At 42.9% G+C, this 255,179-nt stretch overlaps 2 protein-coding genes across 2 annotated transcripts; both read right to left on the bottom strand.

Moving 5' to 3' along the window:
• Positions 1-11,955: 11,955 nt before the first annotated feature.
• On the bottom strand, positions 11,956-160,220 carry lin9 (lin-9 DREAM MuvB core complex component). Its single transcript, XM_059982719.1, has 15 exons — positions 160,171-160,220; positions 93,525-93,557; positions 71,071-71,165; positions 59,790-59,897; positions 58,562-58,695; positions 58,351-58,476; positions 57,223-57,380; positions 46,721-46,854; positions 45,284-45,403; positions 37,658-37,759; positions 29,020-29,100; positions 27,006-27,131; positions 26,656-26,838; positions 17,155-17,252; positions 11,956-13,659 (listed from the first exon to the last, which is right to left on the bottom strand). Exons 1-15 carry the CDS (start codon positions 160,199-160,201, stop codon positions 13,554-13,556), a joined length of 1,635 nt encoding a protein of 544 aa, XP_059838702.1. The 5' UTR covers positions 160,202-160,220; the 3' UTR covers positions 11,956-13,553.
• A 7,085-nt stretch (positions 160,221-167,305) lies between these two features.
• Positions 167,306-223,636, bottom strand: parp1 (poly (ADP-ribose) polymerase 1). The gene is made up of 23 exons (XM_059982718.1): positions 223,469-223,636; positions 217,607-217,769; positions 207,733-207,848; positions 203,523-203,737; positions 202,211-202,310; positions 201,948-202,064; positions 200,908-201,084; positions 192,364-192,481; positions 191,830-191,970; positions 190,764-191,006; positions 189,366-189,434; positions 188,285-188,417; positions 186,392-186,587; positions 182,350-182,478; positions 179,150-179,233; positions 177,840-177,962; positions 176,710-176,838; positions 174,785-174,883; positions 173,190-173,342; positions 172,024-172,151; positions 170,822-170,883; positions 169,548-169,662; positions 167,306-167,926 (listed from the first exon to the last, which is right to left on the bottom strand). The coding sequence occupies exons 1-23, from the start codon at positions 223,580-223,582 to the stop codon at positions 167,845-167,847; spliced, it is 3,006 nt and encodes a 1,001-aa protein (XP_059838701.1). The 5' UTR covers positions 223,583-223,636; the 3' UTR covers positions 167,306-167,844.
• Between the last annotated feature and the right edge of the window lie 31,543 nt (positions 223,637-255,179).

Genomic DNA, 255,179 nt, shown 5'->3' with positions numbered 1-255,179 from the left:
CTATTACTACATGGGCGTTCCAATTTCCTCCCAAAGCCCTGCGGCTTGAAGGATTGTGAAACACTGTAAATTGCCCTCAGTATAGGTGGAGATTTGGAGAGAATGTGAGGAAAATAAAATGGGATAGCGAAGGCTATCGGGTGGTTAATGGTTGACACGGACTTAATGACTGGGTACACAGGAAGGATGCAGTTGCGTAGTATCTGTCTGGATGGCGTGCAAAGCAAATTTTTTCACTGTACTTTAGTACACGTGACAAAAAAAAATTGAACAAATGTAATTTAACTAATTTACCTGCATCTAGTGATCATACTAGAGTCAGAGAAACACACAGAAACAAGCCCTTACCTACCTGAGCTAATCCCATTGGCCTGTGTTTGGTCCACATACCTTTAAACATTTCCTATCCACATATCTCATGATTTTATAATGGAATTATTGAATCAATAGGTAATTTAATGTTAGATAAATGTATACAATATACATTCTGAAATTCTTTTTCTTCGCAAACATCCATGAAAAAAAGGTGCACCCCCAAAGGATGAATAAAAGTTAAACGTTAGAACCCCAAAGCCCCCCCAGCTTCCCCCTCCCAAGGACAAGCAGCAGCAAAGGAACGATCCCCCCCCCACCAGCAAAAAAGCATCAGCTCCCCCGACTGAGCCCTCACGCGTGCAGCAAAGACACAGACTTGCTGAATTCCAAAGACTACTCATTCACCCAGTAATTTGACATACCACAGGCTCTCTCCTTAATAGGGGAAAAAGAGGTGTCCCGTTTGACAGTGAGAGGGGAGACGTAACAAAACAACTCGCCGATTTATGGCATAAAAGTCTGTTGCATTGCTTTTTCCAAGCTCTGTGCCCAAAGAAATCGAGTGATGTTCAAAAGCTGTAAGGTGATGTTACAGATAAATCTCTGAATAGATCACAGTTGGAGAGCACGAATAGAACAAGGATAAGGACAAGCTGTAGCCTTCCATTCAGTGTACTTAATGGAGTATAATGTCCCAAGATGTCCTCCAAAAGAAACAAAATTACGGAACATAAACAGATGGAGGAGTGGAGGCCAATGTAGGCTTTAAGAGGTCAGGAGAAGAATGAGGCGAGGAGTTTAGTGAGGGAATTTCAGAGCTTGGGATCTTGGCAGCAGGAGGCATGGCACTGGTGGTTGAGGGATTAATTGCAAAGGGAATTAAAGAGACCAGGGAAAGAGTACATTGCCTTTACCACTTTAATGACTTAGGAGCATCCAACAGCTTTACCACTGAAGAAAATGAAGTGCATTGTTAGAGGAAATGGCAACCAATTTTCACACAGCAAAATCCAACAATGAGAATGTGACACACACAAAATGCTGGAGGAATTCAGCAGGCCAGGCAGCACCTACGGAAAAGAGAAAACAATCGATGTTTCAGGCCAAGACCCTTCATCATTGAGAATGTGACAGTTAATTTCTCTTACAACAATCTGCTGGAGAAACTCAGCAGGTCAAGCATTATCTGCAGGAGGAAAGGAATTGCTGATGTTTTGGGTTAAGACCCTGCAGCAGGATTGAGAGAGCCTGATATAAAGATCTCCCCGGTGGGGAGAGAAGTGATACGTGGGCCAAAGGTTGCTTCTGGTCCCTGTCTCACGCCTCCCTTCACCTCTTAAAACTACCACCTCCCTCTCATTTAGGATTTCAACCTGAAATATCAGCAATATACTTCCCCTCACACCTGCTGCTTGACCAGTTGATTTCCTCCAGCAGATTGTTTGTTGCTTCAGTTTCGAGCACCTGCAGTCGCTTGTATCTCCAATTTGTTCTTTTGAGCGTACACTGAGGTGAAGATATTGAAATCAGGAATCTAGGAGAATAGGGGTAGTTATCTTCACTATAGTGCTGAGGGATCCTTTGTGTGCTCCACGAGCCATTGCGAGATTTAATGATTGTGTCACACTTTTTTTCTTTACTAAGTTTCAGCCAGGAGAACTGGACAATGTTATGCCTTATACTTGTTTGGAATATAATGTGGGTAAAATGTACTGTGTGGAGAGCTAACTGACTGAATGCATCACAGTCAGGACTGCAAAGGGCGTAAAGGGTTATAGACTTAGCCAGATTCATCATGGGCAGAAACCTCCCCACCACCAAGGGCATCTTCAAGAGGTGGTGCCTCAAGAATGCAGCACCCTCACCATCTGAAACATGCCCTCTTCTCTATACTACCATCAGCAAGGATGTCCAGGAGCCACACTTAACATCTGAATGGTTCATAAACACCACCTCACTGTTCTCTTTTCACTACAGAATGTATTTTTTATTGTAACTAAAAGTAATTTGTCATGCCTGTACTATGCTGCTACAAACACATTTCATGATATACATATCATTGATAATAAATTTGATTCCGATTCTGTCTTAAGATGTTAATGTATGAATAGGAAGTTTGTGGATGACATAAAAATTGGTGTTGGAGATGGTGAAGGTTGTTTAACGCTCCAGGAGGATGAAGATCAGGTGGAAAGTTGGCACAGTAGTGTAAGGTGGAATTAAATCCCAATGAGTGCAAAAGCAATGGATTTTGGAATGTGAAGTCGGGGTCCAATTCACACTTCCCTGAAAGTGCCTTCAGAAGTTTGGCCTTAGAATATCAAAGCAAGTTCACCAAGATATTGTCTAGATTGGAGGACTTCAGCCATTGGAAGAGATTGGTAAGAAACTGCTCGTTTTCCATGGAGTAAAGCAGGCTGAGAGGTGATCTGATAGAAGTATATAAGATCATGGGAGGCATTAAGAGGGTAAAGAGTCAGTCTTTTTCCCAAGGTAATGGTATCAAACACAAGAAGGTATAATCTTAAGGTGGATAGGAAGGAATTTTAAAGGGGATCTGAGGGGCAAGTTTTTTTCACATCGAGTGGTTGATATCTGGAACTTGCTGCAGAGGAGTCAGATACATTTACTACGTTTAGGAGGTATTTATACAGGCATTTAAATGGGTAAAGAATAGGAAGACAGTCCCAATGCAGGAAACTAGATTAGTGTAGATGAGCAAAAATGTTAGCATGGCTGTGGTGGGCCAAAGATGCCATGAACCTTAACCTTAATTGTGTGTGTGTGTGGACTTCCCCTTGTTTGACCTTAATATTTACAGTGCTTTCCATGAACCTTTCGGGATATCATACAGTGTTTGTCCCCACAGATCTATAGATCAAGCCCAGTCATTGTAAAATGTGAAAAACATAACAACCAAATTGGATTCAGCAAGATCACACAAAGGCCAAATAACTTGTTCAGTGACAATGGACCAATGGTTGCTGGTGTAAACTCTTCACCTCACCTCAGTCAAAATGTAGCACATCAGCTACTATAGCACAATTAATATTGGGGAATCTGTTGTCCTCCCTCTATTAATAATAAAGGATGGCACCAGATGGCATCTTCCCCCAGCTGATCAGCAAAACAATTAAACTCTTCTTACTGTAATGTCTCTATTTTTCTTTTCAGGGCGGCTGGGGTCCTACTGGGATCTTTAATCTACAAGGACACTCGAAAACTATGGTTCAGCATGGCAGCATGTTCCCATTCTTGGAGCTCGCAGATTAGTATGTCCAGGTGCGACCTTAACCTTGTGCAGTCCCTGTGAACACAAATTCTTGCCGGTGTCATATAATGAAGCATAGCAGGAGCTGGAACATTGAAGACAGCAAGAGTGACTGTTGAAGGGCTCTCCTCCTCCCTCCCCCCTTCTCAAGACAGGGAATTTGAAATAAAAAGCTATGCTTCAGGGTGACTGTAATATCGAAATAGTGACTGTTTGTCCCCCTTCTCTCAATCGAAGGAGCAATATCTGCCTCTCCCTTGTTAGTGAGAGAACATGTGGGATGTTGAAATGTTGGAGTGAACTGTTAGTCTTTGATGGACTGTAGACCATGATTTCTCTGTGGGGGGTTACTGCTGCTGGCATGGTGGGTGGTGGGAATGCTGATGCTTCATGCTGGAATAAATGGGGGGAGGGTTGATGCTGCTCATGCATGGGAGGAGGCAGGGAACTTTGAGGTTCCTGTTTTCTCTGTCATTCATTCTTTGGGGGTTTTCTGTTTCGAAGACGTCTGTGGAGAATAAGAATTTCAGTTTGTATATTGTTTACATTCTCTGATATTAAATGGAACTGTTGAACTATTACAAACCATATCCTTCCTTAAGATGGGAAGCCAGAATTTCATGTGTAGTCTTACTTGAGCCCTATACGATCAGAATCAGGTTTATTATCATTGACACACATCGTGAAAAAGACAGGAGATGAAGAAAGGCTAATATCCAGACTAATTGTAGCTTTATCCAATATACAATATATTGTTAAGCCCAAATACAGTTTGAGTGCAGGAAGATACAAGACACACCAATTGCATTTAGTGGCAGTGGAATTTTTTTTCATTTGCTCCTCAATATCTCCCAAATGGATTTTTATAAAGGACTTGCTCAGTTGTAGCTGCTGCTCCATTCTCCCCACCTGTGTATAAACACAAAGTATACAGAGTTCCCAGTTACCTTCCTGTGTCGTGTCTGGTGTCCATTGCTTCGACAGCCATGGGCCTTGGAATAGAGTGGTCTTTTGTTTGTCATTAACCTGAATCTTCTCACTTGGGCAAATCTGACGTCACATCACCTGATGGCCTCCACAGAGTGCGTGTTGGACCATAGCTGCGTCCTGCTCCCTGGACAATCTTTGTGCTCCCTCACTCACAGCCTCCTCAATCCCTTTATCTCTTCTTTCTCACATTTAGTATTTTCCTCTCCATTTTGCCTTCTTTCTTCTCTCACTTTGTTCCCCTCCTTTGACTCTTCATTCTCATCTTACTTTTAGCTTATTATTGTAATTACAGTGATACTGCATGGGAAAGGGCTGTTTGGCCCAGTTCATCCATGCTGACCAAAATGCTCATCTAAGCTCATCCCAATTGCTTACATTTGACCCATATATACCCCCCTAAACCCTCAAGTTTCTTTTAAATGTTAATTGTACTTACCAGAAAAAAAGAGAAAAATCTGCTTCGTTGTTAGAAATCCAAGCAACACAGACTAACTGTTGGAGGAACTCAGTAGGCCAGGCAGCATCTATGGAACAGAGCATCAGGACAAATGATGAAGGGTCTCAGCCCAAAACATCAACTGTACTTTTTTCCATCAATGCTGCCTGGCCTGCTGAGTTCCTCCGGCATTTTGTGTGTGTTGCTTCTACTTACCTCAACCACTTCCTCTGGCAGCTCATTCCATATATGCACCACCCTCTGTGTAAAAAAATTTGTCCCTCAGATTCCTATTCTTCTTCCTCTTACCTTAAACCTGTGCCTGCTAGTTCTTGATTCCCCAATCCTAAGAAAAAGATTCTCTATCTATGACCCTCACGATTTTATACAGTCTCCTAAGTGCCAAGGAATAAAGATCTCATTTGTTGGATCTCTCCCTAAACTCAGTCCCTTGAGTCCCGGCAACATCCTCATAAAATCTTTCCTTCGTTCCTGCCAATTTAATAATATTAATGAATCCATGGCTCTACCAGCCACTATAATATCCACTAATCCACGATTCTTCATTAAAGGATGTTTTATTCTATTACATACACTCACTCAGAATAAATGTGTTCCCTCCTCATACATACTATACACACATGTGTAAGCAAGGCTGCATTGTCTTTGAGAGATACCCACTAAAACAGGCCCTTTGGCTCACAATGTCCACGTCAACTATTAAGCACCTATTTACACTGATTCCCCCAACACTTGCCACAACCCATTTTATTATCTCCATCAACTCTCCAGATTCTACCCCTTTTCTATACTCCAAGTGCTATTTGTAGTGGACAATTGACTCGTACAGTTTTAGAATGTAGGAGCACCCAGGGAATTCCATGTGTCTGCATGGAGAACGTGCAAACTCCACAGGGACAGCACTGGTGGTCAGGATCGAACCCACGTCTCTAGAGGCAGAAGGCAGCAGCTCCACTAACTGCTAAATCCCAATGCTTTCCTGAAAGTCTCCTTCCACAGGCTTCCCACTGCATTGCAATAAATTTACAGGACTAATGAGAAACTGTTCATCTCACACTTCCTTCAGTCCACACCCTAACTTTCTATCAGGGTTGCAGTTCACAGACATTTACTTCTGCAGTCACTGGGAAGTCAGACTCCATCAATGACATTCACAGAAGTGTACAAAGAAAGTACCTTGTACTTCATCTCTGAAAAACAAAGTTATTTTACCAAACATCCCATGCTGTGTAACAATAAAAGGTTCATTGCAAAATGCTGGAAAATATAAACCACTTCTCACTTCTCAGGAGCCACATCTCAAAGGCAACACTGATGAAGATGATGCTGAAGTTCAAAAATGTCCCAGCACAGCCATTTGAAGAAAAGGATTTTGAAAAGCAGGACCTCAAAGATGGTACAAAATTATGGGATAATGGTACAAGATCCCCTCAATTCACTGGCCAGTGCAAAAAAGCCAATGTCAACAATCTCTCACAAGTATCAGGATGCTCATTCCACAGATCATTTCACAAAACCTGAAACATTCTGACAAGAGATTTCCAGCTGGACAGTGGAAATGCTCAAAACCTTCCCATGAAGCTCAACAACCCCAACTCCTAGGAATCTGTGATTCATGACAACTCAACATGGAGAAAGGGCATTCAGGATCACACTGACTAGGAGCACAGAAGCCCAGTGTAATGAGTGCAAACCATTTACCCTCAGACAAGCACATCCCGCCCCAAATGTGGTGGAACCTAACTGTCCCATTCATTGGCTATGTCAGAGACCACCAAACTGCAGAAGAAGTCATTCTCCATCCTACCCATCAGAGAAAACTTAAATACAGATTCTTCATGGGTTACAAATGCTCAAATTAAGGACTTCCATACATATGAATATCTGGAAGATGAATGGGATGGTTTTGTCAACTACTATGGGGCTGCATGCATCTTCTTCCAGGGTACTTTGTGTGCTTTCCTCTACCCCCCCCCCTCCCTACTGAGTCATGACAATCAGGGACTTGGTCAAAATGAGCAGAGCCAAAATCATCAAGCAGCCTCACTTGCTCATTCACTAAGTAAGTGATACTATTTGATGGCACTCTCCTAATCTGCTGTTGTTGCTCATTTCCAGCTTACAAACAATTCAGGTTACAAACAGTTCTCAGGAATGTAACCCAGGGACTGTGTGCAAACAAAGGTTGTGCTTTTCACTTAGTTATTCCCCATAACATAAACAGCATTATTCTCTCTTAGCGCTGGCTTTCCAATTTCAAACAATAAAACCAAAATAAATTCCCAAAATCAAATACTTTCCAAGTAGGAGTTGATTTCACTGATACTCCGTGCCAGCAACAAGACCTTAGTGGAACCCGCAGAACTAACGCCTTCATTCAGTTTGTGCCAGCAACACCTTTTGTGGTTTCCAAAATGTTCATCATTGCCTGGACTATCCCATTTATTTTTTGGCATCTGGGCATCATCACATACATGTTGGGGGGGGGGGGGGAGCCAGGGGCAGGAGTCTGGGTGGAAATGGGGCATAAAACACAGATGTGTACAAATAAAAGAAATGAAGACTTTGTTGAAAACACAAGTCTGAACTCGTCCACCATTGTTTTTACTAATTCCAAGGTAGCTGTAGTGAAGCTTGTGTTTTCTTTTCAAAATAGTCAATGTTGCCAAATACTATTAAAAACTGAAAAATCCATGTCCTCTATATACGAGGTACATAGATTAATATTTTACCCTATAGAGCCTAGAACCTGGGATTGGGTATCATTAAGCAAACCGTAATTGCAAAACCTTTTGTCCTCCATTGTGTCTTCAAATTCGAATGAACTTGGAACATCAGCTTTCCAATGTGTATTGATATCTATACAATTTAAAGAAGGACTTTACATTCTTACTTTAATTCTCCACCATTATTGATTTATGCTCAAAACTCTGAACATTCAGAATCAGAACCACATGCATGTGATGTGAAATTTGTTAACTTAGCAGCAGCAGTTCAACGCAATACATAATATAGAAGAAAAATAAAATAATAAATCTTATTCCATATGTTTTATACAGTATACGTATACTGAATAGATTAAAAATTGTACAACAAATAGAAATACTATATATTTTAAAAAAGTGAAGTAGTGTCTTAAGGGTTCAATGTCCATTTAGGAATTGGATGGCAGAGGGGAAGAAGCTGTTCCTGAATCACTGAGTGTGTGCCTTCAGGCTTCTGTACATCCTACCTGATGGTAACAGTGAGAAAATGGCATGTCCTGGGTGCTGGAAGTCTGATATAATGGATGCTGCCTTTCTGAAACACCATTCCCTAAAGATGTCCTGGGTACTTTGTAGGCTAGGACCCAAGATGGAGCTGATTAAATCTATAAGCCTCTGCAGCTTCCTTTGGTCCTGTGCAGTAGCCCACCCCACTTCCCCCGCCAATCCAGACAGTGATTGTAGCCTGTCAGAAAGATCTCCATAGTGCATCTATCGAAGTTTTTGAGTGTGTTTGTTGACATGCCAAATCTCTTCAAACTCCTAATAAAGTATAGCCGCTGTCTTGCCTTCTTTATGACTACATCGATATGTTGGGACCAGGTTAGATCCTCAGAGATCTTGACAGCAACAACCTGAAACTGCTCATTCTCTCCAGTTCTGATCCCTCTGAGGATTGGTATGTGCTCCTTCGTCTTTCCTTTCCTGAAGTCCACAATCAGCTCTTTCCAAAATGTTCATCATTGCCTGGACTATCCCATTTATTTTTTGGCATCTGGGCATCATCACATACATGTTGGGGGGGGGGGGGGAGCCAGGGGCAGGAGTCTGGGTGGAAATGGGGCATAAAACACAGATGTGTACAAATAAAAGAAATGAAGACTTTGTTGAAAACACAAGTCTGAACTAGTCCACCATTGTTTTTACTAATTCCAAGGTAGCTGTAGTGAAGCTTGTGTTTTCTTTTCAAAATAGTCAATACTGACATTGAGTGCCAGTTTATTGATGTGGCACCACTTCACTAGTTGGCATATCTCACTCCTGTATGCCCTCTCGTCACCACCTGAGATTCTACCAACAATCCTTGTATTGTCAGCAAATTTATAAATGGTATTTGAGCTATGCCTAGCCACACAGTCATGTGAATACAGAGAGTAGAGCAGTGGGTTAAGCACACACCCGAGGTGCACCAGTGTTGATCGTCAATGAGGATGATATGTTATCACCAATCCGCAGATTGTGGTCTTCTGGTTAGGAAGTCGAGGATCAAATTGCAGAGGGAGGTACAGAGGCTCAGGTTCTGCAACTTCTCAATCAGGATTGTGGGAATGGTGCTGAATGCTGAGCTATAGTCGATGAACAGCATCCTGACATAGGTGCTTGCGTTGTCCAGGTGGTCTAAAGCCACATGCAGAGCCATTGAGATGGCGCCTGCTGTTGACCAATTGTGACAGTAGACAAATTGCAATGGGTCCAGGACCTTGCTGAAGCAGGAGTTCAGTCTAGTCATGACCAACCACTCAAAGTATTTCATCACTGTAGAGTGACTGCTACCGGGCAATATTTATTAAGGCAACTCACACTGTTCTTCTGAGGCGCTGGTATAATTGTTGACTTTTTGAAGAATGTGGGAACTTCCGCCCGTAGCAGTGAGAGGTTGAAAATGTCCTTGAATACTCCCTCCAGTTGGTTGGCACAGGTTTTCAGAGCCTTACCAGGTACTCCATCAGGACCTTCTGCCTTGCGAGGGTTCACTTTCTTTAAAGACAGCCTAACATCAGCCTCTGAGACAGAGATCACAGGGATCTTCACAGCAATAGATGTATTCTCCCTTTCAAAGCAGGCATAGAAGGCATTGAGATAATCTGGTAGTGAAGCATCACTGCCATTCATGCTATTGGGTTTCACTTTGTAGGAAGTAATGCCTCACAAGGCCTGGCAAAGTTGTCGTGTATCCAACTTTGCCTCCAACTTCGTTAAAAATTGTCTCTTCGCCCTTGAACTAGCCCTCCACAAATCATACCTGATTTTCTGGTACAAGCCTAAATGTCACAAATCTGACCTTCAGCAGATGGCGTACCTCCTAGTTCATCCATGGCTTTTGGTTTGGGAATGTACAGTAAGACTTTGTAGGCACACACTCATCTGCATAGGTTTTGATGAAGTCAGTAACAACTGCTGCATACTCATCCAGGTTCGAAGATGAGTCCCTGAATACAATCCAGTCCATCGATTCAAAGCAGTCTTGTCGGCACTCCTGTGCTTCCCTTGTCCATATCTTCTTGGTCCTCACTACTGGTGCTGAAGTCTTCAGTCTCTGCCTATACTCAGGGAGTATAAGTACAGCCAGGTGATCAGACTTCCCGAAGTGAGGGCGTGAAATAGCATGGTAGGCATTCTTGATGGTGTAACAGTGGTCCAAGTGTGTTGTTTCCTCTAGTATTGCAAGTGATCAGTTGATGGTATTGCTTAGTGATTTTTTTCAGACTGGCCTGGTTAAAATCTCCCAAAACAATGGTGAAGGCGTTAGGATGCGCTGTTTCGTGCATGTTGATCCCATTACTCAGATCATCTAACACCTGATTGACATTGGCCTGAGGTGGAATGTATACCGCTACCAAAATGACCCCAGAGAACTCCTGTGGTAGGTAAAAAGGACAGTACTTAACTGCTAGATATTCCAGGTCTGGTGAGCAGGATTGGGACAGCACTGATATATTTGTACACCAAGAAGAGTTGTTCATGAGTTGATTCACTCCTAATCCTTCTGTCTCTACCTGTTTTTGTTTTATTCCTCACAGACCTGTCTTCAAATCTAACCATTACTCACGAGTCTTACTTCCTTGTATAAACATTTGCTTGCTAGCAAGGCACAATTCGGATATCAAAAAGTTAAGTACTTGAATAGGAGGGGTTTAGAGAGATGGGCCAAATGCTGGAAAATGGATCTCTCTTGGTGGGCACCATGGAAAAGTTGGGCCATAGGACCTGTTTCCATGCTGTATTACTCTATTCCCTTGAGAAAATTTTGGAATGTTTTTAATGTTGAAGAACATAATATAAATGCAACACACACCAGCATCTGAAGAATATCTTCTGTTTACAATATAAATGCAATTTTTCTTATGAGATAGTTTCAAATTATATTAAAATATTTAAAATCCACAATTATAGCATCTAGAAGGGAGATAAAAGATTTTCAAACAAAGCAGCTTCATTTGAAGTGTCAGCCTGTCTTTCCCTAGATACCAGGCATTTCCAGACTGTGATTTCCTGAGTTTAGGTGATGTTCAATTTCTCCTACATTGTCTTTCCAAAGCTAGAAACAAGACAACAATTTAGCAGTGGAAAAGATATTCAGTCCAGATGAACAATCTTCACTAGAAACCTTCTCCATCTTGATGAACCCATGAACACTACCCCATTTACACACCACCTGATGTGTAATAAAACACTTTTTTCTAAGATCTCCTTTGAATTTTCCCCTCCCTGCCTCAAGCCTTATGCCATCTAGTTTTGCACTCCCTACTCATGATATTGACGGAATGATCTATGCCCCTCATGGTTTTATAAACCTGTATAAAATCATCCGTCAGTCTCCTTCACTCTAAGGAAAACAGCTTCAACTTACCCCATCAGTCCTTTAAACACATGAAACTACCCATGATCTTTCATAAAGTGATGGAGAACGAGGAACACACCCTCAAATTTCACCCATCCAGTTCCAAACATATTCTAATCTTTCTTAATCGTTACAAAATGCCAAGGTATTGATCAGCAATGTAGAGGTACAAGAAACCAGGACAAATTGCGTGTTGAGAATAAAGACAGAAATTATAGATTACTGAGAAATAGAGGGGAAAGATTAAAAGGAGAGATATTGGCACAAGAAAATAATGCTCACCATTAGAAGAAAAAGGCCTACTTTAATTATATATTATCTTTATTTATAAATATTTAAAGCTGCTTTCAATTTTATACACCATACAAAAGGTAACAAGGGAAAAGGCAGTACTACATACACTAATTCAGATTTAATTACAACGGTATATAGAACTATCTGGCTGAAATTTTGGAAGAGTGCAAGAGGAAGAAGATTCTATTTACACTTAAAAGTAAAACAGAAGAAAAAAAAGTGAGAGGTGCAAATACTAACCAAAGAAAAAAAAGTTACAAAAAACCTTTTTAACCAAAAGCCAGTACAAAACCTGTTAAAAACTGAAAATAATAGTTCTGTTATTTTTTTACTTTTAAAAAGTTGCCCAGGCTCATTTAATGATCAAGAAAGGTTCTTTGTAAGGTTTTCTCCTTAGACTTGCTCTTCTAATTGGAAATTTAAAAATTCAAAACTTTACAATAATCTACATTAAACTGGAAACATTCTGTTATCCATTCTCATTACAATATTAACATTTAAACACATTAACAAAAATAATGACCAATTTTCAGATGACATGCCAACTCCCCTGCACAACTTGCATCTAAAGTCCTGTGCTCCTGGGGGACATGGTGGAGAAGGAAGGAAGAGTTCCTAGGCAGTTAGGTGAAAGCCAACAGCAAATTATTTTGTGAGAATTAGTTCTATATACAAATGACAATCAACCCATTAAGCTGCTCTTCTGTTTATGAGGTAGGGGAATGAGAGAGAGTGGAGGGGAGTGGGGGGTGGAGGGGGAGAGGGAAGCAGCAGGGAGAGAGTGTGACAGACAGAATGAGAGACATGTTCCAGCCCCACCTTCCAGAATACACACCCTCCTCACTGAGGGAAGACTGGTTATAGCTAGTATTCCCACCTGTATTCAGCCAAGAAAGAGGGGGTGACTTTTACCCCTCAGTCAGGTAAACTGAATCTTCCCAATTCTCTCTCACACACACACTCTCACTTGTTTAGGCACTCACCTCTGAAAAGCTCTAGCACTCTTATGGGAATATGCCCGCTAATAGGGCTGAAACAGCAATGACTTCCCCCTCAAAACCAGCAATGGAGCTCTGACAGGTGGTGGTGTTACAGTGACCGGACCTTTTGAATGGGGGCTGTACAATGAGGATATAGCTGGAGGAGCCTGTTCTGCAGAGGAGAAGATCATAAAAGGATCAAGGCAGAGGAGAACATTCTGAGCACCTTCCAGGACTCAATGCAACCAGCGCATCACAAGGTGGTAGTCACAATATTTTTTTTGTGTGCTTTTCTAAAAAAACTATTTACATTTTTACATAATTCAGCTGGAGATCCATCACACAAGTCAATTTGATATCTACCTCAGTTTACAGTTAATATTTACACTGAGAAAGCATGGGTAATAAACTTTTAAATGACAAAACGTACAAAAATAAATCCAATTCCTGAAAAGCTCAGGCTGCCACACTACATATTTAATGAAAAAAGTACAGAGAAAGAGCATGGAAATCGCTCCCTCTAGATGTGTTCTATTTATCTGTACATTTCGTTATTTAAAAAACACTCCTCTTGTCTGCCTTCACCATGAGAGCTTGGCGCAGCTCCACACCTGCCAGGGAAGAGTTGAAGCGAATCCTTTTAGTCTCTGTTTGTATTGTTGGCAGTGAATGCATGGAGGTTTCCCATCTGACTGAGGCCACTCTGGATGTGTGCGACATGGATTTCCACGTTGTTTTGGAAGCAGCTAGAGGAAGAAGGATCTGTATGTTAGTTGGAGCACGTTATCAGAGGGTTTCACACTAAGCCAAAGGAAAGAGTAATTTGGAAAGGGGCAGGTTTTTGACACCTTTTTAATTTTGGAGGTGAAAACGGTGGGGCTTGAGAGAAAGGAAATCATAAGGAATCACAGTTCCTGGGAGCCAGATAATTGAGGGCAAGACCACCTATTCATGGAGCCTAATATGTGGGGGGATGCAGAAGTCAAGACCCATGAGTGGCAAAACCTCTGATGGTTATGGGCCTTGAGATTATTGGTTCTGCATGGCCAAGAAAACCTACCACACCTCTATGTTATAAATCTAAGGACATTCAGCATGTCCCCATTGACCCTCACCAATTCTTAAAGGTGACTCATAAAAAACATCTCATCTTGATGCAACATGACTTAATATGACAACTGTTTTTCCTAGAGACTCAAGATACTGCAGAGTTGTGGTCACAGCTCAGCACTTCACAGGAACCAGCTTCCCCTTCATGGACTCTGTCACACTTCTCACAGCCACAAAAAAATAAAGACCTCACCCACTCCTTTCCTCTCCCGCCTCCCACCAGGCAGAAGATAAAAAAACCCTGAAAGTACGAACCACCAGGCTCAAGGACAGCTTCTGTTCTGTTGCTATAAGACTATTTGTACAATAAAGTGGACTCCTGGCCTCAGTATGACCTTCCATCTTATTGTCTGCTTGCACTGCACTTTCTTTGTAACTGTAACACTACTCTGTATTCTGTTCTTGCTTAGATCTAAATTTAAATGAACAGGTATGACAACATGGAAAGATTTATCTGCAAGGATTTTCGATCTATTTTCCAGCCTGTGTTAGTGAGGGGTGTAGAATTATGATGCAAGTAAAGGTAGAGGTGGCAGGAGTTTGGATGAGGTTGGTATACGAGCACTAAAATCACTGGGGAATCACAAGGAACGAACAAGTGTTTGAGAAGCAGATAGGATCAAGCAAACAGAGGTAGGTGGTGTTGGCCATAGAGAGGGTGTCCAGAAGCTCAATTTGAACTGAATACCAACAGTCAAACCAGATGGGCAGGAAGAGGGAAGCCACCCATGGCTAGGGAAAGGGGCAGATGATGGTTACCACATGATGCAGTCCTGGCTTTCCAATTCAAAGAAATTGTGATTCATCTGAGACTGGGGCCTGTTCAGGAGGCCTTATACCATACACTGCCAAACCCTTCTCCCTGGCCCTACACTCATCTCTGGAGCATCTGGATAGTAAGGACACCTGCGTTACAGTAATGTTTATTGACCACAGTTCCACATTCAATACAATAATTCCAAGCACACTCATCTCCAACATTCTAGATTTGGGACTCAACATCTCCCTCTTCAACAGGATTCTTGATTTCCTGACCAACAGACTGCAGTTAATAAGGATACACAACAACACCTCTGCCATAATTATTCTGAACACTGGAGTCCACAAGGCTGCATCCTCAGTCTCCTACTCTATTCCCTGTACTCTCACAACTGCATGGACAGATTCTTCAAAAACTCCATTTACAAGTTTGTAGATGATACCACCTCAGAGGGCTGTACCTTAAATAATTAAGGGATAGAGAGCCCAGACAACAACCTTTTCCTCAATGCTAGCAAAATAAAAGAACTAGTTATTAACTTCAGAATGGATGCTGGTGCACATCAATGCTTCTGAAGTCAAGAAGGTTGAGAGCTTCAAATTCACAGCAGTTCCTAGAAATGAACAACACTGGTACTATGTCCTTGTCCAACTATGCAGACATCATGGCCAAGAAAGTGCACCAGCACTCCTGTTTCCTCAGGAGGCTAAGGAAACTTGGCATATGCCTTCTGGCCCTCATCAATTTTATGAATACGTCTTACCCAGATATATCACGGATTGGTAAGGCAACTGCTCTACCTGTGACCATGATAAACTGTAGAAAGCCGTGGACACATCCCAGCTTCCCCTCCATGGATTCTGTCTACACTTCTCGCTACCCTGGTAAAGTACAGAGCGTCATCAAAGGCGGCACCCATCCCTGACATTCTCTCTTTTATGCCCTTCCATCATGCAGGAGATACAACATCTGAAAACGTGCACCATCAGGCTCAAGGACAGCTCCCATTCCATCATTATAACACTACTAAACAGTTTCCTTGTACTACAAGATGGACTCTTGACTTCACAATCTGCCTTGTATTGGCTTTGCACCACGTCTGTCCGCACTGTACTTCCTCTGTAATTGCAAGTATTTATTCTGTGTTCCATTATTGTTTTGCCTCAACACACTGTGGTAATAAATTGATCTACTGTGTATGAATAGTATGCAAGACAAGCTTTTCACACATGATTACAATAAACCAATTTCAGAGGTCTAGTTCTTATAAGTTAATTATGTTGAAGCCTTCCCCAAAACCTCTCCAATATGCATCCCATATGAAAGAGAGTTATGCACCTCTACACCATCCACTCACTGGCCATTCCTCACTGCACATCTACATACCATTACATTCTTATAACATATGATAACATCTGCCTGTTAATTGTTCCCAAGACTGACAGGAAGTTCACTAGGTTTCTGCTGTTGCAAATCGAACAACCCATGCTGTGACATCTATTTATACCCTGGTCACGTGCTAAATGGTTGAGTTTCAGAGTTGAGAAGTTATTTTGCAGCTTTAGAAAAATGTGGTTTGGCCATACCTAGTGTTCTGCATTCATTTCTGGTCACCCCATTTTCGGAAGGATGTGGAGGCTTTGGACAGGTTTACCAGGATGCTGCCTCAATTAGAGTGTATGTGCCAAAAGGAGAGGTTGGACAAACTTGGGCCTTTTTCTCTGGAGTGGTGGAAAGTGAGAGAAGACCTGGTAGAGGTTTCTGAGATGATAAAGGGCATAGATGAACAGCTGGCATCTTGTTCCAAGGGTTGTAATGTCAATTACTAGAAGTCATACATTTAACGTGAGAGGGGGTAAATTCAAAGAAGTGTGGGCAGGTTTTCTTTAAACACATAGTGTGGGTATCTGGAATGCATTGTCAAGGGTAGTGGTAGAGGCAACTATGATGCAGGTGTTTAAGAGGCTCTTAGATGAATGTGCATAAAATGGAGGGATATTGACATTGTATAGACAGAAGAGATTAGTCTAGTTAGCTGTTTAATTACTGATTTAATAAATTAAGCGCAACGTTGTGGGCCAAATGGCCAGCTTTTGTTCTGTACTGTTCTATTTAAGCAGGGCAAATAAACTGCTCGTTCATCAACTGACCCAATGTACAAACATGAGCACATCAGCAGCATCCCTTGTAAACTTCCAAAGCGGTAGAATCACTGAATTTTCCCAATCTGGATCCTGGGATCGAACTGTCAACACAGAATCACCCATATATCTACATCCTTCAACTCCTGAAGTCGAGGGAATCTACCAGTTGGAATGTAGGATCTTGCTGCACCACCCAGCTCAATACCTGGAAGTCATACTCCACCCACCTTATATTTGAAGCATCTATAGAGTTCTTGATATCATTCAATGAGTCTGTCAACGACTTGAATTCAAAAGAGTTTAAGTCTCCTCCTTCTGCCAGACACTGTGGGAAGGTGGGAGAAGAAATTAGGAATTTACTTCCGTTTCACAAAAAGCATTCAGTTTCTGAAATCAAAATGCAAGTTATCACAGTTGTTTTAGCCTGAACCAGATGCTGTTACTTGTGCTGCAGCAACATAGTGATAAAGACTGGTCTCTTGGGCAACGTAGTTATTCCTGGAGCCAAGCTGCTAGCATATGGAACCAAGTCTCAGGCTGGCCATTTAGAAGATGAATGATGGCTCCATGTCAGCAAAACACTATTGGCAGGGAGTCATATTTGCACAATAATCAGGGATAATTTAGTTTAAACCATTATTCTCATTCCACTGAAATATAACACTGAGCGTAATAGGAAGTCATTCCTGCCTGTGGCCATCAAACTTCACACTCCTCCCTCGGAGTGTCAGACACCCTGAGCCAATAGTCTGGTCCTGGACTTATTTCCACTTGAAATGATTAGCTTATTATTACTTAATTATTTATGGTTTTACATTGCTGTATTTCTACACTATTCTTGGTTGGTGCAGCTGTAACAAAACCCAATTTCCCTCAGGATCAATAAAGTATGTCTGTCTGTATGTATGTATGAACAGACCCGAGTTAGCATAGTGCCATTGAAATGGGTCAGCTGATGTTTTCACGGACTAAATGACTAGTCTACAAGGAAGTGTTGGATTTATTTGTTTTCAACAGGCTACTTTGTGGAAGTGTGTAACAAAAATAATGTTTATAATCAATATCAAGCAGTAGTGAATCAAGGCAGCTGGACTTACAGTGTTGTCTGGAAGACGTTTCACCACTCACCCGAGAGGCTTCTTCACTTCTGACCCATGTGGGTAATTTTCCAGTTTATAAGCTCAGTTGTTTAAAGGTATGACAGTCACATGAGGGTCGTTAAAATTCAGAGGTAATGAGAGATTATTAGTCTTATATTTGCAAGAACGGAGGTGTGAACTGTTGTGGAGATGCCGGGTTAGAGATGTTAGGACTGCATCATAAGTAGCTGGTAGGTGATGTTATACCCCACCCCCTCTGTCCAGGGATGGGTTTTCCAACCTCCCCACAATAGTTCACACCTCCTTTCATGCAAAGATAAGACTAATGACACTCTCATTACCTCTACAACTCTTAACAATTTCAGGTGATTGCTATAACTTTAAACAACAGAGTTTATAAACCAGAAAACTATCTACCAGAACTGAAGAAGCCTCTTGGATGAGTGACAACACAGCAAGTCCAGTTGCCTTATATAATAATGAATATAAAATAATTATTAATAAGTAATAATCAAAGCTACCACATCATCATTGGACAAGAGACATTAAACATCGCTCTTCTCAGACACATCCCAGACCCCTGCATGGTAGTGACTGCCACAATTCTCTAGGAGTTCAACACTACCACCCCCCTGAAACTCATTAATAAGGTCCAAGACCTGGGGCTCGGATCTTCGATTTCCTCATTTGCAGACCTTAGTGTGGATTAGCAACAACATCTCCACCACACTCACCATCAGCACAGGTGCAGCTCCAGTGTGTAATTAATTTTGCTGATGATACCACTGTTATTGGCCAAATTACAAGGGGTGACAAATCTGCATATAGGAGAGAGATTGAAAATCTAGTTGAGTGGTGCCACAACAACAACCTCTCACTCAATGTCAGCAAAGAGCTCATTAATGACTGCAGGACAAAGAAGTGGAGGTCCATGAGCCAGTCCTCATTGGGGGAAAAAGAGGTGGTTAAGGTTTAAATTCCTTGCTGTCAATGTATCAGAGAATCTGTTCTGGGACCAACAGATAATTGGAATCACAAAGAAGGCACAACAGCCTCTCTACTTTCTTTGAGGCTTGCTAAGTTTTGGCATGTCACCAAAAACTTTGACAATTTCTATAGATGCACAGTGGGCAGTAACCTAACTGATTGCATCACAGCCTGATCTGGAAACGCTAACACCCAAGAACGGAAAAGGCTACAGAGAGTGGTGACTACAGCCCAGTCCCTCATGGGTAAAACCTTCCCCACCATAGAGCACACTAACATGGAGCGCTGCCACAGGAAAGCAGCATCCATCATCAAGGACCCCCACCATCCAGGTCATGCCCTCTTCTCACTACTACAGAAGCCTCAGGTCCCACACCACTATTTTCAGGAACAGCTATTACCCTATAACCATCAGGCTCCTGAACCAGCATGGACGGCTTCAATTACTGCTATTCTGAATTGATTCAATGACCTACAGACTGCCTTTGAAGGATTCTTTACAACTCATGCTCTCAGTATTATTTTTATTTCCACAGTTTGAATTATTTTGCACATAGGTTGTCTGTCAGTCTATGTGTGCTTATGTATATCTTATAGTAAAATTTTATTTTTCTTCAAATTTTTCTCCTTTTTCTTCCAAATACCATGGAACAGCATGGTGGTGTATTGGTGAGAGTGACTCTAGTACCGTGCCAGTGACCCGAGTTTAACTCTGCTGTTGTTTGTTTGCAAGTTCTCTCTGTGACCGCATGGGTTTTCCCTGGGTCTCCAGTTCCCTCCCACATTCCAAAGACACACTAGTTAGTAGCTTCGTTGGTCACGTGGGTGAAATCAGGTGGCGCTGGCCAGAAGGGCCTGATATTTCTCAATAAATAAAATAAAAACAAATGAATCTCAAGTTAGTACATGGTAACATATACATACTTAGGTAATAAATTTACTTTGAACCAGAAAGTTTGTCAAGTGAAGCTGTTCTCATTGGAAGGGCTGAGAATTGTTGATTTACGGTGTGTGGCAAAAGTGGCACAAGGCAAACTGTATTATGCAGCCAGTGGTCAGGATCAGAAATGCATTTCCTGCTGTTATGAGTGTGAAGCAACTCTAAGGGGCCGAAGGGTACAAAGTCGCCCCCTCCTTTTTGAGAATCGCAAGATCGCTATTAATTCAGGTCTGGGACCCAGGAAATGAGAGGGAGACATGCAGAATACACAAAGTTTGGAATGTGTCCTGGCCTCAGCGGAACTGATAACGGCCATTGTCTCTTGGAGACGGAATTGTGTATTGAGTACTGTACTATTCATTGAAACCCCTCAGGGGACAACCAGAGTTGTCTGGTTGAAGGATTGCATCATCCCAACCTGATTGACATCTGAGACCCCGTGAGTAAGGATAAAAGAGGGTCTGGGGAACAACCCCTTTAGACGCACCAGGAGAAAAGCTGGAAATCCAGTGACAGCATTTTATAGTGAAAGCCGGTGAGAGCTCGTGTGCATCCTCCCTTGCCAGGGTGGCGGGCTCATCACAGAAGAACGGTTTAGCTAAAGGAGAGGCAACAAGTGAAAGGCCATGACAATGAGACTCCTGACGGATCGAAATCATAAAAGGAAAGCCGGCAAGTTTTTTTCCAAAATCTCTCTCTCTCTCTCTCCAACCATTGCAACACAGCGGTCCCCAACGGCTGCAGCCTGCATGAACTGAGTAAACTTTATATTTCCATCGGACAACACATTATCCCCTAGACAACGATAGAGCTTATTTCTTATTGATTGTTATACCTGCACTTTTAGATTTAGTATTGATGACTTATATTATCTGTATATTTGCATTGATATTATTTTTGTGTATTTTTACTAATAAATACTGTTAAAAATAGTATCATCAGACTTCAAAGGATGTCTCCATCTTTGCTGGTAAGTGACCCAGTTACGGGGTTCGTAACACTGCACAAATGGTAATTCAATTTAAAATGGGAATCTCAGATGTTAATCATTTCTCTTCTGACAGATGCAGCCTGGTCTGCCGAGTTTTCCCAGTCTTCTGATAATTGGTTAAGTACCACAGGATAAAGTGGGGAAATTGGACCAGGTGTATTGTACCCTTAGGAGCAGCGGACTCACCAAGGGTGACACAAAAGTAGGCTGTGTTGTGGATAGTGAAGAAGGTTGTCCAGAGCTACAGAAGGAAATAGATCAAATGGAAAGTTGGTCAGAGCATCTGATTATAACCCCAATAAATGCAAGCTGATGTATTTGGAGAAATCAAATATGGGTATGACATATACAGTATGTTATAGGATGCCGGGAAATGCTGATGTATTGTCAGGCCTTGGTTTAGGGGAAGTGGCAACACAGGTGGTTAGGATGGTCAAGGTAGCATTTGCCACGTTTGTTCTGATTACCAAAGAATAGACTGAGAGGTAATCAGTTATAGATATGGGCAAAGAAGTGGCAAATGGAGTTTAATCTGGTTAAAGGTGAGGTGAACACTTTGGGAGGTCAAATGAAAAGAGAAATTATACAGTTATAATATCATTGAAGTACAGAGGGATCTTGGAGACCACATCCACAGTTCACTGAAAGTGGCTACACAAATGGATAGGGTAGTAAAGAAGGCATATGGCATGCTTGCCTTCTTTGGAGGTGAGCTGAATATAAGAAGTCATGCTGCACGGAGTATTGTGTGTAGTTCCATTTTCAGAAGTTTGTGGAGACTGAAGAGGTTTACCAGAGGCTGATACAATTGAACTTCAAGGAAAGGTTGGACTGGGTTGTTCATTCTTGAGCACTGGAGGCTGAGGGAAGATCTGGCGGGATTTTCAAATCATTAGAGGCAATAGATAGGATGGACAGTCAGAATCTTTTCCCCAGATGTTAAGGTAGTGATAATGATTAGTTCAATGCAACTACAGCAGCGCCCCGGGCTGAATTTTGCCGCTGTCTGTAAGGAGTTTCTATGTTCTCCCCATGATTGTGTGAGCTTTCTTCAGAGGCTCCAGTTTCCTTCCACATTCCAAAGTTGTATGGATAAATAGGTTAATTGGTCACATGGGTGCAATTGGGAAGTACAGACTCATCCAGAAAGGCCGCTACCGTGCTATACAGGTATGCATCGCTTAACAACCACAATACGTTCTGTGAAATCGGATGGTATCTGATTTGGATGTTTGTTGCGAACACCATATTATATACTTTGCCTCTTACTGCTGCTATCACTAGGAGTGGTTTTACTGCGTTTGGAAGCCATGATGTACTTTATGGTACTATTTTCGAAAGAAAATTAAACAGAGAGATGCGCGATACACTCAAGAGACGCGCAATACACGGAATTGGTTACGTCCGCTACGTCACATTCTCTGATTGGGACTACGGACGTATATGTGATCGGACGTTGTCTGAATGGACATTAAGCGGCGCACACCTGTATCTCTTTTTAAAAACACGTCAAGCACCTCAGAGCATACTTTTAAGATTCAGGGTGGGGGATGTGTGTTTAAAGGCAACGTGAGGGGCATTTTATTTTAAATTAGTAACATAGACAGCGGTAGGTTCCTGAAATGAATGCTAGGGACAATAGCGGAAGCAGGCAACTTGGTGGAGTTTAAGAAGCTTTTACACAGACACACGAATATGAAGGGAATAAGGGGATATGGTGATACACAAGCAGAGGATATTTAATACATACTGGCATCAAAGATGGCAAAATATTGTCGACTGAATGGCCTGTCCAGTGCCGTGCTGTTGTGTTCTGCACGGACAAATGGGATCAGCGTAACACACACACAAAATGCTGGAGGAACTCAACAGGTCAGGAAGCAGGTCTGCTGAGTTCCTCCAGAATTTTGTATGTGTTGATTTCCAGCATCTGTAGTAACTCTTGAGTCTGGGATTAGTGTGGTTGAGCAAAAAGGTTAGCATGGACGCAGTGGACTGGAGGGCCTGTTACACTGTTGTACAAATCTATGACTCTGTAAGGGGTAAATAGCTTCAGTATGTCACTAACCTGATTCTATATTCCATCCACTGGATTATAGCAAAATATTAGATGAGTTACATGATATATAAGGTACAGCAACAGCCATGTCCATGATACAACACTGATACCACAGCCAGCTCAACAGTGAGAAAAGGATCGAGTTAACATGTGAATCAATGGATGAAATTGGATCCCATTTGAGAGGGAAGAGTGAGAATTCATTGCCACTTGAACAGTGAGGATTCTTTTTGTAGGTTGTGTTGAAACTTTCTGTTTTCTGAGGTAATCTTAAACAACCGCCAATTCAGGTTTAGCAAGATGAAAGGTACACCTTTCCACAGCTGATGAAGTTTTGGTTGCCCTGTTAAAGGAAAGGTATTATAAAGCTGGAAAGAGTGTGGTGAAGATTTATGATGATGCTTCCAGGATGAGAGGGCTTGATTAATAAGGAGAGGTTAGATTAAATTCCAAGACTTTAATCCTTGGAATGTAGGGGATTGAGGGTGTATAACATCATGAAGGGCATGGGTGGAGTTAATGTACACACTTTTCCCAGGGAAGGAGAACTAAAAGCTAAAGAGCATAGGATTAAGGAGAAAGGTGAAAGATTTAAAAGGGACAGAGGGTGGTGTGCATATTGAACACGTCACCAGAGGAAAGTGGTTGAAGCAGGTACAATAATGACACTTAAACAATGGTTCAACAAGCAAACAGATAGGGAACGTTTAGAGTCATAATATGCTAAATGCAGGAAGATGGGACTAGCTTGGTTGGCATGGATAAGATGGGCTAAAGGGCCCGCTTTTCCATACTGTATTACTCTATGACTTTAAGTGCAAGATTACTGTATCACCTAGCTGTGCCAAATGGCCTGTCCTGTACGACCGGCTCCTTACAATTTAATGAGGTTTTTCAGTGTCTGAGATTGCCGATGAATAAGCTCACAATGTAGTACTCAGTGCAACTACAAGAATACCTTTTCCTGATAAGACTAAGTTTCTTTCTCTTTTTTAAGTGTGTCGGACCAGACAGTCAGCCATTCTTGTCTGGTGCGTGATGTCAGGATTGGTCTCCTTTCAGATTAACCAGGTCACGGTATGAACGGTCCTGACTCGACCCTTGTATTTTTTACGAGGCCGAGTGGCTAGCTCAACGCTCAACCCGGCACGGATGGAAAGCATGCTTGGTGGTGGCCCGACTGGGATTTGAAGCAACCTTCGCTCCAGAGTCTGGCGCTGATGCCATTACCACCAGCAAAGCTGGGGAGTCTGAAGGTTGAGGCATGAAGGTCAAAGCCCCTAGGTAGGTGTATCCAGAGGTCAGAGGTCTGTGAGTCTGGGCCAGAGACTGAAGGTTGGAGGCTTTATGTTTCTGAGTCCGGGTCCAAGTACTGTTGGTTAGAGACCTGGAGGCTGAATGTCCTGCGGTTAGAAGCTTGTCCGTGAGTGTGAGTAGGTGGGTAGACAGGTGGGAAAGGGCTTGTTTTGCTTTGTTGTGTTGTCCTGCTGAACATGGTTGGCACACTATCAGGCTGGCCCCCAGCGCATCATCAGGCTGTATTGGTTAGTAATGCAAACTACACATTTCACTGTTTGTTCTGATATACCTGTACATGTGATAAATAAATGGGTCTGAATATGACTATGAATCAATGTGTCTATGTAAAACAACATCTTGATTGTTGTTACTATAAACACATTTACTATTAACCAAAGCCAGCATTTAGTTGCTTTACTGGCTGCGTGCATGCAGTTACCCCTCGCTTATTTCTATGCCAACAGGCAGAGGAGCAAAATCAAACTGCTAGAGGAACTCTGTGGATCAGGCAGCATCTATAGGGCCAGAGGGATAGTCAATATTTTGGGTCACGATCTTTGCTTTAACTCAGCCTCTACAGATGCTGCTCGACCCACTGAGTTCCTCCAATAGTTTGTTTCTCACTCTAGATTTCAGCATCTGCAGTCTCGTGTCTCTGAACTCTGGAAGAGCGCTCGTGTTTCTCAGGCTCATTTCACATGGCTAACAGAGTAGGGCAGCTGATGGAACAGCTGCCTTGCAGTGCCAGAGAATCAGGTTTTTATCCTGACTTCTGGTGCTGTCCATGACAGTTTCCTCCCACATCCTAAAAGGAAAACAATCCCAGCCTATCCAGTCTCTCCCTACATATAAAGTCATAAAATTCAGGCAACACTAGTGAATCTCCTCTGCACACTCTCCAGCACAACCACATCATTCCTGTAAGTGTGGCAATGGGAACTGCACACAACACTCCCAATTCGTACGTTAATTGGCTACTAGGTTTTCAAATTTGTGCAACTGAGTGGTAGAATCTGGGAGTTGTTGAGAACGTGAAGGGAACAAAATGGGATTTGTGTAAATGGGTGCTCGATGGTCAACATGGACTAAGTAGACCAAAGTCTTGTTTCTTTGCTGTATCTCTCTATGATCCCAAGGTCTCCCATACCCCTTTACAGCCAACTTCACAATGTGGGGGGTGGGACGAACAATTTGAATAGAATAAGCTCCCACAAATAACTACAATAGTATGCTGACATGTGGGGCAAGCACCAGGGAAAGCATTTCAGGTCTTTCACAGAAAAGTGAGATCACTTGTGTCCATAGAAAGCGTAGAAGCAAATTAAATCAACGCATCTCTAACAGGTAACAGCTCCCTTGCATCATGTGCTGGAAAACATTTTCTACAGCAACACTGTCAAAGTAAGCCTTCGGTCACGCACCATCCAACCATCACATGCAAAGTCTCCCATCGGATGCTACTGGGAGACTGGTGCAGATGAGCAAATCCATGAAGGGAAAAAGTCTGCCAAAAACTAAGGTAGAACAGCACATTGGATTATTTCTTCACAGAGCTGATGTAGCCAAGTGGGAGTCATAGAGTCAAAAAAGCTGCTCATCTAAGCTCGTTTAGCACATAACACTCTAAACCAGGAGTTCCCAACCTGGGGTACATGGACCTCCTGCTTAATGGTATTAGTCCATGGCATAAAAAAGGTTGGGAGCCCCTGTTATGAACCTTTCCTGTCCACAGGATGGTCTCCCAAAATATGAAGGTTAGAAGTAACTGTCATTAACAGAGGAGTCACTTCAGTGACCACCCATCAGAAACAGTCCTGCAACACCAGTGGAGTTTTGCTGCTTGGCATGTACTTCACATTTCTCCTCTTTTGGAGATGCAACAGAGAGCGCAGATATTGGAAATCTGGAGCAACACACAAAAAGCTGGAGGAACTCCATGGATCAGGCACCATCTATGGAGGGAAATGCAGTCAATGTTTCAGATTGAGACTAATGAGGACTGGTGAAGAGTTTCAACCCAAAACATCAACTGCCCACCAACTTCCATAGATGTATCTGACCCATCAACTCCTCCGGTCTTTTGTGTGCTGCTCTTTCCTTTTGGATTCTTGGCAATGAGCTACACTGGCTGTAGGTGGCATTAAGGTATCAATCACATTGGAGTCATCAAGAAGCTTTTCAGGATGGAGATGGAAACTAAATGCTGAGCCAGTTAAACTTTTGTTTTTTACAAGCCGCCACACTGACACACTTCTTTTGGAACAACTAACGGTTTTATTTTCACAACTTTTCAGGTACGAAATATCAACTTTGTGTGTGGCCAAGCACAGTGTAATCAGGGTTTACACTTACTTTGATTTGCAGCAGCACTGCTGTCAGCCTTGCTATCAAGTCAGTGAGGCTTTCGTTCCTGACACTGGCCTGGCCGGTTTGTGAAGTGTTGGCTTGCTGCACAAGCTCGTGAGCCTCCTCCTCGCACCTCCTCCTCATGTCTGTGGGCTGATCCATGGGCTGCAAACCTTGGTCAGGAGCAAGCTGTTTGCACAGTGTCATGAGAGGAAAGGTTAAAAGCTGAGTCAATGCAGAAATAATCACCCAGAAACACAAATATAAGGGATGTGCGCATGAGTATGAGCATGTGAAAGTAAAATGCAGAGAGCATTGGACGAGAGTGCAAGTAGGGCAAAATTATAAGCACTCACCTCATAACAAAACTGCTGGACTTTATTCAAGACTTTGTTGAGATCCTTGTTCAGCTGTTCTAATTCTAAAACAATGGTGGCATATCGCTTTTGAAAATCTATACCAATGGCGGCAGAGTAGGATTTCTGAGGGGAACAAAGAGCAGCCAGTGAGTTCCCAGCTAAATATGATTTATATGAACCTTCACCTCACCTCTCAGAGAAAGAGATGGAAGGGATGGGAACTGAAAGGAAAGCATAATAAATTGATCTGGTGATAGTAAGGATTTAGTGTTACTTGCAATGAGCACAAAATCCCAACTAACGCCAGACTAATCTATTATGCTTCTCTCCACAGTCTTAACGTACCAAGTCAATTGCACTTCCAACTGTGAAATTCCTGCACTCAGTCTGATTAGAATAAGGCCATTCGACCCAATGTGTTGAAAGAGCTGCTGTCCCAATTAGTCCCCTCCCCCATTCAAACCTTACAGCTCTACCAACTGTTCCTTTTGCATCCAATTTGCTTTTGATGTTTACCATTAGAAACCATACTCACCACGTTACAAACACAATTCTCATTTCACCTTTGTTTCTACTGCCAATTAGTGAAGACTTGCGGCCCCTGCTTGCTAATCTTCGATACTTCCGTGAACGGATTTGAACACTTTAGTTTTTAATGAGCATCTATTTCACATTATAAAATGTTTCATATGCAACATGTTATTACAGAGCAGTGAGTTCTATGGCCAACCACTGTACTTCCAAAAGAGGTGATGATGTAGACTGTTAATTCAATGTTTTATTGAAATGAGCACTAAATCCTTACTACCTCCAGTCTAATTTCTTGCATGCAAGCGTCTCTATTTTCATAGGAGGTTTGGCTTGTCACAGGACATTATATAACAAATTTCTACAAATGCACTGGTTGCATCATGTTCTGGTAGAGCAATTCAAATGTACAGGAATGTAAGTAGTTGGAGAGCATAATGAATTCTGCCCAATATACAACAGACACAACCCACCACACCATACTTCCCACACCACTACTTTATCATTTCCTGTCAGTTACCTTATGTACCTAGCGTCAGTTTATGTCGATATAAGAAATTTACGTATAATAAGCTATCTTACGTGTTTATATTTATTGTGTTTGCTTATCACTGTGTTCTTTAACTTATTCTGTTTTTTTTGTGGTGCATTGTATCCGGAGTAACAATTATTTTGTTCTCCTTTACTTTTGTGTACTGGAAATAACATTAAATAACCTTGAATCTTGAAATACATAGTTCCCCAAAAGTGGTGACATGGATAGATAAGAGTGCTGAAGGCAGCAAATGGCATACTTGACCTCATTGGCTGAGGTATTCAGCGCAAAGAATCGTGTACAGTTCCAGTCATTAGAGCACAGGAAGGAAGTGATTAAAATAGAGGGAGTGCTGTAAAGGATGCTGCTCAGATTGGAGGACTTGAGTTAAGAGAAGAGGCAGGGTTTGTTTTTTCCTGGAATGAAGGAAGCTGAGAGGTGACATGAATGAAGTATGTAAAATTATGAGAGAAATAGGAAGACAATTTCTTATACTGTGGATGTTTACAACTAGAAGAGCATTGTATGTTTAAGGTAAGATAGAAGTTCATGGGGGATCCGAAGGGCAAGTTTTTCACACAGAAATAAATGGTTTCTGGAATGAGCTACCAGAAGAGGTGGTTGAAGCAGGAACAGTATCAATATTTAAGAGGCTTCTGGATGTATGAGCAGGGCAGTGACTTGGAATTAATGTAGATACACATGACGGTTGAAGAGCTTACTTCAATGCTGTTTCAAAGTGTCATTGAGGTAAAAGATCAGTGATGATCCCATTGAATGAAGGAGCGGGTATGAACAGTGCACTTTTGAAATTTTATACACTTTCTTAATTTGTAAGAAGCTAAAAGATTAGCAACCAATTTGTGTCCAGACAACCCACTTGCAAACACCATAATTGCGATTAACTAACAACCAAAAACTTAAGTAGAAAGTGAAAAGATCTTTTACCTGCTTCTCTGCATCTGTGTTCATTTCTTTTAACTGCTTGATGTGCTCCTTCTTGATCATGAGAATTTTGGATAATCTTGTCTAAGAGGAGAAATAAGGGTAACAGGAATTGAATGAATGTGCTATAACTGCAGAACATTAGCTCACAATGAGGGAACCAACTTGTTACCTAAGAAATGTGTTCTGAGATACTGGCAGTAACTCAAGTCAAGCTCACTTCTGATTGCAGAATCATCATAAGCAGTCTACAGAAAAGAACCTATCATTTGGCCCAGTGTTGTCCCTTTCAAAAAGCAGCCATAAAGTTCAATACATCTGTAAACCCTGTATATATCTATGATCACACAAAACTTCATTGCCTGTGGATTTCAGGAAGTCAGGATGACACACATAGCCCTAAATGAGCGGCCAGCAGTGAAAAGTGTGAGCAAATTTCTCGACCTCAAGATCTTGAAGGATTTATCACATTGATACAATCATGGAAGTGGCAAACTGGCAGCTCTACTTTGTTAGGAGATTCAGTATGTTAGCAAAGATTCCTACAAATTTCTATAGATATATGGTAGAGATCATTCTCACTGGTTGCTTCACAGCCAGATATGGAAATCGCAATACACAGGATTATAAGAGGCTGTAGAGGGTTGTAGACCCTGCCAGCTCCCCACCAAGTCTTCAAGAAGACGACATCTATCACTAAGGACATTACCTCTTCATGTTACCATCACTCAATTATTCAGAAACAAATCCTTGCCTTCTGCCATTAGATTTTTGAACAGTCCATGAACCTTTGAACACTACCTCATGAATCCTTTTTCGTTCTACTTATTTACTTCTGTAATTAGTCTTTGCACTGTCCTGCTGTCACAAAACAACGAAATTCACATTATCCAAGTCAGTGATAAATATGACTCTGATTCAATGCATTTTAATCTTCCATTTCCAGAAAATTTTATAAACCCTTCATCAGCATAATTACCCTGTTTTTTCCCCTCCACCTTTTACATGGCTGTAGTTCTTTTCTACATCACGAACTCTTCGCAGGCACCATCCGTTTGGTTGAATGATCAGCTCTTACTGGCGTCATCTCAACTAGAATGACCTCCAGTCAAGACAGCACCTGATACAATGCTCCTTCGGTCAACATCTTCTGCGCAGATCATGAAACCATACACTTCGCTTCTTTTACGTCTTATATGTTTGTTGTTCTTCTTGATACAATTCTGGAACTGTTGGAGCCTGTGATTTGCAGTTTCAGTGCTCTGCACTCTCGAGAGGATTCTGGGAGGCAGAGCTAGCATGTGGGAACCTTGTGGCGAGAAGGCTTCGGGACGGGACGTGAGCTAATGTTCAACTCCATGTTACTGAATAAAAGCTTCCATTGTTCACTGATTAAAGTGACAAAGGAGACTGAAACATTGAGGCAAAATGGAAGGTGAGTGCTGACTGCCTGCCTTATTGCTGGGGGATTGCTCTGCTATCAGAGAGGGGAGACTGCCTTTTGATGGCTGGGAGATTGCTCTGCTATCAGAGAGGGGAGACTGCCTTTTGATGGCTGGGGGATTGCTCTGCTATCAAAGAGGGGAGATTGCCTTTTGATGGCTGGGGAATTGCTCTGCTATCAGAGAGGGGAGACTGCTTTTTATCGCTGGGGGAATGGCTCTGCTATCAGAGAGGGGAGACTGCCTTTTAAAGGCTGGGGGATTGCTCTGCTCTCAAAGAGGGGAGACTGCTTTTTATCGCTGGGGGAATTGCTCTGCTATCAGAGAGAGGAGACTGCTTTTTTATCGCTGGGGGAATTGCTCTGCTATCAGAGAGGGGAGACTGCTTTTTAAGGGCTGGGGAATTGCTCTGCTATCAGAGAGGGGAGTCTGCTTTTGATCACTGGGGGGATTGCTAGCTGCCAGATTGGGAAAGGCCTAACACCGTGCCTGGAGAATGTGTCCTAGGTTTTCTGCGTTTTGGATATGGACTTGGACTACAGTCTTTTTTTTTTCAGTCTTATAGTTTTTTATATTTTGTGCTTATTGCCTGATCTTTCTTGTTTCTCATATGTGTGGAGGAGGGGGATTTGGGGGTTGATAATTGTGTTGCCATTCTTTTCCTTCATGGTTTCATGGCTACCTGGAGAAGAATTTCCAGAGTTGTACACTTTGATAATAAATTAATCTTTGAATCTTTTCTCTTTTTGTGCTAAGTTACTGGTTGATAAAAGAAACTGCTGCCATATTCAAATAAAAAAGGCAGTTATTAAACCTCTGGTATGTTGTACCATGCTAGAAGTAAATAAGCAAGCTAATAGGGCATGATGCCAACATTGCCACTGCTTCATGATAACCCTCATGTTTGTCAATAGAAGTTGGCTGGAGTTCACCTTCCAGGTCAGAGTGACTTAACTAAGTGACAAAGAACTTCCATAAGTCATAATCATTCAGCACAGAAATAAGCCCTTTAGACCAGTATGGTCATGCCAATCATCAAATATGCATATAATCAAATGCCATTTACAAGCACTTAGTTCATGGCCTTCTATAGAACAGTACAGCACAGGTATGTGAAGAGAAAGAAGATAGTTAAGAACAATGTTGGGCCCTTGAAGAATGAATTGGGTGAAATTATTATGGGAAACAGAGAAATGGCAGAAGAACTTAATGAGTACTTTAGATCTGTTTTCACTAAGGAAGACACAAGCAATCTCCCAGATGTATGGATGGGCCAAGGACATAGGGTAACAGAGGAAATGAAACAGATTGACATTCGGAAGGAAACGGTGATGAGAAGACTGATGGGACTGAAGGCTGACAAATCCCCAGGTCCAGATGGTCTGCACCCTAGGGTACTAAAGGAGGTGGCCCTGGAAATTGCGGATGCATTGGTAATCATTTTCCAACGTTCCTTAGATTCAGGATCAGTTCCTGAGGATTGGAGAATGGCTAATGTTATCCCACTTTTTAAAAATGGAGGGAGGGAGAAAACAGAGAACTATCGACCTGTCAACCTAACATCGGTGGTGGGAAAGATGCTAGAGCCCATTATTAAGGATGAAATAGTGGCATATTTAGATAGCAGTGATAGGATTAGGCCGAGCCAGCATGGATTTACCAAGGGTAAATCATGCTTGACTAATCTGTTGGAGTTTTTCAAGGATGTAACCAGGAAGTTAGATGGGGAGATCCAGTGGATGTAGTGTACCTCGATTTTCAGAAGGCATTTGATAAGGTCCCACATAGAAGATTGGTGGGTAAAATCAAAGCTCAGGGAATCAGGGGGAAGGCATTGACATGGATAGAAAACTGGTTGGCAGATAGAAAGCAAACGGTAGCGGTGAATGGGTGTTTCTCGGAATGGCAGGTGGTGACTAGTGGGGTGCCACAGGACTCGGTATTGGGACCACAGCTGTTTACCATTTACGTTAATGATTTGGATGAAGGCATAAAAAATAACATCAGCAAATTTGCTGATGACGCTAAGCTGGGTGGCAGTGTGACATGTGATGAGGATGTGAGGAGAATTCAGGGTGACTTGGATAGGCTGGGTGAGTGGGCAGATACTTGGCAGATGGCGTTTAATGTGAATAAGTGTGAGGTTATCCACTTTGGGAGTAAGAACAGGAAGGCAGATTATTACCTGAACGGTGTAGAGTTAGGTAAGGGAGAAATACAAAGAGATCTCGGAGTCCTTGTTCATCAGTCACTGAAGGTGAATGAGCAAGTGCAGCAGGCAGTGAAGAAGGCTAATGGCCTTTATTACAAAGGGAATTGAGTACAAGAGCAAGGAAATCCTCTTGCATTTGTACAGAGCCCTGGTGAGACCACACCTGGAGTATTGTGTACAGTTTTGGTCTTCAGGGTTAAGGAAGGACATCCTGGCTGTAGAAGAAGTGCAGCGTAGATTCACGAGGTTAATTCCTGGGATGTCTGGACTGTCTTACGCAGAGAGGTTAGAGAGACTGGGCTTGTACACGCTGGAATTAAGGAGATTGAGAGGGGATCTGATTGAAACATTTAAGATTATTAAGGGATTGGACAAGATAGAGGAAGGAAATATGTTCCAGATGCTGGGAGAGTCCAGTATCAGAGGGCATGGTTTGAGAATAAGAGGTAGGTCATTTAGGACAGAGTTAAGGAAAAACTTCTTCTCCCAGAGAGTTGTGGGGGTCTGGAATGCACTGCCTCGGAAGGCAGTGGAGCCTAATTCTCTGGATGCGTTTAAGAAGGAGCTAGATAGGTGTCTTATGGATAGGGGAATCAAGGGATATGGGGACAAGGCAGGAACCGGGTATTGATAGTAATTGATCAGCCATGATCTCAAACTGGCGGAGCAGGCTCGAAGGGCCGAATGGCCTACTTCTGCACCTATTGTTTATTGACAAGCCCTTCGACCAACAATGTTGTACCAAACAAATTAAACCAATGACTTCTAGTTAATCTAATCCTTCTTTCCCACACATTATCCATATCTCTCCCTTTACATATTCATATGCCTATCTAAGAAACTCTTAAATACTCCTTTAGTGTCTGTCTCAACCACCATCTGCTTTCTTACCTATTTTATTACCCACTATATTCTCTGCACAGGACTCATCCTGTGCATTGGTACCACATGCAAATGCTTTTTGGCTACTCACCCTCCCTCTTCTGTAAATGCTCAGACATTTCCTTAACCCTGCTACTGGGAAAGCAACATGACATCGGGATATCTTGTCAGCAACCACAGAATCTCCTGCTTGTCCTCTTTAACTACTGTGCCTCTTATCATTAAGACTCTCTATAAATCAACCTTTCTCTCCTGAGCCTCTCAGCCAGCCACAGTGGCTGTTACCCTCTGCAGTATCACTCCCCCTAAAGAGGTATGCTTATTACTGAGAGGGATGGGCAACAGGGTAACCCTGTCTGCTTCATCCTCGTACCTTTCCTGCTGGCCACCCAATTACTCACAGCCTGCACTTCAGGTATGACCACCTCATCTATGATGCTCTCAGCATTCCAGATGACCCCAAGTGTCCAGTTCAAGTTACTTGACGTGGTCAACCAGAAGCTCCAGTCACTTAGTCACACTGATGACTGTAGTCACCAGACAGTAACATTTTCCATACCTATCCGTAGTAATCTGAAGAGGTCATGTCCTGGATGATGAGGGTCCATACAACACCACCAAGTCTGAAGAGTAAAGTTAAAAGACCTTACCAGTTCTTAGCTACACCCATGCCCTCATAGAACCAAAACCTTCCTCAAACATAACCACTCTCAAATGAAAGCTCCGCTGCACCGTACCTTCTTTTTATTGGCTGATGTACCTTAAAAGTTCACCCAACAATTGGCTTGGAGGTAGGAGCAGAGTATAGTAGTTGAAGGCTGTTTCTTGGAATAGAGGCTGGTGACTAGTGGTGTGCTGTAGAGCTTGGGGTTAGGACTCTTGTTATTGTTATTTATATAGATGGCTTGGATGCAAATGCCTGAGGCTTGATCAGCAAGTTTGCAGAACGACTCAAAACTGGGAGGTGTTATCGATTGTGAAGAAATTTATTGCAGGTTTCAAAGGGATCTTGGTCTGTTAGATAAGTTGACTGAACACTGGGAAAAGGACTTCAATACAGATAAGTGTGAGGAGATGCATTTTGGAAAGTCAAACTAGCGTAAGACTTGTACAATTGATGGTAGGACACTAGAGAGCGTAATGGAACAGAGGGACTGAGCAGTACAAGTGCATCATTCATTGAAAGCAGCAACTCAGGTGGACAGGGTGGTGAAAAGTGCGCTTAGCATGCCGGGGTTCATCAGTCAGGACACTGAGTTATAGGCATTAGGTCAGGATGTTGTAGGTGTTGAACAGGATGACCAGAATATTGTACAGCTATGATTACCTTGTTATAGTAAAGACATAGTTAATCTGAAAAGAATTCAGAAAAGATTTATGAGGAAGTTACCAGCACTAGAAGGCCTAAGTTATGCACAGAGGTTGGCCAGACTAGGTCTGGAATGTAGGAGAAAGAGGGGTAACTTCATAGAAATGTTTGAAATTATGAGAGGTATAATAAAGCAAATGGTAGCAGTCTTATTCCCCAGGGTAGTGGAGAACAAAACAAGGTAGCATAGGTTTAGGGTGAGAGAGGACATTTTTAAAAGGCACACAAGGGCAACTTTTTCACACCAAGCCTGAGTATGTGAAATGAGCTGTCAAAGGAAATGAATGAGCGAGGTACATGGTATCATTTAAGAAGCACTTGGAAAGGTAAATGGATGGGCAGGGTTTAGAGAAATATGGGCCACGCACAGGAAATTGAGACCAGCTGGGTGTGCACCATGGTGGCATAGATTCATTGGGTCGAAGGGCCTATATGAAAGCTCTGATGCTAATTAGCTAATCAACCTTGCTCCTAACTGCCAACAAACTTTTAAACTGCTTTGGCTCCTCCTCTCAGCTGTTGGGTCTGATGGAACTGAAATCTCTCAACGTTCAATGTTAGAGTCATAAAAATCATACACCATGGAATGAGACCCCCTGGCCCAACAGATTATTGCTGAGCAATTTTCCCACCTATATTAGCTCCATTTGTCTATGTTTAGCCTATATCCTTATGAACCTTTCCTTTTCCATATACTAGGTACCTTCTAAATGTTAATATACTTGCCCCAATCACAACCTCTGGCAGCTTATTCCATATTCTCTGGGTGAAAAAGTTGCCAGTTAAATTTCACCGCTCACACCTATTCACCTTGTCTTTTGTCTCAGCTTCTCGCCTCTTTATCTGTTTTACTTCAGCTTTGGATCCACGCACCCCTCCCGATAGTCAATGTAGTTTAAGCTCTGCTTAGCAGCACTAGCAAATTTCCCTGCTAGGATATTACCCCTCTCCAGTTCAGGTACAACCTGTCCCTCTCAAGGCTGCAAACAGGAGGATACAGCTATCCCAGAAAAATTACGCTGCTGTTTCCTCCTATTCGCACCCTCGCCAGCATGTGACACTGGGATGATCATTACCCTTGAAGATTTCTGGCTGCTCACCCCTGCCCCTTGAGAGTGTTCTGCAACTGCAGAGATCCCAGTACCCATCGTAGTGTTCCCGTTGCAGTCACAAAACCCCTGCATGCTCCCCACACTCCTCCCAAACTATCAGTTCCCTCTCACTATCGTCTGTAATCCCTTCATTCTTCCCTGTTGAGACTCAGACCAGTCCTGGTGCCCAAGACTTACCTGCTGCTGTGCTTTTTCCCCAAGTTATCCCATACAACAGTATCTAAAAGGGTACACTTATTTTCAAGGGGAATGGCCACAGGGAAATTCTACACCATCTCTACCTTTCCTGGTGGTCACCCAACAATCGGTAGCCCGCACCTTAGGTATGATCACCGCACTGAAACTTTCATCTACAACGTTCTCAGCATTCAGAATGATCTTAAGCGCATCCAGCTCCAGCAACATGATCAACTAAGAGTTGCAGTTGGACACAGTCCCTACAGGTGTAGTCTCAAGGACACTGATCTCCCACATCCTGTAGGGCGAGCATATCACTACCCTATCATCCTGATGCACTGAATGTGAAGACTAAAGATAAAAGACCTTACCTATGCTCACCTTTTCTTACCTCTGATCAACCGAAGCCTCTACATTTTAACCTCCATCTTATGTTTTCTCAAAATAAAATTTATTCATCATAAAAAAGTACAAGAATAAGCTGTACAAAGCCTTTATATTCATGGATAATGCATGAAGTAGTGTTAGCTTACATTTTTAAAACTGATAGCACCATTGCCTCTCTCCATCTGACCTAGCCCCTCCCTGTTCAGCAGCAGTAGTACCCTAGACTGAAGTCCTTCCCCATCAAGCCCTTGTGGTGGCTGCGACAAGCTTCAGTGTGTCCCTCAGTATGTGTTCCTGCAAACTTGAACATGCTAGTCAGCAACAATCCTCCAGACACCTCAATGTGTTGGGAGACTAAAAAGTTTCAGAATGACCACAGGGCATCTTACAAAAGTTGATAATCTTCCAGCAGTGTTTGATGTCCCATCTGCGTGTGCATCCCCGGGAACAGTTACTGCACTTAGAACTTAAACAGAGCAGCACTTAAACTGGCTGCTCTTCCAGAGCCTGCCTCCTTTTTATACCTGCAAAACAAGTTTTAAACACTGCTACTCCTCCCCTCTGCTGCTAAGACTGCTGGATCTCATAAACCACAAGCCCTTACCTGAGAAGTCACCTGAATAACTGCTGGCTCCTTCCATCTGCTGCTCAGCCTTCATTACAAGAAGTCTCATTTGTTGTCACAGAAAGAAATGTGAGCATGAAGGTAGAAGAGTCAAGAACTCACTTGTTGGGGAAATCAGTCACTATACTGTCTTCTGATCTGAATGCTGTTCCACATTTCTGTCTTCATGAAAGTATATACATTTACAGCAATCAAATTTCTGACATTAATGTATAATTATGCATATTTAAATTCTTCAAAGGGTCACTGAATTCATTTGCAACTGAGAATGAGCCAGTTTCTTGGTTCCATATGCCAGACAGGTGACTGACTGCCGATTTCAGTACCCTAGCCCAATATTAGACAGTGTCCTTTTCGCAGCTCAATTAACAACCACTAATATAATTCCATTACCTAGTAATGTTGATGCCTGATGCAGAAGGAACATACACTTACCACCTGGATGAGGAATTCTATAGGAAATCCTCCAAGCGTGTCTCCTTCAGTGGCCGATAGCTTGCTTTTCCAAGGTGACTGACCCAAAAGTGGATCGTTATCCTGGCAAGGAAAAGTTAAAAAGGGTAATGTTAGCAAGAGATGATAACAGCAGCAAACAAGAGCACAGCACGGTATTTTCTCTGTGTGAATTTATGAAAAATGCCCACGTTTGCAATTATTTCAGAACCTGTAGGTTGCAGCTTAAAAAATTTGGTCCTGAGAGGCAAGCATGGTCAATCTACTTAGGGTTATCAATCACACTGGATTGTCTAGGAGGCTTTCAATTAGACAAGGAATGCTCTCAAAGACATCTCCTCCTGGCAAGTCACACGAAAGGACACTTTCTGCTGCTGTTGTTTAAAATCCGCCATCTCTCCAAAGTCTTCAATAGCTTCTGTCTGACTGACAAGTATAGAGAGATGGGAGCTGGAGGCTATCTTAAAGAGGGAGGGGGGGGGGGAATGAGAACATCACAGCAAAGAGGAGGCACAATGCTGAGTCAGAAGGTGGTGAATAAGAGTAGTTGGTAAGGTGGTAGATGGCAACTTCTACACTGCTTTGTTTTGGGAAGCTCTATAGTCACACAACAAAGAAACAGGTCTCTTGATCTAACTTTGTCCTTATCAATGAAGATTACCATCCAAGCTTTTCACATATGCCCATATCCCTCAAAACCTTTCACATCCATGTACATCTCTTCAAATGTCTTTTAAATGTTGTTATTCTAACTGCCTCAGCAGAGTCCTCTAGCAGCAAATTCCACATACAAACCACCTGAATGGAAAAAGATACCCCTCAGGTTCCTTTTAAATCTTTCCCTTATCTTAAACCTAGGCCCTAGATCTTGATTCCCAACCCTAGGGAAAAAGACAGTGCATTTGCCCTATCCATGCTCCTAAACTTCGCTCTGTACATTTTACTTGTCAATTTCTGTACTTGACTTATTCACTACCCCTTTCAAAACTTAACAATTATATTACAATAAAAATTAATTGTGAACAATTTTGCTCTTGACAAAGTCAAAAATAAATCTGTGAATAATTCAATAGAATAATTAATGCTAACCTTGCCTGGAAGTAAAGCATAGTCTCAATAGTCAATTTGCAAGTCAATGAAGTAATGAAGAGGGAGGGTGTCTATTTGGACAGTCAGCACAAGCATGATGATTCAAATTGGAATTTAAAAAATATATATTATTCAATGACTCCAAGTCTGTACGTTGCATCAGTAAAGCGGCCAATGTAATTACGTACCCTACCAACTTTGGACATTCTGTTTTCTTCTCTCTCCCATTGAGTCGATAACATAAAAGCTTTCAAGCACATACCACCAGGATCAAGGACAGCTTCTATCCTGTACACAAATTCTGATCTCACAGTTTAATTCTTTGTGGCCTTGAACCTAATTAACTGCCTGCACTGCACTTTCTTTGTAACTACAATGCAATATTCTGCATTCTATTATTGCTTTTCCCTTATAATGCCTCGATTTACTGATGGTGATGAAATGATCTGGATGGCTGGGATGCAAAACTAAGCTTTTCACTGTACTTCAGTAAATGTGAAAACAATAAATCAATTGACAACCTAGTCAAAACGTGTATCTTAAGGCAATTATAGTGGCCAATGTTTCGACAACTCATTGCTAAACTTGGGTTTTGTGGACAAAAATAATCAAGGAATGACATTTGTTGGAGGCATAGTAGGAAAATCATATTCCTCGACATAAAAAACCAAAGCTTAACATTTGGTTGAAAAGCAAGAAACTTGAAAGAAAAACAGTGTGGAAAGTACTAAGCAGCTTAGGAAAAATTTGTGGAAGCCAACCCGAGACTATCATAATGTTTTATTATGGCTACACTCTTCTGTGTCTTACCAGCAATAAAGTGGCGCGACTGGTATTGTTGCCTCACAGCTTAAGGGAAATGGGTTCAATCTCGACCTTGGGTGCAGTCTGTGTGGAGTTTGCATGTTCTCTCTGACTGCCTGTCTGTCCCTCCCACATCCCAAAGAAGTGCTTGATAGGTTAAGTGGCACTGCAAAATACTTCTCAGTATAGGGTTATTGTATGCAGTTCTGGTCACTTCATACAATTAAGATGTGGAGGCTTTGGAGAGGGTGCAAAAGAGGCTTACTAAGATGCTACTTGATAGGTATGAGCTATAAGGAGAGGTTGTACAACCTTCGAATGGCTTCTCTGGAGCATCATAGGCTGAGGAGAGATCTGATAGAAAGGTATAGATACGGTAGACAGTCTTAATCTTTCTCTCAGGTTTGAAATGTTAAATACAAGAGGGTATGGCTTTAAGGAGAAAGGGGGAAAGTTTAAAGTTGATGTGTGGAGCAAGTTTTTTTTAAAAAAGACAGAGTAGTAGATACTTGGAACATGCTGCCAGGAATAATGGTATAAGTGAATATGATAATGGCATTTAAAAGACTTTTAGGTAGGCATACAAATAATGCATGGAATGGAAGAATATGGATCATGTCCAGATAGAAGAGATTTGTTTAATTTGGCATCACATGGCACTAAAGGGATTGTGTTGTATTATTCCTTGTTCCATTGTAGGGAAAGAGTTAAACGTGATTCCTGCTTGGTATAGCAAGTACAAATAAAAATAAGGCAGAGACAAGTGGAACAGCCATTGTGTGAATTTATCAGTGTTGGAGAGGGGAGACTTTGGCTCATCAGGCCAAGTAGTACCCGGTAAGTTTCTTCTCCATTCTTCCCTGTTAGTACATAGCTAGTGCAGAGAGAATAGCTCTAGGGCTGTGTTGTGATATTTGTGTGAGATGTGCGAAGTCTGGGAGACCTCTAGTCTCCCAGTTAACCACACTTGCACCAGGTGCACTGAGCAACAGCTTCTCAGAGAACATGTTAAGGAACTGGAGCTGCAGCACATATGGAAAACTGAGGAGGTAATAGATAGGAGCTACAAGGAGGTCGTCAGCCCTAAGTAACAGAAGGCAGGTACTTTGGCAACTGTCAAGAGAGGGAGAGGAAATGGGCAGTCAGTGCAGATACCCCTGTGGCCATTCCCTTCAATTAAAGAATACCACTGTTGGGGGTAGCCACCTACCATGGGGAAGCCACAGTGATTAGTCTCCGGCACTTAGTCTGGTGCTGTGGCTCAGAAGGGAAGGGGGCTGAAGAAGATTGCAGAAGTGTAGGGATTCCATTCTTAGACTAGCAGACATAAGATTTTGTGGACTTCCAGATGCTGAGTTGCCTTTTAGATGCCAGGGTCAGGGATGTTTTGGATTGAGTCCACTGCATTCTAAAGGGGGAGGGTGAGCAGCCAGAAGTCTTAGTACATATGACATAAGGTAGGAAAAGGGAGGAGGCCCTGAAAAGAGAATTTAGGGAGCTAAGCAGAGAGCTAAAAAGCAGGACATCCAGGGTAATAATCTCTGGATTGCTGCCTCTGCCTCACACTGGTGAGGATAAGAATAGGATAATTTGGCAGATGAATAAGTGGCTGAGGAACTAGTGCCAGGGGCAGGGGTTCAGATATATGGATCATCAGGATCGCTACTGGGGATGATGTGACCTGTACAAAAGGGACAGGTTAAAACTGCACCAGAGGGGGATCAATATACTTGTGGCAGATTTTCTATAACTGTTGGGGAGAGTTTAAACTAATTTGGGAGGGGTCTGAGGAAAGGGTAGTTGGTATACAAGCAGAGGCAGTGTGCAGTGACTGTCAGGAAAAACGGGCAGACAATAGAGCAAAATTGCAGTCAGTGGAATGAGTAGCAGTGTAACGGGGGGGGGGGAGATAAATCAAAAAGGGTGATGAATACAGGATCGAAGGTGCTATATTTGAATGCATGCAGTATACAAAATAAGGTAGATAATCTTGTAATACAGTTAGAGACTGGCAGGTATGATGTTGTGTGCATACTGAGTCGTGGCTGAAAGAAGATTTATAGTTGGAAGCTTAATGACCATGGATATAGATTTTAACCAAAGGACAGGCAGTTAGGCAGAGAGAGTGGGGTGGTTTTATTGGTAAAAATTGAAATCAAATCCTTATAAAGAGCTGAAATGGGATCAGAAGGTGTAGAATCACTGTGGGTACAACGGTGAAACTTACAGGCCTCCGAACAGTAGCCAGAATGTGGGCTACATATTACAACAGGAGAGAGAAAATCCAAGTCAAAAGGGCCACATTTGTATAGTCATGGGAGTTTTCAATAGGCAGATAGATTGGGAAAAACAGGTTGGTGCTGATTTTGGATCCCGAGAGAGAATTTGTAGAATACCTGAGAGAAGACATTTTAGAGCAGCTTGTGTTTAAGCGCTATAGGGGAAAGTCAACTCTCTGTTGGGTGTTGTGCAAGAAACTAGATTTGATGAGGGAGCTTAAGCTAAGGGAACCCTTACGGACCAGTGATCACAATATGAAAGAATTTACCCAGCAATTTGAGGGAGAGAAGCTAAAATCAGAAGAATCAGTATTACAGTGGAGTAAAGGGATTAACACGAGGAAATCTGCAGATGCTGGAAATTCAAACAACACACACAAAATGCTGGTGGAACACAGCAGGCCTGGCAGCATCTATAAGGAGAAGCACTGTCGACATTTCGGGCCGAGACCCTTCATCAGGACTAACTGAAAGGAAAGATAGTAAGAGAGTAAAGGGATTTACAGGGACATGAGAGAAGAGCTAGCCAAAGTTGATTGAAAGGGAACACAAGCAGGGATGACAGCAAATCAGCAATGGCTGGAGTTTCTGGAAGCAATTTGAACAGCGCAGGATAGATATATCCCAAAGAAGAAATAATATTCTAAAGGTACACAACTGTGGATGACAAGAGAATTCAAAGCCAACCTAAAAGCAAAAGAGAGGGCATATAATACAGCAAATATAAGTGTGAAGTTAGAGGACTGGGAAGCTTTTAAAAACCAACAGAAGGAAACTAAAAAAACTATAAGGAACAAAAAGATGAAATATGAAGGTAAGCTAGCCAATAATATCAACAAAGATACCAGAAGATTATTCAGCTATATAAAGAGTAAAAAGGGGCAAGTTTAGATAGCGGATTGCTGGAAAATGACATTGGAGAGGTAGTACTGGGGGACAAGGAAATGGCGGACAATTGAATGAGTATTTTGCATCATTTTGGAAGACAGCAGTAGTATGCTGGATGTTCCAGAGTGTCAGGGGGCAGAAGTGAGTGAAGTTGTTATCGCTAGGGAGAAGGTGCTTGGGAAGCTCAAAGGTCTGAGGGTAGATAAGTCACCTGCACCAGATGGACTGCATCCCAAGGTTCTGAAAGAGGTAGCTAAAGAGATTGTGGAGGCATTAGTAATAATCTTTCAAGAAACACTACATCCTGGCATGGTTCCGGAGGTTTGGAAAATTGCAAATCCCACTTCACTCTTCAAGAAGGGAGGGAGGCAGAAGAAAGGAATTTATAGGCCAGTTAGCCTGACTTCAGTGGTTGGGAAGATGCTGGAATCGATTGTTAAGGATGAAGTTTCAGGGTACTTGGAGACACATGATAAAATAGGCCAAAGTCAGCATGGGTTCCTTATGGGAAAATCTTGTTGACAAATCTATTAGAATTCTTTGAGGAGTTAAAGAGCAGGATGGACAACGGAGATTTGATGGATGTTGTTTACTTAAATTTTCAAAAGGCCTTTGATAAGGTACCACATGAGGCTGCTTAGCAAGACAAGAGCCCATAGTATTCCAGGAAAGATAAAGCATTGGCTAATTGGGAGGAGGCAAAGATAAAGGGAGCCTTTTCTGATTTTCTGATTAGCTGCTGGTGACTAGTCGTGTTCTACAGGGGTCTGTGTTGGGACTGCTGTTTTTGAATGATTTGAATAACAGAATTGAGGGCTTTGTGGCCAAGTTTGTGGACAATATGAAGATAGTGTTGAGGAGGCAAGGAGGCTTCAGAAGGACAGACGGATTAGGAGAATGTGCAGTGAACTGGCAGATGGAATAGTATCAGGAAGTGTATGGTCATGCACTTTGGTAGAAGGAATAAAAGCAAAGACTGTTTTCTAAACATGGAGATAATTAAAAAATCTGAGATGCAAGGGGGCCTGAAAGTTCTCACGCAGGATTCCCTAAAGAGTAACTTGCAGGTTGATTTGGTGGTGAAAAGTCAAATACATACTTGAAAAGTCAGGATATGAATGGTTATGAGGAGAAGGCAGGAGAATGGGATTGAGAGGGAAATAGATCAGTCATGATCAAACGGTGCAGCAGACTCGATGGGTCATATGGCCTAACTCAACTTGAATGTCTTATGGTCTTATATGCTAAAATAAAATGGAAGTCTATAAGGTAAAATGGTTTAGCTTGGAGTGGGATTTTTTTTTTAGAAAAAGCACAGGAGAACCAGTCCACAGTAATATTTTGAGAAAGCCAAAGAAGTACAAGTCTGCAGCCATAGTAGTTGAAATTGGTGAAAATCATGTTTTTTTTTCTGGGCTAGAGGTTTAAGAGTTTGGGGATGCAGCTGGTGCCACTGGGGGCGGGAGAAACACCTACTTGTTGCAGTGGGAGAGTTTTGTCGTAGGCTTGGTTATAACCGGAGCTAGTGCTGAGACAATAGGGATAAGTATGTCAAGTGAGAGTGAGGGAGTGAGTAAGAGTGAGACAGAGAGAAAACAGGTCATGTGAAAGAATACCAGATCTGTGGCTCCCTGCCCAACATTGCAGAGATTGGCTTGTTTAGTGGATAATAAGTATTATTTTGATTTTTGTACTGCTACTACTGTAGACTTTAGTTTTTCTTTCTGTATTGTACTTGTGCTAGTTATACTAAAGTGTTTTCTTGTGGTTTAACACTTGTGCAGTATCTCCTTTGTTTGCAAATGTATATGCAAATACCCTGAGCTAAATCAGAAAAGAACACAGAACAAATTGTAAGATAATTTTTGTCACATTTATAAATGGCAAAATTAATCAAAGGAGAGTTGATGAATGTGTGTCAGACTGAATAAGTTGCTACTGTCCTGGGAAATAAGAGGCTCTACTTCACTGGAAGTTTGAAGACATATGGTTTCTCACCAAAGACATAAATTTCTGCACATCTACAGTGGAATCTTTCTGGTTGCATCACAGTCTGATATTGAGGCTTCAATGCACAGGATCGTAAGAGGCTGCAGAAAGTTATAGACAGCCAGCTCCATCACAAGTACAACCCTCCCACCATTGAATGTAATTTCAAGAAGTGGTATCCATCACTAAAGATCCTCACCATCTGGGATATGCCCTCTTTTGTTATTATCATCAGGGAAGAGGTACAGCCGCCTGAAGATCCACATTCAGCCATGCAAGATAACCTTCTTTCCTCTGCCATTAGATTTCTAAATGGTTCATGAATTCATACACACGACCTCGTTATTTTTTACACTATTTATTTTTGCAATGTATAGTAATTTCATGTCTTTGCACTGTGCTGCTGCTGCAGAACAACAAATTTCACACCATATAAGTCAGTGATAATCAACCTGATTCTGAATGGTACTGATGGTGTTGATGTCTGGGAGCTGGCATGCACGCGGTCAAGTAGCTTTGTGTAGTAAGTAAAAACACCAAAGTGAAAGTAACAACATACTGTGATGGGTGACTGCCCAGTCGTAGTGTAAGGAAGCCGCGGTGGTGTCAGGTAGTATCTGGAAGGTCGTTGCTTCTGTGCAAAGGCGGTGATGGGCATGGTTTCGTGCGTCTCGTTACTCTGAAGGTAAGGATAAAAGGTTCAGAGATTTCATTTTAGGATTTTAACGTTGAATTTCTTTGCTAAATGCAATCACAGTGGGACAACAGTTCATAGTGGTGTGCTGGTTCCCCCACTGGGAAAACAACTTAAATCCTGACACGGTGAAGTGTGTGAATACATCCACTGAAATATATTAATTTACAGGATAAGGCCCTTCCCCAGCGTGCATCAAGATGACAATAGACAGACAGCTTTGACTGCTGCAGTCCTTCTGATCAAGGTGCTCCGACTGCAGTTCCAGGATTCAGAATCAGTATTTCCAATCAATGTGCAGCTAGGAGGAGAACCTGCAGGTGGCAGTGTGCTACACATGAAACATCAAGTGATACAAGAGCTTTGGCAGATGCTGAAAATTTTCAGCATAATTCTCAAAATGATGGAGGAACCCAGCAGGCTGGGCAGCATCCATGGAGGAAAATAAACAGTCGATGTTTTAAGCCAAGACCTTTCACGCTGAGTTCCTCCAACATTTTGTGTGTGTTGGTAAAATTAAGCAACATGGTGGATCACGCTGCTTCAAGAATCACCAGCTTGCAGCAACATGCAGGTCAACTTCTACCTCAGCATTCTCATATGGTCCTGGAAATGAGTCAGAGGTGAGATGCCGCGACTTCCTGCACTGCACTGGAGTCAGTACAAACTGGCTGAACAGAGGTTGAGAGACTCTTCATGTCAAACCATTTGGCTTTACAGCCAGGGATGGAGGGGACAGGAGAGGGGCTGGCACTGTAGCTCCACTATATTCATCTGAATAGGTTCATTGAGTTTGATGAAAAGATGAAACAGTTTGCTTTTTAAATTAGAAATAATTTTACTTTTCTATCATTTAAATGCTTTAGGCCTCAGAAACAACTCTGATATTTAAAGGCATTTGTACATCATTCAAAGTCCGTTAAGAGAACCAGCCTATCAAGGTGGCTTCAAAATCTACCACCTGAGGCCTTGTCACTACTCACGGACTGACCTGCTTCACTGTCAGGCAGGGAAAGGGGAAGAGTGGGTCAAAGCTGGAGGAAGCTTATATCAGAGGCACTAGTTAAAAAGATATACATGGCCACGGGAATAGCTTAGGTAATTGAAGCCAATGGCTTTGAGCAGAACCAGTTTTCAGGTCATATTACTGGTGCTAGTCTTCACTCCAGATTACTTAGTTAACAGAATTTACTTGGATGGAATACATACTCTCATCTGTAGATCACCCTCGTGATTCTAGCTGTGACTTCACCATCTCTGACGCACAAGGAAAAAGTAATCTGGCAACTTTTTTTTACTTACAAGAACTTCATAGTCTGGTACTGTGTGCGTTCCCAGTCCCGTCCGGTCGAACGTGACTCGATACGTTGCGTTAATAGTGTCAACTGCATCTATCTGTCCCGTGAACAGGCCATCATGAGCACCCCGGAGTCGTGCTTGAGAGCAAAAATGAGAAAGTATCACAAGTTGAGTGAGGATCCATTACCAAGTGAAGGTTTTATTTTATCCTGCCAACCTGGTACCCATTTTACCCTGTGATTTACTCAGCACTTCAGTGAAACACAAAGAGCTAGCATTCAAAGAAAACAATATCCCAAGATTAAAGGTCCATAGTTTCACCCTCATTACCGCAACAGCAATGGAAACAGATCCATTGACATTTGCAACATTGCACTGGACTAATAACTGCAACTTCAGGCCTAATGAATGCTGAAATCCAAAGATGAGATCAGAGTTTCAGTGAATTAAAATGACTAAGTTGTGAACAAAGTCTCAAGCTTAACAAATTTGGTGAGGTGTGAGAAGGGGGAGAGGACATTTAAGAGAAACGACAAAGCAAAGCTGGAGTGAAGAAATATAATGCTAACCAGGTTCCCCAGGAATATTATAGGATATGTAAGGGGTTTCTTCTTTTATGTTACTGCTAAGGCTAATAAAATGGCTTCTTTGTTGTGTTAAAAGTAAGAATGCTTCTTTGTTGGGGTAACTGGTGAGAGAGTGCTTTCTCTCGCAGCTTGTTTGGGTTATAATTACTGATAATGAGAATTGTATTCATTTGTTAACTGATGCACCATCAATAACTCTCGGAGACGGGAGGTGAACGATAGGTTTTTATTAGCAGCAAAAGGGAGCACAGCATCTTGGAGACTGAGGGAGGAGCAGTGCCTCCAATCGCCTTTATACAGGGGTCTGTGGGAGGAGCCACAGGAGCAGTCAGCAGAGGGGCGTGCCCAAACGGGTATACATAATTTATCACATTAACCAATTGGGATAGATGTTATTCTTTCTTGTGGATCTGTAAGCTATTGTTGCGCGTACTTTTGGAGTGAAGGCGATGGAGAGAGAGAGGAGACGCGATGCTGCAAGCTGGGCGACGGAACGGACCCCAGGTGGGAGTCCGAGGCCCAGTGTCATCGGTGGGGAGAGGAGACGAGGACAGATTCGTGTAGAGCATCTGGTCGACTACCGTTGTTGGTCCCAGGTGGCGGGTTGAAGGGGGGGGGGGGGGGTCGGAGGGGATAGAATGGTGACAAGAAGACTTCATTAACTGAGCTCCAACGGTTATGCACAAAGTAGCTGAACTTTGATAAGTTTGGTGCCTTTTACTTTTCCTTTTATATTGTATCTCTATTAAGTACATAGATCTATAAAGATCTATATAGTAAGATCTATAAAGTGTAATCATTTAATCGCATATGGTGTACTGTCTGTTATTTGGCGCAGTGGGGACATCACACAGCATCCGCACAAGCTGATTACACAGTCTGGCGGGGCCGAAGGCTGCTCCCCCTAGACAGAAGCGAGCTGAGCGAGCCTGAGGCTTACTGGGGGGGGGGGGCTACAGATACTTCCAATTAGAACCACAACAGGAAAAAGGATACAGGCAAGGTTGCATTATGGCCACTCAGGTTGCAGAAATTCACTTTTTTGGAATTAATAAACCGCAACTCAAAAATCTGAGCTATGGAATATAATTTGCTTTTACAGAATTTACATGCAGAGTAAAGTAAAAAGTAAATAAAAATGCTAAAGAAACAACAAATATTGTCCATTTATATATTTTTCAACTCACATTTTGATGCATATGTAGATAATGTGTTTTGTTTTTAGTTCAGTAGGTTTATTTTGCTGTCTTAATATCTGACCGATATTTGATATACTATATGCTTTAACGAGTCTCCATTCAAACTGAAGGCTGGAAAGTGGTAAGTGGAAACACAGGAGGCTACTATACAGAAGAGTATAGGGACAGCCAACCATGTCTGCGCCAACTACAATACTTGTTTAAACTAATCCCGTCTGCCTGCACTTCGTCTCTATTCCCTATCTGTTTATGCATGTATCTAATTACTTCCTCAACATCACTATTGTATCTCCTTCAACCACCCTGTTCCAGGCACCTACTACAAAAATTACTTCACAAATTTCCTTTAAACTTTCCCCCTCTCATCTTAAAAGGTATGCCTTCTAGTGCTTGATATTTCCATTGTGGAAAAGACTACTTATCCTATGTATGTCTTTCAAAATTTTATATACTTCCCTTCATCACCTTTCAGCCTCTGACATTCCAGAGAAAACAATCCAAACTGTCCAACCTCTCCTTTTACCTAAAAGAAACCCTCCAATCCAAGCAATGTCTTAGTGAACTTATCTTACACCCCCTTACAAAGCCTCCACATCATTTTAATAGTGTGTTGACCAAAACTGCACACAATTCTCCAAATATGCCTTACCCAAGTACTGTAAATTGGTTAATCATTGTGACAGCACAAACTGAAGCTTTGTCTTGCTTGCCATCCATACAGATCATTTCATCACATCAAAACATTGTACAAGGAAAAACAATAACAGAATGTAAAGTGTAACAGGTACAGAGAAAGTGCAGGGTCAGAACAAGGGAGATTGTGAGATTGTGTGGTCAAGAGTTCATCCTTTCACACAGGGAGCTGTTCGACAGTCCCACAAAGATGTCCTTGAGACTTCGACAGTATGTGCTTTCAGGTTTTATCAGCTGCAGCATAACTCTTCAAGTTATATACCAAACACTCTGGCAATGATTGCTAACATGATATCACCTTTCTTTATCATCCTACCCATTTGTCTTGCTACTTTCAGGCAGCTATGGACTTCCACTCAATCCTTTGGATACGAATGCTCCTTAGGGTCCTGCCATTACTGAATACTTTCCTTTTGCATTTAGCTCACCAAAATGCTTGACCTTACACTTCGTCAGGATTAAACTTCATCTGCCATTTCTTTAGCCAAATTTTCAACTGCTCGATATCTTGTTGCATGTTCTGACAACCTTCCTTCCCGTCCAGTACTCACCATCAATTTGCATCATTTTAAAACTTATTAAAGAGACCACCTACAAAGGTCAATGATCCAAGTAAATTTAGCATTAGGGCAATAACTTGTTCCTGAATCTAGTGGTGTGGGACTTGAGGGTCAGTACCTCCTGCCCCATGGGAATAGCAAGAAGAGAGCATGGCCTAGATGGTGGGGTCTTTGATAATTATGGGCGCTGCTTTCTTGTGGCTGCACCCTTAGATAAATGTACTCAGTGGTGGAGAAGTCTTTGCCTGTAATGGACTGGGCTGTATCCAGCACTTTCCATAGTCTTTTCCATTATTTGGCATTGCTGTTTCCACACCAGGTCATGATACTCTCAACGATGCATCTATACAAGTCTGTCAGAGCTTTTGGTGACATGCCAAATCTATGCAAATTTCTAAGAAAGTAGAGGTGCTGTCACGTTTTCTTTATGATGGCACTTACATGCTGGTTGCAGGACAAATCCTCTGAGATATTAACATCAAGGAATTTAATGCTACTGCCTCTGTCCAGCTCCAATCTCCTAATGACAACTGGCTCATGGATCTCCAGCTTCCTCCTCCTGCAGTTTTTTTGGTTTTGCTGATGTTGAGTGAGAGGTTGTTGCTGTGGCACTACTTGATCAGAATTCAATCTCCTTGCCAATTTGTCGACACCTTTGGTTTGACTAACATCAGCAAACTTGAATATGTCTTGATGTTGTCCTGAGCCATACAATCATAGGTATAAAGTGAGTAAAGCAGAGGACTAAGCACATAGTCTTGTAGTGCACCTCTGTTGATGGTGATTGTGGCAGAAATGCTGTTGCCAATCTGTACTGACTGGGGTCTGCCAGTGAGTAAATCGTGGATCCAGTGCACAGGAAGGTATCATGGCCAGGTCTTTCAGGTTAGTGATGAGTTTCAAGGGGATGACAGTATTAAATACTGAGCTGCAGTCAATGAAGAGCGTCCTTATGTACGGTCCTTCACTGACCAGTGTTCCAGAGCTGAGTGAAAAGCCAACTAAACGGCATCTGCTATTGACCTGTTGAGATGGTGGGCAAATTGGAGCAGATCCAAGTCCCTATTCAGGCAGCAGTTGATTTGCTTCAAGACCAAACTCTTGAAGCACTTCATCACAGTGGACATAAGTGCGACTGGATGATAGTTAGTGAAGCAAGTTACCACGTTCTTCTTGGGTGCCAGTATGACAGAAGCTTGCTTGAAACAAATAGGTACTTCCAACTGGCAAACTGAGTGGTTGAATACATCTCTACCACTCCAGCCAGATGATTATCACTTACTGTACACTTCCATCCAAGTCTTTATTATATATTACAGACAGGGGTTCCAGCACTGTCAGTGTAGAACATCACCGGTCACAAACCTCTAGCTAGAGAAAAAAAAAGCCTAAACCACTATTTTCTCTGTCTTTATGGCCAACACAATTTTAGATCCAATTTAACAACTTACCATGGATCCTGTGTGACTTAAATTTTTTGGATCAGTCCATGTAGACAACGTTCACTGCTCCACGCTCATCAATCATCTTTGTCACTTTCTGAACAATATCAATAGTTTTATTTCCATACATTGTTGGGTGATTTATATAGCCCTCTAAATAGTGGTAATCAAAGGTGCAGATCAAATTGTATAATGATCACGCAATATTGAAGGAATTAAAAACAACAGACTGGGCAAACTAAAGGGCCATAATCGTGGATAAAAGGAATTCCTGAAGTATATAATGGATATCTTCCAGAATCAGTGAACTGAGGAACCAATCTGGAATCACACTTCTTTAGATAAGGTATGGCTAAATGAAAATGGTTAATTGATGATCTAATTGTTAGGGACTTTTAGGGAATAGAGATCATAATATAACAAAACTTTATCTGATTTAAATGAATCTGAAACCTTTGAACAAAGCAAGCTACAAAGGCACATGGCAATGACAAAACAGGAAACCATATTTAAGGAAATGAAACAAAAATGGCTAATATTTGAAGTAGTAATACTATGGTGCTAGAAAGTTTGTGAACCCTGTAGAATTTTCTCTATTTCTTCATAAATAAAACCTAAAATGTGATCAGATCTTCACGTGTCTTAAAACTAGATAGAGAACCCAATTAAATAAATAACACAAAGCATTATACTTGTTAATTTATTGAGAAAAATATGATCTAATAATATGTGTTTGTTGAAAAAAGTATATATCAAAGCTATTTGGAGTCAGGTGTTTCAATCAATGAAATGAGATTGGAGGTGTGGGTTGCAGAGGTGCCCTGTCCTATACAAAAGGCACACAAAGTCAGATTACTGACAAAGCCTGCTCTTCTCAAGACTGATCTGTTTATGTTCACCATGCCTTAACTAAGACAATTTTCAGAGGACCTTAGAAGAATTGTAGGGATGCATGAAGCTGGAAAAAGTTACAAAAGCATTTCTAAAGACCTGAGTGTTCATCAGTCCACAGTAAGAGAAATTGTCTCCAAATGGAGGAAACTCAATACCATTGCTACTCTCCCGAAGAGTGGACATCCTGTAAAGATCACACCAAGAGCACAACATGCAATGCTAAAAGAGGTGAAAAAAACTCAAGGGTAATAGGAAAACACTAGATCTCGCTAAAGTCTCTGTTCATGTGTCCACTATAAGAAAAACGTTAAACAAGAATGGTGTTCATGGAATGAAACCACAGAGGAAATTTCTGCTCTCCAAAAAAAAAAAGGTGATAATGTTTTGTGGACAGATGAGTCAAAAGTTAATTTTGGCAGAAATGTACATTTCTATGTTTGCAGGAAAAAGGGCACTGCACACCAACACTAAAACCTCATCCCAACTGTGAAGTACGCGGAAGGAGCTTCATGGTTTGGGGATGCTTTGCTGGACAGCTTGCAATCATTGAGGGAACAATGAGTTCAATTGCATCAAGATATTTTACAGGAGGATGTCAGGATAGCAGTCTATCACCTGAAGCTTAATAGAAGTTAATAGCAACAAGACAATGATGCAAAAGACAAGAGTAAATCAACAACAAAATGCTTAAAAAGAAGAAAATTCATGTTTTGGAATGGCTGAGTCAAAGTCCTGGCCTTAAACCTATAGAAATGTTGTGGAAAGACCTGAAGCAAGCAGTTCATGATCATAAGACCATAAGATATAGGAGCAGAAGTGGGCTATTCGGCCCAACAAGTCTGCTCCGCCATTCAATCATGGGCTGATCTAATTCTTCCGGTCATCCCCACTCCCCTGCCTTCACCCCATACCCATTGATGCCCTGGCTAATCAAGATCCTATCTATCTCAGCCTTAAATGCACCCAATGACTTGGACTCCACAGCTGCTCGTGGCAACAAATTCCACAGATTTATCACACTCTGACTAAAGTAATTTCTTCACATTTCTGTTCTAAATGGACGTCCTTTAATCCTGAAGTCATGCCCTCTTGTCCTAGTCTCCCCTACCATGGGAAATAACTTTGCCATATCTAATCTGTTCAGGCCTTTTAACATTCAGAATGTTTCTATAAGATCCCCCCTCGTTCTCCTGAACTCCAGGAAACACAGCCAAAGAGCTGCCAGATGTTCCTCATACAGTACACCTTTCATTCCTGGAATCATTCTTCTGAATCTTCTCTGAACCCTCTCTAATATCACTATATCTTTTCTAAAATAAGGAGCCCAAAACTGCACACAATACTCCAAATGTGCTCTCATTATTGCCTTTTAGAGCCTCAACATCACATCCCTGCTCTTATATTCTGTACCTCTAGAAATTAATGCCAACATTGCATTTGCCTTCTTCACCACCAACTCAACCTGGAGGTTAATCTTTCGGGTATCTTGCACAAGGACTCCCAAGACCCTTTGCATCTCTGCATTTTGAATTCTCTCCCCATTTAACTTATAGTCTGCCCGTTTATTTCTTCCACCAAAGTGCATGATCATACACTTTCCGACATTGCATTTCATTTGCCATTTCTTTGCCCATTCCCTAAATTATCTATGTCTCTCTGCAGGCTCTGTTTCTTCAACACTACCCGCTCCTCTGCCTATCTTAGTGTGATCGGCAAATTTAGCTACAAATCCACTGATCTCATAGTCCAAATTATTGACATACATTGTAAAAAGCAGCGGTCCCAACACTGACCCCTGTGGAACTCCAATGGTAACCAGCAGCCAGCCAGAATAGGATCCCTTTACTTCCACTCTGCTGATCAACCAATGCTTCACCCATGCTAGTAACTTCCCTGTAATTCCATGGGCTCTTGTCTTGCTAAGCAGCCTCCTGTGCGGCACCTTGTCAAAGGCCTTCTGAAAAGTACACCACATCTACTGCATCTCTTTTGTCTACCCTGCTTGTAATCTCCTCAAAAAATTGCAGTAGGTTAGTCAGGCAGGATTTTCCTTTTAGGAAACCATGCTGGCTTTGGCCTATCTTGTCATGTGCCTCCAGATATTCTGTAATCTTATCCCTAACAATCGATTTCAACAACTTCCCAACCACTTATGTCAGGCTAACAGGTTTATAGTTTCCTTTCTGCTGCCTCCCACCCTTCTTAAATAGCGGAGTAACATTTGCAATTTTCCAGTCATCCAGTACAATGCCAGAATCTATTGATTCTTGAAAGATCATTGTTAATGCCTCTGCAATCTCTCCAACTACTTCCTTCAGAACTCGAGAGTGCATTCCAGCTGGTCCAGGAGATTTATCCACCCTCAGACCATTAAGCTTCCTGAGCACCTTCTCAGTTGTAATTTTCACTGGACATACTTCACTTCCCTGACACTCTTGAATGCCCGGTATACTGCAGATGTCTTCTACTGTGAAGACTGATGCAAAATACACATTCAATTACTCTGCCATCCCTGCATCTCTCATTACAATATCTCCAGCATCACTTTCTATTAGTTCTATATCTACCCTCAACTCTCTTTTATATACTTAAAAAAGCTTTTAGTATCTTCTTTGATATTAGTCACCAGCTTCCTTTCATAATTCATCTTTTCCTTCCTAATGACCTTCTTAGTTTCTTCTGCAAGTTTTTAAAAGCTTCCCAATCCTCTATCTTCCCTCTAACTTTGGTTTCCTGTTTGTCCTCTCTTTTGATTTACTTTGCCTCTAACTTCACTTGTCAGACACGGCAATGTCCTTCTTCCATTTGAAAATTTCTTCTTACCTGGACTTCCCTCATTTTTCACAGAAACTCCAACATTGTTGCTCTGCTGTCCTTCCTGCTACTGTCCCTTTCCAGTCAACTTTGGCCAGTTCCCCTTTCATGCCATTTTAATTTCCTTTATTCCACTGGAATACCGACACATTGGAATTTAGTTTCTCCTTCTCAAATTTCAAAGTGAACTCGATCATACTGTTCTCTAAGGGTTCCTTAACCTTAAACTCTCTTATCATTGCACAACACCCAATCCAGAACAGCTGATCCCCTAGTGGGCTCAACAATAAGCCGTTCTAAAAAGCCTTCCCTTAGACATTCTACAAATACTCTTTCTTGAGGTCCAGTAATGGTTTTCACAATCCACTTTCATGTTAAAATCCCCAACAATTATCATGACATTGCCCTTCCTATCTCCTGCTGTAATTTGCAATCCAAATCCTGGCTGCTGTTTGGAAGCCTGCATACAACTGCTATTAGGGTCCTTTTACCCTTGTAATTTCTTAACTCAACTCATAGAGACTCTACACCTTCTGATCCTAAGTCATCTCTTTCTAATAATTTAACTTTTTTTCTTCTACACAGGGCCACTCCATCCCCTCTGCCTACTAACCTATCTTTCCAATACACCATATATCCTTGGACATTCAACTCCCAATGGGAGCCATGCTTTCAGAGATGGCCACAACATCATACTTGCCACTGGTGCAGCCAATTGGGTTTAGAAGTCACAAAATTAATTAAATGGAGATCTGTTTCTGGACACTTCTGTACAGTGAAGGTTTTTCAAATGATTGTAGTAAAAATTGAAAGGCCAACTACTGGTGAGTTAGTATCCCAAGAAAAAACTACCACCAGGAAGACAAAAGAACACTCCAAGTCCGCAAAAGGTTTATTGAAAAGCACAAGTCAGGAGATGGATACAAGAAAATTTCCAAGTCACTGAATATCCCTTGGAGTAAAGTCAATCATCAAGAAATGGAAAGAATATGGCAATGCTGTAAATCTGCCTAGAGCAGGCCATCCTCAAAAACTATTGACTGTGCAAGAAGGGGACTAGTGAAGGAGGGTACCAAGAGACCTATGACAACTGGAGTTACAAGCTTCAGTGGCAGAGATGGGAGAGACATACAGCTGTTGCCTAGGTGCTTCACCAGTCGCAGCTTTATGGGAGAATGGCAAAGAGAAAGCCACTGCTGAGAAAAACTCACATGAAATCTCAGCTAGAGTTTGCCAGAAAGCATGTGGGAGAATTTGAAGTCAGCTGGAAGAAGGTTCTATGGGCTAATGAAACCAAAATTGAGGTCTTGCCATCAGACTAAACACTATGTTTGGCGTAGGCCTAACACCACAAATCATCAAAAAACACACCATCCCTACCGTGAAGCACGGTGGTGGCTGCATCATGCTGTGGGGATGCTTCACTGCAGCAGGCCCTGGAAGGCTTGTGAAGGTAAAGGGTAAAATGAATGCAGTAAAATACAGGGAAATCCTGGAAGCAAACCTGATGCAGTTTGCAAGAGAACTGTGACTTGGGAGAAGATTCCTTTTCCAGCAAGACAGTGGCCCCAAGCATTAAGCCAAAACTACACAAAAGTGGCTTAAAAACAACACAGTTAATGTCCCATAGAGGCCAAATTGAAGATCTGTGGCTGAACTTGAAAAGGGCCACAAACTTATGTTCTCTATTTTTAGACTCCTCTACTGTGGGAAAATGTTTCCTGCTCTCTCCTATACATTTTCTCTTCACTACCCACCCTCTTCAGTACCCTCCATCAGACAAAAGATTCAAAATTCTGAAAGCATTTCCATCAAGTTCCAGGACAGCTTCCTCCCAGCTGCTGTAGGATTATTGAACCATCGCCATGTTCAATAAAATTGACTGTTGACCATGTAATCTACTTTGTTATGGCTTTGCATCTTATTGTCTACCTCCAATGCACTCTCTTTGCAACTAACACTTCATTCTGCATTCTGTTATTGTTTTCCCTTGTACTATCTCAATGAACTGCTGTGCTGAAATGTAGTATGGATAGCACACAAAATATTTTCACTGTACCTTGGTACAAATGACAATAAACCAAATCACCTTCATAATTTAGTATATTTCTACAAGTCCTTCCTCAGTGACCTCTACACCAAGGAAAATAAATCCAATCTTTCCAATATCCACTCACAAGTGAAACCCTCTATCCTAAAAAAAACACCTTGGTAAATGGAGGAGCAGGGATAAAAACATTATTATATATGTTTACAACACTGCAGCTGCTGAACTGGCTTTGCAAACGGAACATTAGTCTCTGGGAATGGACTTACCGGTAACTTTTGTCCCTATAACTAGCGGTAATGGGATTTCATCTGGGAGGTCTTTGTACTGGGAGAGTTCTGTCACTTTCCTCTGCTGCAGGAGTCGGATCTTCTGTCGCTTGTGTTGCAAGGCAGACCGCTCTTCTGCAAAGAAAGCTGCTGAACAGCTGCAACACAGGAGAAAGTGTTACAACACCAAGTGCGCCTCTAACTCAATGACAGTAACCAACAGGCTACTGAATGCAACCTCGTGTGGGTTGCCATAAAAATGAAATAAAAACCTTTCTTTTTACCTCATGCTGTTTTGTTTTCCAATATCTAGGGCACAGAGTGCCAAGAGAATCTTAGTCCACTGTGAATAAGCAACTCAGTGGTTAATACAAGAATCCAGCTTACATCTATTCTTGATCTTTTCATCTCTGTCATTTCTATATTGTACTCTTCCCTCAGTCCATTAACTCATGTCTTTACTGTTGTTTGTCTCTGTAATGCAGACAAATTAAGGCAGTGGCTTTAATTTAGAGTGCTGCATGCTTGTTGGGGTGGGTTGAGGGTGAAATATCCAGATGCTTTCCCACAGAGAATGCAGTTCATCAGATAGGCGCATGAAGTGGTTTTGGATTGCTTGAGGAAAGCTTCAGAAGTGACTGCCTCGGTACTTCCAACTCAGTTGCCTCAGCACAAGCCAGAGGGAAAATAAAAAGCTGATGAATCTACACAGAAGCAATGGCAACCATGTCATCACATACTTCCTGACTCTGGCTGGGTCCAACATACTTGCCCCCTGCTTAACAGCAAAATTTCTAATGCCTTTTTGCCTTTTTCTAATGAAGTTTAGCACAACCAATGACCACAGCAAACAAATCCATCTTCTTATCATTCCAGTGACTTGAATGATGTAGCAGAACTTAATTTATTACTGACAGGCACCAACTTTACACCATGTAACTGAGATGGCAAGTCACCCCTCAGGGAAGGGGGTGGGGATTGAGTCACCCTGTTGATGTTTTCAATAAACCAGCTGCTTTAGTTTACTTCTGACAACCCAAAAATAAAATCCAATTTCACCCCTTGCCTTGACCTTCCTAATGAGAGAAGCACTGTATTCAGATCTCTACCTCCCTCCAGAGCACTTACCGCCTCGGTTTCCCCATTAACCTCCTGATCTTCCCCCACTCCACTCTGGTTAGCTTCCTGGTTTTTAGGTTTGGGAAGGACTCCTTCAGGCATACACAGAAATCATTATCCCCCTCGAAAAGTGGCCTAGGAAATGGAACAGACCAGGATTTATACACATACACAAAACCAGAGCTTGTAGACAGAGTTAAGAGAGTCTGAACTAGCATACTTGTCAATGTTTGAGTAAAACCATTCATAGATGCACCACTTGTGCGCCTTAGGCAGCTTCAGCAGATTCCGTAGACGTAAGCCTATCTTCTGGGCTACCTTCTTGTCTGGTGTTGCCAAGGTTGCTGAAAATTTCTGTTGAGAGAGTATAGAGAATTGAAAATGGTGAAAGAGTCCAAGAACTTATACTGTCAAGAAAGCTTGAATCCGACACCCACATATAGTCTACCCCAGCCCCAAACCTCCAGCTGTCCAAGGATTTCCATGTTGTCACTGACATCTGAATTGCTACGTCTCCCTCTAAGGTTCTCTTACAAGGAATGGAGATATTAAAATAGCTAAGAAATAGCTTCAAGAGCAAGTATTCAACTACAGGAAAGTGAGGTCATGCAGATGCAGAGTGTTGTGGGATGTTATTGGAGAGTGTGGTGGATCTTCATGGTAAAATATTTAGTGTAAATAATGGACAAGAATGGATGACCTGCCTAACTATAGCCAATCCTTTCAAAAACAAAATCTCTTCCTTCAAAACTTTGGGATCCAAATATCAGTTAATTGAGCTGAATCCTTTGGGTTCAATGCCCCCTCTCTTGCCTGTGGTGGTCACAGAACATTGTACTATACTATCACTGTTTCAGCTTCTGCTGTCAGAGTTAACTGGTCCCCTCTTGCCCAGTTGTGACTTAATTAGCATTTAGCAATGTTCCACATCATACAAAGTCCCTTGGTTCAGCACCTTTCAAGGCTGATAGGACTTGACTAGGCTCTTTCAGCTCTGATACTGAAGATGAGATGAAGGTTCCTCCCAAAACTATTTGTCAGGCTCAGTACTATATCCTGGTGAGAGCTATTCACCTGGATGGTAAGATCATGGATTTTAGTTTTTTCTATCATGACTTTTACAGGGCCCCATCCTTTGGTAAGAAGAGGGAGCACTCAAAATCTGACATCATCTATCTCACACTATCCTATTTGAGAGCATTTTGTCAGCATGTTAACAGATACACTTCTCTGAAGAATGACAGAGAACAGTCCCTTGCTAAACAGGGATGGAGAGGCAGGAGGATTGACAAACTTCTTTAAGGCTGATAGGCGATTGGGAAAAAAGCCAGCAGCTGGCCTTTAAACCAAGACAAGGTGCCTCTTACCCTGTAAATTACATGGCTGATTTTGAAACAGCATCAATCTGTTACAAAACAGAAGTCTGCTTAAAGCAAAAGAGGCCCCACCTGAGGATGCATGGCAATACGCTGGTTCCTCTTGGGAGACTTGGTGTTCTGCAGTTGCCTCTCGTCCTCTTCATTGAAGAGTCGGCTCCTCTTTGTGCTTCTTGTTGGCTAAGTAGATTGAACATTTTATAAGAACAGCCAAATGCAGCAAGCCTTCCAAAACAAACATGGAAATATTGGATTGCCACAACCCATAAAGAAAATTAGTGATGTGCTATTTAACATGGACATCATAGCTGGTGTTGTTTCAGTTTCACACACTTTCCCTAGCCTAGACAGTAATCTGCAACAGGATTCATGGGCTAGCTTTTAAAACAGAGAACACTAAAATCAATTGGTCACCATCCAAACTAAAGATGGCACTCATGGGTTTTCGAATTGGGTACCATTCTGACTCATATTTGGACCTACTGGAGTGAACTAACCTTTATTCAATCAACACACACAAAATACTGGTGGAACGCAGCAGGCCGGGCAGCAGCTATAGGAAGAAGTACAGTTGACGTTTCGGGTGGAGACCCTTCACCAGGACCCAAAACATCGACTGTACTTCTTCCTATAGATGCTGCCTGGCCTGCTGCATTCCACCAGCATTTTATGTGTGTTGCTTGAATTTCCAACATCTGCAGATTTCCTCGTGTTTGCTTTATTCAATCAGACTGAAATAGATCAGAAGGGACAGTTGTCTCAGGTAGAGCCCTATTTGCGAGTAGGGAATATCATCCTAAACTTAGAGCACGATCTTTATTCAGGTCCAGATTTATGGTCCCTTCCCCAAATCACCTCAAATCTAATGACTTCTTAGATCATTCTCGTGGGCTGTTAAAGGTAGGGTTTAGCTGCTATTATTGCTTGAAACATTAACATGTCCACCTTTTCAGATAAGACTACAGATTTCCTACCTTAATAAACGTTGGCAAACCAAATGAGTTTTAACCCCAACCTAGAACACGCCCATTGACCCAAAATGTTGTGCTGACCTTTTAACCTACTCCAAGATCAATTTCATCTTCCCTCCTGCACAGCCTTCTACTCTTTTAAGAGTCTCATAAATGTCCCTAATGCATCTGCCTCTTCCACTACCCTCGGCAGTGTGTTCCATGCTCTGACTATTTATTTATATATTATTTGTTTTTATTTAGAAATACAGCATGAAACAGGCCTTTCCAGCCCAAAGAGCTGCATTGCCCAGCAACCAGCTATTTAATATTAGTCTAATCACAGGACAATTTATGATGAGCAATTAACCTACTAACCAGTATGTCTTTGGACTATAGAGGGAAACCAGAGCACCTGGAGGAAACCCACACCGTTCATGCGAATGTACAAACTCCTTTCAGACAGCACCAGAATTGAACTCGCAAACTCCAGAACAGCCTGATCAGTATCAGCGTCATGCAAACTGCTATGCTCCTACTTCTGATATCCCACCAATAATTTCCTTAGATCACCTGAAAATTGTCATCTTTAATGCAATTAGCTGTTACAGCCCCAGCAGAGTGCCACTGGCTATTCCCTCTATCCGTGTATTACTATTTTGTATCCCTCTATCAAGTCACCTCTCCTCATCCTTTGCTCACGGAGTAAAACCCAGCTCCCAAAACCTTTCTTCATAAGATATGTTCTCTAATCCAGGCAGCATCCTGGTAAATCTCCTCTGCACCCTCTCTGAAGCTTCCATATCCTTCCTATTATGAGGCGACTAGAATTGTACACAATACTCCAAGTGTGGTCTAACCAGAGTTTTAGAGAACTGCAACATTACCTTCTGGTTCTTGAACTCAATCCCCTGACTAATCAAGGCGAACACACCAGATGTCTTCTTGGTCACCCTATCAAAAGGCACGTCAATTTAGAGAGATTGATGGACATGGATCTCATTCCTCCACATTGCTAAAAATCCTGCCACTCACCTTGGTTTCGTGTTCAGCCTTCCAAAGTGCATCATTTCACACTCATCTGGAATGAGCTCCAACTGCCACTTCTCAGCCCAGCTCTGCATCCTATCAATGTCCTGTTGTAATCTAAGACAACCTTCTACATTATCTACAACACCATCAATCTTTGTGTCATTCACAATTATTAACTCACCCTTCCATTTCCTTATCAAAGTCACATAAAAATAACAAAGAGCAGGGGTCCCAGCACAGATCCCCAGGGAACACCACTAGTCACAGTCTTCCAGGCAGAATATGCTCCATCTACTATCATCGTCTGCCTTCTGAAGCTAACTCTGAATACACAGAGCCAAGTTTCCCTGGATTCCCTGATCCCACATTCTGAATGAACCTACCATGGGAAACCTTGTTGAATGCCTTATGAAAATCCATACACACATCCACCACTCTAACTTCATCAATTTCAATTGTTACTTCCTCAAGAAGTCAATCAGGCACGTGAGGTATGACCTGACACTCACAAAGCTACACTGACTATCCCAAATCAGAATATGTTTCTGCAAATGTTTCTCCTGGATACTTTATAACTCTCAAGAACCCCATCTGATCCTTGCTTCCTAAACCTTAAGTATGCTTCTTTCTTTTCTTGACTAGATGTTCTCTTGTCAACAACAGTTCCTTCACGCTCCTTTCTTTCCAGCTTCAATGAGATATACCTATCTAGAATCCCAATATAAGTGTTCCCTAAACTACCTCCACATTTCCATTGTACATTTCCCTGAAAACATCCATTCCCAATTTACAACTCCAAAGTTCTTCTCTAATAGTATCATAATTCCCCCTCCCCAATTAAATACTTTCCCAGGCTCCTATCCCTATCTCAGGCTATGCTAAAGGTCTGAGAGTTGTGGTAACGCTGTTTCCGAAACGTGCACCCATCAAGAGATTGTCACCTGACCAGGTTCATTGCTAGTATTAAATCCAGCATGACCTCTCTTCTAGTTGGTCTGTCTACATATTGTTTCAGACTTCCTTCCTGGACACAATTGACAAATTCTGCCCCATCTAAATCTTTTGCACTAAGGAACCACCAATCAATATTAGAGAAGTTGAAGTCACCCATGACAACAACCCTGTTATAGATATAGAACATAGAAAACCTACAGCACAATACAGGCCCTTCAGCCCACAATGCTGTGCCAAACATGTACTTACTTTAAAAATTACCTAGGGTTACCCATAACCCTCTATTTTTCTAAGCTCCAAGTACCTATCCAGGAGTCTCCTAAAAGACCCTATAGTATCCACCTCCACCACTGTCACCGGCAACCCATTCCACGCACTCACCATTCTCTGCGTAAAGAAAACTTAGCCCTAACATCTCCTCTGTAACTACTTCCAAGCACCTTAAAACTGTGCCTTCTTGTGTTAGCCATTTCAGCCCTGGGATAAAGCCTCTGACTATCCATACAATAAATGCACCTCTATCAGGTCACCTCTCATCCTCCATTGCTCCAAGGAGGAAAGGCAGAGTTCACTCAACCTATTCTCATAAGGCATGCTCCCCAATCCAGGCAACATCCTTGTAAATCTCCTCTGCACCTTTTCTATGGTTTCTACATCCTTCCTGTAGTGAGGTGACCAGAACTGAGCACAGTACTCCAAGTGGGTTCTGACCAGGGCCCCACATAGCTGCAACATTACCTCTTGGCTCATAAACTCAATCCCACGGTTGATGAAGGCCAATGCACTGTATGCCTTCTTAACCACACAGTCAAGCTGCGTAGCAGCTTTGAGTGTCCTGTGGACTTGGATCCCAAGATCCCTCTGATCCTCCACACTGCCAAGAATCTTACCATTAATGCTATATTCTGCCATCATAATTGACCTACCAAAATGAACCACTTCACACTTAGCTGGGTTGAACTCCATCTGCCACTTCTCAGCCAGTTTTGCATACTATCAATGTCTCCCTGCAACCTCTGACATCTCTCCACACTATCCACAACACCCCCAACCTTTGTCAGATCAAATTTACTAATTCATCCTTGCACTTCTTCATCCAGGTCATTTATAAAAATCACGAAGAGTACGAGTCCCAGAACAGATCCCTGAGGCATCCCACTGGTCATCGACCTCCATGAAGAATATGACCTGTCTACAACCACTCTTTGCCTTCTGTGGTCAAGCCAGCTCTGGATCCACAAAGCAATGTCCCCTTGGATCTTTCTCAATAAGCCTTGCATGGGGTACCTTGTCAAATGCCTTGCTGAAATCCATATACACTACATCTACGGCTCTACCTTCATCAATGTGTTTAGTCACATCCTCAAAAAATTCAATCAGGCTCGTAAGGCATGATCTGCCTTTGACAAAGCCATGCTGACTATTCCTTTTTTTTTTGAAATTTATTTTTTTATTGAAGTTCATCATCAAGCAAACATTTCCATAAGATGTTTTTCAGACATTGTACATATATATCATATAATCATAAATATCACAAACCTCCACAAAGTATTTATCTGAGGTATACACTTGTAGAAAAGAGTGGAAAGAAAAAACAAGCAAAAGGAAAGAACTATGTACAAGTAGGGAGTGATTTTTTTTAAACAACAGATTTATTGATTTGTGAGAATAAAATCAGGCCTATGAAGCATTATGTAGTTAAACCATTTTCCCCAGTATGAATCAAATTGTTCCAGCTGATGATTAACAGATGCTGTTATCTTCTCCATTTTGTAAATGTCCATTGTAATTTCCATCCATGTATTTAAAGTTGGGCTCTCCTGTGATAACCATTTCCTAGTAAGAGTCTTTTTACCAGCCACCAACAGTATATTCATTAAATATTTATCTCTTCAACCATTCTTGAGGTATATATCCAAAATATATGATCTTACTCTCTAAGGGTATTTCACATTTAAAGATGTCTTGTAGGGCATTGTGCATCCCCCTCCAATAGTTTTTGATAACAGGGCAGTCCCAAAAAATATGATAATGATTTGCATTTTGATTTCCACAATTTCTCCAGCAAACAGGGAGGTTACTATCATAATGGGATTTCTGAAAGGGCATAATAAAATATCTTATCAAGTTTTTCCATCCAAACTCCCTCCATTTCTGTGAACTGGTACACTTCCATTGATATCTCCATATTGTTGTCCATTCTTCCTCAAATATAATTATCCCTCCTTCCTTCTCCCATTTTGTTTTAATATATGAAGTCAAATGTATTTTAAGATTTGACAACCCCTTATAAATGCTTGAAATGATTCTAATACCATTATCTGAATTATATGCTTTTCTAAAGAGCTCTATCAAGCATGTATTTGCCTTGGTTACATTTTTAAGCGTCTTATTAACATATTGTCACATCTGTAAATACCGATAAAAATCTTGTTTTTCTAATAGGTGTTTCTCTTTAAGCATTTCAAAACTGAACAGTGTTCCTTCTTTCATTATGTTGCAAAGAACTGTTATTCCTTTAGCCGTCCAGTCCTTAAATCTAGCATCCAGTTTATTTGGTGTAAAATCAGTCATATGCACACCATTTAAGAATTGCAATATCTCCCTCTAGATTATATTCTTTTATAGTAGTTTTCCATATCTTAAGAGTCAATTTCACCCATGGGTTATCAATAGTATTTATGCACCTTTGCAGGTCATTATCAGCCAAAATTGCTTGTATAGGGATGGGAAGTACCTGCTCCTCAATGTTTTTCCATTGAGTGTCATATGATGGGTTGCACCAACATATCACAGCTCTCAACTGTGCTGCAAAAGAATAATCTCTAAGAGAAGGTAGGCCCCATCCCCCCTTTCCCTTTGCTAATTGCAAAGTTTTAAAAACTTACCCAACTTGATGCTTTCCAAAAGCTCCAGCACATCCTCTTTCTTAATATCTACATGCTCATATTGTGTCAGGAAACCTTCCTGAACACACCCAACAAACTCCACCCCACCTAAGGGATACCAATCAATATTTGGGAAATTAAAATCTTCCACCATGACAACCGTGTTATTATTACATCTTTCCAGAATCTGTCTCCCCATCTGCTCCTCGATGTCCCTGTTATTATTGGGTGGTCTATGAAAAACACCGAGTTATTGACCCCTTCCTGTTTTTAACTTCCACCCACAGAGACTCCCTCCATGGACATCCTCCTCCCCTGCGGCCGTGACACTACCTCTGAGCAGCAGTGCCACACCCCCACCTCTTTTTCCTCCCTCCCTGTCCTTTCTGAAACATCTAAAGCCTGGCACTCTAAGTAGCCATTCCTGCCCCTGAGCCGTCCAAGTCTCTGTAATGGCCACAACATCATAGCTCCAAGTACCGATCCACTCTCTAAGCTCAGCCGCTTTGTTACGATACTCCTTGCATTAAAATAGACACATCTCAAACCATCAGTCTGAGCGCATCTCTTCTCTATTGCCTGCCTTTCCTCCTCCTTGCACTGTCTCCAAGCTTTCTCGATTGGTGAGCCAACCATCCCTTCCTCAATCTCTTCAGTTTGGTTCTCACCCCCCAGAAATTCTAGTTTAAACTCTCCCCAAAAGCCTGAGCAAACCTCCCTGCCAGGATGTTGTCCCCCTTGTATCCAAGTGCAACCTGTCATTTTTGTACAGGTCACGCCTACCCCAAAAAAGGTCCCAATGATCCAGTAATCTGAATCCCTACCCCCTGCTCCAATCCTTCAGCCATACATTTATCCTCCATCTCACTCTATTTCTATTCTCACTGCCACGTGGCACAGGCAGTAATCCGAAGATTACTACCTTTGAGGTCCTGCTTCTCAACTTGCTTCCTAACTCCTTGTATTCTGTTTTCAGGACCTCCTCCCTTTTCCTACCTATGTCACTTGTTCCAATATGTACCATGACCTCTGGCTGTTCACCTTCCCACTTCAGGATATCGTGGACGTGATCAGTGGGAGGCAAACAATTATTTGCGTCCAGAGAATCGCCTGTCTGACCCCCTAACTATACAGTCCCCTATCACTGCTGCCATCCTCTTCCTTCCCCTACCCTTCTGAGCCACAGGGCCAGACTGTGCCAGAGGTGCAGCCACTGTTGCTTCCCACAGGTAGGCTGTTCCCACCCGACAGTACTCAAACAGGAGTACCTACTGTAAGGGGGAAAGCCGCAGGGGTACTCTCTAGTATCTGATTCCCTTCCCTCTCCTGACTGTTACCCACTTATCTGTCTCCCCAGGCCCCGGTGTGACTACCTGCCTATAGCTCCTCCCTAGCACCTCCTCACTTACTCTGACCAGACAAAGGTCATCAAGCTGCATCTCAAGTTCCCTAACCCGGTCTCTAAGGAGCTACAGCTCGACACACTTGGCGCAGATGTGGCCTTCCGGGAGGCTGGGAGTCTCCAAGACCTCCCACATCTTGACACCCAGAACAGAACACCAGCCTCAAACTCATACTTCCTGTTCATATTCCTCACAAGTAACTTACCTCGCCTTGATGCGTTATCTTTGAAACTCTGGTGAGCCAAAGCCCTCCTACTCTGTCTCCCTCTTCTCTCCTGCCCCCTCTATAAAGCAATCTTCTTTTAAAAGCCTTCCTGCTGGTCTAACTCGCTGACATCCACGTGCTTACACAGGTTATTTTCACATCTTTCCAAAACCTGTCTACTGATCTGCTCCTCCGTGTCTCAGTTGCTATTGCGGGGTGGGGGGGGGGGGGTGGAGGTATAGAATACTCCCAACAGAGTGATTACCCCCTTCCTGTTTCTGAGTTAAACCCACTCTGACTCAGTAGATGATCCCTCCAGGTCCTCCCTACTGCAGCAAGATAATATTCCCAAGTATTAATGCCACTCCCACTTCTTTTACCTCCCTCCTGTCCCTTTTGAAACATCCAGCAGCCGTTCTGACCCTCATGACAGCCAAGTCTCTGTAATAGAACCATAGAGCACTACAGCACAGTACAGGCCCTTCAATCCTCCATGTTGTGCCGACCCATATAATCCTTAAAAAAAATACTAAACCCACACTACCCCATAACCATTTTTCTTTCATCCATGTGCCTGTCCAAGAGGCTCTTAAATACCCCTAATGTTTTAGCCTCTACCACCATCCCTGGCAAGTCATTCCAGGCACTCACAACCCTGTGTGTAAAAAACTTACCCCTTATGTCTCCCCTAAAATTCCCTCCTTTAATTTTGTACATATGCCCTCTGGTGTTTGCTATTGGTGCCCTGGGAAACAGGTACTGACTATCCACCCTATCTATGCCTCTCATAATCTTGTAACAATTACAAGCTCTTAGTTCCACTTACTGACCCACACTCTACATTCATCACCTTTGTTCCAGATACTTCCCACATTAAAGTCCATACATTTCACCCCATCCAACTGATTGCATATATTTATGGTCTATCTACAATCTCTCTATATGTTGTGTCTACTTTACATCAACGGCTCTATCCTCTGACCTGTCAGTCTAGTTCCCATCTCCCTGCTAACCTAGTCTACATCCTTCCCAATAGCTCTAGCAAACCTGGCCACAAGGACTTTGGTCTCCTTGTGTTCAAGTGTAACCATTCCTTTTGTACAGGTCATACCTTCCCAAGAAGGGATCACAATGATCCAGAAATCTTATGTCTTCAACACTGCACCAATTCTTCATCCAAACATTCATCTGTCTGTCATCCTATCCTTACCCTTACTGGTGTGTGGCATGGACAGCAGTCCAAAGATCACTGCCCTGTCCGCTCTCCCCTATCACCAGTGCACTCCTTTTCTCCCCTCTTCCCTACTGAGCCAGAGAGCCAGACTAAGTACAAGAGACCTGGTTGCTGCGGCTTTCCCCTGGTAGGTCATCTCCCCCAGTAGTTTCCAAACTTGTTATTGAGGGGAACAGCCACAGGGGTACTCTGTACAATCTGCCTATTCCCTTTTCTTCTCCTGACATTCAACCAACTTACTGCCTCCTGCAACAGGTGTGACTGCCTCCTTGTAGATCCTATCTATTGACCTCTCATTCTTCTGAATGAACTGTAGGTCATCCAGCTCCAGCTCCCGAACACGGTCTGAAAGAAGCTGCAACCAGATGCAACTCACAGATGTAGCCATCAGGGACATCCCACATTGTGCAAGCGGAGCACACCACTGCCCTGGGGTCCATTCTTGCTACTTCACCTATGCAAAAATAAATAAAAAGAAACTTGACAGAACCTTCAAACTAGCTTCAGCCTCTTCTTGTTGAAGCCTCTTGAGCCAAAGCCCCAGTTCCCCACTCTAACCCTGTCCACATACATTATGGCTGCTCCCACAAGAGACTACTCATGCTGGAAATCTGGAGCAATGCACAAAAGCCTGGAGGAACTCAGTGGGTCAGATAGCATCTATGGAGGGAAAAAGCAATTTACAAATTTTACAGTTATTATTGCTGATACTGACTTTTTATTCCAGATCTACCTGATTTATTATGTGAACTGCTGACACTAAGCTTGGCTCTTAAAAGCCTGCAGGTAGAAGGAAGGCAGTAAATTTCACAGCTTCAACAGAATGTACACGGAACAGATGATACTATCAGCAAACTTTGAAACTTTTGCAAAAACCCTTGTCATTTAAAGTCTGGTGCATCCTGCTGCTCCTGCACCATTGCTCTCAACCCCCACAAAGCTGTTTATAAACTGATTCCAGGCTTATTCTTGGCTCCTCAGTGATTTTAAGCAGCTTGACAGACTGAGACCAACCAGCAGAGACAGATTGTGAGATCTGATTGCCAATACATGGAGCCCCCTGCTGTAACATTAATTTATAAACTGCTCATGTCACAGATAGAGCACACACCTTTAAGTGCTACATTTATTAATGACATTTCCTCTTACACCTTATTTATATTTACATAAGACCACTGACCCAACAGATTTGCACGCTGCACACTTAATTCCTTTGCCAGCAGAGTGTAATACACCCTTATATTCAATTATGAAATACAGCAACTTCCCACTTATCTAACAGGCTACATAGATATGTGATACATTGTAACTTTCTTCTTTATATAAAACAAAAACCATTGAAGGTGTCATCAATTCCCACCCAGGGCAGATGATACCACAGGTATTAGTACAGACTTACTATATATAAATGACCTTGGAGCTAAGATCAGCAATCCAAGTTTAAAAATCACTTAATTCAAAATTTAAATAAGTTTTTAAAAAGTTGCAAATAAAAACAGATTAATAAGAGTAACTATTGAAAAATGTTAAAATTAATATTAATATGGAAATCTCCAAAGATGATCATTTTATCTTACAGAATGAAAATTCAAGCCATTTGTGCAAGTAACTGACAGTTAGTTCCTCTAAAGAATAACTGGTACAATCCTGTTAAGCATGAACGCTACAACAAAAAGTAAATCATTTGTCTATAAGTTCTTGATAATCTTCCATTTGTCTTCCATGCACAATAAATCCAGTAAGATCAGCAGATCTGATGATTTGCCCATTATCTCTTCTGTGTACCAAAGGCTGGGTCATCCGCAGAGCCCAGACTGAATGCAGATGCTGTCCTTTTAATCGAATTTGATGCGCTCCAGATGAGAATTTGCTTTTAGTGGTCACACCAGCTGGGCCTTCCATCCAACCACCTCTCCAATCTCTGCCAAGTGCACAACCCAATGTCAGTTAATTCAACAGAGTCCAAGGACTGAAGCAGGGGCCATCTTACTGTTTATGGGTCTGCCTTGGTTAGTCAGTAGTGGATACTTCCACCATCAGTAAGTTAAATTAATTAAACTATCAAACTGTACAGCACAGGAACAGACTCTTCAGCCCATGATGCCTGTGCCAACTGTGTTGCCAAATCAAACTAATGCTGTCACCTGCAATCATCCATTTCTTTTCATTCTCTGCATATTCATGTGCCAGCCTAATAGCCTCTTAAAAGTCACTCTTCCACCTGCTCCCACCACCTGCAAGTTTCAGGCACCTACTATTCACTGAGTAAGAAAAATACTTCCCTTGCACAGCCATTTGAACTTCCCACTCACAGCTAAAAAGCTATTTGCTCCAGTATTTTACATTTCCAGCCTGGGGTAAAAATATTCACCATCTACCCTATCTCTGCCTCTTATAATTTATAAAATTTTAATAGGTCTCCCCTCAGCCTATGACATTCCAGAAAAAGCAATCCAAGTTTGTCCAACCTCCTCTTGTAGCGAATACTCTCTAATCCAAGCAACATCCTGGTGAGCCTCTTGCAACTTCTCCAAATCCTCCACATGTTCTCTGTAATAGGGTAACCTGAACCACACACAAAACTGGTTCAGTATTGTCAAATGCCTTTCGAGTGATGACTGACAGAATGGAGAGAACCATCGTACATTAAGAATTGCAATAATGGAAAATAAAACAAAGTGACTTACAGTCTCAACAAAAGAACAGGAGTTCCTTCCTTTCCATGGAGGAGTCTTGGGTAATGCAATGAACTTCTCATTCCATGTGTTGGACAAGCTTCCCTCTGTTGAACCAAAAAATGTCAGAATCAGTGCTGAAACCATCTTAGCATGTTTAGCCTTCCCCTTGCAAGTACCTGATAAATGTACAAGGGTGTAAGGTATTCATCAAAATGTGGAGACACTCCTCAGACTCAGCTAGCATATTAGTCGAGTAGACCAGAAATCTAATACCACATCTTGATGTACAGCCCCAACACCACAACTAACAGACTACTATATATACAAAGGTTAGAACATGGAATACTACAGCACAGTACAGACCCTTCAGCCCGCACTGCTATACTCTCTCCACAACCACGACTGTATGGCTAGGCACAATGCAAGTGCCACCTATAAATTTGCCGATGACACAACTGCTGTTGGCAGAGTTTCAGATGATGAGGAGGAGGAATATAGGAGAGAGATAGATCAGCTGGTTGAGTTTTGTTGGAACAGCAATCTTGCACTCAACATCAGTAAGACCAAGAAATTGATTGTGGACTTTGGGAAGTGGAAGTGGAGGGAACACACATCAGTCCTCATTGAGGGATCAGCAGTGGAAAGAAAAAGCAACTTCAAGTTCCGGGGTCCAACATATTGATGCAAATATGAAGAGGGCACACCAATGACCTGAGCAAATTTCAACAGATGTACCGTCACTGTCTAGGATGGAGGGGCCCTGCACAGGATCAGACAGAGCTGCAAAAAGTTGCAGATTCAGTAAGCTCCATCACAGACACTAGCCTTCCCACCACCAAGGGCATCTTCAAAAGACTATACTTCAAAAAGGTGGCATCCATCACTAAGGATCCCACCAACCAAGATATGCCTTCTTCTCATTTCTACCACAGAGGAGGTACAGGAGCCTGAAGACTTACAATCAATGTTTCAGAAACAGCTTCTTCCCCTCTATCATCAGATTTCTGAATGAACAACAAACCCATTAACACTGCCTCACTATTTCTGCTCTCTTTATGTACTATTTATTTAAAAAAAAATAAGACATGGGAGCAGAATTAGGCTATTCAGCCCATCGAATCTGCTGTGCCATCCCATCATGGCCAATTTATTATCCCATTCTCTTTCCTTCTTTCCGTAACCTTCGACAACGTTACCAGTCATGAACCTATCAATCTCTATTTTAAATATACCCAATGGCTTGGCTTCCACAGTGATCTGTGACAATAGATTCAATATATTCACCATACTCAGGCTAAAGAAATGCCTCCTCATCTCTGTTCTAAAGAGAAGTCCTTCTAATCTGAGACTATGCCTTCTGATCCTGGATTCTCCCACTATAAGAAATATCATCTCATTGTCCACTGTGTAGGAAGAATAATAGGTTTTATTCTTCTAAACTCTAGCAAGTACAAGCCCGTAGCCCATCAAACTCTCCTCGTATGTTAATCTCTAAAAAAATCCAGAAAATTCTCACGTTCTTAGCATTACTGCATGTAAATTTGGAACCCATTATGATTTGAAACTTGTCTACCCAGAAAGTACTGGTACTCACATTTGATATTGAAAGACGCCACTGACATTTGAGCCTCCTCTCCAGTGACTGTATTCCGAGTAATACACTGGAAGTTTCCACTGACTTCTCTCTGAACAACTGCTGTAAAGTGCAGGTTGCTTCTTTCTTATTATAATTTATAGTTTATTTGTGTATTGCACTGTGTTGCTGTTGCATAACAACGAATTTCACAACATACGTCGATGACAATAAACCTGATTCTGATCTTTTAACCTACTCTACAATCAATCTAACCCTTCTACCCTATATAGCTCCCTATTCTTCTGTCATGCATGTGCCTATCTAAGAGTTTTTTTTATATGCCTCTACCACCACCACCACCACTGGCAGGGTGTTCCACACATCCACTCTATATGTGCAAATCTGAACTGCAGCTATTTAAAAAAAATTTATGACCAGAAGAACTCTGACATCCACACTATATCTTCCTCCAATCACCTTAAAATTATGCAGCCCCCCCCCATCCCCCACTCATATTTGCCATTTCTGCACTGGGAAAAGTTTCCAGATATCCACTTGATCTATGCCTCTTATCATCTTGTACACCTCTAACAAGTCGCCACTCATCCTCCCTTACCTCATATAGAAAAGCCTTAGCTCACTCAACCTACCCTCAAAAGATGTGCTCTCCAATCATCACAGCATCCTGGTAAATCTCAAAGATTGTTACTCCCTTGCTTATGTACTTCAAAATTCACAATGGAGCCCAAGCATAGAAATACACAACAGCAGCATTGTCCAAATAGATCCCTTGAACTGAGCCATTTCAGCTCTACTACCTTTACAACGTGGTTCAGGTAGCACACACTCATGGTCCAAGAGTGAAAACTTGTGTTAAAGTGGAGACAGGGATTCTTCCCGTAGCAACAGTGTAAATGTGTCAGCAGAAATGAGAATGAACAGCTGGCGTGGCACTGAGCATTGAGGTATTCTAAAAAGATGTGTAAACAATGGAAAGCATGTGTTATATCCAAAACACCAATCATTTATAGCCAAATCTGGAGGCCCCATTCAGGACTAATCAGCCTCCCCAGAAATGAAGTGGAAGTAAGTCATCCTGTACCCAAGATGGCGTATGATGATGACCAGCAAAGAGTTCTTCTGGTTATAAATTTTAAAAAAATAGCTGCAGCTATACCCCAAAAGACCACAATCAGTTCAGATTAATCAAGCATGCGATTTATTTATTTATTTATTTTTTACAGCTTTTGATTGACATGCTGTACATCTGGAAAATGTTACCATTTGTTCCAGCAATTTTTGAAACAATTGCTCAGACTTTTTTCTTAAAAATATGAGCAGCTTTTAGACTAAATACCATAGTTAAATTTTAGAGCCATTTCTAACTGAATGTGGCATTTCAAAGAGCCTATAGGAACATAAGTGAATGTTATATTGGTCGAATGTGGATAGCATGCATTCAGTAAGTGACCACGCCTGTGCTTAAGAACACAAAGGCAGAGTCAGAATGGGTAATTACTAAAAAGTGACACATTGTAGGAACCTCATTCGCTGTCACCACTTCTCCCTTCTCCACTCTCAGTCCTGGTGCAGGATTTCAACCTGAAACATTGACAATTCCCTTCCACCCCTATAGATACTGCTCAACCTGCCAAGTTCCTCCAGCAGATGGCTTGTTGCTCCTGAATCCTCCTGCCTGCCCAAAAACACAAGCATGTATTTTGAACATGAGAAACACATGTACTAGTAAGAGAGGAGTCAGCCATATTGCCCCTCCAGGCTGATCTTAGTCGCAACTCTACGTTCCTCTCCATTCCCTGAAAGTCTTGACTTTCCGACAGAACGAAAAGGTATCTCAACTACGTATACTTTCAATGATTCAATTATAAGCACTCAGTGTAAAGGATTCCAAAAACTGATGACCCTTGGGAGAGATTTCTCTTCACCTCTGCCATAAAAGTGCATCCGTTTATTCTGAAACTACACTAATTCTAAATTGCCTTTGAGAGTAAACATGCTCTTAGCATCTACCCTGTCAAGCCACTCATGTTTCAACAGATTCCCTCTCATTTGTCTAAAATCCAGGTTAAAACAACCTGCTGAACTTTTCTCATGTTACCCCTTTATCTTAGAAATCAAGCTGATGAAGTCTCAGAACCATCTATAATACAAGTATATTGCTCCTTAAATATGAACAAAACCGTACACAATGGTTATGCTGTGGTTTCCCCAATGCCCCATATTCAAGGCAAGACTTGTCTACTTTTACACTCCACCCTCTTTACAATAAAGGTTTTCTAAGTACCAGCTGGATGATGTTGTAATGAGGACACCTCAGGTACCTCTGCAGCATAGTTTCTGTTTATATTATTTGAACAATATTGTTTTAATCTTGAAAAATGAATAATTACATATCTAGCAATCTTCAATATTACCATTATTTACCACAATGGTCTACAATAGGTGCAACCTCACTTGCTCTCCACTCTGCTACAGGGTATCTAGACAACTGCAAAACATAAGTCAGGCTGCTGTATCAATTAAAGCTCATAGTTCCAACGCCATTAACCCCTCAGTAGTATTCAGCAAGTTTCAAACTCTGGGTCCCCAGTACCTCCCTCTGCAACAGGATCCTTCCTTCCTCATCAACAGGCCACAGTCAGTGAGATCAGAGATGAGGTTTCTTCCTCAGTGATGATCAACATAGATGTACCTCAAGGAAGCCCCGTTTTACTCTTTCTATACTCATGAGTGTGCAATTTAGTACAGCACAAACATGATCTATAAAGATATTGACAATTCAACTACTGTTGGTAGAATCTCAGATGGCAATAACAAGGCATACAGGAATGAGATGGATCTGTTAGCTCAATGGTGTTGCAACTCAACATCTGCAAGACCAAGGAATTAACTGTGGACTTCAGGAAGGGGAAAACAGGAGAAAATACACCAGTCCTCAATGAAGGGTCAGTGGTAGTGGTTAGTGGTTAGTCCTCAATGAAGGGTCAGTGGTTAACAGTTTCAGGTTCCTGGGCATCAACATCCCAGAGGACCCAACTTGAGCCCAACACATGTAGATACAATCATGAAAAAGGCATACCAGTAGCTCCATCTCATTTGGAATTTGAGGAGATTCAGTACATCACCAAAGACTCTTGAAATTTCTATAGATGTATGTATGGAGGAGAGCATGCTAACTGATTGTATCGAAGTCCGGTATAGTACCTCCAGTGCTCAGGAGAGCAAGGGGCTGTAGAGGGTTGTAGACTCAGGCCCAGCATCAAGGACAAGAGGCAGTGACTCAAGGTAGCAGCAGACATCAAAAAGGACTGTCACCATCTGAGACACGAACTCTTCTAATTACCACCATGGGGGAAGAGATGCAGGAGGTTGAAGATCTACACTCAATGGTTCAGAAACAGCTTCTCCCCCTCTGCTATTAGATATCTGAATGGTCAATGAACACCACCCTGTTATTCTTTCCTTTTGCCCTCTATTTATTTTTGTGATTTATTATAATTTTATGCCTTTGCACTGTCGTGCTGCCAGAAAGCAAAAAAAATCACATACTTTATGTCACTGATAACAAATCTGATTCCAATTCTGATTCTTTCAGTCCACCTGCCAAATTGTTGTCCACTGACTAAGCCTATCCATAGTCTTCGCACAACCCAACTTGCTTTCCCATCCATCTTTGTATCATCAAAGAATCTGGCCACAGATATGGTCTCCATCAATATTGATTGATATTCGAGTCTCCAGCAATGAATCCTTTGTTATTGCTTTTGTTACAACTTGTCAACATGAAAATAGCCTCTCATTCCTGACTGTTTTCTTAATCAATCCTCCATACACGTAAATACATTGCATCAAGTTCAATAAGTGTTTACTTGAGTTGTAATCTTTTATATGTCACCATTTTGGAATCCAACCATATCATCTACCATTTCCCCTTAATCCATTTTGCTTGTTACATCTTCAAAAGAACACTAATACATTCCTTTAATAAAAACAATATTTTAATATTTTATCATCATTTAGAAAATCAAGTAATATTCCCTTAATATTCTCTAACATTTTCCCATTGACATACTCTCAAATTAATTAAGTTGTCTGTCTCCTTCCTTTCTTGAATAAGGGTACTACTCTTTATGATACTCTAATCTTTTGGGACCTTTCCAAAGCTTGGAGAATTCTGGTTCAGATTAGTTAGTTTATTGACACAATGAAATTTCTTGCTCTGAAGCCCATGAGTAAACAGCACACATGGTAATAATAAATACAAGTGCAAGGGAAAAACCAGAATGGTGCAAGATAGAGTAGTGCAAAAAGAAATGCTGAAGTGTCACTAACAGAGAGATAGAATTAAGAGTCCAAAAATGTGGCAGCACCGGCCCACTAGGAAGAGAATATAAACAGTGATTGGGTCAGAAGTCTGAGAGCAGTAGAAAAGAAGCTGTCCTTGAGTCTGGTTGCCTGGGCTTTCAAGCTTCTTTATTATAAGAATGATGTGTAGTCTTTGGAGAGGATGAAGAGAAGGCCGAACAGGATGTTGTCTGGATTAGAGGTCATGAGTTACGAGGAGAGGGTTAACAAGCTGAGGCTGTTTTCTCTAGAGTAGTAGGATATATAGAGAGTGTCAATGGATGTTGTTTATTCGGATTTTCAGAAGGGCTTCGACAAGGAGTCACATATATGGCTGCTAAATAAGATAGTATATAATACCAAGAGGGCCCATGATATGATAGGAAAGATACAAAGCGAGGTGGAGAGATTAGGAGAATGGACAAAGAAGTGGCAAGTGGAATATAGTGTAGGGAAGTATATGGTTGTGCACTTTGGTAGAAGGAATAAAGGCATAGATTATTTTCTAAACGGGAGCGAATTCAAAAATCTTAAGTGGAAAGGGACTTGGGAATCCTAGCGTAGCCTTAAACTTACTTTACAGTTTGAATAGGTCTTAAGGGAAGCAAATGCAATATTTGCATTCATTTCAAAAAGACTAGAATATAAAAGCAAGGATGTAATACTTGGTCAGACTGCATTTGTGAGCAGATTTTGGGCCCCATATATATAAAAGCATGCGCTAGCATTGGAGAGGGCCCAAAGAAGGTTTACCAGAATGATACCAGGAATGAAAGAGTTAACATATGAAGGCATCCTGATGACTCTGGGTCTATACTCGCTGAAGTTTAGAAGAATGGGTGGGGGGGAATCTCATTGAAACCGACCAATACTGAAATACCCAAATAGATTGAACATGGAGAAGGTGTTTCCATGATGGGACTGTCTAAAACCAGAGGGCATAGGCTCAGAATAAAAGGATGCCCCTTCAGATCACAGATGGAGGAATTTCTTTGGCCAGATGGTGGTGAATCTGAGGAATTCTTTGCCACATATGCTGTGGAGGCCAGGTCAGTGGGCATATTTAAAGTGCAGGTTGTTAGGTTCTTGATTAGTCAGGACATCAAAGGTTATGGTGAGAAGGCAGAAAATGAGGTTAAGTGGGATAATGAATCAGCTATCATCAAATGGTGGAGTAGACTCATTGGGCCAAATGGTCTAATTCTGCTCAAGAATACAATATAAATGATAAGACTCTAGGCAGTGTGGAGGATCTGAGAGATCTTGGCATCCATGTTGATAGGACACTCAAAGCTGCTGAGCAGGTTGACAGTGCTATTAAGAAGGCGTATGGTGTGTTGGCATTCATCAACCGTGGGATTGAGTTCAAGAGCTGTGAGGTAATGTTACAGCTATACAAGACTTTGGTCAGACCCCACTTAGAGTACTGTTCATTTCTGGTCTCCTCACTACAGGAAGGATATGGATACTACAGAGAGAGTGCAGAGGAGATTTACAAGGACGTTGTCTGGATTGGAGGGCGTACCTTATGAGAATAGGTTGAGTGCCCTTGTCCTTTTCTCCTTGGAGCGACAGAGATTGAGAGGTGACCTGATCGAAGTGTACAAGGTGATGAGGGGCACTGATCATGTGGATAGCCAGAGGCTTTTTCTGAGAGCTGAAATGGCTAACACGAGGGGGCATAGTTTTAAGGTGCTTGGAAGTAGGTACCAAGAGGATGTTAGGGGTAAGTTTTTCCACACAGAGAGTGGTGGGTGTGTGGAATGCGCTGCTGGTGGGTGTGGTGGAAGCAGATACAATAGGGTATTTTAAGAGCCTCAGATAGGTACATGGAGCTTAGAAAAAAAAAGGGCTATGTGCTAGGGAAATTCTAGTCAGTCTCTAGAGTAGGTTATGTGGTCGGCACAACATTGTGAGCCAAAGAGCCTGTAATGTGCTGTAGAATTCTATGCTCTATGTTCCATGTCTTATGGTCTAAAAGCTGAAGGAAGACTTGAAAGAAGGTCATAAAATGATGTAAAGCATAGACAGACAGCCAGTATCTTTTATCCTGATTTGATATGTGCAGTAGTAGAGGGCATGAATTTAAGGTGAAAAGGGGAAGTACAGAGGAGATGTGCATGGCAAGTTTTTTAAAAAAGTGGAATATTTAGTCAAGAAGAAGGGAAGAGATCGCTGGGGCCATCAAACTTTACAGCTCCTCCCTTGGAGTGTCAGACGCCTGAGCCAATAGGCTGGTCCTGGACTTATTTCCACTTGGCATGATTAACTTATTATTATTTAATTATTTATGGTTTCATATTGCTATATTTCTTCACTATTCTTGGTGCGGCTGTAATGAAACCCAATTTCCCTCGGGATCAATAAAGTATGTCTGTCTCTCTGTTTGTCTCAGATGACAATCTTTGCATCCTCCCTGGCCACAAGGGTAGTGCAGAGGATTGGAGGATGGCAAATGTTCCGTTGTTTAATAAAGGTAATAGGCAAAATCCTGGGAATATTAGAGCAGTCAGTCTTACATCAGTGGTAGCTAACAGAGAGGATTCTTCGGAACAGAATTTATGAGTTTTTGGAGAAACGTGACTAAGTACAACTCTAGTGCTGTACTTGAATTTGGTAATGATACCACTGTTGTTGGATGAACCAAAGATGGTAACAAGTCGGCATACAGGAAGGTGTTCCAAATCTGGAGTGGTGCCACATTTCACTCAACATCAAAACCAAAGAGGTGATTATCGACTCAGGAGGAAGAAGCTGGAGGTCCATGAACCAGTTCTTATTAGAGGAACTGAGGTGGAAAGGTCGGTAGCTTCAAATTTCTTGGTGTTAACATATTGGAGGATCTGTCCTGTGACCAGCATGTAAATGACATCACAAAAAAGGCACATCAGCAACTCTCTTAGAAGTTTGCGTACATTGCACATGGCACCAAAAACTTCAACTGACTTCTAGAGATACAGAATGGAGAGTATCCAGACAGGCTGCATCATGGCCAGATATGGAAACACCAATAGCCAGGAATGGAGAAGCCTACAGAAAGTGGCGGATACAGTCAGTCTATCTCAGGCAAAATCCTCCTCACCAGTGAGTACATTAAGATTCAAGATTGTTTAATATCAATTATTGTACACAAGTGTAAAGGAGAGAGAAATAATTGTTACTCTGGATCTGATGCAGCACAAAAAACACAATAAGATAAAGAACACAATAATAAAAAAAACAAAAAATATAAATACATAAGATAGCTTATATGCATAGATTGATTGCATGGCCATAAAATGACACTAGACAGGAAATGATAGTGGGAGGGTGGTTGTGGAGGTGTTGATCAGCCTTACTGCTTGGGACAAGTAACTGTTTTTGAGTCTGGTGGTTCTGGCATGGATGCTACATGGCCTCTTTACTGATGTGAGTGGGACAATCAGTCCTTTAGAGCGAGCAGGGTGACAAGCCCTTGAGGAATGCTGTTTCATTTGGCTGTATTCATGCATATGGCTGAATGACAATTAAATTTGAATTTCATGGTGTTACTGGACCTTTTTTGGCACCCTTCTGTATGCATGTCCTTGATAGAGGGTAGGTTGGTGCTGGTGATGCATTAGGCAGTTTTGGCTACCTGTTGTACAGCACAACCACAACCAAACAGCATCCATTATCCAAGACACCCACCATCCAGGCAGTGCCCTCTTTTCATTCCTATGATTGGGCAGGAGGCATAGAAATCTCAGGTCACACACCACCAGGTTCAGGAACAAACCATCATGCTCCTGAACTGCCATGAATTAACTTCAATCATCTCTGCTCTGAACTGATTCTGCAACCTGCAGACTAATTCTTAAAGACTCTTTACAACTCATGCTCTCAATATTATTTTGATTTGCAGAATTTGGTTTCTTTTGCACATTAGTTGTCTGTCACTCTTTGTCTATTTATGTGCAGTTTCTCATAAGATTCTATTTCATTTTCTTTTTCCTGTAAAGGCCTGCAAGAAAATAAATCTCACTGTACACACTTTGATAACAAATTTTCATTGAACTTTGAACATAGTCATATTAGAGATGGTCATCAGCATGGTTTTGTGAGGGGCAGGTTGTGCCTCCTGAGCCTAGTTTGAGTTTCTCTGGGAGGTGGCAAAACCAACTGATGAAGGTGGAGTGGTGCATGTGGATTTTATTAAGGCACTTGACAAGGTTCCTCATAATAGGCTCATCCAGAAAGCCATGATACACAGAATCCAGTGAAACTTGGTAGCATGGATTGGGAAGCGGCCAGCCCACAGAAGGCAGAGGATGGTAGTAGATGAAGCATGTTCGCCAGGAGATATTCCTCAGGGATCTGTTTTGGAACTCTGCTCTTTGTGATCATTATAAATGATTTGGATGAGGAAGTGGAAAGGTGGGCTCAAAGCAAACTTATTACCAAAGTACATACATTATACTTCACTATATTCTACCCTGAGGTTTATTTTCTTGTGGGCATTCATATTAAACATATGAAACACAGTAGAATCCACGAAAGACCACAACCCCATACCCAACAGGACAAACAACCAATGCGCTAAAGACAACAAGCTGTACAAATACAAACAAAAATAAATAAATAAACATACAAACAAAAGACAATAAGTATCAAGAACATGAGATGAAGAGTTCTTGAGTTCATAGGTTGTGGGAACAGTTCAGCGATGGAGTGAGTGAAGTTATCCCCTCTGGTTCAAGAACTTAATGGCTGAGGGGTAATAGCTATTTCTGAACCTGATAATGTGGGTCCTGAGGCTCCTGTACCTTCTTCCTGATAGCAGAAGCGAGAAGAGAGTATAGCCAGGAAGCTGGAGTCTTTGATGCTATTTTCCTGCAACAGCTCTCCGTTGGATGTGTTCAATGGTTGGGAGTGCTGTGCAAGTTGATAGGGTGGTTAAGGCAAACATATGGTGTGCTGGTCTGAATTAATCACATCACCTTTCGAGTACTATGTTCAGTTCTGGTTGTCTCATTATAGGAAAGATATGAAAATTATAGATGGTGCAAAGGAAATTTGTCAGAATGCTGCCTTGATTAAAAATATATACCTTATGAGGGAAAGGTTGAGCAAGCTATGGCTTTTCTGTTTGGGGTGAAGAAGGATGAGAGGTGACCTGATAGAGATGCATAAGATTATGAGAGGTAAAGATGAAGTGGATGGCCAGCATATTTTTCTCAGAGCATAAATGGCCAATACCAGAGGACATCCACTTACAGTGAATGGAGGAAAGTTTAGGGGAGAAGTCAGAAGCAGGTTTGAATTTACAAAGTGGTAGGTACCTAGCTGCACTGCTCGGGTGATGATATAAGCTGGTACAAAATGGAACATTTAAGAGATCCTTAGATTGGCACATGGATACAAGAAAAATGGAAGGTTACGGCTGTGCAGGAGGGAAGGGTTAGACTGATCATGGAATAGGTTTATATAAGCGAGCACAACATTGTGGGCTCATACTGTACTGTTCTCGATTTTGTGTTCTAAACACAGAGAGTGGTGGGTGCCTAGAATTTACTACCAAGGGTGATGGTACAGGAAGACAGCATTGGAGCACTTAAGAGACTCTTAGAGAAGCACAAGGATATGCAGTAAAGGGGAGGGATATGGTCAATGTGCAGAGAACAAGGATTAGATTAAGTAGGAATTACTGATTAATTAGTTTGGCACAATATTCTGGGCCAAAGGGCTTGTCCTGTGCTGTTCTACATTTGAGAATATAACAAGACAATGATGGAAACAGAAAAGAGGATAAAAACCAGAAAGACCATTTCAGAGAATGAGCAAAGAAATTAAAAACCAAGGTATCAAAAGCCAGTTGTTTCCGGGTTATTATGCATACTGCAACCTCCTTTACACTTGTGTATTGGAAATGATATTAAACAATCTTGAATCAAAGTATACTCATTGGTGAGTATAGCTCTAATTCCAAACAGTTATGAAACTAGGATTTCAGTACCGAGATAATGAAAAATCTAATTCTAGAATTCTAGAACAAAGGTATAATCTAGCTCTAATTTCAAAGCTATTTAAGAGTGAAAATCAGGATGTAAGTCCGCCTCACATGAATGGTTATGAAAATCTGGAACTGACTTGCTCCAAGTGCCTGAGTAATGGGTCAATTGAACCTCTCCTAGAGTGGGAGTAAACTGTGCAGCTGATCTGTAGTCTGACTCCTCACATATAGGTTTTGTAATTCCTCTTAATAACTAAACCTTGGAATTCCATTAACTTTTTAAATGCACATTGCATCCCTTCCAAGACCAATATATTCTAGTTTTAAATGCAGTGCCCAAAACTGCTCATGGTTCTCCAGGTGTGGTCTAATAAGATTTGTTCAGCTGTTCCTCATTCCATTGACCTTGAAGGGTCTTCAATATGAAACGTTGAAAAGGCTGACTGACCTGCCAAGTGTCCCTAGTATTTCCCGTTTAAGATAGATAGTTTTAGACGGATCTGTCATAAATAAGAATTTATTTTTGTTGGTGGAAAAGAGCTGGAAATTTTAAAAACATATTTAATGCTGCTGGAGGTATAGTTTTCAAAAACAATATAAACTGTCAGAAGTTTCTGATATATTACTGGTTTGAAAAAGTGGATAACTGTATTTGGAAAGAAAAATGCAACATGTATTCTCTGAGGCAAGATAGAGGAATAAAACAAAATGGGTTAGCTGAGAATCAGTACAGCTAAAATAGCCAAATGGCCCATTCAAAGTTAAAAATCTCAGAGGTGAATTGAGAATGCATTAAGTTTTACTGTAGTGAAAACCACAGGTTTGAAACCATCCTGTTCAATACGTTGCTGCCTAACAAAACTCACTCATCTGTTAGTAACAAGCACCTTGGCAAATACTTCATTCATTTCTGCTTTGTGCTTCCCACAACACAATTCATTCTAAATTTGACAAAGTATGTTTTTACCCAGAGTGTTAACCATGCCGGTATAATTCTGGAGCTAAGTAACAGGTAAGTCAGAACACTGGGCTATTCTGTAGAGCAACAACCAAGGCACAGGAACACATTGGTACACCTTCCACAGCAGCTGAGCCAAGCCTCAAAAAGGTGACAACACTTAGTAACAAAACTTCCTCAAAAGTTGTCACGGTCAATGTAAACTCTTAACTAACCATGAAAAGGGAAAGAGTATTCAGGCACTTGGTCTCTTTTCTTACTTAGCCATTGATCATGAATGTGTTCATTATTTGCAGATAATGAAATATACAGTACAGCTGTATATCCAATTCTTAGAACAAATTTTTAAACAGACATTGCAACAGATCTCATCTGAATATAACCTTTGCCTAAAAATAATTTAGAACAGAAATATCTCAATGACATTATGTACTGATTGATTGATGCAGCAAATGATTGTCAGCATCAGTGATGCTGCTAGATTAATTAAACAGTCAAAATAACGGCAGACAGATTTCACGTCAAGTTATAGTCACAGAGCAATACAGCATAGATACAGCCCCTTCGGCCCAACCAGTCCATGCTAACCATAATGCCCATCCAGCTAGTCTCAATTTCCTGTGTCAGGCCTATATCCCTCTAGCTGCACACCTCCATATACTTATCCAAGTACTTCTTACACTATACTATTTTAATTGCCTCAACCACTTCCTCTGGCAGCTCATTCTATATATTTACCACCCTCTACCTAGAAAAAAATTGCCCCTCAAGTCCCTTTTAAATCTTTACATCTCACCTTAAACCTACATGCCCTGGTTTTAGACTGCCTTATCTTGTGGAAAAGACTATTAACATCCACCTTTGTAAATATATATTATTTGTTTTTTTTGCATGATTTTTAATCTATTCAGTATACTTACTATAATTGATTTATTTATTATTACTTTTTCTTTCTTCTTCTATATTACGTATTGCATTAAACTGCTGCTGCTAAGTTAACAAATTTCATGACATGTGCTACTGATAACAAACCTGATTCTGACTCTGGTAGAGGGACATAGGAATACAAGGATATGGTTCCCTGAAACTGGCGTCACAAGGAGATAGGGAGCTGAATGCTTTTGGCATGCTGGCCTTCATCAGTCAAGATATTGAGTACAGAAGTGGGGATGTTAATGTTGCAGTTCTACATGTCATTGGAGAAGCAAAATTTGGAATACAGTAGATTCTGGATAATTGGAACCAGTAAATTCTGGCCCAATTAAATTGCTGCCCTAATTAGCTGAAAGTTGCAGGGAAGTAGCTAAAAACATTTAAAAACATGCAAACTGAGTAACAAATCACATATTTAAATGAAATACATAACAAATTAAAACATTACCAATACCACTGCAGTACTATAAAACTGAGCATTAGTTCCCAGAACTGTGGATTAATTGAGATATATAGGAACCAGTATATTTTGGCACAATTAAGTGGCTGCTCTAAATTAGCCAAAGTTTCATGAAAATTGTTCAAAAGATATGAAAGAGAAAACTACTGTTTAACTGAGTAACAGATTATGTACTTATATGAAATACATAACAAATCAGAACACTTATCAATATTATAACAGTACTATAAAACTGTGTATTAGTTCCCTATAGTTACCAACAGAGGAATTACCCTGCCATGTTCTTTTGATTGACTGCAATGAACAAAATCAGCACTGATACCTGGTGTAGATAATGGAATGCATTCATACAATTTTTGACAACTGCATCCTCCAAATCTTCATTTTCATTTTAACATTGAAGATGATTGCTGATACCATCAAATCCCTCGTAGTTCCTAATTTAAAGTAGTGAAATCATTTCATTTTCACTCCCACCAATTTTTGACATCTCCAAGCCTGAATGCTTGAAACTGCAATTCTGAATTGTCTTACTTCTTATTTCTCACCAGCAGTGACAAAAATTATTGCATTTTTAACATGAGGATGCATAACTGACTATTTAAAAGCTGTTCACGGTGTAGTGTCTAACTGTCATACAAGTGCATGTGACTGATGCTAGTTAGAAACTGTTTGGCAATAGCCTCCTGCCCTAATTAAGTGGCATAGTGTCCCAAATAAACAAAGGGAATTCCGGCTATCTTCTCGATTAGTTTTCAAAGATCAAAGTAAATTTATTATCAAAGTACATATACAGAATGTCACCATATACAACCCAGAAGTTGATTTTTTTTGCTGGCATTCTCAATAAATCCAATAACCATAACAGAATCAATAAAAGACCACACCAACAGGTGGACAACCAAGTGCAAAAAAAAATCAAACTGCAAATACAAAAAGAATAAAAATCAGCAATAAATATAGAGAACATGAGATGAAGAGTTCTTGAGATTGATGGACAAGTGGAAGTGTTTGTTCTTTAAGAGTTGACCCAAATAAGCGGCTGAGGGTACAGTGGATTTACAAGGATGTTGCTGGGACTTGAAGGACTGAGCTATTGAGAAAAGTTGAGCAAGTCAGGACTTTTTTCATTGGAGTACAGGAATACTATTACCTCTTATAAAGTGGAATCAAGCAACACATGTGATAACAGGGCTTCACTTCCAGATGAGCTCAATGCCTTCTATGCTCACTTTGACCATCAAAACATGGAAGAACCACCACAAACTCACAGCCACTGATGATCCTGTGATTTCAGTCCCTGGCGTCAACCTGAAAGTAGCCTTCGGAAGGCTGAACTCATGAAAAGCATCCAGCCCAAATGAGATATGTGGCCAAGTACGAAAGACCTGCACTGATCAACTGGCTGCAGTGTACACTGAGATCATTAACCTCTCGCTTTGGCAGTCTGAGGTACCCACCTGCTTCAAGCAGGCTTCAATTACACCAGTACCCAAGAAGAACTTGGTCATCTGCCTCAATGACAATTGTCCAGTAGCACTTACATCCACAGCAATGAAGTGTTTTTAGAGGTTGGTGATGAAACATATCAACTCTTACATGAGAAGAAACTTGGATCTACTCCAATTTGCCTACCAGAGCTACAAGTCCACAGCAAATGCTATCTCATTGGCTTTTCACTCAACCCTGAAACATCAGGACAGCAAAGATGCGTATATCAGGATGTTCTTTATTGCACTCAGCCTGGCATTCAATACCATCAACCCCTCAAACCTAATCAATAAGCTCCAAAAGCTTGGCCTCAATACCTCCTTGTGCAATTGGATCATCGATTTCCTCACTTGCAGACCCCAGTTGGTTCAGATTAGCAACAGCATCTCCTTCACAGTCTCCATTAGCACAGGCGCACAAGGTTGTGTACTTCGTTCGCTGCACTAATCACTTTACACTTGTGACCGTGTGGCTAAGCTCAGCTCCAATGCCACATTCAAGTTTGATCTCAACACTACTGTCATAGGCTGAATCATAGGTGGTGATGACGGATCAGCATAGAGGAGGGAGAATGAAAATTTGACTGAGTGGTGCCATTACAACCACCTCTTACTAAATGTCAGTAAGACAAAGGAGCTGATTATTGACTTAATGAGGACAAAACGAGAGGTCTATGAACCAGTCCTCATTGGACGATTAGAGGTGCAACTTTAAACTCCAGCACATGAGTACAATTACAAAGAAAGCACAGCAGCGCCTCTACTTGCTTAGGAGCTTGCAAAGGCTCCCTTTATTCTCACTCTGTCTCCAGCCAGTTAGCAAAACTTCTATCCATGCTAGTATCTTTCCTGTATTACCATTAAGACCATAAGACATAAGAACAGAATTAGGCCATTTTGGCCCATTGAGTCTGCTCCACCATTCAATCATGGCTGATCCTTTTCCCCCTCCTCAAACCCATTCCCTGGCCTTCTCCCCATAACCTTTGATGCCATGTCCAACCAAGAACCGATCAGTCTCTGTCTTAAATACACCCAACAACCAGGCCTCCACAGCTGCCTATAGTAACAAATTCCACAAATTCACCACCCTCTGACTAAAGAAATTTCTCTGCATCCCTGTTTTAAATATATTTCCCTTTATCCTGAGGCTGAGCCCTCTTGTCCTAGACTCTCCCCCCCCCACCCCACCATGGGAAACATCCTTTCCACATCTACTCCATCTAAGCCTTTCTGGGTTTCTAAAGGCTCTTAACTTGTTAAATGGCCTCATGTGCAGCACCTTGTCAAAAGCCTTCTGAAAATCCAAGTAAACAGCATCCACTGATTCTCCTTTATCTATCCTGCCTGCTTCTCCAAAGAATTTCAACAGGTTTTTCAAGCAAGATTCCCTCTTAAGGAAACCATGCTGACTTTGGTCTATTTTATCAGGTGCCAAGAAGTACCCCAAAATCTCATCCTTAATAATGGACTCCAATATCTTCCCAACCACCGAAGTCTGGCTAACTGGCCTGTAATCTCCTTTTTGCTGCCTTTCTCCCTTCTTAAAGGGTAGAGCGATATTTCCAATTTTTCAGTCTTATGAACCACTCTAGAATCTCGTGATTCTTGAAAGCTCATTACTAATACTCCACAATCTCTTCAGCTACCTCTTTCAGAACCTTGGGACATAGTTCATCTGGTCCAGGTAACTTCCCAAGCACCTTGTTCTTAGTAATAGCAACTACATTCACTTCTGCTCTGACAAGCTTGAATTTCTGGCAAACTGATAGTGCCATCCACATTGACGACTAATATAAAACACTTAATAGGTTCATCTATCATTTCTTACCCCCCCCCCCCCCCCCCATTACTACCTCTCCAGGTTATTTTCCAGTTGTCTAGTATCTACTCTCTTCTCTGTTTTACTCTTCATACATCAGAAAAAACTTTTGGTATCCTCCTTAAAAATTATTATCGAGCTTACCTTCATATTTTACCTTTTTACTCCTTATGGCTTTCTTAGTTGCCTTTTGTTAGTTTTTAAAAGCTTTACAATACTCTAATTTCCCACTAATATTTGCTACATTATGCGCCCTCCCTTTTGCTTTTATGCTGTCTTTGACTTCCCTTGTCAGCCATGGTTGTGTCACCCTCCCTTTAAAATACCTCTTCATCTCTGGCATACATCTATTCTGTGCCTTGCAAATTGCATCCAGAAACTCCAGCCATTGCTGTTCTGCCATCATCCTTTCCAGTGTCCCTTCTAATCAACTTTGGCTAACTCCTCTCTCCTGCCAGTAGACTTCCCTTTACTCCACAGTAATACTGATACATCCAGCTTTTACTTCTCCCTCCGAATTCAATCATATTATGATCACTGGCTCCTAAGGGTTCCTTTACAATTGCTCAGGTTCTTGGTGAGATGACATCTTCAGAATCAAAACCAGATGTATTATCACCCACTTACATGACATGAAATTTGTGATTTTGCAGCAGCAATACAGTACAAATACATAAAATTACAAAAAAAAACAGCTGGCCCTCTTTATTCGTGAATTCCTCATGCGCGAATTCAACCAACCGTGAATCGCGAAAACCCCGAAGTGCTCTTCCAGCACTGGTTGTTCGAGCATGTTCAGAGTTTTTTTCTTGTCATTATTTCTTAAACAATGCAGTATAACAACTATTTTACATAGCATTTACATTGTATTAGGTATTATAAGTAATGTAGAGATGATTTAAAGTATACGGGAGGATGTGCATGGGTTATCATAGATCGGGATTGAAAAAAATCTGAAGTTCTCTTACTAAGTAAGTCGGAACAGGTACATCTGGTATTATTTAGCGTCAGTTAGTCAAATGTTTGTATTCGTACATAGTATATATCTTACCTTTCTGTGCATATAAAACACTTAAGAATGTATGTTTCAGCGCCGGGCTTGGGAACTTCTTCCCAAGTTCGATCTAGTGACAGATCACTATCGAGTGAGCTCTCCACCATGCTGGGTTGATGTACAGGATCAAAAACTCAAAACCTCAAAACCCAATAATTAAACCACTACATTGCTTAGTAATAATTGTAGCTTTCATCAGGGCTGAGCCTTCCTCACTTCATTCTTTAAAATTGTTCCGATCGTTGACCGATGTAGCCTAATGCTTTTCCAATGACCGATGGCGTTTCACCTCTTTCCGATCACTTTATTACTTCCACTTTATTTTCAATCGTTATCGTGATTATTTTCGTGAACAGAAACACTGCAGATTCAGAGCGCCGACGCTGGGTCCTAATGTCCACCGCACTGAGACTGGTTAAATAAGGTCTAGGGTTCCGCTGGGTCCTAAGATCCACCGCATTAAGACAGGTTGAATAAGGGACTTGAGCATTCGCAAATTTTGGTATTCACGAGGGGTCCCTGAACCAATCCCTCACGGATAAGGAGGGCCGACTGTAATACCAAAAAAAGATAACCAGGTCATGTACATGGGTTCATGGACCATCAGAAATCTGAAGATGGTGGGGGGGCAAGAGGGATTGTGGGGGAAGAAGCTGTTTCTGAATTGTTGCGTAAGTCTTCAGGCTCCTGTACTTCTCCCCTGATAGATTAAGTATTGTTTTTAGTTTTGATCTCCTTACCCAAGGATATACTTGCCATAGTGGAAAATGCAGCTAAGATTCAATAGACTGACTCTTGAGATGATATAACTGTTGTCAGAGGAGAGAATGGGTTTATTAGTTTTGTTTATATTTTAAAAATAACAATAGAATGAGGGAGGATCTCATAGAAAAATGCAAAATTCTAATGACTCAACAAGCTGAATGCAGGCAGGATGTTTTCCCCAGCTGGGGAGTCCAGAACAAGGGGAACAATTTCAGGAAAGACATTTTGGATTGAGACAACACATACTTCCATTCAGAGTGATGAAATGTGGAATTCTTTAATCACAGAAAATTGTAGAGATCAAGTTGCTGGAGTATGTTTATAAGGAGATGGATTGATGTTGAAGCACAAAAAGAATAAAAGGGTATTAGAATGTGGTATTGAGAGCGAGGGCCAGTCAGAATTGTACTGAATGGCAGAGCAGGCTCAAAGGGCTGAATAGCCCATTGCTGTTCCTTCTCCTACTCTCAGTTTTCAATGTCTATGCTTTTGTTTCTTAAAAGATTCTTCTTGAAAAAAACACTCAAATACTTCTGGAAAAATTGCAACACCCTTGGCAACCCTTGGAAATCCTAGTTGGTGACTGCGTCAAAATTCAAAGTAACTTTACTACCAAACTCTGCATATGTCACCATATACAACTATGAGATTCACTTTCTTGCAGACATTCAAAGTAAATGCAAGAAACACAATACAATTAATGAAAGACCACTCCCAACAGGACAAACAATCAATGTGCAAAAGACAACAAATTGTGCAAATACAAAAATATAATAACAATTAAATTAAAAAATAATAGAAAGGAAGAATCCGACACATTACAGGATCCTGTAGCAGTTTAACTCAATCTAATTATTTACACAGGCAAACATCATTTACCAAAATCTTGCTTTAAAATACAAACTCACAGAAGACACTATACATCAGAATCAGATTTATCATCACTGGCATGTGACATGAAATTTGGTAACTTAGCAGTAGCAGTTCAATGCAATACATAATGTAGTAGAGAGAAAAAATAAATTAAATAAAACATAATAAACAATTAATTACATATATTGAATTTCTTTTAAATATGCAAAAACAGAAATACTGTACATTAAAAAAGTAAGGTAGTGTCCAAAGCTTCAACGTCCATTTAAGAATCGGGCAGCAGAGGGGAAGAAGCTGTTCCTGAATCGCTGAGTGTGTGCCTTCAGGCTTCTGTATTTCCTACCTGATTTTAACAGTGAGAAAAGGGCATGCCCTGTCTGATCACATTTTTAGAGTCAAAGTTCTACCAATCATGTGCAACTGATTAATTATTACAGATAGGACAATCCCTAATAACTGTCTGGATATAATAGTACAGGATAAACAAGCAAGAACAATTTACTTCATAGACATAGCCATTCCAAACACACACAACTCACAGAAATCAATAAGTGAGAAACACCAGAAATATGCTGAATTAAAATTAATAGGAAATGCAAAGACGATGGAACATGAACAAGGTATACATTGTCCCTATAGTACTATCAACAACTGCATCATTCCAAAGTCACTACGATAGTATTAAACAATTAGCCCTACACTGCAATATTTACGTAAATCTCCAGAAAGCCACAACATTAAACAGCAGTAGAACAGTCCAACAGTTCCTAGCAATTGAGAAATGAGTGTGCTTGTCTATGTTGGCACCTCTGGTTTAACCAGCTTGAGCTGAGAAAAAGTGAAAATATGACAGTAATAAATAAATAATAAATATCAAGAGCATGAGATGAAGTGTCCTGGAAAGTCAGTCCATAGGTTAGCAGAGAAGCTGTATTTAGGATTGCACTAAAAACCTCAGCCAAGCAAAGCAGAACAACATAAAAGATAGAAGGACACATCAATTCTTAAACTTCCCACCTGCCTCACCAACCACCCCTTGCTCCAACTGTGGATGAAAAATATCATTGAGACCTCACATTGGTCACCTCAGAACTGCAGCAGAAACATTCTCAACCTCAAGAGGGTGCATAAGACGACAATACTGCAAACTCAAGGCTGGAGATGATAGATAATGAAAACCTAGTCAAAAAAATTCTGAATTCTGAATGCTGGAAATCTAAAATAAAACATAGAAAGAACTAGAAATTCTCAGCAGGCCATATCTGTGGGAGGACTCACTTTTCAATCATTGAGTAGGTAAACTTTTTTAAAAAAAAGTTGATCCCCATGGTAACCACAGTTTTACCCCATTAAACCCTCTTCTTCCTTCACCACCCTTGCAGATCAAAAAAAACTTTTGTCTCCTTCCCATTTCTGACGAAGGGTTTTCATTGCAAACCATTAACTCCATTTCTCTTACCAAAGGTGCTATTTGACCTGCTGGGTATTTCCAACATTTTCTTCTTAGAAAGAAAACTAAGCTCCTGGAATCAGGATTCAGAATACTGCTGCTATTACTGAAGTGAGAGTCTTCAAACTTAGAACTATATTATTCCTGTTCTGTGTTCCATCGAGGGGTACAGATTATGTGCAACCAAATGGGATTAGTTAGGTTGGCATCACAGCTGGCATAAACATTGTGTGCTGAAGGGCTTACTCCCAATGTTGTACTGCTCTATGTCTAGTCATCAATGAATTGGACCAAGCACTGACCACTTAATTGACAAGAAAGTGATTCCAGTTAAAATGGTGGTTAGGAAATACAGGCTTACCCAAACCACCACCACATCAGCCATGTGCAATAAGCAGCACCATTTTCACAGTAAGTTCAGAAGAAATCAAAGAAATAAAGTGGCCTTTCAGCTTGGAAACCATGGCTCAAATCCAATTCAAAGCCACGATGCGTCACGTCTATTGTGGCTGGAAGAGTCTAATGCAAAACAGATTTTACATACCCTGGTCCCTAATCCAGAAGCCTGTGCATTCAGCACCGCACTAGTGTAGCCCAGATATACTGGCTCACTGTTTAGGCAGAGCAAAGAAAGCTTTACTCCACACATACTTGCACAACACTTGGCACTTAAGTTTGTTTAATGCCTTAAATAGGAGGTGTCAGGGAGGCCAAGCATATTTAATATTAGAAGAAGAATGCCTTACCTTTCAAACTCACAAGAGCCTTTGCTGATGAGCCTGCAAGTGAAAAACAATGGCGATTAGTTTACCAAGTATGACTGAAGCTTAAAACCATAATGGAAATTTATTTTACCGACACAAAGAATTCACTTTCCATTTCATTGATAACAACTTCTCAATACTGTCAGAAAATCCCAGCAACAGCTAATTATGTCACTATCATATGACATACTATTACATGTCACCAATGTCTCATCAGCTCACCTGGTTAAAGAAAACAGCTGAGGAGTATTTGCTTAGTGACTGGAAATTCAAAGGGTTGAAACTGTTAATTTCATTCTCCAGCTATAAGAAAACTTACTTCTGATTTTGAATTATAGGATTTTGTCTTAAATCCTTAAAGAATATGCATAGTCTCTTCACAAACCCAGCCCATTCTATTATCCCTCTCTCAGCACTCCTCCATCTTTGGGACCACCCAAAAGTCCAGGATGACCCTTCCACATCTTTGCTCCACTGCTAAAAGTGCTGTCCTTCAGATGGTAATTGCTTTGTTATTGTCACAAGTACTAAAAAGCATTGTTTGCATGTCACCCGTACAGATAAAGCTATGCACAAATACATCAACGTAGTTTAAAAAGGAAAACAATAAGAGAAGACGAATATAGTTTACAGAGAAAGTGCGTGCAGGTAGACAAAGCAAGAGGCCATGAGGAGGTAGACTGAGAGATTAAGAATTCATCTTTATCATACAAGAGGTACTTTTAAGAACTTGACAACATTATGATAGAAATGGACCTTGAACTTAGTGGTATGTGTTCTCAAGTTTTTGTACTTCCCCGCACCACCATCCCACTATTGGGCAGAAGAAGATGGAATAACCGGGGCAGAAGAGGACTTTGATGATTATGTTGGCTGCTTTCCAGAGGCAGCAACAAGAATAGGCAAAGCCATGAGAAAGGAAGCTGAATTTTGTGATAAACAAGGCTGTGTACACAATTTTGCAATTTCCTGAAGTCTGGGGCAGAGCAGTTGCCATACCAAGCTATGATGCATTGAGTTACAATGCTTTCTGTTACATGTCTACAAAGATAGGTAAAAGTTATTGTGGAAGTTAAACTGAGGCCTCCTTCTGTCCTTTTAAATTAATGTGAAAGGTCCCACTCCACCATTGTGAATAGCAACAGGGGAATTCTTCCTTGTTCCCAGCCACTGTCTCTCCATCAACTAACATTACTAAAACATTAATATTAAAATCAGAACATGCTCTCAGCAGGTCAGGAAGCAAAGTGGAAAGAGAAATTGAATTAAAGCTTCGTCTTCATGAGATCTGAATGATAACTCCAAAAGTTTTACTTTCCAAAGATGCTGCCTGACCTGCTAAGTGCTTCCAGCAATAATTGTTGACTCAATTAACATTTCAGTACATAGACCCTTTATCAGATAAAACATTAACCTTAGTTCTATTGCCATAAACACCTGATGTTTCAACAGTTTCAGTTTTTTTAAATCTGCAGATTAATAGTTTTTCTTTTCAGAAAACAGGCCCTTCATTCAATATCCTGTTGTAACCAGAGACAACATTCCCCACTGCCAATACCACACCATCAATTTTGTTGTCATCTGCAAAATTACAAATCATGTCACCCACATTCTCATCCAAATCATTAACAACCAACCAGACCCAGCACCAATCCCTGCAGCATACCATTGATCACAGGTCTCCAAACAACCAGCCACTACTACCCACTGTTTACTACTATCATTAATTTTGTATCTAGTTGGCTAACTCACCCGTTCGAACATTCCAGATAAGCCTCCCGTACAGGGCAGTGTCAATAACCTTACTAAGGCCTACCCTGCCCTTATCAATCCTCTCAATCACTCCTTCATAAACCTCAATTAAATTCATTAGATAGCTTGTAAATTTTTCTTCAAGAAGCATCAGGGTTCAGGATACTAATGAGGCCCAAGTATTCCATGGACATGGGAGAACCAGGAGGCTGCCTGATCCAGAGATACTACAGACACAATTTCAGCCTGCATACTGCACCAAAGTCAGCTTTACACATTCCTGATGGGCACGGATGGAAATTTGTTTTTTTTCTCCATCTCTCTGGCATGTTTCACTGAACCTGAGCTTATTGTCAAAGAGATTAAAACAAATTTAATTAAAATGGAGACACAAGAGAATGCAGGGAGACAGCAGGAATAAATGGGGGGTGGGGGCAATCCAGGTGAGGAAGGATATCTGCTTGATGGAGTCGGGAGGTGACAGAACCTGATATGGCCATAAAGACAAAGGAGCCGAAATGAGGCCACTCAGCCCATTGAGTCTGCTCTGCCTTCCATTGTGGCTGATTTACTATCCCTCTCAACCATATCCTCTTGTTTTCTCCTTGTAACCTTAGATGTTCTGACTAATCAAGAAAATATCAACCACTGCTTTAAATATACTCAGTGACTTGGCCTTCACTGCTGCTGTCCGTGGCAATGAACTCCACAGATTCACCACTCTGGCTAAAGAAATTCTTTCTCATCTCTATTGTAAATGGACGCTCCTCTATTCTGAGGCTGGGCCCTCTAGTCACAGTCGCACCCACAATAAGAAACATTCTCTCCGCATCCACTCTATCTCGGTCTTCCAACATTCAGTTTTCTAAACTCCAGTGAGTACAGGCCTGAGACGCTCCTTATACATTAATCTTTATATTCCCAGAATCATTCTTGTGAACCTCTTCTGGACCCTCTCCAATGCCAGCACATCTTTTCTTCAGTAAGCGGCCCAATATTGTTTGCAGTACTCAAAGTGTGGTCTAACCAGTGTCTTATAAAGCCTCAGCATCACATCCTTGCTCTTATATTCTAGTCCTCTTGAAACGAATGCTAGCATTGCATTTGCCTTCCTTACCACAGACTCATCTGGTAAGTTAGCAGGACTCCCAAGTCCCTTTGTACTTCTGATTCTTGAATTTTCTCCCCTTTTAGAAAACAGTCTACACTTTTATTCTTCGACCAAAATGCATGAGCATACACTATATTACCCCTGACAGTTCTGTGCCCATTCTCCCAATTTGTTCAAGTCCTTTTGCCCAGGGGTCACCAACCCTTTTTACACTGCGGACCAGTTTAATATTGGCAATATTCTTGCGGACTGGCCGACCTGGGAGAGGGAGTACAGGGGGTGTTAATCACGACCAGAATATAGGTGACAAGTCAACTAAGTCACTTATAAGTGGCTAATACATTCAATTTTGTTTCTAAAAGGGATTATTTAATAAATTTAATATTAAATACACAGCACATACTTTCCTCGCACGAATATAGTGATAAGCCAATTATAAGTCAATAGCATCTTAACATTTTAAATAAGTTTGGATATTAAACACACAGCTCAAATTTTCCTTGTATGAACTTATAAAATCATTGCAACACACCAATATCGCTGAATCAGTGGGAGCCCTGGCCTTGTTTCTCTGCAACAAGACGGTCCTATCGAGGGGTGATGGGAGACAGCAATACTCGAAGGGGGATTCCTTATATTCAGTCTATTCCGCAATTTAGTTTTTGTTGCATTCATTGCAGAAAACCCCGCTTCACTGAGATATAATGTTGGAAATGGAAGCAACGTTTTCAGTGCTTCCGTAGCTATCTCAGGATATTCAGCCTCGACTTTCATCCAGAACGCCGGCAGAGATGTTACATCAAACATACTTTTCAGCCCACCGTCATTTGCAACTCGAGGAGTTGATCTTCTTCCCGCGCTGACATGGATGATTCACCGGGGACATTCACAAATGGGTCATGGACCCATTCCTTTGCACATCTTGGGTCATTTGCGATTGGGAAGTAATGCTCGAATTCTGTTGAAAGCGAAGATAGGTGATGTCTCTCCCAAAATCCCAGCTAATGTTGGGAACATGTCAAATATGCCTCTGTCCACTCACCGTCCCCACAGTTCCAGTTTGGCTTTGAAAGCAGACACTTATCTGCCAACATGAAGATGTGCTTCGATGTCCTCCGCTATGTCATCGATTCTCCTTGAAACTGTTGCAGCTGCAAGAGAAACCTGTGCCAACTTGCTAGCTGCAGCTTCTCCCAACAGTTCATAGCACATGTCAGCAGTTCATAGCACATGACAGCAGGCAGAATCAATTCTTCATCAACAGTGATGCACCATCAATAACACTCTCTGAGACGTGAAGTCGAGATATCGGCTTTTATGACGGACATGGTAGTGGTGTTGGGGCAGAGGATGGCAAAGGGGAACCGCGAGTTCCCCGCGAGATGGCAAAGGGGAATCGTCGATAATATTGAGAAAGTAGACATTGCAATCGGTGGAGGGAAGGGGGCCCTTAAAGTCAACACTCAGTCGCTCAAAGGGGTGGGTGGCCTTGATAAGTTGCGCCTTTTCAGGACGGTAGAAGTGTGGTTTGCACTCAGCGCAGACTTGGCAGTCCCTGGTCATTGTCCTGATGCCCTCAAGGGAATTCGGCAGGTTCCAGGCTTTCACGAAATGGTAAAATTGGGTGACCCCCAGATGGCAAAGATGAGCATGGAGGGCGTATAGCTGGTCAGGCTGTGCGCTGGCACACACTCCCCGGGATAGGGCATCAGGGGGCTCATTGAGCCTTCCAGGCCGGTACAGGATATCATAGTTGTAGGTGGAGAGTTCTATTCTCCACCGCAAAATTTTATCATTTTTTTATTTTGCCCCGTTGTTGGTTGCTGAACATGAACGCAACTGAGCACTGGACAGTCAGCAAGGTGAACCTTTTGCCGGTGAGATAGTGCCTCCAGTGCCTGATAGCTTCCACTATGGCCTGGGCTTCTTTCTCCACCACGGAGTGCCGAATTTCAGAGCCCTGAAGGGTACAAGAAAAGAATGCTACTGGCCTGCCTGCCTGATTGAGGGTAGCAGCAAGCACGAAATCGGAGGCGTCACTCTCTACTTGGAAGGGAATAGTCTCGTCCATCGCATGCATCGTTGCTTTGGCAATGTCCCCTTTAATGCAGCTGAAGGCCGCGCAGGCCTCAGCAGAGAGGGGAAAAGTGGTAGACTTGACCAGGGGGTGGGCCTTGTCTGCGTAATGGGGGACCCATTGGGCGTAATAGGTAAAGAAGCCCAGGCACCGTCTGAGGGCTTTGAGAGTGGTGAGAAGAGGGAATTCTAACAGGGGGTGCATACTGTCGGGATCAGGGCCAATGACCCCGTTTTCCACGACATACCCAAGGATAGCGAGTCGGGTGGTTCCGAACACACACTTGTCCCTATTATAAGTAAGGTTCAGGGTTTTGGCCACTTGGAAAAATTGTTGGAGGTTGGCGTTGTGATCCGGCCAGTCGTGACACCATGATTGTCACTCTCTACTTGGAAGGGAATAAATAGTCTCATCCACCGCATGCATCTTTGCTTTGGCAATGTCCCCTTTAATGCAGCTGAAGGCCGCGCAATTACGATATAAATTAAATATGTAGTTCACCACAAACAGTGAAAGACTTCTTAGCTTTAGCAATACGGCTCACCACCAAGTACAACGCTCTCAGAGCAGCAGCATTTGTGGAGGTGGTGGCTCTCAGCACTTGTTTCTGTCCCGCTTGCTCATGTTTATACAGCTCAAAAAACTCAATGGGTTTGTCTTTAAGAGCAGTGTGCTTGGACTCAAGGTGCCAAAGCAGTTTTGAGAGCTTCATTGCCTCATTGGACAGCTTGTCTCCACATATCACACACAGGGGGCTTGGAGTGTGCGAGTTACAAGTCGCATTAAAGCCATATTTTATGTACAACTCGTATTTTCTGTTGAAGGAAGCTTTCTTTTTTTTGCAGTTTTGGCCTCAGCTGTCTCTGTGTTATCATCATTGTTAGGCCTTTTATGTCCCCCCTTCCAAAGAAACTCTCAAGCGACATTTATTTTTTACTCATTGAGTAGTTGTAGGTTAATGACCGACTGAAGACCTCGTGTGTGTTCAAGTTCAATAGTGGGTATGACAGGGAATGAGGAAAGGTGCAGCTGACTCATATCTTTTCCTCGTGGCCTGGGAGCACATGCTTTGCGGCCTGACCAGTCTGCAACCCAGTGGTTGGGTACCACTGCTTTTGCCGACTCCCTGAATCCTGAACACTATCTGCCCCTCCACCTATCTTTGTACCATCTGCAAACATGGCCCCAAAGCTATCAATTCAGTCATTCAAATCATTAACATATAATGTGAAAAGAAGCGGTTCCAGTACCAACCCCTGCAGAACATCACCAGTGTCTGGCAGCCAACCAGAAAAGCCCTTTTTATTATTATTCTTTGCCTTCTGCCAGTCAGCCAATCTTCTATCCATGATGCTATCTTTCCTGTAATATGCTTATCTTGATGAGCAGCACCTTGCCAAAGACGTTCTGAAAATCCACATAAACAACATCCACCGACTCTCCTTTATCTGTCCTGCTTGTTATTTCCTCAAAGATTTGCAGACATTTCCCCTGAAGGAAATCATGCTGACTTTGGCCTACTTTATCATGTACCTCCAAAGTACCTTGAAGCTTTATCCTTAATAATGGACTCCGACACCTTCCCAATCACTGAAGTCAGGCTAACTGGCCTACAGTATAATTTCCTTTCTTCGCCCTCCCTCTCTTCTTAAAGAATGCATTTGTAATTTCCCAGTCCTATGAACCACCCTAGAATCCAAGGATTCTTGAAAGATCATTACTGATACCTCTACAATCTCTTCAGCTACCTCTCTCAGAATCCTGGGGTGCAGTCGATCTGGTCCAGGTGACTTATCTACCTTCAGAACTTTCAAACTTCCTAAGCACCTTCTCTATCCAATCTTACTTCTACCCCCTGACACTCTCGAATTTCTGGCATACTGTTAGTGTCTTCCACATTCAAGACTGATGCAAACTACTTAAATTCATTCACCATTTTTTATCCCCCCTCCTTACTACCTCTCCAGCATCATTTTCCAGAGGTTCAATATCCAAAATCGCAATTACTAATGTTGGCAGAATTTTAGACAATGGTAATGTGGTGTATAGGAGTGAGATAGATGAAATGGTTGAGTGGGGTTGGGAGAAATAAGCCTACACTCAACATTAGTAAGACCAAGGAATTGATTGTGGACTTTCAAGAAGGCCAAGTCGAGGGAACACGCACCAGTCCTCGAAGAATCATAACTGGAGAGGGTGAGCAATTTCAAGTTCCTGGTTGTTTACATCTCTGAGGAGTTATCCTGAGCCCAAAATATTGATGCAATTACAGAGGCATAACAGAGGCCATACTTCATTAGGAGTTTGAGGAGAACTGGTATATTACCAAAGACACTCACAAATTTCTACAGATGTACTGTGGAGAGCATTCTAACTGGTTGTATCGCCATCTGTTATGGAGCAGCCACTGCACAGGATTGGATAAAGCCACCTGAAGTTGTAAACTGAGCCAGCTCCATTATGGGCACCAGTCTCTCCAGCATCCAGGACACCTTCAAAAGGCAATGCCTCAAAAATCAGCCTCTTTTCCCTGGAGTGACAGAGGATGAGAAGTGACCTGACAGAGGTGTATAATATGATGAGAGGCATTGATCATGTGGATAGTCAGAGGCTTTTTCCCAGGGCTGAAATGGCTAACACAAGAGAGCACAGTTTTAAGGCGCTTGGACGTAGATACAGAGATGTCAGGGGCAAGTTTTCTTTATGCAGAGTGTGAGTGTGTGGAATGGGCTGCTGGCAACGGTGGTGGAGGCTGATACGATAGGTCTCTTAAGAGCTCAGAAAAATAGAGGGCTATGGGTAACCCTAAGTAATTTCTAAGGTAAGGACATGTTCGGCACAGCTTTATGGGCTGAAGGGCCTGTATTGTGCTGTAGGTTTTCTATGTTACAAAAAGGTGGCATCCACCATTAAGAACATGCCTTCTTCTCATTGCTACCATTAAAGAGATACACTCAACATTTCAGGAACAGCTTCTTCCCCCTGTCATATTTCTGAATGGACAATGAACCCACAAACAATACCTCAATATTTTCCTTTTCTTCTTGCACTACTTATTATTTAATTATTTTTGTATGCACTTATTATAATTCATAATTTTTATTATGTATTGCAGTGTATTGCTGCCACAAAACAACAAACATCATGATAAATTCTATAGATTAAATCTGATTCTGATTCTTTTACTCTTTATATATTTGAGATCTCTTTTGTTATCCTCTTTGATATTACTGACTAACTTACCTTCACAATTTATCTTTTCTCTCATTTTTTTAATGCATTCTATTGGTTTTTAAAAAGTTTTCCAATCCTCCAATTTCTCACTAATTTTTGCTATATTATACATCCTTTCTTTTATTTTTATACTGTTCTTGACATCCCTTGTCAGCCACGGTTGCTTCATCTTCCCTTTAGAATACTTCTTTATCTTTGGGATGTATCTATCCTGGGCCTTCCAAATTACAGTCTGCCCTCCTTATCCGCGGGTTCCACATGCGCGGATTCAACTAACCGCGGATCGGGAAAACCCAGAAGTTCTCTCTCCAGCACTCGTTGTTTGCGCACATACAGACTATTTTTTTGTAATTATTCCCTAAACAATACAGTATACCAACTATTTACATAGCATTTACATTGTATTAGGTATTATAAGTAATCCAGAGATGATTTAAAAGTACAGACTGACCCTGGGTTATGAAGGAGTTCCATTCCTGAGTCCGTTTTTAAAACGGATTTGAAGTCGGAACAGGTACATCCAGTATTATTCAGTGTAAGTTAGTCAAATGTTTGTCTTAGTATATAGTATATATTTTACCTTTCTATGTATATAAAACACTGAAGAAACGTACGTATTTCAATAATCAAAACACTGCGTTGCTTCGTAATAATTGTAGCTTTCATCAGGGCAGGGCCTTTCACACACTCCATTAAAATTGTTCCGATCATTGACCGACTGTAGCCTAACGCTTTTCCAATGACCGATGGCGTTTCACCTCTTTCCGATCACTTTATTACTTCCACTTTATTTTCAATCATGATCGTGATTATTTTCGTGAACAGAAACACTGCGGATTCAGAGCTGCGCCGGGTCCTAAAGACCACCACACTGAGACAGGTTAAATAATGTCTGGGGTTCCACTGGGTCCTAAGACTTGAGCATCACGTCTTTTGATATCCGTAGGGGGGTCCCGGAACCAATCCCCTGCGGATAAATACTCCCAGAAACTGAAGCCATTGCTGTCCTGCCATCCTCCCTGCCAGCATTCCCTTCCAATCAATTTTGGCCAGCTCCACTCTCATGCCTCTGGAATTCCTTTGACTTCACTATAATACTGATACATCTGAATTTAGGTTCTCCCTCTCAAAATGCAGGGCGAATTCATTCATATCATGTTCACTGCCTCACAAGGATTCTTTACCTCAAGCTCCATAATCAAATCTGTTATATTACATAACACTTAATCCAAAATAGCCTTTCTGCTAGTAGGCTCAACCACAAACTGTTCTAAAAAGCATCTTGTAAGCTTTCTACAAATTCTCTCTCTTGGGATCCAGCACCTATCTAATTTTCCCAATCTACCTGTATCTTGAAATCCCCATGACCAACATAAAATTGCATGCCTTTTCGACTTCCCATTGAAATTTACACCTTACATCTTTGCTACTGTTTGGGGACCTGTATACAACTCCCATCAGGATCAGACCTTGTCGTTTCTTAACTCTACTTACAATGGTTCTACATCTTCTGATCCTACTTGTTTAGTTAAAGCCTTTTTAATGAAGGAAAGCATCACAAGAGTCTTCTTAGAAATGATTTACCATTAAGTGAAACAAAATTATGAATGGAGGTGATAAAAGCTTGTTCAGATGTAACTTAAGGTGCTTGGAAACGCTTTGCAATAACAGAACTTGGGCCACAGACAGCTATTAAATATGGAATAATTAAAATCAGAAACTGGAGCAGCATATGGTTAACACGAGACGGCACAGTTTTAAGGTGCTTGGAAGAAGGTACAGAGGAGATGTCAGGGATTTTTTTTATGCAGACAGTGGTGAGTGCGTGAAATGGGTTGCTGGCAATGGTGAAGAAGGCGAATACAATAGGGTCTCTTAAGAGTCTCTTGAATTGGCACATGGAGTTTAGAAAAATAGACGGCTATGGGTAACCCTAGGTAATTTCTAATGTACGTGTTTGGCATTGCATTGTGGGCCGAAGGGCCTATATTGTGCAGTAGGTTTTCTAGGTTTCTATCCTGAAAGATTTAAAAGTGGAGCCTGTCACTGAATAGGAAGGAGTTTTAAAACGCATAAATTTAAAGGATTATACCAACATTGGATTAGCTCATGTGTCAATGACAATGGATTAAATCAGAAACGAGCAGCTCAAGGACTAGAGGCTTTAAGCTTAGCCATCTCATTGTTTGGCAATACTACTTACTGACTTACACCTTCCTGAGAACCATCATTCTCAGCAGCAGATGATTTCCACTCTTCAATCTACCAGAGTCCTCACAGGCTATTTCAAATTCCCTCTGAGACACAGAAGAATTTCATGAATGTCTGAACTCAGATCTGCTCTTCTATCCCTCCAGAAATTCCAGTGCTAAACAAAACCACTGCTTCACAGCTACATGGCTGCCAACAAACCAGAGACCCAAATAATTCAAAAGAAACCTACAATTAAATTGAATTGTACCCTCTTGAAGTTAAATTTATGCACATACACGCAAATATCAAAAAGCCCTGTCTCCGTGAAAAGTTTGTGATTTGCTCTTAAAGATTACTCAATAAGAATGTCACAGTTGCACTGAATGAGGCATATTGGAAGGCTAAAGCAGCAAGGCCACGTGAGGAGAACTCTGGATTAAGATAGTTAAAGTGAAAGCTAAGTCATATACACAAGTACAGGTGCAATGAAAAGCTTGCTTGCAGTAACAAGAAAAATACATAACTTAAATAAAGTTACATACAATTATATTACAAAAACATAGTCAGAACCAAACATGTCCATTTTAGTGCAGTGACCAAAGAGGTAATAATGTTACTAAACAGTACTGATCAGGGTTTTTGCTCGTTGGTTCAAGAACAGAATGGTTAAAGGCAAGTAGTTGTTCTTGCATCTAGTGGTATGGGACTTCAGAATCAGATTTAATATCACTGGCATATGTTCTGAACTATGTTATTTTGTGGCAGCAATACACAATTTTAAAAAAAAACTATACATTACAACAATATACATACAGTGGATTCCAGGTAATTGGGACACACCAGAACCAGTACATTTTGCCCAATTAAGCAGCTGCCCCATTCCAGTAAGCGTTTCTCCACCTCCCTTAACCATACCATCTTGGTCCTCACCACTGGTGCTGAGGTATTTAGTCTCTGCCTATACACTGTACAGTCAGATGATACCTCCTGCTCAATGGCAGCTGCAAGAAGACACTCAGTGTTACATCTTGGTGGAATGAGTCTCTGGCTGAATGTACTCCTGTGCCTAACCAGTACATTATGGAGTGGGTGGGAGTCATTGTCCAAGATGGCGCACAAGATGTACAGAGTGCTCTTTTAGCACCCTGAAAGCAGTAACACAAATAAACAAGGTGACAAAGGAGGTATGTGGCATGCTTGTCTTCATCGGTCAGGGCAGTGAGTACAAAACCTGGTAGGTCATACATATTAAACAGGCTGTGGAAGAGGATCGCCGGGCTTTTGCCTGGATTTAATCTTACAAAAGAGAATTGGGTAAACTTGTATTGTTTTCTCTGGAATGTCAGTGGTCGAATGACAACATAATTGAAATATATATATTTATGAGAGGTATAGACAGGGTAGCGAGAATATTTTACCCTAGCAATGGAAATGTCTAATACTAGAAAACACAAGCCTAACACAAGAGGAGGAAAGTTTTTGAAGATTTGCTGAATATTTATTAAAAGGAGTGGTAGGTGACAGGAATGCACTGGCAAGGTAGGCGATAGAGGTGTTTAGAAAGCATTGTGAAGAGCAGGAAATAAAGGGACACAGACCACATGCAGACAGATGGGACTAATTTCGATTAGTATCATGGTTGGCACAGATTGTTGGGTCTTCCTGAGCTTCACGTTTATATTCTAAGTGTGTTGAGCTGTGTCTTGCAACAAAAGAAGCAGATTTGACAATGCAAAATGCTGGAGGAACTCAGCAGGGCAAGCAGCATCTATGGAAAAGAGCAAAGAGTCAATGTTTTGGGCCGAGAGCCTTTATCAGTACATTGCTGGAAGGCCTTTCCATATAGATGTTTTCGAAAAGAGTGCATACCAACTCTAGGAATCAGAAAATTCCATGTGAGCTGGTCACCTTCCAGCACCTTGTCCACAGTCAGGTAGGAAGGGAAAGGCAAGCCCTGGTTGTATCCAAATGAACAATGACATGCTAATAGGTAGACAATGAATGAAAGCAGGAATTAAGTGAAGAGAGTTTGCTCGAGGAATGTTGATCTCAACATTTTTTTAAATTTCTAAATTTGGGATCTGGGCGTCGATTGACAAGACACTTATTGCCCTTCACCAAAAGCCCTCAAAAAGATGGTGGTGAGCAACATTTTCAAACAGTTGCAACCATACTAATGGAATCGTTCACACAATACTGATGGGGAGTTTTCCAAAACTTAAATCCAGCAAAAATAAAGGAATGATGAAAATAATGACAAGGCAGGATGTTGGGAGACTTGGAAAGGGGATCTGGAGGTAATGTTCCCATGCAACCAACACTTATTTCTTGCTGGTATAAGTCACCATTTTGAGCAATATTGTAGGCAAATAGCTGCAGAGCACAGAGTACACACTTCAGCCATGGCAGTAGATGGGTATCAATCAAGGAGGATATTTTCAGCATGAAGTCAGAACAACAGTTCCTGAAGGAATGTGTCTATTGACTTCTCCTGTCAATGTTAGCTTGGGCAGATGCAGCTAAAGTAAATACAGATGACCAAAGATAGATGATGAGGATAAGATTAAGTTGGGTCCTCTTGATGATGCCCTCTATCTGCTGCAGGTGTAACCTTCAGGGCACATCCAGCCCTATCAAAAATAAGCAACTCCTGATTGCTAGGAGGTGAAATCCTCCAAATAAAGCACATTCTTCCTTCAGATTTGTTCCAAGTGTTGTTCAATATGGAGAAATACTGATTCACCACCCATGTATGATAGGCAATAATCAGGCAGCATCTTCCTTGCTTACATTTGACAGCATACACAAGACTTCACAGGTCTAAATCAATACTGAGCACTCTCAAGCTTCTATATGCCACCAGCTACTTGGCATTTTCCTGTCTGCAAAATAAAGCACACTCAAGATTAAGTTTGATGAATTTAGTGCATTGCCCAAAGGAAAAAGATTCTGTGAGAGTGACATTAATCCAACCACTGGACAATGTGGGGATAGCTCTAAGATACTGGTGTTGAGATGTTTTCAGGAGTCAAGGTTGACCAAATTTGTAATAGCTTTAGCATATTTAAATACGTAGTTCAGGTAATCAAACAAAGCTGAGTATGTGATATGAGCCTTGTTGGTCTATCATTCAGGAACTTTTCATAACGAACCAGATCTCTTGTCCAAACAGCACAAAATAATTATTCAAGACGTACAAACAAGCTGGATGAACTCGGCAGGTCTGGCAGCATCCATTGAAAGGAGTGTTGACTGCTCCTTTCAACGGATGCTGCCCGACCTGCTGAGTTCATCCAGCTTGTTTGTACGTCATGATTTGACCACAGCATCCGCAGTGTACTTTGTGTTTAAAAAATATTTATTTCTCTCTTCACAATAGCTCAATTTCCAAAATCGTTCTTGCAAACGTTGTATGCTTAAATTGCATAATGCAAAGTGCCATTCAGTATCCATGAGCAGAAGTGACAGAATCCTACTCAAATACCCAATAAAGCTGCAAATCAGAATACGAGATAAAAACCGATGCCCAGAAATTTTTATTTTGCCTTTAAGAATAACCATGTGCAACAGCTGCCTAATTTATTACAAACATTCCTTTCACACAATCAGTGCAACTGAAATGCTAATTAAACACATTCAGCCCACTGCCGAAACTGCCATAGCTAAAGATGTTTTAAATATCTTTGTGAGGCCCCCTGCAATTCCACAGAGTTCAAGGGATCACCTAGTCATAGAGAAGTACAATACAGAAACAGGCCCTTCGGCCCATCTAGTCCATGCCGAACCATTTGAATTGCCCAACTCCCATCAAACTACACGAGGACCATAGCCCTCCATTGTCAAGCCCTGGCAATTTATCTACCATAATTTTCCTCAAGACAGCAAACACTTCCTCCTTTGTAATCTGTATACTACTCATGACCTCACTGCAGCTTTGATCACTTCTATGGACTCTCTCTGTCTCACAAGTAACAACAGATCAAAAAACAAACTCCATTTATGATCTCTCCCATCTCTTTTGGCTCCATGCACAGACTGATCATCCAAAGGACCAATTTTGTCTCTTGTTATCCTTTTGCTCTAATATATCTGTGTTACGAAGGATGAACAGCTCTGGTGGGCAGAAGGGTGCAAGGTTGCCCATGTCCCCCTCCCTTGGGAGAATTACAAACCATTGCTGTTGCCAGGCTGTTAATGAGAGAGAAAGAGATGGAACAAAACATACTGGGACTGGAACATTTGCTTCAGACAAGGGCGAGATAACACCGGGGGAGAGAGACCATATTATGACTCCTATAAGACTCACGGCTCCGGAGAGGGCTATTTACTTGGTACTATTCTGTTCATTAAAATTCCACAGTGGACAGCCGGAGTGGGCTGGTTTGATGGACTAAGCCATTCAAAACTGATCGACACCTGAGACCCCATGAGTAGGGATAAAAGTGAGGTCTGGGAGACACCCCTCAGACACACCAGGAGACGCCTACCAAGAGACACACTAGTGAGCACTGTTTAAGTGTTGGAACCCACGAGAAAAGTGGGGGGCATCGGAGACCGAATGAAGGATCGGTCAATTTGAACTCTCAGTGTTTATAGTGAGGCCGGTGGGGACTTGTGTGTGTGTCCACCCTTGCCTGGGTGATGAGTCCACCATAGAAGAACGGTCTAGCTAAAGGACAGAGAGGTCATACCTGAATGGCCACAACAACACATCGATGAATCAAGATCGTAAAGGAAGGTTTGCAAGACAATAGCTGTCACAGTTTGCTCGCTCTCTCTCTCTCCCTCCAATGGCTACAACAAAAGCACCAACAACTACCTCAGCCTACATGAACTGAACTTTATACTTTCCCATGATAATTCATTATTCCCTAGACAATGATAGAGCTTGTTTATTATTGATTATTATTATACCCACACTTTTAGGTCTAGTATTGCTAATGTGTATTATCTGTATATTTGCATTGTTGATATTGATTTGTATATTTTACTAATAAACACTGTTTTGAAAATAGTACCAGATTCCAACGGACACTTCTATCTTTGCTGGTAAGACACCCAGTTAGGGGGTATGTAACACCTGTAGAATCTCTTTGGATTCTGTTTCACCTTGTCTGCTAGAGCAACCTCATATCTTCTTTCAGCCCTTCTTAAGTCCTCTTGCATTTCTTATACCTGTGTACCTCATTTGCTCCTTCTTGCCTATACCTGTTGTGCACCTCCTTCTTAACCAGGCCTCAATCTCTCTCATAAATCAAGGTTCCCCAAACCTGTTATCCTTGCCCTTTATTCTGACAGCAACGTACAAATTCTGTATCTCAAAATTCTGACACCTCCCTCCCCTTTCTTGATCTTCTTGTGTCCATCTCTGGAAACAAATTGTTAACTGACATCTTTTATAAACATACCTCCCCCCACCCTATCTCCTGTAAAAAGGCTATTCCCTTTACTCAATTCCTTCGGCTCCGCTGCATCTGTTCCCAGGATGTGGCTTTCCTTTCCAGAACATCAGAGATGTCCTTCTTCAAAGAACAGGGTTTCCCTTCCTCCATTATTGATGCTACCCTCACTTGCGTCGCCTCCACTTCCTGAACATCTGCACTCACTTTGTCTTCCCACTACCTTAACAGTGATAGCAGTCCGCTACTGTCGAGATGAAGCCACATTCAGGTTGGAGGAACAACACCTTGTATTCCGTCTGGGTAGCCTCCAACCTGATGACATGAACATTGATTTCTCTAACTTACATTAATGCCCCTCCTCCCCTTCTTACCCCATCCCTAATTTTTAATCTTTAAATTTATTTATTTATTTAATCTCTTTCCCTCTCAGAATAACTCCTTGCCTGTTCTCCATCTTCCTCTGGTGCTCCCCTCCCCCTTTCTTTCTTCCAAGGCCTTCTGTCCTATGATACTCCCCCCACTCCAACCTTGTATCCCTTTTGCCAATCAACTTCCCAGCTCTTAGCTTCATCCCTGCCCCTCCTGTCTTCTCCTATCAGTTCGGGTCTCCCCATTTCAAATCTCTTACTATCTCTTTTTTCCGTTAGTCCTGACGAAGGGTCTCGATGCAAAACATCAACTGTACTTCTTCCTATACATTCTTCCTGGCCTGCTGCATTCCACCAGCATTTTGTGAGTGTTGCTTGAATTTCCAGTATCTGCAGATTTTCTTGTGTTTGCTTTTTATAGATGCTGCCTTTCTACAACTTCCTCCAGCACCTTTGTGCATTGCTCCATACATAATTTAATCCTTATCATATATTTATATAGTCTCTTCTCACCCTTCAAACCAAAAAGCAACACTTTTGCCTTTTGCATTTTTGCCTGGTTCTACTTAATCAGAATACATTTTCTAAGACTGCTGTTATTTTGCCCATCAAGTTTTTACCAATTCTCAAAACAATTGCTTAGCCCCCCCCCGACACATTTATTTCCCTGTAACCTACGCTCTAACTCTCTCCTGACTTCTCCTACAACCTAACCACGCAAGGAGTAAATTATTTTAACTAATTAACTTACCTAACAGTTTAAGAAAGTTGGTGGAAACTAGAACAGCCATGTGGTCACAGAGAAAAAGCGTCAACTGCACTCATGATCAAAACTAAACTCTGGAGCTGAAGCTCCCAAGACCCCCACTGTATGTACCACTGTGCCATTCAAAACCTAGAATTTCATCTGCTGTCCAAACATAGTGATATAACAGTAATACTCTATTATTAAAAAAAAGATTGAGCTCTAGGCAAAAAACATTCTGAAGAGAACTCATTAAAAAATCAACAGTGGATCTGCAAAATCATGCTTACAAGTACATGAACTTAAGTGCATTTCACCTAAATATTTGCAGTGGGCCAAAATATTCCGCATTTCACTCAGAATAAAATTTACACTGTGCACTAAAACTAAGAATATCTTGGATTTAATCATGTTATTTTTATTAAGCACATCTATAGAAGACTATATGACTCATCATGTCCACTCAAGCAACAATGAAATCAATCTTCTACCTCTTCTCCACCCAATTCTGAAATTTCCAAATTTACATGTACCCACAATCTGTCACTCAGTTTTGAATTTGCTCTTGAACCACTAATGGCTCTGGATGGAGAATTCCAGAGATTCATAATCTAGATGGAAACACAAGAGACTGAAGTTGGTGGAATTTGAAGGGGGGAGGGGGGAGAGGGGGAAGAGGGGGAGGGGGAGATGGAGGGAATGAACGAGAGAACTAGAGAAAACAGCAGCTCAGTCAGCACCAAAGGAAGGAAATGAACAGTCAAAGTTTCGGGATGAAACCCTTCTTATATACTGAGCACTTTGTGATGCTTCATAATCTAATTGGAGGTTTTTCCTCATCAGAGTGATGTGTTCTCACAAGACCACATTCCTTAGTCTGAACATACTAAAAGCAAGCCAATGTGACAACCACGGTTTATAATGCAGGTGAGTGAGAGCCAGAGGTATTTGAATACCTCCTGAAGGCATCTGATAAGGTGCTACATCACTTGTTTGAGCAAAAGGTTCAATTCCCATTTGAAGTATTTTGTGAAGTTTACAAGCTCTCAATGATCATGTGGGTGTCCTTCTACAACCCAAAGAGACATGGCTTGGCAGGTTATTTGACCTTTGCAAATTACCCCAAAGGTGTGGACAAGTGGTAGAATTGAGTTGATGAGATTGTGGGGAAATTAAAAATGGGGTTAAAGTAGAAGTGAAAATTTGGTGGTTGATGATCACATGGACTTGGTGGGTTGAAGGGTGTGTTTCTATGCTGTAAAGTTTTTTGTAGAACTAGCTCATGATGCAGGGGATAACATTTTAGTGTGGATAAAGGATTAGTTAGCAAACAAAACAAAAAAGGCATAAATTAGTCTCTTTTTCTGATTGGCAAGATGGAATGAGTGGCGTGCCACAGTGATAGGTGCTGGAGCCTCAACTTATACATCACACCTGAATGATGGGACAGAAGTTTTGGTTTCTCTATTTGCTGATCATAAAAAGGTATGTAGGGATGACACAGTAACACAGTGATTAGCATGATGCTATTTCAGCTCGGAGTGCTGGAGATTGGAGTTTCAATTCTGGCAGCATCTGGAAGGAGGCTGTATGTTGTCCCAGTGAGAATGTGATCGTTTCCTCCCATAGACCAAAGATGTGCAGGTTAGTAGGTTAATTGGTCATTGTAAATTGTCCTGTGATTAGGCTAGGGTTAAAACAGATGCATTGCTGGGTAGCTCATTAGGCCAGAAGGGCTGGTCTGTGATGTATCTCAAAATAAATAAGTTGTGAAGAGAACATAAGGCGGCTGCAAGGAGATAACAAGTTAAGCAAGTGGACAAATATCTGGCAAAAGGAAGGCAATGTGACAAAATGCAAACTTGTCTAATTTGGTAGGGAAAAAAATAGCAGACATAAATCATTATAGATTGCCTAGCTCTGAGATGCTCTAGGTATCCTAGTGTACAACTCACAAAAGGGTAGTATGCACACACAAGTAACTAGCTACAAGAACATTATCACTTATTCGAAGGGGAACTGAATATACCATTAGAAACATAGAAAATCTACAGCATATTATAGGCCCTTCGGCTCACAATGCTGTGCTGACCATGTACCTACTCCAGAAGCTGCCTAGAATTTCCCTAAGCTCCATATATTTTACTAAGCTCCAAAGTTTCTTAAAAGACCCTATTGTATCCGCCTCTACCACTTTAGGGAGGGTAAGCTTCAATCTTATAGGACACTAGTAAGACCACATCTAGCATACTGCTTACAGTATTGGTTGGCTTATTTAAGGACAAATGTTAATGTGTCAGAGGCATTTGAAAATCCACTGGATTGATATCTGGAATGCACCGTTTAATTTACAAAGCTGGACAGGCCGGAGGTACCTGTGAGAGTTTAGAAGGACAAGAGGACCTTGACTGAAACATAGAATTTGAGGGTCTTAACAAGCTGGTCATGGAGAGGATGCTTCATCTTATGGATGAATCTAAGACTATAAGAAGTACTCAGCAGGTCAGGCTACATCTGTGGGAAAAGCAACAGTATCAATATTTCAGATTAGAGCAGGTATGGAGACTAATGAAGCCTGTAAAGCTGGCAGGGCCAATTTGTAGGGTAAACGTGACAACAGATCTCGGACCAGCTGAGTACTTCCAGCAGCTGTTTCAGATTTCCAACTGTGGCAGGTTTTTTTGTTATTGTTCTAGAACTTCGAGTCACTGATTAAAAGTAAGAGACTATCCATTTAATACTGAAGAGATGACGTTTTCTCCAAGAGTTGAGTGCTTAGGGCACTTTCCTTCAAAAGGCTATGGAAACAAGTACAGTCTTTGAATATTATTCAATCTTGACAGAGATTGTTGAAGAGGAGGTGAACCATTACCAGAGCTAGTTGGGATTGTGTAGTTGAATGCGCAGTCAGATTCAAGTGTCTGTACATCACTACCCAATGTTGATAGATTTCCAATGGAATGAATTCCAGTTGCTACAAGTGATCAACACAAAGACATAGGAGAAAAAGCACTCTTACGTAAAGAGAATCCCTTTCAAAACATTAATCCATTTCAAATGTTAGGTACTACGGATATTTCTAATGAGGATTAAAGACTTTAAAACCTGGGAGAATTAACGAGCACTTTAAGTATTTGCACAAGCAGCAGCCAACTTCTGGGCCAATGGTCAGGGGTTAAGCGATAGAGCTATGTACGATCATTTTAGTATAGGCATGTCAAAATTTCCATCAGATATTATAGAATATTCCACCGAATTCTAGTTCAAAATACTATTGATAGACTTAGAATAAATGCATGAAGGTGACGACCAGTTACAGAAAAGGTTTAAATTTTGCACTTCGCTATGTACCTAACATCATAACAGAATTGTCCTAGTTGCATTCTAAAAATCACAAACACAATGTTCCCTTGTTGCTTAATGCTATTTTAGTTAGAAATGTGGGCAGAAGTTTGGGTAAAGGTAGGATTCTCGATTACAATGCTTGCTTCCCCTCCCCCCCCACCAAGAGTTCTTATAATTATAACTAACAGCAAAAGATAACTAATTTCACAGATATGTTGAAATTGGGACTTTAATGAATCCTGTTATTAGGAGGTGGGATGAAACAGGCAGTGACCACATTTAACTGCCTACAGAGAGGACTGTACCCTGACTTTGAGAAACTGAAGTCTCAGTGATAAAGATTCCCAGGACAGTGTGGAGTGAGAACAAATCACTATTGATCGACATCAGTGTCTGGATGATCTGCCAACTTGAAGGGGTGGCAAATCTGTGATGCCTTCATTACAAGATTTAAAACACCCATTTACAATGACCGGGGGGGGGGGGGGGGGGGGGGGGTAAACAACTTTAGTCTCTGCAGTGGCTACACAATTTTAAACCACAGATCATTTTCATTTGCATCAAAACAGCATCAGTGCAAAATAACTTTCATTCTTCACCAGTCAGAATGCAATGTTAACAAGTCAATAACCACAGAGTTTACTGTGTGGTTTCCACGGTCTGTGACAGTGGAAACCAGCTGAGTCAGCTGTGACACAGACCGCTTTTTATATAAAAAAAGAGGCGACAGAGATTTCACCAGAACAATCATAATGAGACTGAAAACAGAACATTGTGACATAATGATCAAAATTAGTAGAGTTTTGGAAGATGAGGAGGGTTAGCTTGCTAGTGAGTGGACTGACAACCTGCAAAAAAAAAATGGTGCGCTTGGAGATTCCAAAAGCTATCGCCTGCCATAAGATGCAGCTGTCCTAAATGGTTGATGGGAATTCAAGAGAAGGGATCAGTATCTACACGGTGGCTTTTCAAGCAGCAATCTCTATTTCACACCAAGTATAGTGTTAAAGTAGCTGCATTTGCTGGTTGTGTCATAAACATTGTACTTGCTGTGGCAATGACTAGCTCCAGTTGCACTAGAAGACACAGGAAAGTTTCATGAAGCTGAACAATCAAGGAACATATTCTGCTTTGAGAGTTCAAAATTGACCAATGAAATAAGTTCAACAAGGAAAAGATGGTTACACATTTTTTTGTGCTAGCCTTATATAGTACGGATAAAAATAACCAAAAAAAGGTAAAATTTTCCCAAAGAGCATCAGAAATAATTTGACATTTGGTCAGAAAAGGGTGTATTGCATTGGACTGTATAATTTATTTTCCTTGTAGTTTAACTTTCTTACGTTTATTTGTAGCTTTCTGTAATTAACTATATACATGTAATTGTTCAGTATGGTTTTAGTGGTTGCACCTTTCTAGAAACTTCTAGTTTTAGTGGTGGGTATCACATTATTTGAATGGGGGCCATCTTAATTGATGAATTTAAGCAATGGAATTTATTGTTATCAGCAATCTAGAATAAGATGACCAACCATGTTGGATCAGTCTCTTTGTCACTGTCTCCATCGCCCACCACACCACTGGGCTCTGTCTTTTGCTCATTCTTCTTTTTCCTTTTCCTCATTCCATTTTTGTAACATTTAATAAATGATCAAAAGCAGCAAGCTTTCTTAACTGCTTATTGCACCTCCATGTCTCATTCTGAACTTCAGAAAAACCTCTGATCAAAAACATCAGGATCCAATAGATGGTAGGACAAATCTTCCCCTATGATAGTGGTCACCAACCTTTTTAAGCCCAAGATTCCCGACCTCGGCCTCAGCGAAAGGAAAGATCGACCCCACAGCGATTGGTTACACACATGCACACCAGGCAGAAAAGACTGGAAGTAAAGCCCCGCAACCCGTAAGCAGAAATAATGTATAAACACCAGGGGTACCCATCCTTTTTTTACACCATGGACCGGTTTAATATTGACAAGATTCTTGCAGACTGGTCGACGGGGGGCGGGGGGGGGGGGTGTTAAACACAACGGGAATACAGCGATACTCAAAGCAGGTTTCTTATGTCCAGTCTATTCCACAATTTAGTTTTCGCAGCTCTCGGCTTCTTTCCCGCTTGCTCACGTATTTTCCGCTCGAGAAAAACTCAACAGGTTTGTCTTTAAGTGCAGGGTGCTTGGACTCAAGGTACCGAAGCAGGTTTGAGGGCTTCATTACCTCATTAGACAGCCTCCCGCCAGCCCGCCACCAGACGTCTTGGCCAGGTGCGGCTGGTCGTGGGTGGGGTGAGAAGACAAGGTAAAGGGCTGGAGGTCCCCGTGTCGGGGCCGCAGCAGTCGCAGTTTGGAGAGAGTGACCAAGCGAGTGAGGAGTGCGACGGGGAGCATGCCTGCCCTCCTTGTAGGATCTATCGGCCGACAAAAGTTTGGCTAGAGCTGGAGGGCTGACTGTCAGTAGATCGCAGCGAGGCAGCTGCTCTGCTACTTATGAAACCCTGAGCCCGAATTACCGGTAGGTCATCTGCAAATATTTTAGCACCGGGTTCCCCATGAACATTCGGTGTGGTGAACAGGTTCTCAGAGGCGGCGCCCATCTGTCCACACTCCAGGCCAGTAGCAATAGCACTTCTTGCCGGCCGCACAAGGCCAACCAGTGGTCCCTGGCACGAGTGTATCACTGCGTTTCAGCAACTGATGTCCTTGCTTGGGTAATGACCTCGCGTGCATTCAAGTTCAACAGTGGGCGTGACAGGGAATGAAGAAAGGTGCAGCTGACTCACATCATTTCCTCGTGGCCCGGTGGTTGGGGACCACTGAAGTACACTGTGTAGTGCGGGGGAACTACACGCATGCACACTGGGCAGAAAGAACGGAACTAAAACCCCACAACCTGGAAACAATATCTCAACAGTATTTGTGTATTTTTTTCTTTTTTTTTCAGGATCTACTGGGAAAGTCTCAAAGATCAACCAGTCGATCGTGATCAACGGGTTGGCAACCACTACTCTATGACATGGAAAACCGTGCAGGTTAACATCCAGACTATCAATCCAGTCTCCTGTCTCGGTGAAAGAGATGGTTTCTACAATAGATCTCAAAGGCAACTTGAATTGGAAAATAGAGGTAACACAATACCGTCTTAATGGTCATTTACATCAAGATCATGTTCTTGCATTCCTTCTTATACCCCTTTCGAGTCTAGAATTCAATCCATCTCCTTAAATATATTCAGCCACCTGGCCACCAAGGACTTCTGTGGTAGAGAATTTCAAAGCTTCACCACTGTCTGGGTGAAGAAATTTCACCTCATCTCAGTTCTGAATCGCTTGCCCTATAACCCAAGGCCATAATCCTTGTTCTGGACATAACCATGGAAGAATCCTCCACTCATCTAGTCTGTCTCGCAGCAAAGTTTAATTTTGAATTTTAAAACCCTCTCATTCTTCTGAACTCAAGAAAATAGAAATCTCCATCAAATCTACCTTCAGACAGCAGCCCCATCATCCCAGGAATCTGACTGATAAGCAACTATCACGTCTTGGCACATCAAAGAGTCTCAACAAAGTTTTGTGTTCTTGGGGCAGTGCTGCATCAGGGAGGAAGTACAGGAGCCCCAAGACCCACAATCAGCAATTCAGAAACAGTTTCTTCCCCTCTGCCATCAATCCATAAACCCAAGAACACTACTTTGTAATTCCTTTTTGTTTGTACTTTTTTTATTTTTGAATTACTAGTAATTTTATGTCTTGGCACTCTACTGCTGCTGCAAAACAAATTTCTTGTCATATAAGCAGGTCAATGATTTAAAAAACCTGCTTCTGATTCCCTCTGTAGAAGTAGATCCCTTCTGAAATGAGGCAACCAAACGTGCAAGAATTCCGGGCCAAGGCAATGCATCACTATTAAAAACATTCTTGTTCCAGTGTTTAAGTCCCCCTGCTACGAAGCCCATCATCTCAGCTGTTTTCTTAACTGCTTATTGCACCTTCATGTTTGTTTTCAGTAAATGACCTACAAGAAGACAAGGTTGAGCAGGTTGGGACTGACTTTTTCACTGTAGCATAGGAAAATGAGGAGTGATTTTACAGAAGTTACAAAATCACAAGGAGCACAGATATGGTCACTGCTCACAGCCTTCTTCCCAGGGTTAGGGAATCAAACCAGCAGGCACAGGCTTAAGCTGAGAAGGGAAAGATATACTATGAACCTGAGGAGCAATATTTTTACCCAGAGGGTGGTAAGTATAAGGAATGAGAAAGTGATTGAGGCAAGTACAATAACAACAGTTAAATGTTAAAAGGCGCTTGCACAAGTACGTGGACAGGAAAGATTTAGAAGGATATGGCATTTTGATTGTGGCCTGCTTCCATGCTGTTCAACTATGTCTCGAATAAAAAAACCCACTGTGTATCAGCAAATCATACCCAACACAAATTAATACATTGTCTTAGTTACTGGTGGACAACCACATTACAATGCATCTGCCATATTATTGTTCATTCACTTGACCCATCACATTGAAGCCTCTTTACATCGACATCAGAAAAATGCTAAATACTACATTACTCCCTGTAGCTTGATGAGCTTCTTTAGTCTCCTTCCCTCTTTACGCATATGCTGCCTGACCTACTTAGCGTTTTCATTATTTTCTGCTTTTATTTAACCAAAGGTATGTTATAGTCTAGGCATTCATCAAAGATGAAACCCCTGGACCAGCAATTTAACAATATGCAAGAATATAAAAATTAACAATCAGCTACCAGCCTCAATATAGTAACATACAGCCTTCTAGTCATGAGGCACTCACTCACACACACACACTTGCAAGTACAATGGCGCCACTATAGCATAATGATTAGCATGATGCTAATACAGCTCGTTCAGAGTTCAATCCATAAGGAGTCTCTGTACATCTTCCCCGTGGAATGTGTGAATATTCCTCATATGTTCTGATTTCCAAACACAGCCCAACGATGAACCAAGTAGGTTAAATGGTCATTGTAAATTGTCCTGTGATTAGGTTAGGGTAAAATCAGGGTTGTGGGGTTGCTGAGGCAGCAGGTTTGAAGGGCCGAATGGGCAAACTCCACACCGTATTGCTAAATTAAAAAAAAATGAGAACAAAGGGCAACACAATCCTTAAAATATTTGCAATCTCTCAAATCTTTTGGAGAAACAGTCAATATTCATAAAGCTTTCCTGAGTGATCATCATAATAATTATTAGACCCTGTGAGTTATCAATTGCAGGACCCACGGTCAGAGCTGATCACTGGGCTTGGGTTCTCATGGTGTGTTTGTCCTTTCAACCAAGCTGCACCAGATAAATTACTCCTCTCAGCTGGAGTGAGTAGGCGGGAGTTTTTAAGTACATAACTGCATTAGCATGTACTTGCAGAATGTCAAATGATGCTAGACCAATTGTTAATCAGGTCTGAAACTTACCCAGGCCATTAAAGGGTTCTGGACAAATCCCCAGAGATAGAAGAGAGAGAGAAAAAACACCAGCATCATCAGAGTGTTCTTGAAAGGTCTTCAAATAATCCAGGAAAGTGGGAATAGGAGCAGGGCCACTTGTTTCTTGAGGTCGTCCCATCTCCAATAAAATCCTGGCTGGTTTGGACCTAAAAACCCACATTATCTCTGTGTACCTAAATGGCTTTGATAAATTTTTGTCAGAATCAGATATTGAAGTTAATAATTAACCTAGCAACAACTTACATTTGGCAAAGGGCTCTCCAAATTAACTCCATGAAGAATTCCTCTACTTCTACACTTAAAAGACACTATTATAATTTTAAGACTATGCTTGCTAGTTCTAGTCCCTCAAACCAGTAGAAGTAATCTCTATGTAACCAATGTAATCAACTTTAATATCCTGAATTAGATCTATTACCTTGTAAAGTCCAAAGAATGACACCAATCTCACTATTTTAACCCCAATGCATAGGATCTCAAGAGGCTGTAGAAGATTACAAACTCAGCCGGCTCCATCGTGGGTATAACCTTCCACACTACCCTGAACACCATCGAGGTCATCTTCAAGATGCAGTGCCTTAAGGCAGAGGCATTCATCATTAAAGGAAACCCACACCATCCAGGACATTCCCTTTTCTCACTACTACACTCAATGATACAGGAACAGCTTCTTCCCCTCCTCATCAGATTTCTGAGCAATCCACAAACACTGCCTCAATATTCCTTCTGTTTTATACAATTTATATAACTTACTTTTTTTTTGTCTTTGGACTGTACTGCTGCTACAAAACAAATTTTGCATCACATATTAGTGATAATAAATTTCATTCTGATTCTAAATGCAGGTAACAATTCACTGCCCTTCTCTCAAAGCTAAGATATCCCCCAAGGGAGTGCTGCTTAGAACTATTGGCAGAACACAGGTATGGTTATTGAATACAAAATCAGTCTATGACTTTCAATAAGACAGGCTGTGCTCATCTTAAATTAAATCCACCAGCAACACAGCACTCCACTGTTTCAAAAACAAGTATTCTCCCTGCAATGTTTCCTGGTATTAGTCACCTTGTCCTACATCAGCAGTCTAATTAAAGCAGCACTCCACATTTGCTTTCATTTTCTCTTATGTCCCAAGTTCAAATTAGATCACAGAAACAGAACACACAAGTAATTCACCTGTTCTCCTGTTCAACTGGATCATAGTTGCTCAGCGCCTCTATCCAAGGTTGCTCAGGTGTGTATCTCTGTCTGTGTGGGTGTGGGTGGGAGGGGAAGAGAGGAGTGTTATCTTCATTTGGGTCGTAAACCCTCTCAATAAATTTTGCCTTTTGTCTTGAATTCTCACCACAGGAAACAAGATTGAACTTATCTGGCTTTAGTTTGCTACCATGTTCTTGCAAGCTCTCCTCCTCTTAAGAGTTGTTTTGCTGACTATACACCGTAAAGGTCGTGTTGGCCTTACAAAGACCCTATTGTCTACTATATTACTTCTAGATGGAATCCAAGTTGTGCCAAAACACCCTGGTTTCCAAACTCTCTCTGTGGATCAAATCTTCAGCGTTAGGTGGCAGGATTCCTTTCCCCTCTAACCTGCACCAGAACTGGACAGGTATCAAGAAACTTCCTGACCAGAATGCTGAATGATTTGATCAAGCCTTTTTCATGCAACACCAATTAGAGAAAATAAAATACATGCAAAGTAAGTCCAATGAGAGGCAGTGAAATGATACATTGTGCATAACATAAAAGCTTTTATTAATGTACAAGGGCATTTTCTGTAAGTGTTAGCTACCTTTATAAAGATGACATCTCCTACACCCAATGCATTCACACTAGAAATTGTATACTATTAATTCTGCTACTTTCCACCCTGCTCTCACTTTCACCTGGTTTTTGGTCCTCTCTCAGTGGACAAATATTACCAGCCCACAGCTGCACGGAGCCATGTACCTTTCACCCTGTGACAACTCTACTCCATTCTCCCAGTTCTTCTATCCATCATATCTTCTCTGATGACTAGAATTTCCACACAGGTACTTCCTTCTTCCTGGCCAGCAGATTTCCTCGATCACACAATACAGAGCTCTTGACTGCGTCTGATCTATTTCCTCACATTTCTCCTCCTCTCATTCTCAATTTCAACCACATTAGCCTCCCTACTTGTAAGGTCCATTATCGTGAACCAGACTGCACATGACCACACATCTCCTCCTCTCTTAGTATTCCAAAGGAACTATTCCCCCTTCAGTTTCCCAAGCAACCACAGAAAGTGCAATATCCATCCTTTCACCTCTTCTCTTCCTACAAACTGGGGAGCCAAATTCCTTCCAGATGAAGCAGCAATTGGGTTCGACTTTTACATAGCCAAAAGTACAGCATTCAGAGTACTCACAATGCAATCATCTGAACATTGCGGCAAAAAAATGTATCTTGTCCACAAGGTGACACATTTTAATCCGCTATTCCAATCTGATTTGTCTGTGGCCTGTTACAACAAGCCACAAACTGAATTTGAGAAACAATGCATGTTTCTTTCTCTGCACAGTGCAGTCTTCCAGACTCAATAATGAATTCCGCAACTTCACGTAACTTGCTTTGATTGTATCAGAATTGTCTACTTCTGCAAGAGGTCATTCATCTATAATATGGAGTCACGACTCTCTCTGCTCTCACTAGTCTATCTAGGATATGGATTCATCCAGCGTTCATTTCCATAACTATCTTGGGCCCATCTGCCATTCCCCACCATTTCTACAACTTAAAGCTTCCTATCCATCCTAGTTCTGACAACCAGTAACAGTTTCCTTTTCCACAGATGCTGCTTGACCTGCTGTGTGGATTTCCAGCAATATGTTAGATCACCAGCATCTACACAGCTTGTTTTTAAAACTTGGTATTTGGGATTTGGCTAGAAGGAAGCTTCATCAAATTGTGCAACATTGTGGTTAAACACAAAATGCTGGAGAAACTCAAGAGCAGCATCTATGGAGGGAAATGGATAGTTGACATTTCAGGACAAGACCCTTCATTTGGACTGAAGTAATCAGCACTAGCTTAATGCCTTTATATTATCTATCACCTGCTATCTTTCATTCCAGTTGAAGGGTTTTGACTCAAAATGGTGAATGTCCTTTTCTACAAACAGTGCCCAACCCACTGTTTCTCCTGCATTTGGTGTGCGCCTGCAGTTTCTTGTACCTTCAACATTGTGATTAGACTGCATCTTGAAAACTGTGCCTAGCTCTGTCCCAGAAAGGTCGTTTTCTCCAGTTTCACAGACAAGCTATAGAGAAATGTTCTAATTAAGTCTAATGCCGATCTGAGGTGCACAGAGTGGCTAGAGTTTGGGGGTTTTCACCCTGAAAGAGGCAGGTAAATAACTAGGGTGTTGTTAATTTTGCAATTTTGTATGATTATTCAGAGATTATGTTCAACCAAACTCTGAATGCACGACAGCCTCTGGTATCTAGGAATCAGGTGACAAAGCACAACATTCAGAGAAAAGGCATTAAGTGAAGGCATTCATATTTTTAAACAAGGAATGGTGAAGCAGAATCTAATGTTGATGAGATAAATACACAGAAAATTCAACATATCCCAGAAAACATTCAATACAAATATTAAATATAATAACACATTTATCTGAAGTCTCAAGTGTTTGGACATTTTTCAACCTTATCAGGTTATTTGAACGACAACAAAATACACATAAACTCAACATTAAAATCGAGCCTTTTGCTTACAGCAGACCACAACTGGACTTTCAATCATCAAGTTAACTAAATTTTGGGAACTTTACAAACAGGTAACTCCTACTAGGTCTGCCTATCACAAAATTCTTCACAGTTTACATTTATCCGACAGCACTAAATTCCAAAAAGAATCATCCACATGTTGTGGCCAAATATGAAATGGAATTTGGCATGCATTTTCACTAATAATTACATAATTAGTGTGAAATGCAAACACTAGTTATAAATGGAATTGGAACATTAGATATAAAATATGCTTGACTGAATATGTTTGGTCATTTATGCTTCTAATTTCATTGTCCAAATCTGTCTGCTTTTTATAATGGACCCACCTCATAGTAAAGTAATTATGCAATATTACTGCAAATAAACTATGCCAGGATCTTTCCTTGAACACATTTTCATGATTTCACAATCAACAGTATAAAATGTGACAGCATGTCCTTAAATATTCTTTACCGTATAATTTTAAGATAAATACTAAGGACTTAAAATGCAGCCTGTAACACTTAACTGCAAATTCATATTGGTAGATGGATACTTGTAATACTGAGGTTAAATTCCTGATAATATTCAAACCCATGTTTGTAAAGAGATTGCAGCAGGCATTAATTTTTTCAATGAAGAATCACAATTTCAAGGATAAGTGAAAGATGGGCAGATATGTGATAACGTGTATGATAATGGATAGATAATCTGTTTTCTAATGCAATACCTTGACCAAGGGAACTAAGGTTGAGCAGGTTAAACTCCGTTTAAGTGTGAGAATGGTGAGACTTAAAGACAGTGATGAACATACACTTAAAAAATCAATTATTAAACAAGTTGATAAATTAGTTCAAAATTATCACATGTAGAGGGATAAGAATGAAAAATTTGGTTTTGTAAGACATCCATACAGATCATTTCACCACGAGTACACAGTACAAAAGGAAATGTAGTAACAAATGTGAAGTTACAGAGGGAGTGCAGTGCAGGCAGACAATAAGGTGGAAGGCCACGTAGCAAGGTAGACTGTAGCAAAGTTCATCACATTCAGTGGTTCTAAAACCAAAAGTTCAGTCTTTAAAACAAAAACAGAAAATAGCGGAAACCCTCAGCACATAGGAAATACTCTGGGAGTACTCGTGGTTTACCAAGCCGCAGTGCTCCTACGTTTAATGGTTTGCTAAGGTTATGAATTTTATACAGAGGAAAGCTCTGTTAACGGGACAGAAATTGAGAAATAAAAGATATTAAAGTTGTTCATCATGAAAACAAGCCATTTGTCCAACCACATCCACACCAAGGGAGGAGCTTAGGAGGATGATGGCGCCTAGCGGCAACTCCTTTGCTTGTATCTTCGGAAACAGCTCTATTTCTATCTTTGATACCTCTTTTTTTTCCTTTTCAGGGTTCTTTTGAAGACCCTGACCTGGAGTTACACTCTGACTTCGGTTCTTTGTGGAAATGGGACCCGCTCTCAGGGTCTCATGACAGGCAGCTTTTGATATGCCAAGGATGCAGCCTGGAAGACTAGCGCACCTTCAGGGTGCCGGATTCCGTGGCTCTGGAGGCGGGCGGATTTGAGGTTGGTGCCATCTGCTATGTCGTGGGAGGCAGAAGATCAAAAGCAGCGAGCCGACTGCTGGCTGTGTGCCCAGAGACCCAAGTTCTTTGGGCACAGAGCTTGGAAGAAGCAACACAACAGACTATTAACACCATAAATCAGTGAGCTGCTTTGTTATGTCTCCCCTCTCGCTGTGAAATGGGGACACCTCTTTTACCCTTATTGGGGGGGGGGGGAGAGACAGAGGGCACGCGTGAACGTCTGTGGTATGTTGAATACTGGGTGAACGAGTAGTCTTTGGGGTACTGCAAGTCTGTGTCATTGATGTTTTGCTGCACGCTTGAGTGCTCAGTGGGGGGTGCCGATCCTTTTCTTCTGGTGGGGGGGGGGGGAATCATTGCTTCACTGCTGCTTATGCATGGAAGGGGGGAACTGGGGGGGCTTTAGGGTTCTAACATTTAACTGTCATTCATTCTTCGTGGATGTTTGCGAAGCAGAAGAATTTCAGGATGTATATTGTATACATTTCTCTGACATTAAATGTACCTATTGAACCTACTGAACCAACCAACAGGCATCCACCTGCATTAGTCCCATCCTCTAACACCTGACTCACATCCTTTATTGCTAGCATAGTTCAAGTGGTTGTCTAGACACTTCTTAAATTCTGCCAGCAACTTTCCATTCTCCCTGGTAGTATATTCCAGGTACTCACCATGCTCTAGGTGAATGAGGTCCCCATCGGATCCACTCGACCTCTTTAGAGTGGATCTCGAAAAACCATTTATAAACATCACAAAAAGCAGTGGTCCTAGATTAAGTTCCTGCAGAACACCACTAGTAACAGACCTTCAGATAGAACACATCCATCTACTACCACCCTCATCCTTCTGCAAGCAAGTCAATTCCAAATCAAAGCAGCCAAGTTTTCATAGATCTCATGCGCTCTGTCTCTATGAATGAGCCTACTGTAAGGAACCTTGCTGAACACTTTACTAGAAACCATACACACTACATGCACCCCTCTCCCTTCATCAATTTGTTTTGTCACTTCCTGAAAAAATCAATCAAACTCATGAGGCATGACCTGCCCCTCACAAAGCCATGCTGACTATCCCAAATCAGTCTACGCTCTTCCAAATTCATGTAAATCCTGTCTCTAAGAACCCTCTCCAATAGTTTGCCCAGCACTGATAAAGACTCACTGGTCTATAATACCCAGGATTATCCCTATTATCTTTCTTGATCAAAGGAATAACATTTGTCATTTTCAATCATTAGGTACTACTTCTATGGCGAGTAGGAATGCAAAGGCACAGCAATCTCTTTTGCTGTCATGAGTAACTTGGGATATATCTCATCTGACCCTGGGTACTTATCTATCCTCATGTTTTCCAAAAGTTCCAACACATCCTATTTCTTAATCTCAACATGTCCTAGCACATATGCCTGCTCTATATCAATGTTCCTCTCACTGGTGAATACTGGCACAAGTTTTATCCCTGATCAGTCTCACCCCCACTCTAGTAACACTCCTGTTATACACGTACATGTAGAATGCCTCAGGGTTTTCCTTAATTCAACTTGCCAACGCCTTCTCAAACCCTCTTCTACCTCTCCTAAGTCTCTTAAGTTATTTCATGTCTACCTTATAACTCTCAAGAGCCCTAATCTTTGCTTCCTTTTTCCTTTTGACTAAATGGTACTCTTCTCTTGGCTCCTTCACCCAACCATCCTTTCCCTGGTTCAATGGTACAAACCCATCCAGAACCCCATGCAAGTGCTCCCTCCACAGCCTCTATATTTCCCTTGTACATTTTTCTGAGAGTATCTGTGAAAATTTAGGCTCTCAAGTTCCTGCCTAATACCATTATAATTCACCCTCCCAAATTACTTTTCTATAGTGTCTGTTCCTATCCTTGTCCAAGGCTATGTCAAAGGTCTGGGAGTTGTGGTCACTGTCTCTAACATTGGCTTTACTGGGGTTAATTTAGGTGTAACCCATCCCTTTTGTACAGGTCATACCTTCACCAAAAGAGATCGCAATGATCCCCATCTGAAACCCTACTCCCCGCACCACTTCTTCAGCCATACATTCATCTGCCAAACCATCCAATTCTTACCCTCTCTTGCATGTGGTACAGGCAGGAATTCAGAAATTACTGCCCTGGTGGTCCTGCTTTTCAGCTTCCTTCCTACCTCCCTATATTCACTCTTCAGGATACAATCCTTTTTGCACCATGTCATTGCTACTAAAATGTCCAACAACTTCTGGCTACTCATCCTCCCCAAAAACAATCTGTGGACTCACTCTGAGACATCTTTGTTCCTGGCACCTGGGTGGCAACATACCATCCAGGAGTCTCCTTCAAGTCCACAGTATCTCCTGTCTGTTCCTCTAACTTGTGAATGCTCTATCACCTCTTCCACCCCGCCATTTCCTTCCTAGCCACAGAGCCAGACTCAGACTCAAGTGTCAGAGTCCAGATCGCTACAGCTTTCCCCTGGTAGGTCATCCCCTCCAAAAGTTTACAAAGTGGAATTCTTGTATTGAGGTGAATGGCACAGGGGTACTCTGTACTATTCCCTTTCCCTCACCCAGCTACCTGCCTCCTGCAACTTAGGTATGAGTGCCTCCCTATAGCTCCTCTCTATCCCACTCTCCATTCTCCTGAATAATGCACAGAACATCCAGCTCCAATACGGTCTGTAAGGAACTACATCCAGGTAATTTCTTTCAGACGTAATCATCAGGAACACTGGCGATCTCCCTGATTTCCCACATTATACAAGAGGAACACACCACTGCCCCGGATCCTGCCTATGCCATAAGAAAGAAAGAAAAAGAGAGAAGCTTACTGGAAACTCACCTTGGCCTCCACCTCTTCTGGCAGAAGCCTCTTGAACAGAAGCCTCAGTTCCACTCATGCAACATCCCTGTCCACTCACACTTTGGCAGCTCTGCTTAAACCCAACTTCTGTTTATTGATCCTTGCCAACAGCTAATAAATCTGACACCACGCAGTAAGTCCCAAACTGTACCACTTTTTAAATCTCCCACTTCTCGTGATAATTAACGGCTCCTGCTACTTGAAACTAAGGACCTTACCAATTATGGTATACATCCTAGCCTAATTGATTCACCCAGAATGCATTGCGTCATATTTATCAAGATTAAACTCCATCCACTATTTCTCTGCTCAAGTAAGAAATCATGGCAGACTCTTCGCATAATCGATCAAGTTCTCAATTGGAAAGTTTTTAATAAGAGGGAAAGCTCACATCCTGCCAATGTTCTAATTTTCTAAGCAAGTCCCACAGGAGATTTTAGGCTGGATGATGGTGGCTCGCATAGTATCACTGATATAAGATTTTCAAAATTTTACTGATATTCTAAGTAATAACAAAGACTTGTCGATTTAAAAATGAAATTGGTTTAATAGCCAATTAAACCACTGTTATTTATCAACAGTGGTAAAGCAAAGAGACCTTGATTGCTGGCCTCAACAGTCTGTCACACTGGCAATCCTAGTCTCACCCCCTTCAGGATTTTTCTTTTCATCTTACATGGTTCTCTTGACATGCACCAAAGGCCTCGGTTCTCCACATCCCTCAGAACCTCCTTATTTATTGCACATTCTCTTGCTTTGATGTACCTTCCCAAATGCAATACTTTACTCTGGATTAAATACCATTTGCCACTTTTTATAGAATTTAACTCAGACATATGTGAAGTGTTGTTTTTTGGAAAGTTAAACCAGGGCAGGTCATAGTCAGTAATCAATAAGGCTTTGGGAGTGTTGAGGGAACACTCTCCGTTCTGCAAGTACATAGCACCCTGAAAGAGATTACACAGGTAGATAGGATGGCATTCTTTTTTCAATGGACAAGACATCCAGTAAAATAATTGGAATATTGCACTTCAGATGTACATTGGGGAGACTACAGCTGGAATATTGTGTGCAGTCTTGGTTGCCATATTGCAAGGATACAGTTATCCAAAAGAGGGCACAAAAAGGGTTTACATAGAGGCTACTAGGACTATAGGGCTGGTTCGGATGGTATTGTTTTCCCTGGGGTGAAAGCAGCTGCGGGGTGACCACACAGAGGCTTACAAAATTATGAGAGACACTGAGAAGGAGAACTAAGGGCAGGTTTTTCCTACTCAAAGGGTGGTGCTGCCAGAGCAAGTATATTTGAATAGATGTATATATAGGAAAGGTATAGAAGGACGTTGGCCAAAGTAGACAAATGGACCAAGCTTTCCTCCTTATTGCCACCTATGTGGGCGATTTTTGAACTTCTGCAAACTCATTTATTGTGCCCTCCCCATTAAATCTAAATTACCAAGATCTACTTTTAGTAGCATGCACTGACACCTGTGGAACCCCACTGGCAAAATACTTACAGCTGCAAAAAACACCTATCAACTATTATCCTCTATTTCCAAGCTTAGACCAGAAGACATAGGAGCAGAATTAGGCCATTCAGCCCATTGAGTCTGCTTTGTCATGGCTGATCCCAGATCCCATTCAACCCCAAACACCTGCCTTCTTGCCAAATCCTTTGATGCCCTGACTGATCACGAAACTATCAATTTCCACCTTAAATATACACACAGACTTGGTCTCCATTGCAGTCTGAGAACATTCCACGATTCACCACTCTGTGGCTAAAAAAGTTCCTCCTTGTGTCTCTACTAAAAGATCGTCCCTCAGTTTTGAGGTTGTGCCCTCTAGTTCTGGATATCCCAACAAAGGAAACATCCACTCCATATCCACCCCATCTAGTCCTTTTCAAGACTTGGTAGGTTTCAATGAGATCTCCACATATTCTAAATTCCAATGAGTACAAGCCCAAAGCTGCCAATGCTCATTTTAACCCCTTCATTCCCAAAATTATCCTCATGAATGGCCTCTCTCCAATGAGAGCAGATCTTTCTGAGATATGGGGCCCAAAACCATTGAAAATACGCTAAGTGCAGCCCAATTAGTGTTTTATAAAGGCTCAGCATTATCTCCTTGCTTTTATATTCTATTCCCCTTGAAATTAATGCCAATATTGCATTTGGCTTCATCACAGATCCAACCTGTAAATTAACCTTCTGGGAGTCTTGCACGAGAACCTTCTCCCGGTTTAGATAAAATTCCGTATTATTGTTCTTCTTATCAAAATGCAGTATCATACCTTTCCCAAAAATATTCCATCTTCCACTTTTTTGCCCATTCTTCCAATTTTGTCCAAGTCCTGCTGCAATCGCACTACTTCCTCAGCACTACCTACCCCTCCACCTAGCTTTGTATCATCCGCAAACTTTGCCACAAAGCTATCAATTCCATTATCTAAATCATTGACAAACAATGTGAAAACTACCGGTCTCAATACTGATCCCTGAGGAACACCACTAGTCACTGGCAGCCAACCAGAAAAGGCACCTTTAATCTCCACTCACTGCCTCTTGCCTGTCAGCCATTCCTCTATCCATTCCAGTATCTTTCCAGTAGCGTCATAGGATTTTATCGTGTTAAGCAGCCTCATGTGTGGCACCTTAAAGGCCTTCAAGTAAATGACATCCACTGCCTCTCCTTTGTCCACACTGCTTGTTACTTCCTTGAGGAACTCTAATGGATTTTGCCAGTTCTTCAGGAATCCACAGAACTGGTAAGCTTCATGGGGCTCAAAGCAAATGCTGGGGAAGTTGTCACATAAATATGCTTCTTGTTAAATGACAATTGCATCAGATAGTGATTACAGCGTATACACCCCATGGTTTGATGCTGGCATCACAATTTCATTTTTCAAAATGACTCAATAAATCAGTAAGTCGTGCCCCTAGATCCCTCAGGTAGAAGAACACGAAGCACACACTGAAAGTGTATGCTCCTAAGCAATTCAGTCCACATTCACATTCTAGTTACCAGGTCCCAGATCATGGACTGCCTGCATTGTTACTCATAGTTGTTCTGAGTTAAACTCAGTGCTCAACAAACTAACTAGTTCTAGTTTAGTCTGTGGCGCTGAGTTAACCAATATTAAGCTTACATTAATATGACACCTCAACAATTTGAGTTCAGCAAGGTCCAGTAAACCTTGATTAATATTATTTTTAAATGAGAAATGGTGGCCAGTAAACCAGGTTACAGTGGCATTAGTTAGTACTGGTTTAATACCACAACCAGAGGTTTGCACATCTAATGGTACAACATTCTCTCAGGGCTACAATGGAGGATCAACCTATAGATATTTTTCAAAGTAGGCTTAAACCCACAAACTGAACTCAGAAAAAAGTCCTACCAACTGAGTAATGATGGGCAGAGTGGTCAGATCTGGGACAACAAGAGTAAAAGTAAACTAACTCATGGGATAGATAGATCTGACATAAAATGTGGGAAAACATGAAACTATCCACACACTGTCCTTGACCTCCTTCACCGCCAGGGTGAAATGCAAATTCGAAGAATAACACCTTGTATTCCATCTGGATAGTCACTTGGAAATGTGGAATTCTCTAATTTCAAGTACCTGCTCTTCCCCTGTCCCTTTCTCGCTTTTAATTGACCCAGGTCCTCACACACACACCCTCCATTCCAGCCATACCACAAAGCTCCCAGTTTTTCCCCTCCCTACAAACTTCATCTGTCCATCATCCACACACTCCTCCACTACAGTCCCCTCCCACTGTTTCCATTTCTTATTTGATCCTTCTGCACCTTCCTTTCCTATCAGATTCCATCATCTTCTGCCCTTTGTTGCCTCCTATCACCTTTCAGCCTGTCACTATCATCACCCCTCCCTCCTCCATACACCTGCTAATCAAAATCCTAATCTCTCCATATCACCTACCAGCTTTCACTACACCCCTCCCCCTCATCTCTTTATACCACCTATTTCCCTTCTATTCTCTCAGTCAAGGTGAAGAGTTGGGACCTCATGCCCCGGCTGTCCATTTCCCTCCACAGATGCTGCCCAGCCCACCGAGTTCCTCCAGCAAAACATTTTCTTTTACTTATGAAGTTGTTCACTTTGGCAAGACAAACATGCAAACTAGAAAGAATCAACCACAGGAGTGCCCCAAAGTCAGATTTTTGGTCCTTAATATTAATGACTTTGAGGAGGGACACAGTGAAAGGTATCCAAATTTGCAAATGGTATGAGAATAGGCAAAAGAGCATGCTTCAAGGGGTATATTTGGACTCTACATCAGGACAAGGGCAAAATGTGTGGATAATAGAGTTTTATGCAGGAAAGTGCAAGGTCTTGCATTTATGTTGTTAGAATCATAAGGCGCATTATTTCTAAATTGGGCAATAATACAGACCACTACCTACAGGGAACAATTTCTTTTTTTATATACAAAATAAAATACCAACATGTGGGTGCAGAACTAATTTGAACTTTTTTTGGGCAGAGTTGGAATTTTAAAATGGGCACAAAAGCAGCTCAACTTCATTAGGAATTTGAAGAGATTCAGTACATCACCAAATACTTGGAAATTTTTACAGATTGACACTTTGGTGGAGATATATTTTCATTCTGCAGCACTGTATTTTTACTGATATTCTATATGGGTCTGTTGACTTGTATGCATCAAGCCATGGCATCGTGGTGTGGGTGGAGGTGGACATCAGGAGCCTTACTACATGATTGTGATCTTGTGTGTGTGACTGTTGGTAATGTGTCTTTGCCCCTTAACCCTGCAGTAACACTAACTTATTTAGCTGTATTTATGAGTATTCATATGTGGTTAAATGACAATTAAACTTGAATTGAATAAACAGGATCACAAGAGGCTGCAGACTCTGCCATTTCCATCATATGCACAATCCTCCCCACTGAGGACCCATCAAGATGCAGTGCACCAAGCGGCATCCATCACTAATGATTCCACCATCTGGGACATGTCCTCTTCTTGTTACCACCATCTCAATGGGGTTCACAGTCAATTCAGAAACAGCTTGTTCCCCTCCAGCATCAAATTTCTAGATGGACCATGCTACCTCAATATTCCTTTTCTTTTGCACTATTTATTTTTGTAATTTAAAGTAATTTTGTATGTTTGCACTGTATTGCTGCCACAAATCAACAAATTTCACAACTTGAGTCAGTGACAATAAATCTAATTCTGAAGCACTGTTTAGGGTCCTTGTACGGCCAACTTGGAACATAGAATGCAATTCTAGTCCCCTTATTTAAAAATGAGTATTACATTGAATTGACTTTATCACTTACATCCTTCATATACTGTACATGAGTAAAAATCTTTAAATCTCCGTTTAAATGTACAATTTATAGTAATTTGTAATAAATATTATTTACAACAGGATATTCAATATAACATAGAAATACAGTTGCATCAGCATGAATTAAGCAGTCTGATGGCCTGGTGGAAGAAGCTGTCCCGGAGCCTGTTGGTCCTGGCTTTTATGCTGCAGTACCATTTCCCAGATGGTAGCAGCTGGAACAGTTTGTGGTTGGGGTGGCTCGGGTCCCAAATGATCATTTGGGCCATTTTTAAACACCTGTCTTTGCAAACATCCTGAATAGTGGGAAGTTCACATCACATCTACATGCTGGGCTGTCCTCACCACTCTGCAGAGCCCTGCGATTGAGGCAAGTACAGTTCCCATACCAGGCAGTGATGCAGCCAGTCAGGATGCTCTCAATTGTGCCCCTGTAGAAAGTTCTTAGGATTTGGGGGCCCATACCAAACTTCTTCAACTGTCCGAGGTGAAAGGGGCTCTGTTGTGCCTCTTTCACCACACAGCCGGCATGTACAGACCATGAGATCCTCGGTGATTTTTATGCCAAAGAACCTAAAGCTGTTCACCCTCTCAACCTCAGATCCATTCATGTCAATAGGGGCTAGCCTGTCTCCATTCCTCCTGTAGTCCACAACCAGCTCCTTTGTTTTCATGATGTTGAGGGAGAGGTTGTTTTCTTGACACCACTGTATTAGGGTGATGACTTCTTCTCTCTCGACTGCCTCATTATTATTTGAGATTGGGCCAGTGTAGTGTTGTCAAAGTTAATTAGCAGATTGGAGCTGTGGGTAGCGACAGAATTATGGGTATACAGAGAGTAAAGGAGGAGGTTTAGTACACAACTCTAAGGGGCACCTGTTAAGGTCAGAGAGGCAGAGTTGAGGGGGCTCTCTCTTACCACCTGCTGGCAATCTGACAGGAATTCTAAGCTTCTTGTCGAGCCTGGATGGAATTATGGTGCTGAATGCTGAACCATATACAATCCAAGAACAGCATTCTCACATAAGCATCCCTCTTCTCCAGGTGTGTAAGGACGGTGTGTAGAGCTGTGACTATTGCATCACCTGTCGATCGGTTGTGTCGGTAGGGGGTCTCGTATGGGTTGTAGCATGCTGCAGTATGCATTACTATTTGAGGTAGTCCTGAAGAGAGGCATTGGGATGAAATACTTATCCCATCATGTTCAAGTAAAAATGTTATATTATTATCTTTGAAGTTTAGAAGTGGGATGAAGTTACTAAACATAAGAGCCCTAGGAGCAACGACAAATTAAATATTGAGATGTTTCCACTGATGAGAGAGCCTGAGAGATACAACATAAAAACAGCCCCTTCAACCCACTAAGTGTGAGCTAATAACTAACCATTCATCCTACATTAACCCTATACTTTCAAAATTCTATCAAGGCCATTCATCCAAATAGCAGAGACAATTTACAGTGGCCAATTAAGACTCCAATCCAGACAATATCCTTATGAATCTTTTCTACTTCATCTCTAGGTTAACTTTATCTTTCCTGTTGTGTGGTGACCAGAAATGCACAAGATGAATTGCCGGAACTGGACACTGACTGCAAATATCAAATTCAAATTTATTGTCATATATATATGTATGCACTAGTGCAAAGAAAACTTACCTGCAGCAGCATCACAGGTACATAGCATTAGAGATGCAGCATTCAAAACAAATTACAAACAATTTTACAAAGAGGACAGAAATATAACAAAGTCTATTTTAGTGCAAAGTGATCTTAGTGATTAGAGTTGTGCTGGTTGGTTCATGAGCCAAATAGTTGAAGGGAAGTAGCTGTTCTTGACCCTGGAAGTCTGGACCTCCTGTCCGATGATAGCTGTAAAAAGATGGACTGGCCTGGATGGTGGGGATCTTTTGATGACTTATGTTGCCTTCTTGAGGCAGCACTTCATGTAGATTTTACAATGGTGGGGAGGGATGTGCCACATTTCAAAGTTCAAAGCAAATTTATTATCAAAATACACATATGACACCATATACAACCCTGAGATTCATTTTCTTACAGGCATAAATCAATAATAATAATAATAACAGAATCAATGAAAGACCACACCAACTTGGGCATTCAACCAGTGTGCAAAAGACAACAAACTGTGCAAATACAAGAAATAATAATAATAATAATAATAATAATAATAATAATAATAATAATAATAATAATCAAACAATAAATATCAAGAACCTGAGACAAAGAGTCCTTGAAAGAGAGCCCATAGGTTTTGGCAACAGTTCAGTGATGGGGTGAGTAAAATTATCCCCTCTTCTGGAGCCTAATGGTTGAGGGGTAGTAACTGTTCCAGGTTCCTGAACCTGGTGGTGAGAGTTCTGAAGCTCTTGTATCACCTTCCTGATAGCAGCAGTAAGGAAGCATGTCCTGGATGGTGGGGTCCTTGATAATAGAAGCCACTTTCCTGCGACAATACGTCATGTATACGTGCTCAATGGTGTAGGGAGGGCTTTGCCCGTGACACACTGAATCATATTCATTACTTATTGTAGGATATTCTGTTCAAGGGCATTGGTGTTTCTGTGATGCAGCCAGTCAATATGCTCTCCACTACACATCTATAGTTTTAGATAACACACAATATCTTCGCAAACTCCTGAGGAAGTAGAGGAACTTGCTGTGCTTTCTTTGTAACCGCATTCTGGGCCCAGGACAGATCTCTGAGATAATAACACTGAGGAATTTAAAGTTGCTGACTCTCTACTACAGTGGTGGCATCAGCAAACTTGAAGATGGCATTGGAGCTGTGCCTAGCACACAGTCACAAGTATAGACGGAGTAAAAGAGGGTCTAAGCTCCCAACCTTGCAGTGCACCTGTGCTGATGGACATTGTGAGATGTTGCTGCCAATTTGAACTGACTTGGGAAATCGAAGGTCCAATTGAAAAAGGAGGAATTGAGGCCATCTTGAAACTTACTATTAGTTTTGAGGGGATGATTGCATTGAATGCCAAGCTGTAGTCAATAAAGAGCAACCTGATGTATACATCGTTGCCATCCAAATGTTTCAGGGTTGAGTGAAGGGTCAATGAAATGGCATTTGCTGTGTGTCTGTTGTGCCATAGGCAAATTGGAGTGGATCGAAGTCACTTCTCAGGTAGGAGTTGATATGTTTCATCACTACTGGACAATAGTCATAAAGGCAGGTTACCATATTCAACTGAAGCCTGCTTGAAACAGCTGGGTACTTCAGACTGCCGAAGCGAGAGATTCAAGATCTCAGTGAGTACTCCAGCCAACTGATCAGCGCAGGTCCTTACCCCATCTGGAACGGTACTTTTCGTGTATTCAGCCTTCTGAAAACTGCTTGTATGTCGGCTGTGTAAGCTTGTGATAGTTCCTCTATGTCTTGATGGTCAAAGTGAGCATAAAAGGCATTAAGTTCATCTGGAAACAAAGCCCTGTTGTCACCATGTTTCTTAGATTAACTTTATAAGAAGTGATAGTATTCAAGTAGTGCCACAACTGCACAGCATCTCTCATTGATTCAAGTTTTGTACAATTGCAACATGATGACACGACTGGTATACACAGTGACGAAGGCAAACATCTCATAAGCCTTCTTTACCACTGTCTACCTATATTGCAAGGCTCAGTGAACCATGCACTTGTAAACGTCTTTTGGGTAGGTGAAAACTAGAGTTAGAGATGTTGATGAATAGCAGTGCAGGTTTAAGGGGCCAACTGAATGATTCCTGCTCCTAAATTCATGTGCTCAGTTTTATTGGAAAGATCAGTGAACTAACATCTTTTCCAGGCCAATATCTTCACCATTAACTACATTCAGTCATTTCAGATGGGTCAGTCAGACTATAAACTCTCAAAACAGGCACTCTTGTCCAAGTTTTGTCACAGCAAGAGATCTCCAGGAGGGAAAAGAAAATACCAGCAATTTTCTAAAAGCTGTTTGAGAATAATATAATATTTCCATGGGTATCCTTGAAGCAAGACCAACCAAACTAAGCATCAGGAAGATATTGTTCCATGTCTCTGTGTGCACATGAGAAGACAGTAAAAGCAGTGGATGAAGCACAACACCTCTCATACTACTCACCCATTTGGCCCACAAACACTATGCCCACAGTAAGAGTGCATTTAGCGGTCTAATGAGGCACTGAATCAGAGTAGAAAGCATCCTAGATGCCAAGAAACTGCAAAGACAATGACATATTCAGATGCAAAAAATCCCCAAAATACTAATCCAAGAACAGAGCAAACTACTCGTGGCACACACTCAGTGATTCAGGAACAGCTTCTTCCCCTCTGCCATACGATTCCCAAATGGACATTAAACCCATCTCACTTCTTTTCTTTTTTTAAATATATATCACTTCTGTGTTTGCACTATTTTAATCTGTTCCATATACACACACATATATAAACACACATACCTACAGTAACTGATTTACTGTTTTTTCTTTCTATATTATCATGTATTTCATTGTACTGCTGCTGCTAAGTTAACAAATTTCACAACACATGCCAGTGATAATAAACCTGATTCTGATTCTGAACCTAATGACAATCACCAGTATTATCCAAAGTAAAACCTTGCCATTCATCTCCTTTTGGGATTTCTCAGAATTCAAATCACCTCAGATTTTGCCTACAAATCAATAACATACTCCTAAAACGATTTCTTGAATTGAACAATTTCGTAACATCCCAATGATTAAATGAAGTTATTTGCTATTGAGATTATTACCAGGCAAGTACAAGATCTGCTAATGACAAGAAGGGAGAACTAAACCCAGTTCCCACCAATAAACCAAGCATATATGTAACATTCCCTAAAAAAACCCACACAGCCACAAATGTCAGTCTATTTTACAGTAGACACAGGCACTACTAGGTTACTGCGTTGCTAAACTTAGTAATTCAGCAGACTACAAAATCAAACTTTGTAAGTCACAACAGAGCAGTCAAGTCAATTTAGGGCATACTTGCCTTTGTTGATCAGGGTACTGAATGCAAGAGTAGGGATGTCATGTTACAGCTAAACAATACATTAATGAGACTGCACTTGGAATATTCAAACAGTTCTGGTCACCTAGCTATAGGAAACATATGTTTAATCTGGAGAATATGCTGAGAAGATATACAAGGATGTTACCAGGACTGGAAGGTTTGAGTTACAAGGAAAGATAGTATAAACAGGGACTATTTTCTCTTAAGCAAAGGAGGCCGAAGGGTGACCTTGCAGAGATTTACAAAATCATGCGGGGCATAAATAGTGGACAGCTAGTCCTTTTCTCCCCCAAGAAAGTCTAAAACTAGAAGGCATAGGTTTAAGATGAGAGGAGAAAGATTTAAATAGGACCCGAGGACAAGCTTCTTCACAGACAATGGTGGGCATGTGGAAAGAGCTGCCAGAAGGCGCTAGTAAAATTACAGCATTTAAAAATACATTTGGATTGGTATTGAACAGGAAAGAATTGTAACAGGGGTTCTCAACCTTTTTTATGTCATGGAACAATACCATTAAGCAAGGGGTTCGCGGAGCCCTAGGTTGGGAACCCCTGATTTCAAGAGATATTGCTAAAAGCAGGTAAAAGAGAATAGCATGGGCTTGCACTTTTGTCAGCATTCAATGAGTTGAAGAATCTGTTTCTATACTGAACAACTCAAACAATTTGGGAGGGTACAGAGTTGGTAGAGGAGATTATTTCACTCATTTTAATTTTAAAAGTCCCAAAAGAATGAAGCAATGGAATCCCCCTCTCCTTTCTATAATATGGATTTACTACTTTTCATTGCCTTTATTAGGATCTAGTTCCGCAGGCTCAGCTGCTGCATTGTTGTAGCTTTCAGTAATAGACAATTGTTTTGTGAAAGCTTTGGCAGTAACCATCTGAATGGGAAAACTGGAAAACTAAAACATGGCCAGACCTGGTAGCCTTCCTTCTGCACCTCAGTGAATGAATATATGACAGTAATGAGAAGGTTATAACGCAAATGCAATTCATTATCTACCTCCCCAGTAGCTGCCATTGAACTTAAACAGTAAAAAATGGTGTAATTAACAACCACTAAGTTGTACCAATCTAAAGCAGCATATTCAACAAGGAGAAAGAAACAAGGTCTCACTAAGCCAGTGAGACAAGAACGTACATGTTACTGCTTGGCATGATTGTGGAAGGACAACATTATATGCTTTTAAATGAACTTTCTACAGCTTTTATATCCCAGGAGCATTACCCTCTCAGAGCTCCTCTTCAGAAATTTCCTCAATCCAGTGCTCCACTCTATTTCAAGCAGTACTTGGAGGAATAAAGACAACATAGAAAGGCAGACAAACTTTCCTGAAGCCAAAACAGGCATTGGGCCCAGAGCAGTCAAATCCTCTACATATCCACCTCGCCCATTTTGATATCCATTCAAAAATTTCCATTTTTACCTTCACTTCATTCCAATAGCTTTATTGAATCGATTACTTTATAATTTTTTTTCCCCCAAACACAATTTTCTGTGCTTACTGGCTTCATTTGAAAGTGCCTATGGCATTTGTTATCTTGCGTATCCCAATAAAATTCTACTTCTCAACTATTTTCTTTGATTGACCTAACAGCTTTAGTCATTTATTCCAAGATGTTGAGTTTAAACTGAAAAGCATTCTAGAATCTGATAGGCAAGTTCGTGTACAACACTCTATTGCATCATTCATTATGCAAACATCTACACAAGCCACAGAGAAGTTCTGGGATTATCCTCTATCAGTATGATTTAGTTAAATGTGCTTTTACATATGAAACAGGAAGTTGTAGGTCCAAATCTAAATTAACAATCTTATGCATTAAATTTGGAAGTACTTAATTTTCCAGAAGATAAATAAATGCAAAACATTGCAATAAATTACTTCCAGTGACGATATCAAAAACGCTATGATACAATTAAAAGGACAGGGAGATAAAGCCCCTCCCCACCACTGAGCACATTTACAAAGAGTACTGTCACAGGAAAGCAGTATCTATCATCCAGGCCATACTCTCACTCACTGCTGCCATCAGGAAGGAGGCACAAGTCCCACACCTCCAGTTTCTACTCCTCAACCCACTAGAGGGGATAACTTCAATCAACACAACACTGAACTAATTCCACAACCTGCAGACCAGTGTTTCAGAGACACACCAAGTTCTCAACTTCCTAACTGGAAGACCACAATCTGTGCAGATTGGTGATAACTTATCCTCCTCACCGACGATGGTGCATGTCAGGGTTGTGTGCTTAGCCCACTGCTCTACTCTCTATATACACATGACTGTGTGGCTAGGCATAGCTCAAATACCATCTATAAATTTGCTGATGATAGAACCATAGAATCTCAGGTGGTGACAAGAGGGCATACAGGAGTGAGATATGCCAACTAGTGGAGTGGTGCCACAGCAACAACCTGGCACTCAATGTCCGTAAGACAAAAGAGCTGAGTGTGGACTTCTAGTCGGCTGGTGGCGCCGGGCTCGAGAACGGAGGTTCCCAAGTTCGATCCAGTGACAGATCGCTTCTGAGCACGCTGTCCATCCATGCCCGGTTGATGTCGAGCTCGCAACTTGACCTCAAAAAAAAACACTGCCACCTCCAGTTTAAATTCCCACGCAGACTATTGTGGAGGATGAAATATCCAAACCCAGCAACCCCCACGTCCCATTTAACCTGTCAAGTCAAGTTACTTTATAGTCATTTCGACCATAACTGCTGGTACAGTACATAGTAAAAATGAGACAATGTTTTTCAGGACCATGGTGTTACATGACACAGTACAAAAACTAGACTGAACTACGTAAAAAAAAACAACACAGAGAAAGCTACACTAGACTACAGACCTACACAGGACTGAATAAAGTGCACAAAAACAGTGCAGGCATTACAATAAATAATAAACAGGACAATAAGGCAAGGTGTCAGTCCAGGCTTCGGGTATTGAGGAGTCTGATAGCTTGGGGGAAGAAACTGTTACATAGTCTGGCTGTGAGAGCCCGAATGCTTCGGAGCTTTTTCCCAGACGGCAGGAGGGAGAGAGATTGTATGAGGGGTGCATGGGGTCCTTCATAATGCTGTTTCCTTTGCAGATGCAGCGTGTAGTGTATCAGTGCGGCGGACTTTAGGACCCAGGGAATTCAATTAGGTCTCAGCGGAGCTCGGGAGCTGGCAAAGCTCAGTACCCGTCGCTCGCAGTGTTTCTGTTCCGTTGATGGAAAACGATCACGATTGAAAATAAAGTGGAAATAATAAAGCATTTGGAAAGAGGTGAAATGTCATTGGTCATTGGAAAAGCATTAGGCTACAGTCAGTCAACGATCGGAACAATTTTAAAGGATAAGGTGAGAATAGCGGAGCATGTGAAAGGCCCTGCCCCAATGAAAGCTACAATTATTACTAAGCAATGCAGTGGTTTAATTATTGGAATACATACATTTCTTAAGTGTTTTATATGCATAGAAAGGTAAAATATATACTAAGACAAACGTTTGACTAACTGACGCTAAATAATACCGGATGTACTTGTTCCGACTTACACACAAATCCAACTTAAAGACGGACTCAGGAACGGAACTCATTCATAACCTGGGGACTGCCTTTGTACATTATTTTCTTCTATATTATGTATTGCTTTGAACTGCTGCTAAGTTAACAAATTTCACAACACATGCTGGTGATAATAAACCTGATTCTGATATTGATTCTGTCCGTCTCTGTTGTGTACAGTTTTTCACCGATCTATTTACTATGAATGTCTGGAATAAAACAGATGATAGGGTAGTATATGGTGACATATACAGTTGCAAGAAAAAGATTGTGAACCCTTTGCAATTACTGGATTTTCTGCATTACTAAGAGGCAAATACAATCTGCCTAACCTAACAACACAAACAATTGCACTTTTCATGTCTTTATTGAACACATTATTTAATCTTTCACAATTCAGGCTGAGAAAAGTATGTGAACTCTTGTACTTAATAACTGATAGTACTGCTTTTTGCAGCAATAACACCCATTGTCTCAGCTTGCTCCTGCCCCACTGAACTAATTTCTGCATCCCTTGAGCAAACACGAGGAAATCTGCAGATGCTGGAAATTCAAACAACAAATACAAAGTGCTGGTGTTCCACCAGCATTTTGTGTGTGTTGTCTGCATACCTTGACACTGTTTTATCCCCCCTTGTTCAATCCCTTCCCACCTATGTTCGGTACACTTCTCACACTTCGAATTTTTTCAATGATTTTAAGTTCCCTGGCCCCCACCGCCTTACTTACACCATGGACGTCCAGTCCCTATATACCTCCATCCCCCACCAGGAAGGTCTCAAAGCTCTCTGCTTGTTTTTGGATTCCAGACCTAACCAATTCCCCTCTACCACCACTCTCCTCCATCTAGCAGAATTAGTTCTTACTCTCAATAATTTCTCCTTTGGCTCCTCCCACATCCTCCAAACTAAAGGTGCAGCCATGGGCACCCACATGGGTCCCAGTTATGCCTGCCTTTTTGTTGGCTTTGTGGAACAGTCCATATTCCAAGCCTATACGGGTATCTGTCTCCCTCTTTTCCTTCGCTACATCGACGACTGCATTGGCACTGCCTCCTGCACGCATGCTGAGCTCGTTGACTTCAGTAACTTTGCCTCCAACTTTCACCCTGCCCTCAAATTTACCCGGTCCATTTCCGACACCTCCCTCCCCTTTCTTGATCTTTCTGCCTCCATCTCTGGAGATGGCCTATCTACTGATATCTTTGTTACTCTCACAGCTACCTGGACTATTCCTCTTCCCACCCTGTCTCTTGCTAAAATGCTATCCCTTTCTTACAATTCCTCCATCTCCGCCACATCTGCTCTCAGGATGAGGCTTTTCATTCCAGGACGAAGGAGATGTCTTCCTTTTTTAAACAAAGGGGCTTCTCTTCTTCCACAATCAACTCTGCTCTCAAACGCATCTCTCCCATTTCCCTCACATCTGCCCTCACCCCATCCGCCCACCACCCCACTAGGGATAGGGTCCCCTTTGTCCTCACCTACCACCCCACCAGCCACCGGATCCACGTATAATTCTCCGTAACTTCCACCACCTCCAACAGGATCCCACTACCAAGCACATCTTTCCCCCCCCCCCCCCCCCCCAGCCTTCTGCTTTCTGCAGGGATCGCTCCCTACGCGACTCCCTTGTCCATTCATCCCCCCATCCCTTCCCACTGATCTCCCTCCTGGCACTTATCCTTGCAAGTGGAACAAGTGCTACACCTGCCCTTACACTTCCTCCCTCACCACTATTCAGGGCCCCAGACAGTCCTTCCAGGTGAGGCGACACTTCATCTGTCAGTCGGCGGGTGTGGTATACTGCATCCGGTGCTCCCAGTGTGGCCTTTTATATATTGGTGAGATCCGACAGACTGGGAGACCATTTCGCTGAACACCTACGCTCTGTCCGCCAGAGAGAGCAGGATCTCCCAGTGGCTACGCATTTTAATTCCACGTCCCATTCCCATTCTGATATGTCTATCCATAGCCTCCTCTACTGTCAAGATGAAGCCACACTCAGGTTGGAGGAACAGCACTTTATATACTGGCTGGGCCTCCAACCTGATGGCATGAACATTGACTTCTCTAAATTCCGTTAATGCCCCTCCACCCCTTCTAACCCCATCCCTGATATATTCAGTTCCCCCCCTCCCTTTTTTCCTCTCTGCCCATCACTCTGCCTGTTCTCCATCTCCCTCTGGTGCTCCCCTCCTCCTTTCTTTCTCCCCAGGCCTCCCATCCCATGATTGTTTCCCTTCTCCAGCTCTGTATCCCTTTTGCCTATCACCTTTCTGGCTCTCAGCTTCACCTCACCCCCTCCGGTCTTCTCCTATCATTTCGCATTTCCCCCTCCCACTTTCAAATTTCTTACTATCTTTCCTTTCAGTTCGTCCTGATGAAGGGTCTCTGCCCGAAACACTTCTCCCTATAGATGCTGCCTGGCCTGCTGCATTCCACCAGCATTTTGTGTGTGTTACCAAAACCTCATCTCAACTGTGAAGCATAGTTGAACAAGCATCGTGGTTTGAAGCTGCTTTGTTGACTCAAGGCACGGACAGCTTGCATCATCAAGGGAACAATGAATTCAAAATTATATCAAGACATTTAACAGGATAATGTCAGGGTAGCAGTCAGCTTAATTAACCTGAAGCTTAATTGAAGTTGGATGATGCAACAAGACAATGATCCAAAACACAAGAGTAAATCAACAACAGAATGGTTTAAAAAGAAGAAAATTTGTGTTTTGGAACAGCCAAGTCAGAATCCAGACCTTAACCCAAATGGAGATGCTGTGGCTTAACCTGAAGAGGGATGTTCATGCAAGGTATCCCAGAAATATTTGTATGGAAGAATAGTCTAAAATTCCTTCTTGCTGTTGTGCAAGTCTGATCAGCAGCTACAGGAAACGTTTGGTGGAGGTTATTGCTGCTGAAGGAGGTTCTCCTAGTTATTAAATACAAGGGTTCATATACTTTTTCCAGTTTGGACTGTGAATGCCTAAACAATATGTTTAATAAAGACACAACAAGTACAATTGCTTGTGTATTGTTAGTTTAGGCTGATCGTGTGTCTACTATTGTGACTTGATGAAGATCAGACCATATTTTATGAGTAACTCATGTAGAAATCCAGGTAAATGCAAAGGATTCACAAACTTCCTTGCAACTGTATATATGCACAAGGCCATAAAATTTTAAAAAAAACTATTTGGCCACTTGGTCCATCAGGTCTAATCTACCATTCAACCACGACTAAGATTAGTTTTCTTTTTTCCACCCCATTCTCACACCCTTTCCACGTAACCCTTAACCCCCTTATCAATCAAGAATCTAACAATTTCTGCCTCAAATTGACTTTCTTTCAATTTCAGTGACTTGAAATTGAAGTCACCCAGTGACTTGACTTTCTTAGCCCTCTGTGACAATGAATTTCATAGACTCACCACCCACTGGCTGAAGAAAGTTTGCATTTCAGTTCTAAAGGGATGTACCTTTATTGTGAGGCCATGCCCTTGGATCCTAGACTCCATTAATAGTTAAAACATCTGCTTCATAGCCACTCTATTCAGGACTTTTAGTATCCATTAAGTTTCAATGAGATCCCCATCTCATCTTCTGAACTCCATTGAGTACAAGCCCAGAGCCATCAAAAGCTCCTCATACTTTAAGCCTTTCATTCCAAGGATCATTCTCATGAACATCCTCTAGAACCTCTCCAAGGACAGCACATACTTCCTTAGATACAAGACCCAAAACCGTTCACAACAATCCAGATACAGCTTGACCAATGCCTCATAAGCCCTCAGCAGCACATTCTTGGTTTTATGGTTTAGTCCTCTGGAAATTAATCCTAATATTGCATTTGCCTTCCTCACTACCAATTCAACCTGCAAGTTAAGGGAACCATGAACTACAATTCACAAATCCCTTTGTATCTCTGATTTCTGAATTCTCTAATTTAGAAAACAGCCTACACCTTGGTTCTTCATACCAAATTACAGAATTCCACACTTCCCCATGTTGCAGTCTACCTGTCACTTCACCCCCCCCCCCCCAACTCCCAACCAATTCTCCCAACCTGTGCACACCTTTCTGCAACAGAATCCCTACTGCTGGAACATTATTTCTCCTTCCATCAATCGTGGTATCATCTTCAAACTTCTTTCTTCATCTAGATTATTAACGTGTAAAGCAAAGTGTTCTGGTCCCAACTCTGACCCTTGAGGTCACATACTCGCCAGTGCCTGAGTATTTTTTAAAATCTCAGTTCTAAAGGGATATTCCTTTACTGTGAAGAATTATCCTTGGATCTTAGACTCTACTATTAATGAAAATGTCAATGACTCCAGCAGTCACCAGCAGCCTTCCAAAAAAAAAGACCCCTTTATCCCCATTCTTTATCTTCCACCAGTAAGCCAATCATCTATCCATGCCAGAATCTTGCATTAATAGAATGGGGTCACATTTAACAGCCATATTTGGAGCACCTTGTCAAAGATCTTCTGAAGATCCAAATTAATAACATCCACCAACTCTTAGTCTGGCCTGTCTGCTACATTCTCAGACAATTCGAATAGATTTGTCAGGTAAGATCAGCCCTTAATGAAAGCATGCAGACTTTGTTACATTTTAATCACGTATACTAATTCTTAAACTAATACAAGCCAAGAGCCAAATACTCCTGTTTAGTCTGCTCCATCTCACATCACCATCAAAGTTCCCATTGACAAGAAAGGGCTTATTAGACCAGTGAGGGGGACATGATGGGGTGGAGGTTGCAATAGCTCCAAACTATGAACTTTGAAACTAAATTGAGATAGTGAAAAATCATCATTACTCCAGTTATGGCACTCTTTGGTCAGTTCCTCATAAAAGTGTAATATTAACTGTTTTAGGATGGCTTATGCAGTGTATTTACTATCTATCTCTACTGATTATAGAATAAATGTCAATTAGTCAGAATTGTACGAGTTTAAAAACAAAAACAGAAAATGCTGGAAAGGATCAACAGCTCGGGCTGCATCTGCGGGAAGAGAAACAGAGTCAATGACTGGAGTACATTTCCTTTTCTTCTCCCTGCCATCATCATCATGATGCAGTAGACTGTAAGGTCGAGTACATCTTACCGTACTAGGGAACCATTCAATAATATTGAGCCTGATGGTATTTGCTGCCTGATGGCAGGGAGAAGGAAATGTACTCCAGCCATTGACTCTGTTTCTCTTCCCACAGATGGAACCACATTGCACTTTCCCTGTAACTGTAGCTATTTTCTTCATTGTTATTTTACCTTGTACTACTCCAATGCACTATGTAATGATTTGATCCGTATGAACAGCATGCAAGATAAGCTTTTCACTGTACCTCAGTACATGAAACAATAATAAACCAACTTACAAGCTATTGCTCTAAATTTCCAGCTCTGCAGGGTTTTTTTGTGTACATATTAGTTTATCCGAACAAAATGAAGCATGGTCCTGTATTTGCTACTATTCTTAATATTTCTCACTCTTCTTTCTAAACTCAAAATGGACTAAAAGTTCCATGGCTTTCCCCAGGCATCATCCAAAGAGCAACTGCAGACTATACAGACTGGTTTAGCATCACCTCATCAGTAGCTGATCTTAAAAAGTCTGTCTTTCCTTTTGCTTTAAACCCTTCACTCACTCCAAGGACATAATCTGGGTCCAGACTACACAGTGCTACAGTCCAAGGTCTACACTGGAAGAGCCATCTTTCAAATAACTCGGTAAAGCAAAGCTCCCTCTCCCCAAAGAAAGCTTGGGAATAGAGGTATGTATTTAATTAGATGTAAATCTCCAAGGAAACAAAAAAGGTGTTATATAAATGAATAATTATAATTCAGGGAACAAGAAAAAGTAGCCATGGCTAGCTAGATCATCAAGATAGTATTAGATCAAAGTATATTTCAAATTCAGCAAAGGAAAACCAAGGAATTGATGATTAAAACATAGAAAATGGAAGTAGACTACAAATACATCAAAAACAGTCTGCAAAAGCTTTCACAGAGATGCATAATAAAAAGGTTAGCTAAAGTCCGTATGGATACTTAATTAACCCAGTAATACAAAAGAAATTACACTTGTACTTTCCTTGTGTTTACAAAAACCTATAAGAAATAGAAGACAATGCATGAAAGTGAATGAGGAGCTCGAAGAAATTATCAATATTGGAGAAATCACTTGGAAAGGCCAGGGGAAAGTCATGGGATCTTTTAGTCTATTTTGAATTTAAGAAGAGAAGTGCCTGATGACACACATTTATCAGTTCTGTGGGTAGCAACTCTGGAAACAATGGATGCACTGACTGTCACCTTCCAAAATTCCTTAGTCAAAAACATTTGAAAGATAGTGAATGTAATCCCACTACTTTGGGGAAAGAAGGCAAGAAAAAGCAGGGAGATGTAGAACAGTTATCCTGACATCAGTAGTAAAGAATATACAAGCACCCAAATGGTAACAGAGCATTTAAAAAGTAAATAGGATTGGGCAAAAGCAATATGGATTTATGAAAAATACAAGAAAATCTGCAGATGCTGGAAACATACACAAAATGCTGGGTGAACTCACCAGGCTAGGCAGCATCTATGGAAAAAGAGTATAACAGTCAACATTTCAGGCAGAAACCTTTCATCAGGGCTTCTCAGCCTGAAATGTTGATGTTTACTCTTTTCCATAGACGCTGCTGGGCCTGCTGATTCCTCCAGTATTTCATGCATGTTGCTATGGATTTATAAGTAGTAACTTGACAAATGTCAGAATATTTGAGGTTGTAACTAGCAGAACAGATGAAGGAGAACCAGCAACCATGCACAGCTAATAAAGCTGCTGCCTCACTGTGCCAGAATCCCAAGTTCAATTCTGTCAATGTGGAGTTTGCACATTCTTTCTACGATCATGCAAGTTTCATCTGGAAGCTCCACATTCCTCCCACCTCCCAAAGACAAAAAGACCAGCAGGTTAACTCACCATTGTGAACTGCAACAAATATACAGGTGAGTTGTAAAAACTGTGGAGAAAAGTGAATTAATGTAAAATGGTGATTGATGATCAGCACAGACTCAGAGGGCAGAAGTTTCCATTTCCTTTCTGCCGCTCGCTCTATAATTAGGAGCGTGGTGTGTGTGGGGAGAGAGAGAGAGAGAGAGAGGTGGTCTCTCTGAAATGCTACACAACAGATTAGAAAGCATGGTAATGGGAGTAATTAACTTCTGGCAACCGAGAACTGACTAATTGATGAGAAAAACAAAGGAGTAGGTTCTGGTACAGAGCAGATCGTGGGAAATTGAAATTGTCCATTTTCAAAAAAATGCAAGAATTTTAAATGGAGTCAGGTTTCAGAGCTCTGAAATGCAGGGGTACTGGATTTCCTTGGTACAATTCACAGAAGTCTAGGACATGGGTAGCTAACTAGGGAGGCTAACATAATGTTACCCCCTTAATGAGAGGAGAGAGACATATAGAAGTAGGTTATCTTTTAGTATTAAGGCAATGCATGCAGTATTTCTTTCCTTTTTTAAATACATGATTTTGATGTACTGGCAGTTTTGAGTAGATTTACTAGATTGAATGGGAAGATTGCCTTAGGATGCAAGGTTAGAAAGGCTTGAATCACATCTGCTGGATTTCAAAACCAGTGATGGGAACTTGCTTGAAAGATGCAAGATTCAAGGGGATCCCGACAGTGGTGGTTGGAGGAAAGACATTTCTCCCTGTCAAAGGAATTAAGAATCATCACATTAATACAAGTGCTAGTTCAGGAGGTGAGGCAAAATTCTCTTTTTGATGATTGAGTCTTTGGAAGTCTGAATATTTTAAAACAATAGTAGACAGTGACAAGATGTCAGAATTGCAGTTAAAATTATAATGAGATTGGCTATAATTTTACTGAATAGCAGAGCATGTTTGAAGGATTGAGTAACCTACTCAGCATGCACATAACAAACAGGTCATTTTCATGTGGAAAACGTGACTCCCAGGATACTGCAGGGATCAGTGCTGTGGCCCGAGCTGTTCACAATCTAGAATGACTTGGAAGAGAGAATGGAATTTATTCACATTTTCTGGTGATGCAAACCGAGATGACAGTGAGAACAGAAAGGACAGACTAAGCAATACGCTAAAAAGTTCAAGTCACTTTTTATTGTCATTTTGACCATAACTGCTGGTACAGTACACAGTAAAAACAAGACATTTTTCAGGACCATGGTGTTACATAACACATAAAAACACAAATTCATCTAATTTAGTATAAAGGACATAGCATTTTGTATGGAAAGGTAGTGCAAGATTGAAAAGTGATGCCATTCTATGATCCTTGTGGATATTGTACATGAATGTTTTTGTTGAGCTGCAGCTTCAGCGAGAGGTTTACTGCAAGTGGGACTGAGTACAACACCAGTTATACAGGACAACATCTCCAGAGCATTGCACACTGAGCTCATGTTCCTACACAAGAAAGAATATACTTGCATTACAGAACATGCAGAAATGATCTACCAGACTGATTCTTGAGATGGTACATTTGTCAAATGAGAGGCAAAGTAGACTAGGCCTGTCTTCTGAAGAGCTTAGAATGTGAATTACTCCATTGAAAGATACAGAATTCTCAGGTTTCATCGGGCTGTGTGTCTAAAATCAGGGGTGAGAGACTAAAATTAGAAACTGGCCAAAGTGTTGAATATCTGGAAATTTTCTACTTTAAGGGGTTGAGGAGGAGGCTCAATTGCCATTTGTATACTAGCTGAAGGTCAAAAAGACTAACAGCATGAAGAGACGCAGGTTAGTGTGGGAAAGTAGAAGTCAAAAATCAGCCACGATCTTAATCATTCTTACCTAGAATAAACATAAAGGACAATGGCCTACACTCACCTCCATATGCAAATAACTTCCTTTCAACTTTTCGAATTAATCTTCATAGAAACCATTGTGCTTCGGTCTTTAAATTAGTCCCACTTTTTGCTCTCCTGCACTGCTCTAAAAATGCTTTCAGGATTTAATCAAAATTCCCCTTTAATATGAAATCTATGTGACCACTGCTTTTAGGCACTGTAATTCCAACTATATTTTTTATTGCTTAAAAGAAATTCTCATCTAACTGTGTGTGCCTTTTGCCAATTGATACAGATTCACCCTGGTAACTTATCTTACTCTATTGAAGGTCCCTAACTTATATTCACTCAATGCATTCCGTACTATACCAAAAGCAAGCACCAATAAAACCAAAAAAATTATTCAGAGAGGTGAAGTTCTTAAAACAACAAGATGGGGAGCAGAAGACAACAAGAGCAGCTTAAAAATTATTGCCCTAATGAAATGGTATCCTTCATAAGGCAGACAAAAGTTAAAAATGGTTGCAGTATTAAAGCAAACAAGAGGCAAATACAAACACAGACACACACACACACACCTGGTACTCTGTGTCAATGTGAAGACAGCTTCTATTTATATCTCAAGCAGAAGAAAAAGAAAGCAGCCACCTTCTCCATGTGCATTTCTAGAATTAGCAAGAGCCATGAATACTAAACTCCAGGTGCTAGAGACAAGTTTGGTCAATCTTAAGGTATACATAAAACCTAATATACAATAAACAGATCAATAGTATCCCTATCCTGATCAGTATCAAGGAAAGAAAATCTGTCATGGACACCTAGCTCTTCCTTGACAGCATTATAATTTTCTAGTCTTATCAGTGAACAAGTAGGGGGCAAGAAAGATTTGCATTTACTTGTCAGCATGTTATTAATCACTAGGACTCACAACACATCTGCAATAACTTCTGCAGTGAAGGATGGACCGTTGCCTAATGAATACTGCTAACGTTAGTTGGATAATATTGCTCAATTTTGGTCATTTTGCCATGTAAATGACATAACACCATAGCTGTAGCTCACCACTCTCTCTTCATCCTTTCACAAAGCAGACTATTCACTCACCCCAACACGAGGCCCTCCATTGATCAGGGTTGAACATGGATGTTGCATCCCAATTGTCTACATTATTGATGCACCAACCTCAGTTATTACACTATCCAGGGTAGTATGATATGGAGACAAGCTGTTATCTATGGAGCAGGCTCCCACTCTCCATGCAACTGATGAATCCAAAGGAATGGCAGAGACCAATACAGTTTGGCACCAGCAGAGTCGCACGAGTTGCTTATCAGCATTGAACTCAATATAGGACTGCCTTAAGGACTCCAGTTCTGGATTTTTCCTCAAGGTTTACTCCCAAGGCCTTCCCCATGAGTGGGTCTAGCTGCAAGGCAGCAGAGGTTTGATATCAGAGTTTTCCTTCTCCTCCACTCAACATCCAGAGGTAACTGAACAAAAATTTCCTCCAAGTAAACACTGCACAGATCAAGGCTGTTGTTTCTAATGTGGTTATAAATCCTTTACTCTGGGCACTAAACTCAAGCTTCCCTACTAACACTGACCTAAACTGTTGGGAACCTTGGTGTCACACTGCTTTGGGAGCCACAGACTACATCTGTGCAATCACTAAGACCACTCATTTCTACCTCTGTGAGATGATTTTGTTTCAGCTCAAACCTTCACTTGGCTCCAACTTCAAGAACTGGCTGTTCTGACCTTCCTCACAGTAACTACCCCCATTCACCCTCTCTGCAACTTTAACTTATTTTTCTCCATTGCGATTAAAGATCTTTACCCTAAAATGTTAAACATTTCTCATTCCACATAGACTTCCTGACTGCACGACTTCCAGCACTTTCTGGTTTTATTTCAGATTTCCTGCAGTTGCAGAATTCTGATTACTAAATTTCTTACTTGTTTTTGCCACATTTGCTTTGCCTCTTCCAAATCAAAACCAGCACTTAACCTTCTAAATCCCAGTGTCCCATAATGTAGCCTGTACTACAGGCAGTAGCCTGCAAGATCCATACTTCCTCCAAGACCAAAATATTTGTCCTGTAATACAATAAAACAAACACTATAATCAACACTTTGATCAGCTACACAAAAATTGGCTAACTTTACTTCCATATGTGCTTTAGGATATTTTTCTAGATAAAGGTACAATACAAATTCAAGACATTAGGTTTATCACATTATTATCAATGATTACATTATTGATGTTAAAAGATTTTATAATCATGGACTCTACTTAATTACAAGAACAGCCCTCCAGTAGCATCAACTGAAGGCACTGCCTCAAGAAAGGAAATTTCAAAGTTCCCCACCAACCCAGCAATGCCATCTTCTTGTAGCTGCCATCAGGCAGGAAGTACAGAAACCTGAAGTCCCACACCTCCTGGTTCAGCTACTTCCCTTCAATCACTTGGTTCTTAAAACAACCAGCAAAATCCTAACCACTAAAGTTTAGCTTTGGAAGAATAAAATAGGATTAACAACAAAGGCTGGGTGCTTGATGGCCAGTGTTGACTTGGTGGGCCAAAGGGCCTGGCTCGCTGCTGTGTGATTATCACATTTGTTTTGAAGACATGAGCAACATTGGGAAGACTGCAGTTCACAAGGTGATTGGCCCAGCTTCACTGAACTATATTTCAAAATACAAAACTGAGCATGAGTGTATCCAGGACATCTTCAAGGAGTGGTGCCTTAGGAAGGCAGAGTCCATCATTAAGGATCCCCACAACCTAGGATATGCCCTCTTCACATTGTTACCATTGGAAAGGAAGTACAGAAGCCTGAAGGCACACACTCAGCAATTCAAGAGCAGCTTCCTCCCCTCTGCCATCCAATTCCTAAATGGACATTGAATCCATGAACACTACCCTCACTGCTTTCTATTATTGTTGTTCTTTTTCACACTAGTTATTTTAACTTAAATATCTAACAGACAATTATACTTAATGTAACTCAGTTTTTTCTTTGTATTTATCATGTATTTCATTACATTGCTGCTGTAACATTAACAATTTTCACAACACAAGCTGGTGATATCAAATCTGATTCTGATGAAAGACTGAGGATATCAAAACAAGAGAATATGCATTAAATATTTAAGTAGATCAACCAAGAATGGATGCAACAGAAAAAAATTATAGATGAGTATACAAAAATATAGGCAAAGTTAAATCCACAGCATTGCCTCAAGACAAAGTCAAGGTTAAATTTGGGTGGGGCAGGGACACTAACATGAGACATTAGGGTAGAGAAGTGGAGTATTAAAGCCAGGGAGCTATTTAACTCTATGCCTTTACACTTAAATGATGATGGAAGTCCTTTGACCCAAAACATCAACGCTCATCTTCTCTCTCTGCAGATGTTGCTTGACCTGTTACATATCTACAGTATTTCTTGCTTTTAAACGTTTCCAAAATTTTCATACAATGAAAAAATTCCAAAGTCACAAGTCAAGCAACTGTGATTTAGGAAGTAGGAGGGAGGGGTTAAGGGGAGGGGGGGGGAAGGGTTGTTAATTTTTTTCTCTTCTTTCTGTAATCATTTGAAAAATCAATTTAAAAATTTTTTTAAAGGAAGTGGGAAAGGAGAAAATCAGAATTGCTTCCTCACCCCCCCCCCCCACCCCCCAGGATGGACAGGCTGAGAGAATCTTGCTCCTACACAACCTTGTTAAGTGTGACTCTACCCAAGATTAAAACTATCAAGTTAATCCTGTGCTTCCATTGCACCATGGTCCATGAATTTCAGTGCAGAAATAGCTGCTGCAATGAACTCTCCAGTGCTATTTTATACATGAAGGACAAGTGAAGGAAACAATATTTGTAATGTAACATTAAATCAATAATGGGTGGGTGGGATTTGCCATGTATTTCCATACTCAACTGGCATTCTGTCTATCAGTCCATCACACTGAATGCTACAACATGCAAACAAATTATTAAACAACTAGGGTAGCAATTTCATATAGTGAATGCCAAGCCTCTCAAATATAAAACAAAGAGTGGGCCATTCCGTCCTTTGTACCTGTTTGTCATTCAATAAAGACACATACAAATCTTTTTCACCTAGGTAGTGGAGTTTATAATTAGAGGGCATTGATTTAAGGTGAGATGAGAAATATTTAAAAGGGATATGAGGGACAATGTGTTCCACACAGAAGCTGGTGGGTGTGGAATAGCTGCCAGATGAAATAGGAAAGCAGGTACAATTATAAATTTTAAATGACATTTAGACAGATAGATGGATAGAAAAGATTTAGAGCAGGGGTTCCCAACTTAGGGTCCACAGACCCCTTGGTTAATGGTAGGGATATAAAAGTTTGGGAATTAGAGGGACTCGGTCTGAATGTAACCACAAAGAAATAGCTCAGGTAGACAACTTGGTCAGCACATGTGTACTGGGTCAAAAGGCCTACTTCAGTTCAGTATAACTCTAGGACACTACTTAATAACCGTGACACTTTCCAATAACAAACACATCCTTTAATTTTCTCAATATCTAAAAGGCTACTATATAAAGAAGAATCTACTCAAACCCCTGCAACCATTCCACAATTCAATAAGACCACATACTTCAATTCAATGTTCCCATATCTCTCAAGTATCTCTGCACTGATCAACCTCAATCTTGAATGTACACAACTGAACTGCCAAAGGTGCTCAGTCAAGAATTCCAAGGATTCACTATCCTCTATGAAATTCTTTACATGAGTTACAATGCTTTGTAGAAGTATTCAGACCCCAGCCCTTTGTTCACATAAATGAGGGCTACAACCAGGAATTTTTGATCAATTTAACTGAGTATTTTTATTTGTAAATCACATGCTCCTTTTATAACAGCAGAGACGCCAAAACTGGGAAAATTGTAAAGCATGAAACACTAAAAATCCAAAAACTGAAATGTCAGTCAGTTCAAAAGCGTTCATCACCTTTGCTCAGTATTTAGTTGAACCATCTCTCGCTGCTACTCCAGCTAGTAGTCTTTCTGGATAAATCTTTATCAGTTTAGCACAATGTGATGGAGCAAGATTGGCCCATTCCTCCTTGCAAAATTACCCAAACTGTGCCAGGTTAGTTGGGGAGCAGCAGTACACAGCAACCTTGATGTCTTGCCACAGATGTTCGATTGGGTTAAGGTCAGGACTCTGACTGGGCCACTCAAGGACATCAATTTTCTTCATTTTAAGCCTCTCCATTAACGTTCTAGCTGTGTGTTTTGGGTCAAAGTCCTGCTGAAAGATAAACCTCCTCCCCAGTTTAAGTTTTCTGGCCAAAGCTAGCAGGTTTTTTAAATTTATAAATCCATGATCAATGTATTTAGCAAGATTCACCTTCCCATCAATTCTGACCAGGTTTCCAGTTCCTGCTGCTGAAAGGCATCCCCACAGCATAATGCTACGTCACCATACTTTACAGTAGGGATAGTGCTACCTGGCTGACATGCAGTAACATTGCTTAATGTTGAGGCCAAAAAGTTCAACTTTAGTCTCATCTGACCACAAGAGCCTCCACACATTTACAGTATCTTCAATGTAAAACTTTGCAAAGATATGCTTTCTTTTGCAGCCTCTGGTTTCTGCAGCTCACTCAAAGTTGCTGTTGTTGTCACAGTAGCCTCTCTTACAAGTGCCAATCTTCCTCCAGCAACTAAGTTTAGAGGGACTGCTTAACCTAGCCAGTGTGGCTATGGTTTCATGATGGACTACACTGAGCTCTAAGGTATGGCCAGCGCCTTTGACCCTTTACCAGATTTGTACTTCTCCATTATCAGTTCTCCAACTTGTCCTGAATGCTCTTTCATCTTCATTTTGGTTTGGTCTGTTGAAAATCTGCCATACTGTTGGATCTTACAGAGAGAGGTATTACTTGTTCTCATTAATTCATTGAAAACAGGTGATCCTCCAATTTTCTACAACAAAATAGGTGAGTTGGTATGGTAATAAAGTATACTGCAACTGAGGAAAGTTGGGGGTGAATATTTTTTCAGCCCTTCAATTTTGGTTTTCAATGTTTAGTAAACTGTTGACAGGTTTTGGAATTTCTCTTTTGATTTGACATGATGCACAATGTTTTGTAGATTAGCTCAAAATCCTACTTTAATATAAATTAAAATTAGAAAATGACAGTAGAATATGAAAGTAGTTGTGGAGGCTGAATACTTATAAGTCATTGTATAGAGAAGATGGACAAACCTGGGATGTATTTTTTCCCCAGACTAGCAGAAACCAAGGGAAGATCTGATAAAAATCTATAAAATTATGAGACACATAAATATGATAGTCAGAATCATTTTCCCCCAAGGTAGAAATCTCAAATACCAGAAAGCGTGTATCTAAGGCAAGGCAGGGTATGTTTCAAGGTTTAAATGTTAAACCTCCTGGACTCTCACAGCTATTTTGACTATATCTCTTCCACTCTGTCACTTGTAAAATTGCCATTTCCTTTTCTCAGTTCCTCTGTCTCTACCACATCTGTTCTCAGGATGCGACTTCCCATTCAAGAATATCTTCAAGGAACAGGGTTTCTCTTCCTCTACTATCAATGCTACCCTTCATCCACTTCTCTATGTCCTTACCTACCACTCCACAAGCTTCCATGGCCAGAACAATATCCTCCATAATTTCTGCCATCTTCAATAGCACCCGACTACTGAGCACATCTTTCTGTTCCCCCTCCCCCTGCAGTTTCTCACTACATGTCCCCCTTATCCACTCACTCCTCCCCACTGACCATGTTCTTGGCAAGCTATCCCTGCAAGCAGGACAAGTGCTACACCTGCTCCAACACTTCCTCCCTCACTACCATTCAAGACCCCAACCAGTCATTCCAGGTGAGGCCACACTTCCCCTGTGAGTCTGTCGCGGTCAACTACCGTATCTGGTGCGAACTCCTCTGCATCAGCAAGACCTGACATAGATTGGAGGACCACTTTGTCAACACCTTTTCTCTGAATGCCACAAAAGACGGAATTTCCCAGTGACCATCAATTTTAATTCGACTTCCTATTCTCATTCCGACATGTCAGTTCATTGCCTCCTCTATGGATCCAATGAGGCCACTCTCAGGTTGGAGAAACAACACCTCATATTCAATCTGGGTAGCCTCCAACCCAATGGAATGTACATCAGTTTCTCGCCATCCCCCTTCTGTCTCCCTCATACCTCTTCTCCTCACTTGTCCTCTCCTTATTCAATTCCTACTTCTTCAGCCCTTTCCATATATCACCTCCCAGCATCTCATTTCACCAAGCTTGCACTCCCACCCCTCACCCACTTTCTTATTCTGGCTCCCTTCCCCCATCCTTTCCAGTCCCGATGAAGGGTCTTGTAACAAAACATTGACTGTTTACTTCTCTCCATAACTGCTGCCTAACCTGAGTTCCTCCAACATTTTGTATGTTGTTCAAGATTTCCAGCACCTGCAGAATATCTTGTGTTTCACTTTGAAGATGATGTGCAGGGCACTTTTTTTGTTTCTGTAGCTTTCTACATGGAGACTGATGAGTGTCTGGAATGAGGTATTGACAGAAAAAGATACAATAGAGGTTTTTAAAAGTCTTTTAGATCATGAATGCCCATGGTGAGGAGGATATGGATCATAACCAGGTAGAAGAGATTTCATTTAACTTGGCATCATTGACCCACAAGGTCAGTGCTGCACTGTTCCGCTCTCTGTTCCACATAAAAAGCAAATTCACTCTGTGCATATTTTTGGCATTTTTCTTTCAATTTGTTGAGCAAACTCAATACTGTTGTCCCAAATATAAGTAAATAATAACTATACTATTATTTTTTTTCACTATTATTCATCTCAGCAATCATCTGACGATGATCAAACTTAGCAACCCTAGAAATTAAAGCACCCAAATCTGTACCAATATCATTAGCAGTGCCATCAGTGCTAAAAGTGAAAAGACCAGAGACTGAGGAACCAAGTGAATCCAGACATTTGGATGAAGGCCTTATCAAAGTTTCTATATGGAAGTAAGAAAGGATGGCTGAAAGCAACTAAGAATGTCACACCAGAGGATGAGTCTATCATACCAATCTTAGTTCCTCAAAGTAACTTCCAGGTTGTTTCACTCTCCTGCTTCCCCTCACCCCACGAGCTCGAAAGTTTGTCATTTTTAAGTCCCTGTCCAATTGCATTTGAAGTAAATGCAGGTACCTTGATCCAAAGTTTCAACCACAAGTTAAATTTTAAATGATTAAGGTATCCAGTTCCTTGAAACCTATGATATTTCAAGTTAGTAGGCAATTCATAAATACATTGTCATTTCAAATTACTCTGAAGGTAAATACTTCAGAGATTTACAAGATCTTGTGATGCATACTTCACAGACATTATTGTTGTAACCCAGAATATTAAGTCAGCAAAGCATTTACTTTTTTTTTAAACTGGGACAATTATCCCAAACAGTAAATTCTCATGTAGTACTTGCAAACATTATAGAAGGCCTAATTTTCTCCATCAACATTTATATGGAAACAGAGCATCAACTTCTCAAAATGAAAAATCTTATTTTCCAAGTGTATATATATAACAACTTTAGCTTGTATTCAGTGCTGTACTTCGGATTATTTCAGACAGGGCCCTTCAACAGTCAATCCTAGAAAAAGTAGTGGATACAGCCCAGTCCACAGGTAAAGACCTCTCCACCATTGAACACATCTACATGGAAGACTCTCACAGGAAAGTAGCATCCACATCAGGGACCCCCACATGCTCTCTTCTTGCTGTTGCCATTAGGAAGGTGGTAAAAAGCCTTAGGACCCACACCATCAGGTTCAGGAATATTTATTACCCCTCAATCATCAGGGGATGATTTCACTCAACTTACTGAATTGACCAACAACCTCTGGACTCACTTTCAAGGATTCTTCATCTCATGTTCTTGGTATTTATTATCGTTATTGCTTTCTTTCTTTTTGTATTTACACAATTTCTTAGTCTTTTGCACACTGGTTGCTCTGTTGGTGCAGTCTTTCATTGATTCTATTATGATTATTGGATTTATAGAGCATACCCTCAAAAATGTGAATCTCAGCGTTGTAAATGGCAACATATATAAACTTTGATAATAAAGTTACTTTGAACTTTGAAATTTGATAATTTCACAAACCCTCCTATTCCTAATTCAAGAACAACTCACAATCTTTAATATCTCACAATTGTAAAGTCGAGGAATGAAGCAGTTATTTTTTCACCTATCACCTCTCCTTGGATATTGCCCCAGATGTAAACAGCAAAGGTTCTGGCTGATTTAAGTAGCCAGCAGACTTTTTAAACTGGTTTCCAAAAAAAAACTGAACACAATAAAATCACAGCACTGATTGCCAAGTAGATATAATAACCAAGCCAAGCAATTAATTCCCAGATCTAAATACATAACATTTTAAACGGTGGGGGGGGGGGAATTGTTGTAAGCCCCCTCTACCTGAGTACCGTCCCGTGGATGAGACCTGTTACGCCTTTCACTCTCCACCATCTCACCCACCCATCCATCCCAAACCACCCCTAGCCAACCTATCTCACCCCACACCCCTCCCGGGACGCTGAGCCCGGAGGGGGGAGTGGGAGCCCAAACCCAGCATAGAGACTGACAGGCACCGCTCACAGGTGAAGAGGGGCGGCCACTGTTACCTCTACCCTGGGCTTGTGACCGAGGGGGAAGGTGTCAGTGGCTCACGCCGGGCCTTCACCCTTCTCCTCCGCCCCTCCCGAACACTCCAGCCCCCGGGAGAACCGGCAGACGGCACAACCTGGGCCGCAGCTCCTGCCACCGCCAACTGCCTTAGCGGGCTCGGGGTGGAGGAGTGCCGAGCCCTCCCCCTGTCAGTCAAAGGGCTGTCAGGGCAGACCCGGGTCTCCTGCCACACGCCCGCGCTTCGCCCGCCCAGACTCACTCTCGTCCGGCAGCTCCTCTACCTCCGCCATCTTGAATCGGCCGCGCCGCTTTTCAAAGGCCGCCGCGCGGCATTGTGGGTCAGGGCGGCAGATCCAAAGGAGCCGGAACCCGGAGACAGGGAACTGGGCGCGGGGGGAGCCCCCGGCTCGGGGCATGGCATCTGGGGGCAGGCGGGAGGATCAAGCTGAGGGGCCGACTGGCCTGCTCTTATTACGTCGGTAGCGCGGGCACTCACCGCGAGAAGAGTTGCAAAATAAGTTGCACGTCAATTAATCCGGGAGCCGAAACTGTGCACAGGAATTTTGCTTTTAAATAACATCCTTCCTCTGAGCTGCATATTAGAGTTGCAGCCCAGTTAATTTACCTCGCTGAACTTCATAATGCCAGCAAGGTTCTGGTCAAACTCTTCTCCTTCTCCGCTGCTGTCAGTCATATCCTTCAAGGAATGAATAGCCCCAAATGGTGTTTTATATTAATTCGAACAGAACTTGTCCCCCTTCAACAAACGGTGAACTATTATACGCATATGGTCCCTTTCTAACAGCCGCACTGACTAATGTTATTCTTTAGCCCAGCCCTCTTCAGAGTGGGAAAGTAGCGTTTAGGATGGCTCTTTGATCCTTTTGCCACACAAATTGCCAATATAAATGATAAGGAACGCATCACCTCTCGAATTACTCGTCCATCCGTGCCGTTATTCGTAATACTCTGCAGGCCCCACTGTGGCCGCTCTGTGACCCCACAATCCAATCAATGACTCCGAGGGAAACCTAAAAATAATAACAAAATTAAATCCGCGACCCACGCCCCCAAGCTCATATTTCATGGAAAATACCCTGCACGTCTTCTTAACCACTTTAGAGTCTAGTTACTTTACTATGTTATTCAGTTTGACGGCAAACAAGCATCATTTATAGATGAACAAATTCAAATGTTGCATGTATCCAAAGTTTTATCAAGTGGTCTAAATAGTTCTTAAAGGTGTAGACACAATAGATAAAGTACAAAACCAAGACTACAAAATATACTTTTGCCAATTTACTACTTGTATGATAAAATTCTACAATTAATTTATAAAATATTGACATCTCTAAATCAATCTATACATTTTTCTGGAAAAGCTGCAACTGAATAATTCCTGTTCGGCACTGGTTAATTTACAGTATAGCAGGTTACCAGGATGTTGTCCGGGATGGGGCTTTTCGGATAAAAAGAGAAACTTAGAAGGCTGGTCTGTTTGCCTTGGAGCAGAGATAGTTAAACGAGGACATGATTGAGGCAATACAAAGCGGGCAAAGGGATAAGGTTTTCCCTCTGAAGCAAATTAAACTAAGGGGCATGGATTAAGGGTGAGAGAGAAGAGATTCAGAGTGAATGGGGTGGGGGTGCTGAGAATCTGCCAGAGGGAGTAGTGGAAGCAGAATCGCTAACGTCATTTTTAAAGTGTCCTGATGAGCATGCTCTCGCTAGCACCAATATTCCATAGGGTTTCGGCCCGAAACGTCGACTGTACTCTTCTTAGATGCTAGCCTGGCCTGCCGAGTTCCTCCGGCTTTTTGTAAGTGTTGCACGGATTTCCAGCATCTGCTTTCCCTCGTTTGCGAATATTCCATACGCATTGGGTCCACAGGTTCAATGAAACTCCAATAACCTTTTATCCAGCTATTTCCAAATCCCAGTTGTTCGGAATCAAACACACTTCCCATACTGGAGTATTCTCTCTATAGTGTCCTCCTGAAAATACAAAAGCCTGAAACCACATACCACCAGGTTCACAGAGCTTCTATCCCGATCCCGCTGCTATAAAACTATTGATTTATTCCCTGATACAATAACCAACAAAACCTACTCATTGTGGTCTTGGACGTTAGTGTCTGAAACTTTAATGTGCATTCTGCCCTTGTACTACCTCAACGCACTGTTCCTTATATCATTTATATCGGCCATTTGTGTGGCACTGTTTTTCCACTATTTCCTCTTCTTATTGTTACCATCAGAAAGAAGGTACAAACTCAGCGATTTAGGAACAGCTTCTTCCCCTCTGCCATCCGATTCCTAAATGGATATTGAAACCATCAACACGAACTTTTTTATATTATTTCTGATTTTGCACCATTTTCTAATTTATATTAATATACAACACACACACACTCACACTGTGTGAAGGAGTAGTATAGGATAATTCACTTGCCAGGGCCTAGAACAGGAATTCCCAGGCTTGGGGTTTACATTAACAGGAGTCCACAGCATAAAAAAGGTTGGGAACTCCTGGCATAGAAGAAAGTTATGGTATCACTTTTATAAATCACCAGTTAGGGCATATCTAGAATACTGTGGCATTTCTTATCCATATACTCTATAGTACAATTACACAAGGGAAAGTGCAGAAGAAACTTCTTCACTGGGAAGCTGCCTGGTCTGCAGCATTCCAGTTGCGGGGATAGACGAGAGAGATAGGTTTTGATTTCCTTGTACAAGAGGAGGCTGGTGTGTTATGATAGTCAGAGGAAATAGTTAAGAAGCTTTTCCCTATAGTAGAGGTGTCTAAAGTCAGAATGCAAGAGGTTTAAAGGCGATTCTTCCACCCAGGGAGTTGTTGGGAGTCTGGAATGGGTGGAAAAGCATCTAGATAACAACTTGAATCACCAAGGGACAGAAAGCAACACACCAAATGTTTATAAATGTTCAAAGTAAGAGTCACAGATTCAAAATACATTATCAAAGTACATATACTGTACATCACCATATATTACCCTGAGATTTAATTTTCTTGCAGGCATTCACAATATACAAAAACAATAGAATCAATTAAAAACTACACACAAAACTGATGACCAATATGCAAGAGGCAATAAATCATCCAAATACAAAAAGAAAAACTAAACAATAAGTAATTTTGAGAACGTGAGTTGTGGAGTCCTTGAAAGTAAGTCCATAGGTTGTGAGTGAAATTATCCGCTCTGGTTCAGGTTAGTAAAGATGGATATGGTGAGTCAGAAGGCTTGTTTCTGTGCTGTATGGATAACTTGTCACCCTGGATGAAGATCCGGTCAAGCACAAAGTGGGTTGTGGGGGGGGGGGGGGGTCAATGTCCAATCACTCACCACTTGCTTCAATAGTGATAAGCAAGGACAGACTTACATTTACATTGCTTCTCTCATCATGTCTGGATATCTCCTTACAGCCAAAGGATTTTTTGAAAAGCAGCCAACTGGAATGCAGTAAGCTCACATGAACGGGTGTGTGATGAAGGCCAGACCTTCACTGAGGAAACAAGGGGGATTGCTCAGCATCTGCCTGACAGGGCCTCAGTTTCATATCACAGTCCAACAGATTTGCATGACTTTCTCAGGAAAATAATAAGCTATTTGGGCATTCTTACCTGTCCACATGATCATGGCTGAATGTTCACTTCAATACCTCATAACCTTTGATCCCACTAACATTAAAAAACATTCCTAGCTCGTTCTTAAATATAGTGAATAACTTACTCCCCAGTCTACTGTGAAAAAAAGAATTGCACAGGTCGGCCATCCTCTGGGTGAAGAAAGCTAAATCTCATCTCAGTTTTAAATGATTCACCTTGTATCCGACACCCAGAAATTCCAGACTCCGCTATCAGGAATATCCAGCTTGATTCGAATCTTGCATTGGATCACAGAAAAAGAGGTCCTCTTGTAAGTCAGTACTGGGAGAACTGACCAGGGCAGGTGTCTCTCAGATTAGTTTCAATTGGTTTGGTTCAAAGTAAATTTATTATCAAATTATGTATATTACATCATATGTTACCTTGAGATTCAATTTTCTGGAGGCATTTACAAGAAAAATACAATAAAATCTCTAATTTGATTAATATAATTAATAGAAAATAAGAATTCAGAGAATTGTTCACCAGGTAGTTTGGGCCAGCCTCATCTCCAAAGCTGAGCAGCCCAACATGGAGAGCAACTAAGCAGTGCAGTAGTTAGTTCTGCCTCACTGCCCCAGAGACACAGGTTCAATCCTGACTTCCGCCGCTGTCTGTGTGGAGTCCTCACGATCTCCCAATGACAGTGTGGGTTTCCCCCCTAGGAGTTCCAGCTTCCTTCCACGTCCCAAAGATGCACGAGATTGGGGGGGGGGGGGGTAACTGGCCATTGCTGAGATAGATCAGCTATGGTCAAACTGGATGGATTTTAAGGCCATTGCTGGGATAGATCAGCTATGGTCACATTGGATGATGGGCAGCCCCAAGGGGCTAAGTTCCTTTTCCTTGGAATTCTCATTTAGCATTTCCTCCTCCTGAAATTTATAAAGACATACAGCCAATATCCTCACAGCCTCTCAAAGCCAGCTATAAAAATTAAACAAGTCCTCATTATATTACTGGAGTGTGGATAGGAAGCAAGGACAGAGCTGGAATCACTGACAAACAGGTTTAAACCAACATAAAAATCACATCTCAGGAGCTGTTGATCAATGTACATATCACAGCCGTGGATTGCTGTCAGCAAGCCTCAGTGCTATCAGTTACTTTCCTTGTCTGTGAGAAGTTACTGCCCATCTCCCTTGCCAATCAGGTGAACTTTGTGAGACCAAAGCTCTTACCAGGAGACCCAATAAGACCAGTGTTACACATAAGTTAATGGAGGCATCTCTCCCAAGCTCCAAATATCAGAGCTCTGCCTGTGAGATAAGCTCTGGATTTCCATTCCGATGAGACTCAGAATCTGTTTGCACCCTGCTGCCACTCTTGCTTTTATCAACTTCCAATTTCTGCACTCCCTCTTTTGATTTTCACTTGACACGTGTGTCTTCATAATCAGAAAGCCATTTATCTCAGAGATAGGCCCTTTAGCCCAAGCCATCCATACTGAGCTAAATACCTGCTAGGGTTATTCCCATTTGTCTGCACCTAACTCATATCCCTCAAAACCTTTCCTAACCATGTAAATGCCCAATATCTATTAAATGTTGTTAATGTAGCTATCTCTACCACTTTTGCTGGCATCTCATTCTATATACCCAAGACACTGTGTATGGTCAAGTCCCTTTTAAACTTTTCCCCTCTCACCTTAAGTAATTGTCCTCCAGTTTTGGAGTCTAAAATGACTGTGGTTATCTACCCTATGTCCCTCAATTTTATACACCTCCATAAGGTTACCTTGTGGCACATTAGGTAACAACACCGCTGTTACTTTTGCATTTTTGTCTGTTTATCCCTTTCCCCCCCACCCTCCGAGGCCGAATTGCTAGCTTGACGCTCAACCCAACACGAATGGAAAGCATGCAAGGAGCCAGATTCAAACCCAGAACCACTTGCCTTGAAGTTCAGTGCAAATGCAACTACACCACCGGCTGGCTATGTCTCTTATGCTCCAGGAACAACGGTCAAACCTATCCAGTCCTGATATTGTCCTTGTGAATCTTTTCTATACCTTTTCCACCACAACAATGTCCTTCCTACAGCTAGTAACCAGAACTGCACACAACACACCAAGTGAGGTTTCACCAATTACTTGTACATTTGTAACAAGATCTCCCAAGTCCTGTACTCAATGCCCTTGACCAATGTAGGCAAACATGCCAAATGCCTCTTCACCAACACTTCATTCTTGTCCGAGTTAAATTCCATTTGCCATTTCTTGGACCTCCTTCCCAGTGGATCTGGACCCTGCTGTAATCATGACCTTCTTCACTGTCCATTCCTTTCACCCACAAACTATGCCAACTACATTCTCATTATTAATATAGATGACAAACATGGGATGCAGCACCTATCTCCGCCACACATCACTGAGCTTCATCTAGAAAAAAAACCCTCCACTAATACCCTTGATTTATACCTCCAAGACAGTTTTGTGTCCTGACCCAGCTGACAAAAAAAAATTATGCATTATCTACTTAGTAGGAGTTCATACAGTTGTGGTAAACTGAGGGGTCAGATGTCAATATCAGCCAGAACATCAACTTCAAACAACTGTAGTACTGTGAGCAGCAGTGGGCAGAACCCTATTTGAAGTCTCATCTGAAAGGTGACAGTTTATTTATGTAGTGTTCCCCAGATTACTCACTGGTTAAGTCTAGAGTATGGGTTTAGTCACTGGAGTGAGACTGCAACCGAACCCACCACTCAGAGGATCAGACACCAAATCACAAATTAGCCTGTCCTTCGGGTGCTGTCTACAAGGAGTTCGCACATTTTCCATGTGGGTTTTCTCTAAATCTCAGACATGCAGGTCAGTAGGGCAATTTGCAGCCAATTAACCCTAGTATGGAAGAATCTGGAGCAGTGTTATAGAAATGTTGGGAGAATAGGTTATGAGGAAATACTGTGAGTTGGCACGAAGCTGTATGTTTTTTTTTGTGCTGCACTGGATCCACAGTAACAATTATTTAATTCTCCTTTACACTTATGTACAGGAGATGACATTAAATAATCTTGAATCTTGAAATATCGAATTACTGGAAGTGTTCTGCAATTAAGACAGCAGCAGGGAGAGAATCTCAGATGGCAACGAGGAAGTGTACAGGAGTGAGACACATCGGTTAATTAAGTGGTATCACTACAACCACCTCACACTCTATATCAGCAAGTTCAAAGAATTGACTGTGGACTCCAGGAAGGGGAAGTCATAAGAACACAACAGTCCAAATTGAGGGGAAAGGGTGAGCATCTTCAAGCTCCTGGGTATCAACATCTCAGAGGATCTATCCTGGGCCCAAAGCATTGAAGCAGTCACAAACCAGCTCTGCCTCATTAGTCTGAGAACTTCTGGATTCACGACAGAGAGCATTCTGACTGGTTGCATCACCTCATGTTATGTATGCTCCGATGTCCAGGATCGCAAGAGGCTGCAGTTGTAGGTTCAGCCAGTTCCATCAACAGCACAGCCAGCTTAATCCATATACCCACCACCTCTGTACAGAACAGTGGGAGACCAGGTGGGGTATAGGGGAATGGGTAAAAGGAAATAGCTTTGGCAAGGTGAGACCAGGCAGGGGGGGTGGGGGAATGGGTAAAAGGAAATAGCTTTGGCAAGGTGCAATCAAGTGGAAGAATGTGAGCACATTATATTTCGTCTGTGTTGTGAATGGTTGCATCCTGAGATACATTCTGCAGGTCAGGCTATAATGAACACAGGCACCAAAGCTCTACTTTAAGCCATCCTTTATTCTTCACATAATATAAAATGGGGGGGGGGGGGGGGGAGAGAGAGAAGAAAAGGAAATAGGAAAAATAAAAGTGACAGGAAAGGAGTGAAGAGGGAGCGAATCGCTTTCCAATGGAAGACAAATCAAGATGGGCTCAAACACAAAAGAAATGTAACAATTCCTGATGGGCCAGACTTCACAGAAAGGAGGATATGCCCCAACCTTCTGTATCATTTCACCCCCTAGTCCAGTTTCTCACAAGTTAAACCAAATTTTTTAAGTTAGTTAAACCACTTCACTGGCTGAATAAAATTAAAGCCATTTTCACATTCTAACAACCCCCAACCCAAATAGCTTGCATCATTTATTTGTATTTAAAAATCTAACAATGCTTATTTATGGCTTTTGTCAGCTTTGGTGGAGGGGACAGATTTCTCACCACACTTCCCTAGCCGAGTGGCAGGATGGAAGCACAACCTCTGACCTTGTGTCACTGTCACCCCCTCATCCCCCTCCACTACCCCATCTGGACAAGACTTCACCACAGGGAGGTCTTGTACTTGAAGTTCAGTCGAAGCAGGTACTTGAGGTGCACCTGGGCCACGTCATACACAATGTACCTGAAGGAGAGCGAGTTAAGGTAGATGATCAACAACATCTCAACATTATTACCTTTTCAGAAGCAGCCCTCCCATCTTGATCCAAGCACAGAACTGGCTCTGCAGTAACTGCAAACTAACAGGGAGCCTTGGCTTGGGAAGCCCACCATCTGTAGGTTGGCACAGCAGTAGTACCATTTGCTTGTATCTCAAGCAACCCAGTTTTGATCTGCAATTCAGGCATTGCCCATGTGGAGTTTGGGTAGTCTTCCCATGCCCACTGAAATCCCTCTAGGTTCTCCAGCTTCCATGCAGGTCAGTGGGTTCACTGGCCACTGTAAATCGCCCCTAGTGAGTGGGCGAGGGGTAGAATCTGATGGTGGTGGGGGGGATGTCGAGAGAATAGGATCAGTGTAGCGCTGATGTAAACGGGTGATTGTTGGTCCTGCTTCTATGCTGTGCAGTTTGCTCTCTGCAAGCTAGAGGCGAGGGTCCAGAAATGAAATGCAGAGAAGAGCTCAACATACCCCGCTCCAAACAACAGCAGGCTCACCTTAGTGTCCGGAAGCTCACACCTCAGAACAAACCATGGGGGTTGAAGAACACTCCCCAGCTACAAAGATGAGATGGTGAGGCCTCCATTCTCCTGCTGCACTCTGCATGCTGCGACATGCTCCCTCCAACATCCCCTCCCCAGCTCACTCCTGTCTGACCACAAGATACAGGAGCAGCATTGAGCCATTTGCCCCATGAGTATACGTGATATTCAATTGTGGCTGACATTCTCCCACCTTTTCTCCAAGTTCTTAACCAACCAAGGACCTAGCTATCTCTGCGTCAAATACACCCAGTGTCTTGGCCTCCACAGCTGAGGCAATAAATTCCAGATTCACTATCCTCTGAAGAAATTCCTCATCTCAGTTCAAAAGGGACACCTCGGATCATAGACTCCCGTTAATGGAATGAACTCAGTCTAGGTCGAAATTCATGAAATAAAACACCAACTCTTAATCCCTTTCTCAAACTGGTTCATAGGAGCAGTAAACAAGATGTCTACAGAGCAATACACTAAACCTGGCGGGTCCAGCAGCATCCATAGAGGAATGGATAGTTGGTGTTTCCAGTCGAGACCACTTATTTGGAGATGAGATGGCCAGTACAAAGAGATGATAGGGAGGGGTGGGAAAAGAGAAGGCAAAATGATAGGTATATCCTGGTGACAAGCAGATAGAAGTGGGGGAGAGTGGGAAGGGCAACAGAGATGGGGTGGTTGTTGACAGGCAGAATGGAGGAAGGGAGTGAGGGAAGAGCAAGAGATAGGAGATGATAGATGGAGAAAGAGAGAGGGAGCAGCAACAAAGATAAGGGAGATGATAAGCAAACAAGAGAAAGGGAGAGCGGGAGGAGCAAAGGAGGTGGGGAGGAGTGATAGATGGAAGTGACAAAGGGCTGCAGATGAATACATCTTTCAGCCCAGATGAAGGGTCTCACCCCAAAACTTCGACAGTCCTCCACAGATGCTGTCTGAGCCACTGAGCTTCTCCAGCATCTTATTTGCTGCTCCGATTTTAGCATCTTCAGAGTGTGACTGCAGCTTCCAACCATCAGCACTACCAACCCCAGACCTGCCTGGGAAGGATACTCGTTGTACAGCAAGCTGGAGTCAGTGATGGACGTCTGCACTCCTCTGCCCAGCGGCACCTCCACTCCGCCCAAATTGATCGTGGCATTAGGGTCTGGAGCAGTCTTACCCACACCTGGGGAGAGAAAAGAAACCGTCGTCATCAGCCTTCCCTCCCCTCCATGAGAATCAGCATTAGGAGATGCAGCTGCACCCATTTTTCCCATCAATGCTGTCCAACCTCACAGCGCAGCACAGGAATGGGGAATGGACGGACTGATGGTTGGTCCTTGCAGAGCAGATTAAGGAAAGGCAGAGAGCCAAACAGGCCTTCCTTCCAGGCCAGAACCTCTTTACACCACACCCTGGACAGGGGGCGGTAGACTGGGGACCCAAGGAGCAACTCTGGTTGGAGGTGCTCAGGAACACTTTCACTGGAGTGACTCATCTCCGGAATCCTCCACCCGAGGAATATGGAAGCTGAATCATTAGAATGATTTAAAGAGGAGGTTGATAGATTTGTGAAAGATTGGGGAATGATGACTGTGGAGGAGTAACAAGGTACAATAAGAAGACAGATCATTCCCCCACATCAGTCTATCAAGGGCCCTTTAAGGAAAAATCAATAACACAACATAGTGCTACACTTACAGAGCAAGTGCAGTTAACGCAGACTAAGGTGTGAGGCTTGATGACATAGATTGTGATGCCAATAGTTCATCTTAATTGTCCAAGAGGTCTGTCTGTTCAATGGTCTTATTTCAGTAGGATAGAAGCTGACCTTGAGTCAGATGAAACGCACTTTCATCCTTTTGTATTTTCTGCCTGATTTTGGGGTGAGGGGGGGAAGAAGAGAGAATGTCTGGAGTGGGAGAGGGGCTTTTGATTATGTTGGCTGCTTTACTGAAACAGTGGGAGTGTAGACAGAGTCCATGGAGGGGAGGTCAATTGCTTAGCTGTGTCCGCAACTCTGCAGTTTCACAGAGAGAAACTGCCATACCAAGCCCTGATTTGGACACAGGATGCAACTGGTGAGAGGAGATGAGGCCTGGGGGCAGATAAATCCTCAAGACAATGAGTGGTGGGGCTGATTTTCTTATGCTTCACACCTGGAGGATTGCCGGGAGAATAAATGGGATCATCTCACTAAATCTGAAACTGACAACGGGACAATCTGGCATCTGTCACAGGGTATCACTGGGGAAGATGGTTGTCAACAGGGGTTGGGGGAGGGGGATAAGAACCCGGGACTGTAGTATCCACCTTTACCGTTAACACTGTATCAGTGTCCTTACCTTTCACACTGTGTTTGCCTTTTGGTAATTTCGTAATATGATTGGCCCGTTTTAATTCATACCTGGGAAGAAATAAAAATTGTCTGACTTGCTTTGGAAGTAGCACTGATCTACAAACTGGTAACATTTCTTAATGTCACCTCAGAAGTCAGGCCCCAGAGCAAAGTCCATAAGTACCCCATTAGAATTGACTCACTCCAAGGAGGACATATTGTGGGGCTATGTACTGAACTCCATGGCAGGGATACAATCCAGTCCCACAGTACTCTGAAATCATTCACATTCCCAAACCATCTCTTCCCTCAAATGCTCTCTATCTGATTAATTCCATGCTCTTCAGCACATGACCTCGGGCCTGTTGAACTTCCATCCTACGTTGATTAACAATAGTCCTCCCAACTAGTGACCCCAAATCTCCACTCTTCCAAACCCAGAATCTGAACTGGCTGAACTAAGCAGCGTTTGAGTGCAGAGAAAGCTTGAGGACCAGGTGGCAACTGAACCATTGAAGACATCACCAATCAACAGACCACACACACACACTGACACAATACAGCAAATTGGTAGAAGGATTCTAAAGTTTTTACTTGATTTACAGACTGACTGATTTAGATTCTGTTTCCAACTAACTCCATCACTGCTGGTAACGAAGCCTTTGGGCCATAGAGGAAACCAAACATCCAGGGTGGGGGAGGACCCACACAATCACAGGAAGAATGTGCAAACTCCACAGAGAGAGAACTGAACCTGGGTCTCCGGAGCTGTACAGCAGTGCTAACCACTGAGCCACCGTGCAGGCCCAGTGTGGGATCAAAGCTAAGCCTTTCTTGAACATAGAGGCGTTTTAAAGTCCTGAACAACACTAAAGGAAAGATCGCCAGAGAGCAAGAAGAGCCCTGCGTGTTATAGGACTGAGAGGGGTGGTTATGTTCCCCTTTGGTGGGAGGGGTTGGTAAAGATAATAACCTTAAAGCTACAGTTAACCCAGTCACTGTTAATAGCAGAAAACAGCTCTTTACATAAACCGTGGAGAAACTGTTTGGAAATTTTTAGTCATAGACAGACATCTACTACTCACTGAATGATAGAAAAAGGTGAAGGAGTATTGTGGACAGTCCTGTTGCTAAAGTAGATCATTCATACAAACCACAGATCAATTTCTCTCATAGCTGCACACATTTCTGCAACAGTTTTGTACTCACATGTTCCCCAGGGCTACTTCAGCCAGCAATACAAGGCCCACTGGCTCAGCCTGAGACGTGTGGCAGTAGTTGGCACTTTTAGACACCATGTCTGCAAAGTAGACCCCTTTCCCAAACATGTAGCCCGTCTGTTGGAAAAACAAAGCACAAGGACACAAGGTTAGTTTCCAGCACGTTAGCACCAGACGAAGTGCCCCAGGAACCACAAGCGGTGCTGGAGAAACTCAGTGGGTCAGGCAGCAGCTGCAGAAGGTGGAAGTCAATGTTTCTGGTTGAGAAATGAGGGGGGGTACTGGAGATGGTGTGGGGGGGAAATGTCTGGAGTTACGTAGAAGACAAATCAGACAATAGATTTCTTCCCTTGAGTTTACTTCAGGAAAATCGTTTATTTTGTGACTAAGAACTGTTTTCTGTTTTAAGTCCCAGATTAGTTTATGGGAGTTAATTTAAATTTACCACAATAGTGGTAGGATTCAAACCAGTGTCTTGTATTACTGGCCCAATACTCTGATTACAAGACCAGCCACTCCCAATCACACTTGGCCTGGATTTGAAACATTAGACCTCCGTACCCACTGACAGGCTGAGAGAGGATAAACACCCTCTATGCCGAGGAAAATTAAAGAGCCTCCTAAATGCAAGTGCTGTGATGTTGACACAGCTGTCAGCATGGGCCACAGCTGTGACACTGTAGGCAGCACTCCCCAGACAGTAAGTCATAGGTTCAAGTCCCACTCCAGGAACTCAAAGAAGCCAAATGTGGTGCTGAGGGACAAGGCATTGCAAGTCAGTTTCTGTCCATCCAGCAGCCCAGAGAAGGTGGATTCCATTGTGCTGCCAGCCAATATTCCTCCAAGAGCCTCAGAATAAAGGGACACCCCACTAAAACCAGGACAATGAGGAATTTCTTCAGCCAGAGAGTAGTAAATTTGTTCTCGAAGGCCAGTCAATAGATGTACCTAGTTCAGGTAGACAGCTCTGTCATAATGGATGAGTTGAGCCGAAAGGTCTGGTTCCGTGATGTATAACTGACTCAGTTACTGAGTTCTGGTCTTTGCAAGAATCGAGGGATATGCAATAAGGCATGAAACTGACACTGTGGAAGAACCGTGGGATTACTATCCACACTACTGGACGCCCATTTCTGATGTTCCCGTTCCACTCACCACGGGAGCCTCAGGTGGGGCGATGCGCAGACCCTGCGACAAGATGCCGGCAAAGTTGGTGGTGCGGGAGCCATGCCAGAGAAGTTGCCTGTTGTGGAGGTCACTGAAAGGCTGGAAACGCTGCTCCTCCCCTTCGCGCTTGATCTTAAATATCTGTGGGAACAAGACAAGGGTGAAGGGTTGCTGAGGGAAATGCAACGGAGCTGGAGCAGTGTTGTGGGAAACTCGACCCATCAGGAAGAACAGAACCAGGGCAGAGCTGTGGGACCCAGAGGTGCACATCCATTGAACCATTCCCTCCCCTGGTCAGTCCTGTCCATCCACTGGGTGGGGTGGGGAGGAGGGGTGGTCAGAGAGCACAATTCTAACCAGTGTACTCACTGGTTATACACACTGTCCCACCTTCTCCATACACCAGGCTAGACCCCCAAACCCCAGCTCACCACTGGACCCTGGGACAGCTCACAGAGTAGCAGCAGGATGGGCAAAAGCCAGTGGAACCATCCTTCCCCACCACCAGCCCCCTCACACACCCATAAATCATCAGCCTCTTACAGACCCTCTGAAAACCACTCCCCTCCCCTCCTCCATCCAACCAGACAAACCAGCCCAACACCAAAAGCTCCGGAGATCCCAACTTCTCTGCAGAACTGCTTGAAGACAACTCCCCCCGCAGTCTGGACTCCCTGGTGTAATAGCAATGATCATGGAGATCTGACACCGCTCCCCCCCTCCGCACAGACCAAGCTAACATCCCCCTGCCCAAGAGCTGGTTCTCAGCCTCTTCCCTTCTTGTCAGCAGTGCTGGGGATCCAGACCATCTCATCCCCTACCTCATCAGGTTAATCCTGTTACCATGGTGATCCCTACAGCCCAGCAACACTGTTAGGGATTACTTTGGTTTTATTCAGTGTCTGAAATTTCGTATTATAATGAGAACCAGTCTTCTGGAAATAAAATCTAAAATTTAACTTCAATTTAAGGACTTTAAAATCACTGGTTGTGGGGCATTCTGATTCTGTACTACACAGGGGAAAACAACAGATAAATTTTCTGGTTAATTGATGTCACTGAAAACTTCAGGAAGAGATCAGGAAGATATTAAGTAACCATCTCCCGTACTAACACATTGTTAAAGACGTATCACTGCCACTTCATGCATGGTTTAGGACAGGTCTGTCTTGTCATTTAAAAGCTCTGGCCAGCTGTACACTCAGGGAGACATCCCTCAACACTATAACAACAGAGGTATATTTTGGGCATCTGCAGTTTGTGCTCAGAAGCTTTCAGACTAGCCGCTTATCAAAGCTAGGAAGCGATCAGAAAATACTCAGAGGTTCTGCCAGTTGGGGTGTGCTACCATTATAAATACGTAACTCTAAGTTATCTGTCTATATTCAAATTGTTAAGGTAAATGATTATAGCCACTGAAACCAGAGTTAATTGTTGACTGTTGTTTTGTACTTTTTTTTAATACAAATACAATGTGTTTGGAGAACTGAATACTCTCCAGGAGATCTGCTGTGTTGAATAAAGACATTTCTATCACCAGTTTCAGTTTCCAGGTGCCTCAGTTTAGTATCTAACATACTCACCTCCAATACATCAAGGTCATACTGGTTGTGCGTGGCAGCATGTGTGTTTTTAACATAATCTATAATTATCTTGGCTTCATCTGTCTGTTTGTCCAGAACCTGATGGGGAGAGTTGAGGAAATTAAGTTAAGCAGCAGAAATGAGAGGCAGTAACATGCATGTCAACTCTTGTAACTCTGGGTGAGTGAGGGAGAAAAGCAACAATAGACATTACTTTGATCAATGGATGTCTGAGTCACAGGAAGACCATTCAGCCCCTCATACATGCACTGTCATTCAATATAATGGTGGGGCCTCAATTCTCACATTCCTGCCTAATCCCAGTCTCTTTTAGTAACCACCTTGACCTCCGATGCACTCAATATCTCAAGCTCCTAAACCTTTTGTAGTAGGTGTCCAAAAGTTTATGATCTTCATGAGGTATTCCTGAAGTGGACCAGCCCTTATTTGGAAATTGCTGCCCTCCACAGTTCTAAATACCCTCACTTGGGGAAAACATTTGTTTAACATTTAATCTGTTGCATCTTCTGAACTCCAATAATGGTCCAGCTTCTCAGCCTTTCCCCATCAATAACCCTTCCATTGCAAGGAAGAGGCAATAAAAAGTGGGACAAACTAGATCCACTGCTCCATTTCACACCAACCAAATGATTTTGAGAATTAGGCCATTCAGCCCATTAAGTCTGCTGTCATTTAATCACGGCTAATTTCTCACCCCCCACCGAATTTCACTCTTCCAACCCCTCTTCTCATACTCCTTAATCCCATTACCAGTGAAAACCCAATTCCAGTCGCCACCCTCTTGCTGGAGAAATTCTTTCATCTCAGCTTTAAGGGGATCCTAGATTCTACGTATCCTCCCAGTTCACTCTATCCAGGTCTTTCAGTATCCATCAGGTTTCAATGAAATTCCCCTCCGCACCCCACCATCCTCTGAACGCCATCAAGTTCTGGTCCAGCGACAGCAACTACTCATCATACATCAAGCCTTCCATTCCTGGGATTTTTCTTGAGAACTTCCCCTGCATATTGACTGGTTGTATCATGGCCTGCGATGGAAACATCAATGCCCTTGAAGAGTAAATCCGACAGAAAGTAGTGGATACAGTCCAGTCCATCATGAGTAAAGCCCTCCCCATTATTGAGAGGAGCACTGTTGCAGGAAAGCAGCATCCGCCATCAGGGACCCCACCACCCAGGCCACGCTCTCTTCTCACTGCTGCCATCAGGAAGGTGGTACAGGAGCCCCAGGAGTCACACCACCAGGTTCACGAACATTTATTACCCCATAATCATCACGTTCTTGAACCAAAGGGGATAACTTCACTTGTTCCCTCATTGAAATGTTCCCACAAACAATGGACTCACTTTTGAGGACACTTCATCTCATGTTCCTGATATTTATTGCTTATTTATTTATTATTATTATTTCTTTCTACTTTGTATTTGCACTGGTTGAACACTCAGTTCATGTGCCTTTCATTGACCTTTTATGGTTATTATTTGCTTATGGATTTATGCCTGCAAGAAAATGAATCTCAGGGTTGTATATGGCGACACATATGTACTTGGATAATAAATTTACTTTGAGCTCCAAGGCCAACATACCTTCACAACCCAGAACTGCTCACAATATTCCAAATGTGGTCCAACCAACCCCTTTGTTCCACATCCTCTCAAAATGAATACTATCACAACATTTGCCTTCCTTACTACTGACTTGGGATGAAATGATGAATTTTGGGAACTCAGACATGGCTGGACATATAAATGGCGGTTTTAGATCTTCCCACAAGTGGAAACAACTGCCGTAATCTGCGGTTCAACAGGCAGCAGTCATGGCATAGGTTTAAAGATATTCTGTAAGTTTAGCCACAGATTGCTGCATGGAGTAGGTTTAAATAAAGAATAGTTCCACATATTACCTTAATATCTGTATGCAGCTTCTCGTAATTGATGTCAATGGGATCCTTGGCATCATCTTCCATGCCATCCTTGAGGAGACTGTATGCAACCTCGATGTCCAACAGGCTGTCTAGCATCTGGACCTTGGTCTGCAGAGGGGACAGAGATACGTGCAAGGAGGCAGTCAGAGTAGGGAGCAGAGTGTGATATAAAGGAGTAAGAAAGCTAAAGAGCAAGGAGGAAAGGGGAAACAGAAGAAAACAGGCAGAACAAACCCCTCAACCCCGCACCATTGCTAATGCAGTTAGACAATATTTTCCAGCATAATTATAGAGTAACACAGCACAAAAGCAGGCCCTTCTGACCAACTTGTCGGTTACTATGGTGCTCACCAAGCAAGTCCTTTTGCCCAATACGTCTCCTGTCCAACCACTTCCTGTCAGCTTAACCCATATACCCACAGTCCTTTGCAATGCCCCCTCAGATCCCTGGCAATTCTTTCACCTCTACTTTGGGCAACTCTGCAGGCAGTGGATTCCAAAGCTGGGGCCTCCCAGTGCCTCTGGCATTCCTTACCTCACTGCCCTGAGCATGCTGCCTGTTTGACGATATTTACACCAGAGAAAAATGCCATCAAGCAGGATAGAGTGCAGAAAAGCTTTCCAAGGATGTTGCCAGGACTTGAGAGGTTGGGTTACAGGGAGAAGTTTGACAGACTGGAACTTTCTTCCTTGGAGTGTAAGGGAATGACCCAATTGTGCCCTCCTGATTTTATACACATTGATAACCTTACTGAGCTGTAAAAAAGATCATGTTGGCAGAATTAAATAGTCTTTCTTCTCCAGGGTTGGGGAAATCATACAATAGAGGGCATCAATTTAAAGTGGCGTGGGGGAGATTTAATTGGAACCTAAAGGAACAATTTTTTCATCTCGAGGGTTGTCAGTATATGGAGGTAGAAACAGGCAGAATTACAGCATTTCAAAGACACTTGGACAGGCACATAGATAGGAAAGGTTTAGAGCTATATGGGCCAAACTGGGGCAAACAGGATTAGCTTAGACCACATCAGCATGAGTAAGTTGGGCCAAAAGGCCTGTTACTGTCATGCCCGCTACCATAAACACAAATTTCCTGTCACCAAGGTTACCTGAATATATTCTTCATTGTTCAAGAGCGGAGGTTTCTTCATCCCAAAGTCATGTGGTATGAGTGTGTAGAAGCGATTGGACAGGTCCAGTATCTGAGACTCCGACCCAGCACTGGCAACCACCTCAACACAAGAGGAAAATCTGTTAGCCTCTTCCATCAATACAAATTCACCACCCCCTCCTTTACCACATCCATTCAGAACTAAACTTCCTTTCAATTTAACCCGATGCTTGGCAATCCTTCCCCACCAATCCCTTGAGGTGATGGCATACCCTCGATAGTGTTGGGAAGCTCTGGTTTCTCACATGGCCAATGGTTGAATACCTCCCCGCGAGATGCCAAGGGCCATGCCCACTGATGGGTACCAATCACTGGATGGCACGGTGATGCAGCAAACAGAACAACTGCCTCAGTACCAGAGACCCAGGTTCAATCCTGACCTCGGCCACTGTCCGCATGGAATTTGCATGTTCTCCATGGATGCACCAATTTTCTCCACATCACAAAGAACTGCCGATTGGTAGGTTAAATGTCTTCTGTAAATTTCCTAGCTGTTGTAGGCCCACCATCAGCACCAGGGTATCTTCTCAAAATTACCTTTTGGCAGGAGGTACAGTAGCCTGAAGACCCTTTTCACCAGTTTCAAGAACAGCCCACTTCCCCTCAACTATTTGGTTCTTGAATCAACTAGCACAATCCTACTTACTAATCCAGAAGAGCAAATATGACCTCTCTGCACCACCACTGACTTAGATTTTGTTTTAATTGTGCTCCTTCTTGTAAAAATTGTGAAAAAAGTTAAACATTATTCACATTTTCCCTGTGAATATAATTTTTCTGTTTTGCTGCTACAAGTTTTTCATTGTACATGTACATAGATGTATTTGTGCATCACAAATGCAATCAGGGGAAGCTGAAGGGAATACAGGAGAAGACAGGCTACGGGCAGAAATAAATGAGGGAACACAGCAAGTCTGGCAAGCCCTCAATGGATTGACTGGCCATGAGAAATGAGATTCACAGCCCAAGCAAGGAGCAAGCCATGAAGAGCACCGAACAATGAGTATAAAGGGCCAGATTAGTGAGTGAAAAGCCACTCTGAACAGCAAAAGGCAGAGGCTCTACAGACAATGTCCAGGGTGGTGCAGCAGAGAAATTGTATTGGAATTCCCTTTTGCTGGTCTGGGACCAAGCCCTCAGCTTTCCACTGCTGTCCCAGTGATGCATGTGGGTACAGGGGGATGTCTGTAACATTACCCGCTGAACCTCGTTGAGGATGGAGCAGGCACTCTGGATTCGTAACATTACCTGCTGAACCTCGTTGAGGATGGAGTAAGCACTCTGGATCTGCCTCTTGCTCAGTTTACCCAAGGGCATCTTCTGAAGGTCGATCTGCTCGGGAGAAAAGAATTAGGGATGCAACTGGACCATGGTTAGCTTCATGTGGTCACCAACATTCCCTCATTCCATGATCAATATCCCCACTATGCTCACACAGAATTTAAATAGGTCCACTACTTAAATACACAAGTCAGCCTGGAGTGACTCAGAACCAGTGCGGCTCAGCCCAACAAGAAACAGGACACTGATGGTGCTCCACTTCAAAACAGAATTTAAACCGCATCACAGCAAATTCAGTTGATTATCTGGAATCTGGAAATACAGTGGATTCTGGTTAATTGACAAAGGCAGACATCCGGATGTTCTTTATTGATTACAGCTCAACATGTAACACCATCATCCCCCTCAAAATTAATCAGTAAACTCCAAGACCTGGGCCTCAATATCCCCTTGTGCAATCGGATCCTGGATTTCTTCACTTGTAGACCACAGTCAGTTCAGATTGGCAGAAATATCTCCTCCACAATCTCCATCAGCCCAGGAGCACTGCAGGGATGTGTACTTAGCCCCCTGCTCTACTCGCTTTACACCTATGACTGTGAGGCTAAGTACAAGCTCCAAGTTGTAGGCTGCATCAAAGGGGGTGTAGGCTGTATCAAAGGGGGTGATGAATCAGCGTACAGGAGGGAGAATGAAAACTTGGCTGAGTGGTGTAATAACACCCTCTCACTCAATGTCAATAAGACCAAGGAACTGATTGCAGACTTCAGGAGAGGGGAACCAGGTCCACGAGCCAGTAATCAGAGGTGGGGAAGGTCAGGAACTTTAAACTCCTGGGTGTCACTATCTCAGAGGACCTGAACTGGATCCATCACATAAATATTATTGCAAAGAATGTATGACAGCTCCTCTACTTCCTCAGGAATCTGTGGAGGTTCGGCATGTCATCAAAAACCTTGACAAATTTCTGTGGGTACGTGGTGGAAAGTGTACTGACCGACTGTATTATGGCCTGGTATGGGAACACCAATGCCTTTGAGTGGAAAATCCTATAAAAGTCAGTGTATTCAGCCCAGTATATCACCAGTAAAACTCTCCCAACCATTGAGCACATCTACATGAAATGTCGCCATGGAAAAGCAGCATCCATCAAAGGTCTTCACAAACCAGGCCATGCTATTTCCTCATTGCTGCCATCAGATAGAAGGTACAAGGGCCTCAGGATTCGCACTACCAGATTCAAGAACAGTTACTACCCCACAACCATCAGGCTCTTGAATAAAGGGGATAACTTCACTCATTTAAGGACTCTGTTATATTGTTATTTCATGCTTTTTACTTATTACTATCTATTTATATCTGCATTTGCACAGTCCATTTATAGTTAACAGTTCTTGATGTTTACAGTAACTGTTCTACAAATTTGCTAAGTATGCCTGCAGAAGAAGAATCTCAGAGTTGTACGTGGTGATATGTGCTTACTCTGATAATAAATTTTACTTTGAACTTTGGCCCAACAGTTAATCAAAGCAGCCACTTATTTGAAACTGTTAAAGAATAAAAATTCATCAAGAAAATAGCTTGAATTCCCTTCGTTTTTGGAACATAATGCCACATAATTGGAACAGGAGACTCTAGCGTCAGTCACGTGCATTTATATGGCCATCAGACACTACGCTGTGCTTAGAGTGAAGAGTTTTTAAACAGCATCAGTTGTGTGCATCAGCGTTCAAAGACCAGTGATTTTTGTCTCTGATAGTTGGCGAGACATAAGCAGTAAGACAAAACAGAACCACTTTCATCACTGCAGCATCAAACACTCGGGCTTGGAGATGCCAGAAACAGCTGGAAATGAAAATTGAACTATTTCACTACTTCAACAAGTTAGGACCTATGAAGAATTTGACAATATAATCAATCATCTTGAAATGTTAAATGAAAATGAAGATTTGGAGGCAGTGTTCAGCGAATTTTGAATAACTATTAAGAACTAATAGAGTTTTATAGTACTCTGGTACTACTCATAGTGTTTCAAATCCGTTCTGTATTTTATTTATATAATCTGTTATTCCATTAAATGATAGTTTGTCTTTTTTTAAAAAAGCCTTTTTAACTATTTCCATGAAACTTCAGCTAACTGGGGCAACAGATTCAAATGTACAGGTCCTGATATATTCAAATAACGAGAATCCACTGGATATCAACCAGATTTAGTGACCATGCTTGGAAAAAGCAAGCATCCACCTGGTTAATTAAATTTCCTCAGGGAGCGAGATCTGCTTACCTAGTCTCGCCTGGCCAATAAATGATTCCAAATCCACCCTACCTGTCAACATTTAAATGAGCCCTGAAATTGCCCAGGAGGCACCCAGTTTCAGGGAAACCAGGGATGGGCAATAAATTCTGGTAGATCTGCGTGGAACAATTAGTCTCCAACTGAACTGGGAAGGCCCAACAACTGGTCTGCAAAGTTTTATGTAGTGACAGTGATCCACATACTGACCGAGAGGGAGCTACTGTGCCACCTGCTGGCCTGTTCCTGTATATGCATTGTGTCTGCAATCTGCTTACATATGGAATTCTCAACTGGCACAGTATTCCTGGCATTACAAGTTGTTATCAAGTGTGCCCAAAAAACCTCAGCAAAAGGAATATGAGGAAAGTTTTTTTAAAACATAATATTTTATCTCAGTCTATCTTCCAACCCATCAAATGGGAAAGAACCAGGAAGCATTCTGTTGCAGAGCCAATCAGATTGCTCCTTTAAAGGGCAGGATCATATAGAGAGGCTGAACAGCAGCACAAGCAAAATGCTGGAGGAACACAGCAGGTTCTAGCAGCAGCTATGGAAAGGAAATGGGCAGCCAACATTTCTGGTTATGACTATCTAGCAGGACTGAACACTAAAATCTCAAATTTCCTTTTAAACAATGGCTCAGCAACTACCATCGTTATCAGCGGAAATATGATCGTGTGCGCAAAATACTTTCAAGGAAAAAAGAAACAATCTGCTGAAGGAACTCAGCGAGTCAAGCAGCATTTGTAGAGGGAAAGGAATTGCCAACGTTTCAGGTTGAAAGCCTGCATCAGAACCGATTTCAAACTGCTTGTCAAATAACTTGAAATATGAGCTTGCCCCTCCTCTCCCATCTCCACCTCGCCCGTACCTCAAACTCCACCAGGGCCTTCTTCATACTTTCCACATCGAAGATGGTTCTGATGAGCTCCTGTACGGCCTTATCCAGCTTTGATTTTGTACCAGAGCTGGCAGTCAGCTTCTTCACAGCTTCCTCGTCCTTCGGGAGAGAGGAATACAGCAAGGTTCTTGAGTCTGCACTGCCATTGACCTTTGACCTCAACAAAACACAAGAACCCGAGAAACAGGAGCAGGAGGAGGCAATCTGGCCCGTCCAGCCTACTCCACCATTCAATAATATCATGGCTGATCTGACCATGGACTCACCTCCACCTACTTACCTTTTCCCTACTCTTAATTCCCCTACTATGCACAGATCTATCCAACCTCGTCTTAAGTGTGTTTACTGAGGTAGCCTCCACTGCTTCATTAAGCAGAGAATTTAACAGGTTCACCACTCTTTGAGAAAAAGTTCCCCCTCATCTGTCCTAAATTTATTCCCCCGAATCTTGAGGCTACATCTCCTAGTTCTAGTCTCATCTACCAGTGGAAACAACTTCATAATTTTATTTCTATAAGATCTGCTCTGATCCTTCTGAATTCCAGTGAGTACAGTCCCTGGCGACTCAATCTCTCCTCATAGTCTAACACCCTCAAATCTGGAATCAACCTGGTGAACCTCCTCTGTGCCACCTCCAAAACCAGTATATCCTTCCTCAAGTAAGGAGACAGAACTGCATGCAGTACTCCAGATGCGGCCTCACCCGTTCCCTGTACAGTTGCAGCATGACCTCTATCCCTCTAGCAATGATGGCCAACATCCTATTTGCCTTCTTGATAGCCTGCTGCACCTGCAAACTAACCTTCTGCGATTCATACACAGGCCAAGTCCTTCTGCACAACAGCATGCTGCCATTTTTTTTAAACCATTTAAGTAATAATCTGATCCTCCATTCTTCCTTCCAAAGTGGATTAATTCTGTTGAACAGTGCACAAACAAGTAGCTCCTTCAGATCCCTCGGGGAATGTCTGTTCCACCCTGACACCAATATAACCAAGCTAATCAGCCTGCAGTTGCTCTGTACATCCCTCCATTCCCTGCCTGTTCAAATATCCACCTAAATGCTTCTTAAAAGTTGTTTCCACTACATCCCCCGGTAACATATTCCAAGCACCCAATCTCTGGAAACACTTACCCCACACTTCTTTAAACTTTCCCCTCATTTTAAATCTATACCCTTTAGTGTTTGACACTTCTGACCTGAGAAAGAGTCTATCTATCCTATCTTAACTCTATACACTTCCACCTAGTGGCCCATTGTTTCAGTGTAAACAATCCAGTGTCCAACTTTTTCTTATAGCTAATAAACTCCAATCCAGAGATAACACTGGTGAGGCTTTTCTGCACCCTCACATCCTGCCACAAATGCAAACTAAACACCAACTGTTGCCTGAACTCTGATATAGATGCAATCCAACACCCCAGCTTTCATACTCAATGAAACCAACAAAGGCAACTACACCATACACCTTCCATAACACCCTCCCTACTCTACGGGAGTTATGGACTTGCACCCAAAGGTCCTTCTCTACAGCAATGTGCCCAAGGGTGCTGCCACTTATTGCATATTTGCCTTATGTTTGAACTCTCAAATAGTGCAACACCTTATACTTGTCCAGATTAAACTGCATGAATCTCACACCCTTTAGTGTATAAAGATCTGCCAACCCTTCTGTTCAATATACTCAGTGACCAAACCCTCACCTGTGGATGAAGAAACCTGACTGTGGTTCCCAACACCCAACCTATCAGCACACTTGACCCCAACTCCAGATACCCCAAGGGGAACATCAAACATGGAAACAGCCCACAATATCTGTGCCAAACATGACACCAAATTAAACTAATTTTCTTCTACAAACAATCAAGTAGAGGTCGCATAGACTAGGACCTTATCCAAGGGATCAAAGGGCCATAGACAGGGTGAAAACGAATAGGCTTTCCCAACGTTGGGGTGCTAAATACAAGAGGGTACCCAAGATCAAGAAGGAAGAGATTTAAAAGGGACTCCAAGGACAGCTTCTTCAAGCAAAGGGTGGTGCGTATTTGGAATGAACTGCCAGAAATAGTGGTCAAAGTTAATTAACATTTAAAAGCCATCTACACAAGTACATGGGTAGGAAAGGTTTAGAGGGCTAGGGACCAAGCATGGAAGGATGGGATTAGCTTGCCGGTCAGTCGGCATAGACAAGTTGCATTGAAGAGCCTGATTCCATGACGTATGACTCTTCATCCAGATCCCTTGATGCCCATATTCATTTGACATCTTCATGTGAACATCACTATCGTATCTGCTTCAATCATCTCTAAATTTTCCTTACCAATTTCTCTAAAAATCTATTAACGGATAGTTGGGCCCGAGGAAGCACTGAGGAACAGAGGGATCTTTCTAGACAAATCCACAGGTCCCTGAAAATGGCACACTGATTTTATAAATGGGGAAGAGGGTAAAGAGATACAGGGCTTCCCTAACTGGGGCATAGAACGTAAGAACAGGGAGGTTATGGTTAGGCTACAGCTGGGGTTCTGGTCACCACACGATAGGGAGGCTGTTAGGGTGCAGAGAAGATGGAGCACTTTAATTATCAGGAGAGTCTGGGTTGCTTTCATTAGATCAGAGGAACACCTGACAGAAATATACAAAATTACAAGCAGCATGGATTGGGTATACTTTATAGTACCCCTGAGCAAAGAAAGGCACCTAAAATCAAAGGGCATGGATTTCAGATCGGGGTAAGTTTAAAGGGGATCCAAGGAAGCCAGTGAGGGAAAATCTGGAATGAACTGCCTTATAGGGTAGGGTTGGGTAATCTGGAATACACTGCCTTGCAGGTGGGGGTAGATAATCTGGAATACACTGCCTGATTTTGGAGGGGGGGCAGGGACTCTAACATTTAAGAAGCAACTGGGCAATCAGTTGAATGACAACGCAATAGAAGGCTGTGGAGCAGCTGGTGGGTGGGATTAGTGAAGATAATGGAATACAAGGGAGTGCAAAGCCTGAATTAACTGTCAAGTCATTAATACGGAGTTAGCCTCCCAGAAACACCAACAGCCTCAGCAAAGCAGTAGACATAATTAATGAACCCTCCCACCTCAAACATGCTCCCTTCTCCCTCCGCCCGTCGTGCAGAAGAATACAAAAGCTTATGAACAGCTATCACCAGGCTCAAGGCTAGCCGCTATCCCTTTATTATCAGACCCTTGAATGGATCTCTTGTAAACTGAAGATGAAGTTGTGATAATCGCAATCTACCCATTCACTGTCTCGTATCTTATTGTACTGCACCTTCTCTGTAAGTGTGACTATTCTGCATTCTTCTTTTTATAACCTCGATGTCTGTATAGAACAATCTGTCTGGATGCCTTGCAAACAAAAGGTTTTCACTGTATCATGCTACATGAGACAGTAATAACCCACAACACAGCAGTGTGGTTTATCTACCAAGCTTTGAGATGGCACTCGGAGGGTTAAACAGATGTACCATTGCTAGAAACCTGCCATGGTCAGATATGGCAATTCTAACACAAGAGAATCTGCTGCTTTAGAATTGCCTTGAGCAGTGGACTCAGCATTATGGACACACACCTCCCCTTCATATTTGTCTTATTTACATGAAGTTCTACATCAAGAAGGATCTCCTCTATCTGGGTCAAGCCACCTTCTTATAAATACCATTGGACAGGAGGCACAGAAGCCTGAAGTCCCACACCACCAGGTTTAGGAATAACTACTTCCCTTCAGCCATTCGGCTCTTGAACCAACCAACAACACCCTAATCCCAACACACTGACCACTTTGCACCAAGGTGGACTTTTGTCGTAATTGTGTTCTTCCTTGTAAATAAAGTATATAATCTACTTTTAATTAATGTTTTTCTACGTGCCTACGGCATGGCTGAAGGAAGTTTTTCAATACACCTCTGCTACACATACTTATGCATATAGCAGTAAACACAGTGATCAGAGACGGGTTGGTGTGGGATAGGTTCGAGAGATGCCATCCACCCACCTGGCCATAGTCGATTTCTAAGGGGTAGAACTTGTTGGGATATTTGGTGAAATTCTTGGAGTGCCAGGCATTGCCCGTCTTCTCCTCGTATAGACCCAGGAAGTGATCGATCGCATGCTCCTTGGAGGACATCTTCTCCAGCTTGTTGCCACCGATGGGGGTCCCCACTCGGCCCCAGGACCTGAAGACCCAGTATCTGTGGGCATCAAGAGAAACTTCCAGGAACAGCACTCCATACCTGAACCCCCTCCACCCCTACCCAGGCAGTCTGCAAGGCCCTCCCAGTCAATGAGATATTATGGAAACCCGGAAAATTAAAGCGAGGGGCACCAATGGAAGGAAAATCCTGTGAACTTTTAGAATCAAAGAAATGTACAAAACAGAAACAGGTCCTACAGCCCACTGTGTCCTTGACAATCATGGTGTCCACTGAGGCCCATAACCCTGCATAGCTTTCCTATTGAAGTACCTGCCAAAACACCTTTTAAATGTAATCATTATGTCTGCTTTTATTGCCTTTTCAGGCAGATGTTCCAAATATCCATCACCCTCTGTATAGAGAAATTTGCCTCTCAGATCTCCATAAAATGTCTCACATCTCACTTTAAACCTGTGCCCTCTAGTTATAGACTCCCCTGCCCTGGGAAGAAGACTCCACACTCTCCATTATTTTATAGAGCCATAGTCAAAATGCAGAGAAACAGGATTTCTGGACAAACATGTCCATGCCAGCCAAATCATCAGTCTGAACTTCTAAACCTTTCCTATCCATGTACCTGTCCAAAAACACTCTCAGATGTTGTAAATGGACCCACCTTTCCTCTGGCAATTCATAACCATTTGTGAAAAATTGTCCCTTAGGCCCCTTTTAAATCTCCCTCGCCCCACTCTAAATCCATTCCCATGAGTTTTAGACTCCCCTATCCTGGGGAAAATGTCCATGACCATCCTCCTGTCTTCATATACATCTCTTATCAGGTCGCTCAACGTCCCGCTCTCCAGTGACAATAAGCCCAGCCTATCCAATCTCCCGTTATAACTACAGCCCCTCCATTCTAGACAATGTTCCAGTGAATCTCCTCTGCACTCTTTACTGCGACCACACACTTCCCAAAGTGTGGCAACCAGAAATGAACACAGAACTCCAAGTGCCGTCTGACCAGAGGATGGCAACTGCTACACAGAACTTCTTTTCAGAGACTCATCATCTAGCCTTGCTCCCTCAATCAGCTATCCGACTGGGTGAAGACCCACACCCTTGAGCGAAACCCAGCCTACACAGAAGCAGCACGGCCACTCAGAGGCCAAGGGTCTCTGTTCCAAAAGCTGATTGGTCCCTTTGAAGGGGAAACAAACACTATGCCAGCCTCTCGAGCTACCATCAGGCAGCAAGTACAGATGCCTCAAGCACCACATCACCAGGTTCAAGAACAGCTATTGAACCAACCTTAACTCTAATCAGTACAGCTAACAGCTACAATAGTTTTGTTCTTGTTTTCATTGTGGTCTGTGAAAACTGTGCACAGTATAGATCCAATGCTACCTGCCTATGACAACAAGTAAGTTGTCCACTGCACCATTGTGAACATGTACCTGCACATACTAAAAAGAACCTGACTTTGACAACTTCTGGGTCCAGAAGTGAGGCCATGGGATCTTCCCAATCTGTTCAATAGAGGGGCCAGGGATTGGGATAAAAGTGAAAAATGCCCTGGCAGAGAATTAGAGATGGTGAAGAGACCCTCAGGGAAGGGGAGGTGACAGGTATTACTTTCTTTTGCCCCCCTCCTGATCAGACACTGCTACAACCCCCCCCCCCCCAAGTGAGATGAGCCAGCCCTCTCTCCACACTGCTCCTCTGCCCAAGGGGATTCCCCGGCACCTCCAACCCACCTCTTCCTGTTGTCATCCTCCAGCAGCTGCAGCTTGTAGTAGGAGTTGGTGCCCCGGGTGATGTCGACCAGGCCTAGCGTGGCACTGAGGATCCGGCCGCCCTGCTCAAAGACGTGCGCCGAGTCCTCCAGCCCTGCCAGAGTGAGAGCAGAGTCACTGCCTGCCCATGTCCCCACCCCCACCTCATCCGTAGGCCAGACACAGGCGCTGGGGACCAAAGAACCTGACACGGATAGAGTACAACTCTGCGGCAGGAGCCACTTTCTCCCCACCGAACCCCTCTCCCTTGCAACATCCCAGAGGCAGTATAGACAGAGCAAGCACACATGTTTTTGTGGCAACCTGATCCAAAAGGCAAGTGGGAGCGGGTCTCCACTTTCAGAGTCCAGGTAATTCCTGGCTTCATATGGTCTCAGCCACAGACACGACTGAGAGGAGCCAAGGAGCCATTTCACTTGCTCTGCAATTTCTTGCTTCACATGGTGCTGGAGACTGAAAGAAAGCTCTCTCCTTCTGCTCAAAGCTACCACAGGTTGTGAATAGGGAACTGGCAAGGACAGAGTTAAAGAGCACAGAGGAAGACTCTTCGGCCCCTCTAGACCATCTCTGACCAACAACCACCAATTTACACTAATCTCAGAAATACCCCCCCCAAGATTCTACCTTTCACCCACACAACAGGGACAATTAGTCAACTGGCATGCACACCTTTGGGATGTGGGAGGAAACTGGAACCATTAGGAGAAGATTCATCTCCAAACAGAAGGCACCGGAGGTCAGGATTGAACTCGGATTTCTGGAGATAAGAGACAGTGGCTCAACTTGATGCATGCAGTCCACTGGGACATTTTTAAAAATGATAATCCAAAGCTACTCAGCATGGAACACAGGCACTTCAACCCAATTCGTCCATGACAGCCAACTTGCCCAACTATGCTGGTCGTATTTGCCTGCATTTGGTCTCCTCCTGTGCTGTAACTCCCCAGGTCTCCAGTTGATGGGTGACTCTGATGGCTGTGTGTTCACACAACACCCCCATCAGCCCCACCCCACTCTCCCCAAGCACAGAGCCCTCACCTACCCGAGTCAGGATCCACTGCCCCGCCTCCTTTCACCGTCAGCTTCATCTTCTTCTCTGACTTGCCAGAGCCTGTGAAAGGAATCAGGTTCGGTCTGAGTGTCCCGGAGATTCAGTGGAGGTGTACATGTTCCCAGCAGAATGCTGTCACAAAAGCCATTTGGCCCAACTGGTCTGGTCCATGCCAACCAGGATTACCATCTAAAGTAGCCCCATTTGCCCATATTCCTCTAAACCTTTCTGATCTGTCTAACTGCCCAATTAACTTTTAAATGTCATTAATATACCTGACTCAACCTCTCTCCCCAGCAGTTCATTCCACATACTGACCACTCTCTGAGTGAAAATATCCATGGGGTCCAATGAAATATAACCCCTATCAAGTCAAGTTTATTGTCATTTTGACCATAAACTGCTGGTACAATACACAGTAAAAATGAAACAACGTGCCTCCAGGACCCTGGTGCTACATGAAACTACACTAGACTATGTGAAACAGCACAAGGCTACACTTGACTTCCTTAAACCTATGCCCACTAGTTTTGATTCCCCAACTCCAGGGAAAAGACTGTGTGCATTCACTCATATATGCCCTTTCTGATGTAATAAACCTCTTTAATCACCCCTCATTATCCTACTCTACTCAACCTCTCTCCATAACTCAGTCCCTTGAATCCTGGCAATAATCTTGTTAACTTTCCTCTGCACCCTTTCCAGGTTACTAACATCTTTCCTATACCAGTGTGACCAAAGCTGAACATGATACTTTCTTGTTTAGTAACATCTTTCTTAAAGCAGCGTCACCAAAACTGAATTCAAAATGGAGGGCTATGTACTAGGGAAATTCTAGACAGTCTCTAGAATTGATTACATGGCTGGCACAAAACTGTGGGCCAGTAATGCGCTGTAAATTTCTATGTAATACTTCAATGCAATGTCACAAGTATCTGTAACAATCACACTGCGTCCTTACATCCTCTATCCTCAATGTCCTGATGACGACCTTTGTGGCACACCTTCACCACTTTTATCGAGCTGTGACACCACTTTCAAGGAACGGTGTAGCAGAACTTCTAGGTCCTTCCATTAAACACTTCCTAGGGACTTACTGTCTACAGTGAACATCCTGGCCTGGTTTCACTTTCCAAAATGCAACACCTATCACTTATCTAGATTAAGCTCCATTTTCCATTCCTCAGCCTACTATCTCAGCTGATTAAGATCCCCCTATAATTCTGATAACCTTTTTCGCTACCCACTTTCCCACCTATTTTAGTTCATGCAATATACAGCAAAAGAACAGGATTGTTGACTCACAACATCTTTGAGCACCCCCACTCAGAGCCAAACCTCCTGGTGCAGTGCCTAGGGAATGCCAGCACAGGTCTCTGACCCTCTCACCTTCCTCTTGCTTGACTTTGCCACTGGTGTTTTTCACAGTCTTGTTCCCAGTAGACTTCCCAGCGACAGGAGGCTCGAGAACCTCGGAGTTAACCTCAGCCCCCCAGGAAGAAATTCCATGGACTGAGAACAAATCCTGGAGGCTCTTCCCTGACTTCAGGTCGATAAGGAAGTCCTCGGACACCACCCGGACATTAGCTTCCTTCACCTCCTCCATCTTCTTGGTCATCTTGTCCACCTCCTCTGCAAGAAGAGTACAGGTCAGGCATTAACTGAGGGAGGAAGTGAAAGACAGGCTGCTTCACCTAACATAGCCTCTCCCATCCCAAGTAAACCAGAACAGAGCACTGAGATCCTTGGGGGCTGAGCTACATCATACAGGAACACAAACCCCTTTAGCTCTTCCCTCTGGCTGCAACTTTAATCACAAACCGGAGGTCACCATCTCTCTCAAACTTACTCCATCTTTTAGTTTGGCCAGCCCTCAGTTCCCTCTCCATGGCTAGGAGGAAGCTGGCAAATATGCAGTTCAAACCCAGTGTCTCAGAACACTAACTACAGACCCAGTCATTGTACCCTTTGGTGTTAATAGTCCTCACAGAGTGAGGCCCCCAAAGCACCGCGTCAGCACACTACGCTGGAGATGGACAGAGTGAAACTACCATCTGTTCCACCATACACTCCCAGGGTGAAGCCCCATTAACACAGTCCAATCACACACTCTCAAGGACCCACACGTAGTAAAACGCCCAGTACATTATCCACTACACACTCCCAGAGTTAGAAGCTGAAACCCTCAATACACTGTCCTGTCACACAATCCAGGGTTTAAGCCCCCAATACACCACCCAGTCATACAGTCCCAGGGTTTACACCCCCAATACACCACCCAGTCACCTATCCCAGGGTTTAAGCCCCCAATACACCACCCAGTCACACAGTCCCAGGGTTTACGCCCCCAATATACCACCCAGTCACACAGTCCCAGGATATAAACCTCCAGTACACCACCCAGGACAGAGACAGGGACACAGCAGCACTGACAACCCTGAGATCGTCACCGTACTTTGAGAGCTGATACACAGCTGCGCCTTGCTCGCCGAGTTGGTAGTCTTGCCCCCCAACTCCTCCACCAGGCTCTTCAGTTCGTCCTTGCCCTTCGAGAATTTCCCCAGGAGGATCACCTTCAGGTTCATCAGTGGCGGGCCTGGGGATGAAGAAGAGTGTGACCCCACTCTTTCGTGCAACACACAAAGTCCTCTGACTTCCCAGCACCGAAACCACAGGAGCTCCACAGTTCAATTCCCAGCAGAACTCAAAACCAGCAACTGACTTCAAGGCGATGAAGATTAACCATAGCTGTTGGAGAGACCCCACCCCACCTTCTACACTACTGGAGAGACCCCACCCCACCTTCTACACTACTGGAGAGACCCCATCTCCCTTCACAATGAAGCAGATTAACCATGGCTGTTTGAGAGACCCCACCTCACCTTAAACACTGTGCTGTAACCCCAAGGAATCAGCCTGATCAATGGTGCAGGACCCTCCTCACCTTCCCAGCCAGGTCTCACCTGCCCTAGTCAGGCGTGTTGCTCACCTGTCACAGCAGAAGGGGCATCAGTGGGACAGGATTCAGCAGACGGAGGGGCCGGCGCAAAGACCCGGTTCTGTCTCTTGAACTTGAATTTCTTCAGGTAGGCAATGCTGTGGAACTCCTGGGAATCACACAGAAAAGCGGGCAGGGATCAGAGCAGGAACAACCCCTCCAACGGGGCAGGAAAAGCCCAGTAGGATGGATGCAAAGACATAGGCAAGTCTTGTTACATGTATAGGGTGTCAGTGAGACCATCTAGGCTCAGACTTAAGGAGCAATACAGATAGGCTCAGAGTTAAAAAGCAATACAGCAGATACAGGCCTTTCAGCTGAACAGTTCACGCTAACCACGCTGCATACTTAGCCAGACCCAATTTCTTGCATTCAGCCCACGTTCCTGAGCAAGGGCTTCTTAAGTGACACTATTGTACCTGCAACTGCTTCTTCTGGCAGCTCATTCCATAAACTCACCACTCCCTGCATAAAAATGTTGCCCTTCATCTCTTTTAAATCATTCCCCTCTCCCTAAACCTACACCCCAGTTTTGAACTCTCCTACCCTGGGTAAAGAGGCAGCGGAGTGGAGATATGTCTACTGGTGCAAGGAGGTGCAAGACACCCACTTCCCTCCTCCAGCCTGTAGGTCACCTTTGGGCAAGGTGTAGCACCTGCTTAGCCCCCCTTCCCTAATCAGGGTCACATGAAGCTATGGGAGCAGGTCGTCTGGGTAGCTAGCGAATGTCACAAGTCCTGGTTAAGCGACCGGTGACACTAGGCAGACAGTCTCTGAGGAGAAGAAATAATGGCTGGGGTCCCTGTCTTGTAACGACACTGCCCAGAAGGCAGCAATGACTTACTATTTCTCTACAAAAAATTGCCAAGAACGATCATGGTCATGGATGGAGAGAAAGGCAGGAGCAACAGCATGAATGGGGTCTTGCACAGGCGCTGATTAAAGACAGATGTAAGACCATGATCACCTACTTCAAATGATAGAGCACATAGTTACAACTACCCTGAGTAAAAGATTGCTACCATTCACTTCATCTCTCTCTCTCATAATTTTAAACATTTCTATACGGTCATCCCTCATTCTCCTACATTCCAGGGAATAAAGACAGAGCCTGGCCAACCTCTCCCTGTAACAGAGGCTCTCGATTCCTGGCAACATCCTTGTAAATCTATTCTGTATCTCATCTTCGCTACAGTAGTAACCAAAACTGTGCACAGAAGTCCAAGTGTGTCCTCATCAGTAACTTGGTCAAATGTAACTGTGTCCCTAATCCTACACAGTATCCTGAATGATGAAGGCCAGTGTGCTAAATGCCTTTTTCACCACCCTGTGATACCACTTTCCATGAATCCTAGTAATCCTAGGTCCCTCTGTTCAATTACACTCTCTGGTGTCCTACCTTTTACTTGTAGTACAATTCCTAAGCTGGTTTGATTTTCCAAAATGTTATCACCTCACACGCACCTGTCTTGAAAGCTATCTGCCAGTCCTTGACATACTTCCCTAAACACTCAAGATTTCCTTGTAAACTACAATAATCTTCACTATCAACTTCACCGCCTAATTTGGTGTCATCTACAAACTTACTATTCAAGCTTGTTCTTTCGCATCAAAATCATTTATACAACTAATAAGGGTCCCAACACCATCCTCTGAGGACACCGATTGCTACCAACCTACGTTCTGAGAAACAACCATCAACCACTACCTGCTTCCCACTTCTGAGCCAACTTTGAATCCACCGAACAGTTCTCCCCAGATTCCGAAGGAACAACCCTTCCAGACCACGCTACTATGCAGGACCTTGTCAAACAGTCACTGCATCCTCATCTACCTTGCCGTGCACAAAGCCATGCTGACTCCTCCAAATCAGTTTGTCCATCTAAATGCCGGTAGATCCCATACAGAACTCCCACCTGTAACTTCCTCACAATTTGTGTCAGGCTGTAGTTCCTGTACAGTGCTTTGGTCTCCTTTACAGTAACAATGGAAGTTGTTGATAGGAGATTCATCAGGCTAATTCCTGGGATAAGAGGACAGTCTTATCTATCAGGTCTGAGCACTCTGGGTGTTTCTTCCTTGGATTTTGGAAGAATGAATGTTAGGGAAACACATCAGATGCGAATAGAGTTTGACAAGGTGAATGCCAAGATGTTTACACCAGTGAGAGTCATGAGGGAACTTAGTTACAAGGAGTTAAGACATTTAGAACTGCAGTACATGAAAATCAGTGAAATGGTTTAATACTTCAAATGTAATGGGGTGAACCTATACAGATCATTTCATTAGATTATTTTATTAAGATAGCCCAATGGAAAAATAATAAGAGAATGCAGAATAAAGATTTACACTTACAAAGGAAGTACACTGATGTGCAAGACTATGACAAGGTAGATTCGGAGATTAAGAGTCCATTTTAGCATACTAGGGAAACATTCAATAGTCTTACAACAGGGGGTTAGAAGCTGCCCTCGGGACTGGTGGTTTGTACTTTCAGGCTTTTGTATCTTCTGCCCAATGAAGCTGGGGGGGAGGGGGGGAAGAGATAATGTGTCTAGGGTGGGTGGCATCTTAATTATGTTGGCTGCTTCACTGAGGCAATGAGAAGCATGGCAGAGTCCATGGAGAGCAGGCTCGTTCTTCTCTCAAAGATGGTAAATCCCTGAAATTTACTACCCTAGAGATTTGTGGAAGTTAGATCAATGGAAGTATATTACAAAACTTTTTTAAAAAGAAACGGTTTTTAAAGATTTGGAGATAGAAGCCCATAAGATATAGGAGCAGAATTAGGCTGCCTGGCCCATCGAGTCTGCCACATCATTTCATCGTGGCGGATCCAATTTTCTTCTTGACCCTAATCTCCTGCCCCATATCCCTTCATGCCCTGACGAATCAAGAATCTATTAACCTATGCCTGAAATATAAAGACTTGGCCTCCACATCCACCTGTGGCAACGAATTCCACAGGTACACCACTCTCTGAATGAAGAAATTCCTCATCTCCATTCTAAAAGTACGCCCCTTCATTCCGAGGCTGAGACTCTCCCACAACAGGAAACATCCTCTCCACATCTGCTTTATCAAGGCCTTTCACTGTTCAACAGATTTCAGCAAGGTCACCCCTCACTGTTCTGAATTCTAGTGTATATAGGACTGCAGCCATCAAACACTTTTCATATGACAAGCCATTCAAACCTGTAATCATTTTTGTGAACCTACCTTGAACTTGCTAGTTTCAGCACATCCCTTCTATGACAAGGGCCCACAACTGCTTACAATTCTGCAAGTGCTTTATAAAAGTCTCAACATTACATCTTTGCTTTGATATTCTAGTCCTCTTGAAATGAATGCCAACATTTAATTTGCCTTCCTCCCCATTGATTCAACCTGCAAATTAACCTTCAGAACATCTCAACAAGATCTCCCAAGACCCTTTGCACCTCAGATTTTTGCTTCTCTCCATTTAGAAAATAGTCTACCATTTTAATTTCTTCTACTAAAGTGAAGGACCATTCCCTTCCAGACACTGCATTCCACCTGCCATTTGATCATTCTCCTTACGCAGAGTCCTTCTGCAGCCTCTCTACTTCCTCGAAACTACCTGCCCATCCACCTATCTTTATAATGTCTGAAAACTTTGCAAAAAAGTGAATTCCTCATCCAAATCATTGACAAATAATGTAAAAATAATCAGTCCCAACACAGACCCCTCTGGAACAGCACTAGTCACCAGTAGCCAACAAGAAAAGGCTCCCTTTATTCCCACTCTGCTTCCTGCCAATCAGCCATTGCTTTATCCATGCTGGAATCTTTCCTGTAATACTATGGGCTCATACCTTGCCAAGCAGCCTCATGTGTGGCACCTTGTCAAAAGCCTTCTGAAAATCAAAGCACACAACATTTACCGGTTCTCCATTGTCTATCCTGCTCGTTATTTCTTCAAAAAATTCCAACAGATACGTCAGGCAAGATTTTCCCTTGAGGAAACCATGCTGACTGCAGCCTATTTTATTATGTACCTCCAAGTACCCTGAAACCACAACCATAACAATTGAGTCCAACATCAACGTCTCCCCAACCAGTAAGGTCAGACTAAATGGCCTACAATTTCCTTTCATCTGCCTCTCTCCCTACTTGAAGGGTGGAGTGACATTTGCAATTTTTAAGTTTTCTGGAACTATTCCAGAACCTAGTGATTCTATAAAGATCATTACAAATGTCCCCACAATCCCTTCAACCACTTCTTTCAGAACCCTGGGGTGTACACCATCTGGTCCAGGAGATTATCTACCTTCAGACCTTTCAGTTTCCTAAGGACCTTCTTCCTAATAATGGTAACATCACACACTTCTTGACCCCTGAAACTTCCACCATATTGCTAGTGACTTCCACAGTGAAGACTGATGCATAATACTTTTCAGTTTGTCTGCCATTTCCTTGGCCCCCATTACTACCTCTTCAGCCTCATCTTCCAGTGGTCCGATACCTACTCTCTCCTCGTTTATACTTATATGTATCTGAAAAAACTGCTGGTATCCTCTTTGATATTATTGGCTAGCTTACTTTTGTATTCCATCTTTACCTTCTTAATTACTTCTTTAGTTGCCTCTGTAGGTTTTAAATATCAGGCACCAACCTGATTTATCCAATCTACCTGCATATTGAAATTCCCCATGACTATTGTAACATTGCCCTTTTCTATTTCCTGTTGTAATTTGTAGACCACATCCTTGCTACTTTTGAGGTTCTGATTCAACACCTTCTGACCCTGTCACCTCTTTCTAATGATTTGCTTTTATTTCTTTTTCCAACAGACCAACTGCACCCCATCTGCCTTCCTGCCTATCCTTCTGATACAATGTGTATCTTTGGACATTAAGCTCCTAGCTATAATCTTTCAGCCATGACTCAGTGATACCTACATCGTACATGCCGATCTGTAACTATGCTACAAGTTCACCTTCGTTATTTTATATACTGCGTGCATTCAGATACAACACCTTCAGTCCTGTATTTGCCTTTTCCGATTTTGTCCACCTTTTACAACTCATCCTGTTGACTGCAATTTTGCCCTATCATCAACCTCTCCTTGCCAGGAGTCTCACTACACATGACCTCTGTTTGTAAAACAACTAACTCACCTTCAGCAATATCACTCCGGTTCCCAACCCCCTGCCAAATTAGTTTAAACCCACCCAAACAACTCTAACCAACCTGCCCATAAGGACATTGGACCCCCTTGAGTTCAGGTGTAACCCATCCCCTTTGTACAAGTCATACCTTTCCCAGAAGAGACCCCAAATGATCCATATATTTGAACCCCTACCTCCTGCTCCAGTTCCTCAGCCACACATTCATCTACAAAATCATCCTATTCTTACCCTCATTGGCACATGGCACAGGCAGCAATCCAGAGATTACTCCCTGGAGGTCCCATCTCTCAACTTTCTACTGAGCTCCCCAAAATCTCTCTTCAGGACCTCGTCACCCATCTATGTCACTGGTGCCAATAGGTACCAAAACTACTGGCTGCTCACCTTCACCCTTGACAATACCATGGACTCGAACTGAAACATCTCTGATCCTGGCACCTGGGAGGCAATATACTATCCGGGTGACTCTATCGCGTCCACAGAGTCTCGTCTGACTATGGAATCTCCTATCACCACTGCAGTCCTCTTCTGAGCCACAGCACCAGACTCAGTGCTGGAGACCCAGTCACTATGACTCCCCCCGGTAGTCCATCCCCCTGAATAGTATCTAAAATGTTATACTTATCATTGAGGGGAATGACCACAGGTGTCCTCTACACTGGCTGTGCATTTCCCATCCTTCTCCTGACTGTCACTCAGCTACCTGTTTCCTGCAATCCAGGGGCGATTACCTGCCAGTATCACCTCCTCATGCTCCCGTACGAGTCGAAGGTCATCGAGCTGCAGCTCCAGTCTTCTTTCAGAAGTTTCAATTTGGTGCACCTGGTGCAGATGTGTTTATCTGAAAAAATGAAGTCTCTCAGACTTCTCACATCCCACACAGAGTACAAAACATTGCTCTGAAGCCATTCTCACTAAGCTAACATGTTCTCGCAGATGAGGAAAAAACAAATAAGATCAGAAAGAGAGTAACTTACAAGATATTGTACCTTATCCTAGCCTGATCTTACCCAAGCCTGATGTGCCGAAGACACTCTTAAGACTGACACACTTAAAAGATTGGCCACTCCGCTTGCACCTGCATTATTTGTATTCCCCCTTTTTAAATTAATCTCTCTTGCTGATTAATTCCTTACCTCAGAAAACAGCCACAAAATCTCAATTTCCGTCCTGAACAAAAAGTAGCCCTCCCTACGTAGCCCCAACTTCGAATGTCCAACTCAGAGAAAACTACCGCTAAGCTCTGCTTTATAAATCTTGAACGCAGTCCTGATTGAAAGTTAGCAGCTTTTACGCACTGCCTCTTGCTAATTGGTCACTCAACTCAGAAAAACTACCACATAACCTTGCCTTTAAAATCTCAATTGCAGTCCTGATAAAAGGTAGCTCTTTTTATGCACCCATGAGTTTGATTGTCAAACTCAGAAAACTGCCACGAAGAGATATGGGAATTGGCATAGGCAAGTCATGAACATGTTAAATAGTGGGGCAGGCTTAAGAGGCCCAAAGATCAACTCCTCCTATTTTGTATTTGTGCATCGTGTGGCTTTATGGGATGTTTCAGAACTGAATTGGTGATCTTACTCCAACTGCTGAGGGAAATTGACAGGATAGATGCTGAGAGGGAGCTTTCCTCATCATGGGGTGTCTAGGACTGGGGATCATGGTTTCAGAAAAAATTGTCTGTTTAAAACAAAGATACATAGGAATTTCTTCTCTCAGAGAAGGCAGTGAACCACCGGAATCCTTGTGGAGGAGAAGGAGTCATTGAATATATTCAAGGTAGAGGCAGACATTTAAACAACGGGGGAATATCGAGGATGATGGGGAGAGCAGAGGAAATTAGCACAGAGGAGACGACCAGATAAGCCACCACCTTACTGGAGTAACACGTGACAGAAATCTCCTGATCCTTCAAGCTACCTTGTTGTGGGCCATGTACTTTATTTGTCTACCTGCACCACATTTTCAAAGATAAGAAGATTCAAGGTACATTTATTATTAAATTATGTATGCAGTATACAACCCTGAGATTCACCCTCCCCAATGACACGAAACAAAGGAATCCATGGATCCTGTTCAAAGAAAAACATCAACCCCCTCCTCCCCACAGGCAAAAAAAAGCAAATTGCGCAAACAGCAACAACAGAAAAAAAGAACGAAAAACAGAATATAAAACTCAAAATCAAGAGTCCAGATATACTCAATTCAGCTCAGTGTTCTTTATCTGCAGGCTGCCTCGATTCAAAACTCACCTAAAAGGGGAGCACCAGGTACCAGAAACGCATCATAACTGAACCAGAGTTCAATACACAAAACGCATTGGTTAAACTTTAATTATTTCACTAAATTCTGCACCGAGATTCCTCTTTCTCTTGGAAGTAATACCTCAATACATTTATGTTTGGAATGATCAGGCTTCACATTGAGAGCAATGCTGTCACAATGTGCTGAGCTATTTAGTGCCCTGTATTGGAGGATGGATGTGCTGGCCCCGGAGAGGGCCCAGAAATTGTTTACAAGAATGATCCCAGGAACAGAAGGCTTGAGGCAAGAAGAGAGTTTTCTCTCTCTGGATTTGTGTTGGACATCTGAAGGTCGATGGTGGATCTCACCATGTGGAAACGGAAAGGCCCAGAGAGAGTGGACGTGGGGAGGATGCTTCCATTAGCAGGGAAGTCTAGATTCCAAATGCACAGCCTCAGGATAAAGGGATGGCTTTTTAAAAATGAGAAGAAAAACTTATTCAGCCAAGGGGTAACAAATCTGTGGAATTTGATGCCACAGAGGGCTGTGGAGGCCAAGTCACTGGGTGTATTTAAGGGTGACAGGGAGAAGGTGGGATAATAGAGTTGGGGGGGGGGGGGAAGAAAAGACCAGGCATGTCTAAATGGGGGAGAAGACTCAACGGGGAGAATGGTCTAATTCTGCTCCTGTATCCGGCGTACGGTATACAAAAACAAAACCTCATTACCTGTGACAAATAACAAATGGCTTCTTCCTGCTTACAGACAACAGCAGACTGACACTCTTCGCAGATACACACGGGATCACAAAAACATAACAGCACTTGATGCTTCTTGACAGTGCAACGGGACGAGCTGGACCTAACTCTGGAGAAAATCTGTCTGTACATGCAGCTGTTTGGCCCATTTAACTCTACTAGCCCTTTGTCCTCATGACCTTTGATGTAAATGGGCAAATGTTTGGCCCAGAATCCAAGGACATAGGGTGTCTTGCAACATAGCCCCCACCACCTGCCCCCCCCCCCCACACAACAGAGCTGTGTGTAGTCAGTGCCCTGACACAGGGCTCAAAGCCAAAAGTCCAAGAACTGACAGGTCACAGGCAGAGAAAGGCAAGTCCCGATATTAGCGCCTACCTTGGGAATGACCCAGTCTTTGCAGAGGGGCACTTGGATGCTGAAGCTGCACTTGGTCCAGGCAGTGATGTTGCCAGTGCAGACGTAGGCCGAATCCTTCAGCACCAACTGGCCCTGGCACTCGGTGCAGGGCTGCAGCGCTCCAAAGGCCATCCCATCTGACACCCGGTCCAGGATCTACACTAGGACAACGGAACAAGTCAGCAGCTCAGCCCAACCAGCAACAACCTTCCCTAGGAGACCACCACATGCACACATGCCATTCCATCCCCAACCAACCAGGGAGAAGCAGGCACAGCTACCTGCCCCTCCCAATCCCAGCACTGACCACACCCCCAACTCCAGCCTGCCCAAAGGTGAGCACCAAACCAGTCATGAGACATGGATATGTGCATGCTCCATCCCACCCCAAAAGGCACAGATGCATACACTTTATCCCAGCAAAACTTCAGGCACATCGTCATGCAAATACAGCTAGACACAGAAACAACAAGCCAAGCAAACTCGGCCAGGGCCAGACCCTCTTAGAGACCAGGGCTCTCCTGTCCCCCCATCCATGGATTGACATCCTGACCTCTCCCACATGACACACACCACTGTCCCACTGGGTCTTTGACAGGAGGTTTCCCCACTCACAGCATCACTCAATCTGCCTGGGTGTTACTGCCCACAGTTCACCAGAAACAACCTCAGATCTGGACAAGTGACCCGGAGCGGCAGGCCAAACCCAGGGGCACCGCAGCAGCAGCCAATCACAGTGGGAGAGGCTCTGAGCAGGGAGGCAGTTGCTCAACACCTCCCCTCACAGGCCACTTCTCATCATTCAATAAACTACATGCATCTTGTCTTGGCCCCATCCCGGAGACGATCCCTGCACACATACTGTCCCAAAGGATCAAACCTGCACAGGAGGACAGGCAGGGGAGTTCAGGTGGGGAGGAGAGAGGAAGGGCAGGGGAGCGGGGAGGGAGGAGACAAGGCATTGGGAAAGTGGGGGAGTAAGGAGGCAGGAGAGAGTAATGGGGAAGGAATGGACTCACCGCCGACTCCCCAGATGGAATCTCCTGCCCGTTGGCAATGAGCAGCTCACGCAGGTCATTCGTGGAACAGTATTTCTTCAGGGCGTCCTTAATGCCCCAGATCAATTGACTCTGCTCCTGGAGACAGCAAAGGTAAAATATTGTGAGGGGAGGGGATGAAATGGGGCAGGAAGTAGACTGAAGATGTGTCTGAGTGAGGAGGGGGGTAAACGGAGCGAGGGACTTGGGAGGTGCAGTCAGGTCACAGCTTCCCTCCGACAAACCTTTAGCTCCTTCTCCTGTTTCACCACTTTCTTCTCCTCCTCCTTCTTCTTCTTCTTCTTGCTCGTCACTTCCCCATCCACCTCGTCCCCTTTTCGCTTCCTAGAGAGCAACGCAGGAGGCAAATCAGTAACAAGAGTGCCATCTGCACTACTGCTTCAGTTATCACACTTTCTTCAACTGTTGACCTGCTGGGGGTTGCAGTGCTAAATCCCGAATACTTTGCCCCACCTTGGTGGGTTCAGACTAAATGCAGATAACCAGTGTAAAGTACAAATCTCTACAACCATCCTCTGCTGCTTTATCAGTGACCCTGCTTCATCAGTTCAGAAACAGAGATGGCTACATGTCAATTCCACTCACAACCCCTCAGCAAACAGTGCAGTCCAAACCAGCCACTGCATAGCAAGACCTGAACGGTATTCAGGTGTGGCCTGTTAAGTGGCATAGGGTATTGGTGTTACAAAAGCAACAGGGCAATAAGTATCTCAAAGAGAGTTCAACATCACACCCTTGACACACAGCACTACCATCGCTAACTTCCCTACCACCAGCCTCCAGGAGGCTGCCATCAACTGGACCAGCTACAGAAATACAGTGGAAACAGCTGGTCGGAGGCTGAACATCCTGCAGTGATGACCTCCTGGCCATCAAAGCTTTTCCATCACCTACAAGATAGGAGCCAGGGTGTGATAGCGAACTCTCCACCTGTCTGTTGTAACTACACTCAAACCCAACATCATCCAGGACAAGGTAACTGCTTGATTGATGCATCATCAACCACACCCGTTACTTATCCGGAAGGTTTACATGTCGAATGGGGTGTCGGGGTGGAGGTACGTCTCTAGCAAAGGAGGTATAAGATGCTCATTTCCTCTGCTAGCCTGCAAGACACCCCTGGGTAAGGTGCAGCCCCTGATTAGCAACCCCTCCCCCAATCAGGGTCACATGGGAGCAGGGAGTGGATGGTCATATGAGCAGCTGGTGCATGTCACAAGTCCTAGCTATGTGACCACTCACACCAGGCAGGGAATCTCTGAAGAGTACTGATAACAGCCGGGGTCACCCAACTTGTAAAAACACTCTGCCCAGAAGGTGGCAATGGCAAACCACTTCTGTAGAAAAATTTGCCAAGAATAATCACCGTCATGGAAAGACGACGATTGTCCACTGTACCTAACAAATAAACGGACAGAATAATGTATACTTGAGAGGGATTTACAACTGGGATCTTCAACCAGGGGTTGAAGTGGTAAAATGCCTGAACAAAGTATATTGTCACCAAGTTAGGAGGGCTGAGGAACTGGTAAATACCCTTCTGTCTTGGTTGCCGGAAGCTTCTTCTTCAGCTCAGCCTTGTCGTCACCAGTCAGGGTGTTGAAGCCTTTCAGCTGGGCAGCACTATACCTGGGCAAGAAGCCCAGCTCAGCCCTGCTCCCCACAAAACAGTCCGGATGGTACCAGCGGTCGATCATGCCCAGCTGAGGTTTTTCAGGGTCGATCATCTTCTTGGAGACACGCACGGTATCCTGTAGGGTGTAGGGATGGGAAATGTCAATGAGAAAGGGCTCACTCTAACCTTACCCCAGCATGCACCATCCAGTCACTCACAGAGTCTGACAGCATTTCCCAAACTGACCACTCCACACCCTCACCCGAAAGAGGCAGCAGGCTCAGGGGAACACCACCACCTCCAGGTTCCCCTCCTAGTCCTACACCCCCCTGACTTGGAAATATATTGCCATCACTGGATCTAAACTCTGGAACTTCCTCTCCAACAGCACTGTGGGAGCACCTTCACAGCAGTTCAAGGGGGTTCACCCCCACCTTCTCCAGGGCAGTGAGGAATGGGAGATAAGCCTCACCTGCAATGGTCAGACGTCAGGAATGAATCCAAGGACGTGCCTGCCCCCCTCCCATCCTTGGCCAGGCCGAGGCACAGCCTGGGAGACCAACGGTCCAGTGCTGCTACCGAGTGTACTACGGCAGAGATAACCAGAGGTGCAAGACACAGAGCAAGGCTGACCTCTTCCTGCTCATGAGGTTTCACATCCTTGAAGTAAGAGAACTACCTCTATAGTATGGATTGGAAGAAAGGACCCTTCCAGCAGGGACCCAAATATCACCCAGCTGCTGTCTGGGCCCAAACCCACTTGCTTTGCCTTCCAACCTAGGGCCAACTCTCAAAGCTGTCATCAGGCCCCAATTCCACAATCGCCATACCACCAAACAGGCCTCTAAACCCACAAGCTGCCAGGCTCTCTCTACACCCAATTCCTCAGGATGCGTTACTCAGTAACAAGTGCTGGGTCATTATCTTCTATAATCACTGATAATACAAAGTGGATTGGAAAGTTGAGACAGGGGCACAAATCAGCTGCAGAGGACCTGGGTAGGTCAGTGAACAGGCAAGAGATTGACAAATTGATTATAAATGAGGGAAAATGTGAGATGACCCAACTGAAGCAGCAGCAGAGAACAGTGGCCTCAACCCAATGCATCATGGGAATATCCCTCCCCATCACTGTTAATATCTACAGGACGTTCTACTTCAAGAAGGCAAGATCTACCATCAAGATCCACACCATCTGGGGCATGACATCTTCTCACAGTGAGCATTAAGCAGGAGGTACAGAAGCCTGAAATCTCATACCTAATTGTCACTGTGAGAAGATGGAGCAGCTAAGAAGTTTGTTTGAGGACTGTTTTCTCCAGATTGAAGGAGGCTGAGAGGTGACATGATAGAGGCATATAATATCAGCATAACCTTAAGGCTGAATACCTGAGGGGAGGGGAGAAGTAGGGACAAGCTTCTTCTGCCTTCTAAATAGCATCTCAAATAGCTTCTGGCCTATACATGTGGCTTAGCTAATAAACCCAGCAGAACCGTTCTACTGACAGGAGAAGGGGCAAAGAAGGGTTACTGGCACCTTATACCCATCACTTTGGGCAAATGGCAGTTCATATAGGAGAAGGAAAACTCTGATCTCAAACGTCCACTGCCTTGTGGCTATGCCCACTCCGGGGGAGGTCTATACCCACTTAGGGTGAGGCTTCGGGATTAAACCCCGGGAAAAATCCGGAGCGGGATTCCCCAAGGCAGTCCTAGATTGAGTTCAACACTGACTGGCAACTCCTGCAATGCTGCTGGTGCAAAACTGTATCGATCTCTACTGTTGCTTTGGATTCATCAGCTGCATGGAGAAGGGGAGCCTGCTGCAAGGGCAATAGCTTATCCTCCATATCGTACTGCCCTGGCTTCTGTACTGACTGACAGTATATAGTTAGGGCACAGCATCCTTGGTTGACTCTGACCAACAGAGGCCACATCCTATGACATCGTGAGAGGCATATTCAAGATGGGTGGTCACATTTGAAAGGTTGTATGAATTTCTGAATACCCAGCTACAAGGATGTTAAGCCAGGAAGGGTGCAGAAAAGAATCATGAGGATGTTATCGGGACTGGAGAGCTTGAGCTGAAGGGAGAGACTGGGTAAGCTGGAACTGGTTTTCCCAGGGCATAGGAGGCGGAAGGGTGACCGCAGATGTTCAGAAAATAATGGTGGCCACATTCTTTACCTTCTTTATTCACATTCTTTATTCTTTAGGTGAGTCTAAAACTAGAGGGAATAGGTTTAAGGTGAAGGAGACTGATTTAAATGGGACCCAAAAGGCCAGCTTTCCCCCAGAGATGGTAGGGTGGTGTGAGGTGGTTAGTAAATGGAACAAGTTGCCAGAGGAAGTGTACAATTCCAACATTAAAAGACCTTCTTATATGACTCAATGGGTGCAGGTCAACAGGACTATGCAGAATAGTAGTTTGGCACAGACTGGATGGGCCAAATGGTATCTATGTTGTCATGTTCTATGACCTTCAGACAGGTGCATGGATAAGAAAGGTTTAGATGTACAAAGTATCGGCAAATGGAATTTGGAGACACCCTGGTTGGTGTGGATGAGTTGGGCCAAGGAACTAATTTCCATCTTGCTCAGCACAGACATGGTCGTTCGAAGGACCTGCTCCTGTGCTGTACTATTACATATACTAATTCTCAACAAATCGAATGACCAACAGAAACTGACCTTTATTATAAGCAGTGGCATTCAAGAGAAGGGATGCTTTAATGGAACAATAGAAGACTAGTGGTGAGACCACAACCGGGGGACAGTTGTGGTTTCCTTACGGAGCGAAATCCTTGGATTGGAAGAAGTTCAGAGAAGCTTCAGGGAACCTGCTGGTTCCTGAGATTCAGTACTTGAGCAGGATGGACCTGTACTCATTGGAGTTAAGAAAAACAGAGGTGATCATACTGAATTACTAATGTTCCATAGAAGGTTGACAGGGGATATACTAAGAGGATGTTTGCCCTGTGAGAAGGGCTATTGAGAAACGGAGCAATTCCAGAAAAAAGCGTCACCCATTTCAGACAGATGAATTTGAATTCTCTAGCTCTGGAGACAGAATCAGCAAGTACAGGTGGAGGCTCTAAGATCAGACAAGGAAAGGGTTATAGTTGGGAGTGGGAAGGTGGCATTGGGGCCATGAGTGGATCAATAACATTCAAAGAAATGGTAGAACAGGCCTGAAAGACTACCCCTAGCTGTAATGTTCCTACCCTAATGTCCAGGATTTCCCCTTTACATAGCAATGATCCCCAGGTGGGTAACCTGAATGGTGCCAGCCCCAAAACCTTTCCACCACTTTAGAACCATACAGCACAGAAACAGTTTATTCAGCCCAGTTTGCCCACGCCATCTGAGGTGTTCACCAAGCTGGTTCGTCTAACCCAGTTTGCCCACGCCATCTGAGGTGTTCACCAAGCTGGTTCGTCTAACCCAGTTTGCCCACGCCATCTGAGGTGTTCACCAAGCTGGTTCGTCTAACCCAGTTTGTCCAAGTCATCTGAGATGTTCACCAAGCTGGTTCATCTGTCCCATTTTCCACTAAGCTTCCCTATCCTTGGACCTGTCCAAGAGTCTTTTATCAATTAATCTGCCATGACCACTTCCTCTGGCAGTTCTTTACATATAATGACCAGCCTCTCTGTGAAGAAGTTGCCCCTCAGGTCTCATTTAAACATTACCCCTCACATCTTAAACTTATTCCCTCCAAGTGTTACACTTCCATACCCTGTGTGCATTCACCGTATGTGCCCCTCCTGATTTTACACATGTTTATAAGGTCATGCTTGTCCCTTGCACTCCGAGGAATGAAGTTCAGGTCTGTCCAACCTCTCTCAATAACTCAGTAGTCCCAGCAACATCCTGTTAATCACCCATGCATTCTTTCCTAAAGCAGGGAGACCAGAACCGAATGCACCAACAACCAGATAAAGCCCTTCCCTCAGCCCCAATCTTGGATGCTCCAAACAGTCCCATGATCAGACTCGATCTCTTCCAGCATGTCAGGTCGCTCACCCACCACCCGGAGACTACGTCCCTCAACTGTCCTTCAATCCCCCTCATCCTCTCAGACCAGACCCCTTCCTCTCCCCACAGTGCAAGGTCCAGTTCTCCACTCACCTTCTCTATTTTCTTGCCACAGCCTTTGCAAGTGCTCCGGTTGGACTTGGCGTACTCCACTGCGAAGTCACTAAGTGTCTTCTCCCCTTTGCCCTCTCCTTGCTCACCGCCCTTTCCTGCATTGATGCCAAGAGAAGAGTGTTCAAGAAGGCGGCCCGTGTTTAGTGGCAGGGGAAGGGAGAAAAAGTTGTCTGCTCGAAAGAGCAGAGAGGGGAACTGAACAGGTGGTGTGGATGGTCTGATGATGCAGATGCAAGGAGGCAGCCTCGACAGAGCAGATCTAGAAATAAAGGCACCAGCTAAAACTCGGAGAGGAAGGAAGAGGTGGCTTCATATTTTACATAGCATGTTGCTACAACAAAGACACAATTGTATACAACGTTTGCAAGATCAACTGTGTTCAGCTTGGGTCACCCTGCCATAGCAGAGATACCATTCAGCTGGAAAGGGTGCAGAGGCGATTTATGGGAATCAAGAACAAGAGGGCACGGGTTTAAGGTGAGGGAGAGATGTAAAGAAACCTGAAAGACAGCCTTTATCGTAAAGATGTGTGGAATGAGCTGCCAGAGGAAGTGGTTGAGGCAAGTTCATTGTACTTGGACAGGTACACGATAGGAAAGGAATATGGTGAAGTGTGGGCAAATGGACGAGCTTAGACAGGAAACTTGGTCCGTTTCTGTGCTGCATGACTGTGACTGGAATCAGATGTCAAAGATTAACAGGTTCTTGACTGGTACGGGAGAGTTAGTTTATAGGGAGAAGTTGCAAGAATGAGGAATGAAAGAAAAAAAGCAGACATATTTAAATGGCACAGTAAACTTGATAGGCCAAATTGGCCTAATTCAGTCCTGCCAAATGGTTTCGGCCTGAAACATCAACTGTACCTCTCCCCCCCCCCCCCCCCCCCCCCCCACTGATGCTGCCTGGCCCACTGAGTTCCTCCAGCATTTTCTGTTTGTTGTTCGGATTTCCAGCATCTGCAGATTTTTTCTTGTTTGTGATTCTGCTCCTGCCCACAAGACAGGGAGTCAAGACTCAAGAATGTAAGAGAAAAGGAAAGGAGCTAGCCATGAACACAAGAGATTCTGCAGAATGTCAGGCAGCATCTATGGAGGGCAATAAATGGTCAATGTTTCGGGCTGAGACCCATATCTACTCCCACATTCAATATGACTATTGCTTTCCATTTACATGGAAACACAGAAAATCTACAGCACAATATAGGCCCTTCGGCAACATGTCCCTACCTTAGAAATTACTAGGCTTACCCATAGCCCCCTATTTTCTAAGCTCCATGTACCTATCCAAAAGTTTCTTAAAAGACTTTATGGTATCCGCCTCCACCACCATTGCCAGCAGCCCATTCCACGCACTCACCACTCTGAGTAAAAAATGTACCCCTAACATCTCCTCTGAACCTACTCCCCAGCACGTTAAACCTGCGTCCTCTTGTAGCAACCATTTCAGCCCTGGGGAATAGCCTCTGACAGTTGCTGCCTAACACAGTGATTCCCTCCTGCAGGCCTTTGGTCCAGAATCAATCATTACAGCTTCACATCTTCAATATGCTTTACCTCAGCACCAACTGGCCTGTGCGAATAGACTGCGCCCTCCCCATTCATAAGACACACCCAATGAGGAAAAATACCATACATACGCCATTTATAATTCTGTACAGCTCCATCAGGCGAGCCCTCAGGCCTCGATTCCAAAGAAAATAAACCCAGCCTCTCCCGTTTCTCATTACTAAACTGCAATCCAGACAACAACCTGGTGAATCTCCTCTTCACCCTCTCCAGTGCAATAACATCCTCCTTATTGTGTGGTGATTCCAACTGTGGCCTATCCAACACCAAATTATGTTGCAACATTTCATCCCAGCTTCATATTCCATTCCCCGGCTGTTGAAGGCAAATATCCAATAAACCTGCTTCACCCACTCTAACAACATGCATGGCCACTTCCTGGGATCTACGGCATTCTACTGCAAGGTTCAAGTTTATTACCATGGGCAAACATACACAGGAATGCCATGAAACAACTTCACACAGCAGCAGCACAGTACACTGCAAGACAAGAACAAGGACAACTTTACATAAAATTAAAATACCAATCATACACAACTTAAATGGTACAATAAATAAATGACATAACAGCAATGGTCACGTTGCTCAACAATCCCCAGGGATCCACACTTACACTGATAAATGCAAATCCAGCTCTTAACTGATCTTCCAAAATGCAACACCTCACACTTGCCAGGATTCAATTCCACCTGCCATTATTCCACCCAACTTAAGCTGACCAATATCCAGGAAAGGGCATAGAAATGACAGATGGAACACAGTGTAGGGAAATGCCCAGTCAAGCACTTTGGTAGAAAGAATAAAGGCACAGGCTATTTTCTAAGGGGGGATAAAATTCAAAAACCAGAAATGCAACTTGTGCAGGATTCCCTAAAGGTTAAATTGCAGACTGAGTCACTGGCAAGAAAAGCAAATGCAATGTTAGCACCCATTTTGAGGGGACTAGAACAAGGATACAATGTGGAGGCTTTATAAGGCACTAGTCAGACCACACTTGGAATACTGTGAGCAGTTTGGCCCTTTATCGAAAAGATGTGCTAGCATTGGAAACGGTCCAGAGAAGGTTCACAAGAATTATTCTGGGAATGAAAGGGTTAAGGAGCATTGATGGGTCTGGGCCTGTACTGGAGTTTAGAAGAATGGGAGGGGGGGAGGCGAAAGTATCTCATTGAAACCCATCAAATACTGAAAGGCCTAGGCAGAACGGATGTGGAGAGGATGTTTTCTATCGTGGGGGAGTCTAGGATCAGTGGGCACAGCCTCAACTCAGAATTGAGGGATATCCATTTAGAACAGAAATGAGGAAAAAGTTTTCTTTAGACAGAGGATAATAAATCTGTGGAAATCATTGCCACAGACAACTATGCAGGCCAAGTCATTGGGTATATTTAAGGTGGAGGTTGATAGGTTCTTGATTAATCAGGGCATCAAAAGATACAGGGAGAAGAAGAATGGGGTTGAGAGAGATAATAAATCAGCCGTGATTGAATAGCAGAGAAGACTCGAAGGGCCGAAATACCTAACTCTGCTGCCATGTCTTATGGTGTAACCTCAATAACCTCCCTCACTTCCTACAACACCACAAAGTTCCCTGTCATTTGCAAAGTTACAAATCATACCTCCTACTTTCAATTGAGAGCGTGCGGGAGAAAGGACAGCACAGGGAGGCAAGCAGTGAGACGAGATTATAATGTGAGCTGGCATTGTCATAACAGGCTGAATAACCACCAGCTGTGGGGGAAAGGAAATCTGTCTGACACAAGTCAGGGCTGAAACAAAAGATAAACACTTCAGGTCGAAGACTATCAGATTAGGACAGAAAGGAAAAAGAAGCGAGGTTTTAAATTGTACAAGTGGTGGTGTAGCTTTGGATTGGATAAAGAGAACATCAACACTGGTGCACCTTGAGGATGCATGGTTAGCCCACTGCTCTACTCTCCCTACACCCATGACTGTGTGGCTAGACATAGCTCAAACGCCATCTATACATTTGCCGATGACACAACCACTGTTGGCAGAATTTCAGATGGTGATGAAGCGGCAGACCGGAGCAAGATAGATCAGTTGGTTGAATGGTGTCACAGTTACAACCTTGCACTCACTGCAGGTACATCCAATGAATTGACTGTGGACTTCGAGGGAACACACACCGGTCCTCAATGAGGGATCAGCACCGGAAAGGGAGAGCAGTTTCAAGTTCCTGGGTGTCAACTTCTCTGAAGAGTTCTCCTGGGCCCAACACTTTGATGCAATTACAAAGGCAGCACAACAGCAGCTTTATTTCATTAGGAGCTTGAGGAGACTTGATATGTCACGAAAGATACTTGCAAATTTCTACAGATGTACTGTGGAGAACAGTCTAACTAAAGTTGCATTAACGTCTTGGTATGCACAGGATTGGGAAAAGCTACTAAGTTTATAACTTTCTGCCAGCTTCAACGTGGGCTCTAGCCTCCCCAGCAACAAGGACACCTTCAAAGACAATGCCTCAAAAAGGCAGCATCCATTCATCACCCAAGATGTGCCCTCTTCACATTGCTACCATCAAGGAGGAAGTACAGGAGCCTTGACACACTCAACATTTCTTCCCCGCTGCCATCAGGTTTCTAAATGGACAATGAACCTCACAATTGGTTTTTTTTTCACTCTTTGTGCACTACTTATTTAATTTAATTCTAAAACATATATTCCTTATTGTAATTTGTATTTATTTCTAAGTATTGCAATGTACTGCTGCTGGAAGAACAACAAATGTCATGATATATGCCAGTGATATTAAACTTGATTCTGATGGGGTGCTAAGATGGGGTTGTTGTGAAGTTGGTTTGTTAATGGGGCAATTAGAGTGTGACATTAGGAGTCACCAGTTTAATTAGTTCAGTACAACATCATGGACTAAAGGGCCCGTTCCTGTGCTGTACATTACTGAAGTAACAATTTTGATTCCACTACTGAATTGAGGGAGAGACATGCTCGGACACAGAAGGGCGAGACACAAACAGAAACACCAATGGTGATGAGGAAGCAAGCGTGCAGGAGATAGGTCAGCTGGTTGAGTCATGTCATAACAACAATGCACACGCAACGTCAGCAAAAGGTAAAGAAATGATTGTGGACTTTCGAAGAGATGTCAGGAGAACAGCAAGGATGTAATGTAGAGACTTTACAAAGCACTGGCAAGGCCTCATTTGGAGTATTGTGAGCAGTTCTGGGCCCTTTATCTTAGAAAGGATGTGCTGAAACTGGACAGCATTCAAAGGAGGTTCACAAAAATAATTCCAGGAATGAATATGAAGGGTCTGATGGCTCTGGACCTGTATGCATTGAAATTCAGAAGAATGAGGGGTGACCTCAATGAAACCAACCTATTGAATGGTGAAAGGCCTTGATAGAGTGGATGTGGAGGTGATGTTTCCTTTCATGGAAGAGTCCAAAACCAGAGGGCACAACCTCAGAATAGAGGGGTGTCCTTTTAGAACGGAGATGAGGATGAATTTCTTTAGCCAGTGAGCCATGAATCTGTGGAATTCTTTGATACAGGTAGCTGCGGAGGCCAAGTCTTTATGTACATTTAAGACAAAGTTTGATAGATTCCTGATTGGTCAGGGTAGGAAGGGATACAGGGAGAAGACAGGAGATTGGGGCTGAAAGGAAAAAAAGATCAGCCACGATGAAATGGCACAGCAGACTCCATGGAGCAAATGGCCTATTTCTACTTCTATAACTTATGGTTTTAAGGACACACACCTGTCCTCAAAGGGTTGGTGGGGGATAGGGTGAGCAGCCTCAAGTTCCTAGCTGTCAAATTCTTGGAGGATTGATTGTGGGTCCAGCAGAGACGCAGCCATGAAGAAGGTTCTCAGCACTTAACAGTTTCTGAGATGTTTCAAGGAGTTTCATTGAGGACGCTGACAAACTTCTACAAATATACAGTGGAAAACATTCTGAATGGTTGCACCACAGCCTCGTATGGGAGCTCCAATACACAAAGAAACAGGAGGCTACACAAAGTGGGGGACTCAGCCTATTCCATCAGAGGTACAGCTCTCTCACCATCAAGGACATCTACAGGAGTTGGTCCCAGGAAGACAACGATCATCACCAGGAACCTTATCATCAAGGCCATGCCCACTCCTCGATGCTGTCATTAGGCAAGAGGTACAGAAGCCTGGAGACCCACACTGGAAGATTCAACAACACCTCCTCCTTCCTACTGTCAGATTCTTAAACCCATCTGAAAAACAGCAAACTATAGTTTCCTCTTTCTCAATCTTATGTTAGTGTCCTTAATGTTTATTTTTGCACAGTTATGTATAAATTGTTAATTTTTGTTATGTTCATCTTCCCTCTTATAATATACTGGGCTGCTGCTGCAAACATCATATTTATACCTTCTGTATGTCTGCCTAATGAAGTTGAAAGCCTCACAGCATTGAAACAGGTCCTTCAGCTGGTCTACGCCAACCAATATTCCCATGTAAAGTAGGTCAGTCATATTGCCTTTTAAAAATTATTAATCATATCTGCCTCAAACACTTACTCTGGCAGCTTGTCCCATGGATCACCTTCTGTGTAAAAATAGTTGTCCCACAAGTTCCTACTAAATCTTTCTCCTCCCACTTGAAGCCCATGCTCTCTAGATCTCAATTTCTCAGTCCTATCTACACCCCCACTGATTTCAATACACCCTTCATTCTCCCAAGCTCAAGGAAAAAATGTCCGAACCTGCAAAACCTCTCCCTATAATTCAAAGCAAATTTATTATCAAAGTATATATATGTCACTATATGCAATCCTCAGCTTCAGTTTCTTCTGGGAATTCACAGTAAATACACAGAATCAATGAAGGACCACACCCTACAGGAGGAAAAACTACTAATATGCAGAAGACAACAAACTGTGCAAATACAAAAAGAAAAATAACAATAAAGAAATAAGCAATAAATATCAAGCACAAGAGATTAAGAGTCTTTGAAAGTGAGTCCACAGGTTGTGGGAAGATTTCAGTGGATGGGGCAAGTGAAGTTATCCACTCTGGTTCAAAAGCCTGATGGTTGAGGGGTAGTACCTGTTCCTGATCTGGTGGTGAGAGCTGAGGGTCCTGGACCTTCTTCCTGCTGGCAGCAGCAAGAGAGCATCTCCTGACGGTAGGGGTCCTTGATGATAGATGCTGCTTTCCTTTGACAGCACTCCATATAACGTGCTCAGTGGTGGGAAGGGTGATGGACTGGGCTGTATCCACTACTTCCTGTAGGCTTTTCCTTTCAAGGGCATTGGTGTTTCTATACCAGGCTGTGACGCAACCAGTCAATATATGCTCCACCACACATCTATAGACCTTTGTTAAAGTTTTAAATGATGTGCCAAATCTTCACAAACTTCTAAGAAAGTAGAGGTCCTGCCGTGCTTTCTTCATAATGGCACCTACATGCTGGACCAGAACAGATCCTCTGACATGTTAATTTGAAGTTGCTGACCCTCTCCATCTGATCCCCTGATGAGGACAGGCTTATGGTCCTCTGGTTACCACCTCCTGGTCAATAATAAACTCATTTGTTTGCTGACACTGAGTGAGAAGTTGTTGCTGTGGAACCACTCAGCCAGATTTTCAATCTCCCACCTATATGCTGATTCATCACCAGTTTTCATAAGGCCAACAACAATGGTGTCGTCAGCAAAATTAAATATGGCATTGGAGCTGTGTTAACCTCACAATCATAAGTATAAAGTGAGTAGAGCAGGGGGCTAAGCACACAGCCCTGTGGTGCACCTGTGCTGCTGGAGATTGTAGTCTGCAAGTGAGGACATCGAGGATCCAATTGCACAAGGAGGTATTGAGGCCCAGGTCTTGTAGCTTAGTGATTAGTTTTGAGGGGATGATAGCATTGAATGCCGAGCTGCAGTCAGAGAGTATCCTAATGTATGCACCTTCACTGCTCAGATGTTCCAGAGTTGAGTGAAGAGACAATGAAACGACATCTGATATTAATCTGTTGTGACAATAGACAAGCTAGAGCAGATCCAAGTCGCTCATCAGGCTGGAGCTGATATAATTCACCACCAGCCTCTCAAAAGCATTTTGTCACAACGGGTGTAGGTTCTATCATTGAGGCAGGTTACCACGTTCCTCTCTGCCACCGATACAAATGAAACATGCTTGAAGCGGGTGGCTAACTCAGACTGCAAAATCAAGAATTTAAAGATATCAGTGAACACTCCAACCAGTTGATCAGGATACGTCGATCAGGTACCCCAACCAGGCCAGATGCTTTCTGTGGGTTCACCCTCCTGAAGGATACTCTCATGTTAGCCCCAGAGACTGAAATCTCAGGATCACTGGGAGCTGTGGGAGTTCATGAAGGTGCCTCTGTGTTTTGAATGTCAAAACAAATATGAAAGGAAATAAGCTCATCTGGGAGTGAATAAACTCCTGTAATCACCCACGTCGCTTGGTTTCAACTTGTAGAAGCTGATAGCATTCAAGCCCTGCCACAGCTGTTGAGCATCCCTCAGTGATTCAGGTTTGGTCCAGAATTGCCACTTCGCATGTGAGATGGCTTTCCAGAGCTCGTACCTGGAACCCTGTATTACTTGGTCACCAGACCTGAATGTCACTGATCTGGCCCTCTGCAGATTGCACATCTAATGGCTCATCCAGCGATTCTGGTTGAGAAAGACTCAAATGATTTTGTGGGGACTCATTCATCTATGGCTGTTTTGATGTATTTGTTTAGCTCCTCTGATGAGTCCTTGAACACTGCCCAATCCATCGATCAAAGCAATCCGTAGCCAAGTGTCTCTGGCTCCCACGACCACCTCTTTGTTGCCCCCAGTTTTGGAGCCTTACTCTTTCCTCTGGCAGTATGCAGCTACGAGGAGGAGAGCCAAGTGATCAGATTTCCTGAAATTCGGTCTCGGCATGGAATGGTAAGCATTCCCAATCATAGTATAGCAGTGGTCAAGTATGTTGGGACCTCTAGTGCTGGAAGTGATATGTTGATAATCAGGCAGAAATGTTTTCAAGCAAACCTGACGGAAGTCCCCGACAATAATTTGAAAGGCATCGAGGTAGACTGTTTCTCGTTTGCTGATGATGATATTCAGTATTTGAAGTGCATGCTTAACATCACCCTTTGGTGGTACACAACTCTTGGTAAGAAAGACCTTTGACATTTAATCATTAGATGCTCCAGGTCAGGGTAACAAGAGTGTGACAAGACCACTGCGTTCAAGCACCACTGAACACAGACCCCCACTTTTTGCCTTCTCAAAATCAACAGTTTGGTCTATCCCGTTATCAAGAAGCCCTCAAGCCTTAACAACATATCCAGTACATCCGGTATGAGCCTTACCTCTGTGAAACAGATAACACAGCAATTCCTCATTTCCCTCTGATATAACAGCCTGCCCATAGTTCCTCGATCTTATTCTCCGGTGACTGTACATTTGCAAGCAAGTTGCTGGGTAAGGAAAGTTTATTACCCCAGTGTTTTAGCCTTTCAGTTGTGGCAATGTACCTTCATCTGCTTTAAGGTGCTATACCTGCATTTGAGAGTTTATTACACCGAATCCTTTATAAGATCGTGACATCACTAGCACACTAAGGCCATACAAACATATATTACTTAAAGGAAAGTTACAGACTGCAGATTGCAGTGAGAGTAGCTCAGAAGTTCTGTAAGCTGCCTGCAACACACTGCCACAGCTCACCAGCGCCATTTTGACACTACTCAGTCCCTCAAGTCCCAGCAGCATTTTCAAACCTCTTCTGCTTTCCTTCCAGTTTAATAGGAGGGTGACCAAAACTGAACACCATTCCAAATGCAGCCTCACCAACATCTTATACAACTGCAACATATTATCCCAATTTCTGTATTCAAAGCTCTGACTGATGGAGGCCAGCATCCCGAAGTCCTTTTTCACCACCTTGTCTTCCTGCAATGCCACTTTCAGGGAACCATGCACATACTCCCATGTCCCTCCCCAGGGACCCACCGCTCACTGGGAAAGTCCTACTCTCATTTGTCTTCCCAAACTCCAACACCTTGAACTTAACCAAATTAAATTCTCTTTGTCATTCCTCAGCCTACTGAGCAAATTCACTCTGTAAATCCTGATAACCATCTTCACTATCAACGACACCACCTTTTTTAGTGTCACCTGCCAACTTAATGTCCATCCCACGTACATTCTCCTTCAAATTACAGATGACAAACAGCAATGATATCTGAGATATACAAGAGGGCTGAGTTCTGTACCAGGAGGGGCTCAGACAAACACATACTTACCTCCTCCTCCACCTCCCGTTTCAATGGCCTTTTTGATCTTCTCCTGATCATCCCACCGCAGGTCTGACAGTCCGTCCACGTCAGTAGGTGACACCACCCGGGCTCGCTTCCAGAAGCAGGCGTAGTGATGCCAGTGCGGGACTTTTCCATCGAACATGGGCGACTGGAGGGGGGAGCAAGCACACAACAGGGAGTGAGATCATAGTAATCAGTGGGTACAGGGTTGCCAGTACCAAGAAGCAACAGTGACAACCTCCCACCAGCTAGGGGTGCACCATCCAGCACCAAGGGGCAACCAACTAGCCAGGAAGCCTGAGGTGGGGAAGCAGAGAGGAGGGCTGACGGAAGTAAAGAACACCTTTAATAATCTCAGACAACCCACAGCACCTTAGCCAAGGTGAAGATCCCACTGTAAAGTCAGACGGGTGGCCCAGCAAGATCACGGGCAGGAGGTTGTCAAGTTGGAGGAGGGGCTGGGTCACTGAGGGAGGAGCTCCCCTGTTTTTCCTCAAAAGATCAGTAACTCAGGGGTGTGGCTGGTAAAACTGCTGCTTCATGGTGCCAGAGACCAGAGTTTGATTCTGACCTCAGGTGCTGTCTGTCTAGAGTTGACACGTTCTCCTCCGTGGCCACGTGGGTGCTCCTGCTTCCACCCTTGTCCCAAAGGCGAACCACTCAGGTTTTTTGGTTACTATTAAACTGCCCCCAGTACGTAGGTCAGACTTATGCAATATGGAAACAGGCACTTCAGCCCAACTCAACCATGCTAACCAAGGTGCCTAATTAAGATAGACCCATTTGCCTGTGTTTGGCCCACATTCTCTAAACCTTTCCTCTCCATGAGTCAGTTTGAACTACTTATAATGTAGTTGTAGTCTCCTCTACCCCTTTCTCTGGCAGCCTGTCCACATGCCCACCATGCTGTGTGGGAAAAACTTCTCCATGAGTGGTAGAATTGATGGAACTGTGAGGAGAATGGGCAAGGAAATTCGAAGGGGACTGAGATTACTCTGCGGTCCAGCATTGACAATGTACTGAGTGGCCTTCTACCTCACAAAGAAATAAGAAAAATCATGCCATGCGATCCTCAACATTTGTGAGGCCATCCCATCTCAGTAGGAGTACGACACACGTCCAGCCTCGGTTGCTGGAGCTGTGGCCCCTGTGGGGGTTTGAAGATATAAACCACCTCCCACCCGCCATGTTTCATCTACAGGGACTGCATTTCCAGCAAGTACAGGTATTGAAACGGGCACCAGTTTTCCAGAATGATGGCAACGCATTCAGCTGCAGCAGCTTCTACGGGGTTTACAACAGGTGTGCTCCACTGTGGGCAGAGTGGTGCAGCACGCAGTATTCACTGGGCAGAACAATGGGCTCCGGGTCTGGACTGCATTCATATATATTTTTGTGATTGTATTTTATGGAAATCCTGTATGCACAAGGACTTGGCATCAAGCCGCAGTATTGCCTTCTCACAGCTGCCAGGGAGCCGGTGAGGCGCAGAGTCCAGGCTGGAGTCCCCCCAACCCCAATATTCACTCAGCAGAAAACAAGCTCCACTGTGATCATCTGTAGATTTCAGCAGCATCGAATGGTAGAGTTTGGTCCCTTTTATTGAGTGGCTGTATCTTTCTGTTTTATACGTGTGATGTGTGCTTTGTGTTGTGTGTGACTGTTGGTGCTGTGTTTTACACCTTGACCCTGGAGTAATGTCTCGTTTGGCTGCGTTCATGTATGGTTGAATAACAATTAAATTAAATTTAATTGAATTGAATTGAATTATTAATGAAAGACAGAAGAGGCTGCAAATGCTGGAATCTGGAGCAACACAACAAAATGGTGGAGAAACTCAGCAGGTCAGGCAGCATCTATGGAGAGAAAAATAGAGCTGATGTTTCAGTTCGAGACCCTTTATCTGGACTGAGAGAGAGAGGGGAGAGAGCCAGTATTAAGTGGTAAAGAGAAGGGGTGACTGGTGATGGGATCCTGTTGTAGATGCCAGAAGCTGCAGAGCATGTTACACTGGATATGAGGACTGGTGAGGAAGAAAGTCAGGACAGGGGAACCCTACCCCAGCCCTGACCGGAGAGGGAACAGGGCAAAGACAGAAATATGGGAAATAGAGAAGATTACTAATGATAACCTTGTGGCTAGATTCATTACAGCACAGCATCCTGAGAAATCAAATCATAGAAGGCTATGGACCTACACCATTACATGGGAACAGTACTGACGGGATAAAGAGCCTGTTTCTGTGCTAAATGACAACTATAAAGCTGCCCTTAACAAATCTGACAAAGGTTCTAAGGGAGTATTACACTGGAGTAATGGGGAATTACAGAGCCATGAGCGAGGAGTTGGCCAGATCTGATTGGAAAAGAACATTGGCAGGGATGACGGCAGAACAGCAATGGCTGGAATTTCTAGAAACAATTAGTAAAGTACAGGATATACAAATTCCAAAGAGGAAGTATCTTAAAGGCAAGTTGACGCAACCATACCTAACAAGTCGCAGCCAACATAAAAGCCAAAGGGAGGGCATATAATACAGCAAAATTCAGTGGGAAGTTAGAGGATTGGAAGGATTTTAGAAACCAACGGAAGGCAACTAAAGTAATAATTAAGTTAAAGATGGAGTAGGAAAATAAGCTACCCAATATTAAAAAGGATACCAAATGTTTCTTCAGATACATAAAGTGTGTAAGAGAGGCTAGAATGGATATCAGACCGTTGAAAACGATGCTAGAGAGGTAGTAATGGGGGAACAAGGAATATGTATTTTGCATCAGTCTTCACTGTGGAAAACACTAGCAGCACAGTGGAAGTTCCGGCATCGGGGTCATAAAGTGTGTTAAGTTACCCTGACTAGAAAGAAGGTCCTTAGCAAACTGAAAGGTCTGAAAGTAGATGAGTTATCCGGACCAGTTGGTATACACCCCAGAGTTGTGAAAGAGGTGGCTGAAGAGACTGTGGAGGCATTAGTAATGATCTTTGAAGAATCATTAGATTCTGGAATGGTTCCAGAAGACTGGAAAATTGCAAATGTCACTCCACTCTTCAAGAAGGGAGAGAGGCAGAAGAAACAATAGGCCAGTTAGTCTAAACTCAGTGGCTGGCAAGATTTTGGAGTTGATTATTAAGGTTGAGGTTTCAGAGTACTTGGAGGCACATGATACAATAGGCTGTAGTCACCATGGTTTTCTCAAGGGAAAATCTTGCCAGACAAATCTGTTGGAATTCTTGAAAAAATAACAAGCAGGGCAGACAGAGAAGAAATCAGTTGATGATGTGTACTTGGATTTTCAGAAGGCCTTTGACAAGGTGCCACACGAGGCTGCTTATCAAGCTATGAGCCCATGGTATTACAGGAGATTCTAGCATGGATAAAGCAGTGGCTGACTGGCAGAAGGCAAACAGTGTGAGTAAAAGGAGCCTTTTCTGGTTGGCTACTGGTGACTAGTGGTGTTCCACAGTGGTCTGTGTTGGGACTAATTCTTTATACATGTCAATAATTTGGGATGATAGAATTGATGGCTTTGTTGCAAAGTTTGCAGTTGAAACAAAGATAGATAGAGAGGCAGGTCGTCTTCAGGAAGTAGAGGGGCTACAAAAGGACTTAGATTAGGAGAATCGGCAAAGAAACGGCAGATGGAATAGTGTTGGAACGTGTATGGTTATGCACTTCCGTAGAAAAAAATGAAAGTGTTTGCTATTTTCTAAATGGAGAGAAACTACAAAAACTGAGGTACAAAGGGACTTGAGAGTCTTTGTGCAGGATTCCCTAAAGGTTAAATTAATTCATCCCAGTGGAGAAAGAGGGGAAGATAGACCGGTCGTACATTGGAACCACGTGGCCTATGAGGCATGTCCCACAGCACTAATAGCAGCACCTTAACACAGACAGCATGCTTGCCTTCATCGCTAAGGGACTAAAGGAAGTCATGGGGCAGTTGCAGAAAAATTTGGTTAGACTGTATGAAGTTTTGCATACACTTTAGCTGTTCCATTACAGGAAGGATGTGGGGACAGAAGAGATTCACCAGGATACTGCCTGTTAAAGGGTATCAGCTATAAGTTGATCAAAGTTGAGCTATTTTCTCTGCAGCAGTGGAGAAACGTGACAAAAGTTTACAAAATTATGAGCTGCCTAGATAAGGTAAATAGTTGGAATCATTTTCCACAGGGATATAATATCAAGTACTGGAGGGCATGCATTCACACACGGAGAGTGCTAGGTGCTTGGAATAAGTCGCCAGAGTTAGTGGTGCAAGCAGGTACAAGAGAGACATGAATATGCACTGAATGGAAGGATATGGATTGTGTGCAGGCAGAAGGGATTAAATTAATTTGGCATTGAGTTCGAAATAGACATTTGCAGACTGAATGGCTGTTATCTTGTGCTGTTCAGTGTCCTAATTGCCATGCTAACCCATCTCATCCGATCACAGATATCCGCTTTGTCCTGCCTGATGCTGCCTGACATTCTGAGCCATTCCAACACATTCTGGTGGGCTTGTAAACAGCCACCAGCCTGCTGGGCTGAATAGCTTCTTGTCATTGCAGGTTTCATGGTCTCACCACCCCCCCCCCCACCCACAGTGGTTGGCAGTGTGCCTTGGGGTTTAGGGTCAAACACCAGAGTAAAAAGCACTCTGTGCCAACTTAGTGTCCATTAAATCAATGAGAGATGCAGCAGATAGGTCCTTCAGCCCTCTGTGTCTGTGCTAGCCATTACCCACCCATTTACACTCACCTTTACATTAATTAATCTATTTATTCTCCAACCACCAGATTCCACCCTTCACCCACACAACAGAGGTAAACTACAGCAGCTAATTTACTCACTGACGTGCACTCCTTTGGGATGTGAGGGGAAGTAGAGCACCCGGGCAAATATAGAAAAAGTGGGGGGGAAAAGGAGGCGTGGAAAGATACAGTCCTGTTGCAGGCAAATGGGAATAGTGTAGATGGACAGAAACGGCGGCACGGATGTGGTGGTTTATTTCTGTACTGTTCACCTCTGTGGCGGTGCCGGTGGTCAGGACTGGTCCTGAGAGGCAGCGGCTCTACCCGCTGGTACTATTGACACCACTCCCAGCAACACTCGTCTGCCGGGGGAGGGGGTTAGAGAGGGGAGAGAGTGGGAAAAGTGGGTGTTTTTTAAATCCGCAACACTGCCATGCCGTTACTTTTCAGTAAATATTTGCATAATGCCCTCCTCCCCACGATTTAGCTCATTATGTACCTCTACAGATCGCGTGGTTAAATAAAAATAAATAAGGTTAAATCAACATTATCATTTTAAAATGCAATCAATGTAAGTTTAAACAAGAGAATCTGTACTGAATATTTGGATCTTTCCCCGCAGCCACTCTACTTCATCCAGCGATGATTTTCAAACGCCTACACTGTGGAGATTATAAATGTTTAAATCATGATCATCGTCACCAAAGTTAGAACTGGGGCAAAAAAGCACAGGAGGTGGGTTCCTTCACAATGGAAAAGGAGTTTTGTAACAGTAGTTCATGGGCATTGTACTGAAAATTTTCTACCAAAGTCGCTTTAGGATGGAACTATTTACAGGCTGTTAATAGGCCTGTTTTACATCATCACAATACAGCGAACCAAAACATATCTGGTTGGTGGGGTGAAAAGAAAAACTTGAACTCACAGAAGTGAATGAAAAAAAACAACGACCGTGCATCAATACAAAATTTTCCTATCTCGCCCTAGAAAAAAAAGCATGCACCATAGAATATCTCCAGTCGGCCCAAATCAGCACCACGAGGCCTGCGCGCTTGCAGCAGAGAAAAGCGAAACCAAGTTTCTCGCCGCTCCATTCATTGTAATGCGCCTTACCTGCACCATAATTGCGAGCCGCAGAGAGTCCTTTGCAATACTCTCCCCGCATTTTTTACAGGAGGCGCGTCCGCTCTTTGCATACTCAGCCCTGAAGAGCTTGTCCTCGGCCATGTCTCCGAGCAGGCAACTCCAATCGGAGGAGGCGACGCCGCCAGAAAGCGAGCACGCGCACCGGCGGTGATTGACAGGTAGCCCGGATTTCCCCCGCCCTGGTGACCGACTGAAATACACACTCCGTCCCTGCAAATACATCCCTTCACTAGTGTAGTGACCAGATGTGCACACAGATTTTCATCTAACTTATAAAGTTGTACCATAGCCTCCCTACTCTTGTATTCCGCAACAACACACACAAAATGCTGGTGGAACACAGCAGGCCAGGCAGCATCTACAGGGAGAAGCACTGTCGACCTGTCAGGACGAAGATGCTGCCTGACCTGCTGCGCTCCACCAGCATTTTGTGTGTGTTGTTTGAATTTCCAGCATCTGCAGATTTCCTCGTGTTTGCTCTTATATTCCACATCTTGTTTGCCTTATATATTCAGATATATAGCACAGAACAACATCAAGCTGCACTATGCAGCAACCCACCAATTTCGCCCCGAGCCTAATCATAGAACAATTTACAATGACCAATTAACTACTAACCAGTACATCTTTGGACTGGGAGAGGAAACCCACGCACAAGAACATAACAAACCGCTGTCTGTACTACTGCCTACTGAGATCGTTGGATGTGTACAGCGAGGTCCCTCTGTCTCCTTGTACTTTTCAGGGCTTTGCCATTCACTGAGTGTATCCTAAAATAAAAACAGAAAATGCTAGAAAGGTCAGACACCATCTGTGGAGAGATAAACCTTTCAGATCCAATGCCTTCATCAGGTGCCTCAGTGATAAAAGGTTATCATTGACGCATTGGCAGTTAGAAATAAATAAGTCAAGAGTAAAGCTAAGAGTCAAGACAGGGGCAGGTGGATTGATGGTTCCAGAGATGCATGAAAGTAAAGAGTCCCAGACATGAAGCGTTGATAGGTTCTCTCTCCCCAGACCTGTTGAGGTTTTCAACTTTGTCCCTTTTCATCTCAGATTTTGGACACTCCCATCATGTGTGCCCGACCATCTTTGGTCCCCCAGCAGTCACCTTGTCTTCCTCCTCCTGGGCAGACCCTCACCATCATGGCCGTCATACTCTCAGCCCAGTTCTGTGGGCTCTGAGCTGACCAATGTGGCTGATGTGGGAACTAGAGAATCATCCACAGATGGAGGCACCAGAGAATGCAGATGCTGGAACCTGCAGCAAACCACAACACACGATCTGCTGGAGGACCTCAGCAGGTCAAGCAGGGCTGCTGCGGGGTTCTGAACCAAAATGTCAACAATTCCTTTCCTCCTATGAATGTTTTCCTCCAGCAGATTGTATGTTCATCCGCAGACATAGTCAGTGGTGGTCTGTGTTATCTCCTGCCTTTGCTTCCAAGGGGCTTATGAGTTTTCCCACTCCACCAAGGCCTTGAGGTTCTCAACTCCATCCCACGCCCCTCCTCTTGTTTGGATATGGGTCCTGGATGCCCAGGAGTCAGTGTAAGTGTTGTGTTTCTTCAGCGACACTTTGAGCACATCTTTGAATCCTTTCCTGTGGCCATCTGGTAATATCTTACCACAACGCAGCTTGGAAAAGAGTGTCGGCAATCTGGAGTCAAGCATGCAAGTGAAGTGGCCTGCCCAAAGCTGCAGATGGGTATAGCTGGAGGCATTGGTCTTGGAGAGGATGCTGACATTGTTTTGCCTATCCTTCCAGAGAATTTCAGAGGATTTCATAGTGATGGTACTGGGGCAACCTCTCCATGGCCTTGAGGTCATCCAGGTGTCTAAGCATGTAAGAACACTTGCACACTTTGAGAATGCAAGAAAATCAGAATCCATATCAGGTTTATCAAACTGACTTAGATCATGCCGCAGTAGTGTAGCAATTAGCACAACATATTACAGCTTGGCACTTTGGAGTTCTGAGTTTAATACTGATGTCAGCAGTAAGGAGTCTGTGAGTCCTCCCAGTGGAATGTGTGGGTTTCCTCTGGGTCCTCTGATTTCATCCCACAGTCCAAAGATGTACCAGTAGGGTAATTGGTCATTGTAAATAGTTCCTTGATTAGGCAAGGTTTGGATGGGGGTTTGGCTCAGAGGACTAGAAGGACCCATTCCACACTCTATCACAATAAATAAATAAATAAACAGTAAATAAATAATGATGTGAAACTTATTCTGCAGCAGAAGTACAGACTAAAGTCACAAAATTACTACAAATCACATAAATTAATAAATAATACAAAAAAGGGATAGTGCAGTAGTATTCATGGGTTCGTAGACCATTCAGAAATCTGGTGGCAAAGGAGAAGATGATGCTGTCTCCAAACAAAAAACAGTTCATCCCAGCGCATTTTAAATCATAGTTGAGGACTTCAATCAGGTTTGTTTGAAGAAAACCCAGCCCAATTATCATCAGCATATATCCCCTAGCCCCAGAGGCCCAGAGGTCCCAACACACTAGACTACTGTTATACTAAGATGAAGAACACCTACTGTTGCACGCCCAGACTGCATTTCAGGATATCTGATCACTTGGCTGTCCTTCTCCTACCTGCATACAGACAGAGGGTAAAGAGCAAAGCTCCAGAGATAACGACAGCAAAGAGGTCAATGCAGGAGGCAGGGGAGTGGCTACGGGATTGCTTCAAGTCCGAGAACTCAGTCACGTTCAAGGCTTCATCTATGAATCTGAATGAATACACCATAGTTATCATGGGCTTTATTAAAACAATTGTCCCCACAAAATAATTCAGTCATCCCCAACCAGAAGCCCTGAATGTTCCATGAAATCTGCAACATATCAAGGGCCAGATCAAAGGCATACAAGTCCAGTGACCAAGAAAATTACAAGAGATCCCCATACGATCTCTGGAAAGCCTACTCACAGGCGGAGTGAAAATTCAGGGCCAAACTTGAATCAACAAAGGATCTCCACAGATGTGGCAGGTTGTGAATACTATCACCTCCTAAAAAGTGACCAAAATAAAGGAGTTAACAGGGCTTCACTTCCAGATAAGCTCAATGCCTACAATGCTCACTTTGACAGTCAAGACATGGAGGAACCATCACAAACTCACCACGATCCTGTGATTTCAGTTTCTGTTGCTGACGTGCAAGTGACCTTCAGGAGGGTGACCCCATGAAGAGCATCCAGCTCATGGGGTACCTTGTCAAGTACTAAAGACCTATGCTGACCAACTGGCTGGAGAGTTCACTGAGATCTTTAACCTCTTGCTTTAACAGTTTGAGACAGCCACATGCCTCACATACACTGATGCCTGAGCAGAAAGTTGCAGACTGTGTCGTGTACTGTTCTTCTCGATCTTCTAATATACAGAAACAAACTACAAAAAATTCAGAGTGGATCATGTAAGAACACATTTATTATTTTACTTGCGAGGGAAGTTCTGTCTCCAGATCAGTGTCTGAAAAGAGCTTCGATCTTATGCCAAAAACAAAGCACTTTTATACTTTTACAGTGAACAGTAATTATGTTGCTCCATTCCATAACAGTCCTCCATTATCTTGTTCTGACATTTATTCTTTAGAATCTGTTTACCTCTATTGTCAAAACATTCCCTCCCCCACCATAAAACACATCTCCTGTCATATAAAAAACACACAGCTTCCTATCATGAAACACACCCAGACTTGTAAGCCTCCCATCCAAACTAGAATGCACCTCGGGATTTCATAGGTTCCATTTCCTCACAATACAAACGTTACAGATTCATAAAGTCTTCAGTGTTGCAATAGTATTTCCATACCTGCCTCAGTCACTATTGTCCCTAGCAGTGACGAAGTGTTTTGAGAAGTTGTTGATGATACATATCAACTCCTGCCTGAGAAGCAACTTGGATCCATTCCATTCTGCCTACCAGAGCAACAGATCCACAGCATCTCATTGGCTCTTCACTCAAACCTCAGTGAAGATGCATACATCAGTATGCTCTTCATTGACTACAGATCGGCATTCAATACTATCATCCCCTCAGAACTAATCAATAAGCTTCAAGACCCTGGCCTCAATACCTCCTTGTGCAATAGGATCCTCAATTTCCTCACTTGCAGACACCATCCACATCAGATTGGCAACAACATCTCTTCCACAATCCCCATCAGCACAGGTGTACCACAAGGCTGTGTGCTTCGCCCCTGCTCTACTCCCTTTATACTTATTATACTTATGATTGCAAGGCTAAGCACAGCTCCAAATCCATATTTGTTTGCTGATGACACCACTGTTGTTGGCCGAATCAAAGGTAGTGACACATCAGCATACATCTTTTGCACATTGGTTGAACACCTGTTGATGTGGTCTTTCATTGATTCTCATATGGCTATTAATTATTGAGCATGCCCAAAAGAAAATGAATCACAGGGTTGTATGCTTAGGCACCTGGATTACCTCAAGACCTCAAGGAGAGGTCGCACCAGTACCATCACTATGAAATCCTCTGAAATTCTCTGGAAGGATAGGCAAAACAATGTCAGCATCCTCTCCAAGACCAATGCCTCCAGCTATACCCATGACATATACAGTATGTACTTTGATTATAAATTTACTTTAAACTTTGAAGAAGCTTTTTTTTCCTGAATTGTTGTATGTGTCTTCAGGGTCCTGATTGTGGTAATGAGAAAAGGGTATGTCCTGGAACATGAGAGTCCTTAGTGCCACTTCTTGAAGCTCTTGAAGATGTCCTCAATAGTTTGGAGGGTTAGGCGGTAGCGGACCTGGCTACAACCCTCTGCAGCCTCTTGCAATCCTGTGCAGTGGAGCCTCAAAACCAGGCAATAATGGAACAAGTCAGAATGATGTCCAACAGTAAGGAGAGCAGGACCAGGCCACTTTCCCTACAAACCTGCCTCACCATTCAATATCATCATGGATGGTCTGCCTCAGACCTCAACTGCTTTAAAAGTCAGAGTAATATACGAAATATTATATGTTATAGAAGAGTTATACAATACATCAGTATCAAGTCACCTCAATATGAGGTGGAATTCCAGTCAGCTGAAACTTGCCCAGTAAGTTGTTATCTTTAGTCTGGCTCTCTGACCCTCAAATACAGAGAGAAATATATTTGCTGCTATACCAAAGAATCAAAGAGTAATTTTGTTCATATCTTTCTAAACCTCCCCTTTCCTCTACTGAACCAGAAACCTCAAACCTCAATTCTGTTTATCTAACTCCTCTTCAAATCCTCTTTAAATCATTTTGAGAATTCTCTAGATTCACGTCCCTCTATGACAAGAAAAACGTACCCCCTTCACTTTAAACTTTAAATGCACGCCCTCTAGCATTAGACATGTCCATGCTGTGGAAAAAAATACTAGCTGTTCATTCATACCACTCATTGCTTTACGAATTTCTATCATGTCTCCTCTCAGCCTCCGCTGCTGCTCCAGAGAAAAAAATACAGGTTTATTTAACTCCTTATTTCTCACACCATCTAGTCCAGGCATCATCCCCATGAACCCGTTCCACAGTATCTCCAAAGTCTCCAGTAAAGTGGACATGGCTACCAGGATACACTCATGTCCAGTCTCCCTCACTCCACCCTCTGTAAAGGAGCTATCAGTGTCCTCGCTCAGACCAGGCCCTGTTCCCCTTCACTCCTCAGCTCTTGTCACATACCAGCTCCCAAATAAGCAATGCTTCAATTTTAAAAGTCTTGTCGTTATTGTCAAAAGGTCCTGTGGTCTCTTCCCTTCCTAACTCTGGATCCCCTCAAGCCTGTAATCCCCTATGCTGCTCCTTGCCCTGTTATGGAACTGAGATTATTAAGCCAAAAAGAGTGCAAAAATGATTTATGAGGATGTTGCCAGGACAGGAGGGAGAGGATGGGCAGGCTAGACCTTTATTCACTGGAGAATAGGAGAATGAGGAATGATCTTATAGAGGTGTATCAAACCATGAAGGGCAGCGACCGGGCGATGCACACAGGAAGGGAATCGAGAGCTAGAGAGCATACGTTAAAGATGGAAGGGGAAAGATTTAGAGGAATAATTTCTTCGTACAGAGGAGGGTGGGTACATGGAAGGAGCTGTCAGAGGAAGTGGTAGAATCATCATGCTTAAAGGACATTTGCTAAGGTATATGGTAGGAATAGTTTACAGCTGGGGTTCCTAACCTAGCGTTGAAGGACACCCTGGTTAGTAATAGGGGTTCATGGCATTAAAAAGGTTTAGAGGGATATTGGTCAAACACAGGCAAATGGTATCAGCATAGATGGACATTCTGCTCAGCATGAGCTCACTTGCCAGCTGTGTTATGAATTAAATCACTCCATTGTTGACAGCTGTGCCTTATAATGCCTGCAATCGAAGCTCTGAAATTCCCTTGCTAAATTTTCCCTCCCCTACCTGTGCCCTCCTTTAAGATGTTTTCAGGAACCCAGCAGTTTGAATCATATCTAATACCAGATGATTCAGTGGCACAGACATGGGTTCATTCCTGACCTAGGGTGTTGTCTGTGTGGAGTTTGCACATTCTCCCTGTGAATGTTCCAATATCCCAAGGACAGGCAGCTCAGTAGGCTAACTACTCACTATAAATTGCCCTTAGTGTTTAGATGATAGAGTTGGAAGGAGCTGAGACGAATTTGGAGAGAATAAAATGGGGATCAGTTTAATAGATGATTGATGGTCAGCAGAAACGCAGTGGGCTGTTTCACCTATATGTGAATCCAATGTCTCGTGTGTTAAACATGCCATATTTAAGACCATAATCCTATTCAGTAAGGCACAGGCTATTTGGCCCATCAAATCTGCTCCACCTTTCTATCATGGCTGATTTATTATCCCTCTCAACCCCATTCTCTTGCCTTCTCCCTATAACCTTTGATGTCATTACTAATCAAGAACCCATCAGCTTCCACTTTAAATATTCCCAAAGACTTGGCCTCCACAGCCCTCTGTGCCATGGAATTCCACAGATTCACCACCCTCTGGCTAAAGAAATTCCTTCCCAGCTCTCTTCTATAGGGGCATCCTATTCTGAGGCTGCACTCTCTCGTCCTAGACTCCCTCACTGTAGCAAACATCCTCTCCACATTCACTCTGTCTAGGTCTTTCAATATTCAATAGGTTTCAATGAAATCTCCTTCCCCCTCTCATCCTTCTAAGTACAGGCTCATCAAGCACATCACTTAACATATGCTAACCTTTTTATTCCTGGGCATACAGCTGACGTTTCAAGCAGAGAGCCTTCCTCAGGACTGGAGAAAAAAAGATGAGGATTCAGAGTTAGAAGATGCCCTGACCCCATCCACCTGCCACCCCACCAGGGATAGGGTTCCTCTTGTCCTCACCTACCACCCACCAGCCTACACATTCAGCACATAATTCTCCGTGACTTCCGCCATCTCCATTGGGATCCCACTGCCAAGCACATTTTCCTTCCCCTTCCCACTTTCTGCTTCCCATGACCTCCCTGTCCAATTGTCCCTCCCCCGATCTCCCTCCTGGCACTTACCCTTGCAAGTGCTAGACCTGCTCCTACACCTCCTCCCTCACTACCATTCAGGGCCCCAAACATTGTTCAATGTGAAGCTACAGCAAGTCTGTTGGGTCCGGTGGTCCCAGAGTGGCCTCCTGTACATCGGCGAAACCTGACATAGATTGGGAGACCACATCACCAAGCATCTACACTCTGCCTGCCAAATAAAGTGGGACCTCCCAGTGGCCACCCATTTAAATTCCACTTCCCATTCCTATTCCAACATGTCAGTCCATGGCCTCCTCTACCGTCACGATGAGGCCACACTCAGGTTGGAGGAACAACACCTTATATTCCATCTGGGTAATCTCCTACCTGATGACATGAACATTGATTTCTCGAACTTTTGGTAATGCTCCCCCACCATCCCTCTCTAACCTTATCTCCTTACCTGCCCATCACCTCCCTCTGGTGCTCCTCCCTCTTCCCTTTCTTCCTTGGCCTTCTGCTCTCTCCTGTCAGATTCCCCCTTTCTCCAGCCCTGTATCTCTTTCACCGATCAACTTCTCAGTTCCTTACTTCAACCCTCACCCCCCACCCGAATTTCATCTATCACGTTGTGGTTCTTCCTCCTCTCCCCCATTTTTAACTCTGTCTCCTCATCTTTATATCTCCAGTCCTGCCAAAGGGTCTCAGCCCAAAATGTCAACTATACTTTTTTCCATAGATGCTGCCTGACTTGTTGAGTTCCTCCAGCATTTTGTGTGTTGCTTGGATTTCCAGCATCTGCAGATTTGCTCTTGTTTGTGGTTGGACTGACTTTAACATATTTTATCATGTGCCTCAAGTATCCCAATAATGGACTCCAGTATCTTCCCAACTACTGAAGTCAGGCTAACTGACCTATAATTTCCTGTTGTTTGCTTCCATACTGTTTCAAAGTATGGAGAGACATTTGCAATTTTCCAGTCCTCCGGAACTTTTCCAGCAACTAATTATTCTTGAAAAATGACTGCTATTACCTCCACAGTCTCTTCAGCTACCTCTTTCAGAACCCTGGGGTGTAGTCCATCTGGACCAGTTGACTTATCTAAGAGGAACAGACAGAGTGGACAGCCAGCGCCTCTTCCCCAGGGCACCACTGCTCAGTACAAGAGGACGTGGCTTTAAGGTAAGGGGAGAGAAGTTCAAGGGTGATATTAGGGGAAGATTTTTCACTCAGAGAGTGGTTGGTGCGTGGAATGCACTGCCTGAGTCAGTGGTGGAGGCAGATACACTAGTGAAGTTTAAGAGACTACTAGACAAGTATATGGAGGAATTTAAGGTGGGGGGTTATATGTGAGGCAGGGTTTGAGGGTCAGCACAACATTGTGGGCTGAAGGGCCTGTAATGTGCTGTACTATTCTATTCTATTCTAACTTCAGATCTTTCAGCTTCCCAAGCACCTTCTCCTTGGTAATAGCAACTATACTAACTTCTACTCTCAGACACCGCCAAATCGATGAAATGTATATAATCTTGAGGTTCCAGTGTTCGTCACTGCTGCAAATGAATGCGCAGCCAGCAAATGTGCATGTCGGCCAGTTCTCATTTGTTTCTAGTAAGCTGAATTGGACTTAAAGGGTGTGCTGCATATCAACAAAACAGCAGCAAAAATAATCACAAGAGATTGTACAGATGTTGGAAATCTAGAGCAACAAAAACAAAATGATGGAGGAACTCAGCAGGTCAAGCTGCATCTATCGGAGCGCATAAATAGTCGAAGTTTCAAGCAGAGATCGTACATCAGGACAGGAAAAGAAGAGAAAGATTCCAGAATAATAAGGTGGGGAGAGGGGAAGAAGGATAGCTGGAAGGTGAAAGGTGGAGCCAGGTGGGTAGGAAAGGAAAAGGGCTGTAGAGGAAGGAACCTGATAGGAGAGGAGAGTGGACCATAGGAAAATGTGAAGGATGTGGGGTACCAGGTAAGATGATAGGCGGGTAAGGAGAAGAGGTAAAAGAGGGCAGAGTGTGGAAATGAAGAAGAGAAAACGGGGAGGTGGAAAAAAGTTACCAAAAGTTGAAATAATCATTATTCATGCCATCAGGTAGGAGACTACCCAGATGGATTATGAGGTGTTGCTCCTCCAACCTAAAAGTGGCCTCATCAAGGCAGAAGAGGAGGCCACGGACTGACATGTTGAAATGAAAATGGGAATTGGAATTAAATTGTTTGGCCAGGGGGAAATCCTACTTTTTTCAATTGGACCAAAGGCGTTCGACAAAGCGATCCTCCAAATTACATCAAGTCTCACCAATGTAGAGGAGGCTGCATCGGGAGCACCAGGCACAGTGACAAAACAAGCTCATAGGTGAACTGTTGCTTCACATGGAAGGACTGTTTAGGATCCTGAATAGAGGTGAAGGGGGAATGAATGGGCAGGAGAAGTCCTTCCTCTGCTTGCAAGGTTAAGTGCCAGGAGGGAGGGGGAAATGAATGGACAAGGCATTCCCTGCAGAGAGTGGAGAGTTTGTGGAGGTAAAGATGTGTTTGGTGGTCAGGGCCCGTTGAAGATACTGGAAAGTTCAGGGAACGATGTGCTGGATGCAGAGGCTCACGGGGTGGTAGGTGAGGACAAGAGGAACTCTATCCATGCAAAGTGGTGGGTTGATTGGGTGAGCGTGAATATCCTGGAAATGGGGGGGGGGGGATGTGGATGAGGGCAGCTACAATTATGGAGCAAAAATAATCACTATTTTAGGTGTCACTTTTTTTTATTTATTTATCAGGGCACAATGCAAAATAGGCCTTTCCAGCCCTTCAAGCCATACCACCCAACAATCTCTCAATTTTCAATCCTAACCTAATCACAGGAAAATTTACAATGACTAATTAACCCACCCACCAGTATGTTTTTGGACTGTGGATGGAAACCAGAGCACCCAGAGGAAACCCAGAGGGTCATAGGGGGAACAGATAAACTCCTTATAGACAGCAGAAGGAATTGAACCTGGGTCGCCTGTACTGTGAAGCATTGTGCTAACCACCATGCTACTGTGTTGCCCTTCCTCCATGGCACTTTTAATAACAACTTGTCTTCGTATACTGCCTTTAACAATATAATAAATATTATAATGTGGTAAAACTTCGCTGTCATCCAAACTTAACACCAGCTACAACTGTATCAGAGAGGCCTCGAAGGAGGTGTGTAGTCTAACAGCAAGCGATAGTCTTTTCTTGTGATCACAAGAGTCTGTAGGACATTGTTAACATGGAACGTTGCAAGTCTGATTCACTGATTAGTTGGTGGACGGGTGAGGGAGCTGCATGGCCTTGGTCGTAGCAAGGGCTCGGCATCGAGCCACAGTGTTGCCCGCTCATAGCCACCCAGGACAGGCGTTGGAGTCAGCGCGCTCCAGTGGTGTGCCAGAGGCAATGTGGCAAGGCAGCCAAGCTGCAGTCAATGCCGCCACCCACCAGTGTTCATTCAGCAGAAGACAAGCCATATTGTGTCCGACTGCAGGCTGCTGAACTCAGGGTGTTGGACAATTTTTTCTGTGTTATGGTATTTTACTGCAATGTCCTTACTATCTTATATACACTATATGTGTCTTGTGTTATGTATGATTGTTGGTACTTTATTTTGCACCTTGGCGCTGAAGTAATGTTAATTTGTTTGGCTACATTCATGGATATTCATGTATGGTCAAATGACAATTTAAACTTAAATAACAAACTATGAACTGGAGTTACTTCAGCTGGGAAAGTGGGCCAAGGAATGGCAAATGAACACCAAGTCAGAGAAATGCAATGTGGTAGATTTGGTAAGTTAGACAATGACAGGGCTCTGGAGAGTGTTGAAGGACAGAGCAACCAGGAAGTACAAGTACATGGTTCCCTGAAAGTGGTAACACTGGTAGATAGCATGGTGAAAAAGGCTTTTAGTACACTGACCTTCATCACTCACAGCACTTGTTATGTTTTTTAACTCTAAAAACTAATTGGGGAAAAAAAACACAGGAGCCTAGGAGAATGTGTCTACTTCATTTTTACTTTACTGAGGCGCATACCTATGATGTGATGCCATAATGACATATTATGTGGGGTCCCAGTTATGCCTGCCTTTTTGTTGGCTTTGTGGAACAGTCCATGTTCCAAGTCTATACCGGTATCCATCCCCCTCTTTTCCTTCGCTACATTGACAACTGCATTGGCGCTGCCTCCTGCACGCATGCTGAGCTCGTCAACTTCATTAACTTTGCCTCCAACTTTCACCCTGCCTTCAAATTTACCCGGTCCATTTCCGACCCCTCTCACCCCTTTCTTGATCTTTCTGTCTCCATCTCTGGAGACGGCCTATCTACTGATATCTACTATAAGCCTACAGACTCTCACAGCTACCTGGACTATTTCCTCTTCCCACCCTGTCTCTTGCAAAAAGGCTATCCCCTTCTCACAATTCCTCCGTCTCCGCCGCATCTGCTCTCAGGATGAGGCTTTTCTTTCCAGGACGAAGGAGATGTCTTCCTTTTTTAAACAAAGGGGCTTCCCTTCGTCCACCATCAACTCTGCTCTCAAACGCATCTCTCCCATTTCCCGCACATCTGCCCTCACCCCATCCACCCGCCACCCCACTCGGGATAGGATTCCCCTTGTCCTTACCTACCACCCCACCAGCCTCCAGGTCCAACGTATAATTCTCCATAACTTCCACCACCAACAGGATCCCACTATCAAACACATTTTTCCCTCCCCCCCCCCCCCCACTTTCTGCTTTTCGCAGGGATCGCTCCCTATGCAACTCCCTTGTCCAATCGTCCCCCCCCCATCCCTTCCCACCGATCTCCCTCCTGGCACTTATCCTTGTAAACGGAACAAGTGCTACACCTGCCCTTACACTTCCTCCCTCACCATCATTCAGGGCCCCAGACAGTCCTTCCAGGTAAGGTGACACTTCACCTGTGAGTCGGCTGGTATGGTATACTGCGTCCGGTGCTCCCGGTGTGGCCTTTTATATATTGGTGAGACCCGACGCAGACTGGGAGACCGTTTCGCTGAACACCTATGCTCTGTCCGCCAGAGAAAGCAGGATCTCCCAGTGGCCACACATTTTAATTCCACGTCCCATTCCCATTCTGATATGTCTATCCATGGCCTCCTCTATTGTCAAAATGAATCCAAGCTCAGGTTGGAGGAACAACACCTTATATACCGGCTGGGTAGCCTCCAACCTGATGGCATGAACATTGACTTCTCTAACTTCCGTTAATGCCCCTCCTCCCCTTCTTACCCCATCCCTGACATATTTAGTTGTTTGCCTGTTCTCCATCTCCCTCTGGTGCTCCCCAACCTTTCTTTCTCCTGAGGCCTCCCGTCCCATGATCCTTTCCCTTCCCCAGCTCTGTTTCACTTTCACCAATCACCTTTCCAGCTCTTAGCTTCATCTCACCCCCTCCTGTCTTCTCCCCCTCCCCTCACTACCTTCAAATCTCTTACTATCTCTCCTTTCGGTTAGTCCTGACGAAGGGTCTCTGCCCGAAACGTCGACAGCACTTCTCCCTATAGATGCTGCCTGGCCTGCTGTGTTCCACCAGCATTTTGTGTGTGTCGTTGTATAATGACATGTGCTGTTCATGAACTCTACTTTTACATATAACCCATAATGAGTTATTTAAATGAACAAGAACACTTAATCAAACAATATATTTACAATATTACTGAAATATTAAATACACAACACCCTGCTTAGCTATAAACTCCAACTCAATATAGAATGCATCTTAACTTAAATGGTGGTTGTCCATTTAAGATGACGACAAGAAATGTGTGTGTGGGAGAGATTTTAAAGTGGAAAAGTCATTGCATTGGGGCAGTTCCACTCTCTCGACCTCAGAAGTCTGGGTCTAGTGGTCCAAACAAGCATCACAAACTGAGGTCTTCCTTGGTTGCAGTGGATGACCATGACATCTTCTGTGCCATGTCATGCCCTTCCCTCTCCATGAAGCATTGCACTACTGCCATCCTAGCCATTGGACTTCATGCAGATCTCATCTGCCTGATCTGCCCGAGCTGAGTTTGCATGCTAGGACAGGCATGTTCCTATCTCACCGAGCTAAGAGGCCGCCAGCTACCCTCAGCTGGTTTAGCCTGCCTGTACCAGGATGTGTCCATTGTGAGAGCTGAGTGTCTGGTAGGGACCAAAGCTGAGTGAGCTGTCCAGGAATGGGCATAACAAGCCCCATCATCAGAGCTGCTGCCGCTCCCTGGACACCACACACACACACACACACAACTACTATATAGACATCCGCTGGATATTAAATTGTTCCATTCAGACCTAAAGGTTTAATTGCTGTGGAGGATTTCTTACTCTGTGGGATAATGTCTTTCCTGACAAAGGGGTGGGGTTCACTCTGCTTGGCAGAGGAGACTTGTGGCTGTGAAATAATCTGAGATTCTGGGGCCTCCTCTGAGGTGGTTGTAGGAGTTGACTCTGGGACTGCAGGAAGTGGTTCTGAGAGCTCTGGACACCTTTCTTCTCTAACAATTGACTCTGCTCTCCACAACTTATCAGTGTGTGATCTCCAGATGATATCGAACTCTCCCACACTCTCCATTGTGTGGGAGAGTGGTCCAGTTCTGTCCTTAATCTTTCCGAGTACCCACTTTTTATCACCTCTATAGTCCCTCGCCAGGACTGCTTGTCCAGGAATGAAACTTCAAGCCTCCTTGTTTGAGGAGCCCTCAATTTGTCTCAGCCGTTTGTCCTGCATTCTCCTTCTGAGACTGGGTTTGAGGAGATCCAAGCGTGAATGTAGGGAACAACCCAGGAACAGCATAGCTGGTGAGCTGTTGGCTGTGCAGTGTGCTGTATTGCAATATGCAAGGAGGAGATTGTAGAACTTCTGATTCAGTGAGAGTGTGGTGTGTTCTACTGACATTGCTCGCGATGCATTCTTTAGACTCTGGACAAACCACTTGTAGCTGGGTGATACGGTGCAGATGTGATATGTCTTATTCCATTCATTTTTAGGAATGTCTGAAACAGTTCTGCAGCAAACTATGATCCATTGTCACTGACTAAGTGTTCTGGAACACCAGTCCTTGAGAAGAGGCTTCTCAGCTCATCAACAGTGTGCGAGGCTGTAGTGGAGGCCCTTGGAACACTTCTGGCCAGTTTCTAGCAGCATCCACTGCTTCCAAGAAATCTGTGTCCATGAACGGTCTGGCAAAATTCACATGAATCCTCTGCCAGGGCAATGCAGGCCGTTCCCAGGGTTGGAGAGGCACTGCTCTTGGCATCTTCTGGAGGTGATGCAATCTCAAACAGTGCATGGCAAGCTGCTCCATCTGCTGATCTATCCCAGGCCACTAGACAAAGCCTTGACCCAATGCAATGCAGCTGCTCTGACACTTTAGCTCTCAGCTTGGATGGTATAACAACTCTCGATCCCCTCAGAAGGCAATCCCCATCAAGTTCATCCCAGTACAGGTAAAAGTGGGGGAATTGGAATTTGTGCTCCACATTCCAGCCAGTTTGGGTGGCCATGTAGACCTTAGACACAGTGAGGTCTTCCCTGTTTTCCCTTTGGATCATATCTGTGTAATAGGGAGACTTTCGATTTGCATTATGGAGAATACTTCAAGAGGAGTATCCTCTTCTGTAAATTTTTCAGGCATTTCCATTTCCAAGGGTAAATGGGTCAATCAATTAGCATTTCCATGATTAAATGTCCTCTTGAATTTGACTTTGTACTTGTATCCAACAAGAAACAGAGCCCATCTCTGGATTCGTGCTGCTGCTGTTTGTGGAGCTGCCTTCTGTGGACTGAAAGTGGACACTAGTGGTTGATGATTAGTAATGAGAGTAAAACTCTCTCCCATACAAATATTTGTTGAAACGTTTTACACCCCAAACCAGACGCAAGGCCTCTCGGTCAATCTGCGTGTAATTTTTCTCTGCAGCAGTAAGGGAATGTGATGCAAAGGCTATGGGGCATTCACTTCCATCACTCATAACACGGGACTTGACTACATCTGAACCATAATGTGAGGCTTCACAGGCATGTTACATTGGACGATGTGGCTCATAATGTGTCTGACATCATTTCCTTTATTACCTCACATTGTCATTTCTTGTCAATCTGTAATAATGAGCTCAAGGGGTGGAACACAGTAGCCAGGTTTGGCAGGTACCTATTATAGTAATTAACAAATCATAAAAAGGACCACAAATGTGACACACCCTTTGGCCTAGGGGCACCTAGCACTGCTTGAATTTTCTCATCACTCTTGTGTAAATCTTGTGCATCGATGGTGTGACCACAGAAAGCGATGCTTGGTTTAAAGAATTCACAGCTGCTGTGTTATGCTCTGAGCCCGTAGCCTTCTAATTAACACTGTCTTGAGATCTTGGAGATGTTCCTTATCATTCTCACTGGTAGCAAAGATGTTATCCAGGTAACACTGAGTGCCTGGGCAGCCTTGCAGCACCTGGTCCATAGCTTTCTACCGAAATACTGGTGCACCCTTTGTGAGTGTTTCTGGTAAGAAATACTTTGGACTCTTCTTCCATTTCCATCTAATCTGGGCAGAGGGTATTGATCTATTTTCAGTACCGGGTCAATGGTGATCTTAAAATCACCAAGATCCTGACAGACCCATCCTTCTTGGCTACTTGGACCACTGGCATTGCCCATGGGCTCCACTCAACCTTGGAAAAAATTCCTCCAGCCTCCATGCGATCTAGCTCACTGATATGTTTGATGCCATCCTTAAATACTGCTCTGGCATCATCCAGTACCTTTCTTAATTTTCTTTCAGATAATGCTTTTACAGGGAATGCAGCATGCAATTGGTGATGGATCTCCAATCATGTTGTAGTTGTCTCAGCCAATCATGGCCCCACCACACTGGTCCCCATTTTTAACACATACAAGCCCAATGGGGCTTGCTGGTTGTTGTCTTTCATTGCAACAAACGTCATTCTCACAGGAGTTAAATTCTCCATACCTTCTTAGTTGGATATCTGCAGGCTTTGGTTCCCTATCCTTGAAATGGCTTTCAAACTCATTTTGTGTAATGACTGAAACAGCTGAACCAGTGTCCAATTCCATTTAATTTGCTGTTCATTTCTAGTGTAAGCCATATTGCTTGTCTATTGTTAGTTTTCATATTGTAAATCTCAAGGTTACCCAGTCCTGTGTCAGATTTCTCTTCAACAGCATGCAGATTAGAGCTCTTTTAGAAACTGCAAATTGACCTTTTATCTTTTTCCCTTCCCTGTGCAGTCCATTTGTTTTTGTCTGCCCAACATGCTCTTTGTACATGTCCTACTTTGTTACACTTTCTTTAAGTTTCACCTTTAAACCTGCATTGGTCTGATGTACGTGAGCACCTGGAACAACAGTAACACATTTTGTTTGACCAGACAGGTTTCTGTTTAGATATTGCAATTTTGTTCACACTCACTTTTACTCCTGACTGCAGCTCAGTTGCATCTCTGACTGTGGTTTACATTCATACAGCGATTTCAATGGCTCTTTTAAATGTGAGTTGTGCTTCAGTTAGGAGCCATTTTTTAATGCTTTCTTGCAAGATTCCACAAACTAAATCATCTCTCAGTGCATCATTAAGCCCATCACTGAATTGAGTAGAGCAGGGGCTAAGCACACAGCCTTGTGGTGCACCAGTGCTGATGGAAATTGATTTATCTGTGAATGTAAACTCCGACAATAACTCCCCTGGTGGGATTCATAACCATGTCTCTGAATAAATAGGTGGCTCAGTGGCCAAGCCCTGGGTTCAGTCCTGACCTCCAGTGCTGTCAGTATGGAGCTTGTCCTCAGTCTGACCACACTGGTTCTACCCGAGTGCTCAGGTTTCCTCTCACATCCCAAGAATACACCCAAGAGTGGCAGGTTAATTAGCAGGTGCAATGTGTGGGTGAGGGGTAGAGTCTGAGGAGAATTGATAGGAATGTGGGGAGAATAAAATGGGATTACTGTACATGGGTGAAATCAGAAAATGCTGGTCAGCAAGTCAGAAAGTTAACATTTCAAACTTTGTCCACAAAACTTCTCAGACAATTTCTCTCTCCACAGATGCTGCCAACCTGCTGAGCATTTCTATCATTTTTTATTTTAAATCTGCCTTTATAGGTGCAAATGAATGGTTGATGGTCGCTGCAGACTCGGTGGATTCAAGCACTTGTTTCAGTGGTATTTGACTCTATGTAGACTCCGACATTAATTCCTGCTTGCCACTTAGCTATATAGTGGGATAGTTTGCCTCAGTCAATTATCGTTGGGCTTCACCAGGGGAAATGAGGGAGCAGGTCACTGTGGAGCTGGGTGGGAGATCTCTTGTCTCGAGGCAATCCGACTTGGCTTAGGGCCACACAGCAGCTCACCAGCCACCATCCACGCAAGGTGGCCTGAACCACCGGAACAGAGCCTAGTTTCCATGGCAACCGTCTCTGGTGCTTAGCAACCCTGCCACCAGGACAGGAGAGGAAGGATCTGCAATGCCATGGTGCTGTTCATCTCCCATTTCAGCACACCCCAAGGAGACACAGTGAGCTCTTTTGATGCAGGGTGGAGCATCAGCCTAATCCTGCACTGCAAGATCCCATGAAAAATAAACACAGTGGCATGAAAGAGGCATCACGGGCAGAGAGAGGGTTGTAGAAGAAGTTCTGCATGCTGGCCTTCATAAGTCAGGGCACTGATCTAGAACAACACACAAAACTCAGCAGGTCAGGCTATATGTGTTGGGTGGAAAGGGCAGTCAATGCTCCGGCTCAAGATCCTTCATCTGGACTGGATTCGGTAGTCCTGCCAGGGAGTGTTGACCCAAAACGTCTATCGTCCATTTCCTTCCATTGATGGTGCCTGACCTGCCGAGTTCCTCCAGTGTTTTGATTGTTGCTTCAGATTACAAGGTTGGAGATGAAGAATTTTGAGGAAGGTTATTCAGATTCAGTTTATTGTCATTTAGAAACCACAAATGCAATGCAGTTAAAAAATGAGACAACGTTCCTCCAGAATGATATCATAAAATGGTATGACAAAACAGACTACACTAGAAAATCCACATAACGTTTGGCAATCCCCAATCCAGAGTCCGGAGAGGCAGCTACGTATTAATATCGTGCTACCGTCTTAGTGTGTTCCCCGGAAAGGAGCTCCAAATCCACCAAACAAGACCAAAAGCTAAAGCTACAAAACCTGCACAAAACCACATAGTTACAACACAGTGCAAACAATAACATAATTGATAAAAAGCAGACTGTGGGCACAGTAAAAATAGACCAAAGATATTGACCTGAGACGTGAACTCTGCATCTCTTCTCATTGATGCAACCCGATCTCCTGAGTACTTGTAGCATTTTCTGGTTTTGTTGCTATAGCTACTGCAGTCGGATTTGACTTCTTGCTTGATAATGGTCTCTGCATCTCTGACGTTCCCCGACATGGCCATGCTGAGATTGTGTTCCTGTGACTCCAAGTTCTCAGTCTTCAGTAAGGAAACCGTCTGCTCCCAGGCCTTCTTGATGTTGAGTTGGGAAGTGAACTTTTCAGCAGGTTGCTGTTCAGGAGAGGCTGTGAGGTTGGCCTGGCAGGATGGGATCAAGGCCAAAGTCATGGTTGAGGAGAATCTTCAGCAAAAGTTGACTGCCTCTCTCTGCAACCATGAATCCACCCCTGTTATCTTTTTCTGGATTTCAATGGCTGGGATCTTAGCACTCAGACTGTAAGTGACTTTAGAGTTATACAACACATAAACAAGGCCTTCAGTCCACTTGTCCAGGCCGACCAAGAGGTCTACCTGGACTAGTTCCATTTACCTGTACTTGGCCTATTTCCCTCCAAACCTTTCCTATCTATGTACCTGTTCAAATTTCTGTTAAATATTGTCATTGTACCTGCCTTTGGCCGCTTATTACAAGATATCTGTAGGTATTGCAACCTGCTATATGGACAGAAGGCAGCAGATTGACATAAATTTTGTTTGAACTATAATGATAATTATTAATTGATTACTTGAACACCCATTTTAAAATGCCTTTGGTAATTGTATTGTTGAGTTTGACTACAGAGACAGAAAGTTATACAGTACAGAAAAAGGCCTTTTGGCCCAACTTATCTATGCTGACCAAGTTTCCAACTTGAGCTAGTCCCATTTGTCTGCATTTGGTCCATATCTAAACTTTTCCTATCCACGTACCTGTCCAAATGTCTTTTAACAATTATAATGGTGCCCTCCAACCATATCTCCTGGCAGCTCAATCCATATTCATGCCACCTTCTGAATGAAGAATTTGCCCCTTGGGTCCCTTTTAAATCTTCCCCCTCTCAATTTAAACCCATGCCCCCTAGTTTTAGACTTCAGTACCCCTGGGGAAAAATGTGACCGTTCACCTCATCTATGCCCCTCATTGTTTGGTAAACATCTACAAGGTCACCCCTCAGCCTAAGGAAAAAAGCCCCAGCTCATCCAGTCTCTCATTATATATCTAAGCCCTCCAGTCCCGTAATCTCTTTGTGAAGTTTATCCAGCCAAGTGACATCCTTTTCATAACTGGGTGACCAGAAGTGCATACAATACACCAAGTGTGGCTTCACTGATGTCTTGTACAACTGTACCATGATGTCCCAACTCATGTACCTGATGCCCTGACTGATGATGGCCAGCATACCAAGCACCTTCTTTACCACCCTATCTACCTGTTGATGCACCTTTCATAGAGCTATGTTCCTGTACCCCTGAGCCTCTCCATTCTGTCTTAACTCTGCTGAAGAACCCAAGGCTATCAGTAAGCTTCCCATCCCTTTGTACTTCAGGTCACCTTCAATTAGCTCACCCCATTCTTCCATTCAAGAAAATTGACCCAAATTCTTCATCACAGAAATGAAAGGATGATTTGCCAAAGGAAGATAATGGTCCTAAGGGAAGTTGGAGGAGGCCGAGACATATCCAGCAAATGAACAGTTGCCCAAGCCACATGTGCCCCTCGTGTTTCCATTTGCGGGAGAGAAGGTGATGTTGGTATGAGGAATGTCCAAAATGTCAGGTGTTGGAACTCTTCTTCTCCCACTCTGCCTCTGATTGTACTCCTCTCCCTTTCTCTGGCCATTTATTCCTTGTTACTCTCTTTCTCTTTCCCTCTCATTTTATATTCACAAATCATTCACAGATATGGCTCTCACTTTTCATCCATGCCTGCTACCCCCTCAGGGATCAGCTAAGACATTCCAGTGACTGATCAAGCTTGAACCAGATTGCTAGGTCAGGAGTCACCTGGTCAAGATGGTGGCGATGGCAGATACCCAACCCCACATCACTATTGAGAGGCAAATGTGTCTCTATGACAATCTGGTAGCTTATGGTCGACATTACTGAAATGAAAAGCAGAAATTGATATTTATCTTTAATTAACTGAATTTCAAATCTCCGGAGGCCATCGTGGGATTCAAACTCAAATCTCCAGGCCAGCAGTCCCGACCTTTAGACAGATCAATCAGTACTTTAAACACTTCACTATTGCAAACTGGTTTCCACCCTTTCTTTCTCTTTCTCCTCTCCTGTTTTTATACCCTCTCTCACACACACTCTCTCTCCCTCTCATTCTACTTTTTGCCTTTCTTTCACTTTCAATCTTCCTTTCTCTCACTGTCTACCACCTCCTTGCTTTCTCTCTCGTCTCTCAGTTCATTCTCTAATTCTCCCTTCTCCCTCCCTCCTGCCTTTTCTCTCTCCTCTCTCTCACTGTTAGATCCCTTCTCTTGTTCTTGCTCTTCTCTCATTTCTCTCTCTTTTCCTTTTTTACCATCTTCTTGCTTTCTTTCTAAGTTCTTTATTTTTTCCTTCCCATCCTCAATTCTCCCTTTTCCTCTCCTGTCCTCTCTCTGGTAGTCACTCCCCCTGTCTCTATCTCACTGTCTGTACTATCCCTGTCTCTTCCACATTCTCTCCCTCTGCGTGCATGCCTCTCTCTCCCCCCACCCACCTTCAGTTCGCTTTCTCTCTTGCACATCTTGAGGCCACTAACTCCCCACCCAATGGCAACACTGATTCAAGTAGAACAGAAACCTGCAGTTGGTATAGCTGTGGGAAGATCAAATTAGAGACGGAGGTAGCATAAGTGAAGCTCTCACAGTTGCCATGGTGATGTGGCTAATTCACAGCCTCTGACAGCTCATGAATCAAACTTCTTTCAACAAGATGATACGAATCCTCATTAACCTCATTCTGCTCAGGAATCCATTAAGGATCTTTATAAATAAAAGATGGAGATGCGAAGTTGTTCATTAAAAACTACACCTGCAACTTGCTCCCAGTGACTCCCTCAGGCTCAGCACTCGGCCTGTGCGTCATCATTCCTCCAGTGTCCTGGAATTCCTTCCCAAGATGAAGAAGGGCCAGTTCTCAGGCCCTTGCATGCCTCAGAAGATGGCAGGGTCAAAGGTTTGGGTTTGGGGTGGTCTTAAATTGAGAGAATTTGTGGGCACTGAGGAACAACTGTTGCTTTCGGCCTGAACATCAAGGTCTCTAATTGGCTGCATGGGTTGATAAGAAGTCATATGGCAGTCTTGCTTTTATTAGTGGAGGTATTGATTTCCAGAGTCTGGAAGTTGTGCTGCAGATTTATGAAATTCTGGTTAGGCTGCACCTTAAATATTGCAAGAAAGCAGAGGTCAGAACCAGGCAGTGGGGACTGGGGCTTCACAGGAAGTGGGAGCAAAAGAAGCAAATGATGAAGGTGATGAGATCATCAACTAACTGTCCCTTTACCTCCAAAGATGCTGCTTGACCTGCTGAGTTCCTCCTCCAACTGTTACCATGGCTTGGATCGATGTTTGTTGGATGAAGGAACTGCAGCAAATTTGGGGAGGTAGTTTCAGTAAACAGACCAAGCATTATGTCAATGAGTCATACAGCATGGAAACAGGCCTTTCAATGTGCTGAATGGATTTACATTCGCTGATATTTTTCCACAAAATTCCAGAATTGTTTGAATTTTTTAATGATCACATTCACACCCTGTTCTAGCCTGGGTCTATGATGGGATGCATGGATGTGCAGGGTCCTATATCTACGAAACTCTTGGCTTTGGACTCAACCCAGCCTGTGGCTCATTGATTACCTACACCTCTCCATCCGCAGATCTGTGGGCCCAGTTGAGCTGACGATCTGAAGCTGGATGGTCTGTCCTGGGTCCGGCACACGGATGTAATCACAAAGACAGCACACCTACATATTTACTTTCTTAGGAGATTAAGGAAGTTCAGCTTGTCACCTAATACTCCAACAAGCTTGTACAGATGTATAGAATCCTGACTTGATAGTGTCATGATTTGGTACAACAATTCAAAAGCACAGCAACGTAAGAGGGTGCAGGGAATAGTGAATTCCTTCCATAAACTGCAGATTCATCCCTCCCACCATTGGTAGTATCTACAGATCTCAAGAAGGCATTATCTACCATCAAAGATCCCCAGCATCCAGGCCATGCCGTCTTTTCACAGCTACCATTGGGCAGGAGGTATATTAGCATAAAACCCACATCACCAGGATCAAGAACAGTTGTTTTCCTTCAACTGTTCAAATCTTAAACAGACCTGCATGACCCTAATCACTACTTCAGTATAGCAACTGTATGACCCCTTTAATGTTTTGCACCTTTATTCCATAGTCCACTGTCTTCTCCTATCAGATTCTATCTTCTTCAGTCCTTTGACACTTCAACCTATCACCTCCCAGCTTGTTATATCATTCCAAATCTCTCCCACTTCACCGGCCTATCACCCATCCCGCCCCCACCCAGATCGATTTATCACCTGCCACCTCCTACTCCACCCCTTCCCCACACGAGGACCTCAACCCAAAACGGGACTGTCCATTTCCCTCCTCAGATACTGAGTCCCTCCAACTCCCTTATGCATTACATTTTGTACTTTGTTTTGTTGTTCTAACTGAGTTCTTTCTGGTAAGGTTGTGTATAATTTATGTTTAATTTCTCATGAAAATCAATGCTACATAATTGTGATTCTGTTGTATGTTTTTCCTTTTACTTGTGCACGTGACAATAAACTCACCTCTGAGTGAGAATCAGGAAAGCAGAGGGACCCATGTACCCTCAATAGATTAATCCACAATCTGCAAGTGACTCTGATAGGACTTCTAAAACCAGTCGAAATAGATTGAAATAACTAAAGAAGTAAATAATTATTTACATTTGAGACATTATATTAAATGTATTACATATAAATAAATTAAAATATTAATATTTATTAAAGAAACAAAACCACTGATTCTTTCCACTCTGTTTCCAACTGTTCTAATGAATGGGGCTGCATTGCATAAAGATCCAACATGACTGCATCCCATCCCTCAGTCAGGATCCACTCTGACCTCTTCCCTTCTCCTCACCTGTCCATGACCTTCCCATGGTGCTGCAATATTCTAACTTCTCTCCTTGAAGTGAAAGGCCATGTAATGGAAAATAAAATAAAAGCAGGGGAGGAGGACATCGGTTAAATAGAGAGCAGAAAGATTGGAAGGGAACCCTGATGGGCAGGGTTTGCACACAGAGGATGGTGGGGAGATTGGACGGCCTGCCAGAGGAAATAGTAAAGGTGCTGTATAATTGTATGACTATATGTGTGCCTGATGGCTTGCATGGAGTTGGTGAAGGGCCTTTTCCTGTGCTATACTGGTCTACGTGCTATGAGTCATGATTAGAAGCTCACAGAGACCCTCTCTAGGGTAAGCAGAGCTGGACAGCTGCTCAGTATGAATGGTTCAACCAATATCTCAGGAATGAATAACAGAAGGAATCAATTCAAAGGTTCAGAGTACCTTTCACATCAAAGTACATATGCAGTAAACAACCCTGAGATTCATCCTCCCACAGACAGCCACAAAACAAAGGAACACCATGGAACCCATTCAAAGAAAACATCAAATACCCAACACTCGAAAAAAGAACTAATCGCTTAAATGGCAAAAAAAGCAAGCGAGAAACACAGAATATAAAAACATCAAAGCATACTGCATCATTGAAACGTTAAATGATGCATCATTTACTGTTTCATCTGAGGAACAGTTACTTATGAAAATAATTAACTTTTATTTCCAACATTACTCTGGCTCAACCAGGAAATTATATTGTAGGCACTAATGCGGGTTGTATTCCACTTGGGAATTATGCAACAAGATCTGATTTATTTCCATAATATTCTTGCTCATGGCAAGTTTCTTTCTCTACTTTATGAATAAATCTCAGGCTATTGAAACAACAACCAAGTGTAAGTACAAAGCCTGCAGTAACATAACACACAAAACACAGCGGGGGAGCAGGCTACCTGCAACTGGGGAATTTGGCACAACATCTTGGGCCAAGGGGCATGTCTGTGCCACACTGTTCTCTGTTCAACATTCTTGCCACTGGGGTGTAGACTACCCTGGGGTGGGTAGTTTTCCACTGGGGTGAAATATGAGGTGCTGTGAGTGTAAATGCTGTTGGGTTGTGGAGTACCCTCAGGTGACACCAGCAAGTTAAGAAATAGGAGCAGAAAGCCACTTGTCTCCTCTGTTAGAATATTCAAGGCTGTCCCAGGCTCGTCCACGCTCCCTCTCAGTAACACACACAAAATACTGCAGGAACTCACCAAATCAGGCAGCATTTATGGAGAGGAATAGAGTGTTGATGCTTCAGGCTGGAACATCAGGACTGGAAAGGAAGAAGCTAGAATAAAAAGGTGGGGGAGGGGGAAGGAGTACGAGCAGGAAGGTGATAGGTGAAGGGGAAGGAAGATGAGTAGGGGAGGGAGGGGATGAAGTGAGAAGCTGGGACATGATAGGTGGAAAAGCTACAGCGCTGGAAAAAAAGAAAGCTGATAAAGAAGAGTAGAGCATGGGAGAAAGGAAAGGAGGAGGGTCACAGAGGAAAGTGATAGGCAGTTGAGGAGAAAAGGAGTAAGAGGGGAGCCAGAATGGGGAATGGAGACCCCCTCTCAGTCCCTATGTTCTTTCAGTCTCCATACTCAATGAACTAGGCCCAGTGAATGAGGAACCTTTACCTCCTCAGCTTCTTACGCTGAGACCATATCCCTATTCCAACTTGCTATTCCCTCTCTGAACCTCAGTATTGTTGAACAGAAGGACTGAGGGGAACACGTACATTAAGCAGAGGAGTTGTGGTGTCATGTCACACAGAGATGGTGCTTGCAGTGTTGCATGTAAATCTAGTCACCATACTGCAGGAAGAAAGTGACTCAGCTGCAGAAAAGATTCACAGTGATGTTACCAGGACAGAAGGATTTACATTATAAAGAGCGATTGGGTACATTTCAGATTGTTTTTTCTGGAGTGAAGACTTGATGTGTGCATGATATCACAAGGGGCTAGATGGCCACAGTCTTACCCCATTGTAGGGAAGTTCAATCAGTTTGTTTTTGTATATTCTGATCTACTTCTGCTCTCATCAGGAATACATCCAACCTGTCCGGAGATTCATCAGGAACACATCCAGCATGTCCGGAGATTCATCAGGAACACGTCCAGCATGTCCGGAGATTCATCAGGAACACATCCAGCATGTCCGGAGATTCAACAGGAACACGTCCAGCATGTCCGGAGATTCATCAGGAACACGTCCAGCATGTCCCGAGATTCACGTCCAGACATTTCCGGAGATTCATCAAGAACACACCCAGCCTGTCTGGAGATTCATCAGGAACAAGTCCAGCATGTCCAGAGGGTTCTCAGATGGCTCCTCAAGAATAACCTTTACGACAAGCCAGAGAAGTGGGAGTTCCGCAAAGAGCAGGTGTCGTTTTTGGGCTGTGTTCTCACCCCTTCAAAAAGACCCCTGTAAAGTTCAGGCAGTTAAAGAGTGGCCCTAACCTCCTATGGTCAAACAAGTATGGAGCTTTGTGGGGTTTGCTAACTTTTATTGCTGCTTCATCAGAAACTTCAGTTCCATCGCAGTCGCCATACATGCACTCACCAAGAGCAAGGATTCCTTTGTACAAGTGGACCAGACCAAGCATTCTCAGAACATGGCGCTTTACCACTGCCCCAGTGCTGGAACATCCATCCATGGATGCATCAGATTGGAGCTGTACTCTCCCAGCGCTCTTTCTCTGGATAATCGGCTGCACCCCTGCACCTTTCTTGCCTGTCACTTTACTCCTGCCGAGTGTCACTATGATGTCAGGAACCAAGAACTTCTGGCTGTCAAAGAGGCCCTGGAAACATGGTGACACTGGTTGGAGGGAGCAGAGCACCCTTTTTTCGTATGACAGGTCACAGAATCTCTCCTACAATCAGGACACCAAGCAACTCAACTCCCATCAAGCATGTTGGCTCTCTCCTTCACCTGGTTTAATGTGTGGTCAGGCTGCACACCTCCCCTCAGACATAGTGTCTGATTGAGCACTACACCAAGTCCCATTTTTGCAAGGCCTTCTGTTCTCCTGTGGGAGCCACAGCCAACCTGTCATTTGGTTTCCATCCCCAATCTAATAGCCAGACTGAGAGAGTGAATTAGGAACTGGAGACAGCTCTGTTCTTCCTTGTCTCTTCCAACCCCACATCCTGGAGTTCCCAACTGGTTTGGAAGGAGATTGCCCACAATAACCTTCATTCAGCCTCCGCTGACATGCCCGCCCTCAGAAAGCCAAAAGGTATTCCAGCTAAGGCTCTTCCCTGACCAAGGGATTGATGTGGGAGTTCCTGCTGCTGAACAGTGCCTCAAGCACATGTGGAGATGTGGGGCCAGGGCTTCTCTGCTGTGCACTGAGAAGCAACGTGCCAGGCAAGCTGATCGGCTCTGCTTATGCCAAGGGAGAAAGCTTGGGTGGCACCTGGGGATTTTCTCTTGAAAGTCAAGAGCTGCACATTGGCCCCATGCTCCGTGGGACCATTGGTACTGGAGAAGGCGATCAACAAGGTCTCATATAGATTGGGTCTGCTATCATCAAGAAGATTCCATGTTTCTCAGCCCAAGCTGGTGACTTCCTCCAGTCACCCGCTCCCCTCCCAGCCTGTTTTGGTCTGTACTGTTCTATAGTCTATGAGTCCCTGGACCTTCCTGTGTGCAGGGCAGGGTCCAGTACCTCATGGATTCGGAGGGCAATGGCCATGAGGAACATTCTTGGGTTTCAGCCCATAACATCCCGGACAAGTCTCTCATCCAGAACTTCCAGCAGGCTTGGGTCTAGAGTGCCTTAGTAGCTACTACTGGGGGGTGGGGATCACATCAATGGACTCTCCTGCAGGATCTGAGCGCTCTCGCAGGCTGCTGAATGGCTTTAGCAATCATGTTTGAAAACATGCAAGTTCCCGCTAATTAGTCTTTCACTGTGACCTCTGCCATGGGGTCTGCACCCCCTATGTGGGACGCTCATGTATGCACATTCCAGCCAATTAGTCCTTCATTGTGGTGGTATTCCCCCCCCCCCCTCCCCCCTGTTTCAGTCTTGTCGAGACCTCACCAAAAGCAGATCAGTATCACCACTCCCTGCCTGCCATTGTCATGGTTTTGGGAAAGAAGGCTGTCATTTAGACTGACCCTGCTAAGGAGTAGTACTTATTTTGTATTAAGCTAAAAAGTGTCAAGCCTCTGTATCAGCACTAGCTTTAGTTGGACAGTTCTAGTTAAAGGCCCCATTGGCCTAGTGTTTGTTATTTTCCCTTTATTTCTGCACAGTTCCTATTAAAAGTCAGTGAACTGCTGATCACTTTCAGTGTCTCTCTCTTGGCACTTGGGCCATAACCTCACATCCTTGTTGTGGTCTTTAACTAACTTGCATAATCCTAATCATTCCCTCAGAATAGCAACACTATGACCACATTGCGCTGCAATGTGCTTCAGGTTTTTTTGTTCCAATTATGTTCCTTTTTTTTGCATAATTTTATATAATTTATGTTGTGTATCAGATGCAATATGCCTGTGATGCTGTTACAAGTGTTTCATTTCAACTTTGTGTATGTGTGCACATGACAGTAAACTTGACTTTGAAACTTTGCCCCAGAGAAAAACAGTCAACACTTGGCCTTTCCTTTTCTTTCTGGCGGGGCTTATTTTGGATTTGGCTACAATGCATTCTGTCTGGTTTGGAGAGCATGTGTGAACAGCGTGAATCTAATCATTCCTGTCACACAGCATGGCATTTAACACTGATTTTGAGAGTGACAGATGGCTTGATGCACACTCCCCTACATTTATAGTCGGGGCTCTGTGGTGCTGAAGTCTACCTTCAAGCAAACCTGATCAGAATAGCTCATAGACTGAGAGGGTCTGACCCACTCACAGGATGTAGAAAATTCACAAAGGAGGCGGCCATGCGGCCCACTGAGTCCAACCTAATCCCAGCTTCCAGCAGAAGGGCTGCGATTCTGCAGGTCAAAGCTCAAGTCTGCACCTGGAGTTTCTGCCTAGGCCGCCCTTTCAGCCAGTGAGTTCCTGACCCCTGCTATCCTCTGGGTGAAAACGAATCTCCCCTCCCCTCTGTGCAAGGTGTTGGTGAGACCACACTTGGAGCATTGTGCACAGTTCCTGCTTTAGGCAGGATGTCATTAAGATGGAAACATTGCAGGACAGCAGAGTGTAGAAAAGTGGTCTCAAGTAGAGAGGGTGGGAGTGAAGGGGTGTAGCAGGCTTGCTTTTATTTGTTTAGACATTGAGAAACGATTTACAAAGATGTCACTGAGACTGGAGGGCTTGATTTATAAGGAGAGATTGGATAGTTTTCCCTGGAGATAGGAGGCTGAAGGTTGACTTTATAGAGGGTTATAAAATCATGAGGGCTGATAAGAGTAAGAGAGATGGTTACAGTCTTATTCTTAGGGTAGAGGAGTCTAAAACTCAACGACATGGGTTTAGGGTAAGAGGGGAAGATATCTGACCACAAGACCCTACAAAAGATTGTGAAAACTGTTGAGAGGATCATTAGGGTCTCTTTTTCACCTATCTGAGATATTTATCTGGAGCGCTGCATACCCAGGGTCCTCAGCGTTGTCAATGGACCCTCCCATCTGTCCCACGGCCTCTTTGACCCCTACTATAGGGTATGGTGAACCATGGCATTAGGATAAGGACTGCCAGGATGGGAGATATCTTCATCCCCTCGGCCAGGGGTCGGCAACGTTTACCACTGAAAGAGCCAATATGGACCCATTTCCCACAGAAAAGAAAACACTGGGAGCCACAAAACCTGTTTGACATTAAAAATGAAATAACACTGCATACAACGGTTTTTTTTTGCCTTTATGCTATGTATAAACAAACTATAATGTGTTGCATTTATGAAATTGATGAACTCTGCAGAGAAAACGAAATTACATTTCTGCATGCAACAAAAACATTTTGAACTCCGAAAAAAAGACGTTGGGTTGAAGGTTACTCCATAGTTAGCCTACCTTGGATCAAAGAATTAAAAGAAAGCGCGCACTGGCGGGTGTCAGGATTTGGCAGTGGTGATGTATATTAATAGCGATAAAAAACACGTTGTAGCGGTGTAGCACTACATGCAGCGCTAAAATAAAGACACTGCAGTCAAAGGTAACTTTATTCGAACTAAACAGCCTTGATTTAAAGCCTCCCTCAACCCGTCCCTGTGGGCGCGGATGCTCCAAAAGACACGTACTCACAAACCCCCGTAGGCTATCTCCCTTAACCGGAACGGTGGCTAATTGTGAGCCGGTTCGGATGTGCCAGGAAATGGGGTCTCCACAAAGTTTTTAGATTGTACAAGATCACCATAATCTTCAAATTTCGAATTACATTTCAAAAACTAACAAACCACGGGGAGCCGCACCACAGAGATCAAAGAGCCGCGGGTTGCTGACCCCTGCCCTAGGCCGTGACACTACTGAACTCCCTGCCACCACCCAGGTCTAATCACGTATGAATCTCGTTTTAAATTTGTGTCATAAATGCACCTTATGTTAAACGTCAATCCCCCAAAGTATATTTCATTATTTGTGGTAATATTACTTTATGTGTTGTGTGTGAGTTATATGTACTGTTATGCACCTTGGTCAAGAGGAATGTTGTTTCCTTTGGTGGTGTACAGTACCTGTATACAGAATCAGAACCAGGTTTAATATCACTGCCATGTGTGTGAAATATGTTGTTTTGCAGCAGCAGTACATTTTGATACATTAAAAAGCTATACATTTACAATTTTACACACATATATATATATATATATATATATATTCATTAAATAAGTAATGCAATAAGAGAGCAAAAATTACTGAGGTAGTGTTCATGGGTTCATTGTGCTTTCCGAAATGTGACGGTGGTAGGTGAAGAAACTGATCCTAAATGTTGAATGTACAGCTTCAGGCTCCTCGTACCTCACCCTTGATTGTAGCAATGAGAAGAGGGCGTGTCCTGAGTTTGGGGGGACCTTAATTGGCCTTTTGAAGGTGTGTTTGATGCTGGGGAGTCTCGTGCCCATGATGGAGCAGGCTGAGTTTGAAACTTTTTCTGATCCTGTGCACTGGCCCTCTGTACCAGACGGTGATGCAACCAGTTGGAATGTTTTCCATGGCACATCTGTAGGAATGTATGAGTGTCTTTGGCAACATACTAACTCCTCAAACTCCTAATGAAATTTAGCTGCTGACACACCTTCTTTGTGATTGCATTAGTATGTTGGACCCAGGAGAGATCTTCAGAGACATTGACACCCAGGAACTTGAAACTGCTCACCCTTCCCACTGCTGATCCCTCAATAAGGATTGGTGTGTGTTCCCTCGACTTCCCCTTCCTGAAGTCCACAATCAATTCCTTGATCTTACTGATTTTGAGTACAAGGTTGTTGCAGCAACACCACTCAACCAGTTGATCTATCTCGCTCCTGAACACCTCCTTGTCACCATTTGAAATTCTGCTAACAACCATTCGTCATCAGCAAATTTACAAATGGCATTTGAGCTGTGCCTAGCCACACAATTGTGGGTGTAGAGAGAGTAGTGCAATGGGCTTAAGTATGCATGGTATTGAACGCTGAGTCATAATCAATAAACAGTAGTCTGAGGTAGGAATTGCCATTGTCCAGGTGATCTAAGGCCGATGGAGAGCCAGTGAGTTTGCATCCACTGTAGACCTACTGTGGCGATAGGCAAAATGCAGTGTGTCCAGGTCCTTACCTAGGCAGAAGTTGATTCTGGCCATGACC

Source organism: Hypanus sabinus, chromosome 10 (assembly GCF_030144855.1).
Source record: "Hypanus sabinus isolate sHypSab1 chromosome 10, sHypSab1.hap1, whole genome shotgun sequence".
Taxonomy (NCBI): Eukaryota; Metazoa; Chordata; class Chondrichthyes; order Myliobatiformes; family Dasyatidae; genus Hypanus; species Hypanus sabinus.
This window is presented reverse-complemented; position numbering and strand designations above follow the sequence as displayed.

Bases quoted from the DNA above. Each gene is read 5' to 3' on its own strand.
- lin9 (XM_059982719.1), bottom strand. From the start codon at position 160,201: ATGGCGGAGGTAGAGGAGCTGCCGGACGAGA. The intron at 93,558-160,170 runs GTGAGTCTGGGC...TTTCACTTGCAG, and splicing joins AGAGGAGCTGCCGGACGAGA to GCTCATCAGCAAAGGCTCTT. The intron at 57,381-58,350 runs GTAAGTGCTCTG...CCTGTGTTGCAG, and splicing joins TTAATGGGGAAACCGAGGCG to CTGTTCAGCAGCTTTCTTTG.
- parp1 (XM_059982718.1), bottom strand. From the start codon at position 223,582: ATGGCCGAGGACAAGCTCTTCAGGGCTGAGTATGCAAAGAGCGGACGC. The intron at 203,738-207,732 runs GTGAGTGGAGAA...TACACCCTACAG, and splicing joins GTGGCAAGAAAATAGAGAAG to GATACCGTGCGTGTCTCCAA. The intron at 177,963-179,149 runs GTAATGTTACGA...TCTTGTGTTGAG, and splicing joins TCCTCAACGAGGTTCAGCAG to GTGGTTGCCAGTGCTGGGTC.